Source organism: Cervus elaphus, chromosome 9, assembly GCF_910594005.1.
Source record: "Cervus elaphus chromosome 9, mCerEla1.1, whole genome shotgun sequence".
NCBI lineage: Eukaryota > Metazoa > Chordata > Mammalia > Artiodactyla > Cervidae > Cervus > Cervus elaphus.
The window spans coordinates 51,943,538-52,186,570 of NC_057823.1; the positions used below are offsets into that span (position 1 = coordinate 51,943,538).

Genomic DNA, 243,033 nt, shown 5'->3' on the forward strand with positions numbered 1-243,033 from the left:
TGTCATGGCTATAATCTGGTCATCATATAGTTAACGTCTTCCACCTGGTGGGGGTTTCAGTATCTACAAGACAGCTCACAGGATATGGCCCAGAATATTATCTATGCCCTTGAGAAGCAACTAAAGTCCTTAACTATGCTAAGGACTAAACTATTATTTAATCTTGTTAGACTGTTTTCCTTTGTTTTTGCATTTCTCTAATTAAACTGGTTCTTTGGCTTAAGTTTTTCTGGGCTTCCCTGTTGATTCGGTGGTAAAGAACTGCCTGCCAATGCAGGAGATGCAGATTTGACCCCTGGGTTGGGAAGATCCCCTGGAGGAGGAAATGGCAACCCACTCCAGTATTCTTGCCTGGAGAATTCCAGGACAGAGGAGCCTGGCGGGCTATGGTCCAAAGGGTCACAAAAGAGTCAGACACGAGTTAAGGACTAAACAACAAACGTTTTTCCATGGACTAAGGGCAGATGGAGGACTTGGGGAACAAGGACCATAGGGTCCTACTCCATTTCAGCCTGGCTTCTTTAACATAATGTTTTCAATGTTCATCTAGGTTGTATCCTGTGATTTAGTACTTCATTTCTTCTTATGGCCAAACTATATTTCACTGTGTAGATGTACCACATTTTGTTTATTCATTTGTCAGTTAAATGACATTTGTTTCAACTTTTTAACCCTAACGAATAATGCTACTATGAACATGTGTGTGCAAATTTTTGTGTAGATTTGCATTTTCACTTTCTTGGGTATATACCTAGGTGTGGAATGGTTGAGCCTTAAAGTAGCTCTATGTTTAATACTATGAGGAACTGCCAGGCTGTTTTCCAAATCGGCTGTACCATTTCACATTCCCATCAGCAGTGTATGAGGGTTCCAATTTCTCTATATCCTTGCCAATCCCCATATACTTTTGAGAAATAAGGACTACTACAGGGCCCCACTCTAACTTGGGTAGCTATTATAGAGTGGCAGCAAGGGGTACAGGGATGCAGGAGGGATCCCTCTTCTACTCTAAGCCTTTACGGTCAGCCAGAGAGAATACTGCCATCTTTAGTACTCTCCCTGATTCCGCAGGCTAGGTTAGCTGCCCCCTGACATATGCTCAAGGATGCTTATTTTACTTATCTTTCTTCCCCACTAGATTGTAAGCTTTAGGCAGGCTGAAATCTCTACTCCTCTGACTTTACACATAGTACCTGATCAGGATCTGGTAAATGGTAGATGTTCAGTAAATGTTGACTGGCTGATTGACTAATTGAACAAATGATTAAATATTTCTCTACTGGTGATTCTTGTCCAGAGAAGGGAGGAAAAGAGCAGTCTCAAGGGCAAGACACGTCCAGTAAGGAAGCAAGACGGAGAGGATAAATGAAGGAGAAAGGGAAAGGCAGGCAAGAAGCTTGGAAACAAACAAAAAAAAGAAGAAGCTTGGAAACCTAGCGTCCTTTGGGGCCAGCTTTTCAATTATGAGGTCAAACTCGGGGCTAATGGACCTATTCCAACCCTTTGCCTTTCATCTGACTGCTTTTTATTTTCTAAAATTTTCCCTTTTCTATTCCATTATTATTCCTAACAATTTTGTCTTTGCAAGAATAAGAAACAAACAAAAATGTAAAAAAGTAGTTGATACTATAAGTAAAAGACCACATAATACAACTCACCAAAATGAATTCAGAATTTAAAAGCATGTAGATTAAGACTATAAAGGACTTTTTAACTGCAAAATGAAGAAATCATAATTTAGGTTTTCCTCAGAAGGACACCGAATGGCCTATACCTTAAAAAGGTGACTCCATTTTCAATACCACAAGAGAACATGGCCCATCTCTCAGCCTTACTTATAATGACTGACCTTCCCTCTACACAAATCCTGCCTTCTCCTTGGACTGATCTGTGAATTCAGTTGACTCCAAGTCATTTGGTCCTTCTGTCTCCAAAGGCCCTCGTATCTCTCTATTCCCAGTTACTTCCTGTCTGTGCTCTGAAAGCACACATGCACACTTTCACACAAACTTCATCTTTCCTTTTCATGAATCCTCAGGGTAGCTGTGCCTTCTCCATTTTACGTGTATGAAACGAAAGAAAGCAAAATATATGAGATGCCAATGCAATTTCTCCTTTAGCAGAGCTCTGCAGGACAATTATCCACCCAATCTGCCCAATTTTATAGCTCTCATAACCATCCTTTATGAACACACTGTGACAGCTGGATGTGGGCACTGATTAGGGCAGCAGTCTTCAGCCACATTCCTATTTAACTGCAAAGCAGATCTCCTGCCTACCAGTCCACCACTGATCATGTGACATTTTTAATTACTGTATTTATGTAAGCCTTTTTCCTACCAGAGACTGTGTCCAACTCCATCCAAACTGGGAAGAATTTGTGTTTGCCACTTCAGGGCTATCCTTAGAGCCTGAAATTTTTCCCTGGAATCATGTAGGACTCTGGGCTTTCTCAGCAGAGGTCTGCGAGGGTTGGGTTTATAGGAAGCACATTTTTTTCCCGTTATGAAATACCTGAGGAAATGGATAATAAAATATGCCGGCAGATGACAAGGACTTTGGCTACTCCCAAGGGTTCACCTGACAAAGGTGCCAGGTGCAATAGATGGGCAGAGCCCACCAGATGCTGGGGGCTTGGGGCAGGGAGATGCTAGGAACAAAGTGGCTTTAGAATTTGGAAAATTATAAAAAAGGATTTAGGAATTACTGCTACTGGATCTTGCCTTTCTCATCCTCAGCTTCACCAAAATGTTCAGCAGGAGAGAATCATATTGACTCCAAGTAGTTAGGGGAGGATTAGTGTTCAAAAGAAATGCTGATAACCTGGTGGGCAACCCGTCCAGACCAAAGATATGGCCTCTTTGGCTGACTGTGCCACGGTGGAAGGCAAGCTTGGCAGAGAAAGCCAGTACTCTTTAGCTGCTGCAGCTCAGCTAAAGATCCCACTGCAGGGCCCCAGGGATGTGGTCCCGCAGGTCAGGCTGTAGGAGTGACTAGCATAATCCAGGCGAAAACCTCCTGGAGAGATCCCAAAAACCAAGGTGACCTGTGTGCGTGTGGGCAATCCGTTGACTATGTGACAGAAATGCTGGAGAAAGCCAGAAAGAGGATCTGCGTGGGAGGTGGAAAAAGCGTGGGCTGAGCTTGCAGCAACCAGAAGGCGCCACACACGTGTGCGAGGAACCGCGGCGCTCGCTGTGGGCTGACAGGAAGCACCGCCCCACTCGGACACACCAAGTTTTCTCTTAAGCAGTTTCAAACCCAGCGCGCTTTCCATGCGTAAGTATAAATGAGGTGGGTGTCAAATAACCGTAGCGCTTGTTCGGATTTCTATCTTTTCTCTTCTTGGTTCTAGCTCCTGTGTAGAGTATGCCCACCTCTACCACAGCTCTCCAATTTTCCTAACGCTTTCCTGGGCGGGGTTTCTGGGCCCCGCCCACCGAGGGCCCGCCCAGTAGCCTCCCCGGGGCGGGGCTCCCCTCGGCGCCAGACTGCCCTTTTCCCCTGCGGTCTCTGCCCCGGCTGCAGTGTCCCTACCGAGCTCCGGACACATGCCGGTGAGTAAGGGCAAAGTGGGGAGAAGCCTTGGAGGTTTACCAGCCAGGGGCGAGAGACAGTGGTTGGGAGGCCTCTTCCGAGGCACGGGACGAAACTGGGGCTCGTTCCCTAGTGACCGCAGGTTTGGAGGGCATCTTGAAGAAATGCTGAGGGATCGTACCCCTAGAATCCCGCCTGTTTTCTACCATCCCTGCTGTCCCTGGAGAGTTGCCGAGAGTCGGTGTCGCGGAGCCCTGGTCCCCAGGCACCAGGGCCAGGGACTTGGGAAGGTTCGTGGGGAACACGTGGTCGGGTGGAGCTCCGTCAGTTCCTTCTATCCGAGCGCCGAAAGGGACGGGCTATTTTTAGATTCGTTTTTAGACCTGACAATGAGCCCTCTATTTTCCTTTTCCTCTAATTGTTTGGAAGCGTTTTGGGGTGAAATTTGAGGAAGGCTGGGAAAAAGTATTGTCTTACATACTTTCACCTTATACAAACAAGGTAAATTGTAAGGGGGAATGGGTAGGAGTGTTAACATTTTTGCAAACATTTTGGTTATTGTTTTCAACCAGTAGTTGGGGTCGTTGGCAGGATTGGCAACCTAACTGTCTCCAGTTTCTTTAACATCCGTTACTGCATCCAGTTATTTTTTAAAATGCTGCTTTTATGGTTCAAGAGATCACATAATTGAGGCCCTTTTCAATCTAGTTTCAACCAGCCTTTCCAATTTTCAGTGCCCATTACTCTCCAAGGATAAGTTCCCCTTCTGCTCACCAGTATTCATCATCTCTTTGCTTAGAGTAAGTTCCCAGTATATAGCAGATATTATCTTATGCACTTAATTTATATTCCATTTAAACCTCCCGAACACCCTGTGTACAACACTCCCATTCTACAAATGAGACTGAAGTACAGAGGTTATTTGCCCACTGTCATTTGGCTGTTGAGTGACAGCCAAGCTTCCTGATACTTGTTGATGAGACCATTAATTTGCTACTGTTGAACTGCTGTGGTATGCAAGTAAGAATGACGACAATAAAGCTAACCAAGGGAAAGCTGTTTTATTGTTGACTATTGTTTCTGTGGTTCAGGCCTCACTAAGTTAAGGGAGTTTTGAGGGTAGGGGTCTTGAACGCCACACAAGTGTTCACTAACTGTTGTCTGTCTCTAACCTGGAGTGCTTTGATTGCAGAGCATCCAGCTGTGAACTTTTGAGCAGATGGAGCCCCAGGTAAGTGCAGCTCCATTAGCCTACCTTTGGCCCCAGCTGTAGGCAGCTGCCTAGGTTTCCGTGTACCTAGGCAAGTGTTACACTGCTGGGAGAACAGCAGCCGATAGCTGGTTGGCATTCTGGGCCTGGTTCATGCCTACTCTGTTGTTAACTATACCAGGATGCCAGCATAAATGTTTTTCCATGGAGGTTAAATCTGCAAGCATGTGCCTTTGCAGGGAGAAACCTAACTTGGAGAATGGTTCTGGTCTGACAGGTTTGACTAGTATGAAGTTCTTTGAATCATACCTTGGAAACAGAAGAAATAGAGGGATATATAAATAGAGAGAAAAAGTTGAGGTTTGTTTTTTTTTTTTAGTCTACCGAGTGCTCAAAGGGGGCCATGGGATTTTTGCAGATTTCACTGAAATCAAAGTTCATAGCTCCCACTCCTCTACCAACACAGAGCTACTCAGGATAATCCCTTTGTAGAAGGATTTTATAACTGTAGTTACCTGTGAGAATGCCATACCTTACAAGGAATGTAGATGTGAATTTGCTTTAAAATGATGAGGATTCTTTATCTCATCAATAGAATATAAAAGTAGCAATTAACTGAGGGGCTCCAAATACTAGGCCTAGCTACAGCAATACTAATTTCTACTTCAGGTTGACAGATTTCTACTTTTTGTTGGTATCTTACTGATTTTTGGTACCTTACTGATTTTTGTTGGTATCTTCCCTTGTGGCTCAGCTGGTAAAGAATCCACTTGCTATGCGGGAGACCTGGATTCGATCCCTGGGTTGGGAAGATCCCCTGGAGAAGGCAAAGGCTACCCACTCCAGTATTCTGGCCTGGAGAATTCCATGGACTGTATAGACCATGGGGTTGCAAAGAGAGAGAGAGACACGACTGAGTGACTTTCACTTTACTGATTTTCAGGAGTAAGCAGGGTTATTGCCTCTTTTGGAGCAGTAATTGAGTCCCCTTTGTAGTGATTTTGTTTTGGAATGCTAATTTTCTGAGAAGAGATGCTTCTCAGTTCTAGGCAAGAGTGATGCTGGAGGTTATCCAATGGGTCAGACTTAGTTGCTGCTTTCAGTGAAAAGTAACATCTTAGTTTCTACAGAAGGACTTGATGAGGATGTTGGAGGCAGAGGTATTTGTCGAAGCTAGTTTTGTTCTATTGATTGGCTTTCCCTTAAAAGAATTCTCTTAGCTAAATGTTGGGTGCTTTGTGTGAATACCTCAGATGTTCATTGTGAACAGCCTTTTACACATGGGTCCATAATACAAGTGATATCTAGAGAGCTTTAGTGGTAACAGGCAAGAAAAAAAGACAAGTAATGGGAAATAATTGCTGAGGATATAAAAATTATGGTAAATCATAAATGGCAGACAGCATTGTTGCCATCTCTACAGAAAAGCAGCCTCAGAAGCTAGGATGTTGAACACTGAAATCTTTTTCTTTTTAGGATGACTCAAAAGTAGGGCATCCTTGGCCCTCCTGAAGAGAGGAAATTAGTGGCAAGTGGACCATCTACCTGTATGGTGTTATCAGGTAAATGTCCTTACTCATTCTGACCATATGCCAGGCCTGTTAGTTGGAGCCCATCAGAAAACAGCTGGAAGGCAGAAACAATTGTATTTGTCCCTAATAAATTCAGCCTCTGGGCAGAAAAAGGCTGAATAGGTTTTTGGTGATTTTGGTCTGAAGGTTTTTGAGATTATGTGTATCATTACATCTGAGAAAACTGAGGGGAGATTATAAATTTCATGATGGAAAGGATAGTGTATCTTACCTTGTTCACAGATTCCAATCCCTAGATCCCAAGTACAGCACCCAGCACATGGCAAGAACTCTCATATATACATACAAGAACATACAATGTATGTTGTATAAAATGACTGTAAGGCATGGGAAAGGGTTTCCTGTTTCCTATTTGTTTCAAGGTTTTGACAGCAGGGTCTGCAATCAGTGCTTTCAGGCCTCTGTTTTGCAGTCAATGTTCAATTCATGGGGATACCTTCTGAAACAAGTAAGAAACCTGTTTCAGGAATCATCCAGCAGTTGTCAGCTGTCCAGGCTAACGTGATGCCTCGGATGGTGTTACACTGTTGGAAGAGCAAGCACTGCCTTTATTGAGGTCTGACTTCAGTACTGTTTTGGTGTTGTGGCTGAGTACCTCTGGGCAGCGTTTTGCACCTCTGAGAGTGGAGTAACTCCTCCTGTGGAGTTGGTCCTAGTCTGGGTGCAAACAGTTTTTTTCTATTAGAAAAAGACCCTTTCTTATGGACAGCCTGTCATTCGTTTCCTCTTTGAATCCTAGATGCCTTTGCCTGAGTGAGAAACCTTCCTCCATTGGGACCTCGGGGGTCTGATGGCCCTTTGTGACATCCAAATAAGTAATGTATGTAGTCCTTTTGTCCTGAAGGTCCAGGAACATCTTTTGTTCTAATACTTGGTCTTTGAATATGGTTTCTGACAGTGAGCTCCTAAATCCCTTAGAACTTCCTGGGTGATAGGAAAGTCTTTGTTATAATGGGACTGGAATTTTTACACACAGTCTAGACACAGACTCTAGACACACTCATATGATACACACTCATTCTCCAGAGAGGGGAGAGGGGTTGGAAATGATCATGATGAAGCCTCCATAAAAATTCCATTAGTATAGCGTTCAGAGAACTTCCAGGTTAGCTAACAACACATTGAGGTACTGGGAGAGTGATGCCCCTTCCCACATACCTTCTCTTATGCATCTCTTCCATCTAGAGGTTCATTTGTATCCTTTATCATATCCTTTTGCAGTAAACCAGTAAATAGTAAGCTGTTTTCCTGAGCTCTTTTGAGCCCCTCTAGCAAAAATTAGTCAAACCCAAGGAGAAGGTTGTGTCAATCTCTGACTTACAGCCTTTCTGTCAGAAGCACAGGTTAACAACTTGGACTTGGGTTTGGCATCTGAAGTGGAGGAGGGGCAGTCTTATGGGACTGTGCCCTTAGCCTCTGAGATCTGAAGTTACTTCTAGGTGTAGATGGTGTCAGAATTGAGTTACACTGCAGGACACCCAGCTGGTGACAAGACCCACACATCTGGTGTCAAAAACACTGAAAGTATGGCCAGAGTTTGAGACTGAAGGAAAAATAGGAGGAGGCATGAGGTTTTCTTAAAAGGTAGAAATACTTAACATTTGAAAAAACTGTGGTGAGAACTAGACTTTTAGAGGAGAATGCTTAAAGTCCAAGACTTGGGAATTCCCTGGAAGTCCAGTGGTTAGAACTCTGTGCTTCCACTGCTGGGGGCCTGGCTTTGATCCCTACTCAGGGAATTAAGGTGCAGAACAGCTAAAAATAAGTAAACCCAAGACTTAAACTAAGTCCTCATATTCTAGAGCTCTGCTGCATAATACATGTGGATTTAAAATTGACAAAATCCATTTCTCCCTCTCAGTACTTAGTGACTACCTATTATCTGTTGCAACTATTCAACTCTGCAGTTGCAGTGTACAAGCAGCCATAGATAATATGTCGACAAATGAGCACTACTGTGCTCCAATACAACTTTATTTAGGAACACTGAAATCAAAATTTCATAAACTTTTCAGTGAAGGAAGAAAATTTCCCTCAACCATTCTAAGCTTGAGGGCCTTTCAAAAACAGATGGCAGGCCAGAATTACCAACCCCTGTCTTAGGGAATGAAATTCAGGCCTTGGGAGTTTACAGCTCATTACTAACAGATTTAGGGCCAGTACCAACATGTGTCCCTGAAAAATTAGATGTTATCAATACCTTTGCCTTATAACAAGCTTTTACTACATAGTATTAAACTCTTCAGCTTTTAGAGTACAGTAGTAGGATAGTCCTTATTTCTTATGTTTGGGGTTTGTTGTATGTGCTTTTTGAATGGGTTACTTATAATGGTCCTCTTTTTTAAATGTACACCTAAGGAGGTCCTAAGAAAGAACTGCAGTGTTTGGTTTCCAGCAGAACCTGATCACAAACCCAATCCTAGTAGTGAAGGAGAAATGGTCCCTAAGGAAAGAGGAAATTTTTATATATCAAGAATAGCCAGAAGAAAGATAAATATCACATTTTAATACATATATATGGAATCTAGAAAAATGGTACTGAAGAATTTATTTACAGGGCAGCAATGGAGAAACAGACATAGAGGACAGACTCATGGACATGGGGAGAGGGGAGGAGAGACTGAGATGTATGGAAAGAGTAGCATGGATACTTATATTACCATATTTAAGATAGCCAACGGGAATTTGCTGTATGACTGAGGAAACTCAAACTGGGCTCTGTATCAACCTAGAGGAGTGGGATGGGGAGGGAGGTTCAAAAGGGAAGGGATATATATATATATACACCTATGGCTGATTCGTGTTGAGGTTTGAAAGAAAACATTTCTTTCAAAACAAAATTCTGTAAAGCAATTATCCTTCAATTAAAACCTAGCTTTGAATAAAAAAAAATGATTATGTCATAAAAACAAAAAAAGAATAGCCAGGAAAAAAAATCCAGGTTTTATTTATTTTTTATTTATTTATTTTTCCCCCTTTATTTATTTATTTATTTATTTATTTTTAAATCCAGGTTTTAAAATCTGGAATCTCAAGTTATTAGAATATAGATGGCTTTCCTGAGCATAGTAAAGCTACCCAGGTGCGGGGAGAGGCCCCTATGTTGCTACTTGAAAAATGAAAATTCATTTGGTGTTTATGCCTGTATTCAGTACCCCCAGAGGTTTCAGTGGCTTAATCATGCACATTAAAATAATTTAATGGGATTTCCTACTTGATAAGTGAAGTTAATTAGTCACCTACTACTCCCTATCGGCTTGAGTTGTTTTTTTTTTCCTGGTGAGTCTAAGATGAAGTAACATTTCAAAGTAGCTTTAAATCCATGCCTTCTCTTTCTCTATCACCCTTTTCCCATGCTGCAGTGAAAACTGAAATTGAACTGGCAGATATTGGTCAGTAAATATCCAAGCTGCCACCTCCTGCTATAGCTAGCAATTAGCAAACACAAGTGCCCCTTTTCATTGAGCTGCTCAAGTTCAGGACCTATACCATATTAAGAAAGGAAAATTAAAGCAGAATGAGTAGGGGGCCCCAAGTATTGAGTCTGTCACCTGTCAATGATTTATTTCCTCTCATTCAAGGTTGGAAAAAACTATCATCAGTGAGTTTTGCAATGAAATTTTGGATTACATTTCAAATTTTAATCAGGAAAACAAAACCCCAGAGAAATAAATTCTGCAGGCCCCAAAGAGACACAAAAAGGTGGCTCAGGGCCTAGGAATTCACACTAAGGAAAACAACCTGGTTAGAGCAACTAATTAAGAACCTAAAAGAGTGACAATGGCTCCTCTGAATCTTTTTGCTTAATTAGGGCTTTATGAACAGCTTCAGTTAATAGACCTGTCAATTCAGTAATATTCTCTTGAAAAACAATTTCACTGAATTAACAACTCTAATATTTACAATGTCTGTTTAGCAATACCTTGCTCTTTACAGTTATTTAGGAACACGTAATGAGCCCACTTGCTAGGTCATAGATTTGTCAATTTAGGATCCTAAGGCCTGATTCAAAGGAGACCCTGTTACTTTGGCTATCCGTATTCTCCATTACAAGCCCTTTAGAGTGTAAGAACATTTTATACTGCTTTTTAAGGGTAACTTTACTACCTGGGAAGAGGTGATAAAATGGACCTTGAAATTTCATTTTAGAATAGTTGGTAGATGTACAGAAAAGCTATGAAGATAGTACAAAGAAATCCCATGTACCCTGCACCCAGTTTCTCCTAATAGTAACATATTAGTATAGTACATGTGTTATTAATTGACTAAAGTTCATGCTTTATTCACATTTCCTTATTTTTCACCTAATGTCCTTTATCTGTTCCAGGATCCCATTGAGGATATTTAGTCATCATGTCTCTTTAGGCTTCTCTTGGCTGTGACAGCTTCTTAGACTTCCTTGATCTTCTGCCCATTTTTTTTTCTCCATTTATTAGTTGGAGGCTAATTACTTTACAGTATTGTAGTGGTTTTTGCCATACACTGACATGAATCAGCCATGGATTTACATGTGTTCCCCATCCCGATCTCCCCTCCCTTCCGCCCATTTTTTATTTTTTTTAATACTGAGTTGTATGAGCTGTTCATATGTTTTCAAATTAAGCTCTTGTCCATAGCATCATTTGCAAATATCTTCTTACATTCTGTAGGTTGTCTTTAATACTCAAAATGCCTTAGTTATAGCCTTTATTCTTTCATTTAGAATAGTGATTGAGCCTGTTGTCTTTTATAGTAGATGCTGTAGTCCCCAAATGACTGATGACTGTGAGCTCAGGATGGAATTTTGTATCAGCTGGTGGGAGAAGGGAGGAGCCAAGCCCAGGCCCTAGTGTAGGCCTAACTTCAATGAGTTGAAGGAAAGTAGACAAATCCCCAAGGCACACAGCCTGTGAGTTAGATAGAACCTGGACTTCATCAGAATGGCAGATGGTAGAACTTCCTCTTCTTATTCTCAGTTGTAATTCGCTAGATGAGAACTCCAGGAGCTAATGGTTACAATATGCTGGCCACTCCTGGAGAGTTTTCTGTGCGACCTATGCTGCCCCTATTCCAATGGCACTATACTAGTACACTGAGCTTACATTTCTTGCCCCTGTATAGTAGAGCCCAATCATGATCTGTTCATCCAGGGAACTCTTCATATTTAGTTTTTTGGGGCCCTAACCTCACTCTTATTTGTACGTATAATATATCCAGGGTTGAGGAAGTGATAATAACCTATGCTATTTGCTCAGCTTGTCAGAAGATTAGTCATTTAACTCATACCCTTTTTATAGTTTTACAGCTTTTAACTGAACGCTATGCTAGACATTGGTGATATGTGATGAACACGACACAGACATGTTTACCACCTTCAGATTTCTTTCTGACCACGTTGGTTTCTTCAGTCTCTGCACATGCTGTTTCCCTTTCTGATTCCATCTTCCATTTCCACTTTGTATACTTTTATATCTCAGCTCAGATAGCACCTTCCCTGACTGAGCACCCATTTTATGTGTCATTGTGTTATATTCTACCACAGAGTTAGATAGCCAGATGCCATGTTAACAGTCCTTTGAAAAGGTATTATTTACCAGTTTTTAAATCTTTATCTCACTCCCATATAGCCAGCCAGCCTCAATTATACCAATAGCTGACTAGAGAGCTTCAACTGGTAAATATTAGTATCAGTGTGTCATTATGTACCCAATATAGAGTAAGGTCATAGGTGTATCCTACTTTTTAACAATACCCTGGCAAGTAAGGATAGTAAGAGTGCTGGTTTGGTTTTGTTAAATTTTGAAAAAAATCATGGAAACAAATATGTCGGTTTCCAAATCATTTGCTAGTGGACTCTATAAAGATATAACATGTATGTGCTCTGCGACCCCACAGACTTCTCTGTCCATGGGATTCTCCAGGCAAGAATACTGGAGTGGATTGCTGTTCCTTCTCCAGAGGATCTTTCCGACCCATCTCCTGCACTGCAGGCAGATTCTTTACCATTTCAGCTACAGGGAAGTCCTGAAGATGTAATCGTGCCTAACTATTTGAAATCCTTAAAATACACATGGTTGATGGTGGTTGCCTTTAAGGGAATAGCAGTTGGAGAAAACTTCTGTGTGTGCTTTGAATTTTATTACATGTATTCCTTATTCAATTTTGTCCGTGTTGTATGGCTTGTGGTATCTCCCTGACCAGGGATCCTCCCTCCAGGGATCAAACCCAGGACTCCTGCAGTGGAAGCATGGAGTTCTCTAATTATTGGACCACCAGGAAATTCCCCAAAATCTTTTAAGCCCATTTCCCCTCCCTTACAACTGCTGAAAGAGCTGCTGGTTAACAGTTTTCTGTTTTTTAAATAGCCTAAAGTTTTGAAATGACCCTGGTTCTAGAACCTTGCTGCTGCTGAGTCGCTTTAGTCATGTCCAACTCTGTGTGGCTCTATGGACTGTAGCCCACTAGGCTCCTCTGTCCATGGAATTCTCCAGGCAAGAGTACTGGAGTGGGTTGCCATGCTCTCCTCCAGGGGATCTTCCCAATCCAGGGATTAAACCCTGGTCACCTGCATTGCAAGCAGATTCTTCACCACTGAGCCACCAGGGAAGCCCCTCCAGGGCATTATATCTATTTAAAAAGTAGATGGTGAACTGCTACTGTGAGACTGTCAAGACTAGTGCCATGACAGGCGCCCTGAGCTAGGAGTGGGCCTAAGGGTGGGGTGATTCTCCTCCTCCAACAGGCCACCAGAGGCTAGCCAATCAGCACGCACCCAGTAAGCCTCTGGAAGAGTCCCCTGGAAATTCCCGCGCGCGCGAAAGTTTTAAAAGTGTGTTTGACCAATGAAATTGCTCCGCAAACATGTAACCAATCCGCTTGAGCTAACTACCCACTGCTTGTGTTTGAAATTGAGCACCCTATAAATGTGTGTGGAAACTGGGGCTCAGGGCTTTCTGACTTTGCACCACTGTGTTGGTTGCAGCAGGGGCCCGGACTCGAGTCAGCAATAAATTTCCCTTCCTTTGCGTGTTGCATTGTCCTGGAGGTCCTCTCTTTTCCCGCTGGGGGATTCGGACATTGGGCATAACAGCCAGGAGACCACAGCCTTGCTGAAGGCAGTCTAATATAATGCTCAAATGCTCTTGGTTTGGATTTATTTAGAACTGACTTCAAATCCTAGCTAGGCAAGCTTCTTAATCTCTTATGTAAAATAAGAGTAAAGGTACTTTACTCTTAAAATTATATTATCAGCTGCTTAGTGATTGTGTGGTGTGAAAATATATGTCCTCAACCAACTCCTCTGCTCAAAACTTTAGAAAGATACTCATTAGCTTTATGGAGATTGTATCCTGGTGTTTAAAGTTTCATTCCAAACTTGTCACTTAAAAAACCTTTCAAAGTCTTAGCAGAAAGTTTTGCTTTGTAGCCTCTGTCATCACTGGTGTACCACGCCCACTCCCAAATGTGAAATAGAAACCCAAATGTGAATAGAACTCTTGATCCATCTCTTCTCATAGCCAGGCCTCCTTGTCCAGTCTTCATCAGACTGGGATTCTCAAAAGCTGATAATCTGCCTTATCCATCATTGTATGTGTGCATGCATGCTCAGTTGCTTTAGTCATGTCTGACTCTTCTTGACGCTGTGGACCGTAGCCCGCCAGGCTCCTCTGTCCATGGGATTCTCCAGGCAAGAATACTGGAATGGGCTGCCATGCCCTTCTCCAGGGAATTTTCCCGACCCAGGGATCGAACCATCCATCATGAAATAGGCATTTGACGACTGAAATCTTGTATTACCTTTGGTTTCCAGTGTGTCTTTTTGCTGTTGACCTTCTAAGCAGATCCTCAATAAATAATTACTCAACTGAAAAAGTTTGCCTTCCTTCTTTGTATAATCACCAAATTGCATTAATAGCCTGTACAAAAGCATGGTAAGTGTATATCTGAAATAAGCATGCATTCATGTTTCTGAATCCAGAAAAGCAGAGCTGTTTTCATCTAAGATCTGGGGAGAACATAAAGTGAAGTCTTAGCCAAAATCAGTTGAAATCAAAGACTCATAGAGTAGAAGTGAAGGAGGACCCAATATTCACTCACAAATTTCATTCCAAAGTTAACTATGCAGTGGCCTTAGGGATACCCCAGCTCTTGATATATTCTACCAAATGCCTTCTCAAAGCCTGTAGAAAAGCATGCAACATAATGGAGATGTGGGATTACAGTTCCACTCTTCATTCACAACGGCTATTTAAAATTTTTCCTTCATGTAACTCTAGCCCTTCCCATAGATGGCTTAGTCACAGAAAACTTAAGTCACCTGACTAATTCCTAATGAAAATTTAGCACCATCCTCTTCGTACCTATTAAAGGAAAGGGATGTCTCCTCTAGATCTCATCTGTTGAGTAATGGCCAATATGAATCTTTGCTTCTCTTGCTGCCTTTCCCAACCAATCCTTTCCTAATATAACTCTTCTGCAAACATTTTAATTGCCCAAAATTCTCCCTTAGTAAATCAAATCTTCCCCAACCCTGCTTTCTTATCATAGCCAGTTACTCTGCATTTGGTAGTTTGTTTTACACTTTTCATATACTAAGCACCTCCCATCTGACATCCTCTCCCACTGAACTGGAAGTCCCTGTTGCCAAATCTTTTGTAGATGTTTTTAGTCCTAGTCTTGACCTCTTGGTAGCATTAGACCCTGTTGATCGTTTAGTCTTTTGAGTACTTTGGCTATCAAGGCAGTACAATTTCTGTACCTTCCCCTCTACTTTTTTCCCCCATCAACGTGGTCTCTTGCCATTTAACTACCAGATTAGTTTCTCAAGGGTTGGTCCTAAGGTTTCTCTTACCATACTATCTCCAGCTCATCTCTTAACTCTCCTTCACTTACATTAACTCGAATTTGTCACTAACCCACACCCTTTTCTCCTAAGATCAAGGTCAATAAATATAACTCCTTTAAAGCTGATGCCAAACTGAAGCCTTACTGCCCCCACCGCCCATTCTCAATAGCACTGCTAAACAGTTGTCATTCTTACATGATACTTCTCCATCTTCCATATCCAATCAAGTCTTGCTTTTTGTCTTAAATGATTTCGAAAATTTTATACAGGTCTGCTGTTCATTTTTGCCCCGTCCACTATCTTCACAGTGGACCCAGAATGGTTCAGCATACTCAAGATTTAAAATTTTGAGGGCTATTAATCTGACTTCTATTCACTGACTTACCTCAGACGTCAGGTGCCTGCCTGTCCCTCTGCATTTAAACTTCAAACCCGAGGGAAGTGGCCCTTTCCTCCATCCTTATCTATACAATTTCTCAGGATTTTCACATGTGCTGTATTTCATTGTTCATGGGGTACTTGTAGAGTGTTCTACATTCAAATTCAAATTCACCAAATGGCGGGGGTGGTCTTTTCAGTGGAATGGGTTTTCGCTATCTTCCTCTGTGAGCTGCATAAAATTTCTGAAATTAAAACCATTCAAAATAGTATCTGTCTCCACTTCCTGCCCCGAACTACCACTTCTCCGCAATTTATCAGAGAATACCAGAGAGGGTCGAAGTCAGGGAATCCTGCGATGCACTTCTAACGCATACCTTATTTAAATTTTGCACCAAACAATATGGAAGAGTCGGGAAAAAAAATCCTTTGTGGGGAGTGAGACTCGAACTCTGTAACCTATGGCTCTCCATTTCCCGCCCATAGGCGAGCTACAAGATCAGAGAACAACGAACGCCGCTGAAGGCGCGAGCGGCGTGCGCGCGCCGGGCCGGGGGAGGGGCCTGGCGCGCGCAGAAACGGGACCCGAGGTGGGTTGGGGCGAGTTCTCGCGAGAGTGGGTTTGTTCTTCGGCTGCTGCCTCTGCTGCCACCTCTTACCAGCGCCGTTGCTGCGGGGCATTGTGGGAGCCTCCGCGTCCCGCTCGCTTGGAGAGAGGTACCTCTCGTTTTCCCTCTCCCTTTCTTCAAGGTAGGCGTGAAGCGGGTAAGAATCGGGGTGGGGTGGCCGGGGGCTCTCCGCGTCCGCCGGGAGGAGGCAGCGACTGCAACAGGGGCCGCGGGGAGCCGGCGGCGCGCCTTTCTTGCTCGCTCCCGCTCGCCCGCTCTGCCTCCCTCCGCGCTGCGTATGTGAGCCGCCTGATCGGCGGCCGCCATGTTAGGAGCGCAGTGGCGGCGCAACCAGCCTTCTCGGGCGGCGGAGGTGAGCGGTCCCGGAGTTAGACAGGCGGCCAGCCAAGGGCCCAGGGTGCGGAGGCAGAGTCGGGGCGCGCCGAGGGCAGCTGATCGGCCGAGCTTCCTGCGTTCCGGGCTGGCTGTGGGCGGGGGCGGGACGACGAGCCCGTTACACGCGGGCTGCCGCTCTGAGGGAAAGGGAGGAGCGCTCGAGGCCTGAGGGACCGACTAACCATGAGGGGGGTGGCCTGCTGTTTGGGGAGGATAGTTAAGCTAACACTAGCCCCAGATATATTTGCTTCCGCCCCCCGCTTTTGTGCCTGAAAACGTTCCCCAAAATGGAGGATTTCGTAGACTCCGAAAAGCTTAGCCGTTTGAGCAGCGTTTCTTGGTGTCGCGGCCTTCGCTCCTTTTCTCGCCCATCGTTTCATAGCGCCCCCTAATACTCCTGTCCCCCGCCCACACACAGGCGCGCGCGATTTTAGCCGGACCTCAGAAGCAATACCCCCCTCCCCCCGCCATCGCGTAAAAATGGCCGAAAAATGAAACGTTAACGCTTGTTCATCGTGTTGCGTCGTGAATAAAGCCTTCTGCAGTATGCTGCGAAGGAGATTTGTTCTTGTTTAGAGAGTCACCTCACATTCCTTTCCTCTTTATTAAAATATTATCAGTCTAGGCTTCTCTAGAGAGGATGGTGTGGTCTGGGGACCTTCCGGTTTCCAGACAAAGGGTTTAGAGTAGCCTGGTGTAGTCGCGGCATCGTTGTTCTTTTCATTGCCAGCGCTGTGCCCCGTTCTGTGTTATACAAAGACTTTCCCCAAATACAGTGGAGTAGTATCTCCTAGGTATTTATCCTGTCGTATTGGATCAGTTACAGTTTTCCAGCCAGATATTTCTAGAACGGTTATGGCGATTCCAAAATTCTAGTCTTTCACGAGCGCTGGAAAGTGGGAGTTGTTGATTTCCCAGGCCGTAGTCATGAGATTTTGCGTTGATGCTGCGTTCTGCGCGTTGAACAGAGCTTGGTTTAAGATTTTTAGATAGTCGACAAAACAGTTTTCTCCCAGGTAAATTTAAACAGTTTTACTCTGCGGGCAGAAACTATATTTTAGGCTATATTCATACGTGTTCAGAATTACCTTTTAAAAACTAAATGGCTCGATCATCGGAGTCTAGCGACATAATTGTGTAACGTTAGTATTGTTTTAGAAATCAAGAATTCGGATCTCTTTTCTTAGCTGTAAGTGGAGTTGCTTTTACGTAACATTTTGAACTAATCCGAAAGTATTTAACTACTCTTGACCTAAGCATTCTTTATGTTAAAGAAATCTTTAAACATCCTAATTTTACTAATGCTTTTAGGGAAGTGTAAATACTAATTTTTATTACAAGTCAGTGATACATAAAGACATTTTAACAACTGAAGAATGCAAAGAAAAAATCTTTCATGATTTTAGAAATAACAAGTAGCTCGAATTCCCAATTTTATAGAAAGAATTTAAGTCTAAGGAACTGCTTGTTATATGTAGGTAACCAGTGGCAATGAAGCCAGTGTTTAGAACGCTTACGTTTTGATTAGATACTTGATTCAGCCTCTGCATGTTACAATAAAATGGAAGAACTACGCTTACAGGAATTTATCCTGTAAATAAGGGAATAGTGTGTCAAATGTATGTGTACATATATGTTAATGTTGGTTACTAAGCATATTAAAAATCCAAAGGATTCAACATTTGGAGATCTGCTAATTATAGTGTGGCCATCAAGTGATAATCTATACAGCTATTTAGAAGTATTTTAAGAGTAACGATGGGGAAATTATAGTGGACTATAGTACTAATTGGGGAGAAAGTGTAATAAAACTCTGCTGATACCACATTTGATGACTTTTGTTGTTTTTTGAAGGATCATGTAAATAAGCGTAAAAAATATCCCTGAATGTTGGCTTTATGGGTCATTTGTATTTCCTCCTCCTTTTTTTTTTTTTCCCTGAAATTTCCACAAGACGTTACACTTACTTTGTAATGAGAAAAGTGAAACATTTTTCGTAAATGTTAGAACTGCTGAAAAGACCAGAATCTCACTTTTTTTTTTTTTGGCTCTCACCTCTGTTTAAGGGGTATTGAGATGGAAATGAGCCAGCTTCTTGAAATCTGAAGTGCAGTTTTCAAATGTGACAAAAAGAAGTGCTTGTGTAAGATATTCTTGTTATTATTATGTGTAGGTACACAGGAATCTGAAGGCATTCTCACATAAAATTAATATTGATAGGACTAATAATTACGCTATGAACTGCAGTCATTAGCTGTTTATAAATGATCGAAATCAAAGAATTAATTGGACAATGGTTTGTTAAGTGGTGTTCTTAGCAAATCTTCTAGGTAAAAGTCCATGCTTTTTTTTTTAAAAAAGAATCCATGCTTTTTTTTTATATACTACTTTTAGTTAGAATTGCATTAAAATTGTCCCACTCTGTGGCAGTAGCTTCTCAGTATACCTGACTGAGGTATGCATTGTTAGTGACATGGAAGGGTTGTGGACAGTGTAGTTTTGCAATTTTTTTATATATGTGGTTTTTCCAAGGTTAACGCTGTCCATGAAATTGCTTTAATTTAAATTTCCTAACTATGTAGTGGGTCTTCTCATTGGAGCATTAGGTCAAGGGTTCTGGAATGTTTGATAAAAGTTTTTTTTTTTTTTTTTTAAATAGGAAAACTCTTTTAGTGGATAGTAAAAGATAGAACATAGAAGCCCAGTGGATTGAGATAACTGTGGATATGAAGCCTTTTAAAGTACTTTAGCTTTTTATTTGTTGCATATCGTATTGACCATAAGCTACAATAGAAGTTTCATGATGAAGTGCTGTGTTGTCTCTCCTGACCCGAATATAATTTATTAGGTGGCAGGTCTGAATGGTTGCAGTACCTTTGATGTGTTGCAACCTCCATGTGATTGATTTTCCCAGTTGTAGGTCAAGCCCTGCTGCTGCTAAGTGGCTTCAGTCGTGTCCGACTCTGTGCGACCCCATAGACGGCAGCCCCCCAGGCTCCCCCGTCCTTGGGATTTTCCAGGAAAGAACACTGAAGTGGGTTGCCATTTCCTTCTCCAATGGTCAAGCCCTAATGTCTATCTAAAAAAGACTCAGGAGTCCCTGACATTGAAATTGATATGTAGTAGCAATGAAAACTTAACGTGTAAATTTTTTTTTAAAAAATTATTTTAAATTTTTAAAAAATTTCAAAATTTTAAAAAACTATTCCAGAACTTAAGACTAATTAATATAGAAACTTGCTCTCTTTCAGGAAAGTTTTTTAAATGACAAATCTCTGCCTTTCTTTTATAGAGTACCAATAGCTTGTGGTTATTGGTGCCTGTCTTAAGGCAGAAACAGGTTAATAGGAGAACAAAGAGGGTTCCCATGGTGGGGGTGGGATCATAGGTCTTCCCAGCTGTTGCCATTGGAATAGCTGCTGGGTAAGAAGAGCAAAGAGGAGGAGAATGTCGATAGAAGATGTCATGGTGAGCAGTAAATGCAAGTTGGAAAGGAGTCTATTGATAATACAATCTCAGTAGGATCTTTGATTTGTAGTAGTAGTAGTGTTGGTCGTTCGGTCTTGTCCGACTCTTGGCGACCCCATGGACTGTAGCCCTCCTCTGGTTACAGAATCTTCTGTCCATGGGATTCTCCAGGCAAGAATGGATTGCCATTACCTTCTCCAGGGGATCTTCCCAACCCAGGGATTGAACCCAGGTCTCCTGCATTGCTAGCAGATTCTTTACTGTCTGAGCTACAGGGAAGATCCACTGATTTGTAGTATCATTGGTTGTTAATGAAATAGATAATTCTCTGGTCTTTAAAGGTGATTTGTATGGGTTTTCCCCTCTGGAAATTACTAGGATATTAAACATCTCTCTTTGGTACAGTCACTGATAGAAGAGCTTTTATAGCATATGTGAAAGTTTAAAGTCAAGTGTTTGAACACCTGACTCACAGAGTAGTTGGGAAAGGAACAGTAATAGCAAAGACAAACATTTGTACTTAAAACATTCTCACTGCATATTGCTTTTCAAGGTGTGAAGCAATAGAACAATTTTAATGCTTAATTATGTACCCTTATGTGGGTTATGATATTCTTGAGAAGCACAGTGGAGGAGGGAATTTTATACTGAAGCATCAGGAGACCAAGCAATACTCATTAACAGCATTCTTGGTAATGACCGGAAATTCATTAACAGCATTCTTGGTAATGACCGGAAATTATAAAGTCTAAATGTTCATTTTCTGAAAAACAGATAAGTATGTATGCCATAATGGTATCTATATAACAGTGAAAATGTAGTTTTAATTCATGTGTAAATTAGTTTTAAATAAGCGCTATATATATATATTAAGCCCATTTGTATAAAATTAAGAAAATAAAATTAACACTGAAAAGATACATGTCTGTTAAGTGGTAGGACTTAAAAACAAGAGACTCCATAAGGGAAGGAAGAATCATTGGAAATAGGTATCTAAGGTTTTATTGAAGTTGTTTCTGACCTTTGGCATTTATATCCACTGATTTGTAAAATACATGATGTGAGGGGGGTTGGGTTGGACCTTAAGAGAATTGCTAGTATTAAATGGAGAAAGGAGAGACACATTCTAGCTAGTATGTTTGAACAAGTACTGAGCAGTCTGTATAATGGCTCATAAAATTAACTTTTTGTTAAGGTGTTGGCATGTGCCAAGAAATAGGTTTAGAGAGGTAGGATGCAACCAATATATATGAAAGGCATTGAAAACCATACTGTGGACTTCATGTGGTAAATAGTAGGGAGTAGTATGTTTTTGAACAGAGTAGAATGATGAGTGATGTTTTAGGTTTGTAGTCTTTTAAAGCTGACTTCTGACTTGGTGTAACAACCTTCAGGTTTTAAATCTGGCTTTGAATAGAATTGGATGAGACATTATAGTTGATACATGAAATAGTCCAGTACAAGTGAAAGGTGTTTATGTCTCTAGGTCAGTCCTTTTACTTCTAGTTTGTTTTCTCATTGGTTGTGAGGATAGGAGTGCATAAAGTAGATGATCACTGTGGTGCTTACCATATGCCAGGCCCTGTGAAATGGATTTTATTTTTATTTCCATTTTACATACTAGGGGATAAACCCAGATGTTAATTAATTTGCCCAGGTTCATGCAGCTATTCTGTGGAAGAGCTGGTTTTCAAATCCAGGCGTTTGGGCTCTAAAAAAAATCTCAATTTATATCAAATCAAAGAGTTGTACAAATGTTTGTGGAAACCAAGAGAGCAGATCATGAAGCAGAGGGGAATATCATAAGGGTGCAGAATGATGCCTTGAGGAAAACCACAGATTTGCTTTTAAGTTAGTGTCGTGGGTCAGATCAAGAGTCAAAATTGTCAGTTAAATGGAATAACTTTCTTTCCTGTAGTATGAATTTACTTAAAGTCACTAGGGAAAAAACTTAGGAAGAAGAAAAATATTTCAAGTCTGAATAATAGGAATCTTTTCCATGGATTTCCATGAAGATTTTTTAGCAACTGAATCTGCTGTTAACCTAAGGATTAAGAAGTGGGTTAGAAGTTGAATCCAGATCAGTAATATGAATTGACACCAATAGTTTTAAAGCACTTCAGAATATTCTTTTTTTTTTTCAGCCTTCTTGGGCATTGCACTTTATAGTTTTTCTTTGTTGTGTGGTGAGGCACATTGGTGTATACAAAGGTAATAGAGCTAGATAAGCAACAATTATATATCACATAGCACAGGAAATAATAGCTGTTATCTTGTATTATCTTACAATGGAGTGTAATATGCAAAAATACTGAATCCTGTGTGGTACACCTGAAGCTCATATAGTAGTATAAATCAGTTATACTTCAGTTTATTAAAAAAAAAAACCTTAAATGAAATACAAATTATAAAATATGGTAGAAAAAGATATAGTGATGTAAGCTAACATTAAGATGAAAATTTAATACTCTAAAATGGAAGCTATGTTGATAAGTTACTTATAAAGCCGTTATAAGGTTAATAAGTGAGGAACTTTAAGGAATATTTACTTCAATTGAAGTACCCTGTACTTCAGTTGGAGATTAATTAGTCAAGTACTTCTTTAAATTAGTGAACTATTCCTGCCATCTGTTGGTGACATGGTTAGGACATTTTTAATGTATTGGTATTGTTGGTTGCTGTGTAGATTTGGCATATTTTCACATGAATAAGTTAAATCACAAAGGTGTTTGACCTTGATAGAGATGGGAAAATCTCAAAATTTCTTGCACCATTTGTGTTAGAATTCAGACGCTGTTTTCTAGCTGTTGTATGTTCAATTTTTATATGAGATTAAAAGGTTATGTCAACATGTGGATATTTCTTTCCTAAGTATCTCTGCATGCCTTTATGATTATACTATCTTAAAATCGGTTATTTTAAAAAGTGATTTATTTCACACAAAAAGTATAAAGATCTATATGGTGGTATTAGATACCTTTAAAACATAGTGTTTTTCAGACTGAAGGTTTCTTCTATGTCATCTTTTAAAGAACTAAAGTATTCTTACGCTCATTTTACTTCCTGTAAGTAACCCTCTGAAATAATGAATATATAATAGACTAATAGATAATCTTTATTTTACACAGGAAATTTGGATACGGAACACTGTTCTCTGTGAATTTTGTGTGTGTTTAGCTTTCATTTGTTTTCTAAAATGTTTTAGTATTCCATTTCTTCTAATTATTGAAGAAAATAAAGGATATCAGATTTGTGGAATGTGGCTGTTGAGTATTATTAACTGAAGCTTATTTCTTAACCATACATATTCAGATGTTGAGTGTGAAGCTAACATATTTAATAGAATTTATATCATGCACTTTGTTCGTTTAGAATTTGAATATCAGACCATCAGACTATAGTTTGTGAAGCATTTGTGAAGCCTACTTAGTTTCTTTTTTTTTTTTTTTTTTTAAGTTTCTTTTCTAATGTTTTCTGATGGGGGAGGGTGGAGACACTTTTTTTGGGAAGCGAAAGATTCTGTATTAAGTTAAATGGGTAAATCGGATTTTAACATTACATTTTAGATTAGTTATCTCAAAGGAACTATTTTCAAACTTTATTAATCTCTGTGAAAATGCAGCTTTATGGAGAAAAAACATACAGTAAAAGAAGCTAATTTTTTAAAAAAACACTTTAGTAACTTAGTAAATCTCTCAGTATTGTGATGGTTTCACAGTCAGTAGGTCTCACTTAGAGCCTTTAAAGTGCCTTGTTCATCTTATGTTCATTGACCAAAAATGAGATACTAAAGGAACTTTTTAATAAATGTTCTTGCATCAGTGCTATCTTGTCGTATTTTCTTTTTATTTGTTCTGATAGACAATTTTTAAGAAATTTGTTTCAATCAAAAGTTTGACTTAAGTTCTTTTTCAGTACTGCTACTCTCATGTCTGTGTGGGACTGAAGTTGAAACTGAGTCACAAAAATATTAAAGTTATTCTTAAATTACAAGTTGTCATGGGATTTACATGGTTGTCTTTCTCTTTTTCTTAGTTTTTCTGACATCCATTTTCTGTTTTGTCTTAAGGTTATCACCTTTTACCTTTACTTCTCTTAACCTTTCCTTTTTGCAACTCCACCATTCATATATGTTGCAAAGAAAAGTAATTGAGATCTCTGTAATTCAACAATCATTTCCTTAAAATATTAATGTTAAAAATTTACACATGATCATAATGCCATAGTATAATTTCCCTAAAGGGAAAGAATAGTTCTTTTGAAAGGCTGGCTTTTCAGTATACAAAGCTTTGACTCCCAAATGAAGGGCAAAGCTGCAATTAATAGTAACTTAGATAGTTTGAAATTTTGATTTCAAAAAACCCTCTTAATAGTTTTTTGTTTTTGTTTTTAACAATGTATGAAAGCATAAGAGGGTGCTACAAATGTTTCAACAGTATTTTAACCACCATTCTGTGTGGTATTTAAGTCATATCAGAGAATCCTTCATCCAATGATGTTCACTTACTCTTATCTTTATTTTATTAATCTTAAGGTCTAAGTAGTTTATGTAATGGATCTCATCTGGAACTAGTTTCTTTGGTGTCTTTTCTCAAATTCATCTTTCTTGGTGTGCAAAAACATCTGTAATTCCAGTCACCTTTGATAGCATTTCTGTGTCTTTTTAACTTTGTTACATCTTTTTGTAAAATCTAACTAAGTCTTGCCTGCAACTTTTTTTTATAGTTCTTCTACTGCTGTTTTTGTCCAATGTTTTCTTACTTTAATCTGTCATTGGTGGAGTTGGTCCCATAATTGACTTGTAACTATTAATTATTGCCTGGTTTTTATGTTGATAAAGTTTAATGTTTTAAACTAAGTGCTTAGGTATGTGGGTGATCAAACTTATGAGTTAACTGAGCAGTGCCTCTACATAGTAGAATTATGTAGCAAACAGTTTAAGACTTATTAAACTTCTGTGTGTAATTGTGATTATAAAATTGTTTCACCAGGGACAGTTACGTACGTCATTTAATACTTTATGAGATCATTCGTAAATGCTTTGTGAATTCTTATGTAAAAATTTTTGAGGTAAAATAACAAAATAAAAATGAAAGTAATTTAGTTACTATCACATCTTGGAGGAAACACATCTTGAGGGATTGTATTCAGAATTTAAATTTTCTGGATGATGGGGCTATTCTTGTGAAAGAATCTGTGTTTACAGAAATCTGTGTAAGTGAGATCTTGTTTCATTTTCACCTGTTTTGAGCTCTAGAGGTGTTATAGCTCTGAGCATTAAATGAATGTTCATGGCTACTACCTTGGGGAGTTTCACTTCTTTAAATCACCTATACTTCCTGTACTTGTGGTTGTTCTTGGGGAGTCTCCTGTTTCTGTACTGACCAATTTGATTCTCCTTACCTTTTAAGATTAGAAATGAAATAAGCAACTGCCTGATAGAGGATGCAGAATAAGGCAGTTAATTATTTGGCTTAAATTTGTGCAGAAATCTGTAAACTGTAGGAAGTCACTTATTTTTCTTCACATCTGTCTTTACCTCAATTTGATTTTGCTGCATAAAGATCTCAACTGTAGTGTTTGGTCTTAGATCTTATTCTAGGTACTTGACACTTAAGCTTCGTTACTTGTGATTTTACTTGGTTCTTTCTGATAGTGTTAATAGGTCTCATTTTCTAAAACAATACAACTGATTCATCTTTGACTTGCTGACCTTGGTTTTTTTTTGTTTTGTTTTTAGTCTTCTGGAACTTAAGCATCATATTATAGGGTGTATTTTTCTTCTAAAAGAAGAGACCCATCTATATTTTTATTGAAATTTTGATATATTCAGACATCTGACCCTTCAATTGAAATGTTTTTAAATTCAGTATGAAATTCCCTTTAATAGTTAAACTTTAGCATGAAAGACTACTTTTTAAGTATATGCAAGCTCTGCATACATCTGAAATCTGTTTAAGTTATGTAATTCTTTGTAAGTTTGAGATCTTAAATGTTTTTTTTTAAATCAACATGATGCATAAGTTTTTTTTTTTTTTTCTAAAAAAAAAAACGGCATCTACTTAAAGGGATTTATGACTAAAATTGCTTATTTTTCTACAGAGTTGTCTGCTGGTTCTCAGCTTGAAGAAGATTCTACAGTCCTTATTGATCCTTTTTCTTGGCGTTACCATTTTTTGAAGCAAAGTTAACCTAGTTTTCTAGTTGAGCTTTCTTTTTGGCCATCTTTAAAAAAAAATTTTTTTTTTTTTTTTTTAATCTATAAACTAGACAAGAGATAGTTCTACAATGTCCAAGTCATTCCAGCAGTCATCTCTCGGTAGGGACTCACAGGGTCATGGGCGTGACCTGTCTGCAGCAGGAATAGGCCTTCTTGCTGCTGCTACCCAGTCTTTAAGTATGCCAGCATCTCTTGGAAGGATGAACCAGGGTACTGCACGCCTTGCTAGTTTAATGAATCTTGGAATGAGTTCTTCATTGAATCAACAAGGAGCTCATAGTGCACTGTCTTCTGCTAGTACTTCTTCCCATAATTTGCAGTCTATATTTAACATTGGAAGTAGAGGTCCGCTCCCTTTGTCTTCTCAACACCGTGGAGATGCAGACCAGGCCAGTAACATTTTGGCCAGCTTTGGTCTGTCTGCTAGAGACTTAGATGAACTGAGTCGTTATCCAGAGGACAAGATTACTCCTGAGAATTTGCCCCAAATCCTTCTGCAGCTTAAAAGGAGGAGAACTGAAGAAGGCCCTACATTGAGTTATGGTAGAGATGGCAGATCTGCTACACGGGAGCCACCATACAGAGTACCTAGGGACGATTGGGAAGAAAAAAGGCACTTTAGAAGAGATAGTTTTGATGATCGTGGTCCTAGTCTCAACCCAGTGCTTGATTATGACCATGGAAGTCGTTCTCAAGAATCTGGTTATTATGACAGAATGGATTATGAAGATGACAGATTAAGAGATGGAGAAAGGTGTAGGGATGATTCTTTTTTTGGTGAGACCTCGCATAACTATCATAAATTTGACAGTGAGTATGAGAGAATGGGACGTGGTCCTGGCCCCTTACAAGAGAGATCTCTCTTTGAGAAAAAGAGGGGCGCTCCTCCAAGTAGCAATATTGAAGACTTCCATGGACTCTTACCGAAGGGTTATCCCCATCTGTGCTCTATATGTGATTTGCCAGTTCATTCTAATAAGGTGAGTTAATGCAACAGATACTTCTAATTTCTTTTACGTTGTAGTGCCTATTCTGTATTTACTTATATCTTGTATTCTGAATCTGTAGTCTGATGACATTGAGTTGATCAAGAATTTTTATACTTTTGAGAACACTTACTTTATTTGGAAGGTAATTGTTTTTGAGCATTTTAAACCAGGGCTTTACATTAATATAATCTGCATAGATTACTTCTGGCCACAAAGCTGTCATCCACTGGAATTATCTTGTTGGTTTTTGGCATCAATATGTTCTTCTTAATCGTATATTTAAGCAGGTTTTTTTGTCTGCTTTGTTGAACTGTTTTAAGTATTTTTCTGTTTTTTTGCAGTCAATGTGCTCTGCCATTCAGGATGCTAGATAATCAGCTCTCCATCTGTCTTAATTACTGATTCGTATGTAGTAAAGATACATTCTTGAACAATTCTCTTTTTTTCCTTATCTGTGGCTACAGGGAAAGAGTTAATGTAGAGCCCTGGTCTTTGTTTCAGTATATTTCATATTTTAGATTAGTTCATTCTTCTTTTTTAATTTCCCTTTAACACAAACTCTCATGCTGTAACTGAAATTTTTCATCATTTTTTTTTCTCCTTTTCCACAACTTTCTTAAACATACTTCAAAACTCACTTTTTATTATCCCATATTGCATCTATCCCTTTAGAGACTTGGGAAATTCACCTACTGCAGTATCCTGCTCTGTGTTCCTCATAAGCATATTCTTTTTCTGACTTAGACTTCTGGTATATTCATTTGAAGAAAAAAAATCTAATTCTCCTTTGCTTTAATTATCACATCTGGCAAAATGGGAACTTTTTCAAAATGCCCTTTTAAATATATTGTCCTTTCTCTTTCAACGTTTTCAATGCTAATCATTCGCACTGTTTTTTTCCCAAAACAAAATACAGTGCAGTTGACTTAAAGTCAGCATTATAGCAGTCCACTAGCTTGATCTGTAATCTGACCATCCATTTTTCCTGATGTGCTGTACTTAATTGGAACATGTTGCTGCCATGAAACTGATTTGATGGTTGCTATTACAGGGTTTTTTCTTCACAGTAACATCTGGAAAGGTCATTTTCTTTTCATATCTATCCCTTTAAATGCATTTTTAAGTGAGTTGATTTTTGAGTAAACTAAATCATGTAAGTCATTAGAGATTTTGTTTTTAATCTTTTTAAAAGTCTTACCATTCAATCCCTTTTCTGTGTTTAGATCTCAATATTTTTGTCTGAGATAATTAAGAGACTTCTTATATTGTTTGAATTTATAGAGTATTTTGAAAAATATCTTTTTAAAGAGTGATTTCTAGCTAAAAATACATGTATATATATCTATAGTACAAAAATCTTCTGAAGTAATAGTTTAAGTGCACAAGGAATATTTTATTCTTCAATCCATGTCAAAATAATTTCAAATAGTAAATTTACATTCATAGATTAATTTTAATGTAAGACATGGAACCACAAACTCATAAAAGTTAGGGAATTATATTAGTAAGTATTTTGGTGTTTTCTTTTTTCAGATTTATTGGATACACTTAGTATATCATAGAATTTAGTTTTTGTTCAGTATTCAACGTCAAGGTTTAGATCTGGTATGAAATGATTTAATGAAAAGATCCATTAAATTTTGGTGACTCCAGATATTTTCTGTTACTTCTTGCCTGCTTGCAGAAATGACAGTATGAGAAATATTCTCAGGTTCTCTAAATTCCAAGGAAGATAGCTAGTTACAGTTTCTCAAATGAAAATGATCTTAAGGGACTTAATCTTTGCTACTGGAGTCATCATAAAATAAAAGCTGCTGTTGGAAGTCTCTCCATCCTGACTGAGCAGTAACTTAATGTTGCCGCTTACATATAGGAAAACAATTCAGTAAAGGAACACAAAAGGAAATCAAGAAGGACTTGAATCAGAAAAAGTTTCTATTTTTGTATATTATTATTTTCTATCCAGATGTTTACTGCCTTCTAGTTCCTGAACAGTTAATAAATAATGATAGTAAATGGATCTAAATTGGCCAAAGAACATTTTTGAATATTTGAAACTTTGGATTCAAGAGTAAGGCACCTTACCTAGTAAAGAGATACTTTTAATCTGCAAAAATGCATGTACTCTAGCAAATTTAGAAACAGTTACTTTAGAGGCCCTTTGATTTTCAAAATTTGTAGTATTTGTAAATTGTACCGATTGTAAGAAGTTTTAACACCTGGATTCTCTTAATATAGTTACCTTAACTTAGCTAATGTTTTCTAGGTGTCTTCATTATTGAAAAAATAAATGCTCACTTTTGGTAGGGATCTTTTTAATTTATAGCTGATATAGAATCACTGAGTTTAGAGAAAATTCTTGTGAAAGTAGATAATGAAAATTTTTAAAACATTTAATCCTGCTCTCTGGTATTGCTGCATAACTTGGAAAATCTGTTCTTTTCACTTAGTGGTAACATTAAATAACTTACATGATCAAAACTTCTTCTTACTATGAATAGTCTTTTAGGGGAAAAACATCTGACATTATTTTTGATATTTTAAGTAACGTTCCGTGATGATGTTGCTTTTATTTCTTTCTAGGTCATTTTACAACGTCAAGTTGCTTTTCTACACAGCCTCAAACTTGTCTCAAAATTCCTTTCACTTAAAGAAAACTGGCCACTACAGCCCTTCTGCTGTCTTGTCACTTCAGTTCATATTTTTCTTTTTAGTTTTCTAGAAGCCCTTAAGTTATTCTTAACTTCATTTTGCCATTCCACATGTGCTTTTCCAAATTATCCTTTCTTTATATAATTTAGGTATCTCAATGACATTAAGGTGAATGTAGTTTTTCCTGCAGAACTTCTGAATTCAAAAAGTGAATCCTTATTCTTTATTAATCTGAGTGTTGCCTCAATGTAGAATCCAAGGATACAGATTTTTTTTAAAAACCCATTATGGTAGAGCAGATTAATAATGGGTGGGTTTGGGAGGTATAACTGATTCTTTGATCTTGGTTTTCCTTCTAGTACTTTGTAAGACCAGCCACACTTTCAAAAGTTTGAACCCTTAAAGATCATGGGGGATTGGATATAAATAACTTCTGGTCTACTAGATAGCCTTACCATCTCCTATTAATTAGAAGCATGCCTAGTAGGGTAACTTTTACTCCTCTCTGAACACACTGTTTCTCAAGGATATTTTAAATCTGAATAGTGTTCTTTAAAATTCTTGGTTAACATATTTGTTTAATCCTTCTGAATTTTGTGAACTTTGCCTGTGGTGCCTCTTGATTACAGCCATTTTTAAAGTGGCTTCCAACAAGTCAGTGGTCTGTTGCTTTGCAAATAGAAAGTTTTTATACCCCAAACATTTGGTTATAGAGCCAGCTGGACAGATCTCTTCCAGTTCCTTAACTGTTAGCCATAAAGACAGTCTAACTTTGAAAGATAGCTCCCCAAGTTCTTAGCAATACCATTCTGTTGAAATGTTCCATTTTACCTCATTCACAGAATTTCAGTTAATTTTAGTAGGGCAAAGAAATGTGTGTAAACACTCAAACTGTAGGTTTTTAAAAATTAGATTCCATTTATAAATTAACTTTTTAAAACTTCAGAATGGTATCTCTTATAATTTGGTTCCTTTAATTCAGCTCTAAGTGAGACTCCCTCTTAAGGACTTTCTAATGTTTCAGGTAGTATGAGTCTTGGAAAAGTTGCCTTATTTTGTGAGAATTTGTGAAACAATAATACTTGTAAAGTGGGGATTGTAAAACAAGATAGCTTTATAAGCAGTGTAATAATAGTTGCTTTTCTTCCTTTTTAATTAAAAAGTTTCTTATTAGCACTTTTTATGTGCCCGGCAATGTTCCAATAAACAGGTTACCTTTATTATTCATTTACTTTCCACAAAACCCTAGAAAGATACTGAACCACAGTGTTTTTAAATAACTTGTACCAAGGATTCACATCTAGTAGGTACCTTGGGAATTGAACCTAAGCAGTCTGGCAGCAAAGCCTACTTTTCCTAACTCCTCTTATATTGCCTAAAATGCTAATCATTTACATGTGGATTTTTAAAGAAAGGATAGTTTATTTGGATAAAGTAAAGGAAAAAGTAATCCCTTCAAAATTTAAAATAATCATAAATCAAATATTGAAGAAATAAAATGTTTTCCTTCCTAAAATTTAGAAATGGACATTCCTGAAATTTACTTCTCTAATTTTGGGAAATACAATGGGAGCTTAGGTTTTTTTGATAAATTGGGGAGTGTTTTCCTAGAAAAGTCACTCCTGTTGAATCAACTTCGCTTTCTGTGGCTATAGTACACTTGCAACATACCTCAAAGGCTGGATGAAACTAAATATACGCTTTTTAACTAATTATTCATACTTATAGTATACATTTTCTTAAAAAGTGATATAAGCATGGATATTTTATCAGAGTTCTGTGAAAGCAATTCTAATAATATGTGAATAAAACTTCAGTTTTGTCTACAGCAGAAATTAATATGCCTACTGATCTCAAAGTCAGTTACTACTCTTCATCTTTATTAACTCTTATCTTTTCCCTGTCAGGTCTGTTAGTTTGTTAACCAAGTTACCAGTTTTTCCAAGAATGTGCATGGCGTATTTGAGGGCAGGATGAAGCTACAAGGATTCAGAGAAATGGTTTTAAATAAGTGTGGTTAGTGAATGGTCAGGTGTTCAGTTTATGATAATTGCATATAGACATATAGATTAACATCCTAGAGTTTGAATGGTTGAAAAGAAATCTTAGTTTTGTTAATTCTACTAATTTACTTTGCTACAGGAGTGGAGTCAACATATCAATGGAGCAAGTCACAGTCGTCGATGCCAGCTTCTTCTTGAAATGTAGGAGTTTGAAATACCTTTAAAGCATCAGTTAACTGTCAGAAACAGCCATTGATTGGTTTCGGGGAGTTCATTCTTTACTTGTAATATCCACATTGTTATTACTGAATAGTTGACACTGTCCAGCAATGTTTAGGTCTGGAATTATACATGGAATATTAGATGGAGTGGTAGTAGTACCTTGTTATTTAAAATTGAAAGAATTTTTAAGAGACCTAAAGATCGCCATTGATACATACAGTCGATTCATAAGAGCATTTTCAGTAACAATAATATGTGCTCTTAAGAATAAAGAAAGTATTTATTTTCCTTGAAGAAAAGGGGGAAGTTATACTAGAAGTAACAAGTTTTCAAGCAAAACCCTTCAGGATGTATTTTTTGCTTTTGAGACACTTGTGATGGAGTTTAAGCTGCTAGAATAGAATTTGTAAAGAATCTCCCTACCTAAACAACGTGAAACCCATTGTTCACTGGGGTGGCCATTTTCACATACACCGTGCTATGGCTATCCTTTCTGTCTAGTGCCAGAACTCAGCTCTGCTCTTTGTTTTTAATGTTGGAGGAAAAAAATATCTGTGGTCAATCTTTGTTTCCCTATATAACCCATATTTCCATTCCCTCATATAGCACTTTTTCTCTTTGTGAATTAACAAATATAGGGAATGCCTGGAGGCTTAGTAGTTAGGACTCCATGCACTTTTTCAGTGCCGTGGGCCAGGCAGGGTTCAATCTTTGGTCAGGGAACTAAGATCCCACAAGTCGTGTGACCCTTCCTGACACACACACAACCCCCCCCCCCCCCCCAAAAAAAAAAAAACAGATAAGGGAGGTATTTTAATTGCAATTTACATTACTTAACATTTTTAAGCAGTACAGAACAAGTTAATTCTCCTTCATTTGGATTAATTTGAAGTTTTCCTTTGGAAGTATCTGTATGACGTGTTTTAAACTGTAATATTTCTAACACATACACTGCTGTATAACTTTACTGATAAATCTATTTTAAAGGCCAAACAAGGCTACTTTGTGAAAAGAGCCGTTTTATTTTAAAGTTAATTTTCTGATCTTTTTAAAGCTACCCAGAATGGAATCCTGACACTGATACAGGACACACAATGTAAGTTAAATTTTTTAAGCTATTGTTTGTAAAGGAGATCAATGTAAGGAATTCAGGTTAAGTTTTTCACATTTCATAACAATATTTTCTTTTTTTTTTTTTTTCAATATTTTCTTAATTTCTTTATTTAATATGAGTTTGTTAAAAGTCACCATGGGTGAAATAGTTTTTAGAAACTATTTTATGTAGTAATTTTTATTTTTTTATTATAGATTTTCCTCTAGTTACTTCATGCATAAATGCCCCCAAATATTGAAATCATAGTCACACAAGGAGTGTTTAGCAGTAAATTTTAGTTATTTTTGATGGACCTCTTTCTCATACTTTGTATTTTATGTTTTCACATTCCCAGGGGTGATCCATTCATGTTGCAGCAATCTACAAACCCAGCACCGGGAATTCTGGGACCTCCACCCCCATCATTTCATCTTGGGGGACCAGCAGTTGGACCAAGAGGAAATCTGGGTGACTATGAAATTCATGTTACCTTTTCCTAAGAGCTTTTATCATAAAGATTAAATGCAATGATTTTAGGCAAAAGAAGTGTCATTGAAATGTAACTCAAAAGATGACATTTCATGAGAATACATGATACTCATGTATTTGTAATGTCCTTTTGCTTGTTGGAGAGATGTCTGGTTTTCATTTAAAATAGCCTGGTAGGGCAAGTATACTTAAATTTAAGACTGAAATATTTTTTTTCCCGATAAAGGTGCTGGAAACGGAAACCTGCAAGGACCAAGACACATGCAGAAAGGCAGAGTGGTCAGTAATAAAGCTCTTGCTTTTACTGTATTAGCTGTATTTATTAGTTCTTTGGGGAAATGTAATTTGACTTGAATCCTTGCTAATTGAATCTGTTGTAGTCCTTATTATAGAAAGATTTCTTTAGTTTGAAAACCAGTAGGCTTTATATGTGGTTCTGATAAGAGTTAAAACTTCGTTTTCATATGTCCACAGTGTAGAGATTTCACCTTGATTCAAAGTTAAGTTTGCCATCTAATTATATAACAGTAGTTGATTTAAATATCAGTACAGACACTCTTTTCTGAAACTATGAGGCTTGTCCCAGTGACATATTTTAAATACTTGCTTAATTTGTTCTGATTGACTGTAGATTATAAAAGATTTAATATTTTACTGTTTTGTATTGCTTCTAAAGAAATTTATTTACTAACTTGGTTTTTCACTAATGAATAGGAAACTAGCCGAGTTGTTCACATCATGGATTTCCAGCGAGGGAAAAACTTGAGATATCAACTATTACAACTGGTGGAACCATTTGGAGTTATTTCAAATCATCTTATTCTAAATAAAATAAATGAGGTATGAGTTAAGTGTGTAGTATTTATTCATCACTAAAGTATATCCTAAAGAGAATACATTATTTTGTATTAGAAAAAAGAATGTTAGCTTAAATCATCAATGTGGGATGTAATGATGGAAAGGGCCAATAGTTGAGCTAATCAATAATAAATTCTAGTACTAATAGATTATTAGTAACTTTAGAAATTGGGATTCTTAAGCAGTTACATTGTCTTTAGTTCATAGAAACATAATTATTTGGAAAAACATTTCAAACTTTTACCCAAATGGTGCCAAATTATTGTTTCAAATTCAGTAGGCATAATAAGTGATAGTGTCATGAAAGTAATAGTCTGAGATGATCTTATAAAATAAGAAATTAGAGGTTTTATTTTTCTCTCAGGTTCTTGAAAATAGAAATATCTATTTAATGATTAAATATTTTTGGAAAGACTTTGCACAGTGTGGAATTGGGTTGTTTTTTGGAAATGTTTATATATTTTTCAATTTTAGGCATTTATTGAAATGGCAACCACAGAAGATGCTCAGGCTGCAGTGGATTATTATACAACCACCCCAGCATTAGTATTTGGCAAGCCAGTGAGAGTTCATTTATCCCAGAAGTATAAGAGAATAAAGGTAATAATCTCTATTTTTCCAGATTGGTATCACCCGTTATTTAATGTATTCATTTTACTATTTACTAACTTACAGCTATTTAAAATTGTTGCTAATATCTAGGATAATCTTGACTAATAATTATGGCATACTTACTAACATTTGATTTCCTCTGTTTTTTTTTTTTTTTCCTCCTGTATATTAAAGAAACCTGAAGGGAAGCCAGACCAGAAGTTTGATCAAAAACAAGAGCTTGGACGGGTGATACATCTCAGCAACTTACCTCATTCTGGCTATTCTGACAGTGCTGTCCTCAAGCTTGCTGAGCCTTATGGGAAAATAAAGAATTATATACTGATGAGGATGAAAAGTCAGGTAATATACATGTAGAAGTTTTGAAAAAGATTATTTCTCAAAGTTTTTTAAGTTTTTGTTTTATAACATCCTCATTTTTAGTGAGGGGGTAGGGGAGTAATTTGGCAGCCAATCCAAGTGGATTGGTTCTTTCTTATCATAAAGTCATAGTAGATATTCAAGAATATTGAGAAAATAAAGTGGAAAGTAAAGATCTTTTTCTCTAGTTTGGCTAATATTATTTCCAGAGTTTGCTTCCAAAGATCTTCCTTTGTGTATATAAGTATACTTTCCCCCTTTACTTCAAATGGGATTATATTTAACTTACTTTCCACTTCACACAGGATTCCATTGAGTAAAGTGTGATGAATTTCTTTAATTAATTAATTAATTAATTTCTTTAATTAATGGATATTAGAGATGCTAGTTTTTTTGGCTGTGCCATTAATGCTGCTGTGGATTTTGTGGCGTGTGAATTTATGCATATAATTGAAGGATACAATTTCAGAATTGAAGTTGTGGATCCTGATACTTGCTTTCTTTTCTTTGACGGTGCCAAATGCTCTTCAAAAAATAGTACTCGTATACTAGCATTGTAAGAGCTTTATAAACACTGGATATTACAGACTTTTCAAAATTATGTGAATTTAATTAATAGATGGATTAAGTTATTTCATATTTATATTTCATTTTTAAAATTAATGGTAAGTAGAGCATCTTTTCTTTGTTAACCTTTTTGTAGCTTCATGCGTATCCTTCCAAACTTTTCCTTTTTAATTAATTTTTTGTTCTTTTTTTTCTTGCCCCAGGCCTTTATTGAGATGGAAACCAGAGAAGATGCAATGGCAATGGTTGACCACTGTTTGAAAAAGGCCCTTTGGTTTCAAGGGAGATGTGTAAAAGTTGACCTGTCTGAAAAATACAAAAAATTGGTACTCAGGGTATGTAGTGTTTGATTCAGGTTCTTTATAAAGCTTATTTTCATGCTTTTCAAGCCGTGACATTTTTATTAGCATTTTTACATGCTGAGAATATAGGATTTAGGAACTTCCCTGGTGGTGTGGGGGACACAGGTTTAATCCCTGATCTGGGAAGATCACTTCTGTGCACAACTTCTGAGCCGCGCTCTAGCCATGCTCTGTAACAGTGAGAGGTCCAAGCACTTGAACGAAGAGTAGCCCCGCTCACTGCAACTGGAGAAAGCCAGAGCGCAGCAACAAAGACCCAGCATGACCAGAAATAAGTAAATAATTAATACATATATAGGATTTAGTTATTGAAAGAGAGTAATCTTTTCTCTTTTTCTGGTCTTCATTAATACAGAAGTTTTTAAACTGATGTCTGTATAAAGTATCTTTGTTTTTATCTGTTTTACTTAAGGTTTTATTTGAAAAGCTTTGTCAACAAACTTACTATTCACTTCCCTTGAAATGTTGGTTGTAATGAATTAATAACTTTAGGGCAGGTTACAGTCTTAGGTATGGTTTAAATAAGGTTAGTTGATATATAAAGGATGGTCATCGTTTATTAGTTAACTGGATAATTAAATACTCTACGAAATCTAATAATACATTTATGTAACTGGCAAAATTTTGTCTTTTAGATTCCCAACAGAGGCATTGACTTACTCAAAAAAGATAAATCCCGGTAATTCATTTTGTGTGTGTGTGTCTCTGTATACACTAGTATGTTAAATCTTTGTTTTCCAACTCAGTAGAATTAATTCAGGTGTATGTTTTGGTTTCAGGAAAAGATCTTACTCTCCAGATGGCAAAGAATCTCCAAGTGATAAGAAATCCAAAACAGATGGTTCCCAGAAGACTGAAAGTACTGCTGAAGGTAAAGAACAAGAAGAGAAGTCAGGTGAAGATGGTGAAAAAGATACAAAGGATGACCAGGCAGAACAAGAGCCTAACATGCTTCTTGAATCTGAAGATGAGCTACTTGTAGATGAAGAAGAAGCAGCAGCACTGCTAGAAAGTGGCAGTTCAGTGGGAGATGAAACAGATCTTGCTAATTTAGGGGATGTGGCATCTGATGGGAAAAAAGACCCTTCAGACAAAGCTGTGAAAAAAGATGGAAATGCCAGTGCTTCTGGAGCTGCAAAGAAAAAGCTTAAGAAGGTAAAAGAAGGTTTTATGTTGACTTATTTCAGTAGAAAACTAGATCAGTGTTTCAAATTATTTATCTTAGGGTCACATTTAATAGAATTAGTCACTTATATTAGGAAGAAATAGATAGGAATCACTAAAAAAAATTGAAATCTAAACTCTGCGATACATAGATTGAATAGGACTAAACTGCAGTAGGAAAATGTCAGTTCACAAAGAGAACTTTTTAGTAACAAAGGAGAACGACTTAAAGCTATATATGATTCTGTTTGGTAGTGGTAGTGTGTAAATAGTAGGCAGCCTTTATATTATAGTCCAGCTTGTTTTTTTAAACATGGGGTATGGATTTTATAGTAAGTTAACTGACCTGACCCAGGGGTGACTGACCCAGGACACTTAAAACGTTATGTCAAAAATGATAGAACTTAAGGAATTTTCCTATTATAGAAATGTAACCTTGATTAGATACTTAATAGGTTTTAAAACATTTTTTCCCAGAGCACATGTCACATATTAAAGTAAGGCAAATAGCAATATAAAAATACATACATGGTAAAAGAATAGTAAATCAGAAGACCCATGGTGTACTTGACTATCTCCATTAAAGATTAGGGCATTAGAATGCCTTTAGAACCCTATAATAAGGTAAATGTCTTGAAATGAGGTTATTATAATCCTCTTTCATTCATTCCTTCTAAGATATACTCAGCTACCAGAAAACTTAATATTTACCTCTAAATTTTGATGGCTTGGTCAAATAAGTTAGCCTTGAGGTTCTTTTTCTGGCTGAAATAGATGATAATTATGTAGTACTATGTTTGTGCTCTTAAGAGCTGATAATTGAGCATTTATTATGTGCCATCAATTTTCCTAATCTCTTTGTGTGTGCTACTTAACTGATTCTTACAATAACCTTATGCCACAGATGCTTGTTATCCATATTTCATGAATGAGGAAATTGAGTCATGTTAAAATTAAGTAGATTGTGGTCATACTGCTTACAAGTGGCAGAGCCAAAAATTAAATCTAAGCAGTTATGTTCCAGAGCTTGATTTTTAAACCACAGTGATAAAAAGAGTTGCACCATAAGATACCTTCTTTGAAGGACATCATTCAACGTATTGATACTTCATGAAATCAGCTCTCTGATTATCTTACAGCATAATAAGTCTCAAAGTAGAGTATAAATGTCCTCATATTTATTTTCTGCTCTTTTATAAGGGAAGCCTTCGATTACTTAGTTTTAAAACAAGCTAAGTTTTTTTTTTTTTTTTTAAGACTAGTAAATTTGGGGGGAGAGAAAGAAAAGACACTTTTTTTTTTTTTTTTTTGAGAAAATGAAGGCAAAGACGCTATCCCTTTCCCTTCAAGTAAAGCAAATGGAAGGGATACTGCAGGATAATTGTTGCAGAGTAAATTTGTCTTTCTTAACAGCGTCGTTTCCCAGGGAATATGGAAGGTTTTGTCACTCTAGATGAGGTTGGTGATGAGGAAGATTCGGAACTTCAGAAACTTCGTAAATCGGGCATGGCATTTAAATCTGGTGACAAAAATGATGATGGTTTGGTTGAAATTAAGGTGGACAAGATCGAGGAACTTGACCAAGAAAATGAAGCAGCGTTGGAAAATGGAATTAAAAATGAGGAAAATACAGAGCCAGGTGCTGAATCTGCTGAGAATGCTGATGATCCCAACAAAGATACAAGTGAAAACGCAGATGGCCAAAGTGATGAAAACAAGGAGGACTATACAATCCCAGATGAGTATAGAATTGGACCATATCAACCCAATGTTCCTGTTGGTGAGATTTGAGGCTTTGTTATTCCCCCTCACCCTCCCCGAACTCTTACTATAAGATATTTTTTAATTGGTCTTACATAAACTCTGATAACATGAAGTTCTATGTAGAACAATTTGTAAATCTTACTTGAAGCATTCTTTTTTCCTCTTTTCGTTACCATTCCATAATATGTTCTTTTTTCTCCTCATAAAATTTTCTGAGAATTTCACATTGCTTTTTGTTTTGTTCACCGTTCTATTTCAACATTTTTAAGAGAACGATTAGGTGTGGGCCCTTAAACATCAATTAAATACAAGCTATTAACGATGTCATGGTTTTTGCTTTGTTTTAGCGTAGGCTATATTGGACATGTCACAATTGTTAACTCATTCAAATTATATTGACAGGAAAAAAAGATTTGAGAACACTATTAAAACCTTCAGTTTACTGAATTTGTAAGAATGTATGTTTGTGTTCTAGGTATAGACTATGTGATACCTAAAACAGGGTTTTACTGTAAGCTGTGTTCACTCTTTTATACAAATGAAGAAGTTGCAAAGAATACTCATTGCAGCAGCCTTCCTCATTATCAGAAATTAAAGGTAAGGCTGAATCTAAAAGAGGAGAGTTCTTTTGTGAAAACTAACAAGTCACGTAAGTTTATGGACCAGTACCATCTGTGGACCCAGCACGCTTTATCCTGATAACATTCTTTATTGATGGGCCTTGAGCAGTTTGATGAACTCTGGAAACATCTGCTAAAACCTCTTTCTAGAATATACTCTTAACTAAATGATAATTCAATAATTTCAAAATTTATAGATTTAAACATTACAAATTCTGTTGTATAATTAAGAGTTATTTGAGTATTCTCAAATGATTATTAGACTGTAATTTCTCTAATTTGGAAAATACTGGAGGCCTGAAAGTCCAGTGAAATACTACAAAGCCTTTTTCAACTTTAAAGTGCCATATCCCTTTATGCTTAATGATTTTTACATTGACTTTAAATTATTTTTTTAATAATGACACTTCAGTGAAGTTTTATGACCAAAAGGATATACAGGTAAAAGGAAAAATTAATAAAGCACAACATAATAAAGAATAACAAATTTCTGTTTGGATATTTCGAAGTTTGGTGTTTTAGTTAGTGGCTTAAGGACCAAGTATTGAAATAGATGAGGGAGAACTTGAAAGTAGGAGTTAAAAAAAAGATGATACTGATTTATAATATAAAGCTGCTAGAGTATTAAGGACAGTGGTTATTTTCAGTGGTAGCAGGAATTTAATAATATTTTGTCCTTTTGTCTTAGAAGAAGGGGCATTGAATTAAATACATGTCATTTAACTAATCTTAATCTTGGGGGGTAGCAGCAGTTATTCTATGTGCGTATTTTGGTCTTTGTTTTCTCATCTTTGTAAGTTAGTCTTAATTGCACATTGAAGTAACTTTTTCATATTTTACTGTTTCTTTTCCCATGCCTTACTGTGGTGTCCAGTTTAGTTTTATACCTGCTTGATAAGAATAACTGGATCGTACAAATATTGACAAGGTTATAGTTAAATTAGACTGAGGTCCCTAAACTTCAATTAGAATATTTTGTTTTGTAGTTAATCCATTTGTTATGTTTCACTAAGGTGACTTAATCCTTGTAACTTTTTCTTTTCTTTTCAGAAATTTCTGAATAAATTGGCAGAGGAACGCAGGCAGAAGAAGGAAGTTTGAGATGTGCAAGAAGCTTAATGATTTCAAAGAAAATAATGGTTCTTTGTTTTTAAATGTTAACCTTTTTTAAATACAATACTGATAGTTAGAAGAAAACTATTGTACTCTTTTGTTTTAGTGGAAAAATAATAGATAATAGATGTCTGTTCATGTGTTAAGTGTTATAGCAAAAATACATATACGGTTAAGTTAATGAAGAATTGTTTTTGTTTTATCAAAATGGTAACAGACAGAAATACTTTGTAGAGACTGACTTCGTATGCTAAAGACACTTGCACCACTAAGAAGGATATGTAGAAGCATTCAGAGAGATGAAATTGAGTAGTTCCAAGCTTCAAAGATATGTCAAAACTTTTGATTCCATTCAATAAAGAACAAAACCAATTGTATTTTTATTACTTTCATCTGAAACATTCCACATTTTAATCTGAGCCTTGCAGACTTTTCATTTGGAGTTTGAAGCATTTTTGGTTTTGTTTCATTTTTGGAGAACTTCACTAATGTGAGATTGGTAATTAAAATGCAGGTGCAGTTTTCTTTCAATGTCATGTTGTTGTTTAGGTAATAAGAAATATTAAGTAATTGGCTTTAGATTTTGTAATTTTTTCCCCAAGTTCCTGCTAGATTTCATATTCTAGAAGTCAATGTATTTTCAGTGAAATGTAAAAATATTCCCCTTCTCTTTGACCAGTATTAATTTCTTGAGACCTTATTGCTTGTCACTTGAATCCTGTAGCTGTCATACATCATCTGGTATAAGCAACATTTGATTTTTGAAGTGTGTAGACCATCTCTTTGTATTTTCAAGATGTAATTTTACATTTCTGCATTTTAAAAACACTTTGGCCATAATCTTAGACGCACGCTTCTAATTCATATACTTGCATATGTGACCTTTGTGAACAGAAATTTGCATGTATAATCTGTGTTTACTTGTAACTTTCTGGTTATATACTGCTTATATCTGTGGATTCAAGTTTCTTAAGTGAGTACCAATAAAAAACAAAAACTTAGGCCATGTTCATTGGTTATACATGTTTGAGGTGTTAACCAATATATTTGTCACAGTTGTGGTTTTTATTTACTGTTACACTTTCTTGCATGCTTTAACAAATTATTCCATTTTTAATCTAGAGTGTTCTAAAAACTACTACTAAAAATCTGAGTTTTAAAGCTTTTGGTGCTGGTGGATTTCTTGTTCCTGTTACATAACTAAAAATTGGACTAGTTACAGTTTTTTCAGACCTTAGGAGTTCAAAATGCTAAGGGTGACAAACGACAAAAGCTCATGTTTAGACATGTCTAAAGTGTTAACAATAAACTTGGAAATTACATGGAATAACAAGAATTAGTTCTATCAGCCTTTCAAAATATGTTGAGATAATTGATTTAAAAGATTATTGTCAAGCAAATTTTTAATTTAAAAAGAATTTAAGGGATTTGAACCACTTAGCTCTATTAAAGGATGTTATCAAATGGAAGAAATTTTATGATCTACCACTGAGGGGAAAATGACACTTTAATGTAACATGCACAAAAAATCCTTGCCAGTTTACTTCAGTTTAATTTTGACCTTTACTAATTACCAACTTTTAATTCCAACTGTTTAACTAACAGTAGCTATACAGAGCATTTTGTGTACAATGGAATCCCTTGTTTTTTGTCAACTTTTCTTCATAGGTCCTACCTACTTTGTTAGATATACCAAGGTGTAGAAAAGAATGTTTAATATCTTCATTTGCTAGGGTTTGGAAAGTAGAAATTCTCATAAATTGCTAATGATGAATAAACCTGTAACAGCTATATCCCAGATTATGACAAACCTTTATTTAACAGGAATGTTTTTCACTTAACCAACTATAAAGTAGAAAATTTTCCCACCGCCATTTTAGTTTTTAGTTTAAAATAGACGTTAATCCTGAGTGAAGGAAACTTGATGTTTGTTTTACAATTTTATTTTATCATTGCTAATAAATATGGCCTATGAGAATGACTCTGGTAAGGCTTAAGTTGGCTAGCTGTAGTAATGTGTATCCTAAAAACACTTGGTTGTCCAAAAAGTTCGTTCAGGTTTTTCCATAAGATCTTATCAACCCAATAATTTTGTTTAGAATTGTAAATGAGGAATGTGAATTTCTGGCTATTGAGTACCAAATAAGTACTTCTAGAGATTTTTATATGGTATAGATTATAAGGAACTTTTAAAGCTTATATCCAGCCTTTGAATTCTTTTACCCCTTTTTCTTAGGGTAAAAGGGCTTCCGTGGTAGCTCAGCTGGTTAAAGAATACACCTGCAGTGTGATTTGATTCCTGGGTCAGGAAGATCCATTGGAGAGGGGATAGGCTACCCACTCCAGTATTCTTGGGCTTCTCTGGTGGCTCAGCTGATAAAGAATCTGCCTGCAATGTGGGAGACTGGGATTCAGTCCCTGGGTTGGGAAGATCCCCTGGAGAAGGGAACAGCTCTACCCACTGCGGTGTTCTGGCCTGGAGAATTCCATGGATGTATAGTCCGTGGGGTCACAACATGGACTGAGTTGGACATGACTGAGGGACTCTCAGTTTAGGGTGAAAAGGACATACACACTATTAAGTAGTATGGCAGCGTTAGGTTATAAAAGTGGAAGAATACACTTTTTTTTGCCTGACTGTTCACAGTGTACTTTTAGTGGCTTTGAACTGGAAGATGACATGAGTAAAAATTGTGATGGAGGAGGCTTGTGTGTGGTGGAAATCTGTAGAGGAATGCTGCATATTATATTTTTAAATCAGACAAAATTGGTATACACAGTTTGGTTAGGATAATACATGCTAAGGCTAGGAGTGAGCAGCTCTGTACTCTTCTGTATTGGCTTCCATGGAATATGGCCTAGGATAGCCTAAAGATCAACTGTTGGGTGGTAATACATTTGAGGTTTTCTCCAACCAGGACCCTGAGGTAAGCTGTTTGTTAAGCTGGAGTTAAAGTGCTTCTCCAATCTGATGCACAGCCTTTGCATGTCAGGTGTGAGACATGGTATACAAACAAAATGCTTCTGTGAATTAAGACTAATTCTCAGATGTTAGCATGTATCAGAATTACCTGGAAACTTCATTTTAAACATTACTGGGCCCTGTTCCTAGAATTTCTGATTTACTGAGTGTAGGGTTGATTTTAATAATTTGCATTTTTCCAAAAATTACCCAGGTGATGGTGATGTCAAGGATAGAGTCCACCCTTTAGAGAATGATTGATTTACCTTTAGCTGAAGTGTATTGCTAGGCACTTGTGGTCAGATGCCTGATTTAGATACTATTGCTTGAAGGTTTTGCTGCTGTACTAAAGGTAAGGGAAATGTTGAAAAAGAATATTTGGGATCCCTCATGAAGCATTTTTTAAATTTATAAGTGGGAGACACCCATTTCAGAGCCTTCATTACTGCATTCTGTGATGAACCCTTTAGCTTGGGACATTAATAAAATAAGCAGCTAATTTACTGAAGTTTTAAGTGAATGGAAAATTGGAAGTAGATACTGTTCACTCCAGATATAACTTGCTGAATTACTAACTGTAGTTGATAGAAGCTAGAGCTCAATTAAGGTACTAGCTATTAGGAAAAAATATGAGGATATCAGGAGATAATAGGTTGAAGAAAATTACACATGAGAACTGTTAGATAATCTGTGATTAATTTTTAAAAGGCTGTACTGACATTTATTAAAGCCTTTAACCCTGGCCTTCTAATTTCCATACATTTTAAGAATTCTGTAAAGCCAAATGTGCAATAGGGAACATGAACATTCAGAGGAAGGGTGGGGCAGTCTTATGTATTAGTAGAGAAAAAACAAATGGTGTTCACACCAGTAAGAAACTTAGAGTAAAAATTGTAGCCATTAAATACAGGTTTAATGATCTTTGAACCATCTTATTGTGCTTTATATATTGCACCGTTTGTATACAGGTTTGATTACCTGATCCAAATGGAATATACCAAGAGCAACAGGAGTGTCCTACATTTGACAAGGACAGAATACTCCAGTTTCACTCATTGCACCTGACTGTCAAAAGTAGGACCAATTCCTATTTGCTCTGTTCTGCCAGGGTTGTTAAATCATTTTCATCAGCTACTTCCTTGGCAACTGCCAAGTCGTCTTTATATGTATACCTCCCCCTCCACTTGTTTCGGGAAGACACCAATTTATGCTGTGTGTGTGCACTTAATCTGCTCTGGGATAAAAAACTTGTGGAAAGGAGTTGGAGTTTAAATGGTTGTTAATATAGTAGATGATAAAAACTAGTGAAAACCTAACTCAATAATTGTGGCTAATTCTGCTCACAAGCACAAGTTGTGTCTCTGATCCATTTCATGGTAAGTAGCTAAGCTGTGCAAAACCAGCAAGGAAGGGCTTGAAACTGCAAAAGAGGAATTTCCTCTGCCCTTATATTCTGCACATCTGTAGGTGCATATCACCCTTTTTTAATTTTTTTTTTTTTATTAGTTGGAGGCTAATTACTTAACAACATTTCAGTGGGTTTTGTCATACATTGATATGAATCAGCCATAGAGTTACACGTATTCCCCATCCCGATCCCCCCTCCCACCTCCCTCTCCACCCGATTCCTCTGGGTCTTCCCAGTGCACCAGGCCCGAGCACTTGTCTCATGCATCCCACCTGGGCTGATCACCCTTTTTTTTAAAAAACCTTTGCCTGTTTATACTTAACTTTCTACAAATTTGACCTTTATAAGTCAGGTCAGTTTTTGTTTTCATACACAAAATACACTATCCTAGCCATTTAAAAATAACATCTTATTCTGTTAACCATAATTCATTTAACCAATTCCCTATTGATAGGCTTTTCCATTTTGACTTAACAGCTATGAGTATCCTTATCTTTACATCTTTCCAATTTCATCTATACATGGAGTGTTTGAGACAGAAGATTCACACATTTTTACATTTGATGAAAACAAGAGTGAGAGCCTGTTCATAACCATCCTGTGCTTTCATAACCATCCTCTCCTGATTCCTGCATCCTACTTCACCTTCCATCTCAAGTTAGAATTATTGGTGCCTGTGGTGTTGGAGAAGAGAGTCCCTTGGACTGCAAGGAGATCAGTCCTGGGTGTTCATTGGAAGGACTGATGTTGAACCTGAAACTCCAGTACTTTGTCCACCTGATGCTAAGAGCTGACTCATTGGAAAAGACCCTGATGCTGGGGAAGACAGTGCAGGAGAAGGGGATGACAGGATGAGATGTTTGGGTGGCATCACCAACACAATGGACATGGGTTTGGGTGGACTCCAGGAGTTGGTGATGGACAGGGAGGCCTGGTGTGCTGCGGTTAATGGGGTCGCAAAGAGTTGGACACGACTGAACTGAGCAGTACATGAATTTCTGTAGTATTTTAAAACTCTGGACCTCTGATGATTCCATTGCAATGTCTTATCACTGGCAAACAATAGCCTTTCTTTCTGTGACACTGTTTTCCAATCAGACCATCATCACCACCATCCAGACAGCATCTACAGATTATAAATAATAATACAGATTAATATTTTGGTTTTATACTCTGTCCATGCCTCTTCTAGCCTCGAGTTGATAAATTACCTTCCAGGTTCCTTGAATTAATCATACTCCATAAACCAGTAAAACACCATCTTCCTCCCCAGAGCTGTTTGTTCAGCAGGCAAGAATGTCAAGCCCTTTTTCCCTGGTTTAGGATTGTTCAGTCAGTAAGTCATGTCCAACTCTGCTACTCCATGGTCTGCAGCACACCAGGCTCTGCTGCCCTCCACTATCTCTGAAGTTTGCTCAAATTCATGAACAATGATGCTATCTACCCATTTCACCTGCTGCAGCCCCCTTCTTTTGCCTTCTTTCATTCCCAGCGTTGGGTTATTTTCCCATGAGTCTGCTCTTCCCATCAGATGGCCAAAGTATTGGAGCTTCAGCCTCAGTCCTTCCAATTAAAATTCAGGGTTGATTTTCCTCTGAATTGACTGCTTTGATCTTGCAGTCCAAGGGACTCTCAAGAGTCTTCTCCAGCACCACAGTTTTAAAGCATCAATTCTTCGGCACTTAGCCTTTATGGTCCAATTCTCATGTCCATACATGACTACTGGAAAAATCATAGTTTGACTGTATGGACCTTTGTCAGCAAAGTGATGTCTCTGCTTTTTAATATGCTGTCTAGGTTTGTAATAGCTTCCCTTCCAAAGAGCAAGCATCTTTTTTTAAATTATTTTTTGCAAGCATCTTTTTAAATTTCATGGCTACAGTCACCTTCCACAATGAATTTTGAGCCCAAGAAAATATGTCACTGCTTCCACTTTTCCCCCTTCTGTCTGGCATGAAGTGATGGGACCTGGATGCCATGATCTTAGTTTGTTTTTTGTTTTTAATTTATTGTGACTGCAAGGTGTCTTAGTTGGGGCATGTGGAATCTAGTTGCTTGACTAGGGATCAAACTTGGGCCCTCTCCTTTGGGAGTATGAAGTCCCCAGCCACTGGACCACAAGGAAGTCCCTGATCTTAGCTTTTTTTTAATGAGTTTCAAGCCAGTTTTTTCACTCTCCTTCATCAAGAGGCTCTTTAGTTCCTCTTCACTTTCTGCCATTAGAGTGGTATTACCTGCATATCTGAGGTTATTGATGTTTCTCCCAGCAATCTTTTTGGTTTTGTTTTTTATGATTTCTCGCAGCAGTGTTGATTCCAGCTTGTGATTCATTCAGCCCAGCATTTGGCATGATGTACTCTGCATATAAGTTAAATAAGCAGGTTGACAATATACAGCCCTGTTCTCCTTTCCTTTCGAACCAGTTGGTCTTTCCCTGTCTGGCTCATTAATAAATGTTGCTTCTTGACCAGCACTCAGGTTTCTCAGGAGACAGGTAAGGTGGTCTGGTACTCCCCTCTCTTAAGAATTTTCCAGAGTTTGTTGTGATCCACACAGAGACTTTAGTCGGTTTAGGATACAGATTTGCAAATGTGGCCAACGTGGTTGACTGAGGGGTAACCACCACATTTTATTTCTTTGGAGCTTTGTTTGGGCTGACTCAAAGATTTTTAATGAATGAAATGGCCCTAGGCAGAGAGAAGCGCTCTCGGATTCAGGACTTCCATGGAGGGAGCTTTTTTTTTTTTTAATTTTTGTCTTCAGTTTTAGCAGATAGAAAAGCTTGATTTTTTAAGATTCAAGGTTCACAAGAGAGTAAAAAGATAAATGTCAGTCCCTCATTTTACTTTCCCAGGGGGAAGAAGTTTTCGTGTGTCCCCTTTCAAATGTATATTTGGAGATTTTTTTTACACATACTATACACTGTACCTTGATTAGTATCACTAAAAACATACATAGGACTTGCCAATGAGGAAGCAAGGAAGCATGGATTAATGTATGGCGGGCAGCACATCCGAGATCATGGAGGAGGAAAATTATTGGACCCTTAACTCTTACCCTTCTGTCTTACCTCTGAACAGACTATTTCCTTTGTAACTTCGAAAGGGGGTTATAGATCTCAATTCCCAGCTCACATTGAGTTCACCATTGTGGTTGAAAAAGCCTGATTGGCCAAAGGTACTTTCACGTTTTCATGCCATGTCTGGATAGTGGTGGTGAGATCTGGGTTCGAAAAGGGTGTACCTGGACGTGTATGAGTGCAGGTGCTTGTGTAATATGCCTCTGTGAATTTGTCTTAGTTTATTATTTCTGTTATGTTTTCTGTGTCAGGATCTCTGGATATGATTTGGTACGTGTCACTCATAGTGTGACGCTGTATATCACGTTTGGTGTGTGTGTGTGTGTCTGGCTGTGTGACTGCACTCTCGTTATCTAGATGTTCCTATTTGATGTCAGTGTGTTTGAGGTAACTGTTGAGGTGTGTAATAGTCCACGTCTGTGTCTTATCTGGGTCTCCTTCCTAGCTCCCCCACTCACTGCACCCCATCATTCTTGAAGAATGGGCGCGTGTGGGGACACCGGCCCATCTCCACTCCGGTTTTCCTAAGAAAACGTGACAGCACTCCCAGCGTTCCCCGCGGTCACAAGGGTACGGAGGAAAGGCCTGTGCGCATGCACACGTGTGCCGCTTAGGCGACAAGAACTTTGGGGGTCGCCCTTTCTCTCGCGCGCGCTCTCTGGTGGCCTCGGGGGGCAGCGCAGACAGGACGAGAGGCGGGGCCGGCGGCAGCGGCGGAAGTGAAGTCACTTCCGGGCTCGGGTGTTTGTTTGGACTGGAGAAGGGAGGCTGCGGGCGAAGCGCGCGTCGAGCGGGGGAGCGGCGCTGCTTGTGGAGATCCGCGGAGGCCGACCGGATTCGTTGGCTGCCGTCCCCGCTGCCGTGCACTGGGTGAGGGGTTCCCTCGGGCGGAGCGGCGAGAAGGGTGCGGCGGCCCCGGCGGTCGAGGGACAGCACCTCGGCGACGGCTGAGGGGCCTAGAGGGTCCCCTGGGTCGTTGGCCACCAAGCCCGTATGGGCCCCGTTGTTCCTTGCCTCTTCCAGTTGAGTCTGAGAGATGATCTTGGACCGACTTAGTCTCTTTATTCTTTGAGAAATGGCCGTCACTTTTTTTTCTCATTGTCATTATTATTTATGATTTGGATCTCGCAGCTCTCTATCCGGGTCCTCAGTGGCGCGCGATGGTTGCCGGGATAGCACTTTCTCGCGAGCCCCCACCCCCACCCCCACCGCAGTCCCTTCACCCCCCCCTCCGGTACCCTTTTCTCCTGCCCCCCGCTGCCGCCTCGGCAACAAAGCTCATTGTTTCTCCCCACTTTACGCCTGCGCGTCGCCACGCGCTGCCCCTTCTTGCTGCGCTTGCGCGCTTCTCCTGAAGCTTGGGTGGGGGAAGAGAAAGGGGCGGAGGGACTGGCGGATTGCCTTGCATACTAGTAGAGCGTTTTGTAACCGTCTGCGAGCCTGTACCTTTCTGATTTCTCCGGTTTCTTCGACATCCCCTACCCCTTATTTTTAGTTACATTGTATTCCGTGCTCAGATTAGGAGGTCCTTTGGAGTACTGTCAACTCCTACTCCAGGACTGTTTTGAGCCAGTTGAACTTTTAAGGGCTCAGCCAATTCACGTTTTTCAATTTTGGTTCTTTTACTTTTTAGTTTCCTTGTACTATGCTTATTTTCTCGCACCATCAGAAATATATAGCTTGTGGTAAAGTTGTTTGTTTCAAAACATGTTGAAGCAGCCAGCATTGGTATTTTCTGTAACTGCAAAAAGGGGCCTTCTCTGCTTCCTTTTGTTGCCTTTTCCCTGATTTTGCAACGCCGTCATCTCACAGAAACCACAAACTCTAGAAAGAATTTGGCATCCAGTGTGCCGTGGATGAAGGTCTAACAGCTGACAGCTTTTGACATTTCAGCAGAAGACAAATTCCCATTTTGCGTATGCTGGCTAATCTTGTCTAATTAACCTGGTGGTATGATTTTTCACAGTTTGCGTTGAGCAGTTGGTCAGGTGTTGATTTGAGTTTTCTTTAAATAGCCTTTGAAATTTCATGGGCTGCAGGTTATGTATGCAAATAAAGTTCTCTAAGGGTTTTAATGAGATTCCTAGTGTTTGCTGTTTTGTGTTTCTGTTCCGGTCTGTGAGAGGATATTTTGAGCAAATTACGCTGTTTATACCACTTGTTAATTGTGAACTTGAACAGAACTTAATTTTTTCTCACAAGTAGGTGTCTTTGACCAAAAAAAAAAAAAAAGTGACTCTCCCAAAAGTGTAGCCTGCTTTTCTGTTTCTTTATGGCATGGAAGGTGATTTTCATTTTTATTTTAACTTGTGAAATAAGCAGGGAGAGTAAGTTTTATCCTGCCCATTTTGAAATCAGTAGAAACTTGAGAGATGATTTTATTAGGCACATACTTCTATAGCCCTTAGTAATGCAAGGCATTGTTCAAAGTACTTTTACAAGTATTTAGTCTTTAGTGTCTTTAGGCAGCAAGTACTACTGTAAAATGAAGATTATAAATGAAAGAGCGATGTGAAGTAACTTGCCCAGTGTTACACAACTAATAAGAGCTGGAATTCAAGTCCAAGCAGAGATTATGTGCTCTTAACCTCTGTAGCATGCTGCCTGTTATTTAGTAACATATTCAGAGTCCTCTAGGTGGTTAATGGCATATCTGGGATTTGAACCCAATCCAAAATGAAAGTTGCCCAAGTTGTCTTGGTGATCTGGATCACCTTGTTGCACAGATACATTAAGGTTTCACGTATGATACAGTCTGAGATTCACTATCAGTAACTCAGTCTTTTTTCTTAATTTCCTCATTGTTTATAATGGTGCTGTCCAGTAAGATAGCTACTGAGCACATGTCTGTTGAGCACCTGCAATGTAGCAAGTGCAGCCGAAGAACTAAAATTTTGATTGTATGGCATTAAAATTGTTGTTCAGTCACCAAGTTATGTCTGACTCTTTGACCCCATGGACTGCAGCACCCCTGGCCTTCACCATCTCCTGGAGTTCGCCCAGGTTCATGTCCATTGAATCGGTGATGCCATCCAACCATCTCATCCTCTGCCAACCTCTACTTTTGCCTTAAAATTGATTTAAATTTAAATAGCAACAAGTCGCTGGTGGCTACCAAGTTGGATAGTGTGGATTTATTTGAACTGACTGCTGCTTTTTGTATCAGTTTTTATAAATAAGGGTGGTATTTCTGATGCACTTCGAGCCTTTTTCAGCTGTGTTGTACCATCCTTGTTCTTACCTGATAACCTAGTTACACTGCAGTTGACGTCACGGTTATAGTCTTTGCCATTTTTCTGTGACATTGTTTCACTCCTACAAGTGGTTGGACCTGTTGTTTTTATCTTATACTTTGCGGTAGCAATCTTAATTGTTCTACATGTTTAGTAATACTGTTATCTGCTAGGTTGTTTGCCTAGCAACCTCTTCCTCTCGTTATTATCCATTTTATAGATAGGAAACCTGAAACATTACATTTCTAGAAAGGCAGCCTCGTTCCAGAGCCCATGCTTTTAATCATTATTTTGTACTGCCAAACATTAAAAAAATTCAGTGCTGCTCACAGACTTCTGAATTAAATATAGAAGCTGATGCAGAATTTCTATATCTTTTTTCACTAAAATACATACGTATACAATATATGTGTGTAAAACAATAAATAAGTTTAAAGAGCCTACAGTAGTTCAGAGTCCAGTGGAATAAGAAAAGGTGATAAGTCTGTGGAGTCAGTTTCTTTTTGTTTTTTTGTGGGGGTTCTGGCAGCACCACTCGGCTTGTAGGATCTTAGTTCCCCCACCAAGGATTGATCCCTGATTCCTGGCAGTGGAAGCCCAGAGTTGTAACCATTGGACCACCCACCAGGAAATTCCTTGTGGAGTCAGTTTAATGAAAGAAGCAGAAAGAAAATTCTGTTTGAATTTTAATGAGAATTTTTTTAAGAGTTAATGTTTTTATTTTTTATTCCAGTTTTATTGAGATATAATTGAAATATAGCATTGTATAAGTTTAAGGTATATAGTATAATGATTTTATTTACATACCTCATGAAGTGGTTAATGATAGTTCTTAAGAGATGAAAAAGGGGGAAACTTTCTAAAACTTAAAAGATTTATTTATTTTCATATTTAAAAATTTTGTAGAGACTATAAATGTATAGACACTCCTGGAAACCAATAAATGGCAAAAAACAGCTGAGGAAAAGAGTTTATAGATTTAAAGTGCCAGATAGCAGGAAAAAACTGCTCTTAACCAAAATCTGGTGAAATTTTTTTTTTTTTTAATTAAAAAAATTTTTATTTATTTTGAACGCACTGGGTCTTTGTTGCTGCATGTGGGCTTTCTCTAGTTTCGGTGCATGGGCTTCTCATTGTCATGGCTTTTCTTGTTGCAGAGCACATACAGGCTTTCGTAGTTGTGGATCACGGGCTCTAGAACCCAGGTTCCGTAGCTGTGATGAACCATCTTAGTTGCCCCAGAGGGTGTGGGATCTTCCCAGACCAGGGACCTAACCTGTGTCCCTTGCATTGGCAGGCAGATTCTAAACCCTTGGGCCACCAGGGAAGTCCCTGGAGAAATATCTGAATATAAGGCTCTTAGCTAAACAGCATGTTTACAAAAGAAAGAAAATTCATTGTAAAAGACAGTTTAAGATACGTAGTAGCCTAGAAATTTATATATCCTTGGGTAATCTTTTGGAGAAATATTAAGCCAAAACAAGTTAGGGCAAGATGATTATCTATATACTCTAAGAGAAAATCTAATAGTGTAGCTCTAACAGTGCTAGATTATTTTTACAAAGCTCAGGATGTGGGGTGGGACAAGAAAATGGGTCAGTAAAATTCTAAAGGTCTTGCCTTGTCTGGAGCAGAGATGGGGTTGGGTATATTGAGAAAGGAAAGTAAAGCGTTCAAAATGTCTTGAATTTGTTGAAGGTGTATAGAGTATATTTTTACTTGATAGGAAACTATTCAAACTATTTAATTTCACAGTAGATATAAGTCAAGTCATTGTGCTGTACACCTTTATACTTACACAGTGCTGTATGTCAATTATATGTCAAACTGGGGTAAAAAACCCAACTGAGATTCTGCAGTAGTTTTTAAGTTACAGAAAATAAATATTTTTTTAATCTGCTTTAAGTAGGAAAATAAACACTACAGAAATAGTATAAAAAATCTATAATAAAGGTAAATATGAAATTATGATGGAAGACTACCAAACATCAGTTACCAAAAATGTTAATTCCCTATGAGACAAGAGTCTCAGACTGGGTTAAGTAATCTACTTGGTATAGTAGAGGACTTGAATACATCACTTTCAGGATTTAACAGAATTAGCCTAATATATATATACATCATTTTTTATGTTAGAAATAGAAATCACAACAGCAGAGTCCTGTGTATAGCTTATGTATAGTCCTGTATATAGTCCTAATGTATAGCCATGTGTCTGTATGTGTAACAGAGTCAGTTTGCTGTACAGCAGATACTGGCATTGTAAAGCAACCATACTTCCGATTTTTTTTTAAAAAGAAATTTTAAAAAGATAACAAATACAAATCACATTTTTCTCTTTAGACCCAAAGAACATTTTGCAGCAAAAACAGTTGTCTGCAAACAGAACTGTAATAAATTCCCCGAAGTGAAGGTTTTCAGGCTGCATTTTATTATAACAGAGTAAAATAAAACTAGAAATCAGGCATCAAAAGGTAACCAAAAGAACCTTAATCACTTGGAAATTAAGAACATTCTTCTGCATATAAATTAAATAATTTGTAATTACCTAAACTTGATAACTGTTGTGTTAAAACTTCTAGATACAATATATCTAGATACAAATACATCTAGATACAAAATTCATAGATACAAAATTTTTATTTGTAAAAGGATGAAAATGTCAACTTGTAAAAGTGAAGAGCAACAAATTTAAGTTATGTTGAAAGGAAAGGGAGATAATGTGAGAAAACTAAGATTAATGAGATAAGTAGAAAAGACCAATAAAACCAAAAGCAGGAGCTTTATTAAAATTGAATTTTTAAAAATTTGAATTTTTAATTTTTCCATTCCCAAAAAACAATACAAAATGTTTCCGTAGCCATCTTGCTCTCTTCCCTGTGCATGCGTGCTCAGTCTGAGTGTCTGACTGCGACAGTCTGGTCGCGTGTCTGACTGCAGCCCCCTGGACTGTAGCCTGTCCATGAACTTTCCCCAGCATAATGCTAGAGTGGGTTGTCATACCCTCCTCCAGGTTCCCAACCCAGGGATCGAACCTGGGTCTCCTCCATTGCAGGCTGGTTCTTTACCACTGAGCCACCGGGGAAGCCCTCCGTTTCATGTAGGCAACCATATTCTCAGTTTTGTTTTTAGCAGCTCTTACTGAGCTATAGTTCACATACCATGCAACTCCCCCATTTAAAGTATATAGTAGTCTTTAGTATATTACCAGAGTTGTACTTCCATCACCACAGTCAATTTTAGGACGTTTTCATTACCCCAAAAATAAATCTTATGGCCATGCTCTGTCATACAATATGTGTTCCTTTGTGACTGACTTCTTTGATTTAGCATGATGTTTTCAGTATTCATCCATCTATCAGCTGGTGGACCTTTGGGTTCTATCTATTTTTTTACTATTAAGAATACTGCTGCTATGAACATTGTGCCTGTGTAAGTTTTTATGTGGATACTTATTTTCATTTCTCTTGGGAATATACCCAGGAGTGGAATTGCTGGGTTATAAGGGGATTCCATGTTTAATCTTTTGGGGAGCTACCAGACTGTTTTCCATTTTAACTTTCCCACTGGCAGCAAATGAGGGTTCCAATTTTTCCATATTTTCACTAATATAAAGTATTATCTCATGGTTTTGATTTGCATTTTCCAGATGGTTAAGGATGCTGAGCATCTTTTCATGTGTTTTTTGGCCTTTGGAGAACTTTCCAGATGTTTTGCCCATTTTCAAATTGGTTGGTTGGTCTTTTGAGTTGTAATAGGTCTTTATTCTAAATAAAGTTCCCTTATCAGATATGATTTGCTTCTGTTTCTTTTCTACCTTTCCAGAGATTCTATACATTTGCAAATTGTGAACACACACACACCCCCCTCTTTTACTTGTATGAAGAGTTTATCACACTCACTGTGTTCTGCAAATTGTAAAGCTGGAATTTTTTTCCTTACAATAAATCCCATGTTAGCCTTATCAAGGAAAAGGGGACATAGGCAAATTAGCTATGAAATAGGAGAAATTAGTTTTTGTTGTAACAAAATTGAAATTCTGGAGAAATGAGATTTTAGTGAAATAAAAATTACTGTAGTTAACCATAGAGGTTTGTTGTTGTTAAGTTGCTAAGTCATGTCTGGCTCTTTGTGACCCCATGGACTGCAGCACTCCAGGCTTCCCTGTCCTTCATCCTCTCCTGGAGTTTGTTGAAATCCATGTCCATTGAGTCAGTGATACTGTCTCACCATTTCATCCTCTGTTACCCCCTTCTCCTTTTGCTTTCAGCCTTTCCCAGCATGAGGGTCTTTTCCAATGAGTCAGCTCTTGTCATCAGATGGCCAAAGTATTGAAACTTCAGCTTCGGTCCTTCCAATGAATATTCAGGGTTGATTCCGTTTAAGATTGAATGGCTTGAACCAAGGAACTCGAAAGAGTCTCCTGCAATACCACAGATTGAAATAGTCAATTCTTCAGCGTTCAGCCTTCTTTAGGTCCAACTCTCACATCCATACATGTAGAAAACCTGAATAGACCTATCAAAACAAGAGAAAATTAAAGGTTGTTAATAATGTACTAGTTTTAAAACTACCAAGCCCTTATAATTTTAGATTCATTTGTCTTTGGGGATCCCATAATTCTTGTTATTCAAACAATTCCTGAATATAAGGATGGAAAAATTCCTAGTTCATTTTTTTGAAAACTATATTTTATGTAGTGTTCTCACAGTCTGGGTTTGCAGTTATTTTCTTTTGGAACTTGATACTTGTCACTCTGCCATCTATATTGTTTGAACCCTCTTGTATTTTTTTATCTTTTTGCTGTTTTCTGGATACTTCTTTTATCTTCAGTTCTGTTGTATAGATCTAGTCTGTTGCCAAACCCATTATATTTTTGTTTATGTTGTGATTTTTATATATCATCATTTGGCTGTTTTCCAAATCTACTGTGTGCACTTTTTATATTTGGCTGTTTCTGAAGATATTTTCAAGCTTGATATGTAATGATCATTTGCCATATGAGTGGCAACACTCTGTAAACTGCACTGCTTCTTGCTTATTGTATCTTTGTCTTTGCCTTTTGTATTTGGTTATCTTTCATTTTGAACTCTTCATTGGCCTTAAAGATTTATTTTTTGAGGTTCTTAAGGCCTAGAATGAAGATGCCTTCCTCCCAAGGAATTTTACATTTGCTTTTGCCAAGCTCTGGCACTAGGGACACTACCTGTTAAGGGCCACTTTATACTCAGTTCATGACTTGGGATGTTCTGGACCTCCCAGGTGATGAGAATTTATTCCTCCTATCCATAAGAGGTCCAGCCATAGTCACAGTGTCTGTGTTCCCTTCCACCTTTTCCTTTTGATTTGCTTGGTGGGGAGGGAGTCGTTTTTGGTTCACCCTTAACCTGAGTGTATAGCCCTTTAGGGTCCCAGCTTAGAGTGGGAGGATCTCCTGTTCCACCTTTCCCATATGCCTTTTGGCCCATGAAGCATCCAAGGTCAACTCACGGAAGCCTAATGGGCAGAAGCCTTCAGTGCAGAGGCAGCCTCAGTGTTTAAAAATTCCACTTTGTTCTTTGAATTCCCACTTTACTTACCTTTCAACACTTTTGAGTGTTTCTTTAGGAATATGTTATCCAACACTTTTAGTGGGAAGACTATAAATAATCTAGTCTACCACTATTGGTAAAAAGTTCTGATTCATTTATGCTTTAAGGAATTAAAACAGTTCCAAGTAAATGGATATGCCATCTTCCTGGCCAGAGGGCTTAACATAAAAACATGATGCTGATTAAACTGCAAATTTTTAGTAAAATTCCCATCAGACTGTTATGGACAATTCTAAAATTGATACGAAGATGAAAGTGCAAGATTCCCCTCTCCCCCAAGAAAGTTGCTAAGGGATTTGTGCTACTAGGTATTCAAACTTACTGAAAGGCTACTATATTCAAAAACAGTACGATACTAGGTATTCAGACTTACTGAAAAGCTACTGTATTCAAAACAGTATGATACTGTGCTGAAATATTTGAAGATGAAAGGTTTGCAACATAGCAGATGGTTAAGCCAAAAAAAATTGTATAGAGAAAACAACTGTGGCAAAAAGCTAATAGTTGATGAATCTAGATGAAAGGTACAAGTGTTTATGATACTATTATTATGACTTTTTTGTAAGTTTAAAATTCTTCAAAATAAAAGTTGGGGATAAAACAGTATACAATATACCATCATAGAACAAGGAAACAGTATAGTAGGAATTTGATCATGGTAAACCTGAGGAACAAACTTTCATTTAAATAATGATGAATATAGATCTTTTACATCATACTCAAAGTAATGCTCGCATGAATTAAAGATTTAGAGGACTTCCTGGTGGTCCAGTGTCTAAGACTCCATGCTCACAGTGCATGGGGCCTGGGTTCAATCCCTGGTCAGGGAAATAGGTTCCCCATGCTGCAACTAAAGATCCCATGTGCCACGACTAAGGCCCAGTAAGCCAAATAAATATGTAAAGATATATTTTAAAAATAATGAAAAAAAATAATGGAAATAGTTGGGTTTTTGTTTGGTTTTTTTTTAAAGTTTCAATATAAAAAAGAAACTATAAAAATACTGAGAGAAAATAAAGGAAATAAAACCTCAAGATAGGAAAAGATTTCCTAAATGAGATGAACACATCCTGGCAGCTGTAGAGGAAAACAGTGAGATTCTTTTATGCTCACCTGTTTGCAAAAGTAAAATGCTATATTGATTATATAGAGAGCTGTTGAGGATGCAGAGAAATGGGAGCACCCAGCAATGTACATTACCATATTTTTGACATATAATCTGTCTTTTAAAGCTACAAATGCACATGGCTTTTGACCCAGTTATTCTCACTTACCAGAATGTATCGTACAGAAAACACAACTAGAAAAGGATATGTGTACAAGGGTGATCAAAGCAGGATTATTTGTAATGAAAAGACTTGAAATGTAAATGTGCATCAGAGAAGAAATGGTTGAATAATTGCTACTGTATCCATTAAAAAATAAAGTATACTTGTGCATATTGACTAGTAAGGATCTTTCATGTAATATATTAGTTTAGCATGATTCTATTAAAATATATAAATTCTTTGTGTGTCTCTATAAGCAAAGAAATATGAAAGGGCATACACTAAGCTGTTAAAATTTATTACCTCTGGGTAAGATTGAAGATGGAAAGGAAAAAACTTACTTAAGACCTGTTTAAGTAGGGTCTACTTTGTACATAAACAGTTTTTTCACTTTAATGCTTCCTTTTCCAACAAAATTTCCTAACTATGTGCAAAGACCCATTATCCAGAATTTTTCAAATGATTATTGAAAACACTGCTACGTTGTTGTTTTACCATTTTGTGATTTTTGTTTAAGAAAATCTTATTAGATGTATTAGATGTATTCTTACAACTACTAGATTTTTAGTATTAGTAATTTAATATTGCTTGTTCTGAATTATTACTGTGTTTTAGAAATCCTTTTATGAGATTAAGGCTAAAGATTAAAAATTTTGAATTATATTTTGTGATAATTTTAGGATTTTAAATAATAAAAATAAATTTTTTGGAAGCAATAAATGTTCTTTGAAGCAGAATAAATGTTATTTGAAGCAAATATGAACATTAAAAATTGGGGTAAGGGGATTACGGGTTTTCTCTGTTCATTTCTGCCAATTTTTAAGTGGTTTCCATTAAATCATGAACAAAGACAAAACAGCAACAGATTGTTATGGTTTACTTCTCAAAATTTTTTTTTTTAACTGTATTTGTCAAGTCATTATATACATTGTGCCCTCAAACATCACTCGAGCAAATTAGGTGCTTCTGTTTTGTTTTCAGGAGTTCCTGTTTAAGTTTCTGTTGGTTTTGTTCTAGAGAGAAGCTTTTTATCAGCCACAAGAGACTAATATATATAGATTTGAGCTCATTGACTTGAAGATGCTGCTTTTGGACTGCCTCTGAATAAGATGATGATACATCTCAGCAGTACACCTTACACTATATTTTTCTTTTTTTTTTTTAAGTTCTACCGGTTTATTGCTACCAACCCATCTCCCTCCACCCTCATGCACCCATGCTCAGTCATGTAACCCCATGGACTGCAGCCTGCCAGGCTCCTCTGTCCATGGACTTTTCCAGGCAAGAATACTGGAGTGATTTTTTTGGTGGTTTTTCCTAGTGGTTGCCCTGGACATTACAAATAATGCCTTAGTTTGTAACTAGTGTGAACTAATGCTACTTTAGTTTCATGTAGAGAAAAAGAGGAGTTATAAAGCAAGAAATCTATTAGTGACTTTTTATTTATTGTATAGTTACCACTTTATTTCTTCCAGTGAATTCAAGTTAATGCTGGTATTCTTTTTATTTCAATGTGAAGGACTCAGTTTAGCTCTTCCTATAAGACAGGTATAATGGTAATGAATGAACTCTCACTTTTTTACTTATCTGGGAATGTTTTAGTTTCCATCCCCCCCCCCCCCCGCCGCCCCCCGCCTCTTTTATCCCTTCATATGTGTTGTCCTGTTTTCTGGCCTCTAGTTTCTGATGTGAAATCATATATTGTTGTTTTGAAGATGCTCTTTTTGGTTTTTGACTTTGAGTAACTTGATTACAGTGTGTCCATGTGGATTGCTTTGAGTTTATTCTACTTGGGAATTCCTTGAGCTTCTTGGATAGGTTTCATCAAGTTGGAGGAGTTAGGGGCCATTATTCTTCACTCTCTCTCATCTTCTGGGTCTCCCATATGCATTATGCATATATTGGTACATGTAACGGTATCCTACTGATCTCTTGAGGTCTGTTCATTTTTAAATCTTCATTATTTTTTATGTTTTTCAGACTAAATAATCCTTATTGATTTACCAAGTTTATTGATTCTTTCCCCACTCAAATCTGCTGCTGTATGCTGAGGCACACCTTTAACACTTGAGCACTTTACAGCTCTTCTTAACCTTTTTATGTGCAGAGCCTGAAGCTTGAATAGTCTTGTCAGGTCTTTTCTGAGTGTGCTGCCAGCACTGGGCATGCCTGTGGCCTCTTAGGTTTCCCAGAATATGTAGGAGCTTTTCAAAGCCTTTATTCCCAAAGCATCTCCTTCACCAGCCGATCTTCCTTTCCCTTTTGCCCCAACTGTTACTCTTTGCTGGCACTGGCTACTATATTTGCCTTTAACTGTTTTTGACAGATGCCAATTTAAAATAATAAATTTTACAGTATTTGAACTATATACTCAATTAATAGCAAAACACATGTGTGTGTTAATCATTCAGTCATGTCCGATTCTTTGCAACCTCATGGACTGTAGGCCACCAAGCTCCTCTGTCCTTGGAATTCTCCAGGCAAGAGTATTGGAGTGGGTAGCCATTCCCTTCTCCAGGGGATCTTCCCAATCAGGGATTGAGCCCAGGACTCCTCCATTGCAGGTGGATTCTTTACCTTCAGAGCCACCAGGGAAGCCCCACAACATACATAGGACATAATATAAACTGTGTGGTCTAAGAAGAATCAAGAACAGGTCATAGAAGAAAATTTTAAATCTGATAACAATACCTTGTATTAAAACACCTTACACTCAGTAATTGTAGACCTGTCAATGTTCTGAAAGTAAATGATCCTCACCCCTCTGGCTTTTCACTTGACTGGCTGTAGCAGAAATCTGGTCAGCAATTGTTCCTTCCTCAGCTATCTTAAGATGTAAGATTAGTGCCCGGGCTCCAGTTGATTTTACTGGTTCCGGTTATGATTTGTTTCCCAAATATTGCTTGACAATTAAATTTTATTTACTGTCCTTCATATACTTGCAGTGGGATCTGTGCCAAAGCCACGGGTTGTTTGGTGAGGTGATAATGGGCAAAAAGCTGACCTAGAGACATGTCAAATGCAGGGCTTGGGCCCTTTTTGCTAAGCACTATTTATATTTTGTTACTGGTTGGCATCAAACAAGGAGGGAGGGGTTCCCTTGAGATTCCCAGACTGTAGAATTTGCTGGTGCAGATTTTCATTGTTAACATAAGCTTATGCTCATGAAATGTATGGAAAACACTTTTTCTTTAAAAAGTTTGTATTTATATACTACTATAGTCACTTGAAGCATATTCAAAAACAAGTTAGTGGTATTTCTAGTACAGGTCTCACACATAATTGCTACTTAACTGTTCAGTTCTACTTGAATATTGAATGTCCTGTACCCTGCTAAACATGATTTTTATTTGCTATTTTTAACTAAAAATATAAGTCACTTATTAATACTGTGGTCTTCTGAAAGGTAGGATTTAATGGGTATGAGTTGGGATAGGATACGTGTTGGGAAAATAATGAAAAGCTGTTGTAAATTGAGATGTATTTGAACATAGTTTAATGATCGGTTCATGTGCAGAGTAAATGAAGTTCCATCAAGTTGCAAAGCAGAATTGACCTTCTTTTCATAATATTTGAGTCGACTCTAAAATGTAATTTGTTTAAAGATGAGCATATAAATGTTTGGTAGCCTGATATATAAGAATGAGTAATTTACTTTAGAGGAACTGATTGCTGTTTAGTCAGAACTTGTTATCAAAATATGAGGGTTTATTTAATCCAAGATTAATGATAAATAAAAATATCAAGGATATCTATCATCTGTTTTCTGTTGTGTCTGTTTTCATAGTGCTTCAGTTTCCTAACCCAGATCGTGTTTTCTTTCTACCCCACACTGTGCGTGTGTTCAGTAGTGTTCCGACTCTGTGACCTCATGGACTGTAGCCCGCCAGGCTCCTCTGTCCATGGAATTATTCTGGCAAGAATACTGGAGTGGGTTGCCATTTCCTCTTCCAGGGGATCCTCTCAACTCAGAATTCAAACCCACAGCTACAGCATTGGCTGGTGGAGTGGTTACCACTGAGCCACCTGGGAAGCCCTCTACCCCACACCCTAGCACATAAATCTCAGTCTGTCTCTGCCTTTTTTTCATACACATACAACACTAAGTAAGGCAGAATTCTCAGTAATTCTTTTTTTTTTTTTCTGTGCTGGGTCTTGGTTGCTGAGCAGGCTCTTCTCTGGTTGCGGCAAGCGGGGGCTACTCCCTAGTCGCAGTGTGCCAGCTTCTCATTGCAGTGGTTTCTCTTGTTACAGAGCACGTGCTCTAGAGCACAGGCTCGGTAGTTATGGCGCACAGGCTTAACTGCTCTACGACATGTGGAATCTTCCCAGATCAGGGATCGAACCCGTGTCTCCTGCACTGGCAGGCAGATTCTTAACCGCTGAGCCACTGGGGAAGCCCTCTCAGTAGTTCTTAATTCAGGACTTCCTAACAACTAAAAATGTTAGCACCACAATACTATTGTCATTAGTATTCAGTATTGGGGGAAATGCATATGTGCATCAGAATTGGGCCCGCCCACCCCCACTGCTTAGAGACTTTACATTCATATTATATGAAAAGCTGTAAGTTTTTTAATACTTATGTCCTGTTAAGGATAAGTTCATAAAATGAGTTTAAAGGGCCAGGCAACATACATAGAGCGAGTCTGTCCCTGAACCTTACCCAAAGAAGGAAAACTACTTCTAGTATATTTTGGGTTTGGTGTTTAGTTTGATTATGACAACTTTGGAGTAAGACATTTTTTAAACTCTTATCTTCATGTTAGGTACGTTGTTGCCTTCCTTTGGCATAAATCACACTAATGTTTGGATTTATGTACAAGTCTCTCTTGCTTTACGTAAACACATTTTTTAGCAATTTCAGAGTTAATGAATTGGCAGACTGTTATTATAGGGGTGTCCCAGGTTGCACAGTGGCAAAGAATCTGCCTGCCACTGTTGGAGATGCAAGAGACATGGGTTCAATCTCTGGGTCGGGAAGATCCCTTGGAGTAGGAAATAGCAACCCTTTCCAGTATACTTTGCTGGGAAATTCCATGGACAGAGGAGCCTGGTGGGCTACAGACCATGGGGTCACAAAGAGTTGGACACAACTTGTTGACTGGGCGTACACACACAGACAGACTATTGTAGAATCTGGAACTTTAATGCTTCAAACTTTTAACTTGAAATATATCAATTAGGTTAGATCATGTTATCCCCTTTTGAGTAGAGTATACGATTGAGTATAAGATTACTGTATGAGATTAGATGCCTGAAACTCACTGTGGGGAAGTCCAGACATGGAGGAACTCAACGTAGACCCAAAGATAAAGCAAATAGAGAATGGGCTATGAAGTGGAGAGAGCCACAGCTATACCTTGCAACTAAGGAACTAGAAGTTATTAAAAGTTTGTTTTCACTTCCAGTCCCTGGGTTTTTTAATATTGATTTTCCAAGCCATGCTTGTTTTATGGAACACAGAATATTTTTAAAAAATTGGATGGTTTGGGGATTCCATTTAAATAATTGTTTGTCTTTGTTTACTGTTATTAGAATCTAGGCTATTCTCAGTTATTCCTTAGACATTAAAATCATTTAGGAGAAAAATGAAGCTTTCCAAATGCTTGGTTTACCATGTTTATTAATGTATCATATGCATCTCATACCTAACCATGATGGCTGGTAATAATAGATGCTCACTAAGAACTGAAAGAATGACTGACTAAATTAACTGTATTGTTGTTTTAAGATTAAAAACTACATCTAACGCCAACCATGAAAGATCCAAGTCGCAGCAGTACTAGCCCAAGCATCATCAATGAAGATGTGATAATTAACGGTCATTCTCATGAAGATGACAATCCATTTGCAGAGTACATGTGGATGGAAAATGAAGAGGAATTCAACAGACAGGTTAGTTTTGTGTATAAACATTCTTTTTTATTGTAGCCCATGACAACCATCAATATAATTGTACTTGTCCCTGAAATGTGTTTTTCACCTGGTTCCTTATATATGAAATACATGGATTTATGTGCCACCACTCCTGTTTTATTTGGATGTTGATTACTACCAGGTTTAACTGCTCAATTGAAATAACCTTGGGAGCTTTTTTTGGTGTCTGACCCCAGAAATTCTGATTCAAAAGAGTTTAGGGTGGGACCTGGTAAACTTTTTTTTTTAAGGTCTCGGGTGGTTCCAGTGAGCAGTAAGGTTTGGAAACCACTACCTTACACCAGTCAGATTGTCCTATTGCGGTGAAAGTCAAGAGACTCCAGACTAGACAGGCACAAGTACCAAAGTACTGGTTTTCACCTAAGGTTCTCGTTCTGACCAGCCCCCACTGTTCTCTTTAGAGAATTCTCATACGTTGTAGAGAACTCTCATACATTGATAGATGTCTTTATTCCCATATTTCTTGTACCTGTTTTCATCTTTTGTCTGTTTCTCCCTTATCCTGGCTTTGGTCATCAGTAGCCAGCTTGATTTGACCATATCTAGTTATATATATTCAAGAGTGTTAAAAAAGGTTAAGCAGTGTAGTCTTCTATTTCAATGACAGTTAAGTTGCTGGCCCTCTAAAGATTATTTTTCCAGTCATTTTTGGGTGGGTTTAGGGTTTGTATAGTTTGGGAAGTAACATAGGTAATTCTGATACCCAGTCCTGCATAATAACACTTCTTTGTTACTTCTTCCCTGCTACCTTTAGTGGAAAGAAAGAATATTCTGCTATGACAAGTAAAGACATAGCAAAAATCTAAGTAGATCTTTCCAGGTCTTATGGGAAAGATTTTTTTTTTTTTAATCTTAGCATAGAAGCAAATGAGGAAGGTATGACATTGTGATTTTTAATGGTTCAGTTCAAGATACTTTAAGCCTTTCCTAATGATGTCATCTTAGCAAGTATGCTATAAATTACCCTTTATTATAAATCCAGATAGAAGAGGAGTTATGGGAAGAAGAATTTATTGAACGCTGTTTCCAAGAAATGCTGGAAGAAGAAGAGGAACATGAGTGGTTTATTCCAGCTCGAGATCTCCCACAAACTATGGACCAAATCCAAGACCAGTTTAATGACCTTGTTATCAGTGATGGCTCTTCCCTGGAAGATCTTGTGGTAAAGAGTTATTTTTTCACCTTTTTAAAACCTAGCTCATCTTTCTCATAAGTGGAAAAGCCAGCATTTATCTGTTTAAGAAGAGTTCTACGTCTCTTTCCCTTAAGAAATTCTACTGCTTCTTACTATGGAAGCAGAGGCCTCCTGGCCTCACTTATGATATGGAGTGACTTTTGGCAGCACTCTGGAGCTAGTCTGAGGCTACTAATAGACTTCCTGACACTACTTTTAGTAAATGTCTAAAAGTAGTCATTCAAAAGGGACAAGTATGTTCATGTGATTTGCCTATGCAAAATTAGCTTGATGGAGAGGTTTTGCTCTGTCTTAAATATATGGTGAAATTACAAATTTTTTCTGAAAGGTAAAATTTTGGAGATTTTTTTCCTAACCCAGGATTTTCATTGAGTTACCCTAACCCCGTTTGGAATTGTGATTTAACAAAGACTTACAAACTCTTGGCAGAAAAGGAACACAAACCTATTTATATTTTTAGTTGTTCCCAATGTCTCATTGCTGATTATTTGTAGTAAAAAGTGTTTTCAGGAACTGTGATGACTAAGCATCAGTACTAAAGTAAAACCTGATGATCCTTTTGCTAAAATTAAGATAATTTAGTCAGGATGTTAAACTTTCTCTCCATATGGACAATCTCTAGTTGCTTCTGCAAGACGGTTCTCTGGAATATACCCCTAGACTCTGAAGTCATTTTATAATTGTCTTATTCACTGTGCAGTGATTTCCTAACCTGGTTGTACATCATAATGACCTATGAAGCATTAAAAACAGAAATTTTCTCAGGAACATCCCATCCATAGAATCAACCATCTAGACATGCTAATTTTTAAAGCACTCCCAGAAGATACCGCCAGCCTGCCCTTTCAGACATTTTGAAACCGTTTTCCTAAAGGGCTGTATAGAGAACACTGAAATGTACATTGTGGTATAGCTTTTGTTGCAGTAAAGGACAGTAACCCAATTGGGCAGATATGTGATCTGAACAGTCTGTTGGGGTATGCTTGCTTATGGCTGGATTAGTCACACCACAAATAATCCTGATTCCTCTGAGGAAAAAAGCTCTTTGCTGGGCATAATATATAACTTTACCTGGACCCAGTATCATTCCACTGTCTAGAAACTGGTTTGTTTGACCGGGTCTATTTGAGATTAACTCCTTGTTATTTTGTATCTGCCCAAAGTTTAGATTGATTTCCCTTGAGAGATGAGAATGATTGTTTAAATTATGAAACTTAAATTATTGCTCCAATATGTTGTTTAATATGCTTTGGTCTTGAAGTAAGTAATGTTGAGGGCTCATATTCAATCTAAAATTGCCAGCATGCCTACATTTCAGGCTCTGGAATCCATCCTGGTTTCTTTTTGTCTTGATCAATTTGCATTCAGAGATGTGGTAGAGGAAAATTTCCAGCTATTCCCTGTATGCTAACATATCTACTTAGGAAAGTAAAGATTTATAAATACAGAATGATGGTGGTATAAGCCTCTAAGGCTCTGAGAGGCTTTAGCCCATTCCTCCCCTAACTGATAAAAAAACAGTCCCAGAGAGTGACTTATCCAGGCCTACGTAAGAAGTTAGTTAGCAGAGCTGGGGTTCCAACTTAGATCTTCTGACTCCCCATGTAGTTTTCTTTTCCTGTTATATACCATGCTTCCTGTGGGAATTAGAATACAGCAATTGTAAAAAGACAACTCCATATTTTCAAGGAGTATCATAAAGTAAAATTAATCCATAAACAATTCCCCAATCACTATAATCATCATTTCAACACTTGTTTAATGTTTACATAGTATGAAACTGTTTAAAGAAAGTCAACTATCATAGTTAAAGGAATAGAATCCTGTTTTCTGAGACATTCCTTTGGTGGATGTGCAGTTAGTGAGTTTCTGGTTACACTTAAGCAAATTTAATTTCAATTCCTACTTTCTTTTTAGGAAATTGATAAAATTTGATATAATATACATAGCTTACATCTGGTTCCTTGTTTGACTGCTATAGATGTTTTTTAATTCAGTTTTACCTTACCATCTGAATTCTTGACTTTGTCTTTTATTTTTGGAAGATGTTTTGCATGTGGATCTGGGTTGAATGCTTCTGAGTATCTGAAGCTATCTCTTAATGAATTTGCTTTTTTATGTACTTATTTTCCAGGTCAAGAGCAATCTGAATCCAAATGCAAAGGAGTTTGTTCCTGGGGTGAAGTACTAAAATATTTGAGTAGACGGGGCCCTCTTTTGGTGGATGTAGCACAATTTCCACACTGTGAAGGCAGTATTAGAAGACTTAATTGTAAAAGCTCTCTCTTGTCACTGTGTTACACTTATGCATTGCCAAAGTTTTGTTAGTCTTGCATGCTTAATAAAAGTGCTGAGACTGTTATTAAGTAAAAAGCTGTCAAACATTTACTGAGAATAGAATTGGCCCCATGGCTTGAAATGAAAACAGCAAGGAAAGAAGCACCAGTCAAGTTGTGATAAAGCACCAAATTAAATGATCTCTAAATCTAAATTAAATTCTACTTGTTAAGTGAGTTTCTCAGTTCAGTCTTAAATTTGCGTTCCCATCAAAAAGAATCTCCTTTTTCTGAAGAAGGCTTGCTGGTTAATTGGAATAATTCAGTATAGACATTTAAGTATGTCTTTAGTTACTGAGGTTACAAGGTAGTGAACCTAAGTCTCCTGGCTTTTACAGTGTGTTATCATGTAAGAAAATACTGAATTATCCTAGTGTTACATCTAAGAAAGTATGTGATTTGAGAATTCCATCCTTTTCTAAGGAGTCATTGCATCATAGCTATTACCTGTGTAAAATCTAACATTTGACCAACCCATAATTCAATTGAACAAAGAAATTGTTATATAATTTGAGTGGTGCTTTTCCTTGCTTTGTTAACCATCACTACAATAGTCTGCAGCACAACTTTTCTTTTAACAAAGCTAGAACAGTTTTGGCTTCTTAAACTTCTTATTTGGGTAGGTTAAGCTGCCATACGTGTTCAGTGTGAATAGTGTTTAAGTTGAAAATATTGTAAAAAAATTATATTTTTTCAAAAATATTTAAAAAAATAAATAATAGTAGAACTGAGCTACTGATGTTTGTGTTTATTGGTGTTGAAATACGGGCTCTTAAGTGGTGATACTCACTTTAGTGTGGGCCCAGTCCCTCAGGACAACCTTGTTGGCAAAATTTGCTGAGAGAGCAAGCTTTATTAGATTCCATAGTGTCAAGTGTGTTGTTATATAAGTATCTGTCCAAAATATAGCAGTAAAATAAATCCCATAGCCCCCTCCGTAGCCCACCTTGGTTGCCTCAGGCTGCAGTGTCAAGGCAATCATACATATCTACGTTAAGAAACTTTCTGACTGGCCAGTATATTGGTAACCTTACTCTAGTATAAGCTCCACTGGCTTCTGCCCTTCACAAACCATTGCTGCTCTGATTGGTCTGGTTTGCTGTTTGGATTCACCTGGATCTTCCCCTTTTTCACTCTCACAAACTAATTTATAATCTTTATTTGGGATAGGCTGTCTGTCAACTAGCAATTTCCTGGTTCCATATATAATTCTGCCTTGCAGCCCTATTCTTAAATTTGGAGGGCTCAAGATTAAGAAGGCCATCTAGTCAGTCCTGGTTCACATTTTCCCTATGGTCCTTTGATGTCAGTACCTTAAGACTCTGAAGTAGCTGATCCTGTTCGGCTCTTGCTATTTTTGGAGCCACAATACCACCAGCCCCCTCTGTTCTCTACTAGCTCAGTACCACAAGTGGCACAGCAAGCTGCCAAGTATGTAAGTGTTAGAGACCATTTCTCTAAGCCTAGATGGGTGGGCAGATGAGTTCATTTCCACATACTGCCAGATGATCATCATGCAATATAATTAGAGGTTATAAACTTAAGTAACCTAATGATTAAAAGCAAAGACTAACCAGACTTCCTGAATTTGAGTCTAGTGATTGTGGGTAGGTCCCTTAACCTTTCTGTGCCTTAGTTTCCACCTTGTTAAAATGGTAGTAATAACAGTATCTATCTCAGGAGTGTATGTAGTTAATAATAACACATCAAGCGCTTGAGACCATCCCCTGGTACAAAGTAATAAATCACTTAACTAGAACTTTCTATCATGGAGTCATCTAAGCTAAGCTCTCACCTTGTTGGAACTTGTCCATCTGTGGCAATGTGCACGTTAAAACTACCTTTTTTAAGACCTTGAGACGACATCACCCCATTTGGGCCTGTATGGCGTAGTTTTAGGGTAACTGAAATCATTCTGTTTTGTAGAGGTTTTATTAGAACTATTGAAACAGGGCACCTTATGTGAGAGAATTTTTAATATTCTTATACTTGTGTCATTTCTCAACCTTTTCCATGTCATGAAGTATAATTTATCATACTGGAGTGCATGAATGAGGTTGCCTATAGCTACAGGTTATGGATCATGGGCTCTAGTTGACCCAGTATCAGTTCAGATACTCAAAGGCCGAAGGGATCAATATTTCAGCATACTTTTAACCTCCTACACAGTTAATGGCCCACACTTGTTGGGAAGTTCCACTGTCACTATAAAATCCAAAGGCCAAAGGATCAGTATTTCAGCATACTTTTAACCTCCTACAGGGTTAATGGCCCACACTTTTTGGGAAGTTCCGCTGTCACTACAAAATGGCTAAGGAGTTCCACATACATACAGTGACTTTTTACCCAGTTTGCCTTTCCATTGAAAATGGTCAAAGAAAAAAAAAAAAAAAATGGTCAAATAGGTCACAAAAATGGAACCTTGAGTAGTTGTCTCAAAGTTGAGACAAAACTTGAGTAGTTGTCTCTTTGGTTAAAGCATAAGAATGTTGTGATTTTCCAACCCTCCAACAAAAGCCATAGACTAACACAGTCCTACCTTTCCTGGGAGTAATTTTTCAGACCTTGGTGTACACGGTCTCTTTGTTTTCTGGGATATCTTCTGCATCTGGAAGCTGGTTTTTTGACCTTGAAGGAAATCCTTTGAAGACTGGGCAGATAGGAATGTATTTCAGAAAGGAAATTCTTTTTACCATGCTCATCCCAATGGGAAAGTCATAGCTTTTCAGGCTGGAAGACATCTCACTATCAGCATGGGCCCCAGCTTTCCACTGTATCAGACCTCGTTCTTCTGGGCTTCCTGCAAGTGGACAAAGGGGTCACCAGAGCCAGCAATCCTCTGCTTACCTCCCTTCCCCATAACCTAGTCATGAGGGAAGAATTCCAGAGTTATCATGATTCTCAGTTCTCTGGTCCAGCAAAGTTGAATGTATGATCTCAGCTCCTAACTTGGCTAGAGCTCTAGAGATCCCTAAAATATACTGGTTATACATAATCAACATTTCTTGCATATCTACAGTGTGCCATAATGCTCCATGCTTAAGTGCTTTAAGTTCATTGTCTAATTTCTTTGAAACATTGGTGGGAGTTGTATATGCACTATTATACAAAATTTTATGATGAAGAAGGTTAAGTTAACTAATTGTCAGCCTTCACCTTGAGTATAGGGCTGGTGTTTGCTGGGCCAGTGGGGACCAAGTAGTGCCCAGACTGCTGTGGAGGTAGGAAGGTATATTTTGAAATACTGTAATCAGTCTTTTTTTTTTTTTTTGTAATCAGTCTTAATATTCGGTATTATGATTCCATATTTGGAAAATAAACTGTAATACAAACCTCAGAAAGTCAAGCTAAGTAAAATCTTTGTTGGTGCTAGGGATACACAAGAGGTTTTTCACAAATTGGGGGAAGTAGGTATGAGGGATTTGTGAATTCTCTGAGGTTTTCACAAGAGAGATGAGGTTGGAGACAAGTAGAAGTAAGGGGAGATTTCCATACACTGGCAGGCCAGGTTGAAAAACCCCATGAGTAGAGAAACCAGATGTATCCCAAAATCTGAAGAAGGGCTGGGATACTCGGGAGAGACCACCTGGAGGAGGAGCTGGAGCTGTGGCACCAGACAGGCATCTCAACCGCACTCCTCACCACTGCCAGACACGACCACCAGTGCATGCTCCCCACCTGCCTTCCACACCCCTCCCTGTGTTGTCTTCAACTCTTGTCCACATTCCAGCCTCCTTGGCCCATCCAGAATCATCCAGGAAGTGCTCTGGATGACTCGAGCCCAGGCTCATTCACCTTACTGCTCTAAATTGCTTTCAACCCAGTTTTCACCAAGGTCTGAAAAATTACATCTGCATGACAGATCACTGGCATATCTGGAGTGGGTTTTGCCAACATACTAATGCTACATTCCCACCTGTCCTAAGAAAACAAAGGCACTCCTCAATCCAGTGGCAACCAAGAAATGGAAAGGAAACAATTCATGGGGCCCAGGAAGGACTCTCCTAGCCACATCCTCTTCAAGACCAAGAGGAAACTTGGCCTCTATGAGGCCAGTGGTCTCCCCCTCCAGCCCATCTGTTCCTGCCTCTCCCTGTAGAGCCTGCGTTGCATCTGACCTGGCCACGGCTCCGGAGACATCTGGTGGACTGTCCATTAGTCCACCATGGTTCTCTGTTCTCATCCCAAGGCTGACCCATACCTGGCACTGTGTTGTCCAGTATGAAAGCGAGGCACCCACCCACGAACATCTCTGTGGTCAGCAGCACAGTCAGAATCTGGTCCACTTCAGGAACGCCTGTGGAACAGGCCAAAGGCCAGTGAATGTGATGGCCTCATCCGGACATTCAGGATTATACCCTCTGCCTTTCCCACCCTTGGATTCAAATCCTAGTTTGCTGGTTGCTGCTTGTCCTGCAACAAATCATTTAACCCCTCTCACCTGTGACATGAAGATAGTATCCTCTCATGGAGTTGTGAAAACTAAAAGAGCACATGTAAAGCTAAGACACAGAAAATGTCTTAGTAAAGGACAGTTATTAATTAGCCACTTGGCTGCTGACTAACATCCAGAGTTGGGGAGGATTTGTTTCTCTGGCTATGTGGAGCCTTTGAGGGAAGAAGCTGTGCTCAGAGTCAAGCCCACCATACCTCCCCCACCCTGGGATGGGTAGACTCTCGGGAATACCTGTATTAATGACGTGCGGGTTGGAGTCCAGGTAATTAGGCAGCGTGAGACCGAAGAACATGGAAAACCCAAGCACGAAGAGATTGCGGGAGGAGTTCATGTCCACAAACTGCAGGTTAGACAGCCCCACAGCGGTGATCATGCCTGAGGGCGAAAGAGAAGCGCTAGAGGCTCCTAACCCTCTGAGTGGGCTCCACTCAATGCGACCACGCTGCGTCCTCAAAAGCACACGCAACACTCACCGAAAAGGGTGCAGAACATCCCCCCTAGAATGGGGTCAGGGAGCGAGGCGAAGAGAGCTGTGAACTTGCCAATGGTGCCTAGAACTAGCATGATGCCCGCACCATACTGCACCACGCGCCGGCTGCCCACCTGCCAGTGAGCCAGGGGTTGGGGCTAGACCCAGAGGACGAGGCTGGGGGGAGAGTTAGTTGCGCAGGAGGGGAGGGGTGTGGTAGGTGGGCGGGGCCTGTTACAAGAGCAGGGCACAGACGGGTCAGGGCAGGATCGGGAGGGGCCTCTCAAAGGCAGAGTGGGGCTAGGCCAAGGTAGGACGGACTTGGGGCAGGGCCTGCGGTATGTGGAATGGAGGCGGGGCTTTGGGCCGCTCTGGCTAAGCCGGGCACCTTGGTAATCCCCAGGACGCCAATGTTGGGACTGGATGAGGTGGACCCGTTGCCCGTGCCCAACAGCCCCGCGATAATGCAGCAGATGCCTTCGGTGAAGATACCCCTGTAAGGAAAGAGCAAGTGGGGGCATTGATCCGTGCTCTATCCTGGCTTGCGTCCTCCCATTGCCCTGGCTAGACCTCTCACGTCTCTAGGACTGTGTGAGCTACAACAGTCCATAGTAGTCCCCTACTCCAGGCCAGAGGGGGTCTGGAAGCCAGGATCCCAGGTCTGAATGCTAGTTCCACTGTCCTGGTGCTTAATCCTTGGGTGATTCTGGGCATCAATTTCCTCCTCTGTAAGATGAGGACAATAGGAGTACCTGTCTTACAGAGCCATTAATGGATTGCAAGAGAACACACATGGAAGGTTGTCAGTGACTAGTTTCTCTGAGCTTTGTTATCTCCTCAGCTATTCGAAACAGTAAGTGATGGGAGCATCCTCACTTCGTAAGTAAGGAGGACCAATCCTGGTGAGTTAGTGACTTGCCCAACTCCTTGTCCCCCTCCTCTGGGGTTCAACTCTGTCCCAATGTTTGCTTCCAAGTGACCCCTGAGGGGATTAGACATTAAGGAGGGCAGGTGGGCATACCTGTTGATAGCGTGTACTGGAGGGGGTGGTGCACCAGCCAGGCGGGCACAAGCATAGTAATCCCCAATGGACTCAATGATGCCTGCTAACGTGGCACTAAACATTCCCAGGACAGCTGCTGCAGTCACAGTGGGAAGTCCCCACTGACCTGAAGCAACAGGGAGAAGGAGGATGGATGAAGTGAGTGTTCCTAGGTGGGTTAGGCAGTGGAACAGGCAGTACTTGGGTAGAGCAGCGGGAGGGGTAAAAGGATCTCAGGCTGGGATGGGAGTTGTACAGTTGCAGGAGCTTATTTGGGATCACCTAGTCATAAAGCTGGAGTGAGGCTGTGTTGGAATACACCGGCACTCTGCCTGGAACACTTTAAATGTGCAGTTGATACTTATGTCATCAGATGGACTGGGGTCACCAGGGGCCACATTGATGGTCTCAGTTGGAGGCAGAGGGGCCCAGATGGGTTGCTCACAGGGATAAGGGATGCGGATCCAGGGAGCAATAGCCATGATGTCCCCTCGGGCATCTGTTCGTGCCTGGAAGCCATAGGCTGTGGGGTCTGAGGGCAGCACATCCGTCAGGGTCAGTACATAGCAGAGCAGCCACACGGTCATGATGGCTAGCACGATCTGAAGTGAGGGTGGGGTGAGGGGTGCACAGAGGGCCCAGGAGAGCTCAGTCCAGGCTAACCAGCTAACCTTAGCCCCATTCCCAGCCTGTGTCCCAGCCCTAGCTCAGACCCCAGCCCCCATTCCTGGTTGGGGCCTCATCTTTGCCTCTAGCTCCCCTACTGCCCTGGCCCTTCCCCCCAACCTTGGCCCTGGACATAGGTCCAGCCCCTGCCTTAGTCCCAGTCCAAGCTGCCCATCAGGTACTCACGGGAAACATCTTGAAGATCTGGACACGGAAGAGAGTGAGGCCCTTTCCCCAGCGGTAGACAGGCAGCAGGAAGGTGAGGTTTCGCAGGTACTGGGAGAAAAGGATGATCAGGAGAATGGAGCTGGGGGCAGAAACACAAAGAGAAGATGGCTGGTAGGCTGTGCTGGGAGCAAGAGCCAAGGCTAAGGGGGCAGGACACGAGGGAAGTGAGGGACTGGGGCTGGGCAAGGATCAGGCCTGGTTCCCACTCACCAAGCTGAGATACCCCAGTGGGAGCCAGCTCGGTCACCAGCAGCTTGGAAGACAGAGAGACCAATGAGGGAGACAGTGGGGGTGACTGTAAGAGGCCCGATGTAGCTGAGCAGGGCCCCAGGCAGCCCCATCAGCCCAATCGCCACCTCCACCATACTGGACACCATGATTGCACCCTGGACCTGGAAAAGCAAGATCAGCTGTAAGTCACTATGTAGAGGCCATGACATCTATGTTAAAAAAAAAAAAGTTCCAAAGGGCTTCCCTGGTGGCTCAGTAGTAAAGACTCTGCCTCCCAATGCAGGAGACACAGGTTCAATCCCTGGCCCAAGAAGATCCCACATGCCTCGGATCGACTAAGCCCGTGACCACAACTACTGAGCCTGTGCTCCAGAGCCCGGGTACCACAACTGCTGAGCCCACGCGATGCAGCTACTGAAGCCTGCCTGCCCTAGAGCCTGTTCTCTGCAGCGAGAGAAGCCACCCCACCGAGAAGCCCATGCACTGCAACGAAGACTAGCTCCCTCTCGCCGCAACTAGAGAAAAGCCCATGCAGCATCCGAGACCCAACACAGCCAAAAATAAATTAATTAATTAAATAAAATTATAAAGAAAAAATTCCTGGACCACATTCTCACATCCCCCAATTCAGCAGTGACCTTCCCTTCCATCTAGCCCACACCCTCAAGTCCAGGTCTTTTCTACCCCACATGCAAACCCACCTCTCGTATCCGTGGGTGCCAAATATGTGAGGTATTCAGGGGCAGACTCCAGTTACCATAGATCTCCTCTGTGGGCAGAGATAGGAACACATACATGGACAGAGAGAAAGTAAAGATGCTGCCCTGAATGGACACGGGACAGCCCCGACCTCCAGGCTCCGGGGACTCCCCTTCCCAGTGCAGACCCCAGAAATGCACCCACCTTCTGGAGGGCATTTCCATCTCTCTAGGGCCAGGATGGCTTTTGCTGGAACCAGAAATGCAAAAGCACTGGCCTGGAACAGCGGCAGCCTGAAAACAGAGGCACAGAGCCACAGGGACAGGATGGGAGTGGGGGAGGCAGGAACGAGATAAGGGAGATGGGGAGCGGGGGGTCGGCAGAGAGCGGCGCTGGGAGAATCCCAGGGACAGAGACACAGAGGAACAGGGGCCGGGGCAGAACAGAGGGAAGTCACTGAGGCCTCAGGCCGGACTCTGGGACATTTTGGGCACCTAAGAAAGAAAACAAACGGAGCCCCTAGCCCATAACCTGCTCCCTTTCCTTCTCAGCACCAGTTCCTGCACTGTGATGGGCCATGGGCACAGGAGTGGATAGCTCGGCTCCTGCGTGCAAGCTCTGCTCACAACCTTCCTTCCCACAAACAACCATCCTTAGGCCACCCAGGCCTAGGACTATGCAGAAGGGGCAGAGAGCCCCCAGGAGGACAGGCCATTGAAGGGGCCCACAAAGGCCCTGGAAGCAGGAGAGCAAGTGGTCCCGATTACCCAGAGTAAGGCTTAACAGAGGAGAGCCCAGCTAGGCACATTCCTCTTCCTTGAGGAACCCCCAGGGGTTCAGGGTGGGACCCCCAACCGCCTGGCTCTAAGTCTGGCCTGGAAACCAAAGCAGCAGGTGGACACAAATAGCAGCTCTTTGTGTCCCACGAGAGTCCTCTGAGACTGCTCCTGCTGTGTGGGTCACTGCGTGTGTCTACAGGAACGGGGTCAGAGGTGCAGGTAGCACATGGGGCAGCTCACCGAATGCCCAGTGTGGTCTGGATGAGGGTGGTGATGCCCACACAGGTGAAGATGGTGCCAATGAGCTGGCTGACCATGTACTGGTCACGGCCCACACACAGCGCCTCAGCCAGCAGGAAGGGCACAGCAATGGTGCCACTGAAGCACGTCAGGTAGTGCTAGGGGTGGGGGAGAGTGGGGGCGAGAGCGTGTGAGACAGGACGCAGGGAGCCCACCAGGAAGCAGGGGGGATCTCAGAGCCCTCAGGCCTGCCTCAGTGGGCCTGAGCCCAGGCCACCCCTACCAGGGAGCCCCCTTGGGACTGATACTCGCATAAGGGATTCCCACAGAGCGACTGCTCACCTCTCTGGGAGTCGTTAATCTGCCCCAAGTTACTCCCACAGCTTCTGTGGAGTGGGCCCTCCTCCCTGTCACTCCCGCTCCCCCGGCGGGTGATGCGCCACCCCTTTCGGGCCCTATCAAGTCTCTTCCCCATCGACTTGGCTTGGTGACAAGTCACTGCTTCTGACCTTAGGTTTCTCTTCCTGTTACCCAGGACGAGACCTCGTTGGCCAGGGAGGGGGCTGGGATCCTGGGGCAGGTGCAGGGTGGTCGGGGCGGGGGGTGTGCAGGGGGCAGACCCTGGGAAGACGCCCACCTGGAAGCCCAGCAGGACGCACAGGTACCAGGGTGGCACATCTTCGATCTTGTACAACATGTCAAACTTGGGTTCTGTGGACAGGGACACTGGGGGGTGCCTCGTGGAGGTCCCTGCTGAGCCCAGGGACTCATGCTGGGGGCAGCATAGAGAAGAACTCAGCAGGGAGTGGTGACACCCAGAAAAGTCCATTCTGCTTCAGAATCAATCAGGTGCCCCGAGTGGCCTGACAGCTCCACAGATGGGGGCCCTTGCCCTCCCTCAAGCTTCACCCACCCAGCTCTCCCTTGGCCTGGCTACACCTGGCTCCCACCTCACATTGCCTTGTGCAGGAACAAGTCCACTATGCTAGCTCCTGGAGCCCCCAGAACCTGGGCCTTCTAGCCAAGGGAATGGGCCCGTGAGTCAGAAGCCTAGAGGTACCCCAGGAAGAGGCCAAGAGGGCTGAAGACCGTGACAGACCCTCTTGGACCCACTCTGGTCCCACCAGTGCCCCGGTCCTTGGAGTGTCCGCTAGTGGGGTGGTAGGCTGGGCCCCTGCTGGTTCCAAGCTGGAGTCAGCCAGTCCCAAAGCAGAAATCTCCTTCACCCCCACTGCCACCCCCACCCCCTCCCCCAGTTGCCACATTCCACCTGGGACAGTTACTCTTGATCCAGTTCATCAGAACTTTTCTCTCTGCCCTCCCAGGGAGCAGGCTTGCACAGGGCCCCACCCCCACCCCCACCCTCCCCACACCCCCACCCCCACTCATCCCCCAGCACCTGTGTCTGGCCCTCAGCGTCCTCCCGGGCCCTCATCTTTGGGGCACAGGTGTGAGCTGTTCCTGAGGAGAAGGAGGGATGGCTTTACGAAGGCCAAGGAGGACTTTACTCCACATATCAGACATTGTTTGAAGTAAATCTGTAACCAGATCTCTAGCGCTGATTGCGAAAGGAGGGCCCAGCCTGAGGTAACGTATTAACTCTGGCTGTAGTGGAAAAGGCTGCCCAAGCCTCTGCCACATGTACCTCCAGAGCACTCCCTTGCTTGCCCACAACCTGAGCCTGGGCACGGGCCATGAGTTTTCCAAAAGAGGGCCAGGGTGAGGAGTGGACAACCTTGGAAGGGTACCAGGCTCTGGGTGAGGTGAGGAGAAAGGGAGTGAACCTGGGCACGTATGATGTCACACTCTGAATCAGGCTTTTCCCTACTTATTAATAAAAAGTTAATCATTATCATCATCATAACCCATCTTGTTATTGAGGAACAACTGTGTGCCAAGCAACATCCTTGTATTGTCAAGTCTAACCCCAGGCTCTGGGTGCTATTAACCTGTTTTACAGCTGATGAAACAGATTTAGGAGATGTGATCTGACCAAGGCCACATGGGTCGCAAGGTTTTAGAAAACCATTCTAAAAATTAGGTTTGCCTGAATGCCTAAACCCACCGTGTTTATTTCTACATTAAATGTCATAAAGGGCTGCCCTCCCCACCACTACTGCTCAGGGTCCCTGAGGCAAAATCAGATGGGCCCAAGGAGCTGCTGGAGCTAGTCCGGTCTTGCCTGTCCTCTGTGTCAGGAACAAGGATTCCTTTCCTTCCCTCCCAGCCAGGACCAGCTGTGTGCTCTGTGGGACCCAGTGCAAAATGAAAACCTGGGACCCCCTGTTCCAAAAGTGTTATAAAAGCAACAGCAGAGCATTAAACCAAGTTGGGGGGCTTTTCTAAGCATAAGGCCCTGTGTGACGGCCACACAGCCCCTGAAGCAGCCCTGGGCTGGACCATCTTCCCCTCCTAGGGGTTGGGGAAAGCCTAGGGGTTGAGACTCTTGGCTGGTGGGGTCTGAGTCCCAGGTCCCAGGTTCAGCTCCCTTCTGTGCCTTCCCAGCCCCCTTAGGGTCCACCTACTTCTGAGTCGCTGTGCCCACGGCCAGGCCCTGCCCCGAGGGCTCCCAGGCAGCACCGCTGTCCAGCTGGGTAGCAGCTTCATGTCACAGTCCTGAATCCAAAGGCCTGTCCAGCCTCCAGCCCGTTGCTCTGCTTGCCTGTCCTCTCCTCTCCCTTCTTGGCTACTGCTCCCAGGTTCCCAAAGTTGTCTGACCAGTTCAAAGCCTGTACTCCTCAGCACTTTCCTCCCCACCCTCTTTTCCTCGGTACTCCCTAGGGGGCTGGAGAGACAGCCCCACCCTTTCCACACACTGTCCTTTGGTCATTCAAGTCAACCCAAACCACATACCACACACGCGGAGACAAGGCCGGCAAGTTGCACGTGATCTCAGATACACAGTTGCACAAACACACCCAGAGTCTGATGCAAAGTCTGTCACTCCACAAACACAGGACCACGCAGGTCCATATGACGGCTCCCAGCTCTACACCTGCTACTTCTGACGCCTCAGCCAATGCCTTGGACCCTGGCTCTCCTTGGGTTTCAGGGTTCTCTCCTGAGGGCCAGGGGAGGGGCCTCAGACAGGTGGAGAATAGGTGATGGAACACAGAGCGCTGGGCTGCAGGGCAGCTCAGGGAAGCCACAGTGGTCAGGGCCTGCCCGGGACACCCCCATTCCTCCAGCACTATCCTTCCCCCACCCCCTAAATGTGAATTCCCTCCCAGCCCTGCCACTTCGCCTAGGACTCTGCCTGAGTCTTTTTTGTTGTCTGAGCCAAGGTGTCAACAGAGTATTATAGTGTCTGTTCTGTCCACCTCCCAGAGATACAAAGGAAACTGCAAGCTTGAGCATCACTGACCCCAGATATCCAGACTCAGGTGCAACCCAGGTGGAGCTCTTTTCTCTGCTGCTAAATAAAGGGCCACAGGTGAGAAGAATTTCTGGGGAGAGCAGGATGTAGAGCCAAGATCCAAAATACAGCCTGTTCTGGGAACCCTGCCCAGCCCTGCCCTGTCCCAGGGCCCAGGCATGCCAGCTGGGTCAAAAGCAGAGTCCAGAAAGTGAGCAGCCGCTGGGCGTAGACCCAGGGAGACTAGTGTTCTGGGAGGGGCACAGAGAGTGCAGTGCCTGTGGTGGGTGTGTCCGCAGGTGACGTGCTGATGGAGTTTTCCTTGGCTTTCGTTTTCTCTAGTGAGGGATCTGGAGTTCCAAACGTGCTGATAACTGATTTCATGTGCCTTTGACAGCTCACTCACATTTTCAACCATGACAGATCTCACTTACCTCTGGGAAACTGTGGGGCTTGTCCCTGGCCTTCTCAAGCAGAAACACCAATGTTTATCCTCCCAGCCCCCCAAGAATCTTTTGCAGAGAGAAGGAATCGAGGTCACTGGTTTTATTTGAGTCCAGAGGGAAAGGCCCTGGCCACATTCCAGGCCCCTGAAGCTGGAGGAGGGAGGGAGCGAGGCCTCCCTGCACCCGCCCTCCAGGCCGCCTGCAGAAAGGAGGGAGGCAGATCAAGAAGGAGGCCAGCTCTCTTCAGGGGCTGACCGGGAAGGAGGAGTTGGACTAGAGCTCTGTTCTTGCGTCTGGAGCCTTCTCCGAACAGGCCCCCCGGGGGCCTCCACACAGCAGAGCCTCTAGGGTCCCTCGACCTTGTTGGTGGGCTTCATAGATCTGGTCTTCTCCAAACTCCCCCAGGTAGTGAAAGCAGGTCTTGGAGAGCCTAGAGGAGCCCAGCAGGAGCCTTAGACTCTGCCCTGCCTACAATGGGCAGATCAAGGCTGCAAGGGCTCCATCCCACTCCAGCCCTCCAGTCATCACCTGGTGGGCCACAGTCCATCCATGATCACCACCATGACGCTCGGCTGTGCCCCTGTGCTAAGTCCCGGGCCCATGAGACGTTTCACCTGGTCCACTTCTCCAACTCCATAGCTGGAGGCAGAGGGAGGAGAGAGAGACAGCATCAGTGGAGCCTTTATCTACCCGAAGCGGGGCACATGGGACATCTACCAAGTTTAGTGCCCAGATTCTGGTCCTCTCTGCTGAAAAACTGAAGACCAGAAAGGGGAAGCCCCTGGCCCAAAGTCACACAATACCCTTATCCCCTGGTCACCCACTCTTCTGCTTGCTCCCAGTTCCAGAGTTCAGCGTCTGTCCCAACCAGCCCCTACCCTTGGGCCGGAGACCTTGTGGAGTGTGTATGGTATGAGTGGGAGGATGGGGACCCCCACTCATCAGCCTGCCCCTGGAGAAGTGAGGCAGGGGCCAGATTTTCCAACTCACCCCTGCCAGGTCTGCGAGCAGCTCTGGTCCAGGACGTCTGTGTATACTGACTCGCTCAGCTCATGACGGCCCCCAGAGTCCAGTGGGAGAAGCTTGGCCTCAGCTTTTGTCAGATGTTGCCACATCTGGAACAAGGAGGGGTTCAGAACCAGGGCTTCAGAACTACTCAGTGCGGAAGGAGGGGTGGGGGAGAGCAGCAGCTTGAGTCTCAGAGGAAGAACGAGGCAACGGAATCTTTTGAGCAGGAAGCACCTGTGAGGCTGACTTCGTGGCCCTCCCCCAGGTCCAGACAGCTGGGAACGCACCAGCTGAGGCAGGACAGCCTTGGGATGAGGTGGGTGGGTGGGCAAAGCTGAGCTGGCCTGGGCACTGGGGACCCTCCTGCAGGGCACACCTGCCCACCATCACCACATGCAATGTAAAACCACAAGAACAAGGAAAGAAAATAAAACCACTCAGTCATCAGTGACACATGTACTCATAGCACTTACACACTCTCACACACACACACATACAAGTGCTCAGACACACTTGACAGGTTTGTATGTGAACTCAAGACACCCGCACATGCTCATGGGCTCACGGACTAGACAAACATGCACACGTGCACAAACCCGCATGCTCCCCAGGCATGCTTTGGGAAGGAGTCCAGACTTCAGGATCGTCCTGGAAAGGGAGAAGACTGAGAGGACTAGCTAGGGACTCCCTCATGTCCCAGAGATGGTCTGTCTGCTCTTTGCTGGGCAGACAGGTAAACTGAGGCACAGAGGTTCTGGTGAGGTGAAAATGGCAATATCATGGAAGGCTGAGTCTAGCTTGATGCCTGGGGGTGGGCTTGGGGATCAAAGGCCAGTGGTGGAACCTGAGGCAGACAGAAGGGTCTGGCTTGAGAAGGGGCCTGCGTAGGGGCAGAACTGCTGGGGGAGAGGGGACTCACCTGGAAGGCCACCGCCCTGCAGGCATCACATCGCAGGTGAGTTGGCATGTGAGTTGAGAACTTCTCTTCATCGTCTAGCTCAGGGGCAGTGGCAGTGAGTGAGGCCTTGTCTCCAAGGCCCCCTGGGATGGCCCAGGCCCCAAGCAGCGGCAGCAGTAGCAGCAGTGACAGCCTCATGGCCGGTGGAGCTGACTCAGTAAGCAAGGGCTGTGGTTGGGGTGCAGGTGTGTGGGTGCATCTGTGTGTGTGTGTAGTGGGGGCTGCTTCAGAACACCTGGCCCAGACCAATGGGGAACTGACACTTCACCCCTCTCATTTTCTCCCTTCCCCCAGGGCCCTGGAGACTCCACGTGTGCACCTTCTCTCGTGGGACCCTGGCCCCAGCCAATGAGGCAAGGAGAGGGGCTGGGCCTGGGCAAAGACACATGGGAGCTGATACCTCTCATGACCTGGGACAGGCTACATGGCAGGCACTGTGCTAAGCTCCTTGGGGGAGGAGATGACTGGTTACTGTTGTCTTAAATCTACCCCCAAGAACACAAAGGTTTAGAGAAGAGTGACAAATTCAAGGCCACACAGCTAGAAGGGCTATGCTGAGACTGGAACCCAAGCCTAGTTGCTCCCCAAGGCCCACTGACCACTCAGCTGCCAGAAGAAATGAGGTCACAGGTGTGATTGCCAGCCTAGGGCTCCCTCCTTGAGAGGCAGGTTTGCTGAAGGAGGGATGCCACAGTGTATGAAAGACACATGTGATACTCTCCCCCAAGCCACACCCAGGCATGGACGGCATTGTAGGGGATGTTAAGGGGCCGCAGCAGGAAATCAGACACTTCACGCCAGTTGTTCCAGCCATTGGGGCCATTGGGTTTATTGCACATCACGATGAAGTGAGGGGCCCAGGAGTGGCCCAGGGCCCTCCTTGGCATCGGCATCTCTGGCCACAGAAAGATGTCCAGGTTATTCTGACTCATAGTTCTCTGTTTCCAATTCAAGGCGAGGGGGGCAGTGACTCCAAGAGATCCAGGTCCACCAGAGGCCTGGAATTTAAGAAAGGCATTGATCTCCATCCCTAACACTGCTTCTAATGGTAACTGTTCTGCAAACACATCACACCATGTATCAGTCCAGCACTGAGTGAAGTCCAGTCACTTCACTCAGTACTCTACACAGGCCCCCCACGAAGAGCACCTCCTACTCTGTGCGTCCCCCTCTGCTCTCCTGGAATCTTAAGGCAATTGGAACACCCTCTGTTAGGCCTGTCTCTTCCTATGCTGTGACCAGCCTGCAGAGCCAGCCCCTCTCTAGGCATGGTTGCCACATCTGTTACCAGGCAAGTGGAACCAGCTGAGAGCTCCACACAGGGGCATCCCTTCTTTCACCAGCCCTAACCCACCCTCCACCCCATCCAGAAAGGTCAAGAGTCTCCTCTGGGACCTCAGCTCAACCATCCTCTCTGCATTTAAGTCTTTCCCAATGACCCACTAATCTGTTCCTCCCCCTTCGGTGGGAACAGCCAGAACCCCCACTTATAACCTCAGAATGAGCCAGTTCAGTTCTGAGGGCTTAGACAAGCCAAGTCAGAGGCTGGAGTTGAGGGGAGAATGAGGGGCAGTACTCCCAGCTGCAGACTACAGTCACCTCCCACCTTCTCCCCAGTCCCCACTCCCCCCAAGTCCCAGGCTGACCCTCCACAGCCCCTCACATACTACTTCCTTGACCTACCTCCACCTCCTGTCCCCGCAGCTCCCTTTCTCAGATGATCCTCGCCTAGGGCCTGCTCCAGCCACTTTTCCCCACAGCCTCCCAGGCCAAGACTCAGATCCCCTTCCAAAGAATAATGGACTTGGTACCAGTGTCCTCCTTCATCCCATCATTGCTCACTAGCCTGCTCCACCTCAGCTGGGTCCACCTTCAGGGAGAGACAGACATCTCCCTACCTCTAGGAGCAGCCCCTTGCTTGCAGCTCCCATTTCCTGCTCTCCCTGAGAAACCCCATCATCCCCTCAGGTCGGTTCCTGGGGCCATGTCATGGGATTTTTCACACTGCCAACTAAAAACTGTCACTTGTCACCTGCCTCTACAAGGATGAAATCACTAGCCACTGCAATCGCTGACCTTCAACCCACCCTGAAAGTTCAGGGCAGAGATCAGGAATGAGGCCCTCTGTGCTCTGGCAGAAACTGGCAGAATAGGCCTTTAGATATTTATTTTCAGGAGAAGTTTTTATGAGCCCAATTTTTTGCATCTTCTCATATCTAGAAAAGCAATAAAATAGACATCTGCTCCTTGTGACTAGCAGCAATCTTCTTCCAAAATGAGTGCTTGATTGCACTATCCTCCTTCACCAAAATCACATATATACTGACCTACCCCCACATAGACAAGCTATGTGAGAGGTTGTCTCCCAGGCTTATAGTTTTCATTTTGCCCCAAGTAACACTTAACTCACAAATCTCATGTTGTGCATTTTCTTCAGCCCACAACACACACACACCCACACACCCCAACACACCACACTCTGGGACTTGGGGAAAGGGTATAGGATTTTCCTGGGGGAGGAAACAGGCAGCCACTTCCTGAGCTCCAGCTCCATTAGCCCCCCACCCCCACCCCAACGTGTCTCAGATAATCTGAGGGTAACTTCCGGTCTGGGGGGGGGGGGGGAAAAAAAAACGGCATGAGATGGGTAAAAGGAAGAGATGATTGAAGGAGAAGAGGGTAAAGGACTGGATGCCAGAACCTTTAAGACCATCAATAGGCCCCAACATCAAGCCGATCAGGCCCTTCGGGCCTCACACCGGGAACAAGGAGCCCTTGTTGGGCTGCGAGGGACCCAAGCTGGAGGGTGGAGCACAGAGAAGAAGAGGAGGTGCGGGGCTGGGTGTCCCGCTCACTGGCAGGTAGTACATCCCGTCCAGGGGCCCCGCCTCGGAAGCCCAGGGTAGCTGCGGGCCGCTGAAGGCCGGCGGGCCGGGGGATGGTGGCAGTGAGAGGCCAGGAAGAGGCCCATAGGCTGGCGGGTAGAGGCCGGGGCCCAGGGCCAGCGGGGTGTAGACGCGGCGGGGTGGCACCGAGGGCGAGGGTGGCAGCAGCACCTCCACGTACTGCCCGCTCTCGGGGTCGAAGAGCAGCCGCAGCCGAGGCTGCCTCGGCGCCTCCACAAAGTAGTAGCGGCCGCTCTCGGGGTCCACCAGGACCTTCCCCGGGTTTGCGGCTCCCGGCGGCCTACGCGCCCCCTGGGAGGAACCGTCCGTGGACCGGTCCAGCGGAGGTGCCGAGGCAGCGCGGGGCTGGGCCCGGGCCGTTCTACGAGCCGACGCCTGGGGCTCCCGCGGGAGGGGCGACTGGACCGCTACCGCGGGCTCAGGGGCCTTAGGGGGCGTCTCCAGTTTGGATTCTATTCCAGAGCTCGAGCTAGGGTGCGCCTGCGGGGAGCTGGGGCGGGGCGGTCCGGGAGGTTGGGTCTCTGCCGGCCCTATGGGCGACTGCTGGGGTGAGGTGCGAGCGCCGCCTAGAGGGCTGGTCCGACCCTTGTCGTCCGGGACCAAGCGCTGGGCTTCTGCATCCCGGTTCTTTCCTCCAGGACCATGCACCGCGACTCCCCGGGTTCTCTCAGGCCGGCGGCCTAAGGCCAGGGCACCAGGCAAGCGGATCTCAGTGCGCGCGAAGGGTTTCGCCGTGTTGTTCTCTGCCCTCCGCCGCAGGACCCCGTTGGACTGCGTAACGTCCCGGGGGACTGTGTCTGGGGTTGGCTCTGGGGCTTCGTAGGGGTGTGACACGACCGGCAGAAAGTCCTTGAGAAAAATGGAAGTGTAGTGAGACGGGGCGGGGGGCCCCAGCGCCTGAAGCTCTTGTGTCTTGGATGCGCTGCCTTCCTCCCCGCGGGGTTCTGCAGGAGGGGCGGGGAGCCCTGAGTCTGGGGTGCTTGCCGGAAAGCTCGGCGCGTACGTGGTCTTCACCATCTTGCGTACGTCGCGGGGCCGCGGAATGGCCACGCGCGGGCGCCCCGAGGCCGCTTCTCCAGAGCCCACCGCTTCAGGGCGCGCATCGGCATCCAGGGTGCGGCTGAGAGGCAGCTGGGTTGCAGCCACCTCTGGCGACAGCTGGTTGCCTCGGAAGGCAAGATCCGGCATCTCCCGCGTGGACGTACTTTGAACCTCTGTTAGCTTTGGAGTCCCTGGTGCAGACGGCGTGGGCGGCACCAGTTCCTCTTGGGCCGCGCCATTCATAGCTACCCGCGTAGCCACTACCGATGAGCTCTGCACTGTGGAGTTCCACGTCTCCTGGGGCGATGGGCTCCACGTTCCAACAGGACGATCTGGAGTCTCCCACGAGGGCAAGGTCGGCGGGGACGGGCTCCTACTTCCCTCAACTGCATCCCCAACTGCCGGATGCGACACCTCCCACGAGGAGGGAGCTTCGGGGGATGGGCTTCTTGCCCTGGCAACACCCCGATTCCACTGGGAAAGGGTCGGAGGGGAAGGGCTCTTTTTGCTGACAGTTTCCGTGACAGCAGCATCCTGATTGTCCCATGTGGAGGATGCCTCGGGGAGCGATGGGCTACTCACCTTCCGAATAGTTCGATTCCAGGGGCACAGGTTCTGGGGGGAGGTGCAGTGAGGACCCCGCACGGTCCCATTTGGGGCTTGCCACGGCGGGGATGGGCTCCTCCGTCTCACAGCCTTACTCGAAACTTCCCAGGGGGGCCTAGACTGGAAAGGCGGACCCTGTGCCCTCAGGACGGTTTGATCCGGAGTATCTCGCGGGAAACGAGCCTTCGGTTCTTTTTGGTGCACCTCCTCGGTCTTCTCCCCTGACTTCAGGAAGATGCTGGAACTAACTGGACCCAGCGGCTCGGTCCCGGGCGCGGGCTTGTCGCGCCGAATTGCGCGCTCCCGGAGGCTTGGCCACGGTCTTGGGGCCCTGGCTGGGGCTGAACTATAGTTCACCCGAGGCGGCAGAGACTTGGCTTCCTCCAGGGCCACCCGAGTACTGCGGGGCGTTTCCGGGGTCGCAGGCTCCGGCGGCACCGTGGGTCCAAAGGTGGCGTTGCTTGGGGCAGGGGGCGCCGGGCTCAGTTTTCTGGCTAGCGCCGTCTGCACGATGTCTGCGGCAGTCTGCAGGCGGCTCAGAGACTCATCCAGGGAGCCGGTGCGCAGGAGCAGTCGAGGGCGCGGCGCATTGGCCTCCCGCGGGGGACTCCGGGGCCGAGGGCGCAGCTCGATCTGACGTTTGGGCACCGTCCGGGGCCTGGCAGGCGCGGTACGCTCCTCCAGCGCCACCTCCACACACTCGAAATGCGATGGGGTGGCAGGACTCGCCGCGCGGGGCCGCAGCTCCAGGTAAGTGGCCCAGCGGGAGCCACCGTCGGGGCCCTGGGGCTGCGGTTCGGCAGAGATGGGAGACGCGGACCCAGCCGGAGAGAGGCTGCGGAAGGCCCGCGTCGTGAGCTGTTGCACTTCTCTATCCTCTGCGTCGGAGCGGCTGAATAGGGGCCCAGTGCCGAAGATGACTTCCATCTCCCCCGACGGCAGCATGCGCAGCTGGGGCTGGGGTAGTCGCGGGCCGGAGGCCGGGCCTCGCGGGAAACCCGAGCCGGGCAGTAGCTGCTGGAGGCTATTCTGGGCGCTGACGGACAGGCGAGGCTGCACGCCCGCCCCCAGCGCAGGGGCCACCCTGGGCCAATTCGCCCGGCCCTCTGCGTCCGGTCCAACGTCCGGGGGCTCTGGAGAACCCGGAGCAGTGTGGTAGGAGCCTGACGAACCGGACGAGTCCTGGCGCCGAGCGGGGGCCGCAGGCAGCCGCCCTGGGAACCCAGGCAGGGCTGGCTGGACGAGCGCGGTCAGCATGCTGGGGCCGGACGCGGCGCACTACCTCCCTCGCATTCGCCTCCGCTGGTGTCGCGGACGCCCGCATTGTCCCCGCCCCGCCCGCGGGTGCCATGGGGGTCACCGCGCCTTAAAGCGGCCGCGTCCGCTCCTAAGACAGCGGGCATAGGCAGCCAGAGGGCCCTGGGCCCTATCCTCCTAGATCCCTTCTCGGACGTGAACCGGAGAGCCTAGGGTGACATTCCAGGCTTTGGTTTGGAAGGTGAGCGGAGGGCAAACATCCAACTTGGACCCAGGAGCCAGGCCCAACTCCACTCGTCCACCCCAGGTGAGGGAACTGAGGCTGAGCAGGGACCTGCTTGACGTCAAGTATCCTGTGTGGGTCAGTGTGTGAGCCAGACCAGACAACCCGGGTCTGGCAATTTCATCTGTCAACTCCCCACGTCTTCCCATCACTGCAGGGCACCCCTCCTCTCTGGCCCTCACAGCGCCTGTCCCAGCCAGAGCTCATAAGGGAGCATGCATCATCTTCTGTGACCATCACCACAACCTGCCCGGTATCTTTGATAGAGGAGCATCACATGGAGGCTCCCCAAACTCCAAAAGTTGTACTGGGGCCTCAGAAAACATGTCCCTGGCTAGACCCACTGCTTTTGTGGAAACCTAGGCTGGAGGGGACAGTGCTAGCTTTTCAGGTTGTCAGAACAAGGCCCAGATGCTAATATGGCATCTTTTAGGAACATTTAGGGTAGCTGTGGTCCCTTCTCTAAAGGCCTGTGGTAAGAATAGCTCTGTGTTCCCCCAGGCACTCACAATGCCCTCATTCCAGGCCCCATCACTTCAGGACCTGTCCTGGGGACAACTGCTGATGAGGAAGCAGCTACCACCTGTTACTATCCTGGGACGATGACAATGGGCACCACTTGCCCTTAAACTTCTGGCTTCAAGGTCCTGCTATGACTCAGGCCCCAGCTGGCCCTACGCACTCAGCCTCACGCTGACCCAGGCAAGGCCAGACCTGACCACTGACTCCGCCTCCCCTAAGTGCGTTTCCTGCCTGGGTGTGTCCCCTTGGTCACCTAGGGCACATTAGTGACGGCTTCTGAGAGGGCCATGCCTGGCCATCACACTCAGCTCTGTATATGCAACTCGAGCAAGTCATAACCCCTCCACAGACTGTTATCCCACCTTAAAAACAGACATAGCAGGGGAAAAAAAAACCCAAAAACACATCACCACCATAGTAGTCTTTTCCTCTTCCTCCATTTGTGCATATAAGCTTCTGTTCGGGAGATGTGTAAGAAGATGCAAAGGTGAATCACAGGTAAACATTCTTGTTATGTGATGGAAACCGATTTCCCAAATTCACTGTGGTCCTGGAACTCACCATCTTTGAACTCTCCAGTTGGGGCTTCTCAGACACATAACACAGCACACATACACTTAGCCCTTCAAGTCTGGAGTTAAATTCACAAGGGTGCTGGGGTAACCAGGGCTGTTTATATAGGAAAGACTTTTAATACCAAGAGTAAGAAGGGATAGTGCCTACTAGACAACCAAGTAGTCCTTCTCTAGGCTACAACCCCGTACCCCCATAGTCCCCACTATCACCCAAGGGAGGAAGCCAGGGGAGTAGCAGGGTCTGGAGACTTGTCAAGGTGCATCCTCAGACTTCTGAGCACAGGAATGGCCTGGCAGGTGGTGGTCCAAAAGGCAGGCAGGGAGGAAGGAAGGGGTGTCTTGCCTTTTACCCTGCCTCTTCCCTGGTGTCCAGGCCACTGTGAGGCCTGAGGGGAGTACCCATAGGGACAGGAAGGGCAGGATGGGGACCTCCAAAGCAGAGAAGGCAGAGGTTGGGCATTACAGCCAGATAACAGGAAGGCGGCAACCATTTTATTTTTCCCTGGGACGCTGGCGGCTCCGGGCCTGACGCGTCCCCGAGGCTTTCTTATGCTTCTGGTCCAGCACTTGGGCCATGTAGTTCTCTTGCTGCTTCTGGATCCGGAAGTCAGACATGTGATTCCTGCAACGGAGCCGGCTGGGCGTGGGCTGGGAACAGCCCAGGGTAGGGAGCAGAGGTCTGGCTCCCCACTTCTATCAACAACCCCCAGCCTGGCCCAGACCCCTCACCTGAAGATCTCTTTCTGCTGGCTGATAACTTGCTGCAACTCCTTAATCTCATTCTCTTTGCCATTAAGTATATCTTCTTGCTTTATAATGTGAGACTCAATTTCTGTGGGGGAGAGAGGCAGGGAGGAGGAGGGGTTCCCATCCCATGGGCTCCTTCCTGAGATAAGGCATTCCCTTGTGGGTCTTTTCAGAACTTGGCTCCCCACCACCCAGGGGTTGTCCAAGAGTAGTTGCTAATGTCTTTGTAAGGATGAGTTTATTTTAGAGTCCTGATAGGGTGGGGGTGTGTGTCAGTGACTTCACAACTCTATTCTGGACCAGGTGGCTCCCCTGTGGGCATGCAACGGCCCTTGGAGAGAGATGGTCAGCCCTGCCCTCAACTCCTGCAGCTCTTTACAGATATCACCTCCTTGGTGAGACCCTTCCTAGTCTAAAACTACAGCCCTTCACTTCCCAATATTTCCTATCCTGTTTTCCTGCTTTATTTCCCTTTTACCACTTAAATCTCACAGACCTCATGTTTTGCTCATGTCTTCTCCTCTACTAGGATATAAGGCCCACAAAGAAAAGGATTTTTGTTTTATTCACGGCTTTAACCCTGAGGCCTAAAATAGTACCTGGCACATAGTATTAAATAGATGCACAATACATTTATTTGTGGAATGGATAAACAAGATGTCCCCTGGGAGTTTAAGTCTTAGAAACATCACCTAGTTCAGTCATTGCAAACCACCCACCCACTGAGGGCTAGAGCAGGATGCCCAGCCCTGTGTTAGGGCTTCAGGCGAGAAGACAGGACCCCAGAGAGATAGTGGTGGCAAAGCTTACCCCCAGATTAAGTGCTCATTAGATGCAAGGATGAGTTTTGTGTCTTGGCTTAAAATCCAATGAGGCTGTAGGGATCTGGGGTTGCTTCATTTACATAATGTCCCTCAGGGAGCCCTGAAAATTCTGATCCTCAAAGAAGAAAATCCTATAGCTTTCAAAGGCTAGACAAAGATTAACTAGAATGTAAGCTCTGAAAATGCAAAAATGCTGAAGCAGTTAAGGTTTCAGAAGAGAAAATCTGGTCAAAAATTACGGGATATGTTGAACAGAGACATGGGTGAAGGAAAAGAAGGAAAACCTGGGTTCACTGGGTCACAGGACCAGTGCTATCGAACCTCCTTCCCCAGGTCAGCCAGTGAATCCAATCTGATTGCTTATGAAGTTCTTATGGGAAAAAAGCATCAGAAATTTGTTCGAATCTTAAAATAAATGAGAGCTATTTAGAATAAATGGCACCCAATGAGAGAGTGGTTAGAAAAGACTTTCAGAAGAATAAGGAACTATGTAAGTGTAAAACCAACCTGGAACCACATAAAGGGAGGCATGGAGAATTAGAAGTCAGGCCAGGGGGTGGCTCAGGTCACCAGATCTGCTCAGGTGAGGGCTTGTGCCCTCCTGGAGGAATTCAGAACATTCAGCCGGGAGGAAGCCAGGCTCCTCCCCTATGACTCACACACACCTTCCACAAGCAGACGCAGAGCCCTGAGGCCATGGCTGATCTCTAGGAAATGTCCTAGAGGAAGGGCCTCACCACTAGGAGAGAAGCCTAGGTTCCTTTTAGGGAAGTGGGGGGAAGCCCAGGGAAAAGGGAAGGACTAAGGGAGCAGCATCTTTGGGTATGGAGGCATTGCCTGCCTGTTGGGCCACAGGAGGGGCCATAAGGCCATGATGTTGCCTTAGACAACCATGAGGCTTGTTAGTCCACCTGGCCAGATCAAGATGGCAGCCTGCTGGCATCTTTCCAGTGAGAGTACTCACCAGGGGAAAGAGAAGGCTGCACTGGTGGGTAGGGGGTGCCCAAGACTCCAGGTGGGGGCCCATCAGGAGAGACCCTGAACCTCTTTTGGGTGTGAACTCTGATCTACTTGAACACTGCAGTGAATGAAGGAAATGTTGCATATGGAATTCATATCTACTTCTTAAAGTAGGTAAGGGGAGTCTGGCATTCTGGGAAAATGAAAAGGGGTTCTAAGGTGTCAGAACACTGAATAGCTGACCAAAAGTGCCCCAAAACTCAGAGTACCAACTGAGCCAACAAGTGGCCACAGGCATCTGCATAGAGCAGAGGTGAAAACTAATGGCCCACAGACATATTTTCCTTGGCCCATACAATACTTTAAACATTTTTGAATTTTTAAATTTAGTGCGAACATGAAAAAGTCAGAAAAGCTTCCATTAGAATGTGCTTTCCATTTTTTTTTTTAAAGATCTGACTGTACTGGGCCCCTATTCCCACAGCAGAGGTGCTAGGCCCTTGGGAAGGAGTATGGCTCTCCACATCATCACAGTCCCCATTTCTCCCTGTTGGGTCCCCAACACTCAGACTAAGGGTCAGCTTCCATACAGGACTGTTCTTTCCCTGAAAACAGAGTTATGAGTAAAATACACTCTTTCTATTAGTCACCAAAAGTGGGAAAACAAAAAGGTGGACTAAGAAGGTCGTATGTTTCAAGAAAAATGGGAGCGAGCCCGTTCCTTTATGGCCATGAAGAATATTGTACACCAACCACTTCCCTCATTTCCGTGGCCTGCCTGGTCCCTGAAGGCCTTTGCGAAGGTGTGGCCCGCTTGGGCTGGCCTGTATCCTCAGCCGGGGACAGAAGTTGGGGTGAAACCCTGCCCTGGACACAGGCACTGGGCTGTTAGGGAAGAGCCCATGTAAGCAAGCGTGGGAGGGAGTGCGGGCCTCCCGCCTACCATTGCACTTGGTGATGAGCTGGTCCTTCTTGCTGGACTCCTGCAGGGCTCTGCTCTTGACACTGGAGAGCCTGAGTGGAGAAGATAAGGAAAGGTGGGAAGGCTGATGGGCAGATGGGACCCCCAACTCTTCCCCCACTACCAAGTTCCACTCACGCCTTCTCAAAGGCCAGCTTCTCTTTCTCCAGCTGTTTAGACAGCACCTCTACCTCTCCGAGGGCAAACTGCAACTTCTCCTCTTCCTTGGCCAGGAGAACCTTGGTCTTGGCATGGGCTGTTTTCTCTTCCTGCAGGGGCAGCAGCAGTGACCTTATCACCACAAGCCACGCTGAGTCTCCTAGGCCCCCTTAATCAGTCCCCTTTCTCAGATGGGCACGTAAAAGACATGGTACAGAAAGATTCTGTCCTCGCTATGGGGGCTGGAGGCGCTCAGAGACCAGTGCTCAAGGACTGCCCAACCATTGGGATCCTGGGAAATGGGGGAAGATGAGAAGCTGACAGAGGCCATTACTTACCACCAGCTTTTTCTCCACTGCCTGGAACTCTTCTTTACTGACAAAATTTTCATCCTGGAGAATCATCTGCAACAGAGCCTGGCTCAGGGAGGGCCTGGAGTTGTGGTGGGAGGGGTTTCTCTAGGCACGAGGGCCTGGTATAGATAATGGATGCCTAGGGCATGTACGATGACACTGGGGCCCAAGGAAGGGAGAGTTCATTCCACAAGATTCAGTGATGCTCAACTCTAGGTCCTGCATACAAGGAACAAGTCTCATGGAGAAGACACCGTGGCCACCATGATGTGTGCTATGAGGCCTTTGCCTCAGCCTGAGGAAGGGTCAGAACTGCTTCAAGGGAAGGGATGTCAGCTTGATATCTGACTGCTAAATATGGGTGGGCCAGAAAAAAAAGGATGGAAAAGAGAAGTGTTCCACATAATGAGAACACATATGTAAGGCCAGCTGTCAACAGAAAGCCTGGGTACCTTTAGGTAATTCAGTGTTCAGAGCTGCATTCAAACATTGGAGTGAGAAATAGATGTGAAGTCAGTTTTATCTATGTTCTCATCTTTTTATCAAGATAAAAAACAAACAGAAAAATCATATATCCCACTTGGCCATGATTTTACCATACATGTTCAGGAAATTTGTGGCTCCAGTCCCAGCTTCGCATTTGATTGACAAGGCAAAAGCAAAGGGCATAAAGGGGCTGAAAGCCCTTAAGTCAACATGAGAAGAGCTTACAGCACTCAGCATGGGGAGGGGATTCCACAATAGGGATGATGTTATAGTTACTCTGTACACAGTGAAGTCATCTCCAATTAGAAATGGGGAAACTGAAGCTCAGTGAATAGGCTGCCATATCTACCAGGCCCTGGACAACCAGGCCAAGAGAGTAGAAAACAACCTGGTTTTCTCTAAAATTTCCGGGTAAATGTTCCTGAGACACAGTCCCTTTTTGGCTCTAACCCCTCAACCAGCCACAACATTTCGGGGCCCCGCCTCCTCCGGATGACGCCATTGGCAATGTGGCCTCGGCACGCCCCTGGCATTGGGGCCTGGCCCCGCCCCCACCACGTAGGCGTCCAGTCAGTCCTCCCCCAGCTCTCTGGCTGCGTACCACGTTCCTCAGCTGGTGGATCAGTTCCTCCTGAGACTCAATCACGTCCCGCAGTTGATCAAAGGCGAGACACACCGACCCTGACCCGCCCTGCGACCACCCGACGGGCGTCGCCATCTTTCGCCCCCGCCAGCTCGTTGGAAATGGCTGCCGCGGGCTGCCTCACCGCTGACGGCCACCAATGAGAATGCGACGCCACAAAGCACCCTGGCAACCAGGGGCGGGGACTTCCTTTGTTTGCAGGGATGGGGCCCGCCTCTTAAAAGAGTCGCTCTCTTACAGGAGCCGGCTGGGGCAGAGAACCTGCCGCACCGTTAGTAATTTAGGTTTATAGGGAATTTGCACGTTTGTTATATGGTGTCTTTCTTACGCAGTCCTGAGGAGCGGGCAGGGCCCGGTTTAAACTTACCCTAAGGGCTGAGGAGCAGGCAACACTCACACCGGCCCACAGCCTTCCCCCAGGACCCATTAAACTACATACAAGACTTTGAAGCAAGAATCATGGACAACCCCTGCATGTGTCTTTATCCCACTCTAAACTCTGAATTTCCCGCATAGTATGAGACTAATATGATCCCTCTTCGAAGCTCTTAGGAACACAGTACTTAGGGGGCCTGAGCTTCCCAATGAAGGGAAGCTCAAAAATAGAAACGGAAAGTGACTTCATCTAAGATAAGAGTCCTCATATTCTGGGACCAGGCTTTGGGCAACCTGAAGAGTCTGAAGATATTAGAACTGAAGTTAGCCATGAAGGAAACTTGTAAAATGGAGGCAAGGAAGAATAAGGTGATTACACATCCCCACCAATCCCCGTTGAGGGCTTGTTTTGAAACCCAAATAAGATTATGCTTGGGGTAAACCGGAACTAATATTTATCAAGTATTCACTATTTCATGATACTGTTATGCTTTATTAGTATTATTTCATGTTACCTTCATAATAACCTTGTGAACTTGATCCTAATATCCCCATTTTACAGATGAGAAAATGTAGTTTCTATGAGAATGAATAACCCAGTAAATCAAGGTCACCCAAGATATTGAGCTTTGAAACAGGGTTTTGACAGGGGCAGTTTGATTTCAGAGTCCATGTTCTTAACCATGATGCTATGCAGTATTTTGTGAACATAATGGATTCTGAAGTTATGGAATTTGAAATTCCCAAGTGGGAAATAACTATATTAAGAAGGAATTTGGGAAAATATGTTGTCAATGACCACAAAGGAAAGTTGAAATATCAGGTAAGTCACTTAGGGTGCTCTCCTCAGCTGCCTGGGTATCTCTTTTTGGCTGGATGTTGTGACCTGACAAGACATGGTCATTCCTGTGGATCTCCCAGTGGTAGTCCTTGTTTTATCCTTTTTGTCCTTTTTTATTGTGTCTGTTCTGATGTCCTTGAGAGTAAGGCCACCTCTGTGGATCAATCTCTAAGGTCAGAGATGGACCTTTCTGTGATGGAAGTGTTCTGCACTGTCCAGTGCCAGCAGCCACTAGCCTCACGTCGCTTGGCAGCACTCGAAATATGGCTCATGTGACTGAAGAGTGCTTTTTAAATATTTAATAAAAATTCTAATTAGTTAAAATTGACATTTAAATAGCCATATGTGGCTAGTGGCTATGGTATTGGATTATCATGGGCCTATAGGGTGCTCTGTGATTTATGTACCTAAGGACAAGGCCCTCTTGGAACTTTGTGTTTCAAATGTGAATGTTCCTCTGAATCACCCTGGACAAAGCTGTACATTGCTCTGGGGCAGTGATCCCTGAGTCTCTCCTCTCTAGGGTCTTTCACGAGGTGCTGCTTGATGTCCCTTGCCACTCAAAGATCACTTCCACCAGCTGCTTTCCATGTTCAGGGCAAAACTCTGGAGTGAAATAGGCTCCTGCAGCCAGTTCCTAGGGGTGGGAAGTTGTGAGCAAGAGAGAACCCTGGATCCAGGCCCACGGCATACTAGCACGGACTTGATCTGGGATGGTCACTCTGGTTGGGGACTGCCAAAGACTCCCACTCTGTGTCAACAGACACTACAGGTTCCTCGCCAGCTGGGGCTCAGCAAGGCTCAGGATAACATGACATCACAGATAGCTTTGTGATCCTGCTCCAGGAAGGACTGCCTTTTTTCACAGGGCTGTCATCCCGGTTGATGTTCTGGTTATCTATTGCTCTGTTAACAAACCACCGAAAATTAACAGCTTAAAAAGAGTCATTTGGCTCAGAAATCTTCAGCTTGGACAATGTTCAATGGTGAAACCTTATTTCTGCTCTGTGAGGACCAGGGTTCTTGGTGCCTCTCCACGGGCTGCTTGGGCTTTCTTATAGTATGTGACTGGGTTTAAAAGCATCCAAAGTGACGAAATATTCTGGTGGTCCAGTGGTTAATTAGGACCCTGCGCTTCCACTGCTGGTGACCTGGGTTTGATCCCTGGTCAGGGAACAAAGATCCTGCAAGCTGAGTCTGCGGCCAATAAACCCTCAAAATGACAAAATGAGAGATGCCAGTTTCTTAAGTTCTGGGCCTAAAAACTGGGTTAGTGTCATTTCTGCCCAACCCTATTGGTTCAAAGAACCAGAGAATCCAGATTCAAGCAGAGGGGACACATCCTACCTTTCGATGGGAGTAGTTTCAGAGAATTTGAGCTGCACTTCCAGAGGAAGTCCTGACAGGTGTTATGTCATTTCCTTCCAAGGTTCAATTCAGATAAAACCAGACTGGAACTTAGTCTAATGGGGGAGACAGATAATAATCAAATAAACACCCAAATAAATCCCAATTTAAGTCATTATTCAAGCAAGAAAAAGAGGAATGAGAGTAATTTAAAAGGAGATTAAGCCCAGCCTGGGTGTCAGGGAAGGCTGTAAGGAAAAGATGTTTGAACTGAATGAAACCTATTAAGGTAACCAGGAAGCACTTAATGAAGGTGGGCAGGGGCAGGGAAGTGGGAAAGAGTACCAGAAAGAGGGAAAAGTATATATGAAGTCCCTCGGGGAAAAAGGTTGGCAGAGTGTAGTAACTAAAAGGTTAGTATGGCAGAAAAGAAAACAATATACAGGACATGCAAGGATAGAGGCCAGAAACTTGGTAAAGCCTTGTTAAGCATTAGGCCATCCTGAAGACTTTACTGATTCTTATTATGAGGGCAAAAGAAAACTATTCAAATATTTTAAGCAAGAGGGTGTTATGCTATAATTTATGCTTTTGAAAATATGTCTCTGGTTGCAGCAAGGTGAACAGATTGGAGGGAACCCTGAGTAGATAGATGCACAGAGACTACTTATACTCAGGCAACTACTGCAGTGGTTTCTGTCAAAGTGGATGGTAGTTTGGGAGTCAGATGGCACCAGAGGGGCAGAGTAGATGGATCTGGGATGTCCTGGAGGTAAAACTGATAGGACTTAACAATGGAAGGGATATGGGGAAAGGGAGCCGAGGTGTTTGGTTTTCTACTGCTGCAGACTACCACAAAATGTAATGGCTTAAAACAGTAGCCAGTGTATTACTTGCTCAAGATTCTGCAGTTTGAACTGGGCTTGGTATGCAGCTCATTTCTGCTGTGATCATCAGCAGCATAACTAGTTTGGCTCAGATGATATGTGTCTGGGTTCAGTTCTTGCCGCCAGCTCAGTTGTTTGGTTCTCCTCTAGATGGCTTCTCCATGCAGTTAGCTTAGTGGTCTCAGGGTGGTAGGACTTAAAATGGAAGTTGCTGGTTTCGCCACATTCTATTGGTTAAAGATCAAGGCCAGCCCAGGTCAGAAGGGGGACTACACAAGGTCATGAATATTAGGTGTGATCCATTGGAGGATACCAAATTTAAGTCTACCACACAGTCTTCGGGGTTTCTGACTTTTTTCTTGGATGGATGGTGGTGCTATTCATGGAAATGGGAGCATTTCAACAGTGTTGCTTCCATCCCCATTTTTAATCACTGTAAGAAGGATGATTACATTTCAAGTCTCTTTTCCCTCAGTTTTCATTGATCCTTCATCCTGGATTAAGTCTCATTGTTATAGAGTCCTTTGGTCCCCCCTTTGACATTCATCCCACTGGGGAGCATTGTCTAATCGGCCTCCCTGTTGGATGAGAGCTCCAGGAGCCGTGGTGCCAGCTTTCACTGTTTCCTGATCTCCATCCCAAAAGCTCAGCCCACCTGGCACATAGTAAGTTCTCCATCTTTGCTGAATTGAGTATTATCTTAATCTTTCTTCACATGAAAGGTATTACTATTATGTTAACAATGTCTTGTATTTCTAAGTCAAGACTAACCTAACAGGACCATGAGGAACAAAACCAGCAAGGAACTGGGATGACACCTGATGTTCAGATGCTAAGTAAATTTGATGTGTCTGTTGGTTGTAATAAGCTGCAGCTGCTGATATCCGATGGAAAACAAATATTGAATTGGTGGTGTCACCAATGCTATCCATTGTTCTAAACACCAATAATTCCATTGATGTATGAGGGAACACTGGAGCAGAAGTAAAGAGCTCTGGTCTAGTATAGTCCTAAGTGGCTCCAAGGAGTCAGGCAATATGCAGGACCTAAGAGTGTCAAGGGCAAAGGTAAAAGAACAAAGGAAAAATATAAAGCCATTCTTTTAATATAAAATCATTTAATTTCTTTCTCTGTTAAAATACACTCAGTCCAGATGCTGTGAATCAGGTGACCAGATTTTTCAGGATTCTCACTCCACCATAAGCTGATTCCATCTGTGTCAAACCTGGTTTTGGTCACAGAACATTCATATCTTTAATTACAAATACTCAATGTGATGCAAATGATGTAATCAATATCTAACACATAGGTATATAGTTTCTTGGTGGTCACTGCACGAGGTATCAACAATGCAGGCTCAAAAAATAAGATGTATAGTAAGTTGGTCCTCTCCAAAAATATATTAGGACACCAAGCTTACGCCTTAAATGAATAAAAAATAAATACTAATTAAGTGCTAGCTCCTGTGAGAAACAATGCATGCAGACAATGAACTCGCATGTGTGGCCATTCATAACAGAAAGCTCTGGAATCCCAACAGTGTCTCCTCACAAAGCCAGTCCTGAGTGTGAGGATGTAAATGAGAGTAACACATAGCTTGGCCAGGTTGCTGGATTCCACGTGGGGTTTGGAGTAGCATAATTTCTAAGTTTCCAACAGAAAGAATAGCAATGGTGTTTTCTTACTGGTCACTTCTCCCAAACTGTGAGCCCTGGAGCCGATCAAGGAAGTTCAGAAGCCTTGTAGTTTTAGCAGATGAACCCCAGGGTTGCTAATCTGGGGACACAGATGCCTTCAAATTGTGGTGCCCTTTGTAATGAGAAGGGTTTTTATCCTACCCTCCTCACTTTTGATCATGCACTGCAGAAGGCACTTCCATTCTTTTGAGAGCTTCAGTTTCTGCTTGAGCCTCAAGCCCTACTTCTTAGCCCCGTCTCCAGTCTGCATTCATGCTCACAAAAATAGTCGAGAGCTGCATGCCAAGTTCTGACAGCAAGAATAAGCCATAACTAGAAAGTTTATATATGATAAAACCTTCCAAATGATGTAGGCAAGAGGAAAACGCTTATTTTACCACCATGCAAACAACCCATCTAAAAATGCAACCCAGAAAATTACAGTTTAACAATATTCTGGACATTACCAAATAGATTAAACTATCCTTCAATCCAAAGCACATACCATCCCCTTGAGGAAAACCAGATGTGAGTGTTGTCGTCTATTAGATAATAAATAAAACGGTACTATCAGTGCTATAAAAACAGACAACAGACTTGACATCTAATGAAGTGAGTTAGTATTGCCTCTATTGAGTATCATCACAGATAACTCATCTCCGCCATGAAATCCATAAAATGTGTGACTATACTATTCATGGGCACCTAGAACAGGGACTTTTAACCTGTCAAGTCAGTTTAATTATGGCCCATTTTCTAGCAGAGGTTGGAGTTGGGGAGAGTAGAGCTTTGATTTTTGTATGTATAGGAAAACAACTTTCTACAGCCCATCTGGCTCACAGGCACATTTTACCATGTAAATCCTTTCAGTCACTCCAAGGGGAACAAGGAAGTCCCCCCAAACCCAGGAAGGCAGACCTAGTCGGGTGACAAAAATTTGGCCATCTCTGGAGCTGCTCTCCCTCCCTGGAACTGAGCAGGTGTCTCCTACCAGCCACCAAAGTCCCACTCTTAACCTCTGCACTCATCTCCTGACCCTGTGGGATGCCCCGAGGTGGACCCATACTAAATACATCTGCTTAAATCATGGCTCTGCCACTGAAAGGAGAAACTCTACTTTGGAAATGAGTTTTAATGTAGACTTTCCTTGCAACAGGAACTTTTCTTCCATCCTGAAAAAAACATGGAGTGTCGACTACAGTCACCTACTGATCCTTCTAGGTTCAGATTCATGATAGAATCTGCGCAGCTCAATCCTATAGCTCACCTCCACAGGACGTCCCAGAACCACACAGTCCATGAGACGGCTTCCCTCTTCCTTGTCACCAGTGGGAAGAGTTGCCTCTTTTTGTTTGGTATGATAAGTGGTGTAGTGAGGTGTGCTGAGTGGATGCAGGACTGCCATAGAAAGGATACCAGGCCCCAGGCTGGGAGGTGGTGCGGGAGGGGCATCCTTGGGAAAGCTTCTGCTTTTACCAATATGGCTAGAATCACCTGAGCAAGGAGGATGTGCACTCACTTTGTACTTGATAATCAGCCTACCATCTAGCTCTGCCATAACCAGTTGTGTGACCCAGGTCAACCATGTAGCCTCTCTGGGCCGATGTTCTCATCCATACCAGGCACTTAACAGACACTGACTACGTGAAAAAAGCATCTCCTATCACAACCACAGGTCACTGGGTTAGACAAAGTGATTGCTGGGCCAACACCAGATCCCGCCAGGCCCCAAAGCCACAGACTAAGGGTCTTTCTATCTCTAGATCTGAGCAGCCTGGCTAGATGGGAATGTCTCCTCTTAGGTCTGACCACTGTACCTCTATGGGGTATAGGGACTCAGCTCAAGTGTGATGCTGCAAGGAAAAATGACAACATTCTCTGGGTTCTATGATGGACTAGGGAAACTGTACTGAACAGCTGAGACTCAGGCTTGCATTTTACCTTTACCCCTGGCCCCTGTTTCTGTGTGTCCATTGAACTGTTTACTCAATAACTCGTAATTTCTGGGCCCTCTGTAAGAGAGAGGGTTAAGAAAGTAAAAGAAACTGAAATCAGGTAGTTTGCTAACGCCAGGAACTGAATATAGATTAGGCAAATGGAAAACTGTGGACAACAGTTTGCGTTTCTCTGCGGTCCCCTTTGAAAATGGAAAGCTGAGTTGTCAAAACAACTGCATCTGGTGGGGAGATGACTTTAACAAAAGGAGAGGTATAATTCTCGTTGCACATTGTAAACAACCAATATTAAGCTGCTTTGGCTAAATCTAAGAATGACTGGGTATTAAGACTTCACTGAAGAAAGAAGAAAATATGAATCTGCTCTGGGATGCCCTGAACTACATTCCTAGAGGCAGGTAGGTACGGCGCAGGGGGCTGGATCTAATGCTTGGCCATGAATTTAGATGACTTGCCCCTTGTTCCTGAAGCCAACCCCCAGGAAGGATTCTGTGATGACAAGTCTGGCTCCATGCTGAAGCGCCTCCAACTCTGCCCACCAAACAAAGTTAGCAAATTGTGAAATGTTCATCATTTCCTAATTTTGTATTATAAAATGGAATTAGGAACATAAACAGTAACATGTAGCAAAACCCCGAGCCTGCGTACAACTATCAGCCTCTCAGCCACCTCTGCGTAGGCCAATAAGTTTGGAAAGTTTTTCACAGTTTTCAAGTTTCAGCGATTCTGCTTTCTGTTTCAGTCGTTCATCTCTGTATAATCCTGCCAAATTGGTCAACTCCGACTCTGAAAGATAAAAGAGGTAACCAATTCATCAAGAGAGTTGAGCTCCTTTGTTTCACTTCAATACTTCTGGAAGCAGAGCTCCTGTTACTTTATTTAATGCTTTTTCTTTCAATTAAGTTTAAGAAAAAAAACTCATTTACTCGAGAAACATGTATCAGGAAGCTATACCACACCAGGTGCTGAGGATTAAGGGACACCTGTGATCCTGGAGTCCGACAGTATCTGTGCTCCATTACAAAAGCACTGGACTTAGTTCTTATCAATAGAACATTTGGCACCAGACTTAGGAAACCTGCACGTGTGCAGTAAGAGGAGACTCTGTTTCAAGGCTTTCCTACGAATGGTATTCAGATGGCAGTTGGGAGAGAATGGAGTCCGATCGCCTGTTCCTGTCATCTGAAACAAAGGCAGCTGCTTCACCCTTCCCGAGTCGCTGGCGCATAACTCACGCACTGACGGACACAGAGCCCTCCTCTGGGGGCCTGCCTGCTCTAGGTACCCAGGCTGCCGGCTGTGTCCTTCATGCCCTCACCACATGGGGGGCCCCTAACTCAAAGGGCAAGCAGCTGGGCTCTTTTGAAAGTGAAATCCTCTGGATCCGGTGACCTCTATCTCCTTGACAAAATGTATTTTATTTTCTCCTCATAGTGGAGAAGGTCATTCTATTTTTAACCAGAATATAATCTCTGCTGTCCTCCCGGACACAGCAGTGGTTTGGCTACCTCTCTTTTTTATTCTTTTGTATAGTTTCAGAGACACTCTGAGGAAGGAATGCCTGAAGAGAACCTCCAGAGGCGTGTTGTGTATTAACAGGAAGGCATGCTTGGAGGGCCTGTGTAGCTTCAACAGCAGACAGCTACTCAGTGTTTAAAGGCCCATACTTGTGAAAAATGCTATTTTAATCATTCTTAAATATGCCTATTCATTCTTAATCATCTTGCTGACAGATTTTGTTTTTCTTGGTGAAAGAGAGGCACCTGTCTGATTAATCAGCAAACTGACTGGAAACAGGACTTAATACTTAGCCAGGGGGAACAATGCGCATTGGTTTCTGAATAAGTCTCTATCAACACAAAATATTGGCATTTCTGCTCACAGTGATTCCGTTTACACCAAGTAAGACACAAAGTGCAGATTAAGTGCAGAACTTTAGGGCGAGGGGTGGGGATGCATAAAAACCCACCCTCGACAATAGGGGCTCAGAGCCCGGGCCCTGGCCCAGCAGTTGCTTGGCAAGCAGTGAGTCTCCTAGGCTCCAGAACAATGTGCTTTCACCCCGTGGTATGGGGCCTGCATTGCGTGCCAGCCAGAGCTTGCCTTGGCATGGGCATCCTCGGGGTGATGCGGCTTCATGGAGGATCATTGGCTGCACCTAAATGAGAGCCCTTGCTGCCTTGTTCCACCCAGAGCTGGGCACTGACTCCATTTGTCTGGCTGCTTCGGCATGTGGGAAACCTGTTCAAGAGGGCTCTGTGGTCCTCTGGAGTCACAGCTGCACCAGTATGTAGAGCAGATTCTGTGGCTCAGCTTTTCCTTGAAATGATTTCCTTAGGTTTTTTTGTTACTGACCTTATCCAAATGTCTCATTGCCTGAAATCTCATTCCAGAAAACATTAACAGCTAGTGATTCTATTTTCTACACTGACAACCACTGTAATAAGCTGATGAAAGAGAACATACGTGCACATATATGAATGCTTTCTCAAAACATGCTCCAAAGGTTGAGAACCCTGCTCCAGAGGAATGACCCTGCACAAGGACAGTGTTTCAAGGAACCATGGCCCACACCCCATGATCATGGCTGGAAAACTTCTCTCCAGATAGCCACTGAATCCTTTTGTACTTCAATGAACAAAAGCTCAACTCAATGAATATGTTACTTTTGACAAGTTCTGTTAATATTCAGTACCTTCTAAGGAAAAACAAAATCTTTGGCAGAGGCAGAATCAAGGGAACATGTTTTTCTTCTCTGCATAATGTTTTCCCTGCCCTGAATGCCAGTGTAATAGAACAGAGCATTGAAGCCTTCAGAGTAAACTAACTTGGGCAAATTGCCAAGAGAACCAAGTCCCAGAGCCTCCTCTCCCAAAATACTCTGCCCAAAAGCCCAGATGGGAGTCCTGACAGATCCCAACCACCCTCAGGGATCCAGCCCTGCGAGACAGAGCTACATCCAGTTAAGCAAGGCCAAGCAAGGTCTGGATTTTGTTAGGATCCAAGCACTTACTATATGCTAGACACTATGCTAAGTGTTATACTCATGTCATCTTCTATAATCCATACAACCTCTTTGGGAGGAAGTTCATTTTATCCCCATTTCAAAGTCTAAGCTTCTGCCCTCTCTGCTATCCTGCTCCAGAGCATGGAAAGTTCTCCTCTGCCAGGCAGGGCTGGGGTCCCAGTCCCGCTCAGCTAAGTCAGGAGGCAGTCCTGCCTTTTATTTTGGTCTGTCCCAGCCCAGGGCCATGGCCACCTCCCCTGGCATTGGCTTTATTATCTAGATGCAGCTGTGAAGGAGTAGACAGGGCGATCAGTGTTTACAGTAAAGGAGTACTCATAGAAATTCACTCTGATGAAGCATTCTAAGGAAGAGCAGAGCAAAGAAATTAACAAAAGATTTTAAAAGACAATGGCTAAACTTTGCTAAAAGCAGTTTCCATTCGGTATTTTGCCAAGACTGAACTTTGTTCTCAAGCAGGTTTATTTTTACAACCTCCATCCATGTGCTAAATTTAACCATGTTGGCTGCACTTGCTGCTGGATCCGGAGGGCAGATGCTGCCTGTTCTCAAATGGCACTTGGGTTGTGTGGAGGCTCCGGACAGCCACCATCCTTAAATGCCAGAAATAGATTTTTAAGGGGTGTGTGCTGATAACCCCCAGTTTGGAACTTGTGGGTACACGTGTCATGCTCACCCACTTGATTATACCTGGAGGGTGCCAAAGCCCTGGAAGCAGGCCTCGCGAGGATGGGGACACAAGGCTAGAAGCCACCTTAGGTGTAATCCTTTCCATGAAAGTGTTAGTCGCTGAGTTGTGTCAAATTCTTTGTGACCCCATGGAATGTAGCCTGCCAGGCTCTTCTGTCCATGGGATTCTCCTGGCAAGACTACTGGAGTGGGTTGCCATTTCCTTCTCCAGGGGATCTTCCTGACCCAGGAATCGAAACCGGGTCTCCTGAACTGCAGGCAGAGTCTTTACCGTCTGAGCCACCAGGAAATCTTAACCATGAGCTCTTTGCATAGTTCTAGCTGGTGTGTGGGTGTGTGGGGGGGGGGAGGGTTTAAGAAATATATATTTTCATCAATTTCTTGCATAAAGCAACAAATTCAAAACCCTCTCAGGGCCTAAAACAATGGAGACTCTTAGGACATACACTGACCCTCACCTGATTTGGATCAGGTGATCAATTATAATGCCTTTAAGTCTAAGGCCTCTATCTTGCTCTAAAATTATTTCCTGGTTTTTGAAACTAGAAAAACCTAGTTTAACAGTGAGATAGGGTTACTTCCAGACCTCTAGTTTTTTGTTTTTTCAATAAAAAAAGCAATGGCCTCCTCCTGCTGAATTCCCCCTTACATTCAAGTCAATGCCCACCATGCTCCTAAGGCACTGAGAGGTCAGGTGGGCTCCACTCTACAGGAGTAGACAGTGGATACTAGGTTCCTCAGGGCCAGGGTTAGGACACTAGCCCTGCTCAGTGATCCCTAGTTCTCAGCAGTTTCACTTTTTCCAGTCCTGAGAATCCTCTCTTCAAAAGACGTTTGTTGAGCATCTGAAGCAAAGACTGTGCCAAGGGCTTGGGACACAAAATTAGTAAGACATGGTTCTTGACCTCAGAGAGCCCAGAGTCCAGCAGGGAGACTGTCATGTACCTAGAGAACACTAACACTGTGAGGGTGGTACTGTCTCAGTAGGATGAGTGAAGGGCTTTAAACACACAGAGGAAGGAAAGATTAACTTGGGGTGGGGTTGGGGTGCAGATGGGTCAGCAAGTGCTTAGTAGCACTGTGACTGAGGATCTAAATTTATCAGACACTGTTAGATGTTTAATAATACCCAGTGATAGGTTTTTTAAAATGAATTAATTTGCTTTTTAAAAATTAGCCAAAGCCAAGTTTTATAAGATACAATTACATGTGTGTGTGTGTGTGTGTGTGTGGGCAGGGGGAATTCAAGTGGGACGAAAAGGAGCCTGTTGGCTGAGGCAGGGCTGCCTTGTTACAGTACTCTCCATGAATGCTCACTGGAGTCATAAGCCAAATCGTAAGCCAACACCATCACCCTTGCTGTCTCCAGACAGGGAAACAGTGTGGAAGGCCTGCTCCAATGAGAGAGTCACTTTTGTTCTGTGTGGCCACAGCTGATTGGAGGGGAAGAGAAGGGGCACCAGACTCAATAACAACAACCTATCAAACTTTGCTTAGGCTGGATCAGGTTTCCCTCTGAGAAATGTGGAATTAGGAAACAATGGACCAAAGCAGCAAGCTACTTAAAGAGGAAGCTTGTGAAGTTGAAAGAGGCCAATGAACGGTGGGGTTGGGTGAGTTGGGAGAACAAATAGGAGGGTGGCAACCAAAATAAACTAGGGCAAATCAAGGCTGTGAAGGAGGAGAGCTTGAAAAAAACATAGGAAAGCAGTTGGTAAAAGAAAGGACAGAAGGCAGATAGGCAGACAGATGTAGCAACTCAGAGACAGACAGACAGGCAACTAGTACTGCCTAAGTCCCTAAAGATTTCAAGCCCTGGCCACATGTATCCTGTCAATAAACTTCCCTTTTTATTATAATATTTCTAATATCCTGAATGGGCCTCTGTCCTGTCCTTGTTCAGATAAACATGAGTAGCTCAGAAAGAGAGGAGAGATCAGTACGCTGGGGATACCTCAGGGTGGCACCAGCTAAAGCCCCTTTTAGAGCATCTTACTTTGTTGTTTCTCCTTCCAACAACTGGTCTGGATGTAATCAATGTAATCCTTCTCTATCGTTTTCTCCAGGTCACGCAGAGATGCACCTCTGTAGGCCTTGTCAAAGTTTTTATCCACGAAGTAAGGCACCTGTAGGTTCTGGGTTTCTCTAGAAATGGTATGGCCCAAGGTCCTAAAACAAAGAGAGGCTCAGGTTTGCTTGTTATATTTGGAAGTATCACTCTTAACACTGGCCTTGCTGACATCATCATCACACTTACCTTTTCACAGATGCAGATACTATTTCTAACACATCAACATTTATTATTTCCCAAACAAAGCAGTAAGTGCAATGTCATCACTGTCGCTACTCTATGAGCATGTTTCAAGTGGATTCAGTCTCAGCATATTTACTTTATTCTCTTAAATGAGTCATCTCCCTGTCTTCTTTCTCCCTCTTTCTCTCTCTTTAAATTTAAGACATACATCATGATGGGTTTACATATATTGTGAAATGATTACCACAATGTCTAACATGTCTAATAGGTAATCCGCTAACATCTGTCTTCTCATATAGATACAATAAAAAGAAAATAAAGAAGATTAAAAAAAAAGACAATAAAGGAAAAAATTTTTCCTTGTGATGAGAACTCTTACTAGTCTCTAACTTTTCTATCATTTCCTGTCATACAGCAGTGTTAACCACTATAACACTGTATTGTATGTGACATACATCATATTTACTAATATTTATCCTTACAACTATTAGTTTGCACCTTTGACCATCTTCCTTCAATTCCTGCTCCCTCTCTCCTCCATCTTTGGTAACCAGAAATTTGATCTCCTTTTCTGAGCTTTTTTTTTAGATTCCACATATAAGCGAGATCATACAGTATTTGTCTTTCTCTGACTTACTTTGTTTAGCATAATGCCTTCAGAGTCCCTCAATGTAGTCAGAAATGCTAGAATTTTCATTTTTTAGGGCTGAATAATATTCCTCTGTGTGTATATATGTGTGCGCGCGCGCGCGCGCGCGTGTGTGTGTGTGTGTGTGTGTGTGTGTGTGTAGGCTTTTTCCATGTCTTGGCTACCATAAACATTGTTGCTATGAACATGAAGGTGCAGCTACCTGGATTCACCTCTCTTAGATTGTTTTCTCTGTTAAAAGTAGAATGCTGAATGCTTAAAAAGCAATTTATATATTCTGCAGGACCTGGCATGGCAGCTGGCACAGAGTGGCTACTGGTAAATGTAGGTTGAATGAAATGATTGCTATTGTAAACTATTCACAAATAACTAGACAGCTTATACTAACTTAGTTCCAATTTTTAGGACATGATAAAAAGTATTTCACACATAGCTGTTAGATGAGAACTGCAAAAAAACTGAGACAAAAGATTTCAATTATACCTCCAGGCTAACTCTTAGTGATATCCAAGTCTCTGGTGTTCAGAAACTTTAACAGGTCGTGGGTTAACTAAAGTCTAACCATAAGAAAGTATAGAAGGGAGCTCAAATTCCAGTTAAAACAATGTGATGGTAATGTGCAAATCCATACTGACTTTGTTCACACTGAACAAAGTCTATCTTAAAGGAGTTATATTTGACCTTTTCCTAGCTTTTCCTTTGATCTCTTCACTCTTGGATCTTGCTGGATGTCTAAGAGCTCAGGCCATGATTGCTCTTGCCTCTCTCTGGAAAGCTGGGGGCAGGGTCCTGCCTGCCTCACTGGCCTGACGAGAAAGGAGGTAGCCGTAACATATGGAGAAATATGGGAAGTCAGGAAATTAGAGGGACTCAGGCCAGCGTGACCTGATAGCAATAACCTCTCTCTGAGTCTCAGCTTGCCTCTCTGTAAAATGAAGATACCGATCTAGAATGATAGCCTTAAGGCTATAGTGATCACCAACATGAGCTCTTCCTCTTAGGTACTGTTCCGCGACAGAGTCCACATTTGAAAGGTGTTTGTCTACTAAACTGTAATCGTGAATAAAGGCTCATTTCCCATTATTAATTTAAAAAAAAAAACAAACCAGTGATTCTCAAATTTAGTATGGACCAGAATTATTTGGAAGGCTTGTTAAAACTCATATTGCTGGTTCTCACCTCTAGAGTTTCTGATTCAATAGATACAGAGTAAGGTCTAAGAGTTTGCACTTATAACATGTTGCCATTTAATGCTTGATCTAGGGATGCTTGGTCTAGGGATGCTTGGTCTAGGGATGCTTGGTTTAGGGATCAAACTTTGAGAACTGATTTAACTGAAATACTTACTTGAAGAAATTTAAAAATTCCTATCAGAGCTCATATTTTTCATGCAATACAAACTTCATAATGATTTCTATATTTTTAGCAAAAGCAAAGGAATGAGATAGTGTGGTTTGACTGTACAGTCTTATGAATAAAAGTCCTATTCTTGCAGTTTCTTAAATTGGACATAATCACTAGATCTTAGTTACTATGTTCTCAGATTCACAGGGGTGCAGCGATACTTTCACAAGCTCATTAAGGTCCTTTCTAACTCTAACATGGAACTCTAACTTCTAACATGGAATGTTAAAGATTTAATCTGAACCTGGAGTTAGTCTGTTAATCCCTCAGAAACCAGCTGTTGCTGTTCCGCAGTTGACCAGATGATGTCGCTGTAGAACAAAACAATCCAGGTCCTAAGTGCATGGGAAACTGCCTGAAGTAATTTTGAGTCTACATTAATACTATCCAGCTGTCCCTTTAAACACAAAACCAGTGTTTTCTACAACAAAAGGTGACATGAAATGTTGGTAATGTACCAGCTTGTTGTTAAGAAAGATTTGTAAGTATCTGACTTACGATTTATAGAATAGACTATATGGGGGATTAGCAGCTAGCAGCTGAGTAATCACAGATATGATCACAATCACCAGAACTGGAAGTAACTGAATAAATGCAGAATATGTAGTCTGAAAAAGAAAAAATATTTGGTGTAAGTGCTGTTCATAAATATAAAGCTTACTGAAAATAGGAGTTTTCCCAAAGAAAATATGCATTACCAGTGCATTGCACATTGCCCAAAGTTTTTCTGAGAAGGTTGTATTTTCTACTGAGAAGTACCAAACAGCTCCATTCTGTCTGCTGAAAAGGCTGAAGGGGGCCCACCCACAACCTGGACTGACACTCAGTAATCCTGCAGCCTCCTTTTCCAAGACCAATGCAGCAGACACCTGTGCGCTAGTCTGCCCAGCCTGTGACCCTCACGAGGTCATGTTATCATGCAGCTCTGTTGCCTTAGCCTCAGCTGAGCAGACTGGGGGACATCTGGCAGACATCTAACCATAGCAGGGATGATCACATTCTCCCTCCTAAGAATCTGGGCTTGAGATTCATCACCATTCACTGCTAGGCAGTCACTTGAAAGGACACATACTCAGAGGCACTGTAGACTGGACACTTGCAAGGGGAAGTAGAAAAGCCAGGCTGCTTAGAGAGAACAAAGCAGATGCAGAGAGTCAGGAAAACTGGAGACAGTCTGGCCCCAAGAGTCACGGAGAGCACAGCTGCGTGATGCCTGACAGCACCCCAGTTCCTGGTTCCCATCTGTCACAAGGCCCAGCGTGCTTCCTGCCCTTGAGCTTCATGAGACTCCCTCGATCCCTTAATTTAAACCCCCTTTAGTACTGAATATTATAAAGGGGGTCCCTAATTCTCTGCAGTCAAGAAAATCTTTTTCAAGACAGCCCCATAGGGGAACATATTTCCTGGGACAGTCACCAAAGAATGGGTGGGGGAGGGGGTACCATTCTGGCCTATTTGGGCCAGTTATCCAGCTCTTCTTACCATGCTTCCACTTTCCTAAAGCACGCTTTAGCACATATCTCAAGCTGAACTTCAAAAACCTGATCTTACTCCATAAAGGTCAGTTTCAGTATGAGCGTTTATGGGCAGCTGTTGTCCTGTCCTCCCCAGGTACCTGAGGCTTATCCTCTTCCTCTTCTTTCCGTGTCTGCATTCTCTCATGTCGGTGCCGCCGGCGGTAATAGTGGGTGTCATCTGTCACATTTGAAAACATATGAATATTTCCTGGAAAAGAAAGAAAAATACTTAGCACACAATATGGCACACACCTCTTCCTTGCCTTTTCCAAAGTCTGTGCTTCCAACTAGGCTCTTTGAGGGTAGGGTATTGTCCCATTTTACCCAGTAGAAAAATAAGACAGTAGGTATATCAAGTGAACCAGCTGAAAATGGGACATGCTTAGCTCTCTCACCCTTATTTAAACAGTCCTTTGTAACTAGTGAGTGAGAGAAACCCGAGAGGCAGAGAAAGAAACAGCACTTGGACCATGAATCCTGTCTGACATGCTCTTATCTGCCTTCTTGCCCAATATCAGATTATATCACTAGCATCTTTAATAGCAACTCCACAAAATTCAATTTACTTCCAAGGCATTTAATTAACCCAACTTCCAACTCTCTGGGGGTATTTTTCTAACCTTTACCTTTATATAAGTGCTAGTTTACAATAATTATAGGAATTTTGTTTCTAATTTATAAAACACTTAAAAAATATCCAATCCCTACAGCAGCCCTGTGAGGTTGGTATTATCAGCACCATTTTTTGGTAAGGAAACTAGATCAGATGGACTAAGTAAAAATCATGCATAGTTGGTGGCTGGAGACGACTTCAACCTCAGCTTATCTGATTCCAAAGTCTTGTTGTTTCCACCATACCATGGCCTGTCTATTCAGATCCTGAAAATATATATGACTGTTTTTGGCCACGCCACGTGGCATATGGGATCTTAGCTCTCTGACCAGGGATCAAACCTGAGCCCCCTGCAGTAAAAGTGCAGTCTTAACCACTGGACCACTGAACCACTGGACCAGGGACGTCCCTAAGACTTTTTAAATGAAAAAATTTGGGATACTAACCTGTAGGAAAATGTCCTCCAAAGAAGACATTGAATAGCTCTTCTGGAGTGATGTCGGTTTCAAAGTCCCTGTAATAATTATAAGGTCTGGCTCGAGGGGCAGTGAAAGTCACCTGTTCATCTCCATATTCATCATAGCGGAGTCTTTTGTCAGGATTGCTCAGGACTGCAAAGGCATTTCCTATTGCTGCAACAAAAACAAAAAGCACCAGAGTACACAGGCTTTGTTGCAGCTGAGGGTAATCACAGTAGTAGCAGTGAAGAGCCCAGAGTAACAGTGAAGAGTTGGTGCTGGACAACTTCACAGTGACCCAAGGAGAGGTGCTTGGGCCTGGAAAGTTCACCGAAGTGCTTGCCCTTGAAATCTTCCCAAGATCTAGTTTGATAAGCCTGAAACAACACTGGAGTCAAGATAAACTTAGAAGTACTATTCTCCCTTATAAAAAATGTGTTATTTCATTTGAGAGCAATCGTTTATGGTCAGAAACAGTTTATACATAAGCAATGGTATTCTAACATGAAGTCACATAAACAAGTCTCCTGAATAAAATAATAAATAAAAATCCTCCTACTTGGTTAAAAGCAAAGTCCTCAGTCATCAGTCTTATCTCAGCTTAACTTTTAAACATAGTCTTTAGAAATTAGGAAATGTATCTCCAGGGAATTCTCTGGTCGTACAGTGGTTAGAACCTGTGCTTCCACTGCCAAGGGTCCAGGTTCATTCCCTGGTCGGGGAACTAAGATCCCACAAGCCAATCATCGTGGCTTTTAAAAAAAAAAAAAGTATGTCCAGTGCCTCAGTGAGGGATCAAAGTCTGAATAGACTACATAAGCATACCATCACTTCTCCTCCCTGTGCACAAATGTGCAAACTTTGTCCAATTTCATTTAAACATTCAGTCAGTACCACCAATCAAAGAATCACCAATCAAAGAAATCTTAAAAAAAATCTTTTAAGTCATTCCCACCTGCCTACCTTTAATTCCGTCAACACTATCAGAAACATAGTCAGAAAGAGCATTTCCTTGTGATTCTTCTAGTCAGGGAACTGAATTAATTATTTATAGCAATAAAACAGTTAAGCAGAAAAAAACAAACAGAAAAACCTAAACAGAGTTGTTTAAACATTCACATCTCTTGAAATCTGGCAGATTTCTTAGAGAAATGGCATTAGTCTGTGACGTACCCTACATGAAGGTATGAGGAGAATGTGGTTTATCTGTTTCCTTATAGAAACTGTGGGGAGAATGAGATTCACAAAGGCACTCAACAAAGGTAGCTTGTTCTCTAAGGTAAATACTGACTTTAAAAAAATGTCTCAGATCTATCATTTTTTTTTTTTACTTTTTCTTTTTTACAAATATTTATTTATTTGGCTGTGCCACATCTTAGTTGGGGCATTAGGGATCTTTAATCTTTTAGCTGCAGCACGTGGGATCCAGTTCCCCGACCAGGGATTGAACCTGGGTCCCCTGCATTGCAAGCACTGAGTCTTAGCCACTGGACCACCAGAGAAGTCCCTATTTTTCCTTTCGAAAAATTCAAATCTCCAGAAAAGTTGAAAAAAATAGTACAATAAACACCTTTGCCCTTATTCATCAATATTAGCATTTTACCACTTTGCTTTTCTCAATGCTCTACACATACATGCATATATATAATATGTATTCATTTTTCTTGCTGAATCACTTGGAAGTAGGCCAAAGATATTATGACACTTCACTCCTATATATTTCAGCATACACCTCTGAAGAAGAAAGATACTCTCCTACATGATCAAAATATCATATCACAGTTAAGAAAATGAACACCAATTCATTATCACCCAGTAAATCCATTCAGGGTTAATGTACTGCCTTTGGTTTCACATCTCTTTAGTTTCTTTTCATCTGGAACAGTCTCCCCACCTTTTTTGCTTTTATTTTAATGAATTTTTTGAAGAGTAGTTCAGTGTTCTTTGTAGAATGTTCCATATTTTTATTGTTTCCTCTTTATTAGATTCAGGTCAAACATTCTGGTATTAGTATTACAACATGTAATGTTAAATTGTTCTAGTAATGGTGATGATAAATTAGATCACTTGGTTAAAGTAGTAACAGCTAGCTATCTCCATTACTTAGAAAATTTTCCCTGTGCAATCTGGGCTTCCCAAGTGGCTCAGTGGTAAAGAACCTACCTGCCAATGTAGCAGACTGGGGTTTGATCCCTGGGTTGGGAAGATCCCTTGGAGAAGGAAATGGCAACCCATTCCAGTATTCTTGCCTGGGAAATCCCACAGACAGAGGAGCCCGGTGGGCTATAGTCCATGGGGTCACAAAAGAGTCAGGCATGATTTAGCAACTAAATAACAACAAAATCAGTAAGTATTCTGTGGGGTGATACTTTGACATTATGTGAGTATTCTATTCAACAACAACCTATTACCCAATGGTTTTAGCATTCACTGATAATCCTTTCCTGAATCAATGACATTCCTCAGGGTGAAGCTCTTAAGCAAAATTTTATTTATGTATTGGATCCAAAATATTTTTTGAGAATATGTTTCTGAAAGTATCACAGAAATCAATGGAAAAACCTTTGATCTATAACTATGTTTTTGCTCTTTACAAAGTCTTACAAAGCCTTTTTATACTAACCACATGTTTATAATGGAGGTTTCATGAACAGAGTTTCATGGTCAAAGAAGTTTTGAAATGCTATCTAGGCCCTACTTGCAAGTGGCTACCAACCTTTAAGTTCCACAAGAGGAATCGTATCAGTTTTACTTACCCTGGCACCTGGCACATAGATCTTCAATAAATATTTGCTGAATCAAAGAATAAAAGGTTCTCTAAGGTATTACAGAGAAACCAAGTATTTTGTTTTTTCCAAAAGAAATTAAGGTCAGAAATTAAGGACAGAGCTATGCTAATAATCACTATCTAAGAGGTGTGGCGGAGAAAAACAAGACCCTGCTTGTGGCCTTAGAAAACAATTACAAGGGAGGCTGGAAACAACTTGCTGTGACCAAACATCACAAGGAGGGCATAATTAAGCATTAGTTTAGGATCAGACCTTTGAAAGCATCTGTTGCTCCAGGAGCACAGTTCTTGTCAGGATGAAATTTCAGGGCAAGTTTTCGGTAAGCTTTCTTAAGCTCTTCATCACTAGCATCTCGTGAAACTCCCAGAATTTCATAGTAATTTCTGCATTTCTTGATCCTAAAAACACAAATCAGAAACATTTTTTTGGTATGTCTACAAAAGTCCCTTTTGTACAATTAACTGCAAAATAGTAAATCAATCCTCTTTCCAATATGTGAGCCCCAAACCAGAAAGAAAGAAAGAAAGAAAACTGGTGAACACATTAATGAATCATTCAATTCACTAACAACGTTCTCCTCCCAGAGAGAGCTTAATTCCTTTCAAAGTATTTTTACATCTAATATTTTATTCTTTCTATATCCCTGTAAGTGGGTAGAATAACTATACTAATCCTTATATTAAGGCCCAATCTAAGGTCCTCAAAGTTGAACCACAGGACAGCAAAGGCAGAAGAAATACCCTAACCATTTTTTTTTTAATGTACCCCTTTTTTTATGGCTATCTTTTTATACTTTGTTTTAAAAAGTTATAAAGGCACCTTACCTACCTCCTGAGAAATCTGTATGCAGGTCAAGAAGCAGCAGTTAGAACTGGACATGGAACAACAGACTGGTTCCAGATTGGGAAAGGAGTATGTCAAGGTTGTATATTGTCACCCTGTTTATTTAACTTATATGCAGAGTGTATCATGCAAAATTCCAGACTGGATGAAGCACAAGCTGGAATCAAGCTTGCCGGGAGAAATATCAATAACCCTTATAGCAGAAAGCGAAGAAGAACTAAAGAGCCTCTTGATGAAAGTGAAAGAGGAGAGTGAAAAAGTTGGCTTAAAACTCAACATTCAGAAAACTAAGATAATGGGATCCGGTCCCATCACTTCATGGCAAATAGATGGGGAAACAATGGAAACAGTGGCAGACTTTATTTTGGGGGGCTCCAAAATCACTGCAGATGGTGACTGCAGCCATGAAATTAAAAGATGTTTCCTCCTTGGAAGAAAAGTTATGATCAACCTAGACAGCATATTAAAAAGCAGAAACAACAAAATTCTGTAAAGCAATTATCCTTCATAAAAAAATTAATTAAAAAAAAAAGCAGAGACATCACTTTGCCAACAAAAGTCTGTCTAGTCAAAGCTACGGTTTTTCCAGGAGTCATATATGGATGTGAGAGTTGGACTATAAAGAAAGCTGAGTGCTGAAGAATTGATGCTTTTGAACTGTGGTGTTGGAGAAGACTCTTGAGAGTCCCTTTGACTGCAAGGATATCAAAGCAGTCAATCCTAAAGGAAATCAATCCTGAATATTCATTGGAAGGACTGATACTGAAGCTGAAACTCCAATAATTTGGCCACCTGATGCAAAGAACAGACTCATTGGAAAAGACCCAGATGCTGGGAAAGATTGAAGGCAGAAGGAGAAGGGGAAGACAGAGGATGAGATGGTTGGATGGCATCACCGACTTGGACAAGAGTTTGAGCAAGCTCTGAGAGTTGGTGATGGACAGGGAAGCCTGGCATGCTGAAGTCCATGGGGTTGCAAAAAGTTGGACATGACTGAGCAACTGAACTGAACTGATGGTAGAAGAAAAATATCCAAAATACTAAACTATATACAGTGAAACAACTTCCTGCTTCCCCATTTTCTGTCCCCCAATCTCCTATGCTAAGAATAACCACAGTTAGAAGTTTTCTGTGGGGATTTCCTTGGTAATCTAGTAGTTAGGATTCTGAGCTTTCACTGCCGTAACCCAGGTTCAACCCCTGACCAGGGAACTGAGATCCTACAAGATGCATAGCACGGCCAAAAAAAAAAAAAGTTTTCTCTGATTCCTATGTATAGAGACAGCACATGTATAGAAACGGCCCCATTTCTTTCTTTTTTCTTTTTCTTATTAATACCTAAATGTAAGCATATTATAATCACCCTTCTACATCTTTTTTTAAAACAACAATTTGTCTTGGGGATTGACCAGTAACTTACAGAGATGAGAAGTACAGGGATAATAGTTTACACCACCAGAGCAGCAGTTCTGAACTTTTTGATATAAAAAGTCTTTTATACTCTTATAAAAAGATATAATTGGATGTTATATAGCCTCTCAAGTGAAAAAGGCAAATATGTGTTTGTATTATTATGAAAATATTGTGGGTTTTTTTTGGGGGGGGGCTGCACCAAGCATCATGTGGAACTTTCCTGATCAGTGGTCAAACCTGCACCCCCTGCAGTGGAAGCAAAGAATCTTAACCACTGGATCACCAGGGAAGTTCACAAAGGTAGTTTAAAACTTGCAGACCCCTCTCCAAAATGGTCTTGGGATTCCCAAACCATGCCTTGGAGAATGGATGGACTACAACATGAACTCTGGAGTCAAAATGCCTTGGTTGGCATCTGACTTTGCTATGGACTTAACTTTGTGAATTGTGTTATCTTTTGAAATGGGCTAATAATTATACCTATATTTCACTGAGCTGTTATAATTAAATTAAGTGTTCATTAAAATGCTTGATAGCATCTGACATGATGTAAATATTGGCTATTGTTAAAAATCTACCACATTCTACAGATGGCCAACAGGCACACAAAAAGATCTCAACATTGCTAATTACTAGAGAAATGCGAATCAAAACTACAATGAGGTATCTATCACCTCACATTGGTCAGAATGGCCATCACCAAAAAGTCTACAAAATACAAATGCTTGAGTCAGTATGGAAAAAAGGAAACCCTCATACATTCTTGGGAGGAAAATAAATTGGTGCAGCCACTATGGAGAACAGTATGGTGGTTCCTTAAAAAAACTAAAAATAGACCATATGATCCTAGACATACATCCGGAAAAGATGAAAACTCTAATTTGAAAAGATACATGCACTCCAGTGTTCACAGCAGCACTCTTTACAACATCCAGATGAATGGATAAAAAAGGTGTGGTGTATATATATACACACACACACATATATATAGTGGAATGTTACTCAGCCATAAAAAAGAATGAAATGCCATTTGTAGCAACAAAGATGGACCTAGAGATTATCATACTAGGTGAGGTAAGTCAGACAAAGACAAATATCATATGATATCACTTGTATGTGGACTGTAAAAAGATGACACAAATGAGCTGATTTACAAAACAGATACAGACTCACTGACAGAGAAAACAAATTTATGGTTACCAGAGGGGAAAGCTGTCTAGGTTGGCCATAACTTTCCTTCCAAGGAGTAAGCATCTTTTAATTTCATGGCTGCAGTCACCATCTGCAATGATTTTGGAGCCCCCCAAAATAAAGTCTGCCACTGTTTCCACATCTATTTGCCATGAAGTGATGGGACTGGATGCCATGATCTTTGTTTTCTGAATGTTGAGCTTTAAGCCAACTTTTTTTCACTCTCCTCTTTCACTTTCTTTTTTTTTTCCTCTTTCACTTTCATCAAGAGGCTCTTTAGTTCTTCTTCACTTTCTGCCATAAGGGTGGTGTCATCTGCATATCTGAGGTTATTGATATTTCTCCCGGCAATCTTGATTCCAGTTTGTGCTTCATCCAGTCCAGCATTTCTCATGATGTACTCTACATATAAGTTAAATAAGCAGGCTGACAATATATAGCCTTGACATACCCCTTTCCCGATTTGGAACCAGTCTGTTGTTCCATGTCCAGTTCTAACTGTTGCTTCCTGACCTGCATACAGATTTCTCAAGAGGCAGGTCAGGTGGTCTGGTATTCCCATCTCTTGAAGAATTTTCCACAGTTTGTTGTGATCCACACTGTCAAAGGCTTTGGCATAGTCAATACAGCAGAAGTAGATGTTTTTCTGGAACTCTCTTGCTTTTTCGATGATCCAGCGGATGTTGGATTTGATCCCTGGTTCCTCTGCCTTTTCTAAAACCATCTTGAACATCTGGAAGTTCACGGTTCACGTATTGTTGAAGCCTGGCTTGGAGAATTTTGAGCATTACTTTACTAGCATGTGAGATGAGTGCAATTGTGCGGTAGTTTGAGCACTCTTTTGCATTGCCTTTCTTGGGACTGGAATGAAAACTGACCTTTTCCAGTCCTGGGACCACTGCTGAGTTTTCCAAATTTGCTGGCATATTGAGTGCAGCACTTTCACAGCATCATCAAGGCCCGTCTAGTCAAGGCTATGGTTTTCCCAGTGGTCATGTATGGATGTGAGAGTTGGACTATAAAGAAAGCTGAGCACTGAAGAATTGATGCTTTTGAACTGTGGTGTTGGAGGAGACTTTTGAGAGTCTCCTGGACTACAAGGAGATACAACCAGTCCACCCTAAAGGAGATCAGTCTTGAGTGTTCATTGCAAGGACTGATGTTGAAGCTGAAACTCTAATACTTTGGCCACCTGATGCAAATAACTGACTCAAGACCCTGATGCTGGGAAAGACTTAAGGCAGGAGAAGAAGGGGATGATAGAGGATGAGATGGTTGGATGGCATCACCGACTCAATGGACACAGAGTTTGGGTAAACTCCGGGAGTTGGTGATGGACAGGTAGGCCTGGTGTGCTGCAGTCCATGAGGTCGCCAAGAGTCAGACACGATTCAGAGACTGAACTGAACTGAGGGGAAAGCAGGGGTGGGGGAGTGGGAAGGAAGGGGACAGATTAGGACTTGGGGATTAAAACATAAATACTACTTTATATAAAATAATCAATAAGGTCATATTATATATATATAGTATAAGGAACTGTACTCAGTATAATAATCTATAATAGAAAAGAATCTGAAAAAGAACATATATATATTCAGTTTTATATAACACAATACTTTGCTGCACACTAGAAACTAACACAACATTGTAAATCAACTATACTTTAAAAAAAAAATCTACCACATTCTTCTAAAGGGTGCATATTCTTGCACTGTTATGGATGTATGGGTTCCCAGGTGGTTCAGTGGTAAAGAATCCACCTGTCAATGCAGGAGACTTGGATCTGATCCCTGGGTCAGGAAGATCCCCTTGAGGAGGAAATGGCACCCTACTCCAGTGTTCTTGCCTAGAAAAATCCCATGGACTGAGGAGCCTGGTGGGCAACAATCCACAGGGTTGCAAACAGTCAGACACAACTGAGCGACTGAGCACGCATGCATGTACATTCCCTACTGATGGGCATTTAAAGTACCTCCAGTTTTTTCTATCACACAACTCAGCTGAGCAGGCAGAGGCTCACAGCGTTGCTGAAGAGTTCATGATAAGTTAGTAACCCAGTCGGGACTATTAATGCAGGGTCTGGAATGTCAGTCGGGGCCCTTCCCCAATAGCTGCTTGTGGGGATCCTATGGATTCTCCACCCTAGTTTCCAATTCCTGATTCCATGGCAAATAGTCTTCTGCCTCTCTCTCTCTTTCCATCTGTCCCTTGTCAGATATATAATTTGAAGATATTTTCTCCTATTTTGTGGGTTGATTTTTCACCTTCTTGATGGTATCTTTTGAAGTACAAAATTTTTAACTTTGACGAAGTCCAATTTGCCTATATTTTCTAACTTGTACTTTGGTTGTCAACACAAAATCACTCCCTAATCTAATGTCACAAAGCTTTACATTTATGTTTTCTTCTACGAGTTTTATAGTTTTAGCTCTTATATTTAGGTCTTGGGTCTTAGAATTAATTTTTTAATTTGTGTGAGGAAGGAGTCCAAGTTCATTTTTTGCATGTGGATATTCAGTTGTCCCAACAGGAAGACTAGTCTTTCCCCCATTAAACTGTCTTGGCACTCTTGTAAAAAACCAATTAATCATAAATATAAGGGTTTATCTCAGGAGTATCAATTCTATTTCATTGATCTAAATGCCTATCCTATGCTAGTGCACACTATCTTCATTCTGAATCTTTGCAGTAGGTTTTGAAATTGGGAAGTATGAGTCTTCCAACTTTGCACTTTTTTTCCAAGACTGTTTTGGCTTCCCTGGTGGCTCAGATGGTAAAGAATCTGCTTGCAATGCAGGAGACACAGGTTCAATCCCTGGGTTGGGAAGATCCCCTGGAGAAGGGAATGGCTACCCACTCCAGTATTCTTGCCTGGATAATCCCATGGACAGAGAAGCTTGGAGGGTTACAGTGCATGGGGGTCACAAAGAGTTGGACACGACTGAGTGACTAACACTTGGTTACTCTAGGTTCTTTGCGTTTTCATATGAATTTCAGGATCAGATTGTCAATTTCTGCAAAAAAAGGTAATTGGGAATTTAATAGGGATTGTGTTGAATCTGTGGATCAATCTGAGGAATATTATCAATATTAAGATTGCTGGGAAAAATATCAATAACCTCAGATAAGCAGATAACAACATCCTTATGGAAGAAAGTGAAGAAGAACTAAAGAGCCTCTTGACGAAAGTGAGAGGAGAGTGAAAAAGTGGCTTAAAACTCAACATTCAGAAAACTAAGATCATGGCATCCAGTCCTATCACTTCATGGCAAATAGATGGGGAAACAATGGAAACAGAGAGAGATTTATCTTTTTGGGCTCCAAAATCACTGCAGTTGGTGACTGCAGCCATGAAATTATAAGACGCCTGCTCCTTGGAAGAAAAGCTATGACCAACCTAGGCAGCATATTAAAAAGCAGAGATATTACTTTACCAACAAAGGTCCATATAGTCAAAGCTATGTTTTTTCCATAAGTCATGTATGGATGTGAGAGCTGGACCATAAAGAAAGCTGGCCTCCAAAGAATTGATGCTTTTGAATTGTGGTGTTGGAGAAGACTCTTGAGAGTCCTTTGGACTGCAAGGAGATCAAAACACTCAATCCTAAGGGAAATCAGTCCTGAATATTCATTGGAAGGACTAATGCTCAAGCTGAAACTCCAATACTTTGGCCACCTGATGTGAAGACCCTGATGCTGGGAAAGATCAAAGGCAGGAGGAAAAGGGGAAGACAGAGGATGAGATGGTTGGATGGCATCACTGACTCGATGGACATGAGTTTGAGCAAGCTGCAGCAGCTGGTGATGGACAGGGAAGCCTGGTATGCTTCAGTCCATGGGGTCGTAGAGTTGAACATGACTGAGTGACTGAACTGAAACAATACTAAGCCTTTCAATTCATAAACACAGGCAAAGTTTCCATTTATTTAGAGTTTCTTTAATTTCTTTTAATGAAGTTTGTAGTTTTCAATGTACAATCTTACATTTGTTAAATTTATCCCTAAGCATTTTATTATTTTTGATGCTGTTATAAATGAAACTGTTTTCATTTTCAGATTGTTCATTGCTAGTGTATAGAAAAATAATGATTTCCCTATGCAAGTTTTCCCTTATAGGTGCCCCAGGGCATAGACCCATTGTTGCTACTGGTTTTTCCTAAGTTATATATCAAAGACTCCAGAAGGCTTTTCCTCAAAGAGTCAACCAGGTGGTTCTCAGGACCCTGCGGCAGCCGCTGGCTCCTAAAGAAAGTCCATGACCGTAGGCACTTCTTTCTCTACCCTCCATGGTCATGACGCCACCTGGCCTTCTCTTGCATGTTGGACAAAGGACGAACCACAAGAGTTTCTGATCATCACTTTCAAATGAGGGTTTTTCTCAAAATAGCAGTTACTGCCAGGGGAAGGGAGCGAGGTTTTATTCATTTCCACAGTTTATACTGAACCCTTTGGAATTACTGTTCTTCCCAAATTTTTCTCTGGTGGTGGATGTGTCATTGAGCCAGCCATCCCCCGAAGTCTTAGTACCCCAAACTGCCAGCCAGGAGGGCGTCACTACCCTCCAGGATCTTCTCTTGGCTCTCTTTTAAAAGTTCCCCAACAAATAGGATTCTTGCTGGGAAAGGAAGCTTGGTTAAGACATGCCAAATATGGCTTTATAAATAAAGTCCTGCCCTATGATGAAGTGGCCACCCTAGCCCAGAGAGATGCTCAGAATTGGATATGGATGAGAGCGACCTGCTTGGGCTGACCCCAGTGCTTTGCCCCCACCACCCCAATCCTCTGGTTTCAGTAGACGTCCCTAGATGGGCTGAGCCATGTGCAATAAGAACATAGATCCTAACAGATCCCCTGAGAAGCTATATTTCTTGATTAGAATTCTGAAATTGTATATCTATAAATATATGTTTATTAAGTGAAAAAAAGTAAATTAATGATTTTTGTGTATTGATCTTTGCTGAAGTCATTTATTAGTTCTAATAGTTTGTGTGTGCATATTCCTTAAAATTTTCTATACTAGATCATAACATATGTGAATACAGTTTTACTTCTTTTTTCCAATCTGGTTGGCTTCTTATTTTTCTTGCCTAATTGCCCTGGCTTGAACCTCCAGCACAATGTTGAATAGTAATATCTAGAGTGAATGTACTTGTCTTGTTCCTGTCCTGCTTCTGATCTTGGAGAGCATCAAATTATTCATCATTAAGTACGATGTTAGCTGTGGATTTTTTGTAGATGACCTTTATCTGGTTGAGGAAGTTCCTTTCTATTCCTACTGTACTGAATTTTGTTATCATGAGAGTGTTGGATTTTGTCAAATGCTTTTTCTACACCTATTGAAATAATCATATGACTTTTGTCTTTCATTCTATTAATATGGTATATTACATTATTTTATTTTCATGTGTTAAACAACCTTGTACTCCTAGGATAAATCTCACTTGGTAAAGATATATAATCCTTTTTACATATTTTATATGTTGCATAAATCTGTACCCATCTTGTGATGCTTTCATCTGTTTTTGGTTATAGGGTAATACTAGTCTCATAGAATGACTTGGAAAGTGTTCCCTTATTTGGTATTTTCTATAATAGTTAATGAAAGATTAGTTAATTCTTCTTCAGACATCTGGTAGAATTCACCAGTTAAGTCATCAGTGCCTGGGCTTTTATTTGTGGGAAATTGAATTTATCCATTTAAGTTCTCTAATTTGTTGGCATATAATTGTTCACAGTATCCTCTTACATAATCATTATTTTTTTATCATTATCTTATTATGTAAGATTAGTAGTGATATCCCCTATTTCACTTCTGATATTAGTTATCTGAGTCTTCTCCCTTTTATGGCTTGGTCAGTCTAGCTAAAAGTTTGTCAGTTTTGTTGATAACCAACCACTTTTGGTTTCGTTGATCTCTATTGTTTTGCTGTCCTTTATTTATTTTCACTCTGTATTATTTCCTTCTGTTTGTTTGAATTTAGTTTGTTCTTCTTTTTTTAGATTATTGATTTGAGATTTTAGAAAAATAAACATTTATAGCTATAAATTTCCTCTAAGTATTGCTTTAGCTGTATCCTATGTTTTGGTACATTGTGTTTTCATTTTCAATCATCTCAAAGTATTTTCTAGTTTTCCTTGTGACTTCTTCTGTGACCTATTTGTTATTTAGGAATATGTTGTTTAATTTTCACATATTTGTGAATTACCCAAATTTCCTTCTGTTGTCAATTTCGAAGAACATACAGTGTTTTATTTTAATCTTTTTAATTTATTAAGGCTGTTTTATAGCCTAACATATGGTCTACTCTAGATAATCTTCCATGTATACTTGAGAAGATTGTACATCCTGCTGTTGTTGAGTAGGATGTTGTACAGGTGTCTGTTATGTCAACATGGTTTTCCCTGATTCTCTTAGAGTAGAAGCAGGGCAGTTACTTCAGATTATAGCCTAACATTCTACTTCTACCTAACTTTGCCTCTGAGGCCAAGATGTTATTGTGCTTCAATGATAATAATAATAATAGCAGTCAATACTTACAGAACAGATCATCTGTGCTAGGCACTCTACATAAAATCACTCATTTAATCCCACCACAGGCTCACCTTTGTACTCCAAGCAGTTGCTCCTCTGTATAAGTGGAGTTCCCCTCACCCTGTCGGGTCTGATTCCATTCATTCTCAGACTTCTTTTCCTTCTGTCCCTTCATGCAGTTACAGCAACCACAGGGGTCATGACTTTCAGGAGGTCTGTCTTCTGGGTATTTGTTTCTTCTGATTGCATCAATGTAAGCTGCAAAACAACAGCACCTCCATGAGGGTTCACTCTGACCTGCAAATCAACTTTGTTACTGGCCTTAGCTATCTGGGAGGCTGCCTGTAGGCCAGCGAATGTTTGAGGACCAGGTTAGTGGTGTCATACTGACTTTTACAGATCCAAATCCATACAAAGCAGAAGAAACATCTTCCTTGAGAAAACAATACAGAAAATATAGAAGCAATCATGAAAAACTTTTAATGTCAGAAACATGAAGCATTAAAATGTTCATCATCCCTATAGGCATCAGCCAGCAAATAATCTTGATTCAGGGCCAGTAAAGGCACTCCAGAGGCATCTGCCCAATACCTTGGATTTAGGGCAGCACCGGGGAAGTCTATTTCTCTGTGGTTCATGGTCAGAAGAGAATTGTTCATAACATATTATTTTTCGTTGCAATGTTTTCCACCACTAAGATTTAAAGTAGAGATGAGTTCAATGTTTAAACGGTTATAGAACTAATACGTACAAGACATTTGGCTAGATAGATCAAGGAGGTGTATCGGTAAGACCTACTCCTGACCACAAAGAGGTTACTGTTTAAAGGGAGAGGATTTAATTAATCATAATGCCTGCAGAGTGTGAAGAGGGCCATAGCAATATAGTCAAAGAAGGCAGAATGCTCATGTCCTGTCTAGAGGATCTGGGTAAGACAAAGAACCCTTTTCTCCTGCTTAACATCTTAGTGACTACCCATTGCTCCATGTCCAGATCTCTTCTCATGGGCCCAGCCTGTCACTTTAGCTTCAAATCTCACCACAAGCTCCTCTGTACTCTTCGTTCTACCACAACGATCTCCCTTCAGATCAGCAATGCCTTGTTTTCTCTGGGCCTTAGCACATGCTGTTCCTTCTGCCTGTAAAACTTTTCTCTAAGTAGGTCTGGCTAGCTCCAGCGCATCCTTCATGTCATCATATGTAACACTTTCTTCATGAGGCCTCCTCTGAAACCCAGGTCGTGTTGAATGCCTTAACAGTGTGCCCCCCAAAACCTACGACCTTGCTGTGCAGCCCAGGACATTTTGGCCTTCTTTTGTAACTGTTTACCTGTCAAACTCCCCCAGTAGACTGAGAGTTCTGTGGGCTCAGGGGACCATGTCTGTCAAATCCATAATGCAGAATACATAATAGGCCTTGGTTCAGTCCTCTTTGCCTGACTGTAGGATGGAATGGGCTGGCCTATCCGTCCCAGTGCTGGATGCACAGACAAGACGAAACCCAGGTCTAGGGTCAAGCAGCCCAGTTTGGAGGTGAGGATAAGGGCCGGGTAAGCAAGCTGCGGGAGACCGCGTTACCCCGCCCACCCTGGAGCGGGCGGGGCCTGATAGCTGCAGGCCCTGGGCGGGGCTGGGGGCCGGAGGCAACAAGTCGTCACAGGTGACTGTGGGTACCGAGCCGGGTCCTCAGCTAGAGCCAACACTCCGGGATTCCATATCCCGGTCCCCTGTCCTGGACAGTCTCCTACCTCACCAGGAACCCCACTCAGGCCCAGCATCTTCTCATAGGCCTCTGTCCTTCATCTCAGGCCCAGGATCTCAGCCCTTTCTGGTGCCAGCAGGAGTCCCATCCTTGATTTCTCCGAGATCCTGCCCTGTCCCACCCTCCGGCCAGGACCTGGTACCTTCCGTCCAGCGCTCCCCGCTCCCCAAAGTCGCTGCCATATCGGTTCCCAGTCAGCAGGTCTGCCGAGCCTCCCCCGCGCCCGAGGCTAAAAGGGAAGGGGGGCAAAAAAGCGCGAGGCACGATGGTCATTGTAGTCCAATCCGTAGGAACTGCGGCTCACTGGACTACAATCCCCGGTCTGCATTGCGCCAGGGGTCGCTGCTGCAGTGGTGTAAGGGGCGCGACCCTTAGAAGGCCTGTGGAAGCCTGTTGCTGCCAGTTGACTGCTTTCCGGCTAGCGGCTCATAGCTGCTACTGAGACAACTGCGGGCAGAGCTTTTCCTCATCTGTAGTGTGGGAATAGTGGCTTCCACGCCGCATAACAGCTGGGAAGTTCAGGGAGACGTGATGAGATCCACTGGGAAAGACGAACTATGGGCTAGAGGGTGACATTGTGACTATTTTTAGCCTCAGGGATGTCCTTTTGAAATATACGCTGACACCTATTCTGTGTAAAAGTGTGTGTTTGGTCCAGGACAAGTTCTGGTGATGCTGAACCCAACCCTGGGAAGAATCAAGGAAATAAAAAAGTGAGAGTTTTATGTGGTTAGAAGGGAGCGTCCCTGGCATAGTTTCATTAGAGTGTCCAGTAAAAGTCAGGGGTAGAGAAAGAAGAAAAAGGCAGGTTTTGGAGCTGGCCTTAGATTCCTATCTTTGCTTTTCCTTAGTCTTCCTCCATCCCAGGATGTCTGAAGTCTCCATCAGACATCCATCCCTGAAGTCTTCAGGGCCCCTCTGAGACTTCTCTCCTCCACCCTATTCGTTTACTAGCCCATCCCCTTTTCTGAAGGACCAGGCTTTAGGAGATGAGTGAAAAGGAAATGAAGAATTATCCCTGCATTTTCCCACTCAGGTTTGCATGGAGCCTAGCGAAGAATAAAAGTGATTCTTAAGTGTCCTTACTGACTCATCCCTGCAGGTGAGTTGGGATGGCCAAAAATCAGGTCTGCAGAAGTGAAACATCATCATGTACATCCCCAAACAAAAAATCACCTGGAATTCACTGAGATCTTACTCACAAAGACCAAATAAGTTATGTCAATTATGATATCAAACAGCAGCTACTTAGGTATTTGGGGTGGAGTGGGGAGATGTACAGCCCTAGACACAAACTGAAAGGGTAAATGCCTTTGGTTGTAAGCAGTTCCATCCCTTCCCTGCAGTAATGGCCCTGGGATACATGAGCACCAGTGTGTACACAGAAGGCTGGGTCTTGAAGAAGCCACTTGTGCTCTTCAGACAAGGGGTCTGATCAGGGACATCCTTTAGGTGGTTAAAAGAAGTTTATTTTGTTTAGGGAGGCTAGACAGACTACTCTAGAAGATGGACAGGGAAAGGTGGAATATGTCTTGAAGTCCAGGGGCACTAGACTAGAGTCAAAGATGTCAGAGTACCATGAAGTCAGAGGTATCTGGTTGAGAGTGGGGATGCTAGAGCATTATATGGGAGAAACTGGATTGAGAAGAGGTGCTATGAATTATGGGGCTACTTAGGAGTAGGGTCACAGACTACTAACCAAACTGATCACATCGACCACAGCCCTGTCTAACTCAATGAAACTTTGAGCCATGCCATGTAGGGCCACCCAAGATAGATGGGTCATGGTGGAGAGTTCTGACAAAATGTGGTCCACTAGAGAAGGGAATGGCAAACCACTTCAGTATTCTTGCCTTGAGAACACCATAAACAGCAAGAAAAGGCAAAAATATAGGGCACTGAAAGATGAACTCCCCAGGTTGGTAGGTGCCCAATATGCTACTGGAGATCAGTGGAGAAATAACTCCAGAAAGAATGAAGAGACAGAGCCAAAGCAAAAACAACACCGAGTTGTGGATGTGACAGGTGATGGAAGTAAAGTCCAATGCTCCAAAGAGCAATATTGCATAGGAACCTGGAATGTTAGGGCCATGAATCAAGGCAAATTGGAAGTGGTCAAACAGGAGATGGAGAAAGTGAACATCAATATTTTAGGAATCAATGAACTAAAATGGAATGGATTGGGTGAATTTAACTCAGATGACAGTTATATCTACTACTGTGGGCAAGAACCCCTTAGAAGAAATGGAGTAGCCATCATAGTCAACAGAAGAGTCCAAAATGCAGTACTTGGATGCAATCTCAAAAATGACACAATGATCTCTGTCTGTTTCCAAGGCAAACCAGTCAATATCACAGTAATCCAAGTCTATGCCCCAACCAGTAATGCTGAAGAAGCTGAAGTTGAACAGTTCTGTGAAAACCTACAAGACCTTCTAGAACTAACACCCAAAAAAGATGTCCTTTTCATTATAGGGGACTGGAATACAAAAGTAGGAGGTCAAGAGCTACCTGGAGCAACAGGAAAATTTGACCTTGGAGTACAAAATGAAGCAGTCAAAGACTAACAGTTTTGCCAAGAGAACGCACTGGTCATAGCAAACACCCTCTTCCAACAACACAAGAGAAGACTCTATACATGGGCATCACCAGATGGTCAATACTGAAATCAGATTGATTATTTTCTTTGCAGCCAAAGATGGAGAAGCTCTATACAGTCAGCAAAAACAAGACTGGGAGCTGACTGTGGCTCAGATCATGAACTCCTTATTTCCAAATTCAGACTTAAATTGAAGAAAGAAGGGAAAACCACTATACCATTCAGGTATGACCTAAGTTAAATCCCTTATGATTATACAGTGGGAGTAACAAATAGATTCAAGGGATTAGATCTGGTAGACAGAGTGCCTGAAGAACTATAGTTGCAGGTTTGTGACACTGTACAAGAGGCAGTGATCAAGACCATCCCCAAGAAGAAATTCAGAAAGGCAAAATGGTTGTCTGTGGAGGGAGGTCTTACAAATAGCTGAGAAAAGAAGAGAAACTAAAAGCAAAGGGGAAAAGGAAAGATATACTCATTTTAATGCAGAGTTCCAAAGAATATCAAGGAGAAATAAGAAAGCCTTCCTCAGTGATCAATGCAAAGAAATAAAGGAAAATAATAGAATGGAAAAGACTAGAGATCTCTTCAAAAAAATTAGAGATACCAAGGGAACATTTCATGCAAAGATGGGCATAATAAAGGACAGAAATGGTATGGACCTAATAGAAGCAAAAGATATTAAGAAGAGGCGGCAAGAATACACAAAAGAACTGTACAAAAAAGATCTTCAGGACCCAGATAATCACGATGGTGTGATCACTCACCTAGAGCCAGACATCCTGGAATGCGAAGTCAAGTGGGCCTTAGGAAGCATCACTATAAGCTAGTGGAGGTGATGGAATTCCAGCTGAATTATTTAAAATCCTAAAAGATGATGCTGTGAAAGTGCTGCACTTAATATGCCAGCAAATTTGGAAAACTCAGCAGTGGCCCCAGGACTGGAAAAGGTCATTTTTCATTCCAATCCCAAAGAATGGCAATGCCAAAGGATGCTCAAACTACCACACAATTGCACTCATTTCACACACTAGCAAAGTAATGCTCAAAATTCTCCAAGCCAGGCTTCAACAGTATGTGAACCGTGAACTTCCAGATGTTCAATCTGGTTTTAGAAAAGGTAGAGGAACCAGAGATCAAATTGCCAACATCCACAAGTGCTCAGGGCTGGTGCACTGGGAAGACCCAGAGGGATCGGATGGGGAGGGAGGCGGGAGGGAGGATCGGGATGGGGAACACATGTAAATCCATGGCTGATTCATGTCAGTGTATGGCAAAAACCACTACAATATTGTAAAGTAATTAGCCTCCAACTAATAAAAATAAATGAAAAATAAATAAAAAAATAAAAAGCAAAGAAAAAAAGGTTGCCAACATCCATTGGATCATTGAAAAAGCAAGAGAGTTCCAGAAAAACATCTACTTCTGCTTTATTGACTATGCCAAAGCCTTTGACTGTGTGGATCACAACAAACTGTGGAAAATTCTTCAAGAGATGGGAATACCAGACCACCTGACCTGCCTCTTGAGAAATCTGTATGCAGGTCAGGAAGCAACAGTTAGAACTGGACATGGAACAACAGACTGGTTCCAGATCGGGTAAGGAGTATGTCAAGGCTATATATTGTCAGCCTGCTTATTTAACTTATATGTAGAGTACATCATGTGAAATGCTGGGCTGTATGAAACACAAGCTGGAATCAAGATTTCTGGGAGGAATATGACACCACCCTTATGGCAGAAAGCAAAGAAGAAGCAAAGAGCCTCTTGATGAAAGTGAAAGAGGAGAGTGAAAAAGTTGGCTTAAAACTCAACATTCAGAAAACTAAGATCATGGCATCTGGTCCCATCACTTCATGGCAAATAGATGGGGGAACAATGGAAACGGTGAGAGACTTTATTTTTGGAGGCTCCAAAATCACTCCAGATGGTGACTGCAGCCATGAAATTAAAAGATACTTGCTCCTTGGAAGAAAAGCTATGACCAACCTAGACAGCGTATTAAAAAGCAGAGACATTACTTTGCCAGCAAAGGTTCGTCTAGTCAAAGCTATGGTTTTTCCAGTAGTCATGTATGGATGTGAGAGTTGGACTATAAAGAAAGCTGAGTGCTGAATTGATGCTTTTTAACTGTGGTGTTGGAGAAGACTCTTGAGAGTCCCTTGGACTGCAAGGAGATCCAACCAGTCAATTCTAAAGGAAATCAGTCCTGAATATTCATTGGAAAGGCTGATGCTGAAGCTGAAGCTCCAATACTTTGGCCACTTGATGTGAAGAACTGACTCATTGGAAAAGACCTAGATGCTGGGAAAGATTGAAGGCATAAGGAGAAGGGGAAGACAGAAGATGAGATGGTTGGATGGCATCACAGACTTGATGGACATGAGTTTGAGTAAGCTCCGGGAGTTGGTGATGGATAGGGAGACCTGGTGTGCTGCAGTCAATGGGGTCACAAAGAGTCGGACACAACTGAGCGACTGAGCTGAACTGAACTGAACTAGGAATAGGGTCCAGGTTCAAGAATGCTGGGCAAGATTTGGGAAGCTGAGGCCTCTTGGAAATGTCTGGTACTTCAGTGACCTTTCCCATTGTCCTCTGAAACCTCACTTCCTCCACTTCTAGATGGCTCAGTGACTTCTAGATCAGTAAAAAATGATTTAGCATTGCAACTTTCTCAGATATTACCATGCAAATATATCCTTCAACTCATTTACACCTCAATTAACACTTCTGGGTGAATTTTTCTGTGACTATATCACCAGGACTAACTTAGAACTCCAAATCCTCAACATTTAGAACACTTCTGTGCCAGTTTTTGCTTAAGCACGCCAACCACACAACAAAAATAATTCCCACTGTCAAATTCAATCTCTATTTGGTAAAAGAGGAAACTGTGGGCTTAAAGGGCTCAGGATGGAGGTGCTGGCAAAAGTAATCAGCAGGAAGAGTGAGAGCACCTGGGAAGGAAATAAGGGACAAGAACTTGGCAGTTCTCAAAGAAAGGGAGGTAGGTGCAGAAAGAAGTTCAAAGAGATGAGAAAGGACATTGACAAATCAAGGGGGAAACTTCTGAGCAGAGCCACAATGTTTCCTAGCAAATTCAATAGAATTGAGTAGTACTAGCCTGGCTTTGGGAAATTGTGTTCAAGACCTAGGCTGGGAGGCCTGCAGTAACTCTTCATCTGCTAAACCACTTCACCTAGAATCAGCCTCAGATTTTCTATCAGTTTCTCTACTTTTAGAAAAATTTGTTGAACTGTAGTGAATTTTTGTGGGTGATACTGAGGTTTGCTGTGTGCCCTATATGATTGGGGTGCTGCCCCATCCAGTCCTGGAAGAAAGATACTGAATAAATCATCCCTCTGTTTGATGGAGCCTGTGCTTCTGAGATGACTTGTCAATTGACCTCCCATTGGATGAAGCGAGAAGCAAGGGAAGGACACACAGCAACCAGCCCACCCCTGCCACCTGTTCCTGCTTTGGAGTCCTGGAGTCCTATGTTAGAATAGGGAGGAAGCCGTCCAGTAAATGACCACCATCCTGTTGTCTAGACATCAAGGAAGAAATATGGGCTCAGAGAAGCTGCACGGAAAGGCTATACTTGGATTTCCTGTCAGAGGTAGGGTTCTGTATTTACATAAATAGTAGGATTCTCCAGCAGAAACCTCTCTAATATAGCTTGCTAGAGAGCAGAATTCAGCATGAAGTGAATTCATCCTTAACCTCTTCCCAAAGGGTATTTATTTGACAACAGGAAAGTCAACTTGGCTAATGTGGTATTTCAATGTCAATTTCAGGGTAAAGGCTTTCAGTCTCTTGTTGATACCAGTTCACCCCATCTCTCCCACATATAAATTCCTTAGGACTAACAGCTCATATTTGCATAATATTGTCCAGAATCAAGGGGAAGTTTGTGGCCTTATAATGAAGATGTCAACTGAGTTACCTAGAATGAAACCACGTCCTTAACCTAATTAGTCCAGCATGATAAGAAACTGAACTAAGTCCCCCCAGCAGTCAGAGTAACAATAATAATTCAAAAAGAATCCAGTACTAAAAAAAAATAAAAAAGAATCCAGTACTTCTAGACATTGTTAGGTCACCTGGAGAGTTCTATCCCAGTGAATGGATTTTTGTACTGGAACTGGCTAGGAAGTCATGTGTTTTTTGCATTGTGGCTTAAATAAAATATATCAATTATTTTTTAAATGCCATAGAATTGCTGTCACATGTTGGATAGTCCAGGAAATAGAGTCTCTGAGATTTGCATGCTGAAGGTTTATTGGTGAGTGTTCCTAACATTAAGCTGTGAGTTATAAGGGAAGCAGGATTAAGCAGAGGGAGAAATTGATATAAGGAGTGCAAGTCTTCACCCTTACCTCCACCCCCATCGACTGGTCATAAGTCAGCTATGAGCCCTCAGTAGCCAACACTCCCAGCAGTTTAAGATCAAAGGTCTTGATCCTGAAGTGGGACCTAGGTAGTGGTACTCCACATTATCTGCTGCAGTTCCAAGTGTCTCCACATTTACTATTCCATTTTACCTACCAAGTAGCCTATGAGATAGACAAGGCTAGGCCGGGATCATTCTTCCACACTGATGCACACTAACACATAGGAAAATCTAAGTCCCAGAGTCACCCAATACTTGTCTCTGGCTCCCACCCAGAATGATCTCTGCTCAAAATATTGTGTTCATTTTCTGTTACAGCTTGAGTTTACCAAATGTAGAATATAAGAACCAAAAAAGATAAGGAAGGCCAAGTAGTCTACCCACTTCACTTTAAACGTAAGAAAATAGTTTCAGAGATGGGGATGGTTTCACCCAAATCAAGCTGCAAGTCGGTGGCAGAGCCCAGCCTTTTGACTAGATTCTCTGCACTCACAAGCCAGTTTTCATGACCTCTGATGTACTGGGCATGATGTATCACATAGAAGCTATAGACATGAGCAGGTTACAGGCCCTGCCCTAGAGGATTTTAGAATCCAGTAGGTTTCTTCAGACCACTTTGTTTCATTGAGACAAGCAGAGTGAAACTTTCTGTTCTAAGTTTTCTTTCTCCTGTTACTTCACAGAGTCTAAATCCAGAAGAAAATAGCATATGGTTGCTTCAGAATGGCTAATTTGTATTTTCTTGTGTTCTAAACTGCCATCAACCAGATGCTTATGGCGCTCCATGGAGACATACCCAGATGACTCTTCCATTGACTCTCCCCAACCAAGATTCACTTCCAAACCAGTGTCATGGTAGAGATTATTAAGAATAGAGATGATTCTTTTTCTCATTCTCTTTAAACGACTTTACAGTATTTGTGAACCTTCATTCTGTTTCTCAGACACAGAAATCATAGCTCTGTGGGGCACAGGGGGTAGATTTAGGTTGATGAAGTCATAGATCTATCCTTCCCAGTGCTATTTCCACCAGTAGGATGAAAGTAAATCACGTCTACCTGGGGCAGGCAGAGGACATTTGCCTTTTTATCATTCAGCTCTTGTCACCGGAGTGTCTGAATCAAAATGCATTGTACCTCTCGTGTTCTCACTCTGCAGACCAACTGGTGACAGCTGGTCACTATAGCTCCTTTTCTCTCCCTTCTGTTGGAGTGGTTAGTCCTCATCACTGCTTAATAAATCAAGTGAAACAAGGCAGATCTGATAAAACGTTCTCTCCACCTCCCAAGCTTCTCAGAGAGCTCTCCACAGGGGTAGAAACTTGTACACGTGCCTTACCTCCAAAAGGAGGCCCCAGAACTGCTAAAACACTCTAAGAAATACTCATGGGAGCATAGACCTTAAAAGAAATTAGACTACAGGTCAGAAAATAACTTTAATGCCAAGGAAAAAGGATCAGTTCACTTCGTCATTTTCCTTGCTCTGGCTCTGTAGACTCCTCCTTCCTCTGACTTTGAAATGGCAGGGAGGAGCAGGCTGTGTTTCTAGGCTGACTGTCCACATGGGAAAGAGTCTTTCATACTGGCAGCTCCCTCTCAGATCTGGAGGGATGCTAGTGTCCTTTCAATCTGGGAGTAAATGGGAAACAATAATTTATATCTGGTTCATTGCCTCTACTGATGCCATCACCTTCTTCCTTACAGTCACAGGGCAGTTGCATCATCATCAGATCCATTGGGACCCAAGGTTGCTTTTAAAGAACCTGCAAAATAAATATAATGAGGATGGGTGAAGTTATTAGCCATGGTGGGGTAGAGAAAGAAGAGTCTGGGCCTTCGAGAGTATCTCCTTTCTGGTTAAGGAAATAGCGCCTGAAAGGAGGAGGAAGGAGAAGGAAGGAACCAGGAAAAAAATGCACCTTCTCTGCTGAGGGGCATCCTTTGCTGTTATTCATGTTGATGTTCTTCATCGAGATAAGAGTGATGCTCTCTTTCTCTCCATTGGCTGTGGAACCGCTGGGGAAGGAAGGGAACATGGGTTTTAGAAGGAAGGAGCTGCAGGGCATTGGGGGTCAAGGAATTGTTGAGGCAGGGTGTTGAAACTTAGACCTTTGTTTTGAGAAGCCTTTATTTTGGTGGTAGATTGTCATCAAACAAGTATGTGCTTTGAAGCCCAAAAGACTTGTGTTTAAATCTTAGTTTTATTACCTACTACTTGTGTGACCTGGACCAAGTTAAAACCTCTCCTGCGTGTTAAGTTGCTTCAGTCGTATCTGACTCTTTGTGACCCTGTGGAGTGTAGCCCACTAGGCTCCTCTGTCCATGGGATTCTCCAGGCAAAAATGCTGGAGTGGGTTGCCATTTTCTCCTCCAGGGGATCTTCCCGACTCAGGGATCAAACCCACGTCTCTCATGTCTCCTGCATTGATTGGTAGGCAGGTTCTTCACCTCTAGTGCCACAACTTCTCCTAAGTCTTAATTTTTTTAATATTAAAATGCAGAAAAATCTGCCTTGAAGAACTCTGAGGATTAGAGATATTATAGTGCTTGGCACATACAAGGTGTTCAGAAAGTGGTTCCTTAAATACGTACCCTCTGTTTAAGGAGTATATTAGAATCTGAGTTCCTTCGCTTTTCATGAAGAGGTTAATAAAGACTTAGCCTTGTGGGTAAAGGATTCCTTGGGGGTAAAGTCCATCTCCTCTCATCTGACTGTTTCTTTTCAGTTCCACCCCTATCCTGTCCACCCCCAGCCCTGGCCTCAGTGAGACTGTCAGGATTCTGTGTGTGTGTGTGTGTGTGTGTGTGTGTGTGTATGTGTGTGTGTGTGTTTAAAAGGCAGGAAGCATTGGTTCCCTCTTGGAGTGGAGGAGTAAGAGGTCAGTAGATGATTCTTTCCTTGTACTTCTAACAGTCTTACCTTTCGGAGAGCCCTGAACTCCCAGGTTTCTGAGGATCTGTAAAAACCCAAAGGCACAGGTTGGAGGCCACAGGCTGTAACTCAGAAGCCCAATTGGCCCTTCAAAGCCCACCTAAGTGGACCTCCCCCCATTTCCCATTTCCCCTGTGTGCTATTCCTTCCCTCAATTCTGAGCTGGGTGTCAGGCCTAGAGTCTGGTTGTGGGTCCCTCATCAAAGAGAGGCAAAGGGGGCCCTGAGAGTCACGGCATGTACCTTCAGACTCCTTGTTCTTCTGACACTTAAACCTTAGACTGACCACACTGACCAGGACGATCACCACAACCACTAGGATGGCAATGAAGCTGATGACACCTGAACAGGGAAAAGAATGGGGTGAAGGAAAGACAGAGGAAGGGACAAAAGAGGCCAACAGGAGTCCAAATTCCCTTCCCAGCTGAGTGCTGTTTATACAGATTCTGGGAGCAAAGTGAATTCCCCTTCACTCCCAAATGAATGCGCTCTCAGCCTGTATACCTGGCCAAAGTGATCTCCACAGCCCACCCCATCCTCTCTTAAGAGCACGGAGTCTAGCAGAGTCCAAAAGAGCTGAGTGGAGGGCCAGTGGAGGCTCCATCCCCACCAGCATCTTCCTCATCAGCCAACCCTCCTGAAATAAATGGGCTAGATTTGAATTTGTGTTCCCAGACCCAGAGTTCAAGTCAGTTCAGGCATGAGCCTCCCCCCACCACTCCCCACCTTCTCCCTCTCACCAAATGCAGCCACAGTGAGCACCGTCTCTGACGTAGGGCTGGGTGGGACAGTGGAGTCTGCTGTCATCCTAAAACTCATGTTGGGTGATGTGGAAGTAACATTGCTAGAGGTGTCTAGAAAGGAGTAGGGAGGGATGGGGGTATCAGTGGAGGGAGTGACTCAGCCTACATGAGAAAGCCAGCCCCCTCCCACTTCCCCCAGGCAGAGGACTGAGGAGAGAACTCCCACAAAAGACACCCTCCCACCCTTCAGAACTGGGAGACATGGGATCACGGGAAGAGCACTGCTGGTTGCTCATGTTCCTAGTTCCTAGGACTTCAGAAAGTTCAGGATGCTTCCCCTCATTATGCTTTTCCCACCACGCCCATGGGGCCCAGAGGAGGGCTGCAGAGATAGGGAGCCAGACTGGGCTCCTAAAACAAAACATGGGGAGCCATCTGTGTTTTGCCAAATGTTGAACTGGGAGGAAGGAAGGGCACTGGATGTTTGTCCCCAGGCACTGACCTAACAAGTCAGGCTGCCAGTTAATGGACACAAGTTTCTGATGCTCTTACAATGCAGTACGGTTGCCCATCTCTGCCCAGCTTCAACACATTTACTGCAGGCCTGATTGCAATTCCACGATTTCAGTTCCTTATCTTCACCCCCCGCCCTACCAAATAAGGTGGGAAGTATAAAAAAAGTCGAAGAGCAGAGGGCTGGGACAAGAGAAAGGGTCAGGGCGCTCTGCTCTGTGAGCACAGACAGGACATACCTACGCTCATGCTGTTGCTGCTCCTGCCACTGCTCGGAACATCAGTGCCTGCACCATAAAACAGGGCCCAGATGGAAGGTACCCACCCACTCCTGGTTTCCTCCCATACTGCCGGGTGAAGCCCAACCTGCCCTGAGAAGCATGTAGCCATTTCCCAACCTTTTATGCCTTCCTTTCCATCATTTTGCATTTTCTTACCCCCTCCCCCCCAATTATCCCATCTATGCCTTTATCAATGCTGAGTCCAGGCTCCTTTTACCTTCACTGTGACCCATTCCTAGCTCCATTCTCTCCACCCTCATCCCTAGGCCGCTCTATTTGTCTCCCAAAGCAGGGTACCACTGGTGTGGATCCTGGTGTGAACCCTCACTCTGGGGCAGGACCCTGGGCCTCCTGAACGAGGAAGAAGGAACCCAGTCAGAGATGACCCAGTGTTTTTCCACCCCTGGCCCCGGGTACTCACTGAGTCCTGACGTGTGTTTCTGTGACTGGGACCAAGTCAGTCCCGGAGAGGACGGCAAGTGACCAGCTACGGTGCTTGAACTCAGAGTCACGGCTTCTGTGGAGATCTGTGAGGGCATCTCTGATGCTGCTGCAGGTTAGGAAGCGTGTGTGGCCTCCTTAGAGCCTCAGCCAGCATGTGACCAGGGAGGCTCTTTAGTCCCAAACCTGCCTTCAGGTCCTCTGGGCCTTTGCCTTTGCAGTGCCCTCTGCCTGCGGTATGCCCTACCGCCCTCCACCCCACAGCCTCCATCTGACTGATTACTTTTTGGGCCTCAGCTTCGGAGATCACTCAGTCTGGGATGTCTGGCCCTACATCTGAAGTGGTTGATGTTGCCTGGGTTCCCATAGCACCTTTGGCTTATGCCCATCATGGCCCTTCCCCACCTCCTAACGGTCAATGTGAGGTCCTATTTACTTGTCTGGTCCCCTACTACTCTGTATTGTCCTTTAGAGCAGACTCTGTGTCTGCCTCATTGTTGGACCCTCTCTGGATGGCATCTATAACCTGAGCAGTGGGGTACCTGTGGTCCAGGTGTCGGACAGAGGGCTTAAGCTGTTGGCCTCTGTGGAAGAACCTGCAAATATAGGCGGAGAGCAGTTGGAGGCTGGGCAGGTTTGGTGATGCCACCACACTCCCTAGCCCACCCAAGACCCCTTGGGTTCCAAGCAGGTCTAAAGGGCTGGGGAGAGGGCTGGGCAAGGGGCAGGGCTTGGCCATTCAGCAGCCACACTCACTTGTTTCAGGGGAAGTTGGCTGTGTGGTTGAACTTTGACTGCTGAAGGCTCCTGAAACAGATCATCTGAGACTGAGGGTCCACTGCCTCTGACTGCTCTGTCTCCCTCTCTTCTTCACTAAGCTGGTGTTTTCTAGACTTTTCTCCCTACCCCACCCACCACCCAATCATCCATCTCTCTCCACTCGCAAGGCACGTGAGAGATTCCTGCAAAACAGGCCTGGAGCTCTTCCTTCCTAAGCACCCAGACCTGAATGATGGAGTAGGTCCTGTGAGCTGGAAGCTGCGGCCGGCAAGAGAAAGGAGAATACATAGATTAGCTTGGCGAGCTTTCTGCCCAGTGTGCACCATGGAGAAGAACCCAGCCCTTTTGGCTTCCAGGCCCCTGTGCTAGAAGGCAGACACCCTGGCAGAGGGCAAGAGGATGTGACTCCAGCCCGTGGCGCTGGCTTCCTCTGTGACTCAGTCGCCCTGTCACCACCACTTCACGGTTCAGTGTCCCAAAGTCCTTTCCGGTCTCTTCAACCCCACATGGGTTACATAGAAACCTGACACGAGGACAGGGGAAGGTTGTTTCAAATGAGCAATACGTCCGAGGACAGAGGGCCAGTGACAGACCACGTCTAGACAGAGACCCAGAGCTCCGGTCTCTCACTGTAGCTCTCAGTACAGTGCTGCAGAGCCATTCCTTTTCTGTGAATGCTTTCCTCCTGGCCTTGCCCCAAGGGAAGGGGATGAAAAGATGTGGTGAATAAGATGGAGTTAGGGGCTGGGCTTGGTGTCTGGGCTGTCTGTCTGTCCCTCCGGCTGGAGGTGGGGGCCTACACAGGAAGCAAGTTCTGAGGTACATACTGGAGGCAGGGAAATTCTTGAACGAGCAACCAGTGTACTCTAACAGGTAGAGACTACTTTGGAAATGGTCACTGTTAGCCAAACCCAGGGAGGAGGCAATTATCAGGAGGCCCCGGTCACAAGCCCTCGTTCCCTGTTGTGTACGTACATGTGTATGCCTGTGGGCCTCCACGCAGAGGTCGTGTGTGCTGGTGTGCCCATACATGTGTCCCCTTTGTGTGTGGGACCTGAGAGGTCAGGTTGTGTTTGCTCATTTTCCACAATGAAATCATTCCTGAAACCTATGAACAATGTGAAAGGAAAACATCATGGGGAAGTGGAGCCGCCCAGCTGGGTTCCCGTCCTCCACTGGCTGGGCAGGGACTGCAGCCACTGGCCTGGCCTCATGCTCCCTCGGCCCCTCATCAACAGGGAAGCACCAGGCCTGGAAGCCCCAGGGCCGGGGTGAGCAGAGGCGGCTAAGGGCCAGGGGCCCGCCCAGCCTGGGGCAGCCTGCTGGTCTGTTTATTTTCTTTAACCACTGCATTTCTCTGTAAGGCTATCACTCAGATGGAGAGGAATTAATTGTCTCCAAGCCCAAGCTTGCCCAAAGCCTGGGCAGTGTTTTTCCGGGTCACCATCTCTCATAGACCCATTCCCTCCTTGGGTGGGGGTGTCAAGCGGGGTGCTAAAGCTTCTAGGTGCCCCAGCCTAGAGAGAACTCTTCCCAGCTGGAGATGACCCTGGGCGAACACTTTCAATCTGAGGCATGTCTATCAGTTATCGATAGACATCTATCAGATAGATCAATCTATCAGTTATTGATAAAGCATATCTAAGGTACCATCTTAGTTCTAGAAGGTTATAACTTTGGTTTTTAGTCGGAAGGCACAGTTTACTGCCTTCTTGCTCTTTTCTAGAATCAAAACTAGTTAGAAGGAGTCTCAAAGTCACAAGCTCCAGCAGGTAGTAACCTGCTCTCTCTTTGTCTCCCGTCTCCCCTCCCCCCAACTGGAACACTGTGTCAACAGTGGATTCCTCAGTGAGGAGAGGAGGGACTTGGGGAGCTTGTGTTCCTACAGGCTGAGGTGCCTCAGACCACTGGGCATGCAGAACTGGAAGAACACTGACCACAGGGATTTCTTATTTTCTTGTGTCCTCTCTCTTATCCCTACCTGTTTCATTCCCTTCTAGCCTCTCTACTTCCCCTCTTCACCACCATCATACTATGTTCCTCAGCAGCATAGTTAAGTAGCTAAAATCATGGATTTTTTAGACTGACGGTCTTGGGTTCAAGCTCTGATTCTGTCACTTACTGTCTGACCTGGGCCTCAGTTTTCTCTTCTTTAAAATGCAAGTGATTTTAGTAGCCCACAAGTGGTTGTGAGGATAAGAAAATGCACACAAAGCACTTAACTCAGTGCCTGACAGCTCATGCTCAAAAAATTCTGGACAGTTTAACGTTTGCCCCTTCTCTTAAATCCTCTAAGTTTCAAGTCTGCCCTGAATCTGTGTCTCCATAGTCAAGTCTCTCTGTGAGCCTGAATATCCTCGAAAGATTCTCCAATCCAACAAAGAAGACAACAGTGAGCGCTCTGAGGTCCTGGGAGGAGCGGTCAGGATACTCAAAGGTTCTCATGGTTCAGGTAGAAAAACTAAGGACATTCCCAGCCCTGGTGGCTGCCTGGGGCAGGATGGCAGGTAGGGAAGCTGGGAGAAGCCTAGGTTTGTGAAAATGTCCCTCATGAGTTTCACTTTTTAATTTCCTCCTGTGCCATTTCTGCAGTTTCTATAACCACCTAGTCCCCAAGCCTCAGGTCAAGTGAGTGACTTTGTCCACCTGGGAGGGGGTCGGTGGGGTGGAGGGGAATAGGATTGGGATGATCGGAGTTTTGCACTCAGTCTTTGGGCTTTCAGAGACATGTCTGACCTCTCCAGGAGACAGACAGTTGGAATACTCAGGCCCTCTCACCCACCACCAAGGAAAAACCATCCTCCCTCCCCTCCCTGTCCAAATACTCTGGAACTTCCTTCTGCTGCTTTGAGCACAAGCTCCTAAATCCTCAGCGGAGGGCTTGTGGAAGGTGGAGTGGGGGTGGGGAAGGCATGACCAAAGGGAAGTTTCTGCCCTGTGAGTCAGAATCTCCTGGATTTTTCATGATTCCGAGCAACTGCTCCCTAATTAGAAGACCCCTTATGAGCTACCTCATAAGTCATAAGCTACCAGAGCCCTGAGATATGTTGTTCCCAAGTCATTTCTTTTGAGGATGATTTCATCTGGCCCCCTAGATGAAATGTGTACAGCTTCTTGGGCAAATAGTTCTTTGTAGCTAACCTGAGTCCTCATTGCTGTGATTTGACCGTAAAGTCAACAATTGGAGATCCAAGGTTGTTATTTCTCAAATGAAAGAAGAAAAAAGATCACCTGTGAAGCCCGAGGTACAGACCATTTTGTGCTAGGACAGCCTGGAGGGAGCTTTCCAGCTTGAACCTCATACCAAGACAGTCACTTCCCACATTTCAGGGGGCCAGCCTCTCTGGGGGGCCCAGTTCTCCCTGGAAAGTTTCCCACCAAAAGCGTCTAAGAATATCTCTATTTTACTGCTGCCTGGGAATGACCAGCTCCCTAGCCAAGTGATCCCCTTCATAACAAGGTGCTGGAATTTCCCTCTGGGAAAGTGAAGCCCTGGATGGAGAGCCTGCGTGCTGTGTGTGTCCCAAAGGAGGGACAGGCACCCAGAACTGCCGGCCACTGGAGAGGAACTGCTGAAGGACAGTGGTGGGTGCCTCTTACCTTGGAGTAGGAGGAAGCTCAGGATGGCCCAGCGCAGCTGTGTTTCTCCGATGCTCCCCATGTCAGCTGGGTCTGCGACAGGCAAGCAGCCTCTGAGTGGAAGCTCTGTCCATAGTGGAGAAGAGAGAGGGACTGCGAGGGCGGGGTGGGGGGTGGGGGCCGGCTCTCCAGGAGCTTCCTGTCAAAGAATAGAAGGAAACAGATTGGGACTGGCTCCAGGGGCCCTGCTCCGTCAGGCAGCCCAGCTGAGGATGTAAGGCTGAAACAGCAGCGCCTGCGCCCAGGCTCCTCATGGCCTTGGCTAGGGCCACGTGGTCTCCACCAGGACCTGGGCACAAAAGCCAGTGATGGCGACCTGGCCCCACACCCCCTTTCTTCCCCTCTGCAGGGGTCCATCTGTCCCTCCACACACCACCCGGAGGCTTTCTTGGAGTATCACTCTGTCTTACTGAGCCCTAAAGCTCGGCCCACTGGCAGCCCACCCTCTGTGGACCCTGAATCTTCTACACGCCACTCCCTCCTCAGGGCTCCAGATCCAGCTGGGACTCCTCACATCTTTCAGGGAGGCATTACAATATTCTTGTTATTCTGCAGAGAAAAACTGAGGACCACATTCTAAGCATCCCTCCCTCAGCCCTCCCCTCAGGTTGGGTCAGTTGTTCTCTGTTCTCCAGCAGCACCCCGTCCTTAGCATCCAGCCAGCCAGTCACACTCACTCTGCAGGTTAAGTGAAAAACCCGGTGACCAGCAGCTTAAGTGAGCTTGGGAGGTTGAGTGGGGTCCCTAAACATCAGCATGTGTAGCAGCTGGGCTGAGAAACAAGGAATCAGGAGGCTTACCTTCTGGGATCAGATCACAGGGTGAGAGGAGTTCCTAGGGGGTCTCCTGGTCTCCAGACTAGAATAAAGGGTGGTGGCTGCACAGTGAGGAACATGAGTGAGGAACAGTGAGGGATGGCTGGTCCTATGGAGTTAATTGGGAACCAAAAGTTATCCTTTATAAACTGTTTCCAGAGAGAGGCGAGATTAGTCGGCACTTTTTGTAACTCAGAAGCATTAAGGCACACACATTCACAAACGAAGTTATAGACAAATGCAAACAGACATAACAGAATTCATACTTGTAAAAACCAATGAAGAAAAAGCACAAAGAGAGGAGAATGCCTTGCATGGGACCGATAAATATCAAATTCAATAAGATGATTATCCCTAGGGTGAGAAGGAGGGGAAAGGTAGGGAGTGAAGCTTCTATTTGTAATGTTTTAGTTCTTAAAATTCTTTGAAATAAATGTGACAGACTATTGAGATGAACAGAACTGGTGGCTGGACCAGAGAGACTTAGTATATCATAGTCTGCACTTTTCAGTGTGCTTGAGAAATTGCTTTAAAAAAAAAAAATCAAAGGATAATGACTTTAGGGAATCAGTTGAGATGTAAAGCCAGCAAGGTGGGGGGCGGGGGCGGGGTTAGGGCAAGTGTTTGGGATCCGGTGGAGGAGGGAGGTGGAGGAGGGATGAGCAGGCAGATTCGAGCTCCTGAAGGTGGCAGGGGACGTGAAAGGAGGTGCCTAGGAGTAAGATCAAAGCACTGTTAGAGTTGAGGGCTGGGCCCAGGGTAGTCCAGATGTTCAAGGAAGTGAAAGCGCGGGAGAGAGCGGTGAGGGTGTGTGCGTAGAGGGTGTGTACCCTGTAAGCCCCATAGACGTGGCAGCTCCGGGTAGGGACCCAGCTGAGGCAACAGGCTCTCCTTTGCCCAGCTGGCCGCCAGTCCCAAGAGAGCCTTGCACAGCCGGACAATGCATCAGGTAGATTCTCAGCTCACCCCCTTCTGCCAGGCTGGTGAGACTCCCCCAATCAAGGGCCCCAAGTCTTGCACCAGCCTATGCTTCCCTTTCCCCTTGTACATCCGGAACTGCTTCCCCACCCCCTACCCCGGGAGCTCTGTGGCCTGGGCCCTAGAGAGCGCAAAACTTTCAAGCAGGGGAGGGGAAGTAGGTATTAAGCTTTAAAGATGCCAAAGGACAGGTGCTGGGGATGGGTGGGGTGGACACTGTGACTCAGGAACTAAAGGGAGTGGGTTTGTCCTGGCCAGCCCTCCCTGGACCCCAGTTGCCTACCCATGGGGATGCCCAGGCTGAGGCTTAGAGTTAAGGGAGGGTCTCCACCACAAGGGCTGCTCCTCATGGTCCAGCTGGGGAAGGGAAGACCAGGGGGAGAGCTTCTTGAGCCTGATAACTTTGCCAGCTCTGGGGCCTATGATTTGGAGATTTGCTACCTTGATAGTAAACCCCATCACCACCCAATACTTAGCAGGGTAGAGATAGAGGTAGGGATCATGACCCCCAGCTTTAGGCAGAAGAATGCTGGGACCTTGAAAGAGATAGAGGATGGCAGGGGGTCTCCTTAGTCCATCTTGGACAGAACCAGGAATCCCCGGTGAGCATTCTCTACTCTACAGTGCCCCTTACAACCTGATACAGAGGTGAATATTGTGGGATGAAGTATAGCTCTTACCTCCCCCAAGCCTCTGGGGTTCATGCCTCTTCTTCCTCTCTCCCTCCCCTGGAGTACCAGCCCTCTTCCTACCATGTGGGTGGGGAGCAGTGGGAACCTAAGAAGCTGGACACAATGACTCCCTTTTGGACTGTAAGGAACAGTTGCTCACTGACCCTTGGCCAAGACATGGGAGAGCAGTCCAAAATGTGCTAGGACTCCTGACCCAAGACGTTAGACATATTTAGGAATTTTGCTGGAGACCTGGGAAGAGAGATCAGTGGGAGAGGACTTGGTGGGGGAAGGAAGGATAAACTTTATATGCTAGGCTGTAATAAAGCCCCTCTCTTTGTCCCTTTCTGAATGACTTTGTGTCCTGATCTGTTTTGTCCCCTCTGTTTCTGTCTCTCTGTATTTACCTTCACTTCTTTCTCTCTCTCTCTCTCTGCTTGTATCTTTCTCGTTTTCTCTGTATCCCCCTTGTCTCTTTCTTTCATTCCGTCTATTGCTATGTGTTTATCTCTATGTTTTTATGTCTCTGCCATCTCTTTCTATTTCTCCATGTCTTTACTGTCTCTCTGTCTCTGTCTGTTTGTCTCTCTCTCAGTTCCCTTTAGGTGTCTGTCTCTATCTTGGTCTTTCTCTGTGTGTACATGCCCATGTCACCCTCTCCCTCTACCGCTTCCCTCCCAGGCTGACCACCATCCGTGGCTTTCTCCAACTGTCAATGGCTCAGCAGGGCAGGAGCCCCAGAAGCAGCTTCCAGAGTTGCTGGGCGGGGCCTGGGAATCTCGTCCAGGGGTCGGGCTGCCTCTGCTCACCATCATCGTTGCTGTCTTTGTCTTGCTGGCAGTCTGTATCGTGGTGGTGGTCCACTTTGGGCCAAAGCTGCACAAAGGCCATGCCACTCTCGCCACAGAGCCACCATCCCCAAAGCCGGAGGGCGGCATCCACCTCATCCGCTGGCGCATGCTGGACCATCAGGACAGTCACGAAGACGCCCATCAGGAACCTCCCGGCCCTCACTCCTACCCTGTGCCAGATGGGTCCAGGTTCAGCATCGATGAAGTCACGTTTCTGTAGGAGGGAGACTGGAAAGTTGGCCTCAGCTGTATCAGAACAAGAAACTGGACAGAGTAGTGCATGCTAAGTTGCTTCAGTTGTGTCTGACTCTTTGCAACCCTATGGATTATCACCCACTAGGCTCGTTTGTCCATGGGATTCTCCAGGCAAGAATACTGGAGTGGGTTGCCGTGCCCTCCACCAGGGGATCTTCCCAACCTGGGGAATGAACTCGAGTCTGCCTGTGTCTCCTGGATTGCAGGGGGGTTCTTTACACACTGAGCCACCTGGGAAGCCCGGACAGAGAAGTAGGGCAAAAGCAAACTGGGGCCTGGACCTCGGAGCTTCAGAAGGGCACGCCTGGACTCACTGGAGCTGCCCTCTCAACAGAGTGTTTGTAGAAGAAGCCCTGTGAGGACCAAAATAATAGAAGAAACTTGAGAGCCCTGCTCAGAAACACGCTGCTGGGAGTGTTCCCAGTGCCCAAAGCCACCCTAACAAACCTACCCTCTCCTCTTCAGGAAGCACCAGACCCCTGAACCTCCTCCTCTGAGTTCCTACTCCCTCCTCTACTCCTTATCTCCCCTTTTGGTGTCAAAGTGAGTTCAGATGGGAAGATTCCACCATCCACTCCACCCTTGTATAAGGATGTCAGAGGTTCCTGGTGGAGGCCCTGTCCCCATGGCCCCCAGGTCCTGTGAGGTCAACCAGAGAGAGCCAAGTCAAAGAACCTAGGGGTCTGCCTTCTCTGGGACTCAGGAAAGGAAGGCAGGCCTACTGCCCTTCACTAACTGAGCGACATCCCTTTGGCTGTCAGGTCCCCGGCCTTGCCAACTTCCAAAGGCCCTAAAAGCCCTAAGCACTGCTTGCATGTGTGCGTGCTAAGTCGCTTCAGTCATGTTCAACTCTTTGCAACCCGATGGACTATAGCCCTCCAGGCTCCTCTGTCCCTGGGATTGTCCAGGCAAGAATACTAGAGTGGGTTGCCAAGCCCTCCTCTAGGATATCTTCCTGACCCAGAGATCGAACCTGCACCTATTACGTCTCCTGCATTGGCAGGCAGATTCTTTACTGCTGATGCCACCTAGGAAGCCCACTTATAGATTCCCAAATTGTTTTTGAATCACCTCCACCATCTTGGGGCAAGACTCTATCTTACTTTCCCAGGATGGAGTAGGGGATATTGGGGGTCTTTCATTACCTCCCACTTTCTGTGTGCATTGGCCTGTTGGAATCAGCCTAGAATTTACCGCAGGACATTTCCCAGATCCAGAACCTTCCAGCTGGCAATGAAAAGGAGCTCTGAGGAGGTTGTCTGGGGAAAGGAAGGAGTGGAGGTTCCTACAGAGGGAGGGACATGGAGGTTGGGAAGATGCAGGAGGCAGGGAAGGCAGAGCTGAGCCTCTCCGTGGCTCCTTGGACACCCTTGAACTTCACCTGACTTGTGCAGTCAAGAACATGCAGACAGACATTTGTGGAGGGACTTCTGGGTGCTTTACTCTGGGGAACACCTGAGTGCAACAAGTCAACCTTGGGGACTGCCCTCGGAGATACCCCAGCACAATCAAGGACTGAGAAATAACAGATGAAGAGGAGTAGAGACTAATGTGTGCAGAGGACTGGCCTCCACTGGAATTGGTAAGAGGCAGCTATAATGTTAATAGTTGCTCCTTCTTGTGGGCCCATTGTGTGCTGGGCTCCAGGCTCATCTGTGGACCTACAGATATTATAATGTTTACTCCTCATACAGCCTGAGGAGGAGGAGGAGCCACTGTTATCTCCATTTACACTTGGGGATATCAAGACTCCAGCACAATCCAGGTACTAAGTGGTAGAGTCAGGACTTGAACCTGGGACTGGCAGGCTTCACAGTCTGAGAACCATGTTGGGGGCTGGATGGGTAGGTAAAGATCTTGTTGGGCTGATTTTTAGGTGTTGGAGTGACTGATGTGATGTTGGGGGATCCTCAGGGGCAGAATGGCTGGTACAATGGGGGAGGGGAGGGGACTGTTTCCCCTTCACTCCCTTGGCTCTGTCATCCTTGGGGGCAGTGGGTTGCTTCTGACAAATGTGTGTCTGTGTGGAGTTTTTCTCCATAGTAATGCTATACTCAGAAATTCATATTGAGCATTTGTGATAAAAACAAAGATGGGAGAGAGGGAATAAGTCTTGGGTGGAATGGATGGAACTGGCAGAAATAGGCTGTCTGGTCTCCCAGATGGGGGCAACTTTGCCCCCACAGTGGTTGCCGCAGTGGATCAGTTCTAACAATGATGGCATGAAGTGTGGCAGGTGAGCAGCCAGCTGTGTTGTCCAAGGTCTCCAGAGTATATCCCATCACCTCACACAAACTCTCCTCCCCCTTGTTCAGGGCAGTCTCATCCGGGGACATTTATTCAGTGGCCCCTGCTTCTTTGAGTAGTCCCTTTGCCCAGGACACAGCTGTGTTTACTCCTTACGGCATCTCTGTGCTGGCTCAGGCGCCTCTCTGTCCCCCAAGCCACCCACTGGAGACAGGGCATTGAACGGGCAGGCGAAGTGGGTTGCTTCCCAGCTCTATGCCCTCAGCCTACATTGTAATGATGGCCACTACCCCACGGCCCTGAACTAGTATGAGGAGGCGTGTGAGGAACTGTGTGCAAGCAGATTCGGACATTGTTGATACTAAAGGGCAACTGCCTGTATCAGAGTCTGGCCAGAAAAAGATGGCATACTCAAATAAATAACCTGAAGAGTGTTTAAAGAGGGGACTACTTAAGGACTTCCCTGTTAGTTCAGTGGTTAAGACTCTGTTCTTCCACTGCATGGTGCTCAGGTTCAATCCTGGGTTAGTGAACTAAAATCCCACATGCCATGTGATGCGGCCAAAACATTTTTTTTTTAATCTGTAATTTAAAAATTTTTAATAAAAATTAAAGGGGACTATTTAGAAAGGGCAGGTATAAGGAAACTACAAGTGAAAGGGAGCATTCCAGGTGAGCATCAGTGAGATGCCAGTACCATGGTCAGGCCTGAAGAGGGATGGGGAGGAGGAAGTTAATGAAACCTGGAGATAGACATGGTTACTGAAAGGGTACTATAGGTCTAGAGATGAAGAGAGCCCACAGTGACCTTGAAACTCCTGGGAGGGACGTGGGGGAATAAATATCCCAGCCTCACCCCCCTCCTCTCCCTTCTCTCACTGTGGCTTCCCATCACCTGAATGTGACCAGAAGTCAGAGGGCAAGGGTGCCTGTTGATGCCATCCTAGGACAGAGGAGAGGTGGAGGGTAGGTCTGAGCATCCAATGGAGGACACCTGGAAGATCCCTTAAGTTTACCTTATTTATAATAAGTAAATATTACCTTATAATAAGTTTACATTTATTTTTTAAGGATTTTTTTCATTTATTTATTATTATTTTGGTTGTGCTGGGTCTTTGTTGCTGCATGTGGGCTTTGTCTGGTTGCAGTGAACAGGGGCTATTCTTAGCTGCAGCGCATGGGCTTCTCATTGCGGTGGCTTCTCTTATTGCAGAGCACAGGCTCTAGGCATGGCCCTCAATAGTTGTGGCACATGTGCTCAATAGTTGTGGCTCATGGGCTCTGGAGCACGGGCTCAGTAGTTGTGGAGTACAGGCTTAGCTGCTCTGAGGCATGTGGAATCTTTCCACACCAGGGATCGAACTCACATCCCCGACATTGGCAGACGGATTCTTAACCACTGGGCCACCAGGGAAGCCCCTGACCTGGCATTTAGAGTTTGCAGAAAAACCATACAACCATACTACTCATAACTACCCTGTGAGGTAGATAGGGCAATGATTATAATCCCATTTCATAGATGAGGACACTGAGGCTCAGAGAGGTGAAACAACTTGCCCAAGGTTACAGGATTCATCTTGAAATGTCAAGTCCAAGGACCTTCTCTGAGAGGGAGGAAATGGTTCTGCTAGGCCTCCAGCTGCTGAAGAAAGACATCCTCTCAGAGTCTCAGGGTTGGCTGGGGGCTCAGGAGAGGTGACTGGGGCCTCAGAAGACATCCGAGCGGAGCGGGAGAGGCTTTTCCATGCCACTGATGAGGAGCTCAGGCTCTTGGGACAGGACAGAGGAACCGGGCATCACTGAGGTTTCCATGCTGCCCATGGTAACCTCCCTTTCCTCCTGCCGAAGGTGCTGGAGAATTTCCTGTGACAAGGAGAAGCTGCTTCCCTCTGCAGGTTCTGGAATGAGGAGGGCAATGTGTAGGGGGTGGTGAAGGCCTCACACATTCCCACTCCAGCACACCCAGAGGACTTGCTGGGGGGCTCCTCCAACCCTCCCTCTCCCACCTCCTCCCCACCCCTAGCCACTGGGACTAGAGTTTCACGAAATCCTAGAGCTAGCAGTGGTTTTAGAGACAAGAGGATTCTACCCTCCTGCTTTTAGAGATGATACATTAGAGATGAAAGGGACAGAGACCTGCCTAAGGTCACAGAGTAAGGGAGTGACACTGCTGAGGCTGCAGTCCTGGTGTCTTGGCTGGTGGCCGGGGGCTATCTGCTTTCTCTGGTACTCTAGAGGCCTCTGGTAAGAGGCCCCTGGAGCCACCCCTTCATGCTCCACCCAGGACCCATAGCCAAAGACCTCAGAAAGCCATCGGGTGTCCCATGGTGGGGAGATAGGACCTTCTCCAGGGGAGAAAGAGGCAGGTCTTGAATGCCCTGACCACTCAGGAAGGCTGAGGACTGTCCTATCTCCTGCCGAGCACCTGGGAGGCCCTTGAGGTCCCCAACCCTTCCTGTCCTTCAGCTTGTCACCCCCTTACCCTCATAGACAATGAGGCGGCAGTTGTTCTGAGACTCAGGGGCATTTGCCAGGATGTCTTCAAGTGTCCGGCAGAAGAGTTTGGCCTGTTCCAGCCGATCCTCCCGGCTAAAGCCAGCTCGGCCATCCTGTGACATGGCAAACAGGGTCTGCAAGGGGGTGGCATATTCCAGGACACAGACGCCTGCCTGGAGGAGGTAAAAGGAAGACCAGACTCAGCCAGGGGCCAGGCAGGCAGACTCTGGACCCCACTGCTCAATCTGTAGGGGTGGAGTCTGGGAGGTGGCCACCTGATGGGGTTGATGACCTTTGCCTGTGAACCCCACTCCTAAAATCACGGCCAGGGACTGCATTAAATTTACCCTTCCCAGATCCTTCATCTAGGCTGTCAACTACTCCAGCTGGAATTCAAGTCCGGGGACTGGACTCTGGGTTCAACTCTGCTTGGATTCCCCACAGCCTACATGAAATCCTTCAGACAGTCTCTCGACCTTCATCTGGGCAGCTTTATGTTCCAGAGCATGGTACACTCAGGGTGAAATTGTCCACTTCTGCCCTGGTTCTCTGAGTCTCAGTGTCCTCTTCTACAAAACAGGGGTCATAACAGTCCCTACACCACAGAGTGGTGGTGAGGATTCAATGAGGTGGTCAGACAAAGCACCTGGAAGAGCATCTGGCTTGCAATAAGTGCTCAATAAATGTTACTAGGAATTTCATGGTGGCCCATGGTGAGGACTCCATGCCAGGGTTCAATCCTTGGTCAGAGAACTAATATCTCGCAAGCCTCACAATACAGTCATAAATAAATAAATGTTACTTAATCATTATCACTCAGAACCTAATTTTGCCCAGCCCTGGGACCGATCAGAGAAACTGAGGCACAGAGAAGGGCAGTGAATTTTTATCACGGCTTGGCCAGGGCTCAGAGTTCTGAGTCTCTAGGCCTGACCCCTTCCCAGTGCCACCTGCTTTCCTGCACACGCACCCGCTGCCCATTTTCCAGAAGCTCATAGATGCTGTTGGTGTAAACCCGGCCCTTGATGCCGGCACGGTCGGCACTCTGCTGGGGCAGCTCGTGTAGGAAGCGAATGTTGGGGTCAGCCACGCTCAGGTCGTCAGGCACCCCACAGTCCAACGGGAAGAGGATGTGCAGCCGGTGGCTTCCTGCGCCCTGTAGCGTGTTGTTGTGGAACTGATTGTAAATTTGGATCCGGGCCCGGAACCCTAGGGTGGAGAGGTCCAAGAAGTCATTTCCACCAACTCTGTCTCCCAACCAACTCAGGACAGAGATGCAGGCCATTGTTGCCCTCACTGTGTGGGTGCAAGAGCCCTGGGGGGCCAGCCCACAGGCATTGCCTGGGGGGCCAGGAGAGGCAGAGCATTAGGCAATAATGCTTCACCTACTCCCACCACCCCTTTCTCCCCCTCATTTGACCTTTGTCCAGATTTCTGTTAGCCTCATTCCTTCCCACTACAGCTTTCAGGGCTCTGAGAGGCAGGCAGAGCCCTGGTAGTTGCCATACCCAGCAACTCCAGGTGCACTGAGCCAGGCCTCTAGCCGAAGCCCTACTGTCTAGCAAAGGCAGCCATGAGATGGGGGAGAACCACAGTCCTGGCCAGCAAGTCAGAAGAATGAGATGCGATTTGTAAGTTTCCAGTGGGGTAGTCAAGGGTCCAGGCTCTGGACAGGCCTGTGTTCGAACTCTGCTTCCTCCTATAGCTAAGGTGTGTGACTTTGGACAAGTCACTTTATCTCTCAGAATAGTGATGTTCTTAACTCTAAAACAGGGGTGATGATTATCCTGTCCTCACAGAAGTGAAAGTGAAGGTCGCTCAGTCGTATCCTATTCTTTGCGACCCCATGGACTATAGAGTCCATGGAATTCTCTAGGCCAGAATACTGGAGTGGGTGGCCTTTCCCTTCTCCAAGGGATGTGAGTTAAAAGAGAAACTGTAAATGAAGGGCATACAGCTTGTAGCAAATATTTATTGAAAAAATTCATGGGTGACTTGGGACAAGTCATTTAATGGATCTAAGCCCCAAATTTCTTCCTGCAAACCAGGCATAATAGTAACAGCCTTCAAGCCTATAAGATCACTTTTGGAATCATATGGTTTGTTAGACTGAAAATGCTTTGAAGGAAGCTCAACTCTGTGTTCTGTGATGACCTCGACAGGTAGAATGGGGGTGGCGTGGGAGGGAGGTCCAAGAGGGACGGGATATATGTGTACCCATAGCTGATTCACTTCATCATACAGCAAACACTAACACAACACTGTAAAGCAATTGTACTCCCAACAGCAATAAATAAATAAGCTTTGGAAAAATAAATAGCAATTGAGAACTCTTAGGGAAAAAAAAAAGAAAATGCTTTGAAAAGTATAGTGACTTCTGGAAACAAGGTTGCGTGTCTTACAGATCTAGAAATGGGGGCATAGAGGACGGCCCACCTGGCAGGATCAGCCGCAGGTATCCAATATAATATGACCAGGCCAGCCCATGAGCCACGTTGAAGTTCCTTTTTTCACAGATTGCAGAGACCTCTGCTGGGGCCAGGCCCTGTGGACAGCAGGGTGGGGCTAGAGGGCCTCTATGAAGGATAACGAGAGCGCTCCTCCCCCAATAAAATTTCCCAACCTCCTGCCAACTGGCTCCCTTCTCTGCCATTGCTGAACCCAGACCATTTTAGGCTCTAGTCCAAGGATCAGCTTCTAAACTGATCCCACTACCAGTACTGAGCTCAGCGCAGGTCACAATAGCCACACCTCCACCCGACCAGACCCTCCACCTCCCTGTGTGTGATACCTGGAGGCCCAGGAGGATGTTAAGTGCCTGTGAGAGGCCCAGGAGAGCAAGCATCCAAGTGAAGGGCAGGCCAGCCATGTTTGGGAGGGAGCAGTAGAAATAGCAGGACAGCAGCAGCAGGGCCCCGCAGCGCATGGAGGAGCACAGGCAGGCCCGCACAGCCCTCCAATAGCTGCCGTGGTACCTGCAGGTGACACACAAGTTCCAGACCCCAGCCCAGCTCGGCCAGAGAGGGGCAGGAGGTACTTCAGGGAGTCACCTGGAGTGGACGTGGTGCAGCTCCTCGGCCAGACTGCAGATCCCCTTGATTAGCAGTCCCATCTCCTGGGAGGCCAGGTGGAGCACCAACCACTTGAGAGTGTGGTCTGGTGGCTCCCCCAGGCCCCAAAGGGCCACCAGACAGGCACTTAGCAGGACCAAGGCTGCCTTTTGGGTCCTGTGACCCCTGGGCTGTGGGATGGATGGATGCAGGCTGGAGTGAGGCATCTGTGGGTACCAAGAAATCCATGGTTGTGCTCCCCTCACTCTCCTACAGTTCCAGGACTGAGGCCCTGAGTGGGCACGTCCCCCAGCTCTCCAGTTCCCTGGTGCCCAGCCATACCCAGAAGATGCTCCTGGAGACACCTCTAGGGAACAGGTTGGGCATACAGCATCCCAGAGCTCCAACCCAAAAAAGATTTGTTGCTAACAGAGTAGGTGGAGAAAGAAATGCATGCACATATGAGTTGAAGCAAACTCTGGCAGATAGTGAAGGACAAGGAAGCCCGGTGTGCCGTAGTCCATGGGGATGCAAAGAGTCGGACATGACTTAGTAAATGAACAACAACACATACACACCTCACCCAACCCCAGTGAGACCACAGATGTGGTGAAGAAAGAAGACAGCTATTACCCCAGACCCAGACCTGAAAGTATCCTGTGAGGTACCACTCATCAGAGGACCAAGGCTTCCCTTTCCCCACAGTCCACCCCAGGGAGGACCTTAGGCAGCAAAGCTGTAAACCACAGTTCAGAGGGTGGAGGCACCCACCTCTGCTGCCTCTGCAGGGTCCTCAGTCTTAGAGCTCTGGCTGGCCGGCTTCTGATCTTCTACCTCTCAGACTGCAGGTTGTTTCTGGAAGTCGACAGGGAGAGAAGGCCCAGCACCAGGGCTCCCAGCAACCAAGGGTGGCCTCTCAGGGTAGAGCCTGAAAAATGAAAGGTTAAAAACAACTGAAGCTTCCTCCACAGCACTCCAATGCTGGCATCTCACCAGACCACAGCCTCACTGTGCTCGCAGAGGAGGTTATTTCCTCCCTCCCACGGCATCCTGGTCAGCCACGCCTGCCTTGGGGTGAGGGAGAAAGCTTGAGAAGGCCCCCGTTCCATCATCCACCCCTCAAACCAAGGGTGTTCAGAAACCCTCTCACACTCCTCACAGCCACAACCCTGAACACTAACTGTCCCTCAAGCACCCCCCCTCCAGTCAAACACACTCTACCAACACCCTCGCGAGACTCACACGCCCAGCCAAGCATACACACTGCACCATGCTGCCCTGCCTGGTGGTTTTATTCTGACTTGCAGATGCAGATCCTCTTTTTCTGAAGACTCTGACATCAGACTAGAGGCGGGGAAAATGAAGAGTTATTTCCTGTAACAATAGCCTTCTAGTAAAAAACTGAGTGAGAGCCAAAGGGCTCCTGAAGTGTGGGGTTTCGGCTCTCCATAGGAAGTATTATAGCAACACCTGTGACTTCCCAGAGAGAACCTGGTGCTTCCAGCCAAAAAGGCAGTCCGTGGATAATGATAGTAATAATGATAATAATAATAATAATAATTAAGTGCTTACTGTGCTCCAGACATTATGCCAAGTGTTACATATATTGTTTCACTTAGTCCACTCAGCCACCCTATCAGGAAGGTATAATGCTATTCTCATGGACAATCTGAGCTTCAGTGAGGTGAATTAACTTGCCACTGTCCCCCTGCTAGTAAAGGAGGGAGTGGGGACATGAATCAGGTGGGTGACTTCAAAACCCAGCTCGTTCTGTGCCTTGATTCCCCAGAAAGGGGTGGAAGGACCAGGATCAAATTTCATGCTTGCACTTTGCCAGAGGGTGGAGAGTGTTTCTAGCCATTTTCTGGCATACCAGTAAGCTGATCAGATTCGAGAAGGTGGCAGGCTCAGGAGTGGGATTGGGACAGAAGCCACAGAGCAGAAGCAGTCCATATATGCCCAGGCCAGAGGGTACTTGCCTGGACCCTTCCCCACATCCCAACCAGACACAAGAAGACACACCACGTCCATAGATGCCACTGGCCTCTTGGGAGCAAGGAGGCTCCCAGAAAACTCTCATTTTTAAAAATAATTTTCCAAGAATGGAGAGAATTCCCTGCACTTTCTCTCCCCTACAAAAGCTCACAAAAGCTCACAAAAGCTCACAGGGGGCCCCCTGTGGTGGACAAAGGCTCCGGTGCTTCAAAACCAAAGAAAGTCAAGGTTGTCAAAGAAAACGTCTGAGCAGAGTCCTTCCAGAGTGGGCAAATCCACAGTTGTCCCAAAGTCCCCCTGTGCCAAGCAACCTTTGGCCTTTACTATCCTGCCCCGCCTTCCCAGATGTTGGGAAATATTGAAGGCAGGAGGAGAAGGGGACGATAGAGGATGAGATGGTTAGATGGCATCACCGACTCAATGGACATGAGTTTGGGTAAACTCCAGGAGTTGGTGATGGACAGGGAGGCCTGGCATGCTGCGGTTCATGGGGTCGCAAAGAGTCAGACACGACTGAGCAACTGAACTGATACTGATACTGATCCTGCCCAGCAGTTAGCACCACCTCCCCTGGGTGGTACCATTTCTGTCAGTTCCACTGCTCCACAACGGTCATCATTTCTGCTGAACCTGTTCTTCATCTCTGCCCCCTTCTCCTAGAGGAAGATTCTCTGTTTATAGGCCAGATTGGTACCATGCATCAGAAGCCTTAAAAGACACAGAATCATAGACCTAGCAATTCACTTCTGGGAATCCTTCATTAAGAAATAATCAGGGCTTCCCTGGTGGCTCAGTGGAAAAGAATCTGCCTGCTAATGCAAGAGACATGGGTTCGATCCCTGGGTCGAGAAGATCTCACATGCCATGGAACAATTGGGCCCGTGTGCCACAACTAGAGAAAAGCCTGAGTGGCAATGAAGATCCAGCACAGCCAAAAATTAATAATTTTTTTTAAAAAAAGAAATAATCAGACAAAGGCACAAAGATGCCCATTTTCAGATGTTTGTGCAAGTGTTGTTTATACCAGAGAAAAACTAAAAACTAAATGTCCAACAATAGGGGACTGATTAAATTGTGATTTATCTTAGAATGTTAGGTAGCCACTAAATATGAAGATGTAATTTTGTATGTTGACTCTTAAATATCTTTAGCATATTGCTTCTTACTGGAAAAAAAGCAGAGTACAAAATAGTATAATTGCATTGTTAGAAATACACGTTGCCGGAGAAGGCAATGGCAAACCACTCCAGTACTCTTGCCTGGAAAATCCCATGGACAAAGGAGCCTGGTGGGCTGCAGTCCATGGGGTCGCTAGGAGTCAGACACGACTGAGAGACTTCACTTTCACTTTCATGCATTGGAGAAGGAACTGGCAACCCACTCCAGTGTTCTTGCCTGGAGAATCCCAGGGACAGGGGAGCCTGGTGGGCTGCCGTCTATGTCGCACAGAGTCGGACACGACTGAAGCGACTTAGCAGCAGCAGCAGACTAGAAATGTCTCCAAGCACGTGTGCAGCGCCCCCTAGGAAAAAAAAAAAAAAAGAAAAAAAAAAAAAAAAAAAAGAAATACACGTTGCACGAGAAAAGGTCTGGAAGGCTACATGACAGGAAAAATGCTAACAATGATTACTCCGTGTAGCAGGACTATGGGTGATTTTTGGTATGCTTTTCCCTTTTAGCTCATCATGTTTTTAAGGTTTCTTTTCCTGACATTGAACACGTATTAGTTGTTTGGAGTATGCTGGTGTTAGAGAAGGACATTTCCTTGCCTCTTCCACTTTCTGGCAGCCCCAGGTGTTCCTTGGTTTGCAGCTGTAGCACTTGAGCCTCTGCCTCCATCATCACAGGATGACAGACTCTCTGTGTGTCCCTGTCTTCACATGGCACTCCCTCTTCTTATAAGGACACCAGTGTTGTCCATTGGATTAGGGCCCACCCTAATCACCTCATCTTAACTCAATTGCAACTACAAAGACATTGCCTCCAAATAAGGTCACATTCACAGGTAGAGGGAGTTAGGACTTCAGTATCTCTTTTGGGGGACACAGTTCAATCCATAACAACATCAGTGCTGGAAGAAAGGTTGCTGGAGAATTGTTTGGAACCTTGTGGGTTGTGGCCAGGGCCTCAGGGCATGGGGACTTTCAACAGCTGCATGGATGGGATTATCCTCATCACCTGTGCTGATGGGCAAAGACCTCAAAGCTCTTCTAGATAGCCATCTGGCATCCAAAGAGGAAGCTGAGGACCACAAAGGGAAGTTAGGTCCAAGTTGTAGAAGACACATGGAAGCTGTAACTGGGTTGGAAATAGAAATGAAAACCATCTCAGACCAGCACTTCCGGGGTGTCTGGAGGCAAGAAGCAACTACCAGTAAGTGAAGGAGAGGCCCCAGGAGCAAGCAGGCTGTGGAACAGAGTGTTGGCCCTCAGAAACTAACCAGAGGGCAGCAGCCTGTCAGCTTGGCAGTCTGCAACTTGAATCTAACTTCCCTCCCTTTGGCCCAGTTATTTAACTTCTTTGAAGTTTAGCTTCCTCATAGCTAAGTGGGGGTAGTAATACTTTCCTTTTCCTCATAAAATTGTCGTGAGAATGAAAAGAAATAATGTGTCTGTAGGCCTGATTTGTAAGTTCTCAGTGATAGCTAACTCCAATCACCATCACCATCACCGTCATCATCATAACCACTGAGAATCACATTCTTCGAGTTGTCAGCCCCTCTCATCTTGGCCTCTATCCTGGGCTCAAGCAGACACAGAGACTTGACGTCTCACCTGTGGGTGGCTCTGAGTCTGACCCCAGCCACCTCTTTGTTGTAACTTTATTGCCCCATCATGCAGCTGTCTAGTGTGTCATGGTATTTCTTGGACAAGACAATATCCTAGTAAATGTGATAGAAAAAGGGGCTGGATGATGCCTGACTGGGGTTGGGGAAGCACAGCTGATTGAGCTACTGTATCTTCAGAGGATAAATAACCTTTTATTTATGTAAGGCCCTACATCTTCCTGGAAGGTGGTATTCATGAGGGTGGGGAAATCTGCAGTTGTTTTTTGTTAGTTTTGGGTAACAGCCTAATTGAGATATTCACATACCATACAACTTACCTATTTAATGCACAGTTCATAATATAGTCACATCACCACAATTAAATTTAGAACATTTTCATTACCTGAAAAGAAACCTTGTAGGCTTCAAGGTTGAATTCTTTCTTCCTTTTGGTTTCTGCCCTCCAAAGTTTGGTCCAATGATTTGTGTAAGCTTTGTATAGGGTGATATTTGTGCTGAGTTTGTTTTTTTCCTCTGATGTGCAGGGCTGAGTGAGGTGGTAGAGCTCTCACTGTTTGCAGATGACATGATACTAAACAGAGAAAATCCTAAAGATACTATCAGAAAATTACTAGAGCTAATCAGTGAATTTACCAAAGTTGCAGGATACAAAATCAATACACAGAAATCACTTGCATTCCTATATACTAACAATGAAAAATCAGAAAGAGAAATCAAGGAATCAATCCCATTCACCACTGCAACAAACAGAATAAAGTATCTAGAAATAAACCTACTTAAGGAGACAAAAGAACTGTGTACAGAAATATAAGACACTGATGAAAGAAATCAAAGATGACATAAATGGATGGAGAGATATTCCACGTTCCTGGGTAGGAAGAATCAATATTGTGAAAATGACCATACTACCAAATGCAATCTACAGATTCAATGTGATCCCTATCAAATTACCAATGGCATTTTCCACAGAACTAGAACAAAAATTTTCACAATTCATATGGAAACACCAAAGACCCTGAATAGCCAAAGCAGTCTTGAGAAAGAAGAATGGAGCTGGAGGAATCAACTTCCTGATTTCAGATTATACTACAAAGCTACAGTCATCAAGATAGAATGGTATTGGCACAAAAACAGAACTATAGGCCAATGGAACAAGATAGAAATCCAAGAAATAAACCATGCACCTATGGGTACCTTATTTTTGACAAAGGAGGCAAGAATATACAATGGGGCCAAGAAAGTCTCTTCAATAAGTGGTTCTGGGAAAACTGGACAGCTACATGTAACAAAATGAAATTAGAACACTTACTAACACCATACACAAAGATAAACTCAAAATGGATTGAAGACCTAAATGTAAGTCCAGAAACTATAAAACTCTTAGAGGAAAACATAGGCTGACCACTTTATGACATAAATCAAAGCAAGATACTCTATGACTCACTTATCTGTCTTTTTGATTATAGCCATTCTCATTTCATTGATATGACATGGTATCTTATTGTGGTTTTGATTTGCATTTTCCTGATAGTAAATGATGTTGAACATCTTTTTATGTGTTTATTGCTATTGCATATCTTTTTTGAGAAAAGCCTACTCATATTTTTTTGTCCATTTTTAGTTGGGTATTTGTCTTTTTACTATTATTTAATAATTTGTTATTGTGATAATCATAGGAGGTTTTTTTGTATATTCTAGATACAAGTCCTTTATCAGATAAATGCTTTGCAAAATTTTTCTCCTATTCTTTAAGTTGTTTTCTCACTTTCCTCATGTTATCCTTTGAAACATGAATGTTATTAATTTTTATAAAACCTAATTTAGCTTTTAGTTTGTTTCTTGTCCTTTTGATGCTATATCTAAGAAGCTATTGCCTTAATCAAGGTCACAGTGGTTTGTATATATGTTTTCTTCTAAGAGTTTAATGATTTTGGCTTTTACATTTATACCTCTGGTCCATTTTGAATCTTTTTATATGTGATGTGAGTTAGAGATTCATGTTCTTCTTCATATAGATACCCAGTTGTCCCAGCACCATTTGTCAAAAACTAGCCTTTCTCCATTGAAAAGGCTAGTCAAAAACTAGCCTTTCTCCATTGGCACAAATTGTTTGGTCAGTTGTCAAAAATCAACTGACTCTAAATGTGAATTCTATTTATGAATTCTCAATTCTTTTCCATTGATCTATGTATCCATTGTTATCCTAGTCCACACCATCTTGGTTACTGTAGCTTGTAGTAAGCTTTGAAATTAGAAAATGTGAGTTCTCCAAATTTGCTCTTCCTTTTCAAGATTGTTTTGGCTATTTGGGTTGCTTAATTTCCCATACAAATTTTGGGTTCAACTTGTCAATTTCTGCAAGGAAGTCATCTGGGATTTTGACAGGTATTGTGTTGATTCTATAGATCAGTTTGGATAATATCATCATGTTAACATTATCAAGCCCTTGAACATGAGATATCTTCCCGTTTATTCAGGTCTTTTAAAATTCCTTTTAGCAATATTTTATATTGTATACAGTAGAAGTTTTGCACTTATTTAGTATTTTACTCTACTTTGGACTTTTAAAATTGTGGTAAATGTGTATAACACAAAATTTGCCTCTTTAATCATTTTATTTTTTAAATTTATTCTTATTCCTTTTTATCAGTCAGTTCAGTTCAGTCACTCAGTCGTGTCCAACTCTTTGCAACCCCATGGACTGCAGCATGCCAGGCTTCCCTGTTCATCACCAACTCCTGGAGCTTGCTCAAACTCATGTCCATCGAGTCAGTGAGGCCATCCAACAATCTCATAATTTTGTTTATTTATTTGGCTGCACTGGGTCTTTGTTGCTGTGCACAGGCTTTCTTTAGTTGTTCACAGCGAGGGTTACTCTTGGTTGCAGTGCATGGGCTTCTTGTTGTGGTGGCTTCTCTTGCTGTGGAGCACAGGCTCTAGGGCCCTCAGCCTCAGTAGTTGTGGCATATAGGCTTAGTTGCTCTGCAGCATGTAGAATCTTCCTGGACCAGGGAATGAACCTGTGTCTCCTGCATTGGCAAGTGGATTTTTGTCCACTGTACCACTGAAAGATTGTTGTTGAGCCATGAAAGATGCTGGGATTCTTGGTCTCCAGAGAAGAGGAATTCAATCCGGGGCCAGTGATGAGACTTGATCGAAAGAGCTTTTGTGTAATAAAGTTTTATTAAAATACAAAAGAGATAGAGAAAGCTTCTGACATAGACATCAGAAGGGGGCAAAAAGAGTGTCCCCCTGCTAGCCTTTACCAGTATGTTATATACCTATCAGGAAGCTGTTAATTAGAGAAAGGAGATGTCTCAAAACTCAGAGTGGCTCCAGGCCCCTCACCCACAACATGCATTTTGAGATAACGTTGGAACTAGGTGAGTCATCTAGTTTTGGTACTTGGACTTCTCATTGCTGTGGCTCCTCTTTCTACGAAGCACAGGCTCTAGGGCTTATGGGCTTTAGTATTTATGGCCTATAGGCTTAGTTGCCTTGAGGCATGTGGGATCTTCCTGAACCAGAGAGTGAATCCGTGTCCCCTGCATTGGCAGATGGATTCTTAACCACTGGACCACTAGGGAAGTCTACACTTTGACCACTTTAGGTGTACGATTCAGGTGCAGTAATTACATTCACAGTGTTGTACAATAGTCACCACTATCTGTTTCCAAAATTTTTCACCATCCCAGACAGAAGCGCTATACTTATTAAGCAGTAACTCTTGGCTTTTCCCTTCCTTCAGGCTCTGGTAATCCACTTTTTTGTCTCTATGAGTTTGCCTGCTGGTGGTGGTTTAGTCGCTAAATCGTGTCTGACTCTTGCGACCCCAGGGACTGTAGCCCTCCAGGCTCCTCTGTCCTGCGATTTCCTGGGCAAGATTGTTGGAGTGGGTTGCCACTTCCTTCTCCATGGATTTGCCTACCCTCTATATTTTATATAAGTTAAATCACATGCTATTTGTCCTTGGTGTCTGGCTTATTCCACTTAACATAATGTTTTTAAGGTTCATCCACATAGTGGTATCATGTACCAGAATGTCATTCCTTTTTATGAAGGCAAACTTCAGGGAGGGGAGCTAAGTGACTGAGAGCAAGTAAGGGAGGGAGACTCACTTTTAACTGCATTCCTTTTCATGACTGAATAATATTCCACTCTATATATGTATCACATTTATTTATTGATGAACATGTGGATTGTTTCCACCTTTTGACTATAGTGAATAATGCTGTTGTGAATATTTACACACAAGTATCCATTTGAGTTCCTGTTTTCAATTCTTTGGGGCATGGAAAGTGGAATTGTTAGGTCATACAGTAACTCTATGTTTAACGTTTTGAGGAACCCTCAAATTATTTTCTATTTTATTCTTTTTCATGTTATTGTAAATGAAATTGTTTTCACAATTTCATTAGATATACAGTCTTATAACTTGCTTTTTTTAAGATGAGGGATCATTTCATAGACGTATTTGTGTATCAATAAAGATAAAATTTCATCATAATTTTTGGTGTATACCTAGCACTCCATGGTATAGAAATATGAGTTGTGATTTAACCAGTGACCTATTTGGGGACATGTCAGTTCAGTTCAGTCACACAGTTGTGTCCAACTCTTTGCGACCCCATGGACTGCAGCATGCCAGGCCTCCCTGTCCATCACCAACTCCCAGAGCTTGTTCAAACTCATGTCCATCCAGTCAGTGATGACATCCAACCATTTCATCCTCTGTCTTCCTTTTCCTGCTTTCAGTCTTTCCCCGCATCAGGGTCTTTTCAAATGAGTCAGTTCTTCACATCAGGTGGCCAAAGTATTGGAGCTTCAGCTTCAGCATCAGTCCTTCCAATGAATATTCAGGACTGATTTCCTTTAGGATGGACTGCTTGGATCTCCTTGCAGTCCAAGAGACTCTCAAGAGTCTTCTCCAACACCATAGTTCAAAAACATCAAATCTTCGGTGCTCAGCTGTCTTTATGGTCCAACTTTCACATCCATACATGACTACTGGAAAAACCATAGCTTTGTCTAGACCGAACTTGTCGGTAAAGTAATGTCTCTGCTTTTTAATATGTGTCTAGGTTGGTCATAGTTTTTCTTTCAAGGAGCAAGCATCTTTTACTTTCATAGCTGCAGTCACCATTTGCAGTGATTTTGGAGCCCAAGAAAATTAAGTCTCTCACTGTTTCCATTGTGTCCCCTTCTATGTGCCATGAAGTGCTGGGACTGGATGCCATGGTTTTTGTTTTTTGAATGTTGAGATTTAAGCCAACTTTTTCACTCTCTTCTTTCAATTTCATCAAGAGGCTCTTTAATTCTTTGTTTTCTGCCATAAGGGTTGTGTCATCTGCATATCTGAGGTTATTGATATTTCTCTCTGCAATCTTGATTCCAGTTTGTTCTTCATCCAGTCTCTCATTTCACATGATGTACTCTGCATATAAGTTAAATAAACAGGGTGACAGTATACAGCCTTGATGTACTCCTTTCCCAATTTTGAACTAGTCTGTTGTTCCATGTCCAGTTCTAACCGTTGTTTCTTGATCTGCATAGATATTTCGGAGAAGGCAGGTCAGGTGGTCTGGTATTTCCGTCTCTTGAAGAATTTTCCACAGTTTGTTGTGATCCAAACAGTCAAAGGCTTTGGCATAGTCAATGAAGCAGATGTTTTTCTGGAACTCTCTTGCTTTTTTGATGATCCAGCGGATGTTGGCAATTTGATCTCTGGTTTCTCTGCCTTTTCTAAAACCAGCTTGAACATCTGGAAATTCTCAGTTCACATACTGTTGAAGCCTCACTTGGAGAATTTTGAACATTACTTTACTAGCATGTGAGATGAGTGGAATTTTGTGGTAGTCTGAGCATTCTTTGGCATTGCCTTTCTTTGAGATTGGAATGAAAACTGACCTTTTCCAGTCCTGTGGCCACTGCTGTGTTTTCCAAATTTGCTGGCATATTGAGTGCAGAACTTTCACAGCATCATCTTTAAAAATTTGAAATAGCTCACCTGGAATTCCATCACCTCCACTAGCTTTGTTCATAGTGATGCTTCCTAAGGCCCACTTGACTTTGCATTCCAGGATGTATGGCTCTAGATGAGTGATCACACCATCGTGGTTATATGGGTCATGAAGATCTTTTTTGTATAGTTCTTCTGTGTACTTTTGCCACCTCTTCTTAACATCCCCTGCTTCTGTTAGGTCCATACCATTTCTGTCCGTTATTGTGCCCATCTTTCCAGGAAATGTTCCCTTGGTATCTCTAATTTTCTTGAAAAGACCTCTAGTCTATCCCATTCTATTGGTTTCCTCTATTTCTTTGCATTGATCACTGAGGAAGGCTTTCTTATCTCTCCTTGATATTCTTTGGAACTCTGCATTCAGATGGATATATCTTTCCTTTCCTCCTTTGCTTTTTGCTTCTCCTCTTTTCTCAGCTATTTGTAGGGCCTCCTCAGACAACCATTTTGCCTTTTTGTATTTCTTCTTTTTGGGGATGGTTTTGATCACCACCTCCTGTACAATGTTATGAGCCTCTGTCTATAGTTCTTTAGGCACTCTGTCTATCAGACCTAATCCCTTGAATATATTTGTCATTTCCACTGTATAATCGCAAGGGATTTGATTTAGGTCATACCTGAATGGTATAGTGGTTTTCCATACTTTCTTCAATTTAAGTCTGAATTTTGCAATAAGGAGTTCATGATCTGAGCCACAATCAGCTCCCGGTTTTGTTTGCTGACTGTATAGAGCTTCTCCATCTTTGGCTGCAAAGAAAATAATCAATCTGATTTCAGTATTGACCATCTGGTGATGTCCATGTGTAGAGTCTTCTCTTGTGCAATTGGAAGAGGGTGTTTGCTATGACCAGTGCATTCTCTTGGCAAAACTGTTAGTCTTTGACCTGCTTCCTTTTGTACTCCAAGGCCAAACTTGCCTGTTACTCCAGGTATCTCTTGACTTCTACTTTTGCATTCTACTCCCCTATGATGAAAAGGACACCTCTTTTAGTGCTAGTTCTAGAAGGTCTTGTAGGTCTTCATAGAACTGTTCAGCGTCTTCAGCATTTGTTGTTGGGGCACAGACTTGGATTACCATGATATTGAATGGTTGGCCTTGGAAACGAACAGAGATCATTCTGTCATTTTTGAGATTGTTCCCAAGTACTGCATTTCAGACTCTTTTGTTGGCTATGATAGCTACTCCATTTTTTCTAAGGGATTCTTTTGCCCACAGTAGTAGATATAATGGTCATCTGAATTAAATTCACCCATTCCATTCCATTTTAGTTCACTGATTCCTAAAATGTCAATGTTCACTCTTGCCATCTCCTATTTGACCACTTCCAATTTGCCTTGATTCATGGCCCTAACATTCCAGGTTCCTATGCAACATTGTTCTTTACAGTATCAGACTTTACTTCCACACATCCACATTCCAGTCACATCCACAACTGGACGTTGTTTTTGCTTTGGCTCAGCCTCTTCATTCTTTCTGGAGCTTTTTTCCACTCTTCTCCAGTAGCATATTATAGGGCACCTACCAACCTGGAAAGTTCTTCTTTCAGTGTCATATATTTTTGCCTTTTCATACTGTTCATAGGATTCTCAAAGCAAGAATCAGTCAGTCAGTTCGGTCACTCAGTCTTGTCTGATTCTTTGTGACCCCATGGACTGCAGCATGCCAGGCTTCCCTGTCTATTACCCACTCCTGGAGCTTGCTCAAACTCATGTCCATTTAGGCAGTGATGCCATCCAACCATCAAGGCTAGAATACTGAAGTGGTTTGCCATTCCCTTCTCCAGTGGACCACATTCTGTCAGACCTCTCCACCACGACCCCTCCATCTTGGGTGGCCCCATACAGCATGGCTCAGTTACATTGAGTTAGACAAGACTGTGGTTCGTGTGATCAGATTGGCTAGTTTTCTGTGATTATGGTTTTAGTGTGTCTGTCGTCTGATGCCTTGTCGCAACACCTACCATCTTACTTGGGTTTCTCTTACCTTGGACGTGGGGTATCTCTTTACGGCTGCTCCAGCAAAGCGCAGCCGCTGCTCCTTACCTTGGATGAGGGGTATCTTCTCAGGGCTGCCCCTCCTGACCCTGAAGGTGGAGTAGCTCCTCTGGCCCTCCTGCACCCGCGCAGCCGCTCCTTGGAGGTGGGGTTGCTCCTCTCAGCCGCCCCTAACCTCGGGCGTGGGGTAGCTCCTCTCGGCCACCGCCCCTGACCTCGGGCATAGGGTAGCCCCTCTGGGCTGCTCCTACGCTGTCGCAACCTGGCGCTCTTGATTGCCACCCCTGACCTTGGGCGAGGGGTAGCTCCTCACGGCCACGCTTCTGTCCTGTCCGTAGCAGCCAGCGCGCTTCTGTAATTGTGGTTTCCATTCTGTCTGCCCTCAGATGGATAAGGATAAGTTGTGGAAGCTTCCTGATTGTGGGGGAATCTGGGTCTTGCTCTGATGGGTGGGGCCATGCTCAGTAAATCTTTAATCCAATTTTCTGTTGATGGGTGGGGCTGTGTTTCCTTCCTGAAGTTTGGCCTGAGGCCAAACTCTGGTAGGGTAATGGCAGTAATGGTGACCTCCTTTAAAAGTACTTATGCCAGGACTGTTGTAGTCAGTGCCCCTGACCCATGGCAAGCCACTGTCAACCCACACCTCCACTAGAGACTCCTAAACACTCACAGGCAAGCCTGGTTCAGTCTCTTGTGGGGTCACTGCTCCTTTCTCCTGGGTCCTGGTGGGCACAAGGTTTTGTTTGTTCCCTCCAAGAGTCTGTTTACCCAGTCCTTTGGAAGTTCTGTAATCAAATCCCACTGGCCTTCAAAGTCAAATTCCCTGGGGGTTCTCAGTCCCTTTGCTGAATCCCCAGGTTGGGTAATCTGTTGTGTGCCCTAGAACTTTTACAACAGTGTGAGAACTTCTTTGGTATAATTGTTCTTTTAAATATTTCTCTGCAATAAGCAACTTTGCAGCAAGCATAGGAAGGTGTATCTTTGTGTACTTTTCTGATTATCAGGAGAGATTCTTAGAATTGGGATTGCTGGATCAAAGATTATGCCTATTTTTCAGGCTTCTGATGGATATTACCAAAAGGCTCACTAGATGTATGCTGTTTGTTTTGGAAGCCACCACAAGAAAATAGGAAACAACTCAAATTTTCAACACCAGGGAATCAGTTAATGACAGTATATGGTCAGAGTCACAACAAATTATAATGTTGCAGTAGAATTACTGACCCTGAAAGGCATTTATAGTCATTTTAAAGTCACAGAACTAGTTACAAAATAGTCCATATTAAATAAATTTGGGGAAAAATAAATAAATAAATAAATAAATTTGGCTGCTTCCATTCAATGAAATACTTTGTAACTCTTTTAAAAATGAGGCGGTTCCCTATGTACTGATATGGAAATATCTGAGTGCTATAGAATGAGATCAAAGAGTAAGTTGCAGAGCAGTGAGTGTGGAAACAAAAGGGTAGATATGTATGTGTCTGATCTTCCCTGGTGGCTCAGATGGTGAAGAATCTGCCTGCAATACAGGAGACCTGGTTTCAACCCCTGGGTTGGGTAGATCCCCTGAAGAAGGGCATGGCAACCCACTCCAGTATTCTTGCCTGGAGAATCCCCATGGACGGAGTAGCCTGGTGGGCTACAGTGCATGGGGTCGCAAAGAGTCGGACATGACTGAGTGACTAAGCACAAAGCTCAGCACATGTGTGTGTCTGTGATATGCCAGAATCAGGTGAAGGCAAACTTCAGGGAGGGGAGCTAAGTGGCTGAGAGCAAGTAAGAGAGGGAAGCTCACGTTTAACTGCATATGCTTTTATACCTTTAAATTTTTACAGTGTGAGTTATTACCCGTTCAAACGTTACATAAGATAGGAATGAACCCCAGAATGAACATTATGACACCCATTTTTATTTTTTAAGGCTGATGTATATATCTGCGTGAGAAACATTCTGGTCGTAAATATGACAAAATGTTCGTAGTAGTTATTTGGGAAGGGAATTTGGGGTATCTGGAGGTTTAAAAAAAATCCACAAATTCTTTCATACTCTTGCCTTCAAAAGGTGAAGCATAAATCCCATCCTAAGTGTAGGATTAACTAGATCATAAAAGGCATTGTTACTTCTTCCTTGTTTTCTTTCTTGGGTCACTCACTCTGGGGACAGTCAGCAACTGTGTCAAAAGCCTGTGCTCTAGAGCCCACATGCCATAACTACTGAGCAACAGCTAGAGAGTAGCCCCTGCTTGCTGCAACTAGAGAAACCTCACGTACAGCCACTGTGTGCCACAGTGAAGACCCAGCACAGCCAAAAGAAAAAGTTTGATACTGAATGGCATTGAAGTTGCTCACCCTTTGCCTGAGCACAGGGAGATCTCAGGAAGTCTTCCCAGCCACCAGACTGGGTGAAAGCCTTGCCTCCTGCCCCATGTCAGACCAAACATCCTCTATCTGGCCTTGTGCAAGATTTATCCTTTCTGTTGATCTGGTTGTTGGTTTCTTGGACAGACAACAAGCCATGGGAGGACAGGTTTCAATTTGGCTTGTTCTCTGCTGTGGCCCTGAGGTCTGTCATACAGCAAATTCTCTGTATATAGACATTAATAATGAACAAACAAACAAACTCAGGAGACCTAAGCAATCTCTTCAAATGCCTGAAGTGCTATATGCAGCCAAAGAGCTCTCTTCTTCTGGCCTATAGAAGGCAAAACTAGGACAAAGTGATGGTCAAGTTTTGGTTCTAAGTCAGGAAGGATCTTCTAGTAATAAAGGCTGCCTGTGTTACTGACCTCAGTTCTTGGAATCTTTAATCAATAGAAATTGATAAGAGGCCAGAGGAGAAATGCAGGCAAAGCTTTACTGGGACTGATGCTGCAGCAGGAGGGATTGAAAACAAGTAATGGGTTGTCTTGCTTGCTCCCCTCGGTTGGGGTGGGGGAGGGGGTGGGGGGTTGGTAGTGGATGGAAACGAGGGGGTAAGAGGCAATGAGGAAGGGGAAGGTGGGGTAGTGGGAGGTGGGGAGGCAGCTGGTCCCTTAAATAAAGTGAAGGTATGGGCGAATTTGTGGGTCAGGCCAGAGGGGTGGCTTAGGTTGGGGGTCCCCAACCTCCAGGATCTAATGCCTGATGATCTGAGGTGGAGCTGATATAATAATAATAGAAATAAAGTGCACAATAAACGTAATGTGCTTGAATCATTCCAAAGCCATCCCCCATCTCTGGTCCTGGAAATGTTGTCTTCCATGAAACTGGTCCATGGTGCCAAAAAATTTGGGGCCCACTGGCTTAAGTGGTCTGCCCACCCCCTGGGTGGCTCCATGTGCAGGGGTCATTCACAGTACCCTGCTTTTGCTCCCTGAACCCCAGAAGTGGCAGTTGGATTTTGGTCTTTTTGTATCTCGTTCACAGTTTGCCCCAGCTGCAGGTGCACACAGTTATTTCCAGTCCCTTATAGTTTCTTGATATTCTGTTGCTCAAGGAGAAGTTTGTCCAGGTGCAGGAACTGCAGTAAAGCGTCCCAGATCCCAGCCTGTCTCACCTGCAAAGTGGTAATCGGTGGTCACCAAAGGGTTTTACAAGAAGTCTGGTGGGCTCGCTGTGAGGGATGTGCTGTAGAGAGAATTCCAGACTGAACAGAGGTTATGAGTTCCCAATATCCTAAGCAAGCTGGGCTGCTGGAGAAATCATGAGGGTATCTTTCTGGTGGGGGAGGGGCAAGGAAGTGGATTATTTTTGCACTTGAGGAACTTGTTTCTGATCCAGGCTGGCTGAGCAGAGCTGGATGTTTTCACTGGTTCACACTTCCCCATCCCAGCCCCACTTTCTTTCTCAGGCCTGAGGGAGGCTGTGTGGCTGGCACTGGCGACACCTGGTGGCCAGCTGGACTAGGACAAAAGCAACCCCACCATCTACCTGTCCTGTCCATCTGCTTCATAGCTGTCCTATACAGTGCTTGGACTGGAGGAGGGCCTGGATTTTGAGGAATGAATGGATGAATGAACACGGACAGTAAGAGGAAGAAGAGATGCTGTCTCTCTGTGATCTGGAGATCTAAGCAGGTGGACCAACCTGGACTACAGGAGGGGGCCAGACAATTCATCCGCTCAGGGAAGTACAGACAAAACGGCCTCTGCTCTCTCTTTTGCCTCCCTCCTCTGTGCCTGTCCTGTGTCCTAGGGGAACCTATGAGGTAGGGGAAGGGTCTATTATGGGAAAAGGTTAAAGTTAACTATTAATAAAAGTTGCTCCTGCATCTAAGCTTAATTGTCCTATGAAGCTATGAATAGAGCCCCATGGGCTGATTTGGAAGTCCCCGAATAAAGCTCCTTTCAGGGCAAAGACAATGAGGCCCAGGGAAGGCAGAAACCTGCTTAAGGTCCCACAGCCAGAATGTAGCAGGGCCAGGACTCCCAGGTCCAGTTCCTTAGGTCAAATCATAGCATTTGGCCACCTAACATAGAAACACAGAGGAAAGGAACAGTTGGTATGGAGCCTAGAGGGGCAATTACAACAAGCACCTTAGCCTAGCAAGCAGGGCTTTCTCATTACCTTATGACACCGCCCCCCACCCCCAGCACATGCCTTTCCTTTCAACTGAAGAAATGAGTGTGCATCACCTCCCAACCTACCCAGAGCCCTCCTCTCAACCACTCTGCTTTATATCCATCCCTTCCACTGTATGGATGGGCTTAACCTCCCTGAGCCTCAGTTTCCTAATCTGTAAAGGGATTGTTTGTGGTGTGAGAGAGGCTACTAGCCAAATGCTTACAACAGTGTTTGGCACAGGGTAAGCATTCAGTGGGTTTCCCAGGGGGCGTTAGTAGTAAAAAAAACTCTCCTGCCGATGCAGGTTAGACTTAACACATGTGGGTTTGATCCCTGGCTTAGGGACAAACCTGGTTGGCTTTGTCCCCTGGAGGAGGGCATGGCAACCCACTCCAGTATTCTTGCCTGGAGAATCCTATGGACAGAGGAGCCTGGCAGGCTGCAGTCTATAGGGTCGCACAGAGTCGGACATGACTGTAGCAACTTAGCATGCACACACACAAGCGTTCAATAAAAATGACAGCTGTTAATGCTGTTGTAATTAAGACCCAGTTTAAGTCCTTCCCACAACTAGATGGAGACATCCTTGAGCACAGAGGGCAGAATACCTTGATTCTGTGTCCAGAGAAGCCCCGGGACACAGAGAAGACCCCTTTTAGGCTCTAGAGGGCATCTGCTGACTGGTTTCTCTTAGCGCCTTCTCTATGTGCTGCTGTCCGAGCCTGGCTTTGCAGCTTTCATTCCTTAAAGCTGTAATGAGTTACTTGTCTGGACTGGGTTTGAGGTTTTTCTGATGGATTTAAAGCCAAGAGAGACAAAGTGCTGCTAGAGTACCAAGATGCCATCCCCAGTTCCCCTGGGTGGCACGGGGGGGCGGGGGGGGACTCAAAACCCCCAGCAGAAGAGCAGGGGTGGGTCCTTAAGGCCACAGAGAAGAAAGCTGGTCCACAAACATAGGTTCTCCTTGGTACCCTTGGGAGGTGGTTGTGCCCTTAATCAGACCCCTCTGAGTAGCTGCTTGAAGGGAACTGGAAGGACCCCTACTTCCTAACCCCTAGATACTTCCACTTCTCCATGCTCAGGGCCAGTTTATTCTTGGTTGCTCTTCTCTCTTCCTGCACCATGCCAGATCCTTGAGCTTGGAATATGCCCAGATATTAATTCATTTGGGATTCAAGAAGTATTTATTGAATCCCTTCTCTGTGCCAGGCACTTTACCATAGGAGGTTACATTCTGGTTGGGGATGAGGGGTGGGGACAAAGAAGCAGACAGGCAAAATTCCACTTAATGAGTTGTTTTAGGAGTAAGCCTAGGGCAGGAAGGAGGTGACCTCTAAACAGTATGAAGGAAGTTGAGGAGGTATAGTCACCAGGCAAGAGGAACCTGTGTACAGCCCAGGAGGAAAGAGAGCCTTGGCTTCTTTTTTTTTTTAAGATTTTTATTTTTGATGTGGACCATTTTAAAAGGTTTTGTTGAATTTGTTACAAGAGCCCTAGCTTTTGGAGGAGCTACAAGAAGTAAGTTTCAATCATGGGAGGCTTATTAGACATGGGTGCCAGTCTCAGGGATTCTGATTTGGTGGACTTGGGGGTGGGGATCCAGAATCTTCACATTTAACAAGCTCCACTAGTGATTCTACAGTAGGTGGGACTATGGCTCAGCATGTGAGGGAGACATTGTGAAAGACAGGCTAGAGATCGCAGGGACCAGGCTGTGAAAGGCTGGTGGGTCAGCCCGATGAGGTTAGTCTTTATACCAAAGGAATCAGAAGGCCAGTGAAGAGCTTTCATCCAGGGAACAACAAGAATCTCTGCAAAGATCTCTCCTCCAGCTGCAGTGTAGAAAGAGGACAGGACTGCTGGCTGATGTGACCTTCCCGCCTTGAGTGGGTGTTGGCCTGAATTGAGAAAAAGGCAGTGGGGCTAGAGAAGTGGCTGAATTTGGGAGAAGAAGGGGGTGGGCAGGAGCATCCACAGGACCTGGTAATGGACTGGCTTTGAGATAAGGGAAATAAGGTGGCCAGAGGGCAAGGAAATGGGTGGTGAGGGGCCAAAACCTGGTACAGGAAGTCTGAGGAGTGTGAGGAATCCCTAAAGCCCAGTTCCCATGCTGAATTTATGATTAAGCTGCCTGTCCAAAGCTTTATTCCCTTTCTTGTCCCATCCCTGTCTCCCTCAGGATGAGGACTGTCAAAGAAAAGGGAAGACTGAAAATGAGCAGGACCCTGCGGGGCCTTCCCAGGTTCAAGCCCCTGTTTCTTGTTTGGCCTTCCCTGAGTTCCAAAGAGCAGACTCAAGCAGTCATGACTAGAGTAATGAGTCTGAAGGGATATAGACAAAAGTGTGAGTTGTTCTGCAGAAACGTAAACCCCCACCCAGTGGAGGATGATGATGACATGCTGCCCACAAGCGTGTAGACTCCAGACTGATTGGAACCAGAAGGCTAATGATTGAGATTCCTGAAGCATCACCACCAGCCATTCAGAAAAATGTTCAGGAGCTGATTATACTCCCTGTGACCTTCACCCCTTCTTGTTACCTTTTAAAACCCTTGCCTGAAAGCTCCTGGGGAGTTTGGGCCTTTTGAATACTAGCCACCCGGTTCTCCTTGCTTGGTGCCCTGCAGGAAACACTGTAATGTCCCTCACCGAAATCAAGTATCAGTAGATTGGCTTTGCTGCATTTCAAGCAAGAAGACCTGAGCTGGGTAACAAAGGGATTCAGTGTGGAATCTGAGGGGTCAGAGAGGTCAGATCATAGTGTCAATGCCTGCTGCCTGAGGGTAGGGAAGGTACAACCCCTCAGGGACCCCAGAGTCGGGGATACCACACAGCCTGGTGCATCCCTCATCCACAGTAGGACAGAGACCACCAGAGAGGCCTGGCCCGCAGCTGGGTCCATACCCTTCCCCCACCCCTCTGGTGACCTGCCCCAGCAGCTGCCATTCCTGGCACATTCTGTGTGGTCCCCTCATGGGGCTTGGTTGCCAAGGGCCCAGGCTCTGCTAGATGGCCCTGCTCCAAGCATCCCTCGGCCCCTCCTGCTGCTTGGCTGGCACTGGGAAAGGACCAGGAAGGCAGGCGCTTGCTCCTGCTATAGCGCCCCTTGTGTGGCTGATTTGGGCCTTCCCCGCAGACACGGCCAACCCATCAGAATGGGTCCGCTGACTGGCTGATTCTGGCTCTTATCTCTGTACTTTGGCCCAGAGAATGTGTGCTTTTGCATGCGTCTCCCAGGTGTGCAAAACTGGGCATCATCCTTGAGAGGTTTTCATCCTCACTCCCACATCCAGGCAGTCATGGAATCCAGTGGTTCATTCTGTCTCCCAGTCATCTCCAGGACTCTTCACTGATCCCTGCCCTTACTCAGGTCTGCTAGCATGACAATTAAAGGAATAGATTCCAGGATCAGCACCTTGCTATGGCTTGAGGAAACAATCTTCCCATACTCTAGTTTCCCTTAAAATCATATGGAAATAATACTAGTTCATAAAATTGTTGGTAAGACTAAATGAAATAAACTCTCTTCATTACAAAGCAAGTGGTCAATAAATGTCAGCTATTTAACACTTCTCTTTGTGTTTCTGGTATATACTCACTAGCCCAAACTCTTCAATGACTTCAGACTGCCCTCAGGATCCCATGCAAACCTTTAGCTTGGCCTGTAAGGGCCTTTCAGTCTCATTTCCTGTCACTTCCCATCCTTTGGCTTTATCATAGATTCCTCTATGCCTTGGCCTATAGACTCTTTCCCATTTTTCCTACCTGCTAAGACTCTCTTTGCCATCTGAGTGGTGGTTTAGCCACTAAGTCGTGTCTGACTTATGCGATCCCATGGACTGTAGCCCGTCAGGCTGTCCATGGGATTTGCCAGGCAAAAATATTGGAGTGGGTTGCCATTTCCTTCTGCAGGGGATCTTCCCAACCCAGGGATTAAACTTGGGTCTCTTGCATTGCAGGTGGATTCTTTACTGACTGAGCCACCAGGAAAACCCCAGATGCCATCTGAGACTCATCTCAAAAGCCTGCCTGTCACATACCCTACAATGACCCCAGAGCTTTAACATGCCTGAAACTGGAAGTGTTAGTCCCTCAGTCTTGTCCAGTTCTTTGTGACTTCATGGACTATAGCTCACCAGGTTTCTCTGCCCATGGAAATCTCCAGGCAAAAATACTGGAGTGAGTAGCCATTCCCTTCTCCAGGGGATTATCCATCCCAGGATCGAACTGCATTGCAGTTCGGATTCTTTACCATCTGAGTTCATCTCCTGAACAAAGGACAGTGAAGGAGGAGAGCTGGAGAAATGGCAGGAGGATAATATGGGAGGGGCTGGAATCTCTGAAGGAGGTAGTTCAGCCCTTGGTGTACCAGGGAACAACAAGGGACACATTTTGTGGAAGGGGGCTTCTGGGAAACTCCTCTTGGAGGTCTACCTGCATAAGAACTAAAAGGGATCAATTATCCATATCAGAGAAAGAGAGGGGACCCCCAGCTCCCTCTTGGCACTGCCAGGATCATGTCCCTGACTCCAGGTCATCAGAGATACAACTGCTAACACCAAAGAGTAGCAAAAAAGAGACTACCAAAGTTCTTGGGTATTCTTTCTTGCTACTGCTTTTCTTTTGACCCAAAAGTTTAAAGCTGCTGGGGCTTCTTACTCTGGAGTTTATTGGGCCATGGGAAGCAAGAATCCATCAGAGGGTAAATACAAAGCCAGCCAAAGGCCATTAACTCCTATCTCTACCTAAGTTTTTCCAAATATGGGCTTTTCTCCCTTTACTACAAGATTAATACATGCTCATTTGAAAATAAATCAGAAACCACAGATAAGCAACAGCAAGAAATATTTAATATAATATTTTATCATTTTCTTCAAAACTATGAAAAGTTAAATAAAAGACATTCTGAACATTTGTTTCTGTCACTACAACCTGCTGCTGCACAATTTGTAATGGCTGTAGCCTGTTTTGTTGGAGATGGGGAACAGGGGGTGTGCAAGCATATGCCTGCAAACGCGTGTCCCAGAAAGGATGGAGGGTGGCTGGACTGGGAGGGATCACTTTGTGACCCTAGAAGAGTCTTAAATAATTGGAGGGACAATGATAGATGATGGAGGGTATTGAAAATACCAGTGGATGTCCTGGAGGTGAGAGAGGGGCCTGGAAAAAAATTCCTGGTAAGAGGAGGTCAGAGGAAGCTGGAGCACTGCAGAAGGAAGAGGACTAACAGGTTTGGAAGTGCAACCTGCAGGGAGGTGTTGCATACTGGTTTCAGAATCCCAGCAGGACTTCAGATGCCAACCTGGCCCTTTGGTTGCCGTAATTTTGAACTGTTAAGGACCTTCTGTCTTCTTTTCCTTGTCTGTAACAGTATCTTCTTCCCAGAATAGTTGTGAGGGATTTGGTACCTATTAAGCACTCAATCAATGCTAGCTATTATTATTACCAAGTGCTAAAGATATGGTCCCTTCTGTGCTCTGTGCTCAGTAACAAGAGGCCACTGTTATGTATTATGGTCCACCACTGGAGGGAGAGGGATCAAAAGAGGCCTGAGCATCTTGAATGTGAAAGCCCCTCAGGAAGCTCCAAGGCCAGAAAGGCCTTTATGATGATTATTAAGCAATAGGCTGAGGCCCAATCCTAAACCTAGCCCCATCACCCACCCCCTCTTTCTCTGGAAGGGGTCAATAGTCCCCCTTGGGCTTTGTCAGGCAAAGTTTAAAGACCAGGAGGGGGACTTCCCTGGTGGTCTGGTGGTTAAGTTTCTGAGCTCCCATTTTAGGATCCCTGGTTGGGGAACTAAGATCCCACAAGCCACACAGCAGATAGCATGTAATCTTCAGATACAGGTGTGGACAAAGAAAGAGTGGGAGGTGCTGCTGTGAGCACTGCCCCATCTCATGCCTCCTTCCCTCCCCAAAGGTGTTTGACAGACTGTGCCTGGAACCAGAGGGAAAAGAGCAAGTTACAGAGGGTCTTAAAAATAACCTTTACTTGCTCCAGAACTCAAGTGAAGGAGCTGAATCAGCAGTAGGAGGGATGAGATTAGACTACAGAGGGATTTTATTTACCTACTGACAGCAATGTAAGAGAGCTACGTGTGTGTGTGTGTGTGTGTGTGTGTGTGTGTGTGTGTGAGTCGCTCGGTCCTATCTGACTCTTTGTGACCCCATGGACTGTAGCCCCCCAGGCTCCTCTGTCCATGGGATTCTCCAAACAAGAATACTGGAGTGGGTAGTCATTCCCTGCTCCAGAGGATCTTCCCGACCCAAGGATCAAACCCAGGTCTCCTGCGTTGCGGGCAGATTCTTTACCATCTGAGCTACCAGGGAAGCCAGAGCTACTTACAGAGAGGTTAGAAACCTTCTGTCAGAGACCTGTAAGAATAATAATAACTACCTAGTTAGGTGCCTGGTGCCTGGCACATGAGTTCACCAGATGCTGCAGCAATCCCATTGGGTCAGTGCTATTATTATCCCCAGGTGAAGAAATTGTGTTCAGAGTTGGGAAAGCCCCTGGTGCAGGATTATTCAGCAGAGTAAGTGGCAGTGGGGGCAAAGCCTCCCTCTGGTGGGTGACTCTGCCTCTTGGACACACTCTCAAGGAGGGACTGGGTGGGCTCACTTTTAGAGCCTTCCTCAAGGCCTCTCAAGGATTCTTGTGTTTAATTTGTAGTGTCTGGTAACTCCCATAAAGCTGTGTCATCTTCTTACAGATGAACGTGAATGCTGTTTGTCACTGGCTACCATCAGTGGGGGGCTTCCAATGAGTTACAAATAAGGTTCAGAATCCACTCGGCAGAAATCCCTAGTGTTCTCCCTTCAAGGCCAGGGGCTTTATTCAAAAAGGGAGCCATCTTGTGTGGGGTTCTCATCTGCAGGGTAGGAGGTAAGAAGGTGGGAACTGCACAAGCATTGCCCTTCATTTTTTTTTAAGATTTATTTATTTACTTTATTTTATTTTTTGGATGCACGCTGGGTCTTCCTTGCTGCATGCAGGCTTTCTCTAGTTTCAGTGAGTGGAGTTACTCTTCGTTGTGGTGTGCAGGCTTCTCATTGCAGTGGCTTCTCTTGTTGGGTAGCACAGGCTCTAGATACCCAGGTTTCAGTAGTTGCATCAAGCAGTCTCTGTAATTGAGGCTCACAGGCTTAGTTTCTCCTCAGCACGTGGGATCTTCCTGGACCAGGGAACGAACCGGTGTCCATTGCATTGCAAGGCAGATTCTTAACCACTGGACCGTCAGGAAAGCCCCATTTTCTTTCCTTTTTTTCAGTTGAAGTATAGGTGATTTATAATGTTTCAGGTATATAGCAAAGTGATTCAGTTACTCTTTTTCAGATTCTTTACCATTATAGGTACAAGATGTAGTTCCCTGTGCTATAAAGTAGGTCCTTGTGGTTTATCTATTTTACACATAGTAGTGTGTACCTGTTAATGCCAAATTCCTAATTTATCCCTCTCCGCATGTTCCGTTTGGTAACGGTAAGTTTGTTTTCTATGTCTATGAGTCTATTTCTGTTTTATAAATAAGTTCATTTTAATCCTTTTTTGATTCCACATGTAAGTGATTTCTCTGATATTTGCTTTTCTCTGTCTGACTTACTTTACTTAGTATGATAATCTCTGGTCCAGCCATGTCACTGCAAATGGCATTATTTCATTATTTTTATGGCTGAGTAATATTCCATTGTATATACATCACATCCCCTTTATCCATTCATTCAACCTGAAGGACATTCAGGTTGCTTCCATGTCTTGGCTATTGTAAATAGTACTGCTCTGAACACTGGGGTATGGGTATCTTTTCAAATTAGAGCTTCTGACTTTTCTGGATATATGCCTCGGAGTAGGATTGCTCATATGATAACTCTCTTTTTTTTTTAGTTTTTCAAGGAATCTCCATGCTGTTTTCCATAGCAGTTGTATCAATGTAACTCCCACCAACAGTGTAGGAGGGGTCATTCATTCTCTTTTTGGGGGGGGGTCATTCATTCTTGATTTTGTAATTTTCACGCTTGGGATTCCCATCTGTCTACAACCCCATTTTTACAAATAAAGATGCCAGCTTGAGAGATATAGACATGCAGGTGTCCGAGCATAAAATACAAGTGGCCAAAAAGCATACGAAAAGGTATACCTCACCCATTTGTGATGAGGGATGTTGTTGGGTGTAGGGAATCATGTGGTCTTATTTACTAATACTGTTGGCAGAGAGTGTAAATCTTATGGCCTCCTTAGCAAATAATCTGGCAATACCTACTGAAAATTTAAATTTGCATATCCTTTCATCCACTAATAATACATCTAGGATTTATCCTACAAATGTGTCAAGAAAAATTAATTTTTCTTAATTTTTAAAAATTAATTTTTAAAAATTAATTTTCCTTAATTTTAAAAATTAATTTTTAAAAATTAATTTTCCTTAATTTTCTCCCTCAATAAGGGATTCATTAAATTACTTATGATAGAATCCTTATTATGAAAGATTCTACAGTCTTTAAAAAGAAAAGTATAGTTCTGAATGTAACATGTAAAGATATCCCTGATATATTGACATGTAAAACAGCAAGTTGGAGCAAAAATAGTATGCTTCTCTTTATGGAAAGAAAAAACATAATTAAAAAAAATTATTTGTTGGAGCTCCATTTTCACCCACTTTCCTGGGTTACGTGGGATGTCTTCCCTATATTTGGCACATACTAAGCACTTAATAAACATGAGCTGAGGGGTTTCCCTGGTGGCTCAGTGGTAAAGAATCTGCCTGTCAGTGCAGGAGACATGAGTTCCATCTCTGGTCTGAGAGGATCCCACATGCCACAGAGCAACTCATCCTGTGTATCTGTAGCACAACTATGGAGCCTGTGCTCTAGAGCCTGGGAACCACGACTACTGAGCCCATGTGCCTCAGTGAAGCGTGTAACCTACAGCCCGTGCTCTGCAACTAGAGAAGCCACTGAAATGGGATGCCCACTTACCTCAACTAGAGAGTAGCCTGCACAGCAACAAAGATACAATACAGCCAAAAATAAATACTTAAATAAATAAAATTATTAAAAAGAAACATGAGCTGTTATTATAGCGCCACAGTCCTTTTCAGAGTCTCATCCTCAGGGCACTCTTATTCCCTTTACATTCAAATATTCAGCCTCTGGCCCCAGTTAGGGACTCAGGCTGCCAGGACCAACAACCACACATAGAGAGCTTCCAGCAGAAGCCCTAGATACGGCAGAGCAGAGATAAGCCATCTGTACTGTACCCTATCCGAATTTCTGACCTGGGAAATCCATGAGCATACTAAATTATTACTTCACTGAATTTTGGGGTAATTTGTTACATGGTTACAGTAACTTTAAACACTCCTTCATTAGGATGTGAGCTCTATGAGGGCTGGGGCTTTATCTCCTTTACATCCTGGTGCCCAGTGTTAGAAGCCAGCATAGGAGCTAGCACAAAATAGCTGCTCCATGAACACTTGTTGAAAAAGATAATTATCTTTCTCATTATTCTCTATAAAATAACTCATACAATTTGTCCTAAGGAGTTAAAGGCTGAAGTGCCCCTTTGCAAGGGTTGTTTATATTTTAGAAGGGAAATTTTGATTCCCAGGAGTAAACCTCAAGGTGGAGATTCTGGGGCTGGGGGAGGGTGTGGCTTACCAAGGAGACCCCACACACATACACAGGTGCATGACTTCCAGTCTGGCTTTGGTGTTGGACATGCTGATCTTACTCAGGCCACCCTGTGAGTGTGACAGGCCATCCATTCCCAGGGGCTGGGCAGTAACTGGAGTAACCCCTTATTCTCAAAGGGTAGTTTGGTTGCAGGATCTGGTCTACAAGATGACAAAGGGGTCTTGGGGAGAAACAGGCAGAGCTGGCGGGGGACAGATGCTTGTCCTGGGAATTCTGGAACTGGATGCTGGTACAGGGGAGAGAACGGCCACAATAGCTCCCCCAACTCACGAGCCCCTGTGCCTGCTTTTCCTATGCCTGGCAAGGCAGCCCTTCTTCACCAAGGCCTGGTACCACCTATGTGTAACTCAGTTTTCAAATGAGAGGTTGTCCCCTCCAAAACTCCTCCCCTGAACCCCACAGTCTAAATGAGGACCCCTCCTTTGTGCTACACAACTGTCTGTGCTTATCTTTACCAAAGCCTTGGCTTCCTGATGTGGAAATAGTTTACTCATCTTAAAAGTAGTATCTGCCTCATAGGGTGGTTTGGAAGATTAAATGAGAATAAAGTTCAGAGTCAGGGGTCAGTAAAAATGATGACTGTTGTTGTTTTTACTGTTGCTATAGGATTTACCCCAGGGCTTCCCTGATAGCTCAGTTGGTAAAGAATCTGCCTGCAATGCAGGAGACCCTGGTTTGATTCCTGGGTAGGAAAGATCCGCTGGATAAGAGATAGGCTACCCACTCCAGTATTCTTGGGCTTCCCTTGTGACTCAGCTGGTAAAGAATCTGACTGTAGTCTGTGAGACCTGGGTTCGATTCCTAGGTTGGGAAGCTCCCCTGGAGAAGGGAAAGAACTCCAGTGTTCTGGCCTGGAGAATTCTATGGACTGTATAGTCCATGGGGTTGCAGAGTTGGACACGACTGAGTGACTTTCACTTTCACTTTCATAGGGTTTATCCCACAGAATTAAAATCACCTATATTTTTGTCTTGAGATTACTAATATGGTCCCAAATCAAAAGCAAAATGAGGGGCCATTTCATACCTACTAAGAGACTGTTAAAAAAAAAGACAAGCATTGGTCAGAATGCGGAGAAGTCAGAATCCTCTTATACTTCTGGTGAGAATGTAAAATGGTGCAGGTCTTTTGGAAAACAGTTTGTCAGTTATCCAAAACGCTAAACAGAATTTTCATATGACACATCAATTCTACCCCTAGGTATCTACCCAGAGAAATGACAACACAGGCCCACACTAAGACTTGCATGTGAATATTCATAGCAGCCTTATTTATAATAGCCAAAAAGGGGAAACAGCATTTTGGTTTTCAATTAACTGATGAATGCATAAACAAAATATGGCATATCCATATAATAGAATACTATTCAGCAATAAAAAGTAACAAAATATTGACACATGGTACAACATGGATGAACTTCAAAAGCATGCTAAGTGACACATGGTACAACATGGATGAACTTCAAAAGCATGCTAAGAACACATATTGTATATAATTTCACTTCCATGAAATGTCCTAAAAAGGAAATCTATAGCGATAAGAAGTAGATTACTGTTCATATAGGGCTGGGAGTAGGACTAAGGGTTGACAATAAATGGACACTAAGTTTCTTTATGGGGTGATAAAAATATTCTAAAATTAATTTGTGGAGATGGTTGCCTAACTATAACTTATAGAGTAATGGTTGCATAACTTATACAGCTATGGTTGTATAACTATAAATAATGCACTAAAAATCATTAACTTGCACTCTTGAAATGAGTGAATTTGATGGTATAAAAGTTAAATGGCAATAAACTCTTTTTATGAAAAAGGAAAGGATTGCTAGTGACCAATATTTTATTGTAAGTGTGGGAAAATAAGTGCAAGAATTTTCCTAGAAAACAATCTCTCCATGTATATAAAAATCTAAAATATTCACATCAGTTGACCTAACACTTTTACTTCTAGAAATTTATTCTAAGGAAATGGCTAGTTGGGCAGTTTGGTTCAGTTCAGTTCAGCCTCTCAGTCGTATCCGACTCTTTGCGACCCCATGGGCTGCAGCAAGCCAGGCCTCCCTGTCCATCACCAACTCTTGGAGTTTACTCAAACTCATGTCCACTGAGTCGGTGATGCCATCCAACCATCTCATCCCCTGTCATCCCCTTCTCCTCCTGCCTTCAATCTTTCCCAGCATCAGGGTCTTTTCAAATGAATCAGTTCTTCACATCAGGTGGCCCAAGTACTGGAGTTTCAGCTTCAGCATCAGTCCTTCCAATGAATATTCAGGACTGATTTCCTTTAGGATGAGCAGAGACAAGGATATTTCCTGCAGCATTGTTTAGAATATTAAATATTTTGGAAGCAATCCAAATATCCTCTAATAGGGAATTGTTTATATATAAATATGGAAGTATATGTAGCTCTTAAAAAGCATGAGATACAGAAACCCTTTTTCATGAAGATGGTGGCAAAGGCGAAGAAGGAAGCCCCTGCCCCTGCTAAAGTCGAAGCCAAAGAAAAGGCTTTGAAGGCCAAGAAAGCAGTGTTCAAAGGCGTCCACATCCACCAAAAAAGAAGATCCGATGTCACCCACCTTCCTGGCGTCAGCCAAACACTATGGCTCAGGAGGCAGCCCTAATATCCTCAGAGAGTGCCCCTAGGAGAAACAAACTTGACTGCTATGCCATCATCAGATTCCCCCTCACCACCGAGTCAGCCATGAGGAAAATGGAAGACTACAACACACGGGTATTCATTGTGGATGTCAAGGCTGACAAGCACCAAATTACACAGGCTGTGAAGAAGCTCTACGACATTGATGTGACTAAGGTCAACTCCTGATCAGGGCTGATGGAGAGAAGAAGGCATATGTTCAACTGGCTCCTGACTATGATGCTTTGAATGTTGCCAACAAAATTGGGATCACCTAAACTGAGTCCATCTAGCTAATTCCAAATATAAAAGTTTCACTACTAAAAACAAAAAAAAAGAAAGCATGAGGTACATCTCCATATATTGACATGGAAATATGTTCATTAGTATGTATTTTTTTTTTTAACGTGCTGGACCTCATTAGTATGTATTTTTATGGAAAATTTTCAACATACACAAAGGTGGACAGACTAGATTACAATAAGTTCTCATACCTCCATTCAGTTCGGTTCAGTCGCTCAGTTGTGTCGTTTAGGATTGACTGGTTTGATCTTGACATCCAAGGGACTCTTAAGAGTCTTCTCCAACACCACAGTTCAAAAGCATCAATTCTTCAGTGCTCAGCTTTCTTTATGGTCCAATTCTCACATCAGCTCAGTTGGTAAAGAATCCACCTGCAATGTAGGAGACCCCGGTTCGATTCCTGGGTCAGGAAAATCTGCTGGAGAAGGGATAGGCTACCTATTCCAGTATTCTTGAACTTCCCTTGTGGCTCAGCTGGTAAAGAATCTACCTGCAATGTGGGAGACCTGGGCTCAATTCCTGGGTTGGGAAGATCCCCTGGAGAAGGGAAAGACTACCCACTCCAGTATTCTGGCCTGGAGAATTCCATGAACTGTATAGTCCATGGGGTTGCAAAGAGTCGGACACAACTGAACAACTTTCACTTTCACTTTCTCACATGCATACATGATTATTGGAAAAACCATAGCTTTGACTAGACGGACCTTTATCGGCAAAGTTAAGTCTCTGCTTTTTAATATGCTGTCTAGGTTGGTCATAGCTTTTCTTCCAAGGAGCAAGCGTCTTTTACTTTCATGGCTGCAGTCACCATAGTGATTTTGGAGCCCAAGCAAATGAAGTCTGTCACTGTTTCCATAGTTTCCCCATCTATTTGCCATGAAGTGATGGGACTGGATGCCATGATCTTTGTTTTTTGAATGTTGAGTATTAAACCAGCTTTTTCACTCTCCTCTTTCACTTTCATCAAGAGGCTTTTTAGTTCTTCTTCACTTTCTGCCATAAGGGTGATGTCATCTGCGTATCTGAGGTCATTGGTATTTCTCCCGGCAATCTTGATTCCAGCTTGTGTTTTTATCCAGCCTGACATAGCTCCATTACCCAACTTCAATAATTACTATGTCATGGGAAGTCATGTTTCATTATCTTCACTTGTTTATTTCCCGACTCATTTTAAAAGAAATCCCCCCCAAAAAATAAATAAAAATAAAAGAAATCCCAGACATTATTTCACCTATAAAAATATTTCAGTATGTATCTCTGAAAGTAAAAGACCCTATTAAAAACCAAAAGTATCATCCCATTGTGTGATAACCATACTGTCATCCCACTTTTAAAAATAGTAATAAATATTTTAATATCCTCAAGTATCTCGTTAGTGTTCAAATTTCCAATTGTATCATAAATTTCATTTTTAATCATTTGAATCAGAATATAAATAGGGTCCACATGTTGTGATTGATTCATATGCTTCTTAAATACTTTTTAATAGTTTTATTGATATATAATCACATACCATATAATTCATCTATTTAAAATGTAAAATTTAATACATTTTAGTATATTAGAGTTGTTCAAGCATCACAGTCAATTTTAGAACACTTTCATCCCCCAAAGTAACCCTCACTCCTTAGCCCTTACCTCCCAAATCCCTCATCACCCCATATATGCTTTCTGTCTCTATGAATTTGCCTATTCTGGACGTTTCACATAAGCAGAATCATACAATCTGTGGTCTTTCATGACTGGTGTATTTTGTTGAACATACTTTCAAGTTTCATCCATGTTGCAGCATGTTTTTATTGCTGAATAATATTCTACTGCATGGGCATACCACATCATGTTTATCTGTTCATCAGCTGATAAATATTTAGGTTTTTCCATTTTTGTACTATTATGAATAATGTTGCTACGAACATTTGCACAAGTTTTTGGTGGGGATTCTTAAATATCTTTCAATTTATAAGTTTCCTCTGTGTGTGTGTGTGTCCTTACTTGCAACTTCTTGCTAAAGAAACTGTGTTGTTATTGTTCTCACAATCTGAATTTTGTGGTTGCATTTCTGAGGTAGTTTTGATCTGCTTCTCTGTCCTTTGTATTTCCTGTTACTACATAGTACGATGTGGAGATTTGATGGCAAGACTGCTTCATAGTTGGTATGGTGTACTTCTACCAGAAGGCAAATAGTGTCTGATTGTCTCTTACTAAAAAATTAGCAGTCATTTACACTCCATGCCTAGATCAATTAATTCATTAGAGGTCACAAAATGCTGATACTTTCTCATTACTACTTAAAATATTAGCTAGACTACTTTTATAAAGAAAAATTTCCCTTCATATACTATTTTGTTAACAGGTGGCATGATACAGTTTTAACAAACAAAAGTACATTATAGAACATCCATATTCATAGCAGCGTTTTTCACAATAGCCAAAGGTAGAATCAACCCAAATGTCCATCAACAGATGAATGGATTTACATACAATGGAATTTTATTCAGCCTTAAAAAGGAAGGAAATTTTGACATGCTATATCATGGTTGATTATTGAGGACATTATGTGAAGTGAAATAAGCCAATCACAAAAGGATAAATACTATATATTCTACTTATTTGTGCTATCTAGAGTAGTCAAATTCATAGAGACAGAAAGTAGAATGGTGGTTGCCAGGGGGTGGCAGAAGGAGAAATGGGAGTTATTCTTTAATGGGTACAGAGTTTCAGTTTTGCAAGATGAAGAAGATTTCTATGGATGGGTGGTGGTAGTGATTGTATGTAGTAAGTACATTAAGTACAATGTAAATATACTTAGTGCCACTGAACTGTACACTTAAAAATGATTACAATGGCAATTTTTGTCATGTGCACGTATTTTACTACAATTTTTAAAAAAGTTTTAAGTACATTACAGAATGGAATACTACACAGCAATAAAAAACAATTAATGTTGAGATGTGTAAATGGATCTCAAGGGTATTTTGCCGAGTGAAAAAAGCCAGTCTCAAAAGGGATCTCAAAACTCATACATACAGTATGAGTTCATTTATATATCATTCTCAAAATGACAAAATTACAGAAATGGAAAGTAAATTAGTAATTGTCAAGGGTTAGGCTGCGGTCCATGGGGTCTGGAAGAGTCGGACATGACTGAGCGACTTCACTTTCACTTTTCACTTTTATGCATTGGAGAAGGAAATGGCAACCCACTCCAGTGTTCTTGCCTGGAGAATCCCAGGGATGGGGTCGCACAGAGTCGGACACAACTGAAGTGACTTTGCAGTAGCAGCAGAGATGTGGAGGTTGATGGTTGGTGGACATGGCTGTAACAGGTACTGTGAAGGCGTTTGGTAGTTTTGGAATAGTTCTGCATCTTGATTCCAGTAGTAGTCACAGTAATCTGCAGATGTGATAAAATGACATTAAACTGTATATACACACTGTGCCAACATGAGTTTCCTGGTTTTGATACTGTACTATCATTATGTGAGATGTAACTATTGGGGGAAACTGAATGAAGGGCGCTGGAACTTTCAATACTATTTTGCTACTCCCTGTGAATCTGTAAGAATTTTTAAAAATTCATTTGAAATTACACTTATAGAACCACAAAGGTAGTATGAATCCATGTCTATAACATTTTTTTTAATTTTAAAAAGGAGCTATTATTTATTATTATCTTCAGTTTACATTTGAGAAAACTGATGTCCAGGATAAGGCTGAATTGTCAAAGTTAGCCTGTATCTAACAGACTAACTTTTAGTGGTTAACCTGTTAACCACTACATCATACCATATATATATTTATACATACAATATTTACATTAAAAGATTTGGACAGACACACAGTATTTGTTATGGTAGTTATTTCTAGGAAGGTAGAATTAGAGAAGGTGGCTTTAATTTTCAGCTCTATAGGTTTCTGCATTGTTTGACAATAAATAAAACTTTAAAAATCAGACAAAAATATTAAAAGGTAAAGCAGTAAAGCTACTGAGGCAGCCCCTCTTTCATGCCTCACAATGGATCTGGGTTACCCTACTATAGTCAAAATATTATTCTGAAAGCTAAAGCTTGGCAGGTGAGCCCCCAGCCTCTGTTAGAACGTCCCCTTTCCTCGCCCTGTTTTGTGTTCATCTCTTTGATCATTCTGCCTTTTTTGAGCCCAATCATCCCTCTAAATCTGTGTGGATCCTGGATTGTAGGTGGGGCTGAATGCAGAGGAAAGACCAACCGCTTGGGTTGGTCCCCTGCTCCACTTGGCGGGAGGACTGCAGCTGCCCCCAGCAGAGACACTGGGACCAGGACAGAGCCACAAGCTGTGAGGAGACCGGCTGTAGATGCAGCTTTCTCACTCGTGGCTGAAGATTCTCGAAACCAGTCCCACCTCTCAGGTCTCTGGTTCCTGTTTCCCATTGGCTAAATTTTATGGGACCAAGAACCTCTCCAAAAGAATGCTTCTAGGGCATCGTCAAAAATAAGACATTTAAAAAGTGATAATGTTCACGTAGAGCTTTGCCGCCAAATTCCAGTTCTTTCCTGAGAGCCGTGTTAATGTTAAAAGGTCATGAGACAGTACCTAGCATTAAAGTTCGTCTGCTTTCTCCTTGAAACAAAAGCGACTTCAACCAAAAGTTCAGTTTCTTTAATGCAAATTAAAGGGGAAATCAGTAATACTGTCAACGTGGACTGGACACAGTTTGCCTGAAGCCTTTGGGCTGTTCTGACTTCATTTTCTTTATCCACTGAGAGGGAGGGAAGGCAGCAAAAATGTCCTTTAAATCAATGGAGTGATTCAGGGGACCCCATAGAAGACAAAGAATTTTATTTTTCTATTTGGTTTTAATAACAAAAGAAAATCATTTTGTTATCTTGCCCATCCCTGAGTCTTGCGGGACCTTGGTTCCCCAGACCAGGGGTGGAACCTGTGGCCTTTGCGGTGAAAGCTCCAGGTCTTAACCACTGGACTGCCAGGGAATCTCCATGTTCATTATTTTAAAACATAAATAATATAGAGGAGTATGTAAAGCAAAAAGTGCAAGTGCCTTCCCTTCAAGTAATTCCCCAGGAATAATTAAGTTAAAATTTTGGTCTTCATCTGTTCAGATATTTTCCCATGCACATTCTAACACATATACAGATGTAACCAGAATTTCATAAAGATGAAAAAAACTTCTATTCAGGTATTTGTCACGCATGTGCCTGGTGGTTCAGTGGCTAAGATTCCAGGCTTCCAGTGCAGGGGATCCAGGTTTGATCCCTGGCCAGGGAACTAGATCCCACATGCTGCGACCAAGAAAGACTCTGCATGTCAAAACTAAAGACCCCACAGCTTAGACCTGGTGCAGTCAAATAAATAAATATTTAAGGAAAAAAAAGAAAGATATTCATTAGAATAAATTGTGCAAATCTCAAGTGTAAGCAGCTCCATGAGTTTTTATTGGACATTTTTTAACCCACAGAAATGGAATTATATCAACTACATTTTGCTGGAGTTTTTGTTTTTTACCTCAACAGTATTATGATAGTTCTTCCACAGTGGGACATATGGATTTAATCATTCTTTTCATGGTAGCACAGTATCCTGTAGTATGAATTCAGTACTGTAATTAACCTTTCTTAATTGGTGAATAGTTAGACTGTATCCAATTTTTGCTATTTCATGTTATAGATTTTAAAACTTCTTTTCTTTATATAAGAATAATACATGCTCAGTAGAGAACTTTCAACATTTCAGAAATGTTTGACTTAGAAAGCAAAAGTCCCTCATAATCCTCTCTCAGAAACCACCAAGCACAGATGTTATTCTCTTCCTATAGCACATCCATTACCTGTATTGTGTGATCTCTACACACTATTGGAAAAACAAATAAGTAACAAATACTATATAACTGTTAGGACTTCCCAGATGGCACTAGTGGTAAAGATTTTGCCTGCCAATGCAGGAGACACAAGAGATGAGATTCGATCCCTGGGTCAGGAAGAGCCCCTGGACTAGGAAATTTTTCTTCTACAGGTAGTAGAGGAAAAACTAGATACTATGAGCAAATTTATTCTAATGAATTGGACAACTTAAATGAAATGAACAAATTCCTTGAAAAACAATGGACACAAGAAGAAAAAAAAAATCTAAATAGCCCCATACATATTAAAGAAATTAACTTATTATCAAACTCCTCCTGCAAAGAAAACTCCAGGACTAGATGGCTTCACTGGTGAATTCTATCAAATATTTATTTAAAGAAGAAAAAATAACAATCCTACACAAATTCTTTCAAAACACAGAGGAAGGAACACTTTCCAACTTATTTTATGAGGCCAGGATAACCTTGATATGAAAAGTTGACAAAGATATTATAAGAAAAGAAAAATATAAATTCTTATCCCTCATGAACTTAGATGTAAAAATCTGATTAGTCTTTGACAGAGCAATTTCATTTCTAGGAATTTATACCTAAAAGCCCTCAGAGTTGTACAAAAATTAACTACAGAATATCCACTATAGCAATATTTTTGTTGCTGTTCAGTCACTAATTCGTTTCTCACTCTTTTTCACCCCATGGACTGCAGCATGCCAGGCTTCCCTGCCCTTCACCATCTCCCAGAGTTTGCTCAAACTCATGTCCATTGATTCAGTGATGTCATCCCACATCTCATCCTCTGTCATCCCCTTCTCCTCTTGCCTTCAATCTTTCCTAGCATCAGAGTCAATTCTTTGGCGCTCTGCCTTCTTCCTGGTCCAACTGACATTCATACATTACTGGAAAAACCATAGCTTACTAAACAGACCTTTGCCACCAAAGTGGTCTCTGCTTTTTTAAAAAATGTATTTTTATATTTCAGTTCAGTTCAGTTGCTCAGTCGTGTCCAACTCTTTGCGACCCCATGGACTGCAGTAATGCCAGGCTTCCCTGTCCATCACCAACTCCTAGAGTTTACTCAAACTCATGTCCATTGAGTCGGTGATACCATCCAACCATCTCATCCTCTGTCGTCCCCTTCTCCTCCTGCCTTCAATCTTTCCCAGCATCAGGGTCTTTTCTAATGAGTCAGCTCTTTGTATCAGGTGGCCAAAGTATTGGAGTTTCAGCTTCAGCATCAGTCCTTCCAATGAATATTCAGGACTCATTTCCTTTAGGATGGACTGGTTGGATCTCCTTGCTGTCCAAGGGACTCTCAAGAGTCCTCTCCAACACCACAGTTCAAAGGCATCAATTCTTTAGTGCTCAGTTTTCTTTATGGTCCAACTTTCACATCCATACATGACTACGGAAAAAACCATAGCCTTGACTAGACGGAACTTGATGCTGTGAAAGTGCTGCACTCTATATGCCCCCAAAATAAAAGTCTCAGTGTTTCCACTGTTTCACCATCTATTTGTCATGAAGTGATGGGACCAGATGCCATGATCTTAGTTTTCTGAATGTTGAGTTTTTTTTTTTTTTTTTTGCTTTTTATTCCATGGGGTCAAAAAGAGTGGGACACGACTGAGTGACTAAGACTTTCACTTTTTATGCAAAAGTATACACAATATGCACATACATATACATAAGCATATATAACCAAATACACTGTTGCTATTATTATTTTGTACAAATTGTTTTTATTGGATAAATTAAGAATAGGAAAAATGTTTCTATGCTACTTCACTTCTTCCTTGATGTTCTTCTTTTATTTACGAAGATCCAACTTTCTGATCTATATTATTTTTCTCTCTCTCTTTAAAATTTCTTTTAACATTTCCTAGGGGCAGTTCTACTTGTAATAATTGCCCAGTTTTTGTCTGATAAAGTATTTATTTCTCCTTTACTTTTGAAGGATAGTTTCACAGAGTGCTGAGTTCCAGATCAGTGCTTGTTTTCTTTTCTTTTCCTCAACACTGAATGTTGAGTTTTAAGCCAACTTTTTCACTCTCCTCTCACTTTCATCAAGAGGCTCTTTAGTTCTTCTTTGCTTTCTGCCATAACGATGGTGTCATCTGCATCTGAGGTTATTGATGTCATCTGATAACAATAACAAAGGGTGGTGTCATCTGAGGTTATTGATATTTCTCCCAGCAATCTTGATTCCAGTTTGGGCTTCATCCAGCTCAGCATTTCTCATGATGTACTCTGCATATAAATTAAATAAACAGGGTGACAATATACAGATTTGACATACTCCTTACCCGATTTGGAACCAGTCTGTTGTTCCATGTCCAGTTCTAACTGTTGCTTCTTGACCTGCGTACAGATTTCTTAGGAGGCAGGTCAGGTGGTCTGGTATTCCCATCTTTTTTTTTTTTTTTTTTTTATTCCCATCTTTTGAAGAATTTTCCACAGTTTGTTATGATCCACACAGTCAAAGGCTTTGGCATAGTCAATAAAGCAGATGTTTTTCTGGAACTCTCCTGCTTTTTTGATGATTCAACGGATGCTGGCAATTTGATCTCTGGTTCCTCTGCCTTTTATAAAACCAGTGAACATCTGGAAGTTCACGTTCACATATTGTTGAAGCCTCACTTGGAGAATTTTGAGCATTACTTTACTAGCGTGTGAGATGAGTGCAATAGGGCAGTAGTTTGAGCATTCTTTGGCATTGCCTTTCTTTGGGATAGGAATGAAAACTGACCTTTTCCAGTCCTGGGACCACTGCTGAGTTTTCCAAATTTGCTGGCATATTGAGTGCAGCAATTTCATAGCATCATCTTTTAGGATTTGAAATAGCTCAGCTGGAATTCCATCACCTCTACTAGCTTTGTTTGTAGTGATGCTTCCTAAGGCCCACTTGACTTCACATTCCAGGATGTCTGGCTCTAGGTGAGTGATCACACTATTGTGGTTATCTGGGTCATGAAGATCTTTTTTGTATAGTTCTTCTGTGTATTCTTGCCACCTCTTAATATCTTCTGCTGTGTTATTATTTATGGCTGTGCTGGGTCTTCATTGCTGTGTGAGGGGTTTCTCCAGTTGCTGAGAGCAGGGACTACTCTCCAGTTATGGTACATGGACTCTAGGGCATGCAGGTCATGCCGGCCCAGCTGCCTTGCAGCATATGGGACCTTCTTGGACTAGGGATCGAACCTGAGTCCCCTGCACTGGCAGGCAGATTCTTAACCACTGGACCACCAGGGAAGCCCTGATGTCTCTGCTTTTTAATAAGCTGTCTAGGTTTGTCATACCTTTTCTTCCAAGGAGCAAGCATTTTTTAATTTCGTGGCTGCAGTCACTGTCCACAGTGATTTTGGAGCCCAAGAAAATAAAGTCTGTCACTGTTTCCTTTTTTTCCCCATCTGTTTGCCATGAAGTGATGGGACCAGATGCCATGATCTTAGGTGTTTGAATGTTGAGTTTTAAGCCGGCTTTTTCATTCTCCTCTTTCATCTTCATTAAGATGCTCTTTAGTTCTTCTTTGGTTTCTGCCATTAGGGTGGTATCATCTGCATATCTGAAGTTGTTGATATTTCTCCCAGCAATCTCGATTTCAGCTTGTGATTCATCCACCCTGGCATTTTGCATGATGTACTCTGTATATAAGTTAAATAAGCAGGGTGACAATACACAGCCTTGATGTACTCCTTTCCCAGTTTTGAATCAGTCTGTTGTTCCATTGTTAATATTTATTTATTTATTTGATTGCATCAGTTCTTAGTTGCAGCATATGAACTCTTAGTTGTAGCATGGGGGAATCTAGTTCCTTGACCAGAAATCGAACCAGGGCCCCCCACTTTGGGAGCATGGAGTCTTAGCCACTGGACCACCAGGGAAGTTCCATATAGTAATATTTTTAATAGTAAAAATATTAAGACAACTTAAATGTCCCCCAAAATGTGATAATATGTTTATGATTGAATATACAACCATTGAAATATAATAAAAATATGTCTTGACACAGGAAGATTCACCATATATTGTTTATTTTAAAAGTAAGTTACCTGTAATTAGTCTCCAGCTAATAAAAATAACTGGAAAAAAAAAAAAGTAAGTTACCTGACAACCTAGAGGAGTGGGATGGAGTAGGAGGTGGGAGAGAGGTTCAGGAGGGAGGGGACATATGCATACCTATGGATGATATCATGTTGATAAATGCCAGAAACTAACACAATATTGTACAGCAATTATCCTCCAATTAAAATAAATATTTTTTAAAAAGTAAATTACCAAAAATTTCAGGTGCTTTCACTACACACACACAAATGAATAGAGAAGTTAACTGTCATGACTGTAATCATGCCATTATGTTTATGTGTATCAAATCAACATGTTGTACACCTTAAGTCCATAATTTTTTTTAAACAGGTATATGATGAAATAGTATAATGGCATGATCCTACATTTTCAAAGAAAAATATATATTTATATATAATGGGAAAACACAGAAAGGACAGAAACTAAATGTCACAAATGGTTAATTGTTGGATGATGGGAGTGTAGTAGACTTTTGTTTCCTTCCTTTTGCTTATCTGTATTATTATCTGTATTGCTTACTTCCTTATCTGTATTTCTTGCAATGAAAAATGTAAATTACTTTTTAATACAAAGTATTGTTGAAGAAAAGTTTTAAAAATGTGACCAATGAGCATTTTGCACCTCTCCCATTACAGTTCTTAGGAAGAAAAGATTTAGGACTTTGGAATCTTCCTCTCCACCTCCAACCTAACACCTATCCATCCTTGGCCACTGGACATAGCTTTGCCCTCCTTTGACACTGGATCCATGGTGGCCCTGCCTTATGGGTCCAACCTGTATTCAGTAGGTTAGGCATTACAAGTTTTGCGGCTGACTTATGGCATGACTTTTAGCAAGATCCTTTTCCTTAGGGGCTCCAGTTTCTCCTCTCTTAATCAGTGATTTTTAAGGTGCCTTCCAGACAGAGTAAGAACAGATTTAGAATCAGGAAACCCTGGGGGAGACTTGGGAATGTAGGCATCACCGCCCAGAAGAATATTCCTTATTATTCTTTGTCCCCAAAAGGGTCCCCAACCAGGTAAAAAGCACCTCCCAGACCAGGCCTTATAAAACCAGTCAGCCTTATATTTCTCTGGTCCTGGTTGCTGGCCTCCACACAGAGTAGTTGCTCCGTGAACTCACTTTTTGCCTCTATCTTTTAAAAGTAATCCCAGAATAGGTTTTCTTTTTAAAATTTAATTGGAGGCTAATTACAATGTTGTAGTGGGTTTTGCCATACATGGACATGAATCAGCCATGGGTGTACATGTGTTCCCCATCCTGAACCCCCTCCCATCTCCTTCCCCATCCCATTCCTCAGGCTCATCCCAGTGCACCAGTCCTGAGCACCCTGTCTCACGCATCGAACTTGCACTTGTGATCTGTTTCACACATGCTAAATATACATGTTTCAGTGCTATCCAGAATAGGTTTTCTAAGCTTGCTTTTGATGGTGAGCTGAACGCAAAGTTGGTTTTATTACTGGAGCACACACTGTGCAAGTTTTTTGCTGAGGTAACAGCTTTATTGCTTATTTGTAACAACTCACCAAGCGGAGCACCTCTCCTGACAAGCCAGTGGCTGAGAGACATTCAAATTGTCACTCACTTGGGGCCTTCGTGGGGAAAACCATCTCAGGGCTGCCGGCGGTGTGCATGTAGAACCATAGTCCCGCAGGTGCCCAGGCTGTTACCACGCGGCTTCCCGAGAGAGATTTGACCAGACTCTTGACTTGAGGGAAGTCCCAAGCTATGCCACTGTGGAGCTGTGTGACCTTGGACAAGTCCTTTCCTCCTATGGCCCTACGTGCTCTTCCCCGGTCGGTTTATGCTATGGGGACGGTCGAGTGATCTGGAAAACCTTCGCTTTTAAACATTTATTCATCTCAGGTATCACGCCAATCCGAGCCCACAGTCAAGGCAATCAAGGACCACTACTGGCAAACCTCTGCGACCCGCGCCACAAGTCTCGCGAGATCTCTCCTCTGCGCTTCGCGGCGTCATCCTCTCGCCGGCCGCGGCGGCGACGGCGACGGCGACGGCGCGTGAGGTACTCACAGGGGCGGCCCGTATCCCTCCGCCGCCGGCGCGGCCCGGCCCTCCTTTCCCCCGGCCCGCCAATCCCCGCTCTCCCGACCTGCCCCTCGGCCTGGGCCCACCCCGCGCTCCGGCTGCCCCACCCCGGCGGCGCCGCCCGCCCGCGCGTCCCTCGGTCCACCTGCAGCAGGCAGTCCCTCCGGCTGTCCTACCCTGAGGCGCCGGCCGAGCCCGAGGCCTGAGCTCTTGCTCTCCGGCGGAGGGATCCGCGGCGGCTGAGGAGGCGGCGCTGAGCCTAGAAGGAAGAGGCAGCTACCGCGGTGGCGGCGGCGGCGGTGGCGGCGGCGGCTCGGGCGGCAGCGCATAAAGGGGCCGCCGCCGGGTGATGCGGTGACCGCTGCGGCAGGCTCAGGAGCCGAGTTGGCCTCGGCCCTAAGTCCGTCCCGCCGGAACCGCGCTCCGGAACTCCCCATCTTCTCCGGCCGATCCGCAATCACCGAGGCGGCCTCGCGCCCCCTCGCCCCTTCCCCGTCCCTCCCCTGCCCCCGTCCCCGCCCCGGGGCCGCCGCCACCCACCTCCCACGATGGCTCTGAAGAGAATCCACAAGGTAAGAGGCGAGGGATCGGCTGTGTGTTTGGGCAGCTAGGCGGGTCGGCCGAGCTGGCTGCGGCCTGCACTTCCCGCCGTCTTCTCCGGCGGACTCCCGGCTGCTTCGGACCGGGCTGCTGGCGATGGCCCGGCCGGGCGGCCTTCACACCCCACTCCCAGTGATGGCGCCCATAGAGGCCCCGGCGCGCTGCCCGCACTTAGGCCGGAGGTATGCTCGCTGGTTCAGCGTTCCTTCCCGGCCTCCTTTCTAGGCCCCGCGTGGTATGGAGTCCCAGGGCCTCTCCCCGGCCTGGGACTTCTGTGCCAGAGGGCCATTGTCCGGCTGTGCCAGGAGGGGGTGCTGGAACTGGGGCGTTGGGCGGCCCCATCGACGGAGGTCGAAAGGGCTCTGTGCCCTATCTCCGCCTGTGCACCCCCTATCCCCACCTGCTTAGGCTCCCTCCGCAGAACCCCTTGAGCTTGGGGCCCTTACGAGGAAACGTTTTTGTCCGATCCAGAAATATTTCTTGAGTTCACTTGCCGTTTAGCGGCCGCACGCTTCCGTCCACTCTGCTCGTCCAGAAACTAAATAGGAAGTTGAGGAAATAAGCATGACTTTTAAGAGGAAGGGGGGAAGTGGAGGGAGAAGCATTTTATTCCTTGAGGTTGCCAAATGTAGTCAGAAACATACTTCAGTTTGTAGGAGTGGATTTAATAGAAGGGGTATTGTCAAGGATAGAGGTAGAAACCTGAACATTTGAAAACCACTGGAGAGAATTTCACAGGTTTCCTTTTACATTCTCTTCGCAAAATGGATTTTAACGCTTAAATGAGGTGATGTTTTCTGGGAGATCCTTTTAATGTAGAAGGGATTTTGCTAGGTTTTTCCAATAGAAAAGATTTCTTTGCCCTTTGAAAGGTTATCTGTAGTTGTCTCTACGGAGGTTTTTCTAATATTGCTTCTAGATTATGGACTTGGCTTAAAGTTTAGGGTTTTTTCCCTTCCCTCTAATATTATAACCTCCTATTATCTCTCACTATCTTTTTTACTTAGGGGGAGAAGCGACACTGATGATTTGTTTCGTGTTTGACTTGGCTACTTGGAGAGGCTGTACTAAATCTCTAGCCAGTGAGAAGTAGATCCTGGGATCCATTCTCTAGGATGGGATGGAGATGCAAGGGGGAAGAGAACTAATTTTCACCTTGCATTAAATTCAGTGAAAATGGAGATTTGGTCAGTTTAAACACTTCAGCTCAGCAGTTGGTCCTGGTTTTATTCTTGATCAAAGACCTTTCCTGTGGAATTAATCCCAGTGGTTATTGTAAATTAGGTTAGATCCTCACCAACTTCTTTTGACTTTGATTTCCATCAAATGAAAAAGGGCAGACTTTAGACAGTAAATCTTGTACTAAAGTGAAGCAGGTTATTTGTTAAAAGAAGCTCATCCTCAAGTAGAGATCTCTTGAACCCTTTTAAGGGGCAGGAGCACACTGAGGACAAGTTATGTAAGTAAATAATAGCATTTTTAAGACTTTAAGGAGTTAATAGATTCTTAAGGACTAATTGAGAAGTTATCAACTTGAAATTATACTTACAGAAGATTGTGCACTTTTAAAACCTGAAGAAGAATAAATATAATGTGCAATCACTTACAGATCAAGAGATATAACCTTTAGTCTCTACTCTAAGTGATATGTGTGTTATGGAGGTTTTTTTAGAGAAGGAAATAGCACTCAAAACATGCATTTTAATCGTCTTCCTTGCCTTCTTTTGAGATACTGCATATTCGCTAGATTTTCTCTAAAAGATACCTTTATTAAAATTTTAGTAAAAATCAAGTGTCTACCATGATTATTTGAACTTTTAAAACTCACTATTAACCTTTTTTTCACCTGGTTTGTAACCTAGAACTGTCCTCAAAGTATGGCTCAACTTAGACTGCCAGGGATTTGAAAAATAAACTTATTTTTGGTGTACATACTGGTCAATAAAATTGTGAAAACAAAATGAAGATTTTTTTTCCCCCAAGCATTTTGTAAAACACTAATTTTAAATTGAATACAGACTTAACCTAGATATGTATAAGACCAGTCCTATCTCACCCTCAGGCCTAGTAATGTATCTGCGATGCAATCCCCCAAAGACAGACTTGGCTTACATAATTGGTCTTAGTCTTGAATCTTCCCAGTTACCACTCTGAGAAAGTAGTTCTGTTTAAATACCTCTCAACTTCGGATAGCATGGACTACTGCATCTGGGTTCTAATAAAATTTTATTAAGAGCAAATACTTTTGACCAAGGCAGCGTCAGGAATTCTGTGTCTTGTGTTTCATTGACACAGGATAATAGTGTTCTGTGAATCTCACAGTCCTTTAAATGCCATGACTTTTTTGGAAAAAGCTCTTGATGGATTTTATTTTGATAGAAACTTTAAGGTCGTATATGCTTTAACAGAGTTTACCGAAGAGTTTTCATTTTGAACATCCATTATGGTTCCATGCAGGGTTTGGGACCCTTTGGTATTGTTTGTATCTACACCAAATGGCCCCAGTCTGCTACATTTTGAGGTTTTCTGCTGACATTATGGGTCTTCAGCTTTGATTTTGATGCTTTGAGTGTCTGCCTCTAGCAGCACCACCCCCAGCCTTTTTCCAGTTGGCTGCATCTCATCTGTTGTGGGCTGGGAAACCAGATCACTGAGCTTATTAAAATTATGTCTAAAATAAGATCCAGTAGGCTCTGAGTGAAGAGGGCTTCATGTGTTCTGTGAACTGTGTGGTCTGTTTGACTGATCAGAGACCTTTTTTTTTTAACTTGCTTCCTGTTTTTCTTCTTTACTTTTGTTATACAGATGCAGGAGGCTTTTTGTGCTCTTACAGTGCGTCAGCATTGAAATACAGGGTAAATTTCTTTATTTTGAGGAAGAGTAAAAGGCTAAATATCATGAGGAATTGGAGACAGACCAAAGTTAGGATACTAAAAGCTCTTAACAATAATAGTGACTTGTACATTTTAATGGTGTCCTGCTAGATATAATTACATTTGGTATACATAGCTTTAATGCCAGGACTGTCACTTGATTTACTGTATTTCTATGATTAAAGCGTCTTTTAAGTTTCCTGAAAAGCCCAGTCAGTCAGTTAATTTTCCAGTAAAATAAAATTTCAAACTCTGATGGCTAGGCAGGTAACCAAAATGAGAGCAAAGGGAATTGGAGGGAACTAGAAATTGCACGTGCTTTTAGAAGAGGGCAGCTGCTATTCAGCTCCCTCCAAGTGTTGCTTTTGCCAGGATCTGTGCCCAAAGTTACCAGATTTTTTTTTTCTTTTTTTTTTGAGGGAAGCCACAAAACCAAATTTTTGGCAACCAATTCAAATTAAAAACAAGGACAGCAAAACCAAAAGACACCTCCACACTTTTTTTGGTAGATTGGTAGGTACCAGTTTAATGTATGAATTAAAGTTAACAAAAGATTGAGGTTCAGCAAGTAACCAGGAGCGTAAGGATTAAATCATTTGAACCATACTTTCTGTCTTTTTCAAAGTATTGCTTTATGTAAATAGGCATAATTAAGTAGTTTTTTTTGGTAAACTTTTAATTAACTTCTTCAGTGAAGTTTTGTATGGTTATGGTTGTAGGAAAAACCAGTTCAGTAGGTAGATTGATCCCAGGCAGATGCTTACAACTTACTCTTCATTGTAATCTGTTTCATGTTATGAATCATCTTTCTGTAGACTACATACTTTGAAAATATCTAAGATTGCCAGTTACCAAAGGATGATTTTTAAGGATATGGGAAGGGAGTTGTAATATTATAATAGTACTAGTTTTAAGATTATCTTAAAATAGAAGTGTGATATGATACATTACATTAATCTTATCAGAGGTAAGGATTCAGTTAATCCCAGTCAAAATGATGAAACAAATTAGCAAATAGTCTTGTGGAGTATTTGGAACTTTAATAAGTGGTTGACAGAAGATGACTCAATTAGTTATATATTGGAAAGTAGACATCCCTTCTTACTTCAAAAGATAAACTTCTTGAAATCTCTGGGAAGATTTTTTTTTCCTTTAGAAATGATTCTTTGCTTCACAAGGGTTTGTTTAGTTGAGAAATTTTCTTTGGCTCTTTTGGGTTGCTATTTAAATATAATTTAAACAGCCATCATTAACTTCATAAATCTGGGGGGGGGGGGGGGCGGTGTCTAAAGTCTCCCAAAGTATATTATTGTACTGCTGACTGACAAGGAGGAAGTTTTGACAAAGTCCAATTCTAGATATTTTAGTCCAGAGAGAGAAGGCTGCTAAAATATCCTAGGCATTTCTCAGGATAGGAATACCTGACTCATGCTTGATGCTGCCAGCAACCTTTGCAGCCTCATCCCAAAATTGAAGGAGCACACTTGTTTTTTCTGTAGAAATAAAGTTTTGGTGGTTAGGTTCCCAGGCTAACCTTCAAAAATCATGTTAAAAATATGACATAGAAAAATAAAGTACCATTTCTTCTTCTGTATACACAATCAAGTGAGATTTCAAGTAATAGAATCATAAAATTTTAGCTCTGCATCACATCTCAGAGCTATGGCCTAAAAAGTCCATGTGACTTAGTAGGGCTGGATTAAGAATCTGGATTTCTTGACTGCTCAGTGTCTTTTCTGGCAGGCACTGTACCCTTACACAGTCGTTAGGGGTGTAATCCCAGGGAATGCAATTTTTTCTTTTGTTCAAACAGTTGAGCATTTATGCTCTGGAACCAGAAGATTTTACCTTCAGCATCTCTTTTTATTGTTGGAGAGGTGTCCATGAATTCGCTTAAAACAATGCAGTTTTGTTTTGTTTTTCAGTGTTTTAATTCCCATAAAGCAGAAAAATAAGAAACTATGCAAATTTTGGGTGTTCTATCCTCCATATATCTTTCATCATAGTCAAATGGGTTTTTTTTTTTTTAATGGGTTTTTTAATCTCTCCAAAAGACTAAGAATCACTGTCCTACCTCCTTAAACACTCCTTAATCTCAGTAGGTGACCCAATTACCTATTCTGTAGAGAAAATAAAAATCTGTGTGAATCCTTTCAAATTTCCTTTGAAGACTTTAAAAAGAAAAACCAGACCTCACAGCTACAATCTTGAGAGTACTCAGTGTATATCAGAATGACTGAATCTTCTGAACAACTCTGTGAGAATTCTGTTCTCAGGTTAGAAGAGAAAATGGAGGCTTGGAGAAGTAAACAAACTTGGCTGTGATTATATGGCTATGATATGAAGAGCCAGGATTCAGATGCATTCTATCTTGACCAGGGAGCCAACCATTGCTCCAAATGTACCTTAGTCATCACTCTTCTTCCCTCTTGTCTCAGGGGAAGCTCTGCTTTTCCCATTGCAAGCTAACTTTTGCTATACATCCTATTCTTTTGCCGGGTCCTTGCTCTCTAATAATTGTCCCTGCTCTCCTAGTTCTTATCTCTTCTTTGACTCCCCTCAGTATCCAAACTTATCTAAGACTTTCTCATCATAAGAAAAACAAAAAACAAAAAAACTTTTACCTCCTCTCCCCAACTAGAGCTGATTCCTTTCCTTCCTCTTCTTTATCTCTTCCATCTCTGACATTTCAGTGCCAAAATTCTTGACAGAATAGTGTATATTCACTGTTTTGGAACTGTTCAGTAAGGTCATTGATGATTACTTAATTGCCAGATTCAGTGGATACCTGTTTTTATTTAATTTCTGTAACAGTTGATGTGATTATTACTTCTTTCCCTCGGCTTCTGATAAACTGTTTCCTCCTTCTGCATATCTAGTGTTCTAATAAAGTTAGTGTTTCCTAACTTTTTTAGAATAATGTTAAATTAATATTATTGATGGATATAAACAAGAGTTCATGAAGTAATGTATACTTGGATTAAAATTGACAGCACACATGACCCCAGATAAATTAACATATCAATATATAATATCACAAGCACAAAAATAGGGAAATTATTTACAAACAAAATACATTAAGAGGAAACATTGTTCACTGTCATTTTGCTGTAAAGTAACAAAGTAAAAATGGTATTTTAAGAAAATAAAAGGAATCATCATCAGATGCTGCATTAAATGTGTTACTCTTGAGAATTCCCTGTAGTCCATTGATTAGGACCCCTCAATTTCACTGCTCATTTCACACCCACTTTCACCTGGGTTCAGTCACTGGATGAGGAACTAAGATCCTACAGGCTGCTTGGTGTGGCAAAAAAAAAAGATGTTACTCTGTGTTGTTTTCATTACAGTATAATGCAAACATTTGTTTTAAACAGGTGCACTGCAGCAAAAGAAAGAATTAAAATTGCATATTTTGCAATATTCATGCAGTTAGACTACTACCAACATTATTGTCTCATGGATAGACAGGTCACTTAACTTAAAAAAAAAGTTTTCTTATGTTTATTTTAAAATAATCTGTTATTTTTGGGTTTAAGAAAGGACTCTGCTTTTCATTTAAAACTTCCATCTTCTAGCCCATAGGGGCTCAATTGGTATAGTAGAAATATTAGTGTTTAATATGCTTTGATTAAATAACTTCTCAAATATGTTTGAATTATAATAAGTAAAATAAATCACTGAAGTTAAATAGATAATACCCATGGTTAAATGCTGTTTGTGCATCAGAGCATAGACATAATTTGCTTTGTAGTGTGTAAATTTCTTGAGGCATATTACTGCTTTAAATTAGTGTAAATATGTAGTATTTCTTAAACACATGTATTAAAGATAGGTAAAATTTAGGACAAAAATGTTGCCATCTTTATCCCTGTAGTACATGTTAGCATCTCATAAGAAATACTACTGTAGTTGAAACCGTTCTCAGAATTATTTTCCTTTAGTCTTTGTGCTTTTCCTTATGCCTTCTCAACCCACCCCCTCCTCCTTCTGAATTCTTATTCATCCTTGAATATCCAACAGACCACTTCTCTGTGAAGCATGCCCCAGGCATGCAGGCAATAGGGTTCTACTATAGAACTGTTTCTTAGTATATAGACATGATTGATTATTACCCCCTCTAGACTGAATTCTTCTGGGCAAAGTCCCTGTCTTCTTTATATTCCCAGTACCTGACACATAGTAGGCATTCAGTTTTTGCCAGCAGCTTTTAGTGAATGTTAACAGCAAGTAGTATGGTGGAAAAACTAGTAGAATTTTGGAGCTCCATGTCTACTCAGTCATGTTCTAACCCTGTGTGTGTGGCCTTAGGCAAGTTACTTCACTGATTTTCTTTGGTCTCAGCTTCCTTGCCTGTAGAATGAGGATAATGTCACATACCTTCCAAGCCTGTGGGGGATGAGTAGAAAGGAAATATGGACCACATAAAAGATAGTTTTTAATATTAATTACCACTGGCTTAATTGCCCAGTAATGTTGACCCGTGAAATTGGTAGAATCTTGAAATCTTAGATGGTGTCAGTGATGTTTTCCATTTCACTTCATTGCCACCACAGTCAAAAAAGAAGGAAAAAAATGTACACCCTGATGTTGTAAAAATTATGTTTTATAATACTTCTAAATGGAAAAAGGGACTGAATTCCAAATCTTTTCTTCAGTAAACTTCTAACTACTGTTATCTTAATATATTTCCAGCACATGTGATATTTTTGTAAGCCTAGATGTAAGAACAATTTTCTTAACATTATCTTGTAATAGAAGTATCTGCTTCTGTCCTTTGAGCATATAACCACGCACCCCCACCCCCGCCACTTGCACCTGTTTAAATCATAGCACTCCTTCATCAACTTTTTAAGGGCCTATATCAGATTAAAAAATTTGAAATCAAAGCTGAATTTTACAGAAGCCACAGTGATAACAGTTTAGAAATAGATTTCTTAAAATAATAGTATACTAATGGGAGTGAGTGCTTTTCTTTAGATTAAATGTCCTCGTGTACACCAACTGTATCAACTTCATTCAATTCAGTTCAGTTGCTCAGTCGTGACTCTTTGCGACCCCATGAATCACAGCACGCCAGGCCTCCCTGTCCATCACCAACTCCCGGAGTTTACTCAAACTCATGCCCATCGAGTCGGTGATGCCATCCAGCCATCTCATCCTCTGTCGTCCCCTTCTCCTCCTGCCCCCAATCCCTCCCAGCATCAGGGTCTTTTCCAGTGAGTCAGGTCTTTGCATGAGGTGGCCAAAGTATTGGAGCTTCAGCTTCAACATCAGTCCTTCCAATGAACACCCAGAACTGATCTCCTTTAGGGTGGACTGGTTTGATCTCCTTGCAGTCCAAGGGACTTTCAAGAGTCTTCTCTAACACCATAGTTCAAAAGCATCAATTTTTCGGCGCTCAGCTTTCCTCATAGTCCAACTCTCACATCCATACGTGACCACTGGAAAAACCATAGCCTTGACTAGTTGGACCTTTGTTGGCAAAGTAATGTCTCTTCTTTTTAATATGCTGTCTAGGTTGGTCATAACTTTCCTTCCAAGGAGTAAGCGTCTTTTAATTTCATGGCTGCAATCACCATCTGTAGTGATTTTGGAGCCCCAAAAAATAAAGTCTGACACTGTTTCCACTGTCTCCCCATCTATTTCCCATGAAGTGATGGGACCAGATGCCATGATCTTAGTTTCAACTTCATAGGGCCGCTGTAATAAATTACACAGTAAATTACTGAGTGGCTTAAAACAGCAGAAATCTATTCTCTCACAGTTTTGGAGGCCAAAAATCCAAAATTAGCATACCAGCAGAGCCACACACCCTCTGGAAGCTATGTGGGAGAATCCTCCTTCCTTCTTCCAGCTTCTGGTGACTGTAAGCATTCCTTGGTTTGTGGCCACATCACTTCAGTCTCTGCCTTCATCTTCACACTACTTTCTCTGTGTGTGGTTTCTCTTTTGTCTTTTAAAAGGATATTTAGGGCCCATCCAGGTAATCTAGGATGATCTTATCTCAAGATCCTTAATTTTAAGTATGTTTACAAAGACCCTTTTTCTAACTAAGGTAATGTTTATAGGTGATAGGAATTAAGATGTGTCACATATCATTTTGAGGAGCATTCAATGCAGTGTACCATCTAATCCCCAAATTCTAATAAATGACTGTTTTAGATTGTAGTAGCCTTTAGGCTTTTCTGTTTTTAACTTTCTAAAATTCTGAAACAATCTCAGACCTACAGGGAGTTGCAAATACAATACCTAGAACCTCTTTTTCTTTAACCATTTCAGAGTAAGGTACCAACATGATGACTCATCAACCCCAAATACTTTAATGTGTGTTTCTTACAAACATGGACATCAAAATTAGGAAATTTCCATTGAAATATTACTGCAGTCTAATCCTCAGACCCCGTTTAAGTTTTGCCAGTAATGTGCTTTACAGAAAAGGATCCAGTCCATAGTTACTCGTTTAGTTTCTTTTTTTTCTTTTTATTAATTTATTTATTTTTTAACTCGTTTAGTTTCCTTCGGTTCCTTAGTCTCTCCTTTGCTTCAATGGCCTTGACACTTTTAAAAGATTAGAGTCCAGTTATTTTGTAGAATGTCCCTCAGTTTGTGTTTTCCTGTTATTTACTCAAGATTAGGTTTAGGTCATGCATCTTTGATAGGAATGTCACAGAAGCATTACTGTTTCCATCTCTGCATCCTATGAAGTGATGCGTGATTTTGGTTCAGTTTTTTTCATTCCATCCTGTCAGGTACTATTCAATTTTAGTTTGACCCATTATGGAGAATTTTCACTTCCATCACTTGATTAAGGGGATATCTACCGGGGTTTCATACTATGAAGTTACTTTTTTTCTCCTTTATAATGAATAAATAATCTGTTCAGAGACACTTTGAATATATGTATGTCTTCTGTTTTTTTTTAATTTATCTATTGCTGCAAGAGAAAATACCCTAAAACTTAGCTGCTTAGAGCTGGGTGGTTCTGGCTCAGGGTCCCGTGGTTGTTGGTAGATCTCGGTTCTTTATGGGTTGCTGGACTTACGGACTTATTTCCTCCCCACGGACGTTTCTCCCACTGAGGGCTGCCTGGCTGTACTTAGGACATAGCACTGGGTTCCCGCAGAGTGATCTGTGAGAGAGAGCAGCCAAGTGAAAGCTGTAGTATCTTTTATTAACTTACCCTCAGAGCAGCATACCATGACTTCGGTGTTCTGTTGGCCTCACAGATTACCCCCGGGACAGTGTGGGAAGGAGGACTACATAAGGGTGTGAATACTAGGAGTTAAAGATCACTGGGAGCCAACTTGGGTACCTCGCGGTTACTCAGAAATTTTAATTTATTCACTTAAAAATTTATATTTGTGTAGACTCATGCTTTCTTTTTTTAAATTCATGTGAATTATACTAGTTGACTATCATTTACTGTAATGCTCAACTTGTCCCCAGTTTGCTTTTTTCCCCATCAGTTGAGCACTTCTTTAAGTTCTGGCACAAAAGATGTTTCCTGCTTTTTCTTACACTTTCCCTGCTCTGGCTCTGTAATCATCTAGGTATGCTTTTGGAATCTGTTTCCACACTTTCTCAGTGTAATTAGTGGATGTAGCTAGGGAGTATGTGAATGTGTAGATTTGCCTTTCTCTCTGTGTATCAGAGACCATGAATTCACACTAATGCATCTTAATTCCAGTCCAGTACCATAGGGTTCATCGTGTATTTTTTCTTTTCAATATTGACATTCCTTTTCTTACAGTGAAAAACTTAGCTTTCGTTAATGTAATTACTCATTTGATCAGTTCCTCTGTGTATAATCAACTTCCCATTGCTGTGGCCCACCTGCGTAGATACTGTTCTTTGCTCCCCTCTCTCCTAGGGTTGCCCTTCTTAACTCTGTCCTTCCTGACTTGGACATCCTGCACTGAGTTATGCCTATCCCAGTGTGGATAGCCTCACTATTTTTAAAAAATAAATTAAAATATAGGACTTATGTGACATAAATATTTAGATTAAAAACTGTTTAAAATAGTAGTGCTAGTTGTTTTTTAAAACAGATATGGAAAAATCAAGTCTAGTGACTGACCACATAGCACTTTTCCCAGTTAGACAATATGGCATTTTCTTGTAGCCCTTTTTTGAAAAGACTAAAACCATAATTTTAGTTTAGTGTTATGAAACAATTTTGGTAATTCTAGAAGCCCGTGTAAACTCATCTCCATTCTTAAAATAATTGAAAGCAATCATAATTTAAAATCCTGAAGCTTAATCTTTTATTATGAAAGTTTTAGATACTGATAATGACCAACACCTAGGCACTTACTATCCAGCTTAAGATTCAGACCTACTTAATTTAGCTCCAGTGTTAAACATTAATCAAGAACCATGGCTTCTCTTGGTAATTTATGAGCTTGAAATCTTTGCATATATTCAGAAATATTCATGTTTCGCTAAAGGTACATTGTTGTTAGTGATGGGGAATTACTTGTGCAACCTCCTCTACTTTACCCATTATATCAAGGCAGTAATATATCATCACTGAGGTTATAGCAGGTCGGTTTCCTGAGGTTACATACAACATTAATACAAGGCTAAGAAAATTGTTCAAACTCTGAGGAACAAGTAACAATGTATTGGCATTTGAATCATGAACATGACTTGAATCTCAGAGTCTGAGGTAGGACCACCAGTGATAGCACTCTTTTTACTTTTATAATCAGTATTTTCATTATCTTCTAGCTTCTGTTAAGTCCAAAACTATTCTAATTTGTGATCCTATATATGTGACAACTTTCCTTTCTGGAAGCTTACAGATTTTCTTTGTCCCCAGTATTGTGAAATTTCCTGATGTTTGGTATGTAGGTCAATTTTCATTTATTTTGCTTGACATTCAGTTGGTCTTTTTGGGTCTGTCTGTGTGGATTTGCTTATTCTGGACATTTCATAGAATCGTACAGCATGTGACCTTTTGTATCTGGCTTCTTTCATTTAGGCAGTGTTTTCAACATTATCCAAGTTGTAGCGTGTATCGGTACTTAATTCCTTTTTCTGACTGAATAATATTCCATTTTATGAATATACCATGTTTTCTTTTTCCATTTATCAATTGATGGGCATTTGGTTTGTTTTAATTTTTTAACTATTAAGAATAATACTGCTGTGAACATTTATCTTCAGATTTTTGTGTGAACATATGTTTTCATTCCTCTTGGGTATATACCTAGGCGTGAAATTGCTGGATCATATGGTAATTTTATTTTAAATTTTTAAAATTATTTCCTTCTAAGAGTTTTTTAGCTATAACTCTTATATTTAGATCTTTGATCTGTGTTTTCCAATTTTTAATTTTTGTAAAATACATATAAAATTTGCCATTTTCACTATTTTTAAATATACAGTTCATTGCTAGTAAGTGTATTTTATTTGTATTGTTGTACAGCCATTGCTATCTCCAGAATTCTTCATTTTTCAAAAGTTACCTATTAAGCAGTGACTCCTCATCTTTCTCCCTAGCCTTTAAACACCCACCATTGTACTTTATTTCTCTATGATTTTGACTTGGTTACTCATGGAAGTAGAATCATAAAGTATTTCTCTTTTTGTGACTGATTTATTTCACTTGGCACAGTGTCCTCAAGATTCATCTATACTGTCAGAATTTCCTTCCTTTTTAAGGCTACTAAAGTATTCTGTTGTTGTGTATATACCATATTTGCCTATCCATTTATCTGATGTTGGACATTTGGGTTATTTACACATTTTAGCTCTTCTGAGTAATTCTGCAGTCAGCATGGGTATATCTTTAAAAGACCCTCCTTTCGGTTATTTTGGGTATATACCAAGAAGTGGAATTGCTGGATCATATGGTAATTATTTTTTAATTTTTGAGAAACTACCATATTGTTTTACACAGTGGCTCTACTGTTTTACATTCAGCCCCTGCTCCCCCGCCCCTTGTGATGCACAAGGGTTTCAATTTCTCTACATCCTCACCAGCACTTATATTTTCTGCTTTTGGTTGGTTGGTCGGCCCTCCCCCACTTTTTTTTTTAAATAGTAACCATCCTGATGGAGTGAGATGGTGGTCTTTGATCCATTTTAAGTTAATTTTTGTGTGGTAAGCATCTAAGTTCATTTTTGCATGTGAATATCCAGTTGTCTTAGCACCATTTGTTGAAAAGATCATTCTTTCCCACACTGAATTGTTTTGGCAGCTGTGTCAAAAACCAATTGGCCATAGATATATGGGTTTATTTCTGGACTCTCAATTCTGTTTCGTTGATCTGTATGTCTTTTCTTATGTCAGTACCATACTGTCTTGAATACTGTAGCTTTGTATTAAGTTTTGAAATTAGAAACTGTGACTCCTCCAACTTTGTTCTTTTCTGAGACTGTTTTGTGTTTTTAGATCCCATGCATTCCCTATGAATTTTAGGTTCTGCTAGTTGTTGTGTGTGGTTTTTTTTTTTTTTTTTTTATGGCAGTTGGAATTTTGATGGAGATTGTATGGAATCTACAGATAAATTTGGGAAGTATTTGAGCTAGTTTTCCTATATTTTCTATTTTCCATCTTTATCTTTTATCTGTTTTTTGGAAAGACTTTCTCAGATTGTTTGCTTGCTTGTTTTAAGGATTTTCCTCTTATTTCATAGAAGCAATAGCTTCTCTTAGCTTTAAGGATATTCATGATAGTTTTTCTTTTAACTTTTTCTTCTCCCTGCATGGTCTTTGCTTTTTCCTGCTTCTTTTTTTCTTCACATTGTTTTGGTCTTTATCTTTCATGTTGAGTGATGTTGAAGATGGCCAGTTTCTTTCATTGTTGTTGTTTATCCTTATTTTAGAATAGGGCATTAAAAAGCTGATTAAAGGGTCTGAGCATATGGGAGTGAGGTTTGGCAACTGTGAAACTCTATGGTTTGCTGGCAGGGCTATTCTCCAGATGAATCACTGATGTCAGTGAGTCATATAGCTCTTTATTTTGTGCTGGTCAAGTTTTTCTTGAGAAGGGTCTTTTCATCTCCTGCCTGGAACGTACAGGTCAAGCTTCCCATGTTTTCAGGACATTGTGTGTATGTTTTCAGGACAAAGTTTGTATGTAAATATTCACTTAACCTTCTGATTTCCATACATCATTCATGCCATTAACTATGCTCAGTGTCTGTGAGTTCTGAGACCTTATGTTTTATCCTCTCTGGAGAACAAACCTCTGGTTTGCTTGGATGGAAAGGACATTCACTGGTAGAATCAGGGAAGTGATCTAGATGTCATTTTTAGTTTTAAGTTATTTTCAGATTTTTACCCATAAACAACATATAATACTGCTTTGGATGTTGTCAGTTTACATAGATGTTATGGAAATGTCTACATTTTAAATAGCATGCATTTTCAATGAATAGAAATATTCCACCAATATATTTTAAAATTTATTCCCCCTATAATAGATATTTTGTTTCCAAGTTTTTATTAGTAAAGATGTTGAAGCTCAGTGTTGCCTTGATGCATGTAGGTGAGAGTTTCTCTTTCTAGTCAGTAGGATTGTTTGGTTGTAGAGAGAGGCTCTTTATTTTTGCAAGATAATGCCAAATTAACTTTTTTCTTTAAAATTTTTCATTATTTTGAACATAATTTTGAACATTATTTTGAACGCTATATAAAGGTACAAAAAAGTGGAGTCGCTCAGTTGTGTCTAACTCTGTGACCCCATGAACTGTAGACCCCCAGGCTCCTCCGTCTGTAGGATTTTCCAGGCAAGAATACTGGAGTGGGTTGCCATTTCCTTCTCCAGGGGATCTTCCCGACCCAGGGATCCAACCCGGGTCTCCCACATTGCAGGCAGACTCTATCATCTGAGACACCAGGTGTCTAATAAATTTCAGTGAAAATTTCAGACATATCCAAACATTCAGTGGTCTACAATATATCACCATGTTTTTTGTGTTTATTCTTTTGTGTTTATTTTGTGTTTATTCTTGATTACCTCTTCCACCCACCCTTCTGGATTATTTCAAACTCAACCCCAAATGTCATATCATTTTATCTGTAAATAATTCAGAATGTGTTACTTAGAGATAATGCATTGGTTCTCCGTAGGGATAGTTTTGCTTACCAGGTGATGTTTGGCATTGTAAACATTTTTAACTGTCGCAGCTGGGAGGCTACTGGGTGCTACTGGCATCTGGTAGATAGAGACCAGGGAGCTACTGAACATCCTGCAATGTGTAGGACAGCCCCCACAACAAAGAATTATCCTGCCCCAAATGTCAGTCATTTCCCAGATTGAGAAATCCTGAGCTAAGGAAGTCTGAGGTACATTCAGTGGTTCTTCCTGTATATATTTCTAAACACATGCTGTTGTATTACACAAAGATTTAATTTCTGGGAATTATAACTCTAAAAGAACAAGCACTTTAAAAGTCATACAAAACTCCTGTGAATCTTAGTATCTTTATGTGACTGATAAAAGTATTGGATATTTACATATTTTTTAAATAGTTCATGACTATTATTTGGTGTTATAAAGAACCCTGGGCAATATAGTGAAATGTCAATTCTGAAGGGATGTGGATCACTTGAAATAAACTACTTTTGTCATGACGTTACACCTTTTTTGGGCCAGTAACTTTCAGTAGCAGGGTAGTTTGGGGTGGGGGTTGTGTGTGTGTTTGTTTTCCAGTATGTTGCAGGATTAGAAATTGGTATTGTTTTGCCGAGAATTTGCTGTGGTAGTAATTGTTGGAAGGATCTATCATTGAGTCGTCTTATTTTTAGAGGCTGCATAGGGATATTTATCAGTTAGTTTTGCTGTATAACATGATTCCAAAACATAAAACAGTAGTGATTTATTTCTTAGGATTCTGGATTGACTTGAAGGTTTTGTTTCATGTGTTATCAGCCAGGGTTATTCTTGTGGCTGTGTTCAGGGTTAGAAGGTCCAAGAAGATCTCTCTCATGTGACTGGGGCCTTGATGCTGACTTGGCTGCAGTGTGCACCACTGTCCCCCAAATGGCCTTTCCAGCAAGAAAGCCTGGACCTCCTGTGTGGTGGCTTAGAGCTGCTGTGGTGGAAAGAGCAGAAAGAAAAGCCGTCAAGTCTCTTCCACCCTAGACTTGTAACTGATGCAGTGTCATATTTGCTTAATTTTTTTTTGGTCGAACAAGATCCAAGGCCAGCTGGGATTCAAAGGGAAAGGAAATAGACTACTTCCTAATAAGAGAAGTGGTATGTTCTTACAGGGAGGGAAAAATTGTTGGCATCCATCTTTGGAGATTATTTACTGCAGGAGAAGTTGTAGTAAGCGTTGTCTTATACTAACATGTTTACTTCTTGGATAAGGTCACTTGTTAAATGCATTTAATTCTGTAGTAGTAGAATTTTGCTTCTTTGGATTCATTAAAAACAGTTCTGAATGGTTGGGTAATATTAAGTTATTAATAACATTTTTTCCAGTTTTAATTCAGAGAAGTTTTTTATGAAGATTTGTTTGGCCAATCAATAGGAGGAGGGGGGAAGGGAAAGGCTTGTTGGATGTGAAATGTAAAAATGTGGTTGTTTTGAGGAGAGATATAACTGTTTACTTGGGGGTTTGTCTTTTCCTGTTAAAATAACCTAAGTTGCTTTGTTTATTTGCTTTATTGAGAGATAATTGACATATAACATTGTGTAAGTTTCTTATACAGTGTGAACTTGATATTTACATAGTGTAAAAAGATTACCACGATAGTGTTAGCTAACACTGCCATCATGTCCCATAATTACTTCTTTTCTTTTGTGGTGGGACCATTTTAAGATCTTCTCTCTTAGCAAATTTCAAATATATAATACAGTATTCTTAACTATAATTGCCATGTGCATTAGATCCCCAGAACTTATTTATCTAATAACTAGAAGTTTGTACTCTTGTTATAGGGACACATAATTTTATACTACCAGTCTTATTCTTTCTAAGACTGTCACATAACTCATGATCTTGATAACATAAGGCTGACTAGGCTATGCTTTTTTTTTTTTGTTTTCTACTTGATTCATAATGTTTTCATACTTTTCCTGTTACCATACCAAAGAACAACTTCTGCCTGCTACCTCCTCTTTGTTAAAAAAGTGCTCTCAGAATCCTCAAGTAGCACCACTATAATGACTATATAGGTTAAACATTCTTGGTAGGTTATTTGGTCAGATTTGCCATATCAGAAACTGCTTAGGAGAACTATGCTTTGTTGTTAACATCAGGAATATAAAATGTTTTTGAAGCAGGTAATAGTACCAGACTTTCCTCCAGCCTAACTTTGGACTTGAATTTTCTGTCTGGCCCTCCCCCAATCTTTGCTGCAGACAAAATGGAAATACTTTTATACTGCAAACTTCATCATAGCAAAAAGGAAACTGTTCTTTTCTCTTATTGTCCTGATACTATAGTACCTTCCCCAAGATAGTAGTACATGTTTCTATTATTGTGCAGCATATAGTTGATTAAATGGCATCTCAAGTGATTTTAATGTGGACAGAGAACTCTCCTGTCTCTAGGCTAACCTAAAATGTAACTTTGAAAAAACATTTCTTCAGATATATTCACGCTTTGGCTAATACTGTTTAGTGTCATGTTTTGGAGGTTGGACTGTTCCTGAGAGGTGGACAAGTCATTTTTTATCTGTCTTTATAGTTGTTCTAAAATACAGTGCCAAGCAAGTATGTAGCAAGTCATCTAGCAGAGTACAATTTGTTTACTTGACTTTTGGTCACATCTTATAGAGATTTTAGTCTGTAGGAAGACTGATTTAACTGTGGATAGATTCATCGTCTTGAACAGGTGGTGCAGTGGTAAAGAATCCACCTGCTAATGCAGTAGATACAGCAGACTTGGGTTCAGTCCCTGGGTCCGGAAGATCCCCTGGAGAAGGAAATGGCACCCCACTCCAGTATTCTTGCCAGGAAAATTCTATGGATAGAGGAGGCTGGTGGGCCACAGTCCATGGGATCACAAAGACTTGGACATGACTGAGCAACTGAGCACACATGCTGATTCATTGTCATGAACTCCCTGAGTTAGTGTTAGAGAACTCATGAAACAGAAGCTGTGCTTTGGAAGAGTGAAGAGTAAAGTCCATGGAAAGTGTTATTTTTAAGTTTTGAGGATTTACAGTCCTGTGGTGGTTTACTCACTAAGTTGTGTCCGACTCTTATGACTCCATGGACTGTAGCCTGCCAGGCTCCTCTGTCCATGGGATTCTTCAGGCAAGAATGTTGGAGTGGGTTGCATTTCCTTCTCCAGGGGATTTTCCTGACCCAGGGATCAAACCTGGGCCTCCTGCATTGCAGGCAGACTCTTAACCAACTTAACTAAACAAGGGAAGCCCTAGTTAAATAGTATTTATATATTTCAAAACATCTGAGTACCAGAACTTAACTATATGCTACTACTAAAAATAGTACATGTGAATTATTTTAGGGGTATGTGGGGTCTCATGGTTTTATGGAGTATGAGAAAAAGAATGTCGTTTTTAACTCTTTTTAAGGTCCTCGTTGTCCTGCCACTTTTAAGTAGCCTAGAAGCACACCAAGATAGTGATAGCATCATTTATTTCCCCATTTTCTTAGACTTTGGACTGTGGTACATGGTGATTAGTGCCATAAAAGAGTTCTTTAGGTTTCTAGTTTGCTGTGTAGTTGTTAACTGAGGTGGAATCCACTGGTGTAGATTCTGGTTATTTGAATGCCAAGAATGGAGCTCTTTTCTTAGTATTTCAGTGTTTTCTTCTGAGCTTAGTGCTGAAATTTTTTGGCATATGTAATAAGCACATAGACTCTTCCTATCTCCTTGGCTATATGCCAGGCTCATTTTGGAAATAGAGTGTGGAAGAGCACTGACCACTGCCTCAGTAACTGAAAGGAGAGGTAGTTTCGGATACTGACCGAGACCCTGTGTGGAGTCTGACCTAACCTGACCAACCATCATCAGCTCCAAGAGCAAGAAACCACTACTTGCCTGTTTTGCTTCTGGTACCATTTGTACCTCCTTAATATTTTTGTCCCCTTACTTATTACAGAATCAGTCTTCTGGAAGACTTGTGATTTTCCTATCATAACTGTCATTTACTCAGGCACTTTCTACTTTGTCCTTGATTGCCAAAATTCTAAACTTGTTCTTTGTTAGGTATTTATAGGGTCCCGTGGCTGCAGTATTAGACTATTACTGCCTTCTCAAGTGCCTTACTTCATTAAATCTAAGATGCTATCCATTGAAAGATGTAGAAGCAGTGAAGTCGCTCAGTCGTGTCCGACTCTTTTGCGACCCCATGGACTGTAGCCTACCAGACTCCTCCGTCCATGGGATTTTCCAGGCAAGGGTACTGGAGTGGATTGCCATTTCCTTCTCCAGGGGATCTTTCGAACCCAGGTCTACCTGCATTGTGGGCTTCTAGGAAACCTGTCTCTCAGCACATTTAAGTGAAGGCTAAAGGTGCATGTGGTGGAAGAGTGCATAGAGTATTCCAAGCAAACTGTTCCTGGAGTCTTGAACTAGTTGACATTTAAAAGCTAATTGATTACGAAAAAGCTTTGAAATGAGTAAATGGTAGTTCATATAGGTAAAATAAGGTCTTGAAAAGGTTCTTGATCCTCAGTAATGAACAAAGAATTGTCTTTAATTAGAACATTTTCGTCTAAGTGGTTATTGCTGAAGTGCTCAAAGAGATGAACTCCTTATTCTCTGTTGTTACCCAGTCTCACTCAAAACACCTATTCCATTCACGTTCAGTAATTAAATCTGAATATATTTTGTCACTACAGACTTTCTATTTCCTGGCACTGTAGGTGATTAGGCTGAATTGAACTGGACTTCATCTTGGAAGTTGTTAATGTGCTTTTGTTTATCGTCTCATTTGCCAGTGTTTGAACACCAGTTCTGCTTGATATTGTGCTAGACATTCATTCATCTACTCATTTAGACATTTGCGTGTCTCTTAAGTTCCACTCTGGAAAATGTTGTAAAGATTATATTATACCTTGTCTCTAATTGATGGAATTTAGAAGTATTCCAGGAGTAGCATTAAGGGTACACATAAATTTTGATAGTTGTGGATAAAAAATTGATCGTATTACTATACCATATGATACTAGATTTGTATAGTATAGTTAATAGTAAGCTGCTTGGAGAAAGAAGGAAGTCCCTGGGAAAGAAGATTTTTCTTCATCCTAAAAAAGCAGTATATGGACAGTAATCTTTTAAAGTGAAAGTATTTAATGTTTATGTGTTTTAAAATCATAACTGTGCTATTGTGAAGATAGATGAAAGTGAACTGGGGCCTAGCCTTTTTAAAGCAATTTTTTAACCTCAGATTCATAATTATGTTAATCACATGCATTGTCAGAATTTCATATTGGTTCTCCTTTGTGTGCCAAAACAAATATGAATCCTTATAACTCAGCTGTAATTTATTTTATAGAAATTTCAGGGAATTCACTGGTTGTATAAGCTTTCTATATTTGCAAACTTTTAGTACAACAGATAGGATTATATAAATGACAAATTTTGCTAATATCTTTATATAGCGTATCACTTCCCCTTTAAAAGATACGTGCTTCCTGCCCCCCCCCCTTTTTATATAGAAAAAGTATTTTAAGCCAGAAACACATCCACTATATATTTGATCACTGCTGGAAGCTATCAACATTGTCACACAAATAGCGCTTGTAAGGATTTCCTGGAACTTGACAAAAGTAACTTCAAACAAACAAACAAAAAAAAACCTGTCTTTAAAAATTAATAAAAACATGTGATTGCCTTAGAAAGGAAATTTATGTTGTATTAACTATAATTGAAAAGCTATTCATAATGCTCTTTCTCTTACTATAAACATTCTTAAAACATTTTGATCACAATGTTATTAATGTACTTAATACCACTGAACTGTATACTTTAAAATGGAAAAAAAATGGACAAGATGGTAAATTATATGTTTGTGTAGTTTACCACACACAAAAAACCACACTGAAGTAATTTATAGTCCAGATTGGGGGGGGGGGGCGGACGACAAGGTATAGATAACTTTAGGACAGTATTAGTCATGTTGGGTAGATTTCTCTATGTTATGTTTAAAAGTCTTTTATTCTACAACAAAAAAAAATTTGGGGGGATAAAAAGTGTTCTTGGTTCCTTCAGACTTATTTCTGACTTTCCCACAGACATTAGGCATTTTGTGAGAATAAAATCTTGGGTGGGGAACATGTCATTGGAACAGTGGGCCACAGAAAGAAGCAAAGCCTGGTTCTGTGCCCAAACAATAGTGTTGCCTTTATTTCCCAAATTGATTTGACCCTTAAACCTATAACCAAACCATGCTTTTTTAGTTTTAACTTCATTGTTTTATAGATAAGGGAGTTCTAATCTGGAGAAGTGGAATGACTTGTTTAAAGTTACCTAAGAGCAGAATAATAAAACATCAACGGATGTTAAGGCTTGGGAAAGACTGACTTCTGCCTGTTGCCCCTGCTGATATCAGCAGGAACATAAACAGTTGTAGAATAACCATTATAATCCTTACGAAGCTAATTTTCATTTAACATAATTAATTACACATGAGATGGTTAGTTTCCAGTATTTACAGAAGGCTTGTCAGATAGTGGTGAATGAAGATTCAGATGGCGGATAGTTTCTATCATGTTCATCTCTATGTTCTTAGATGTTGGCAGATGAATTGACCTCTTGGTTAAGCATGCTCTAGGAATAATTTTCCCATCTCTAGGCAGTGATTGGGTTTGCAAGTTCCAGTGTGTTGAACAGTACACTTAGTTTTGCCTGGGTGTATGGGTTGAGGAAATAATTTTTAAAAACCCATACATAATCAAAGGCTTTGGTACACAGTTAAAAAAGAGGAGGGGTACTTATTATTTATAGGGCTTCCCTGGTGGCTCAGTGGTTAAGAATCCGCCTGTAATGCAGGAGACACCTGCGGGAGACATGGGTTCAATCCCTGGGTTGGAAAGATCCCCTGAAGAAGGAAATGGCAACCCATTCCAGTATTCTTGCCTGGACCATGAACAAGAGGAGCCTGGCAGGCTATAGTCCATGGAGTTGCAAAAGAGTTGGACACGACTTGGCAACTAAACAACAGCTTGTTATTTAAGTCAAAGGAGTGTTTAGTTGCAAAAACTCATGTGTATACAAGAATGTGGGTATAAATATTTACCAAAACATTATAATAGTGAAAAATAGGAGATAAATATGTGTCACCTAAAGAAAGGAAACACTGTGGTTTAGGCACCCACTAGCAAAATAAACAGTGTAAAAAGGAACAAACTAGATCTTCATGGAAAAATATTAATGTCTTACTATGTTGAGGGAAAAGCAAAGTATAGAAGAATACATGCCATGTAACACTTCTTAAATAAAAGTTTAAAAACATGATAATAAGACTGTGTTGTTTATGGACACATAAAAAATGTATGTAAGTATGCAAGAGAATGATAAATTCTAAATTCAAGGTAATCATTACTTTGGAGAGGAAAACACCGAGGACTTCTTAAAGATCTAGTTTGATCTAGCAGTGTTTAGATTGCGCTAAGCTGAGTAAAGGTCAGTTTTCATTCCAATCCCAAAGAAAGGCAATGCCAAAGAATGTTCATACAACCACACAATTGAAGTCATCTCACACGCTAGCAAAGTAATGCTCAAAATTCGCCAAGCCAGGCTTCAATAGTACATGAACCGTGCATGAACTTCCAGATGTTCAAGCTGGATTTCGAAAAGGCGAGGAACCAGAGATCAAATTGCCAATATCCGCTGGATCATCAAAAAAGCAAGAGAGTTCCAGAAAAACATCTACTTTTGCTTTATTGACTATACCAAAGCCTTTGACTGTGTAGATCACAACAAACTGGAAAATTCTTAAAGAGATGGGAATACCAGCTCAGCTGACCCTGCCTCCTGAGAAATTTGTATGCAGGTCAAGAAGCAACAGTTAGAACTGGACATGAACAACAGACTGGTTCAAAATTGGGAAAGGAGTACATCAAGGCTGTATATTGTCACCCTGCTTATCATATGCAGAGTACATCATGTGAAATGCTGGGCTGGATGAAGCCCAAGCTGGAATCAAGATTGCCAGGAGAAATATCAATAACCTCAGATATGCAGATGATACCACCCTTATGGCAGAAAGTGAAGAATTAAAGAGCCTCTTGTTGAAAGTGAAAGAGGAGAGCGAAAAAGTTGGCTTAAAACTCAGCATTCAGAAAACTAAGATCATGGCATCTGGTCACATTACTTCATGGCAAATAGATGATGAAACAATGGAAACTGAGAGACTATTTTTTGGGGTTCCAAATTCACTCAGATGGTGACTGCAGCCATGAAATTAAAAGATGCTTGCTCCTTGGAAGAAAAGCTATGACAGCATAGCTAGACAGCACATTAAAAAGCAGAGACATTACTTTACCAACAAAGGTCCATCTAGTCAAAGCTATGGTTTTTCGAGTAGTCATGTATGGATGTGAGAGTTGGACTATAAAGAAAGCTGAGTGCCGAAGAATTGATGCTTTTGAACTGTGGTGTTGGAAAAGGCTCTTGAGAGTCCCTTGGACTGCAAGGAGATCCAACCAGTCCCTCCTAAAGGAAATCAGTCCTGAATATTCATTGGAAGGACTGATGCTGAAGCTGAAACTCCAATACTTTGGCCACCTGATGCGAAGACCCTGATGCTGGGAAAGATTGAAGGCGGGAGGAGAAGGGGACGACAGAGGATGAGATGATTGGATGGCATCACCAACTCAATGGACGTGAGTTTGAGTAAACTCTGGGAGTTGGTGATGGACAGGGAGGCCTGGTGTGCTGCAGTCCATGGGGTCGCAACGAGTTGGACACGACTGAGTGACTGAACTGAACTGAAGCTGAGTAATAGGTTTGTGCTGGATATTTTCTGTAGTCTTAGTTGACTTGAATTTTTTTAAAAGATTATAGACATTAATCTCAAATAAGGTTACTACTTCTGCTTATACTCAGTTCAGGGAAAGATTGCTATTGATACATTTTCTTTTCTTTTTTTTTTTTAAATGTGGAACGCTTCATGAATTTGCGTGTCATCCTTGCGCAGGGGCCATGCTAATCTTCTCTGTATCGTTCCAATTTTAGTATATGTGCTGCCGAAGCCAGCACGCTATTGATACATTTTCATCAATTTGTCTTTAAAATAGAAGGCAGCATTATTAAGAGGGAAATAGAAAATATTGGAGAGCACCAAGGGATTAAGTCTATCAGTACCAGATATAAAAGATTCTATAATTTGCTGTTTTCAGAAATTATAATTTTTTTCAAACTGATCTAGGCTAACTGACCTACTAATATTTCCAGAGTTTTAAAAACTTGTAATTTTAAGTATTTTAGCAGTTAATTTTTAATACCAACTTCAGATATTATGCTGGATACATGAGTTAGCACTTCTGTAGCAACCCTGGTAAGTTAGGAGTAGGGCAAGGGGGATGCAGTACTATGGTAATGACAGACTGCTTGCCTTCAGTGTGTCTTGAAAATGTGGAAAACACCCCTTTCTTGAATTCTTCATTCTGTGCTACCATGTTTTCCATCACCTTCCCTTCACTTTGAGTCTTGCTGGTAATGAGTTTTCTAGCCTTGTCTTTTGTCTTTGATGCTTAATTCGTCAAACAAAAAGGCAGTCAGAATTTAGTGTACATCACAATTTCCTGGGGGACTTGTTAAAACGCACCTTGTTAGGCTCTGAAACTGCAGAGTTTCTGGTTCAGTAGGTCTGGTTGGAGCCTGAGAATTTGCATTTCTAATAAGTTTTCTTGTAATAATGATGCTGCTGTGCCAGGGTCTCATTTTTGAGAACTACTACTTATCTAGCTGTTCTTTCTTTGCTGTTCGTTCATCTTAAAGGAGGTTCAGTTTGATTTCCTGGGCAACATACAGATTCTCAGATATTCTAACTTGTACATTTCCGCTATTTTAGATTCAGACTAAAGAAGCATGATAGGATAGAACTTACATAGTAGAACACCATGTCCTTACTCTAATTACATGTTTTCCTTGGATTAGCTACTTTGTATCTTTTTTACATATATAAAATGGGGGATTAGTTTAGATATCTCTTCTGACATTGAATCATAATTTCTGCTTAAATCTTCTCATATCCTGATTACCCACCAAAGACCTTTGATTTGTACAGGAAATTTTAGAACTGTTAATGCTTGACTTTAGAGCCAATTTTTTATGAAAGTAACTATAATCCCTCATTTTCCCATCTTGTTCCTTTTACCATTTGCCATAGGGTAAAACCAAAATGGTGAAACAAATCTGTGTTCCATACTATGTATATTTTGCTTCATAATTGTTAAGACTGGGGAAAGAGGGTTTTTGAAAAATAGATAATATCATTAAGTTTTACCAGTTAACGACCTATTTGAGTATTTGAGGATACAAGGAAAGCAAAGTCAGCATAGCCCTTATAGGACCCCCTCCCCACAGTTAGAAAGCCCTTTTTTTTTTTGCTAGTGCTATAATACAGAAATATTGCAGGCTTAGAGGCTTTAGTGTTCTGTTTTCTTTAATGGTGGTCCCTTTTAAAGAAGGGTTAATCCTTTGGAATATAGGTATTAAGATAATAATATATAAGGCATTATAATCATTCCTGTATATCTTTATTGGAAAACATATTCCTGAGCCAGAAAAGATAGTAGTAGGAAATGTATTTAAAAGTTTGAGGACTTCCCTGATGGTCTAGTGGTTAAGACTCCACGATTCCACTGCAGAGGGCAGGAGTTCAGTCCTGGTCAAGAAACTTTAAGATCCTGCATGCCACGCAACATGGACAAAAAAGTTTGTAGTGAATTAAACTTTACTTGAAAGTAATTAATTGGTATAAGGTTTGGGGGCTGTTTGAACTAAGTTAAACACTTGGGAAAGTTTCAGATAATCAAAATTGTTTATAACCCTTAATCTTTAAGAATAATGGTTATACCTAGAAACTAGAGTGTACAATGTCAAAGAAAAAAATCTTAATTGAGAACTCTATTAAAATCCACAGTTTATTTCCAAAATAAGACCTTTATCGTAATATTTTTTGAGATTTCAAAGTTAAGACTATAAAGTCTTTTTAGAAATTGAGGATTCTTTGCCTTAACTGTCAAACTTCCCTCCTCCCTTTTTTTTCCCCTAAATTTAATTGTATGTACTTTGTCTGTAAGGGCTTCCCAGGTGGCTCAGATGGTAAGAAGTCCACCTGCAATGCAGGAAACCCGGGTTTAATCCTTTGGTTGGGAAGATCCCCTGGAGGAGGAAATGGCAACCCACTTCAGTATTCGTCTCTGGAGAATTCCATGGGCAGAGAATCCTGGTGGGTACAGTCCATGGGGTCACAAGGAGTCATGGAGTCAGATATGACTGAGTGATTGACACTTTGACTTTCTCTCTATTGCTCTTTCTATATAGAAGAAGTTTTCCAATAAACAGAAAAATTGCTTGGTTTTGGGTTTTGTCCTAGCTCTACTCTCAATGCCAGTAATGTATGATTTGCTATATGATATACAAGAGAAATCTGAATACTATTTTGGGGGAGATAAAAAGTCAAGGAAATTAATGTCTAGGTTTAAAACCATATGATAAAGCCAACAGCCTGATGTAATAAAGTATTTTTTTCTGCCCAGTGATTTGGCTAGATCAGTGCCTTTAATTTCAAGATTTATCTTTATTTTGTTTTCTTTTTGCCACGCTTGCAAAATCTCAGTTCCCCCAGGCTATGGTAGTGAAAACCCAGAATCCTAACCACTATACCAGTAGGGAACTCCCTTCAGTTTTTTTTTTCCCCCTTCAGTTTTAATCATAATGCAGGGACATCAGATTTTGTGGTGGTGGTCATATAGTCACTAAATTATGTCCAACTCTTGTGACCCAGTGGACTGTAGCTCACCAGGCTCCTCAGTTCATGGGATTTCTCAGGCAGGAATACTAGAGTGGGTTGCCATTTCCTTCTCCAGAGGAGCTTTCCAACCCAGGGATGAAACTTGTGTCTCTCCTGCATTATAGGTGGTCTTCTTCATTGCAAGTGGATTCTTTACCACTGAGCCACCAGGGAAACCTCAAATTTTATAGCTTCTGTGTTTATTTAGTCTAACTGGATTTTCACTGTTCTAATTACCCTTCAGATAGTCACAGCTTTTTCAGAACTATTTTTTTTAAATCCAAATGTATAGTCAGAACTGGTAAGTTATTTTTTAAATAGACAATAAATATACTTGTTAAAGGTATAAAAGAAATACATGTAGTTTCTATTCTTATCCCCAAAGCAGAGTTTCCTTCTGAAGGCAAATACTTTGAACTACTTTTGTGTCTATTCTTCAGAGATACTGTATGCATATATGAAGATGAATGAATATATGCCCTTTTAGTAAGCAACTTTATATATACAATAAAATCAACAATTTAAAGTATACAGTTTGAGTTTTAATGAGTATAATTCACAGTTTTGCAGTCCCTACCAAAGTCATAATATAGAATATTTTCATAGCCCCCTAGATTTTCTTCATGTTCCTTTGTAATCAATCTCCTCCAACTCCCTCTAGCCCTTGAAACTATTAATCTGGTTTCTGTTGCTATAAATTTGCCTTTTCTAGAATGTGTATCAATGGAATCATGCAGAATATAGTCTTTTTATGTCTCATTTCACTTAAATACTTAAGTGAGTGCCTCGAATCAAGGAGTTGGAATGAGTATGTTAATTGTATATTAACACAAATTTGAGTTAAGGTTTTCTTTTTTTTTTTTTTAATTATATAATACTGACTTATGAAGAGGACAAGGATTTTTTTTTTCCTTTTAGCTTTTTGAGATGTCATTGGCATAAATTTAAGATGTTCAGCATAATGATTTGACTTAACATGTATCATGAAATTACTATCATGGTAAGTTTAGTGAACATCTATTATCTCACAGGTACAAAATAAAAGGTAAAGAGAAAAATTTTTTCCTTGGGATGAGAACTCTTAGGATTTACTCTGTTAAACTTTCATGTATAACATACAGCAGTGTTAATTTACCTCTTCTTGCCTGGAAAATTCCATAGACAGAGGAGCCAGGTGGGCTACAGTCCATGTGGTTGCAAAGAGTAGGACACAACTGAGTGCATGCATGTGCGCACACACGTGCACACACATACATATTACAGCCCTACCACTTACTTAAAACTGTTAGTTTGTACCTTTTGACTACCTCACCACCTCCCCTCACTTTTGATAATTGCAGATCTGATCTCTTTTTCTGTGAGTTTGTTTATTTTTGAAGTATAATTGATCTACCACACTATGGTACTGTCTGGTATACAACATAGTGGTTTGATATGTTAAAAAGTGATCACCACCTGATGAATCCTTATATTCAGGTTAGATGAAGTTAGTCAAAAGAAGTAGCTTAACTTTTGTGTTTCAGATCAAGCAAGCTTTCTTAGTTATAGTGACCTGCATTACAAACATTTGGGAATGGGAACGGTACACAGTAGGTTTTATGTTTTTCTCCTTGAGATGGGCAAGGAATCTCTGTTGTAGAGAAATACAAAATCCTCAAATTGAGATGTGAAAGAAAGTAAATATTGTTAAATCTTTACCTCAATCCCAGCACTTAAAAAAAAACAGAACTTTATTTCTATACTTTATGCCTTGTCCTCCAAGCTTACAGATAGGATAAAACAAAATAATTGATGTAATGACTGGTTGAATAAGTAAACTCAGAAGAAGAAACTTACAGAAATATCTGTGTGTTGCAATTTAAAATATTTATTTATATAACTCGATAAGACTTGAAATAATTTTTAAATGGTAGGTTTTACCATTGTAGTTTTAAAATATAATTAAAAGTAGTCCTTCCTCAGAGTTTGTTTTTATCTCACATACCAAGCCAAAGGGTAAGGAAATATAGTATGATTTCCTGCTTTGTGGTTTTTAAGGCATCCCCACCCAGTAACAAATCTCAAGTTTGTGGGTTCTTGTGTTAAAATAGCTAAGAAGCTGGCATCTTTTGTAGAGCATGACTACATGTAATTCCATCTCTGATTTCAAAACTTTATGATGGGTTATATCCAGCCACCCTTTGTAATATATCCCTTTTAAAGTTTTTCCTACTACCTTTGGAAGCTTTGTAGTGGATATGAGCTGAAAAAATAACAGTATCTTGTCAGATGGTTCTGTATAATTTGGAATATTTATGACTCCGTTTATCTGAAGTGTAACTTAATGATTTTGGAGTACAAAAACCAGCTGTTGATCTTTATTGGAAAATAATAAGTGTTTACTTAAAAACAGTTTTTGTGAGACTTCCCTGGCAGTCCACACTCCCAGTGCAGGTGCATGGGTTCAATACCTGGTCCAGGGACTAAGATCCACCACATGGTGCGGCCCAAGAAAACCCAAAGAAACAATTTTTGTGGTTCTTTAGTATATGATACATGTTTACTTTCCTTATATTTAATACCTATTAAACTCCAAACAAAGCAAAAATTATCTTCTTTTAAAAACATACATTTATATCTAGGAATCCCAAATATTTTATAGATTTCATTAATCTACCTTTCTCTTCTCTGACTTTGAAGGAGTGCTGCTAAAAGCTTTACTGGTGAGACAGAGAGTATTGGTAACAGTGATGGTTTTATTAATGGATAATAGTTATATTTATGTTAAATACATTTCTTTATTCTCTCCTTGAAGGAGTTGAATGACCTGGCACGGGATCCCCCAGCACAGTGTTCAGCAGGTCCCGTTGGAGATGATAGTAAGTATCTAAAAGGAATAATAAAATAAAACATAAAACAGCATAACAGTCTGCCTCTGGTGAACTCTGGTAATAATAAATATATATATCTGCTAAGGTTATTTGTATGAAGAGTAAATTATGCAATTTACCTTTATTTGCCCATGAAAGGTGCAGTTTTATGTGTATTCCATCCTCTTTTGTACTGTATTGCATTTTGAACGTCTTCTGCCAGATGTTTGTGTAGTTGTTCTGGCTTCTCCTTACCTATCCTTTGTCCCTTCTGGGTATTTACCTAAGACAAAATATCCAAGCTTTTGTCTACAGCAAGCTATTGTTCTTTAGTAAGATAATAGTAAGTATGATTGGGGGGGGGGGGGTGTGTACGTGGGTCTGTGTCTTTATTTGTATTGACTCATTTGTGAAGACAACTACAACTTACCTTTAATGTCCAGTTTATCTTCTTAATCCTGTTTGAAATAATTTATTGTATCTTACTGTACATGTTGGATAATAATTTTGCTTTTTGTTCCACTTTGTCTCAAGGCAGCTTTTCCCCCTAATACCATCTTTCAGCCTTTTAAAAATAGAGGATATCTGAACAGGCTGTGTAACTAATTCTCACACACAAAAATGCAACATTTAGCAGATAAGGGAAAAGTGGAATATACTCAGAGTATATTTAGAAGCATTTGTGTAAGGGAAGTGTATAGGTTAAGACAGAAAATAAATGAGGTTATATGGGCTTGTGTGTAAAATTAAGTTTTTCCTCATTTTTCTTAAGATTGTTCTTTTGGTTTGCTAAATCCTTAGGAATCAAAGCATAATCCTTGTATAAGGATTGCTTTATAGATAAAACAGATGTTATAAATTATAAGACTAAGTACTTGTTATGAAAAATCCATTTATGTTATGTTTAGATCTGTCCAGTATTATTGAGTATATATAGTATTTGATACCAAACAGGACGGGCCAAGTACTTAAACACATTTCTCATTTAAGGTTCACAATTCTTTAAGTGATTGGAAAAGAAATTGTTAACTGTTTTAGAGAAGAATCTAGTGAGAACCTTGTGGTGGTTCTTGAAGTAGACTTATTCTCAGATTTTCTGATTCTTGTTTTGTCATTCCATGGTATCATATCCATCTGCATCAATGTGGTCATTCAGTTTTGAAAGAGTGTTTTTATTTCAGGTAAATTCCTCAGAGTTGAGAGAGGCTGATTTTTTTTTTTTTTTTTTTTTTTGAGAGAGACTGATTTTTAATTAAAAGTGTTTGAAGTCTGGGGATTAGATTTCATTTTTGAAGTTCCGTAGTGTGCTAAAGTAATTTGCCTTTGCTTCTACCGTAGTTGGTACTATTACATTCCTTTCTCAGGTTGAAAAGTGGTTACCCTGGAGAGTTAAACTCCCCTAAAGCATAAGCAATAAGAGAAAAAGAAAAGTAAATTAGACTTCATCAAAATTTAAAAATTAGGTACAGCAAATGATACTGTTAAGAAAGTGAAAAGGTATACCAAATGGGAGAATAAAGTTGCAGGTTGTATATATCTGATGAGGCATATTTATCTAAAATACTTTTTAAAGTCTTTATATCTCAACATTATAAAGATAAATAACCCAATTTTAAAATGAACAGACAATCTGAGTAGCTTTTTCTCTAAGATACTCAAATGCAATAAGAACATGGAAAGATGTTCAGCATCATTATCAGGGAAATGCACATCAAAACCATAATGAGGTGTCACTTTACACCCACTAGGATGGCTAGAATCAAAAGGTCAGATAATAAGTGTTGATGAAGATGTGGAGAAATTTGAACCATCATACTTTGCTGGTAGAATGCAAAATGGTACAGCCAGCTTGTTAGACAACTTGACAGTTCCTCAAAAAGCAAAACATAAGAGTTAACCATATGACCCAGTGAGTTCATTCCTAGGTATGTGTCCAAGAGAAATAAAAACATATATCCCTATAAAAACTCACTCATGATTGTTGATAGAAATTTCATTTATAATAGCCAAAAAGTGAAAACAACCCAAATGCCTACCAGCTGATGAAGGGATAAATAAAATATGGTGTGTCCATACAGTAGAATATTATTTGATGATTAACAGGAATGAAATATTGATATATGCTACAACATGAATGAGCATTAAAAACATTGTGCTGAAAAGACCTATACTCTGAACACCATAAGATGCTGGTGAAAGAAATTGAAGATGACATAAACAGATATTGTTAAAATGACCACACTGCCCCAGGCAATCTACAGATTCAGTTTAATCTCTTTTGAATAACCAATGGCATTTTTCATGGAACTAGAACAAAACAAATTTCAAATTTTGGAAACACAAAAGACCTCAAATAGATAAAACAATCTTGAGAAAGAAGACTGGAGCTAGAGGAATCACACTTCCTAACTTCAGACTGTACTACAAAGCTACAGTAATCAAAAATAGTATGGTGGTTGCACACACAGAAAAAAGCATATGGATCAGTGTAACAGGGTAGCAAGCCCAGAGATAAACCTATGCACTTAGAGTCAATTAATCTACTGCAAACGGAGCAAGAATATACAGTGGAGAAAAGTGAGTGATACTGGGAAAACTGAACAGGTATATATAAATGAATGAAATCAGAACATTTTTTCACAGCATTTATAAAAATGAACTCAGAGATCTAAATGTAAGACCAAATACTCTAAAATTCCCAAGGAGAAAACGTAGAACACTGGCACAAATTGCAGCAATATTTTTTGGATCCATCACTTAGTGATGGACAAACAAATGGGTCATAATTACTTAAAATCTTTTGCATAGCAAAGGAAACTGTAAACAAAGCAAGAAGACAACCTGTGGAATGTAATATATTTGCAAAATGATGCAACCAACAAGGAATTAATTTCCAAAATAAACAGCTCATACAGCTAGTTATTAAAGAAATGCAAATCAGAACTACAATGTGGTATTATCTCACACTGGTGAGAATGGCCATCATTAAAAAGTTTACAAATAATAAATGCTGCAGAGGGTATGGAGAAAAAGGAACCCTCCTGCTCTGTTGGTGGAAATCTAATTGGTGTAGCCACTATGGAGAACAGTATGGAGGTTTCTTAAAAAACTAAAAATATGAGTTGCCATATTATTCAGCAGTCCCACTCCGGGCATTTATCTGGAGAAAACTCGAATTTGAAAAGATATATGCAGCCCAGTGTTCATAGCAGCACTACTTAACAATAGCCAAGACATGGAAGCAACTTAAATGCACTCCAGAGGGAGACCTAAGTCAGTGACTCTAGTAGGTATTCTTATATGTAACCAGGATGGCAGAATATGCAATTAAGATTTAAAATGGTAGGTCTCCAAATGCTTTTTGTTAATTAAATTAATATGGGGGCCTTTTATAGAACCTTTGTTGAAAATACTAGGACTGATCTTAGTGATTCAAAGTAACTTTCTCCTTAGCTACTTAATCCATAAAAAAATTAGTTGGCAGAAGTTAAGAGGAATTTTTCTCAGTACTAATGATGAGTAATCTAAAAAGGAGAGCCTCAGCAATACCTATCCTTTATTTTTAATCCCTAGTAAACAGACTGCTCTTTGTAGCTTCAGGCCCAGTGAGGGGCAAGCCAACCATAGGGGCAGTTCTCATACAGATGGTCAGAAGGAATTTAAGGGTTTGGGCTGACATCCCAGTGGATTTTTGTGTGGCTTTCTAGTCTTCACATTACCTCCTTGCATCAAGAATAATCCCATTGACAGCTTCCCTTAGTTTGCTCAGATCCTAGTGTGAATGTTAAGTGCTTAGTAACTTGCTTAGAAGTGAAAACTGGGTTTTTGATCTTTGTGTTGTACTTAGTGGCATCACGTTTGAAACAGAACATGCACCGTTTTTTGCAGTTTGAAGAGAAAATTTCCTTACTAAACAAGTTTATGATTTATTGGGATTATCCCTAGAGTTTGTAATCAAGCTTGGGACTTACAGCATACGTTTTCTTTATTTATTGAGGTACCAGTAATTCTAAAGATCTACACATGAGAACTCATGGCAATTTTTTTCTCACTGGAAAAAACTAGCATTTCCTAATTTGAGTATTATCTACTTTTAAGTTTACTGTTCTGCTCTTTACCAGTTCTATAAAAGAAGTATATTACAGATATTTGTATTGGGGAAATGATATAATCAAAGAATTGAATCTTGTGGTTCTTTTTTACCCTGTGAGGTAAGGAAGTGCCTGTTTAAAAGTGAAACTTGCGGCCTTGTCAAGAATTTTGTCTCCCTGACATGAATTTTTAAGACGTTTTAGCCCAAATACTTTGTTGTTGAGCACCTTACCAGTGTTCTACACCATGCCACTCATTTTTGCTATTCTCAGAGTCCAACTTAATTTAAATTCCTCATCCTGCCCAGGACTCATCATGTTTCATAAATGAACTGAGATTACATGGGGAATAATATGTTGTTATGGTGTAGGTATACTGTAGATATTGCTTGATGGTGACTTTTTGTTGTTCTTTTTTCAGTGTTCCATTGGCAAGCTACAATAATGGGGCCAGTAAGTATTCAGATTAATTTCAGAATAAATAGTTGAGGTAATTCACTCATTTTAACCCAACTTTTTTTGTTATCAACAGAATGACAGTCCCTATCAGGGTGGAGTATTTTTCTTGACAATTCATTTCCCAACAGATTACCCCTTCAAACCACCTAAGGTAACTGGGATATGCAAATTGTTTTTTTTATCTACTTTCTACAATGCTAATGAAACCATTTATAAGAAGTTTTCCTTGTTTTGATAGGTTGCATTTACAACAAGAATTTATCATCCAAATATTAACAGTAATGGCAGCATTTGTCTTGATATTCTTCGGTCACAGTGGTCTCCAGCACTAACTATTTCAAAAGGTAATGGAATGGATATTTGATATCAAAATAAAGCCTACTATTTTTTTGTGTGTTTGTGTCTTTTTTTGTGTGTGTGTGTGTGTGTGTTTGTGTCTTTTTTAGGTTACTTATTCTTGAAAGGGCTAGTCAAATTCCTTTTTAAGAGAATGTAGCAATCTCCCTTATTCTTGATCTGGGGTTTAGACCCACTAGAGAGAGTTGAATTTTTAAGCATACATGTTTCTTGGTGCTGTGATTGCTCTCTGTCCATTGTTCTTGCTGTTCAGGCATAGATTAGAATATGGCCCTTGTGAATCCGTTTTTTTAAGAGCATGGTTAAAGTAGAAGCCAAGTAATGTCTTTCCGGCCTTAAGATCCATGAATGGAAAGGATAGATAGTGTTCAGGAATAGGAAAAAAACAGCCCTTGTAGAGGAATGTTTGTACTACAATTATAGATATTAGTTTCTTAAAGGACAAAGTATAGATGAATTCATATTCACATCATTTAAGGTTTTACCTGTTCTTGTCTTTAGGTTTCTATCAAGAACAGAATCTTCATCTAAGATAATCAATTTAATGTATGTTTTTATGTGAGCATCTTAGTCTGTGGTATATTGCTGCCTGCACAATGTGTTTGAAAATATGTAGAGAAAGTTGGTTATTAACTTTGTGATGAAAGATCCAGTAGTTCTTTTAAATAAGACCTAATTGTATGAGTAGATTGGAGATTTTTTTATATCTCTGAACTGAATATTATCTTACTTGTTGATTTGAAATTGTATAACCTCTCAACGTCATACTCAAATGAAATCATAAGAGGATTAAATGTTGTCAAAATGCAGTATAATAGGCTACAAGTATGGTAATGGGCCCATCACTTCATGGGAAATAGATGGGGAGACAGTAGAAACAGTGTCAGACTTTATTTTTTTGGCTCCAAAATCACTGCGGATGGTGACTGCAGCCATGAAATTAAAAGACCGTTACTCCTTGGAAGGAAAGTTATGACCAACCTAGATAGCATATTAAAAAGAAGAGACATTACTTTGCCAACAAAGGTCCAACTAGTCAAGGCTATGGTTTTTCCAGTGGTCATGTATGGATGTGAGAGTTGGACTGGGAAGAAAGCTGAGCTCTGAAAAATTGATGCTTTTGAACTGTGGTGGTGGAGAAGACTCTTAAGAGTCCCTTGGACTGCAAGGACATCCAACCAGTCCATCCTAAAGGAGATCAGTCCTGGGTGTTCATTGGAAGGACTGATGCTGAAGCTGAAACTCCAGTACTTTGGCCACCTCATGCGAAGAGTTGACTCATTGGAAAAGACACTGATGCTGAGGGGGATTGGGGGCAGGAGGAGAAGGGGACGACAGAGGATGAGATGGCTGGATGGCATCACCGACTCGATGGGCATGAGTTTGAGTAAACCCCAGGAGTTGGTGATGGACAGGGAGGCCTGGCGTGCTGCAATTCATGGGGTCACAAAGAGTCGGACACAACTGAGCAACTGAACTGAACTGACTGATGATAATGGGCTGATTGGATTGGGAAGATCCCTTGAAGAAGAGAATGGCAACCTACTCCAGTGTTGTTCTTGCCTGGAGAATTCCATGGATAAAGGAGCTTGGCAGACTTCAGTCCATGGAGTTGCGAAGAGTCCAGCATGACTGAGCAGCTAACACATACACACATGATAATGGACTAATATGTTTAACAGATATGAAGAACATATATAAATCAGTAAGAGGAAAAACCTAGATCCCAATAAATGAATGGAAGAAAGGAACAGAATAATCAGGGAGATACAAATTAAAATAAGTACTCATTCTTCACCATTTGGGGCTTCAGTAGTGGCTCAGATGGTAAAGAATCTGCCTACAATGTGGGAGAACTGGGTTTAGTTCCTGGATCAGAAAGATCCTCCGGAGAAAGGAATGGCTACCCACTCCAGTGTTCTTGCCTAGAAAATCCCACAGACAGAGGAGCCTGGTGAACTACATACAAGTCCATGGGGTTGCAAAGAGTCAGACATGACTGAGCAACTAACATTTTCACTTCACCTTTTTAATTAATAAAGATCTTTTAAAAAGGAAACTAAACATTTTTTCTTTTTAAAAGAAAAAGTATACTGAAGTACTTTGTTAAGTAAGTACATTGGAATGATTGCTTATATATGCTACAGATAGATTTGTTTAGTCTGTCTGTATGTATTAGGAGATAAGGGATTTAATCATTAATATTAACACCCTTTGACGCAGTAATTCTAGGCTCATTCCTTTGTACTAAGAAAACAAACCCAACTGCTAAAATCTCTCTGTGCATCTGCAACAATGTTATTTCTGAAAATTAGAAATGACATATAGGTTCAACAATAGAAAAAACACATTCGGTTCTGGCACACGCATTCAAAAGAATATTGATCCTTACAAATAGTGTAGAAAATGGGAAAATACAGTGTTTGAAAAAAGCAGAAAAGAGATAAAATGTTATACGCTGTAACTTGCATTGTATAGGAAGTATATTAAATAGCTAGAAAGAAATAGTTTGGGTATTTGAGGCTGAAATTTGGTACATGAAATTTTTTTTTTCCTATCTACTTAAATTTTATCATTTCTTTAATGCATATATTTAGACAGGAGGCAACATAGTTTCATGGTAAAGAACATAGATTCTGGATGCAACTGCCTGTGTTAGGATCTCAGCTCCACATTTTATTGGTTGAGATTTGAGATGGATTAGCTTCTGTATTCCACACTGTTTTCATCTATAGAGTAGGAGTGATAAAAACTATTTCACTATTATTCTGAAGATTAAAAAGCAAAAATGCAGTTAACTGATTCCTTGTAAGCACCCAAATAACTGGGATAAAGGCACTGTTGTAAAAAGTATTGGATATTTGTCATGTTACAATTATGGTAACACTTGTATACCCTTCCACATTAATTTTTTAGAGGCACAAAAACTCTGAGGCTTTAAATTAAGATTTCTGGAATCCTAGGCAAAATATGAACAAAAGAAATCAAGGACCACATTTTAAAAAGTTGTGACTGAAATAATTTTACAGATAAGTGGCCCCTTTTGTTTTTGTAGGCCTCCGTGCCATTCAGCAGTCCTTGTGAAAGTATTCATATGCCTGTTGTTCTCGTGATTTCCTGACCTGTTTGCTCTTACTTTATCAAGTAACTGTGGAGATATAAATCTAGATATAAGAGAGGTGGGACTCTGTATGTGAGTGGGTTGGGTGGGTGGATGGTGGTAGGGGGAAGTCTGGATAGCTGAAATTGTTAGCATAGCTTTTCTTTCTTCCCTTCTGTGCCTAGTGGTGGTGTGTTTTGTTTTGTTTTGTTTTTCAATTATCCTAAGTCATAAGGGCTGTTAATTTATTTGACTTGATATGTTCTGTCTGGATAGCTATCTTTTAAAATAACTACAGTACCATTTTGTTGAATTTGGTTTTATCAGCATACCTACAGTACCATTTTGTTGAATTTGGTTTTATCAGCATACCTTTAGTGTTTTATTTATTTTTCCTTTAGTGTTTTAAAGACTCTTTTGTAAATTAAAGTATGGGCAAGCATTGCTGTGAAAGACCCAAATGCTATGTATGATATAATTATTCTGTAACATATTCTGTTTTTAGGGGCAATAATCTAGACCCAAAATGCCCTCCCTTTGAGTATATAGGTATGGGACCTAAATATACAGAAAACTTGAAACAGGTTAACTATCGTAAAGCTACTTGATTATATGGTTTTAGAATTGGAAGTGACTCTGAGTTATGACACTAATGAAAATGGTTATGTACTGATGAAGAATATATATATAAGTGAAAATTCAGTTACTTTAGTAAAGAGTCTCTACAAGCTGTAGAAATAGAAGTTACTCTCTTTATGGAGAAAGAAAGTATAGTATATTATAAGCCAAAATCAGTTTTCTACAAATTAAAGGAACTAAGTAGTGTACTAAAAATCCTTTCACTAGATCCAGATAACCATCATCCTACCTTCCTTTCCTGGTAAGAAAGTGAGGAAAATTATTTACTTAAAGCTTATCTTTTTAAAATGATGCAAATGAACTTATTTACAAAACAAACAGATTCACAGACAGAGAAAACAGATTTATGGTTGACAGGGAAAGGGGGATGGGGAAGGATAAATCAGTAGGAGCTTGGGATTAATAGTTATACACACTACTGTATATATAAAATAAACAAGGACCTACTGTATAGCACAGGACACTATATTCAGTAACTATATTCAGTATCTTGTAATAACCTGTAATACGAAAGGATCTGAAAACAAATGTATATGTATGACTGAATCACTTTGCTGTATACCTGAAACTAACACACAACACTGTAAATAAACTATACTTCAATTTAAAAAAAGAAATCTCTTTAAAGTTGCCTGTTTTAAATAGTTGGACAATAAGTAAAGGGAACTTATACTAATTTGGTAGTGTATCTAATTTTAGGTGAAGAGTCAGTTGTATTCTTGCCAGCTTGATAGGTCAGACAGGTTTCTTCTGTAGTCAATAATTTCATGAACAATCAAAAATCTATAACTCCCTGTTGTCATTTCCAGGAAATACATGAAATCTTTCCTAATTGCTGTTAGAATATTCTGTGCTTGAAGAGGGCATAGGTGATACACCTGACAATGGGAAGAGAAGATGTGTTGGGAATGCCATCTGCCAGGATTGTGGGCAACAGGAATGAAGAGTCAGAAAACATCTTTCCTGATGTTTTTTATTTTCCATATACTCTTAAGGCAAGGAAATAGCTTTTTTGTTAACAACTGAATGATAAAGGGCATGTAAACTTTCTTTATCTCTCAGAAGCCCTTGATCTCTGTAGGATAGATTTGATGGGAAAATGAATCAATTCCTTTTCCTGCTGAATTGATGTTTTAGGAGTACAGTGGGCTCTGAATTATTGTCTCTTGCTACAGAACATTAGAGAGAAATAAGATAGCTGAGTTCTGTTAACGTCAGAATAGGAGGATTGGAATTTATTTTGGTATGTCAGAGGCCACTGGATTTAATATAATTAGTGGCTTTGGCCTCCTCTTTGCCTTCAATAAAGGAATATGTAAGTTAACAAATTTAAACAGAGAAAATTGTACTATTGAGATTTGTCTGCCACATTTCAGGTTGTCGTTGAGGAAATGACTGAGATGAGATTTTAAATTGTTACTGAAGATAATTTGAGACTTTTGTTTGAGATATGTCATATCATCTGTAATAGTTGTGGCCAACCCCACTTGGGGACAAGTACCGGCCTTTGTGTTCTTAAACTAAATTGTTTTCAACTAAAAATGAAACAACTCCATTGCATCTGAATATGGTAACTGCCATCAAGAAAGCAATAATTGTTGGATTTCATAGTTGTCATTTCTTACTAAGAGCATTCAGTAGTGTGGTTGTCTTTAGAATTTTGAAAACCATTTATCCCTGAACATGGGCTTCTAAAAATTGAAATTTATAAGCTGGGGAAAGTCTTATTGGTCTAGGATTTGAAAGACCTGTATTCTATTAATAATTCCACTCTGATTACTCACTAACCAGGGAAATGGGGCAAGACAGTTCACCAGCCTGGGCCAGCTTCCTTACTGGTTCAAGCTTAGAGAAGTCTTAGAATCTTTGTTAATTACTGTTACTGTAAACTTAGGTAGAGCTTACAAACCTGCTAGATATTACAATAAATAGGGTCTTAGAGTTTTCTCTTGTGTTGGCATCTCATATTTCTTTCAGCCTTTTTGCTTTTATCCTCTACTAATTTATATGTTTTTTTCATTCTAGTACTTTTGTCCATCTGTTCTCTGTTGTGTGATCCCAATCCAGATGATCCTTTAGTGCCTGAGATTGCTCGGATCTACAAAACAGATAGAGAAAAGTAAGTATGGTCTCCAGACAGAAGAGCGTCTGATAGGGTGGAGATGTTTGTGTCTAAGGTCTGAGTATGGGTCAGACACTTAAAACAAAGTCCTAATATACTCAGTTGGGGACAGGAAAGAGCAGTATTTGCATCAGGTATCATTATAAGTAGATGATTTTATCTCTGTTTTGTATGATTCCTACTGTCTAGAAGAACTTTTCTACAGTTTATTTTCCAACAGCTTTATGTCTTCTTGGTTTTTGACATGTAAAGATTTTGCATCAAGAGCCCAGTTGTCTTAGGTAGGTATTTATAAATTAATGGGAAAGAGAATTGATGTTCTACCATTAGGAATAATCTAAAAAAGAAAGTAAATAAATGTTACAAGACCCAAAAGGCCCAAATTTCCTTTAAAATAAAACTTGCAGAATTTGCACATTTTAGAATTGTATTATGAATTATTGAAAAGTGGTCAGGGTATCAAAAGATATAGTAAATGAAATGTTGTAATCTTTTGTTTGTTTTGCATATTATTCAATAAGATTGTGAAGGAGATAGATGGGGGAAAATGATTCATTTTCAAAAGTTAAAATATAAAAGATTAAACAGTTATTTGAATTATTGGTTAGAGAGGCATATGGATAAGATATTTTTAAAAGGAGCTGCAATAAGAATGGGGTATTCTAACAGCAGTTGGGTCTTAGTTTTTTTTCTGTTTCTGAATCTACATAGTATCTATAAGGATTAAAGATCCTTTGCCCTGCTTATTTTATTACTGGAATGTTCTTCTGAAGCAATAAACCCATTCATTTTAGCAACCAAATTGTTAAAATAAGTTCTGCCAGAACTGGTGGTTTTATTGATGCAGGGAAAGTATTATGTCAATTTGATCATTTTTATGTGATTTCAAGAACCATATAATATATAATTATATTGTTTAAAGAACTCCACATAAGTAAAACAAGGGTTGAAAATCATCTCAGAAATAGGTCAATGAAGTAGAGACTGAAGATACGCCAGCAAATGCTGAAATTTAATTAGAATCCTATATAGTGTTTATAGGATATTTCTAATGTTTATTAGAAATTTGGAGTAGGAAGATGGCTTCACTTGAAGTTCTATAAGTTCTTCCCCTCAAGTTACTAGATGGATAATGAATGAACTCTGTTGCTTTCTGACTGACTCCTCACCTGTGTTAAGCCAAGCTTCTCTTTGTGTGTACAGGTACAACAGAATAGCTCGGGAATGGACTCAGAAGTATGCGATGTAATTAAAGAAATTATTGGATAACCTCTACAAATAAAGATAGGGGAACTCTGAAAGAGAAAGTCCTTTTGATTTCCATTTGACTGCTTTCTATGAGCCCACGCCTCATCTTCCCCTGTGCACATGTTTACCTGATACAGCAGTGCTGCGTGTTGTACATACTTGGAACAACAAACTAGAAATACTGTACTTCTGTACCAACATTGCCTCCTAGCAGAGAAGTGTGTGTGTGACAAGCCAGTTCTCCAGGCATAACCTAGATGTGAGACTAAAAGCTTTCCTTATTGACTTAAATTTGGATAACGGCAAGGTGAGGGGTGGTGGGTATGGTGTGTTCTTGGATGGGGAAGAAAAGCTCCACTGACCTGTAGGAGATTGTTTTTTAAGTGAAATCCTATTAAACTCAAAACAGTTACGAAAAGCAAGGTGAAAAACATGAAGCTGTTTCTGTATTCCTTTTATTCCGAAGGACTTACGTCTTAGGTGAAAGTTATGACCAACCAGATTAAACTCTACCCACATCCTGTATTTTAAGGTCTAAGTTTAACTGGTCAACATTTAAATGGATTGGAGCTATTAGTAAGTAACGTGTGATGGGCTTTGCTCCCAACTCTTTTACATCTCCCCACCCTTCAACCTTCATCTTTCAGCCCCTCTTTCTCTCTTCCATATTCTTTGGTTTGTATGTGGTTTCTCAGTTAATACATAGCTAATAGCTCTTATTTTTCTTATGTTTTTAACTGCTTAGGTCTATCTGGATGTAAGGGTGAAAATTCATTTGATGGAAATACTTGTGTATATTTAAAGACCCAGTTGCTCCTCTGGAGCTTGTACGTTCAAGAATGATTAATCTGTGTAATAAACTGATTACTACAGTCATTACATATAATTTGTGTGAATAGGCTTTTTGATTTTAAGAACTTTGTCTAGCTGAGATTAGTGGTGGATTTTCTCCCACCTCTGAAATGTTTTCACTTATACTGGTTGCACTTCAAAATCATGAAACAATTCCAGTTTACATAGTAAAAAGTATATCTTGAAAGTAATTTTATTGAACAAAATAAACACATAAGCTTAAAAGAATTTCCATGAAACATGTGCAGTATTCCAGGAACATGACTGTTACATAAAAAATTTGCTTTATATTGAAATTAAGCTGAATTTCACCAAAACCTTGTGACATTCCTTTGGTACATAGGACACAAAACAAAGGCATTGCTGTTTGGTAAGTTAAGCTTCTGTGATTGTGATTGTAAAAGAGCAACATTGACCAAACCTGGGAAACTTGAGCACAATCTTGTATTGGAGAGTCTACATAATTACTTTGCACTAACATTGCAGGATGTTCATCCAATTTTAAATTGTACTGTATGTGGCTTTTTGAAGTCTTCCCTTGACGCTAGTAAAATGTAGTTTGAAACTTGTAAACAACTGTGTTTGCCAGAAACATCATTCATGTGAACTAGGCAAGTTACCGTTTTTCCCCCTACTTCTCCTAATCTAATTGTAAACCAGGCTAGCCTGAAAGCCATGGCTGATGCTCTCTAGCTGTCAGGTTCTTTCAAATGCATCTTTACACTCTTGCACAAAAAATTGAGGAATAAATGTCCACTGCTTTTGGTTTAAAACTTGTTTAAGTTGTCTTATCTCTCAGTGTCACTATATCTCAGAACTAAAGTGTGATACTCCAAACCTTTTAAAGTGCTGGATTTTAGCTGCTGGCTACTTATTAGTATTTCTAGTATCCTTGACTTTGCAAAGAAGGTTTGACTGTTAATAGTTGTGGGTAAAGGAGTTAGAATTGAGCTCCAACCTAGAATTACCCTCATTCTCAGTATCATGGGTAAGTGGGAATTCAATTTTTGACTGTTGACCATGGATTAGTTGCGCAGATCCTGAAAGCCTCATTCTGTGGTCATCTTAGAGACCAGCCAGCTTATTACCATTTATTAGGCCATAACATAGATATTTTTACAAGAGTACTTTTAAGTCAAGTGCTAAAGTAAAAGTCATCATCCTAGTGTTCGGGTGCTGAATGAAACATTAGGCCTTTGAATGCAATTGGTCTTGCTCATTTGAGGTTGGAACATATATTGTCAAGTTTGGTTGTATATTCCTTGGCCAGAATGAGGTCTCAGTGAGGGAGGCCATCTTCCCCACTCACAAAAAAAGTGTGTCATTTGGGATGGGTCTCATCTGGGATCATGTTGCTTTTTATAGAGCTGTCTCTAGTTTTATCACAAAAGCTTGTTTGCAGTAGATTTGATTATCTTGGTGAGGCATTGGTTACAAGGGAATGTCAAGTGTATGGGTTGCTTTGCCTTTTTTTTTTTAATTGAAATATAGTTCCTTTACAATGTTGTGTTAGTTTCAGGTATACAGCAAAGTGATTCAGTTGTACATATATATTTATTTTTTCAGATTCTTTTCCCTTACAGGTTATTATAAAATATTGAGTATAGTTCCCAGTGCTATATAATAGGTCCTTGTTGGTTATCTGTTTTTTGATGTAGTGGTGTGTATATGTTAATTGCTTTGCTTCTCAACAACATGGAGCGCTTGATCAAGTTATGGTTGAAGCAGTCTCTTACAGTAAAACTACATGATTTCAGATACTCACATACTCTGTTACTGGCCAGTGGCCATTGTCCGCTAGTTTCTACATTTTGGGTAATGTAAAGATTTGGAAAGAGGACTGTTGGGTAGGGGAGTGGCAGGGAGGTCTATAAGAGAGAAGGATATGGTGGTCAAAGAGAGGAGTCCATGTTCTCTGCACTAACTTAGCAGATGAAGCATTCCTTTTCTGCTTCCAGCAACTATAGTATTCCACTTTTCCAATCATTCCTCTTTGCCTCAACAAGTTATTTTGAGCCCTATTGTGAGGAGAAATGAATTATTTCTAAACTACAGTTGGAGAGCCTATAAACCGCCCCTTGACGGCAATTAAAGTGAAACTGGCCTTGTCTGATGTGCTGTATCATACCTCTTAACAAATCCAGGGGGTAGGTTTTAGTGGAAGAACTTTCTTCAGTTCCTAGGTCTTAGGAATTATGAACACATCTTTCCTTCCTTCCTACTTAGGAACAGCATCTTTGTTACCCCTGCAGAAAATTGTCAGTCATGTTAGGAACCCGTCTCCTTTTGATTCCATTTATGAAACGGTCTTTAAGTGATGGGTTGTTAACAGTGAGTGTGGTGTTATATAAGAGAAAGCAGATTTTTTCTTTTTTAATTTAATGATGCAAAACACAAATGCTGGCTTGACATAATATTGACATAAAGCTTTTTCTCTTACGTTGTTAATAGATTTGTAAATCCAGGGGAACTGTTATAATCACTATATAAAACATATTAGCATTTCAAAAGTTTTTTCTAACCCATTTCTTCTTTATAGTCTAAAACATCTTCGTTATATGTGATAATATAGAGCCACAAGAAGTTAGAGGTACCCAGGACCAGTCCAACTTTCAGCCAGTCAGTTTGTCATGTGGTAGCTCCCAAACATAGAACTTTGAACGTGCTAAAAAGCCACTCAGGATCCTGGCTGGGCCAGCAGCCTGGAGAAGTGTGGAGAAAGCAGATTTTTAATATGAGAATAACTATGAAGGCAGCAGTCTATCAGAACATATATTCATATCCACCCAAGAAGAGAAATAGACTTCCTTTGGGACACTCCTAGAGCCTGTTTCCTATTTCCTTATTACTTTTGTGCGTGCTTAGATGAAAAGTGGCTCTGAGTTCTCAGTACCAAATAAAAGCCTTCCTTAAAAACCTTTTCCTAACCTTAGCCCCAGCTTTTCCTAACCTAACCCCCAGCCTTACTCGATCTTCCCAACCCAGGGATTGAACCCAGGTCTCCCTCATTGCAGGTGGATTCTTTACCAGCTGAGCCACAAGGGAAGCCCCCAGCTGATGTAAGTGGTT

General features: G+C 42.0%; 12 protein-coding genes, 2 non-coding genes and 1 pseudogene across 26 annotated transcripts; 6 read left to right on the forward strand and 9 right to left on the reverse strand.

The window, feature by feature from the left end:
- The first annotated feature begins 3,451 nt into the window (after positions 1–3,451).
- On the forward strand, positions 3,452–42,102 carry MATR3 (matrin 3). Of its 6 annotated transcripts, XM_043912910.1 has the most exons (18): positions 3,452–3,557; positions 4,730–4,768; positions 6,224–6,309; positions 7,079–7,159; positions 26,116–27,213; positions 32,017–32,078; positions 33,154–33,195; positions 33,548–33,660; positions 33,908–33,960; positions 34,396–34,521; positions 35,014–35,139; positions 35,326–35,493; positions 36,282–36,413; positions 37,076–37,119; positions 37,220–37,595; positions 39,018–39,384; positions 39,844–39,965; positions 41,039–42,102. In XM_043912910.1, the coding sequence occupies exons 5-18, from the start codon at positions 26,302–26,304 to the stop codon at positions 41,087–41,089; spliced, it is 2,694 nt and encodes an 897-aa protein (XP_043768845.1). In that variant the 5' UTR covers positions 3,452–3,557; positions 4,730–4,768; positions 6,224–6,309; positions 7,079–7,159; positions 26,116–26,301; the 3' UTR covers positions 41,090–42,102. The 6 variants fall into 6 exon arrangements, with proteins under 6 accessions (XP_043768845.1, XP_043768844.1, XP_043768847.1 ...); XM_043912909.1 differs by lacking the exons at positions 3,452–3,557; positions 4,730–4,768; positions 6,224–6,309; positions 7,079–7,159 and adding an exon at positions 16,141–16,291; XM_043912912.1 differs by lacking the exons at positions 3,452–3,557; positions 4,730–4,768; positions 6,224–6,309; positions 7,079–7,159 and adding an exon at positions 16,141–16,291 and having other exon boundaries at positions 39,162–39,384.
- Positions 6,812–7,011, forward strand: LOC122701147. The gene has a single exon (XR_006342990.1). It is a non-coding gene; the product is annotated as a small nucleolar RNA SNORA74 (small nucleolar RNA).
- Positions 42,103–49,263: 7,161 nt separating the features above from the next.
- On the forward strand, positions 49,264–68,844 carry PAIP2 (poly(A) binding protein interacting protein 2). Its single transcript, XM_043912917.1, has 4 exons — positions 49,264–49,420; positions 64,377–64,540; positions 65,565–65,744; positions 67,912–68,844. Exons 2-4 carry the CDS (start codon positions 64,403–64,405, stop codon positions 67,966–67,968), a joined length of 375 nt encoding a protein of 124 aa, XP_043768852.1. The 5' UTR covers positions 49,264–49,420; positions 64,377–64,402; the 3' UTR covers positions 67,969–68,844.
- A 1,808-nt stretch (positions 68,845–70,652) lies between these two features.
- Positions 70,653–79,642, reverse strand: SLC23A1 (solute carrier family 23 member 1). 2 transcript variants are annotated; one of them, XM_043912915.1, is made up of 15 exons: positions 79,449–79,642; positions 78,323–78,384; positions 77,561–77,695; positions 76,924–77,081; positions 76,109–76,296; positions 75,907–75,974; positions 75,185–75,366; positions 74,933–75,053; positions 74,526–74,682; positions 74,060–74,207; positions 73,427–73,532; positions 73,043–73,172; positions 72,801–72,944; positions 72,315–72,410; positions 70,653–70,913 (listed from the first exon to the last, which is right to left on the reverse strand). In XM_043912915.1, the coding sequence occupies exons 1-15, from the start codon at positions 79,528–79,530 to the stop codon at positions 70,672–70,674; spliced, it is 2,019 nt and encodes a 672-aa protein (XP_043768850.1). In that variant the 5' UTR covers positions 79,531–79,642; the 3' UTR covers positions 70,653–70,671. The 2 variants fall into 2 exon arrangements, with proteins under 2 accessions (XP_043768850.1, XP_043768851.1); XM_043912916.1 differs by having other exon boundaries at positions 76,109–76,197; positions 79,449–79,641.
- Positions 79,643–80,809: 1,167 nt separating this feature from the next.
- MZB1 (marginal zone B and B1 cell specific protein) lies at positions 80,810–83,355 on the reverse strand. The gene is made up of 4 exons (XM_043912923.1): positions 82,652–83,355; positions 81,715–81,839; positions 81,253–81,363; positions 80,810–81,154 (listed from the first exon to the last, which is right to left on the reverse strand). Exons 1-4 carry the CDS (start codon positions 82,826–82,828, stop codon positions 80,998–81,000), a joined length of 570 nt encoding a protein of 189 aa, XP_043768858.1. The 5' UTR covers positions 82,829–83,355; the 3' UTR covers positions 80,810–80,997.
- A 132-nt stretch (positions 83,356–83,487) lies between these two features.
- On the reverse strand, positions 83,488–89,728 carry PROB1 (proline rich basic protein 1). The gene has a single exon (XM_043912918.1). It carries the CDS (start codon positions 88,498–88,500, stop codon positions 85,444–85,446), a length of 3,057 nt encoding a protein of 1,018 aa, XP_043768853.1. The 5' UTR covers positions 88,501–89,728; the 3' UTR covers positions 83,488–85,443.
- A 231-nt stretch (positions 89,729–89,959) lies between these two features.
- On the reverse strand, positions 89,960–95,129 carry SPATA24 (spermatogenesis associated 24). Of its 4 annotated transcripts, none has more exons than XM_043912922.1 (6): positions 94,972–95,129; positions 93,870–93,935; positions 93,511–93,641; positions 93,355–93,425; positions 90,610–90,712; positions 89,960–90,502 (listed from the first exon to the last, which is right to left on the reverse strand). In XM_043912922.1, the coding sequence occupies exons 1-6, from the start codon at positions 95,086–95,088 to the stop codon at positions 90,373–90,375; spliced, it is 618 nt and encodes a 205-aa protein (XP_043768857.1). In that variant the 5' UTR covers positions 95,089–95,129; the 3' UTR covers positions 89,960–90,372. The 4 variants fall into 4 exon arrangements, with proteins under 4 accessions (XP_043768857.1, XP_043768856.1, XP_043768855.1 ...); XM_043912921.1 differs by having other exon boundaries at positions 89,960–90,517; XM_043912920.1 differs by lacking the exon at positions 90,610–90,712.
- A 4,434-nt stretch (positions 95,130–99,563) lies between these two features.
- Positions 99,564–127,512, reverse strand: DNAJC18 (DnaJ heat shock protein family (Hsp40) member C18). The gene is made up of 8 exons (XM_043912924.1): positions 127,374–127,512; positions 125,543–125,729; positions 115,746–115,891; positions 112,693–112,878; positions 111,732–111,841; positions 110,615–110,724; positions 107,806–107,978; positions 99,564–102,880 (listed from the first exon to the last, which is right to left on the reverse strand). Exons 1-8 carry the CDS (start codon positions 127,411–127,413, stop codon positions 102,756–102,758), a joined length of 1,077 nt encoding a protein of 358 aa, XP_043768859.1. The 5' UTR covers positions 127,414–127,512; the 3' UTR covers positions 99,564–102,755.
- An 8,129-nt stretch (positions 127,513–135,641) lies between these two features.
- On the reverse strand, positions 135,642–143,666 carry ECSCR (endothelial cell surface expressed chemotaxis and apoptosis regulator). Of its 2 annotated transcripts, XM_043912925.1 has the most exons (10): positions 143,512–143,666; positions 139,888–139,938; positions 139,674–139,727; positions 139,112–139,237; positions 138,649–138,696; positions 137,894–138,007; positions 137,397–137,495; positions 137,143–137,179; positions 136,142–136,238; positions 135,642–135,985 (listed from the first exon to the last, which is right to left on the reverse strand). In XM_043912925.1, the coding sequence occupies exons 1-10, from the start codon at positions 143,570–143,572 to the stop codon at positions 135,977–135,979; spliced, it is 696 nt and encodes a 231-aa protein (XP_043768860.1). In that variant the 5' UTR covers positions 143,573–143,666; the 3' UTR covers positions 135,642–135,976. The 2 variants fall into 2 exon arrangements, with proteins under 2 accessions (XP_043768860.1, XP_043768861.1); XM_043912926.1 differs by lacking the exon at positions 138,649–138,696.
- A 1,385-nt stretch (positions 143,667–145,051) lies between these two features.
- Positions 145,052–147,182, forward strand: SMIM33 (small integral membrane protein 33). The gene is made up of 2 exons (XM_043912927.1): positions 145,052–145,314; positions 146,696–147,182. The coding sequence occupies exons 1-2, from the start codon at positions 145,306–145,308 to the stop codon at positions 147,083–147,085; spliced, it is 399 nt and encodes a 132-aa protein (XP_043768862.1). The 5' UTR covers positions 145,052–145,305; the 3' UTR covers positions 147,086–147,182.
- Positions 147,183–150,404: 3,222 nt separating this feature from the next.
- Positions 150,405–156,249, reverse strand: STING1 (stimulator of interferon response cGAMP interactor 1). 3 transcript variants are annotated; one of them, XM_043912930.1, is made up of 8 exons: positions 156,156–156,249; positions 155,685–155,841; positions 154,914–155,140; positions 154,655–154,838; positions 154,300–154,408; positions 152,834–153,072; positions 151,850–152,036; positions 150,405–151,265 (listed from the first exon to the last, which is right to left on the reverse strand). In XM_043912930.1, the coding sequence occupies exons 3-8, from the start codon at positions 155,138–155,140 to the stop codon at positions 151,075–151,077; spliced, it is 1,137 nt and encodes a 378-aa protein (XP_043768865.1). In that variant the 5' UTR covers positions 155,685–155,841; positions 156,156–156,249; the 3' UTR covers positions 150,405–151,074. The 3 variants fall into 3 exon arrangements, with proteins under 3 accessions (XP_043768865.1, XP_043768863.1, XP_043768866.1); XM_043912928.1 differs by lacking the exon at positions 156,156–156,249 and having other exon boundaries at positions 155,685–156,142; XM_043912931.1 differs by lacking the exon at positions 156,156–156,249 and having other exon boundaries at positions 154,914–155,104; positions 155,685–156,137.
- Positions 156,250–184,388: 28,139 nt separating this feature from the next.
- Positions 184,389–184,857, forward strand: LOC122700795 (annotated as a pseudogene).
- A 3,031-nt stretch (positions 184,858–187,888) lies between these two features.
- LOC122700217 (translation initiation factor IF-2-like) lies at positions 187,889–197,363 on the reverse strand. Its single transcript, XM_043912939.1, has 2 exons — positions 196,410–197,363; positions 187,889–188,276 (listed from the first exon to the last, which is right to left on the reverse strand). The coding sequence occupies exon 1, from the start codon at positions 197,308–197,310 to the stop codon at positions 196,855–196,857; it is 456 nt and encodes a 151-aa protein (XP_043768874.1). The 5' UTR covers positions 197,311–197,363; the 3' UTR covers positions 187,889–188,276; positions 196,410–196,854.
- Positions 197,302–240,737, forward strand: UBE2D2 (ubiquitin conjugating enzyme E2 D2). Its single transcript, XM_043912940.1, has 7 exons — positions 197,302–197,445; positions 227,042–227,105; positions 231,609–231,640; positions 231,720–231,797; positions 231,885–231,990; positions 237,768–237,861; positions 239,068–240,737. The coding sequence occupies exons 1-7, from the start codon at positions 197,422–197,424 to the stop codon at positions 239,111–239,113; spliced, it is 444 nt and encodes a 147-aa protein (XP_043768875.1). The 5' UTR covers positions 197,302–197,421; the 3' UTR covers positions 239,114–240,737.
- LOC122701080 lies at positions 221,380–221,486 on the reverse strand. The gene has a single exon (XR_006342930.1). It is a non-coding gene; the product is annotated as a U6 spliceosomal RNA (small nuclear RNA).
- Positions 240,738–243,033: the final 2,296 nt, after the last annotated feature.

Excerpts from the sequence above, each read along its gene's own strand:
- MATR3 (XM_043912910.1), top strand. The coding sequence starts at position 26,302 with ATGTCCAAGTCATTCCAGCAGTCATCTCTCGGTAGGGACTCACAGGGT. Across the intron at positions 32,079-33,153 it reads TGCCAGCTTCTTCTTGAAAT|CTACCCAGAATGGAATCCTG; the intron begins GTAGGAGTTTGA and ends ATCTTTTTAAAG. Across the intron at positions 35,140-35,325 it reads AGAAGTATAAGAGAATAAAG|AAACCTGAAGGGAAGCCAGA; the intron begins GTAATAATCTCT and ends TGTATATTAAAG.
- PAIP2 (XM_043912917.1), top strand. The coding sequence starts at position 64,403 with ATGAAAGATCCAAGTCGCAGCAGTACTAGCCCAAGCATCATCAATGAA. Across the intron at positions 64,541-65,564 it reads AAGAGGAATTCAACAGACAG|ATAGAAGAGGAGTTATGGGA; the intron begins GTTAGTTTTGTG and ends TTATAAATCCAG. Across the intron at positions 65,745-67,911 it reads CTTCCCTGGAAGATCTTGTG|GTCAAGAGCAATCTGAATCC; the intron begins GTAAAGAGTTAT and ends CTTATTTTCCAG.
- SLC23A1 (XM_043912915.1), bottom strand. The coding sequence starts at position 79,530 with ATGAAGCTGCTACCCAGCTGGACAGCGGTGCTGCCTGGGAGCCCTCGG. Across the intron at positions 76,297-76,923 it reads CAGACCACACTGGGCATTCG|CGCCGCTCTCTGCCGACCCC; the intron begins GTGAGCTGCCCC and ends GGATTCTCCCAG. Across the intron at positions 73,533-74,059 it reads CCAGTACACGCTATCAACAG|GGGTATCTTCACCGAAGGCA; the intron begins GTATGCCCACCT and ends CTTTCCTTACAG.
- MZB1 (XM_043912923.1), bottom strand. The coding sequence starts at position 82,828 with ATGAGGCTGTCACTGCTGCTACTGCTGCCGCTGCTTGGGGCCTGGGCC. Across the intron at positions 81,840-82,651 it reads GCAGGGCGGTGGCCTTCCAG|ATGTGGCAACATCTGACAAA; the intron begins GTGAGTCCCCTC and ends TCCTTGTTCCAG. Across the intron at positions 81,155-81,252 it reads GATGGACTGTGGCCCACCAG|GCTCTCCAAGACCTGCTTTC; the intron begins GTGATGACTGGA and ends GGGCTCCTCTAG.
- PROB1 (XM_043912918.1), bottom strand. The coding sequence starts at position 88,500 with ATGCTGACCGCGCTCGTCCAGCCAGCCCTGCCTGGGTTCCCAGGGCGG.
- SPATA24 (XM_043912919.1), bottom strand. The coding sequence starts at position 95,088 with ATGGCGACGCCCGTCGGGTGGTCGCAGGGCGGGTCAGGGTCGGTGTGT. Across the intron at positions 93,936-94,971 it reads TCCACCAGCTGAGGAACGTG|ATGATTCTCCAGGATGAAAA; the intron begins GTACGCAGCCAG and ends GCTCTGTTGCAG. Across the intron at positions 93,642-93,869 it reads CAGTGGAGAAAAAGCTGGTG|GAAGAGAAAACAGCCCATGC; the intron begins GTAAGTAATGGC and ends CTGCCCCTGCAG.
- DNAJC18 (XM_043912924.1), bottom strand. The coding sequence starts at position 127,413 with ATGGCAGCGACTTTGGGGAGCGGGGAGCGCTGGACGGAAG. Across the intron at positions 112,879-115,745 it reads AGCAACAGATGCTTTCAAAG|CAATAGGAAATGCCTTTGCA; the intron begins GTCTGATCCTAA and ends TTTTTGTTGCAG. Across the intron at positions 102,881-107,805 it reads TTGGAAGGAGAAACAACAAA|AGTCGGAGTTGACCAATTTG; the intron begins GTAAGATGCTCT and ends TTTATCTTTCAG.
- ECSCR (XM_043912925.1), bottom strand. The coding sequence starts at position 143,572 with ATGGGGAGCATCGGAGAAACACAGCTGCGCTGGGCCATCCTGAGCTTC. Across the intron at positions 139,728-139,887 it reads GCCAACTTCCCCTGAAACAA|GTTCTTCCACAGAGGCCAAC; the intron begins GTGAGTGTGGCT and ends CTATATTTGCAG. Across the intron at positions 139,238-139,673 it reads GTCCGACACCTGGACCACAG|CATCAGAGATGCCCTCACAG; the intron begins GTACCCCACTGC and ends AACCTGCAGCAG.
- STING1 (XM_043912930.1), bottom strand. The coding sequence starts at position 155,140 with ATGCCTCACTCCAGCCTGCATCCATCCATCCCACAGCCCAGGGGTCAC. Across the intron at positions 154,409-154,654 it reads ACATCCTCCTGGGCCTCCAG|GGCCTGGCCCCAGCAGAGGT; the intron begins GTATCACACACA and ends TGCTGTCCACAG. Across the intron at positions 152,037-152,833 it reads TTCTGGAAAATGGGCAGCGG|GCAGGCGTCTGTGTCCTGGA; the intron begins GTGCGTGTGCAG and ends TACCTCCTCCAG.
- LOC122700217 (XM_043912939.1), bottom strand. The coding sequence starts at position 197,310 with ATGGGGAGTTCCGGAGCGCGGTTCCGGCGGGACGGACTTAGGGCCGAG.
- UBE2D2 (XM_043912940.1), top strand. The coding sequence starts at position 197,422 with ATGGCTCTGAAGAGAATCCACAAG. Across the intron at positions 231,798-231,884 it reads ACCCCTTCAAACCACCTAAG|GTTGCATTTACAACAAGAAT; the intron begins GTAACTGGGATA and ends TTGTTTTGATAG. Across the intron at positions 237,862-239,067 it reads TACAAAACAGATAGAGAAAA|GTACAACAGAATAGCTCGGG; the intron begins GTAAGTATGGTC and ends TTGTGTGTACAG.